Source organism: Semicossyphus pulcher, unplaced genomic scaffold (genome assembly GCF_022749685.1).
Source record: "Semicossyphus pulcher isolate SPU_LCO1_2020_fin unplaced genomic scaffold, fSemPul1.0.p SCAF_10, whole genome shotgun sequence".
NCBI classification, from domain to species: Eukaryota; Metazoa; Chordata; class Actinopteri; order Labriformes; family Labridae; genus Semicossyphus; species Semicossyphus pulcher.
In genome coordinates, this window is record NW_027211604.1 from 10,926,853 (window position 1) to 11,215,210 (window position 288,358).

Below are 288,358 nucleotides of genomic sequence, written 5' to 3' on the forward strand. Positions count from 1 at the left end.
TGTTAGCGTGTTATGTAAGTAGGAGTAAACTCCAAACAGCAAGCATAAGGAAGATGCTTTGGGGTATTCATCTCACCAAAGCTGTCACATTTACTGTATGCAGCAAGTGCATGAAATTCTTCTTCATAAGCTTTAATCAGGCTCTGCCACTGGAAGACTGCAGTGGGAGCTTCAATGGTAAAATAAATATGTAAAAGACTGACAAATGTCCTTGTGCGGTTTCATTTCTCTTCTTCACACTAAGTCGATGATTTGAAGAACCTCCTGAGAGTCGGGCAGAAGAGCTCTGGGATCAGAGTGACCTACCAATGGGAGAAAACAAAGCTGTTTGTTGGCTATGCTTCTTCTTTTTTTTTTTGCAGAGGATGTGTTATCAGACACCTGAATGTCACCCCAGTTTGACTGACTGAAAGCCTGCAGAAAGGCACAACTTTGAGAGAGTGGTTTGGCTGCTTTTGAAAGGCCCCTTTTCCAAGATCAAGAAGACATAGAAGGTCAAAAGATGAGGAAGGAGTTGGAACATCTTGGAACCAAGTAACTGCGATTTTACCCACAATCCTTGCCTCACCTTTAACATTTGAAACAGGTAACTGTTGCCGGTGCTGTAAAAGAACTATGTGACCCATTGTTGATTATAGTCGGTTTTCCGGCAGACTAAAGAATTGTACATGTTTTAGCCACGGCACTGTTGCTAATGTTGTTCTGTTGATGTCAGTAAATTAGTTCTCGACTGGATGTATTTCCATGAACAGAAATTCAGGGTGCCCAGAGGATAAATCCCAATGACTTTTCAATTAGTGCAAGCAACAGGTCAAAGTTTTACCTTATCCATTGAAATATCTCCTCTACGGACACAAAGTGACCGACATTCACGGCTCCAGAAGATCAATCCTCATGACTTCAGTGATCTCCTGACTTGTCCTCTAGCGCCCACATAAGGTGATTACGTGGTTCTAATTAAAACTTGAATATGAAGATGCGTCTGGCCCCTCTGTCGATCAGACAGATATATCCAACCAACCTGATTCAAGTCGGTCCAATCGCAACTGATACCATGATTGTGGGACAGTAGCTGTGTCTCAATTCAGGGGCTGCATCCTTTGAAGGACGCGACCTATGGAGGATGAGTCATTCGTAGCCTGTGTAGACCGCTAAGGCTGAACTGAAATGAGACGGTCTGGTCTACGGAGGATTTCCTGTTCCCGCCCTTACCCTTGCGTCACTAAATGCGGCTCCTGTTGCCTATCAACAGGTAGCTAGCGGGCTAACTAGCTGTCATTACTGACGTTAAACTACGTTAAACATTTGTATTGCTAGCTATTCGATCAAGTAGAAACCAGAATCTTTTATATTTCAAAGTGTATTCCTTGGGTCCGCCATCTCGTTTGAATGAGTGCGCAATGAATCTCAAGATACATTGGGCCACGAAGGATGCACCTGATGGTTCCTTCATTGCCCGGGGAAAGGAGGATGCATTTGTAGGCCGCATCTGAAGGAGCCTTCTTAATGGGACAGCCTTTGACGTGCCGCTGTGGCACAATCGGCCTTAAAATACGCCCTTTTAAGGATGCAGCACCTGAATTGGGACACAGCTAGTTAGTCATTTTTCTAAACAACCAAGATGGCTGCCACTGATGTGAAACGTTCTTAATCTTCCAACACGTAAGTGAACTGAAGTAGTAGCCTTGTAGTTCACATTACACATAAAAGGTAAGTGTTGACTACTAAATCTTATCATGCTAAATGTTAAGAACTAGACACCACATGAAATGCATTTTGGGGATAGCTACCTAGCACAGAGAGCTGCTTATCACATGTAATGTTGCTCTCTCTCTGTAGCATCCAGAGGCATTTGGATTTGCATAAATGCACCAATAACACAACATTAATTAGCTGTCTTATCTTTTGGTTAATGACCAAATACCTTCAATGATAATGACACATTATAATTAGCCTCAGCTACACTTTTGTGTCACTTCCACGCTTAAATAAAATGGTGTTAGATGGCTAAACATCAGCATGTGGGTACTGACATCATGAACATGTTAGCATGCAAGCGTTAGCTCTCAGCTCAAAGCACCACTGTGCCAAAGTTAAGCCTCCGAGAGCTGTAAGTGAAGCTGTAGACTCCTCAAGCATACACTTGTGAGCAGTTCCTGGATTCAGTGTCTTGCTCGAGGGCACTTTTGACAGGATGAACCAGGGATTAAACCCCCAATAGTCCTGCAATCAATGGCCCAACCCCCCCTACCTGAGCTATAGTCACCCCTGGTTGCTTCAGGCTTTGTCCATGTGTTCTTTCTATAGTGCACGAGAAAGGTTGCTCTTTAAAATGTGGCCTTTAAGGTTTACACAGAGAGCAACTTGGAATTGTCAGAGTGGCACGAGGCATGCAAAGAGCTGAACAGCAAAAAAAAGCATATCAGAGTGTCCTACCTGCACACCAGGAACAACTGGTGAGATACATGTTAACACTTTCTTTGCCAAGCTTTTTATAGAACAATACAGAAGCTCCTTTCTTCACTCCTTCTTTCTGTCTGTGTTTAAGTGACAGAGCAGAAGAAGAAATGCAAATGCTAAAGCCTCCGATGTTCTCCAGAGTCTGTATGTTGGCTTATCTCTTCCTCTTCAGCAGCACATATCTGAACCGTTTCAGCTACTCTGTGTATCATCTCACACGGCACTTGGGTGTGTAAGCGCATAAACGCATAAAATTCAAACACAAGCATATTCCTACAGTATGTGCTGGAATCCTTATTTTGGATCATATGTCATCACTGCTGTGACAAAATGAAAGTGTGCACTTGGCCTGGGTGACATTATAAGCCTTCATGGGTTAAGCTGTCTCTTCCAGATGCAGCTTATAAAGTAACTAGAAGGCTGTATTTTTAAAATGGCTGTCTTCTCTTAGTTGGTTAAACCTCACTTTGGAAAAACCCAAATCCTTGTCATTTGTCATTTTTGATTAATTTCAAGCTTTTAAATATAAACCGCAGAAGGTAACAGTCCTTTGAAGCCAACATGCCATGTTGTAATTTGCAGACATGGCAGAGAGTTGACGTTTTTCAGCAGAAGCGAATGCGCCACAACACTTCAATCATTCCTCCTCATGTTATTTCAGCATGGAAATATCTTCTGTGGCAGGTGTGGAGGAGTTTTCAAGAGTCAGAAAGAGGCAGAGGAACCCGTAAGGTTTAATCCAACATCAGTGGGAGAGCTCTGGCACAGAACCACAGGAGTCTGTATTATCTCGGTCTTTAAACTTACTGAGGTTCAAACACCAAAAAGCTGCTTCTTAGCGGGCAAATCCTGCACCACGCCCTGCATGCTGCACACCGATCTGAGGATGAATCATCTGATCTTTATGCAGTCGGTCTGATGTACGGATAAAAAGCAGTGAAGCAGCCGAGGTGACATCATTGGGATTTACTAACACAGCCTGAGATATAAACAATCTGAACTCCAGTTGTCCTACACAAACAGTTTGATGGGTGCCAGCTGGGACCGCGCGGATGGAGGAGCGGAAAAAGAGGGGACGGAGAATCTGTGAGCAGAACACGCAGCAGGCTGAAATTAATAATAAAATATGAACATGGAGAGGATTTGTGTTTGATCCACTACTCCAGGCTGTAGCTGTCGTGTTGTAATGAAGATAACAAATGATGCTGACAACCTCAAGTGTGTCGCCAAAGTGTTCACAGGACTGATTGAAATTTCCTGGTGAAGCAGATGACGAACTGTTCCTCCTGCATTTATTCAAACTCCTAGATAGTATTTTTTCTGTGTGATTATTATGGATCTGAAAGGATTATCTTGTGCAAATAATTACATCTTTGCAATACAGGCACGCCCGTCTGTTAGCTCACACGGTGGGAACATATGGAGCAGTCATCAACAAACCTAAGCTATCCCAATTTGAAGTTTAAAAATGCTCCTTTTATAACACAACCTGAAGATGGAGTGATTCCCGATATAGTTTGATTTTGTAAACAAACATTCAGTATAAAAGTGGGCCAACGGCAATCATCGCAAAAAAAAAGATCCATCCACATTTCTGATACTTATCTGAAAACATCTACAATACCATTCATGGCAATACATTTTAGTTTAAACAATTTAGTGCGATTAGATTTGGTGCAATGCAATACAATGCAATTTCATACTGTTCTTCACTTTTGTTTTAGATAATCATTTTTAAATTAAATTAAACTAATTCTATAAAACTGGTTCCGCTCACATTCAAACATATATTTCATTATAGACCAGAGAATCCCAAGCATAGGGATTAAATAGCCCCTAAAAAAAAGAGTCGTACTGATGGCACAACTTTGAGCAACATAAACTAGAAAACGAGATGGAATAAATACACTGTTGGACAGAACTCTGTGTGCTGAGATAGGAGAGCAATGAGCATGCAGTTGTGTTAAAATAATAATAATCACAACAAAAGTTAAATAAAGCATTATACAGCATTTCAATTCAATTCTTGTTTAACCTTCTGTTTAGCCGTCTGACATGCACTAGTCTGCGAAATGTTGGCAGCTTAGTGTGTTGTACCCCGGCTCAAATGTACCATGTCCCTCACTCTAATACCCCTTTCCCACCTAAATTTAGGGTGTTGACGTAGGTTTTTCAGACCCGGGAAGACACACTTATAAATGCCGATTTTCTCTTTTCCAATTGCCAGTGAAGTATACTTCTGTCTGTCTCTTTTCTGCAATACAACGAGCTACTGATGCTGTGATAATCACAGACTTTGCTGTGTGGCTGGAAAAAGTGCCTCTCCAGGTTTCGCCCTGCCGTCTCACCAGGTGGGTGTAAAGATTTGTCTCACTGACGTTGTGCTTAATCGCTTTTCTACAATGCAAACAAACAGACAGACTTTTAAGTATCATGTCTATTCCCGCATCTAAAGTTTAAAATACTTTTGGCTGGGTTTTAGATGTTTACTGACATGTTGCTGTTTCGTCTTTGTAAGTCTCCTAAGACTAAGGTCAAAGGTCAAGGTGCTGCAGGATTAGCAGCAACTAACTAACTAACTGATTCATAACTCTGCGCATCGATGTAGTTGCATCTTTTACGTTCGAACCTTACAGACTTGTATTGGTGAATCTTTACACTCCAATCAACAAACATCTAAACAATTTCATATCAACAAAATATGTGCAATAAATTCTAAACAAATGAAATATCTGTATTTATTGTAGATGACTTCTTGCTGCCCATCCACAGACCCTTTAGGGCCCACCCTGAGGCCGCAGACCTCAGTTTGGGAATCATTGGTAAATGTCATTAACTATTTACTGCCTTCATTCCTGTGAACCACCACACATGCACCTCTTTTCAGACGCCTGCAGCCTTTTATGTTATAATCTTAGAGTCTGAGGTGTGGATGGCAGTTTGTGTGTAAAAGTGAAGGTTCAGGGACGACTGAAGCTTCAAACACCTGAGCTGCTGTGCCTTCTGGTCAGTATTGGCTTGTGCTGAAATGACATGCTTTAATGGTTTCTCTTGCAGAATCATATGAGAAGTTTTGAGGCTCTGAGATAATTCTGACTGAGTCTTCTTTCAGCGGACACAAGTGTGAGTTCTCCTTTCATCTAAATGCAGCCCTGCCACTGCAGCTCTGGACCCCAGCAGCAGGCACAAAGAGGTATGACTCCATTATCAGCCTATTGTGAAACAGGCTGCAGATAATCACTGGTGATACAGTAATAGGGCACCTTGATCCCACTAAGAGTTGTGAGATTGAACTGTTTGACAATCATCCTGCTAATTTTCACTGCGCCAGCTTCCTCCTGTCACCGTGTTTGGAGTGAGATTTGCTTTAATCACTGGCTTGATTTAATTATTCCATTTGGAAGCATTTGTTTCTCATTCCCGCTTAGTTTAAAATGACTGTCCGGCCTGGCAGCGGGACTGGGTTCTTGCAATGGATTGTTTTCAAAACATGAATCACTCGAATGATTAAAGCGTGAGTTAAATTCATTGCTTAATTAGGAGGAAATTTGGAGTTCTAATTTTGAAGTAACCACATTATTCTGGCGAGTTTTACAATAATCCATCTGTCGGGCATCTGTCTCGTTCTAGGATCCAACTGTGCATTCTTCCACCAGCTCGGGGGTGGAGACATTAAACACTCTGAATGGAGTAGACACCTGTTAACGTCTGGCAGGAGGATAACAGAAACATGTGGAGCGGGGTAACCTGAAGGCTGTAAGGTCTTAGGTTCATACCAGTTTGCAGGTTTAAATCTTGTTTATGACCTTCTGTGGATATTCTCCCCTCCCCCATTTAAAACCCTTTTCTCAGTATAAAACAGCAGAGGCCTGGCTTTGCTCAATCAGGTGATTGATGTTTCCTAGGAGTGAAAACATCATCCCCTGCAACCTTGAAAACATGACAGAGTAAAAAATGATAAGAAGATGAATATTTTAATCCCTCTAAAGTACACATTCACTTTTGTCAGCTTAAACAAGCGTAAGGTTGGGAAATAATCGTATTCCACACTGCCTGAGCGTGTTCAGGGGCTTCATGATGTGAGCACAGAGTGGAATATTGAACCCAAGTTTTTATGCTTCTCGTGTCTGCTTTAGATTTATGGATACATGTTGGGAAAATCTGGGATTATACTCAAAATTGGAGGCAAATCTTGAGTCTGTAATGAAAGTCGGAATTCGGAACTAGGAATGACGTCACACCCGAGATGACTGCGTTCCAGTACAACAAGTTGGAAAACCAAGATATGGACTCCTCCAGTAAAACAGTTGCTCTCTCGGAATACAGACAACTACAGAGAAAATATGAGGTCCGCAACATGTCCAGAGATAGAAATTGGACAGTACTGTGTGTACGACTGATTTAATGAGACACAAGACAGAAGTGATTAAAAAAACAGCAAATACTACAGCTTTCATTTACTGTCGATGCATGGAGCAGCCATCTTTGATTATGAGGTCGGGGTTGCAAATCCATCCTCACAGGGCATTCCAGTTGTAATTTCCGACTGGGAACTCGGAAATTCCGACTTCCGAGTACAAATGGAACGCACCATAAGTAAAGGGTAATGTATAGTGAGCAGGTTGTTATCCGGATTGTGTGATTACAGCTGCATCCCTAGCAACGGTCTGTTCTTCATAACAACAGTCTGTTATCGAGAAACAGCAGATCTCAGAACTTAACTTCTTTTTATTACATGACAGTGATAAATACTTGATTCTGATTGGTTAGTAACAGCATTCCAAGGTCTGTTATTTCTCGATAACAGACCGTTGTTATGAAGAACAGACCGTTGCTAGGGATGCAGCTCTAATCACACAATCCGGATAACAACCTGCTCATTTTACATTATCCCTTACTCATGCCATGGGATCTCCATAGCCTTTTTAGTGTTTAAGAGTCATTTTAAAGGAGCATTATGTAATTATAATAAAAGATAGAAGTGAATACAGACACAAAAACTCTTTGGGTTACTTATAAAATCTGGTCAAATCTTCTGTTTTGTGTTTTGGTAGAGATCTTTGTTCACCTTGTTTACATTTGAATCAGAGATTCAGCCTCTGAAAACAGTAAAGATGAAGCAAATGTGCAACAAGCTCAGGGATAGCCACATACAAGGTGTGGACTGTCTGCGTGTTCACATGCTTTAGCTTTACATACATAAAAGGAGAGGGTCCTCTCTGTGTGCTTTTCTAAAGAGAAAATGGTTCCCCTGATGAGAGAGAGGGGGAGGTGGAGGAGCCACCGGCAAATCAGAGCCAGACCGAGTGAGTGCAAACGCAGCTCGGAGGAGATTGTATAAGCAGCCGAACATGGAGAAAGAGTGCCCTCTCATGGTCAGACTGATGCTTCTTTGCAGCCATCACCTGTGGATCTGAGAGGCAGCAAGTCATCAATGCAGACAAACACAAAAACAAGGCGGTCGAGACCATTTTCAGAAAGCATTTTTAAATTCATTTTATTATTTTATAGCTAATTTACAACAAGCGCTTCACTGAACTGGAACATTTTATTTTGCTTGATATTGTCATTGTTAAATATATTTTTCTGCATCAGTTGACTCTGTTGTAACTTTGTAATCAGTCTTTTCTGTAAAAATTCATATATTTTATAAGGAATATCACACTATGATACGGATGGCTGAGAGAGAGAGAGATATTAAGAAATACATTGAACCCTCAAAGAAAGAAATTGAAAACATATTACTCCATTCATGGATGTGTTGTCATGTGTTGTTTCTGTGATTCTCTCCATGTGTGAATGTCAATGGATGTGCTGATATATTTGTGTGTGTGTGTGTGTGTGTGTGTGTGCAGATATTGATTGTGTGTTTGAGCAGTTAAACTGGGCTGTGGCTCTGATGGATTCTGTACTCGCATCATTTCAGCAGCGTGCGCGGCTCAATCTAAAGCCGCGCAGCACTCCAACACGCCATCATTTATATTTACAGCATTCCTGGCCGAGACCCAAGAGCTCTCTCAATGTGGAAAAAATACAAAAATATACAGACTTGAGATGGAACCGGTGACAGCTCTAAATAAATAATAAAAACAGAAATCCATACTTGTCATTCACGAGCTTTTCCACCTTGAGCCGAGAGAAGCAGGTGAGCGAAAAATAAACAAACGATAATTATGAATGGTCACTTCCATCGATACTTCCACCTTCACTCTTATAATTCAGAACAAATTATAAGTAAATACAAACACATGCTCGTAAAACCATTGGGAGTCCATTTGCTTTAGCTCATCACTTTATCCTGCTGATACCTGTAGCATATAATGCCGTCAGTGCAAACTTTATAAATACTGTTTTAATCTTCGACACACACGTAAAACCATCTTCATTGCATAACATCATAGCAGTATTGCACAACGTCTCCACATGTGCGTCTCACTCTCTCGCTCTGGCACGCACACATACGCACACAACCCATTTATGTATTATACATTATAACCACCAGTGGATGTTATAAAGGATAGATATTCTCATATAGTATCATTTATAGTTCATACTTTCTTTTCACACGCACACACGCAAGCAGCACAGTCACACAGACACACACACACACACACACAGCTGTTATTGTACATGTGTTTCATTTCAACGTACACGAGAACATGTCAAATATGTCAGTTCAAAAGCTGTGAGGTCTGCTTTACATCGACGTGAACGCTGCAGTTATTTCTGTGGAGCTTCTCGCTGCGTTTTTACAACAATAAAATGGGAGCGTGAGTAAATTCAACAACCAAACTGCAATATTACCCAAAGGAATCAATGGAATATTGTTTGGAGATGTTGATTTTTACAGACTTAGTCCCGTTAGAAATTGTCATAAAAAAGATATATATATATTTATATTCATATTTATATTTATATGTATATATATAGGCCATTTATTTGTTAAACATGACTTAGCTTTAATTGGTGTGGACACAAGAGGGAGAAAGAAGCAGAGAAAAAGTGGAAGAGAGAGAATAAAAGAAGACCTATTCCTCCCACACAGAGGAGTTCCCACGCATATGCACACACACACGAGAGACCCACGCGCACATACACACACCAGACACGCAAGCACACACAGACACATACACACACGCCATGGCTTTTTTTTACTGCGGCCACTGGAAACAGTGTGTACGTCTGCGGCTGAGGGATCTTTTGGAAGAGTGACGGGTGAGTTCTGCTGTTTGTGCCTAGAGAGATAACATTCATCCTGGATTCTGACGAGCAGCTCAGAACAGCCAGTCCCCCCCCCCTCCCTCCTGTGGAGGAGTGTGCTAGGTTACAGCTGAGGTTACAACTCTACATATATATGTGTGTGTGTGTGTGTGTGTGTGGATGGGTGTGAGAGTGTGTGGGTGCGTGAGTGTGTGTGCATAAGAGAGCAGAGGCAAAGGTTAGAGCATGTACTGCGCTCAGGACCGGCCTCTCATGACCATTTCTCATGACCGTGTCTCTCTTTTATTCTTCCTTCATGCTAAAAAAAACTCCTCCACCATAAGGAGGTGGAGGAGGAGAACTCACCCTACGACTCGCCTTTCTTTTTCTTCTTTTTTTTTTGTCTGATTTTCCATCGTTTTCACTCCTGTCTCCATTGTCTTTGAGGATGCATGCACAAATTCAGCATATGAGTTTTTATCATTATAATTATTTGAACTGCCTTTAAATAATGCCTCGCGATATTCAACATGTGTGAGCAAACGTCAGTCTTGGTCGCTGAGGTGCTCTCACTCAGAACCGAGAAGAGATTCACGAGAAAATAAAGGACTCACTGCCGAGAAAAGACTCCGCGTCGAGAGGGACTCAGCAGGATGTGGCTGCCCCGTTCTCGGTCTTCCTCCTTTCCCGTCCTGAAACAAGGCAGCGCTGACAGGAGGAGGAGGAGGAGAGGAAGCCTGGAGGTGATATAAAAAGAGGGGCCAGAGTCTTCTGGGGGCACCTCCGTCTCAGACATAGGTGGTTGGAGGCGTTCAAGAGGGAAGTGAGACTTAACCTCTTTCCAGCCCTGTTAAGGTATTAGATATATCAAGGCTGTGTGGAGATCCAGGTGAGGCGGACTGCGGTTCACACCTGGCATCAGAATGCATCGTGTATCCTTCAAATATGAGCTTGTGATTGGCTTCAGTTCGATTTTATCTGTTGGGTGATTAAACTGATAAAAAGCAAGTAAACACGAAGTTGTTTGGCAGCACGAAATCTGCTGTGTTTAGGACATTTGCGTCCCCAGTTTGGATGCATCACAGCTGTATTTAAAGCTGTCCTCTCGTAGCCAAGATGCATTTTAATAACAAGTGTGAACAGGGCCCAAACACTCAATCCTGCCTCGTTAAAGTGGAACATTAATTAAGTCTTTCTCTCAGTCTCTTTCCGTCTAATTACTGCGTTCACATCTGTCTCAGAGTCTCTGTTTTGGAATCCGTCTTTGCCTTCCTGTGTTTGTCTCTGTGTTTGTCTCAGTATGCATTTGTCTCTCTGTGTCATTCTCAGTGATTGCCTAAGCACTGACTTTGCTGGAGGACAGACAGGCAGGCGAGGCTGGCTCGGCTGTGAGGGCGAAGGGCGGTGTCGATCGGTGGTCGTGAAGGAGGAAAGGGGGGGGAGGGAGGGGGGGCGGTCGGGCGGGTGCAGCATCACAGCCTCTCCCGAGTGGGGATCCAGATGTAAGGCCCTGATTGCTCCTCGATCACTGTCTTTACTTTGTGATAGACCTCTTCAAAGCTGTCCCCTTCCACGACAGCTGCAGCGGGACACAGGATGGGTGAGAGAGAACAACGAGAAAACGACGAGGGATGAATGAAAAATGGCAGACAGTGGAAAGAAAAAAGAAAAGAGAGGAAAAGAAACGGAGAGACGGATGAAAGGAGTTTATTTTTAACTAAACGTGAGGATTAATCAATTATGAATCCAATTTAATGATCTACATACTTTTCCCAATATTGTGTGAATCACAGTGTTAACAAAAGGCAGATCCATCCATTATGTATGTTTTTTCGGCAAAGTCGCCCACATATTTATTCAGCCTCACACTTATTCTCTCAGCGGTTGCTAAAATGTCACATATGACAGCTGTTCCCCATTTGTTATAAATTGTAGAAGCCGCTGCATTTGTGAGGAAACCAAACATTCATATTCAGTCGACTGCTGAGATTTGCCCTAAATGTGTCTCTTAAATGTTAAAATGCCCCGAGTCCTCCCAGAAGGCATTCCCTTTTCTCATTTCACTAATGCTGCTCAAACAAGAACATGGAAAAGTTTAGTTTGTCTTTGTGGAGGAGGCCTGGTTTTGATCTTTTCCATTTGTTGCCACTTAAACTATAAAAAATAGAAAAGCGATGATGTGAAATACACATATTTAAAGTGTGCACACAAGCACAAGCGATACGCTGAACATATGGACAACCTGTTGTCACCAAAGTCTTGTGAGCATAACAGTTTTATGAGGATGCCGGTTTTTTATGGTAATGAATCCATATCAGAAGAGATTATGAGTAACTGTCTCAGCTTGCGTTTACCATATGTCATATATAAACACCACCTCTCCGCTCTTACCTGAGAAACACTCTAGAAAGTCCTGTTCTAGTTTGAGAGCTCGGTCCATCCCTTTCCTGGCCTGCTCCTCCGTCAGGCGAGTGTTAATCTCTCTGTCAACATCACACACAAAATCATCACATAATGTAGATCAGCACATTCACAGTCTGTCAACAAAGCAAACTGTACAAAGAGCTTTTGCAGTACTTACAGGACATTCTCCAGGGACTTGGGCCGGACAAAGATGGCGATGGGATGCAGCTGAGCTGCTTGTAGTCTGCGCACAGCATTGGCTGACACATCCAGGATGCAGTGTTTCCCCTGCTGCTCGTGCACACATGCAGGAAAGGAAAATGATGATTAATAGATACAAACTGTTAATTTAGTGACAATTCTTCTATTAGTATATTAATGATTGTTCAATCCAAAGGTAGCCTGAGGGATATAGGTGCTTTATCTTTGTCCTCTATTAATTCTCTTTCAAAAACACACTTTTTAAATGAGCTGTGACTTAATTAAATGTAATATTTTAATATCTTATCATATACTCTACTTTGGTTTATTATTTCCATAATCTTCTTTTATGCTTTTATCTTGTCAATTCTGTTTTAAAAGGTGCCAGTCAATTAGCCAACTAGCCATGAGAGGATCCAGCTACCTCTCTTTTGACTGGTCTTATAATTCCAGTACAAATAATGACTTATTACGGAAGTGAAGTGAAGCCAATTACTAAAAAGAATAATTTCAAGAATAATATCATCGCTAGAAGTTCTTATTTCCTGGTACAACATGTTGCTACGTACCTGCTCAGCCACCTCGCGGACACTCTGGACACTGGTGCCATACAGGTGACTGTTATACTGCCCCGCCTCGATGAACCGATGGCTCTGAATGTCCTTCTCCATCTGTTCCCGTGACGACACAAAGTGATAGTCCCGCCCATCCACCTCATACTCCCTCTTGGGCCGCGTGGTGTCTGTCAGGAGAAGAAGGAAACAATAAAAGGAGCACAGACACTCACGCAGCACTTTGAATCTTAAAATCTAAGCAATTACTTCCCTGGGAGGGCTGTATTATGCACACATCAACCTAAAATGGCTGCAGGTGGAAGCGGTGACATCAAATGAAAACCAGAGACGCTCTGTGACTGACAGCGTAATTACTTACGTGGAACACAAGATCCAAACTTATCAGGGAACTCAGACAACAGGTCATCATTTATCCTGTCTTTGACGGGACCCAGAATGATGATGGGCCTCGCATAATGAACTGAAGAGAAAGAAAAAGAGCATTCAGAGAGGGGAAATAAAAAGAAAATGAAATTGAATATGAGATTTTATAACCTTACCTTCCACTTGGGTGACGGTCTCATAACTGTGTGAGGTTTTATCTCTCCCTGTTGACAGAATATAAACACATTCAGCCAAGTTTCTTTTTACACTGAGAAAAAAAACAAAGCTTTAAGGTTCTGCACGTTTGTGTGGATTTGTGATATAAATGTGATGAATTTTAAGATTGGAGTTGTTTCGATACCGATAACAATATTGGAAATGCAAACAATACAGCCTAAAATGCTTCAACGGGTATCACTTACAGTCAAATCAACTTGTTTCTACTTATTTAAAACAGTAGCCTAAGGAACAATAACGTATATTATGGCTAATAGCAACTGCTTTATTAAAGTGGCAGAAACAAATTGGTTTCAATTGACAATAACAAACAACAACAGTGCAGTACTGGCGGCACGAATGATAGCTAGCAATATGTTAGCAATCAGCGTATTTCCATGTTTACAGTGTGTTTTATTTATTTGAAGCACCTGTGAGGAACTTTTGTTTTGTGTTGATTTTGGCGCCCCTGTGGACAAAGCCGTACCTCTTATCTCTTTGCTGATTTTGTCCTGTACATGCTTAAAGGTATAATAAGAAGGATTTTCCAAGATAAATAAAATATAGACTTTTACAAATATAATATAAATCATCATTTATGGGCCTCTATACATGTGTGTTGGTGAGTGTGTGCAGACCCTTGTGAGACCCTTCCCTCTGCATCTATTCTGTTGTTTTGCTTTGCACGGGACTTTTTCAGGAGGGGCACTGTTGTGGTTCCCTGAGCCAATCACAGCGTATAGGTGTGTGTGGGAGTGGTTCAAATTAGCAACTGGGCCCCATTCAGAGGGTGAAGAGTTGGCCTTCTTTCTGCAGGACAGGTAGTTGCCTCAAACCGGGTAGGACAAGCTAACCGGCGGTTAGCCTGCTAGCACAAAGGTAACTGTGATGCTGTCGGTGTTAGCTTGGCGGGGTGGGTGTATTCTCGCATGAGAGAGTGAGAGTGAACTTGGTGACGAAGAGCCCAGGAGGAGGGGCCCAGTTTGAATGTGTTGTTGACAAAAACCTACTTATTATACCTTTAAGTGGTGGTTTTTAACAAAAAATCGTATCCTGCTTTCTTTAACAGTCATATGTATCACTCACTTTAAATGTTTGCTCTGGAAAATGTAAGAAAAGTAACAAATGTAAACAAACACCTACCCCCCGCCAGCGGTTTCAGGCATTCAAAATAACTATATAGAAATAATCAATCTTGTCGCTGATGGTCTGGTTTGCTTTTGTTACTCATATAGAGTCATCAGAATTCATTTCGGTCTGTTTCATAACCAGCCAAAAACTCCTCACAGGAGCTATAAAGTTAGGATTATGAGGCTAGTAAAAACACAAAATAAAGCAGTATTATTTTTAGCTGTGCCCTTGTATATATGTATAAATGTTTATCACCCTGGTATTGGAGAGGTACTTATTATCTGGCAATGCTCAAGCCTGGATATCAGAATCGGTATTGGGAAGAAGAAATAGTATATCTATATCTTAAATACTGCGGCTAATACATCAGATTTTATTGTAAAGGACAAACACATGACTCTGTTGGAGGTGATGAATTCTGCGTTGGACTACAGTCCAGCAGAAATGTCATTAAGACTTTATGTGTTTATATTTGGCAGTCTGTGTGATGTCCACAAACTGGTGGTGAGGTTAAAGGTAGTGAAGGAGCTGCTCTGCGGCTGCAGACATTGCCAGTCAACACATTTGCAAAAGGCGCTGCTACTTGCACCCTCAATTGAGCTATTAATCTTGTCATGAATACACAAAGCAGGATCCCACAGAGGGTGTCTGGTTACTATGTACATATATAAACATTTACATGAAGTCTATGTAAATGAGATAAGTTTGTGCGTGGCTGCAAATTATGTTCCTGTGCTGCTGTGTCAATGCCAATTACTACAGTGTTAACTCTAATCAGCAAAAGTCAGTAACATGTGTAAATGTCAGCCTGCAGAGTCAATACACAGAGCATTTATGCTTCATACTAATTACCCTGAGTGCCCAGGCTGTCCCGACCATGGTCCTGCAAACAGAAAGAGGGCAGAGATTTACACACTGGGAGGCAGTTTGACAGAACCAGCCACTTTCAAACAGCTCTGAAGGAACATACCCTCTCTTTGGTGCTAACACGAGACCACTCTTTTCTTTCCACCCTATAGAGAAGAGGAGGAAGAACACAAACAGATTTTGACATAAGAACATTCAAGTTTCAATGGTATAAAGCTTAATCAAGATCTTTAGAAAGTTTTGAAATAAAATGAGGGATGAGTCATCCCACCAACTCACTCACAGTGTCATGTCTGACCTGTGCTTGCTCGGGATAAAACCGACCTCCTCAGCCTCGTTTTGAGGGCTGACCTTACGGGCCTGCCACCACTCCTCATCGCCGCAGTCCAACACATGCAGCACATCCCCAAACTTGAAGCCCAGAGCCTGACTGAGGAAGCCACAGTCTGCAGTCTTGTCATAGTCAAAAAGAGCCCTGAGTAATGAAAGATTTAAATCAGTCAGTTAATGGAAAACTCTTTAAGATCAGATTTAACCACTTCAATAACATCATTATAACTAGTCTTCTTATATTTTATAAGAGTCCAAATAATATACCACATAGTGTAATTACTTTGACAGTGCCTTCTTTAAGTGTATGTTACATATATAAGAAGACACAGCCAAACAGAAGGTGTCATTTTGTTAAGTTTAATCCAATTGGAAAGTTGAAGATGTCCAATAAATAAATGCACAAACAGTTTTAACCTTAATTAGGAATTTTTGAATAATTTGTATTTGTTAATTATCATATAGTTGCAACCAGACAGGAGTAATGTCCATATTTTATTATACACTACAGTAGTCTAAAAAACATTTTCAAATCTTTTTCTTTTATAAAGTTAAGAAAGCATGTGGGGGGCATACTGCCACATTACTATTATAGGACTATTGCTTCCAGCAAACAGCGGCAGCACTGTGTAGGATGAGTCCAGCCGCTAAACGAAGAAGAAACACGCGCCATCTTGGATTTATGTTTAAAAAGTGTTATGACTGCACCTGCTTTGAGTTGGCGTTTATCGTGTCTTTGTTACCTTTCACAGCCCCTGCACTAACTTTAATACTGCTGAACCGTCGTTAAGAAGTTCACCTGCCCTCTAGTAGCTTATAATTTTAGCTTTCATCTTTTGCGCAACTTTTTGTGTAGCACAGAATACCTGTAACAGGTGCTTCTGACATTCAGCCATCAAGGACCATGATAGAAGAGTTAACGATAGGGCCTCCGTATGTTACACTAAAGTATATTGTGGAGGAACAAACACTGGAGCAGGGACAGTCTTTGGGACCCAGGCAACAGCGGCAAATACCCTCACCCGGGGAACGGAACAACCGGTTTCGTTCGACGTCAGTGAAGTTACCGTTAAACTAGCATAACTGCTGTTAAGTTACCGTTAAGCTAGTTTAAAGACATAGTCACTTACCACTGGAGGGAAGGTAACGGTCATCTATATAAAAGCGGATACAGTATATTTATCTAACCGCAGACATTGCTGAGAGAAATCTGGGTTTTGTCGACAATTTTAATCGACAAAATAACTATGGGAAGGAACTCGGGTCAGAGAAGACGCAGGACAAACACGGCAGCAGCTCCTTGAAGATGGCGGGAGTTTTGGAGGGAAACTACAAAAAGGATAAGTAGCCAAGGCAAGCATTCCCGACGTATATTTTGTTGTCGCATCATGAGCCCTGTGCAAGAGAAACGGGAGCTCATGTTGCAGTTGGGCCCACCTCAAGGATGTAACCAGACGGAATATTATAACCCAGAACAGGCTCTTGATTTTTCTGTCAGTGCTGGCTATCGAGCCACACCTTGACCTGGTCAAGACTTTGTAGATCTTAAACGAAGGAAATCAAGTAAGAAGTTCTTCAAAAGGTAAGACCCATGTTCCCTTTTCTCTGTTTGGTGTGTTAAATGTTCTCTCGTTGAGGCAGTTTTTTCTTTTGTTTGCTGCACAGATTATGATTATTTAGAACATATCTCTTAATGAAATTATTTAGAAAAACTTCACACTATACAGTCACAGCATCTTGTATTTTTGGCTGATTTGTTTGATTATTTGTTGTGATTACTATTACTAGTATGCTGTTGTCATAGAGGAGCTGTTCAAGGTACTGAAACAGATCTGCAACAGTCATAAGAGTTTATCTCACTGTGTTTACTCAAGTGATTTAAGTATGAGCAGCTATTTAGAATTGGCCTGAAATTTGTTCAGGCTGTAGCTGAACTGTAAGTTGTCACATGATAAATACTTTGCTTGAATATGAAGGCTTTACAGCAACTCTATGTGGTGAAGTTGTGAACTACAACATTTTATGTAGCGTGCTCAGGAAGTCTCAGTGGGGTGCTGACATTTATTATGAACAGTAAATTAGCACCATTAGAGTAAATCATAGTAAACAAACTAAAGCAATGGTGGTGATGGTATATCTTGTATGCGAAGTCAGTGTCTTGAATCTGCTGGATACACATGAATCTGCAAATTGCGATTCTTTGCTTAACAGAGAGAATGAACAGACCATTTTGAACGAATTGGAATTTCATGTTACTCACACAGCTTGCTTCCACTAGTGCAATCAGTACAATCTGTAATGCGTTATTTACCATCATGCATTGTTGTATTTTATGTATCATAGTTTCTTGTATAGGGCCTCATCCTACCAATCTCCGTGTTCTTGCCTCTCACAAAACCTCAGAGACTCTCTCACCCATGTAACTAAAGCTTGTTTGAGGTGCAGTACTGCTCTGGTAATTCAGGTATAAACATAGTTTCTTGACAACAGATTTGAAATCGGCCTGCCTGAGGCTAAAACAGGAGCATAGAAGTAGTGCTGCTTTCACAGTCTTGAGGAGAACTGCGTTTTTTACCCGTACACTTAATTTATTTTCTATTAAATTAATTCCCTCCGTTGAAAATGAATCATTCTCGCTTTCAAGACTCCACTTTTTAGCTCTATAGGATTTGCATTTACTTCATAAACATAAAAACAACGGCTAGCACCATAACATTGCATTAGTAGGTGACTGGCTTTGCTCAAATTTTGTCAATATGACAAGAAATTCTGTTTTATAAATGCTGAGTAATCCAGTATTGTTCTGTGCTATTTAAACAGCTGGGTTTTTTTTGTTAGCTGGCTGATTTCAAATTGCTGGTAAGGGAATTTTGTTTTGATTAAATAAATGTTGGCAAGTGTGCACATCAAGATTTGTTAGCAAGGAAATAAAAAGCATCAACAGACTGATTCCCTAAAGAATTAATCAAAATATACTGTAATTGACTCATCTAAAGATACATTAACCTAAAAGCAGTCTCTTGGAGCCACTGTTTTATCTGTAATAATTGTACTAAATCTAATTTAAGTGTGATACCTGATGTAGAAGCCTCTCTTTGGGTTGCTCCTTAGCGTCGTGGTCCCCGAGCCCATGCTGCTGTTCATCAGCTGTTCTCTCAAGTCGTGGATCTTGGCCTCAAAACGGCTGTACTCTGAAACAGAGAGATAAAAACACAATATGTTTGCTTACAAGTGATAAGGATGCATCAATCTAACTTTTGCTCTCTCAATTCTAATTCCATATCATACAGTACTTGTGGTAAAAATCAGACAGCGGCTGAGCCACTGAGTAGATGTAAGAGATAGTAGAGTTTATTCTGTTTGGATTTGCAGCTGAATTTAAATGCTAATTTAAACTTCTTAGATATCAATTCGATAACTTTAGTTTTAACTACACACTGATTATGTAAGACTTCCATCTTTACCATCAGGTCTGTACTGAGCGATGATTGTCACCGTCTGTCCGGCGTTCTTCAGGGCGGCCGCTGCCTGTTCATGTGTGGCCATGCGCAGGTCCACGCCGTTCACCTGCACAAACACACACACAGCATGGCAGCATTAACAAATATAACTGAAACATCACCTGTAGCCTCCATACACTGCATTAATGTGTGTATGACAACTTTATGAAGATAAAAGTGGCTTTACGCTGAGGATCTGATCGCCCTTGTGCAGCTCTCCGCTGAGGTCAGCTGGTCCTCCGGCGAGGATGAAAGAGATAAAGATTCCCTCTCCGTCCTCTCCTCCAACTATGTTAAATCCCAAACCTGTGGAGCCTCTGTGGATCAAAACTCTGCGAGGATCCCTGGAAAAAACATGGATTAGAGATTATCAATAAAACAATCATGGTATTACATCGTGCACTAGACAAACCCGTATTACAAACAGTAAAAGAGCTTATCCTACTACTGTAAAACATTATGCAGTGATCTTTCTTACCTGGGGATGTCATCATCTCCCATCATGCCATGCAAAACGGGAGAAAACCGACTAGGTGAGGTGGGAGTGAGGGCTTGTGGGTAATCTGACCCAAGATAGCTGGGGTGACTGAGTTCAGTATCCATATGAGAATATGCTGGAAAAGACACATAACAGAACCAGAGTTATTATATCAGGCAGGAGTTGTTCAGAGATGTGTAGTACCTTTATACAGCTCAGAAGGAGTGCGCTTAAGAAATGTGATACTTTTTTAATGTTTTGGATAAAAAAATCTTTGTAATCATCTCATGAAAGCCGATTGAAAAAAGAGTATTATATGATTTCTTTGCTTCAAGGGCACACTCTCGTCGAGAGGCCTCTTCAGGGCAAGGGAAACGTTTGTGTTTTTGAGTGGGGAAAAAAACAAATTTTACAGAACTCCCACAGACATTTTTAATAGTTAAAAAGATATTTGACTCGACTCATCATCTCATTTTTGTAGCTTTACATTCTTGTTAATGCATCAAGAGCAGCACATTCTGTGACAAATGTTTGATTTTCAGCAAGCTAGCATCCCAGTATGAAAATAAGCTGTTATTATTTCACACAGTGAAGCGCTTACTGCTGGTGAGGTCTGGGGGGTTGTAGGAGTTGGTCAGGAACAGGTTGTTGGGCTTGGCCACCCTGAGGTACACCACCTCGGCTGTGTTCTTCAGCGCCCCTACGGCGTCCTCGTGCATCACGTCCTCCAAACACACATTGTTCACCTGTTGTTCAAGACAAGAAGGGAAACAGAATCAGGATCTCCTACTGAAGACTGCAAGGCTCAATGTGAAAGAAAGGTGCTATGAAGTGTGAGTCAGTAGAGCCGAAACGACGCAGGAGCCCCTCTGCCATACTGACACCTTTGCATTTATGATGCATGTTGGATGGGGGATCCAGTGTCGTAGCTGATTACATTGATGCTCTATATTTATGATCAGACAACACCAATATATCAAATGTAGCTTAGCATTTAGCAGCTAAATTTTTGTGATGAAATTATAGTTGAAATGTATTTTGGTCTTTAAATAGTTATTGACTTTAAGAGCACGATAAACTATGAAACGAACATAATTTAATGCTAATGCAACTGATTCTTGTAGCACAGAATTCACTGTGCAAGACTATTAGAAACCTTTTCCTAATTCTAAGAATAATAGCAACTAGCTTAGCATGAATTAGATCATATACAGCAGATCGCCTATTCGAACTACAGAATCCAAATCACACTTTTCTGTAAACAAAACTTAAAATTGAGCCTTTGTCTTCCAGTAAAGATGAGCTAAGTTAGAAATAAAGATAGGGGTAAAATTCCCAACTTCACTATTAACGCTGTGTTAAGGCCACAAGAAACAGCATTATTACGCTTGACTTAATATAGCTATTGAAAGTAAATGCATTACTGAGCAGATTCATAATGAGCAGAAGCATTTTGACAAATGCCATTTCGAGGTAAAGCACTTGCTCAGACACCATTTAGCAGAAACCCAGCACCATTTTGAGGTTGCTGGTGTTTGCTTGCCATTAGCTGCTGTGTTACAGTCTCTCTGTTCTCCAGCAGGTGGCAGCAGTGCTGCTTGAGAATCCTCGTGGGCAATACTACAGCTTAACATTTATCCCATCCTACACATATCCATTACCATTTTAATGAAAGTAATTCCAGGCCATGAAAATTACAGCTGGCTCCTGCTACATCAGTGCAGCTTATACACACAAGCATGTGAGTGTGTGTGTGAAAGTCTGCCTGTGTGCTTAAAGGTGAGCGTCTGATGCTGTTAGTGACGTGTGTGTATGTGTGTGGGCATATCTGCGTGGTAACAGTTATTACATTTGAGTGACCAACCGCTAAGATCTTGTCCCCGATCTGCAGACGGCCGTCTTTATGAGCCGCGCCTCCTTCAATGATCTTGGTGACATAGATACTGTTATCTCCTGGTATGTGCTGGTTTCCCACCCCTCCAGCAATGCTGAAACCTAATCCTGGGGAAAGGGAGGGATGAGAGAGGCGGAGAGTGAGCAGAGGAGGTACGGGTTAACGGAGCTGATTTGTTAAATCCAGAGGGCACAGCTTAGCCGGGTATAAAGCATTCTTAAGCCTGCAACAAAAAGCAGTGAGGCTGTACACCGGTCCACACTTTAACATACCTTTAGGCCCTTTGATGAGTTTGATTTCGGTGACTTTCTCTGCTGCTGGTTTTCTGCGGAGGACATAAAGGCGGACGATAGCACCTGCCTCCTTAAGAGCCTCAACAGCTTGGCTGTGTGTCACCTCTCTCACATCAACATCATTCACAAATAGGATGCAGTCGTTCACACTAAGAAATGAGAAGAGAGATGGTAGGAGGGAGGGAGAGAAGACACCATGAGGTTTTGTTTTGGTGAAGAAATTGAGTCTAATCCTCCACCAGTAGAGGTCGGGGTAAGTCAATCTCCAGCTATCGCAATATTGGGGATTCAGTTTCAACACGAACATCTGGCCTTCCCCCGACTTTCAGTATCCAATATTAAAGATGGTGTTAACCCCCCTGCTATTGATCTAGCACAGGGGTAAGCTGCAGTATAGCTCTCTTTGTGTGGACTGTTCTTGAAAGTGATGAGGATTTGATATGTGCAGTGCAAGTGACAGCCTGTGTGCAAAAGAGAAGCAAAAAGATTTTGATGAAAAAAGCAATTTTCAGCCGTACACATTCTTCCTCCGAGGACATAAAAACTCCACTTATCGCTGCTCCATTCATGTGTTTCAAATTGATTTCATGGCCATGACAATTATAGTTTAATATTTAGTAAGACTAAAATAAATCTTGGGGGCTGCATGAGGGTTTAGCCTAACAAATGAATTATAGTAAAACTTTGATCAGGATCACTATCTTCATGCTCACTCTTTCTTAGTTCTTTACATTCTCTCTATTTTCCTTCATCCTTTTTCCTGCTTCCAACTCAGTGAGCTGATGGAGGGCTTTCAGGCTTAAGTTAAACCAATTAGATTTTGCAACATGCTCATTGAGCCAATCATCTTATTGCGATCAACCTTTAAAAAACGTAAGCTGTCTTTTCACTCTCAGTGCAAATGGAAAGAGTAAATAAAATGTTGAAAGGCCTATAAAGGTAGAGAAGATATTTGTTGTGTTGAGGCGTTCAGGGCTTGACTTTAAATGGCAGGTCCTTTGTGATGTAACTTTGACAAGCGTGGCAGGCTGTAGTAATGCTGTGGACTTAGGGCTGGGTGATATGGCTAATCTAGGGATGCACGATATTATCGGCACATTATTGGTATCGGCTGATATCGGCTTAAAAATGAACCATTGGATATCGGCAAACACGCCGATATCCGCTGATATAATTAACCGATAAAATAATGGGCTGTTGCATACTTGATTAAATGCACGACCTCAGCGGCGCAGCGTGATGACGTCACGTGTGTCTACCTGCAGCATGAGCGAGTTAGAAGCCAAAATGTCCGTGGTGTGGAAGTTTTTCAAAGTGTCCGAAATAGAAAGCAAAACTGCTATTTGCAATGACTGCTCAGCTTCGGTGATGCGAGGAGGAGCCAAGGCAAAGTCTTTCAACACTACAAACTTGATTAACCATCTCAAGACCCGTCACCCCGACCGTTGTAACAAATGTGATAAGAGTATCACCATTATGCTGTACGCTAATTCCAATACAGAAGAGAGTTGATGATCTCTGCAATTAGGTGTGCGGGAAAAAAATATTGGTATCGGTAATCGGCTAAATGAGTTGTAAAATATCGGCAAAAAATCTAATATCGTGCATCCCTAGGCTCATCTATCAAGATATTGGATTTTTCATATCTCTATCACAAAATGTATCACAATATATCATGTGGTAATGTAACAAATAATTAGTCTATATGAAATGACCACATGGTAAAGCCCATTTTTGGATAATCCTGTGTGAGTTCAATACTTGACAAATGAAAAGTACTGAGTTTCAGTTTCGCTTGTGCTGAGCCTGAGTCCTTTTCTGCATGTTAAAGTCCATGTTAATAAACAGCGCCTCCCTCCAGGTTCACTCCCACGTGCAGAATTAGAACGTAAAGCAAAATGACGTACAAATAGTCGTAAAGCAGCATCATGATAGAGGCGATATAGAAAAACACATATGATATACATTGTCATATTGCCCAGCCGTATTTGGACCTAAAATGAACAGTTGTGTAGCTGTGTTAGCGGTAGTGTTTAAGTGTCAGTCAATTTACCTGAGCCGTCCATCCTGAGCTGCGGCTCCTCCAGGTATGATTTTGGTGATGAAGATGCTGGGGTCGTCGCCCACGTGGGGGTTGTCTGTTCCTCCTGCTATGCTGAAGCCGAGGCCTGAGTTACCCTGCAGGAGAAAATACAAACACCAGCACATTATTATTCACATCATGGCCGTTCAGTGTGGTTTGAAAATTGAAGACGAAAAAAAAAACGTTTTCTCACACTCACTCTCTCCAGTGTGATCTCCTCATACTCGATTTCCCCTTCTGTTCCATTCACCTGTCGGGAAGGAGTTTTAGTTTAATGTAGAGAACATTTTATTTTATAACGCAAGTTTGTATAAGTGAGATCTGGCAAAAATAATGCATTATTGCAACTGTCTTGAATGTCCTGGAATCAGTATTTCCCATCAGTTCCTGAACACACCATCATTGAATCCCTTAACCAGATGTTCTGCCCACTAAATTTGATCCAAGATATCTGTTCTCCTCTTCGACATACTGTAGTTGTTGACCAACCTGCGTGGTTGATAAACTATTCTTCTATTCATCTTCTGGCTAAAAAACTTTGCTACACATCAGCTTTACCTCCGCAATTAAGCAAGTCTCTGAGGAAGAGGGAATTTAAAGAACTTCAGGCTTCACTGTTTTAGTGCTGACCTAGAAAACAACTTTTCTTAGTGCTGTTGCGGTGCAAAAAATCTGCTTTGTGATGGAGGGCTTTTCTCTGAGAAGCCTCGTTCTCTCATCCTTTACAATTCCTGACAATATGCTCAAGGTTTAAAGAAGCTGGACTCAGATGGAGTAATGCGTCCTTTCTGTCGGATGTGAATAAAACAAGGAAACCTCGTTTTAATTAAAGAGGACTAAAATGAATTACTGTTATCATTCAGATTGAAACAATGGGCGAAGACGTACCTGGATGCTGTGAATGGAACGGAATTACTGATAATACAGACTGAATATAGGCAGTTCAGTTAGTCACGTGCTTTAGCCTAACATCATAATACAATAAAGGAGAGATTAAACATAATCCTTACATATGGGGAGCCATCGAGTGTATCCGTGTTCACCACCACTGGAGGAGTATTTCCCTGGAGGCAGAGAGAGACAGGAAACATTATTAAGAAATTATGGCAGAAACTCAAAGATGTGGCAGCTCCTGGATGAGCTCTCAATATATCCCTGAAACGTACACACACACAGCCAAGAGCCATTTTAGCTCTTAACTGTGATAACACTACTCTCATTCTGTTGTGGTTGTCACTCTGATAAAGGATAGCGCTGCGGGAGAGCAATTTGTTATTTTCCACACGCCATGGACACAGAAATATTTCATGCTAGCCCCCATGTTTTTTGATCCGCGGTTATCTCGGTGTAGCTAATGGTTGCATGAAAGTGAGCGTGAATCTGGTGACGGCTGTGGACAAGCCTCCTTTTGGATCGTCATTTTAAACATTGCTGATGAATGTGCAGCTGCAGTGACAGCACAGGGTGGCAGTCTCACAGCCCACTCTGAGGATAATGAAGAAACAAGGCGGTATTTTTATCAATGAGTGTAATGTCGGCTCGCTTGAAGGTCTTGGGAATGTTGGTTTGAGCATAGTAAAGCATCAATTGCGCCACTTATTCATTAGGAACACTATACAAAGAAGCCTGTAAAGTGAGTGAGAGAGGACGGCGTTTTATTGCATTGATATGGTTTGGGTTTGCCCGTCGGGACTCCTCTCTTTCAGCTCATCTAAAGTGTGACAGTTAACCTCTACACGCTCGTCTTCTAAAGCCATTTTCCTTACAATACATCCCCATCGTTTCATGCCGCTTTCAAGGATTTACTTTCATCATCAGGCTATCTGATGTTGGGAGATGTAAATCCACCATTATGCGCTGTACTCTTTGGAGAACACAGCCTGAATTCCCCATTTCAACTTTATCGCTGTCATTGCTCTGTGCCACGCTGATTAGCATGGGAAAGACCTCGGCATCAAAAGTGCTTACAGAACAGCAACCAGCAGCATAAAATCAGCCGGCTGACCTTCACAGACCCGACAGCTCCGACACGCACAAATAACCACGCAGCCACAACTGAACACATTTTCTCAGCTTCAAAAAAAAATTCTCATTCTTACCTGGTGATTTTTATGTGATGCAATAGGAAGGTATGTTTTCACGCAGTCTGTACTCTCTCAGAGATTTAAGTTGTCAAGGAAGAAGAAGAGGGAAAGTTTTTACATTTGTATTTTCTTTGAGTCTACATACACCCACATGAGGGACGCCTAGCGTTTAAGAGAGGGGTTAATGGTCATCCTACAGTCTTAATGATACTCCGCTGTAATGCACTCTGTTTGATTACCTGTGTAAAGCTCCACCACGTAGCTGTGTCCAACAGGCCGTGCTGCTGAACATTACGTCAAACACATCCTCATCCAGAGACAGAAATAATGAGTGTAGCCAGCAGAACTGTTAGCCCAGAGCAGGCGCTCTCCCTGCAGGGATTTTTGACAGAGTCCTCTCCTGCTCTCTCTCTGCTCTGTCAAGCCGTTTGACGTCGGGGTTGTTAGGATTTACACTGTTTGGCTGCTCCTGCCCACCTATATTTTAACACCACCTATTCAGACAAGCCGTCCTCTGCCATGTCTCTACAAGCAGCGGCTCCATCTATCCACACCTAGTCCGGACCCTTGCATCTTGATGAATTCATATGCAACGAGCTAAGCGATGTAAACTGTACATTCAAAGACAAATCAAACTTTTTTTTCTCTTTACTTGATTCACAGATTTGAAATCAGCAAACAAACGTCGCAGCAGGACCGTGAAGCAGCGTGTATAAATCAAGTTTTTTCTCCATTTGAAGGTTGGATGAATAATTGGTACTGGCACTTAAACACTGGAAACCATTCAGCCTCTGGTAGGCGTAGCTGCACATTGTTCTGCACACGCAGACTCCTCGGTCATCTGATCGATCTGTGCTGCTCTGTACACGTGTACCTGCATATTGGCACGCTCTCTGAGGCTCATGCTCCATTCTCTGCACGCACGCGTCCCATTCAATTTGATGGACATTTTTAGTAGGAGTGAAATAACGCCGATAATATTGACATTCATCTTTTTAGTTAATTCTCAAACACCAGCTGCTGTCTAAGTTTGCTAATAATTCTTCGCTATCATCAGAGATGACTGGCTGCAAACCAAAGGTGGCATTAGAGAAGCTTTCACGCTGCATGTCCTGCACACCTTGCTGCAGCTGCAGCAGCAGGAAAGCGTTCAACTCATAAAAGCCATCCGGTCAATAAGCAGAATAGTGACCTCTGCTGAAATACGCAATGTCAAACTACCGCTTTATGTTTGATAAAGTCGAGGTTTTAAGCACCGGGCCGTCATTATGGGTAGTGCACAGTTTTAGCGTACCTGCTGCTCTGCTCTGAGAATGGAAATGAGAAGACTTTTGTAAAGTGCTGTGTGACGTGGCGCTAGCTAGGTTGAATGGCTGGTGATTTAGCCGCCTCTGCACTCATGTGTGGGTTTAAGTGCAGGATGTGACAGAGGTTAATTTGGACGGCACATTATGCAAATCGCTCACTCATTGGCTCCTTAATAAATCCCACGTATATATCTGTGGAGTGCAGGAAAATGTGCATGCGTACTTGCATGTGTGGGCTGTGGGCATGTGGAGTTGGTGGGCAACTGCAGCTCCTGGTTTGTTGTTATAATAATGACAGAAACTGCATGTTCACACCGTTAGAGGAGGACTCACAAACATGCACACACACACAGCCAGAGGAGGATTTGATTAGTTTACCAAATTTGATTACCCAGGCTCACAGTGAATAAAATGTCCACCATGGCCCCTAAGAGCAGCAATGGTCTTCACCTAAGTAACACAGCAACTCAGCACAGTGACATGACATGTTTTACAACATGCTTACCATCCTATGATGTCGATGTTTCTTGGCTTTCCGAACATTGTCGAGGAGCCGGCAGCCCATCTTTTTGGCGTACCACACGGACATGAACATTCTGCTCCAGTGATAAAATATAAATCACTCCTGGTACTGGTAGCAAACCCCGCTCACCTCAAAAAATGGCACACACACCCACCAAGCGTGTGTCTCAAAGAGTTAGCCTGCGCTCTCAGCACCACAAATGCCTTATTGCAAAGGGAGCCATTATTACTTGGCCCTGCCATAACACAACCACAGAGCGTCAAGACTGCCCCAATTAAAAGAAATCTATTTTAACCTAAAACGTGCTCTCTCAGCTTTGCTTTCCTCTCTATTAAAACAAATAGAACACTATAGTTAGCATGCTCTATACACAAAATATACCCTTTAATACAATTTAAAGTCCAAAATCACAAAGAGCACAGCCCATTCAGCTTCTTCCTCCTGCTGAGTCTTTCCAGATACTTCATTTGAGGAAGCCCTCTACCATCCTCGAAACCAAGGCTCCCGTTATAAAAATTACTCATCGCTGAAAAGGCTCGTTATCTGCAACACAGCCGTCCTGTCTTCAGAAATCACTCATCCAGAGTAAAAAGGAGCATTCGCAAACGGATCCTTCCCTTCCTCATCATCTGTGGCAGCGGACTGCGATAGCGCTGCCTCCCTGCTGCTGGTCTGTGCTCAGCGAGAACGCAGTTCATATTTTCTGCTGCTTCTGTACTGTACTCCTCCCGCCCCCACCATTCAGGGAAAGAGCAGCGAGCAGGAAAGTTTGATGGCAATTACTTAGCTGTCTCTCTGTATAATGTTGGCGTTGGTGATTTGAGAGGGGGAGGAATTATACTTTGGCTGAACTTAGAAGGACAAGCAGCTCATTCTGGCCCGTCTTGTCTTAGGGAGCACTTGGAACTGAAAGGCTGTTGGCTAAACACAGTGTTGGCAGCGAGGGTGGAAAGATGTAGCTTCACATTACATTCTTTTAGTCACCTGTGCTTTTTATTCTTCGCCTTGTTTATAATCTACAATGTTGTTGTTGATACTAAGCAAAAATTAGCAAATAATATTGTTTTAAGATAAAAGGCAAACTTGTTAAGTAAGGATCCGGAGTCTTTGCAAACATTTCACCACAATAAGTCCAAGTGGCAGTGAGCAACATTCTAATGGAAATGCTGACACAAGTCACGCAGAAGCCGGGATGTTTTAGTTCGTACAGAGTCACTGTTACTGACTAGTTACGTGGAAAGCTAACCCTGATTGGTTGTTTGATTCAGACCGGATGAATGTTTTTAAAAAGCATACAAAGGGGCGGGCGCTCACAGTCACAGATCAGCAATTAACATCAATTCAATTTGATGTCGTTCGGGAAATGCAATGATCAAAATGTTTAACCAAATTCTTATGAAGTACTGTTGCCTACTGTAGCTTTAACAGGAAAAAAAATGGCCGGTTTGGTTGCCATTATGAAAAAAGTATGGTGAAAATGTGAACCACCACATGTAAACTTAAGAGTTAGAAACGGGTATAATTAAAAGGAGACATGTAACGGCTGAAGTAGTATAACCACTGTGTTATTAAACATATTCTTTTAGTGAGATTTACTTCATGTGCCCCTTATTGTACATTGAATGCTTTTTCTATATCAAATACTGAATGAATGAGTTGTTTAACAGTTAAAACGTCATTATATGAATGTCATTTAACAGATTTTTTCTGTGAACAATTTAATTCAAACTTGATGGGGGTGGGGCTAGATGGGGGATAAGGAGGGGTCAGAGGGATCGGGGTGAGGAGTTGTGGATGAGTTCCTCTTCCACTCCTGCGGTTTCCTCACATACATAAAGTGTCTAAACCTCTTCCACAGTGACTTCTTTTTAGTCTCTGGGACGGGGACAACTTCCTCCTGAAAATCAGTTGGGGGTGACTTCTCCAGAGTCTGCAGAGTCGTCAGTCACCTCCTGGAGTCCAACTGCCGGTGAATCAGGGAGGGATGACTCATGGATTTCGGTTGTCTCGGAGTCTTCAACCTTCTCCTGAACTTCAGTTGGAGGGACAACTCCTGCTTCAAGGTCTTATCCTGAGAGTCTTCAACATTCTCCTCCTGCTGGCACGGCTCAGTCTCATGCTTTTCCTCACAGATATCTGTTTGGGAAGGCATATGTTTCTCCCTCTCAGCCATAAGGTTAGAGATGATATGCTCGTACTCCAAAACCTTGTCTGCATGAGTCTGGACTTCCTTCTCAAGTTCTCCATTAAGGAAGTCAACCTGCTGTCTGACAGCGGGGACCTCGGTATCATACTTCCGGGCGAGGCTATTGTATACACCTTTTAGATTTCTCCAGTTCTTCTTGGAGAAGCTTGCTCTTTGTTCTCTCCTGCTGCAGCTCCTTCGTAAACTTCTCGTTGCTGACTAAATGTTTCTTTGTCCTTCCTTTGGTCAATTCCTTCATGTCAGCGTACTCTTTTTTTTGTCTTGTCCAACTCTTGGCTAAGCCGGGTTCTCTAATTTTTCTCTTGGCAACACTTTTCCCTCTCTTAATCCAAGAGTTCAATATGTTTCTTAAATCTCGATGAAGGGTGTCAATCAAGTTTTGCTCTGGTCTGGAGTTCAGAGGTCAGAGTCCTTCCTCTTGATTGTCTGTCTTGCTGCATTTTGTTTAGCTTGTAGAAATAGTCTGAAAGTAATGCTACTGTTTGTAGTTGTATTCTGTCAGATGTAGTCTGTATCAGTGGCTGAATTTTGTTATGATGAAGATTTCTCTTTCTCTCAAGGCTCACCTCTGCCTGCCTGAAGAGGGGCTTGGTGTAAGAATCTGCAAGAATCTTTACATTCAAAAGCTATACTGTAAAAAAAAAAAAGTCCAGTTGTTTAAGAATCAGGTTCTACTGCAATTCTGCTTTGATTTAAAAGCAGAAAAATGTTCCCAATGTCATCACAATCAAATGTTTCTAGGCAGCATTGATCCAAAACCTTCATAAGGACTGCCATTACAGTCCTGCTTCAGCCTTAGAGCCCTTCTGCTGCCAATGAATTCAGCACCACGGACAGCACAACACTTGAAAGACAATAATTGTTAAGAATAGGCTTGGATGGTCCAAAAGAAATGTTGTATGTACGCTACATGTATTTTTTCCGCAAACTATCAATGCATTACAAACGAATACTAGTAAGGATCAGAGTGAAATTCTCGTTTGAATCTTTATCTATTTTTCACAGCTCGCTCAGGCTGTCTCATTTAACGACAGATGGATCGACAGGCATGTAATGCACACGCAAACACGTACACACCAACATAAGCATGCACGCTGAACAGACTTATGTAAGGACGCGCTGAAGGACAAGCTGTCAGCTGACGTACTCAATTTGTTAAATAAATTCCTCGGTCTACCTATCTAATTTTCTCACCCTTCAAATTGCAAGGCCCTCTCTATCAGTCTTACTCCGCCATTCAGCATGAACAGCTCTCTCCTCCTCTTTTTGCATGCGTATATTTTTTCCTCCCTCTCTCTCTCTTTCTCCCCACTCCTTCCCAAAGGAGCTGAGCTGCTGCTGCACTGTAATTACACCGAAGCTGCGGGGACATATTTAAACATTTATTAAAGAAAAGTAAGGAGGACGGAGAGAATGAAGATAGAAACCAGATACGAAGCAGACAAGAGTGCAGAGCTGAGAGGGGAGGGGAGCATGGAGAGCTCTCAGGGAAACACTATAGAAAACAGTAATTGAATCCTTACATTAAAAACAACTGCCTTTTTTTTGCCACGTTGGAGTGTCAAACATTTCCTTAGAGGGGTTTTGTTTGAGGAGGATTTGTGTGAAAGTATTATGTATGGGAACAGCTCTGTTGTTAGCGAGGAGAGAAAGTGATAGGCATCATTTATTATTCGAAGAGACAGAGTGTAAGATAAACTGGGCGGTGGGGGTCTTCACTAAGCGCTCTGTGCCTGCTGGTTCTCACTCCTGGCTCGTCAAATGAAAAATGAATGGCAAATGTGTTGCGTAACGCTTTCAGTTCAATAACTCCAATCTGTTAAAGATAAATGTACCTTATGCACCGGAAAAAAACCACCAGCTTCCTTAAGAAAACCTTTTGAGACAGATCTCTGTCAGGGAAAAAAGTTTGAGTGCTGCCTCAAGGGTAGTTAGCAGAGTCACACACACACACCGAGGGATGCTTCTTTTATGTCTCTATGTGAAATTCATGTGAAATGTGAAAGTATCCTGAAAGCTGGCCAGGCCTGGCTTAATAATTAGATGCCTGTGGGATTCACTGCAAAGTTCGAGAAATATCTGCAACACTGGAGGTTTAAGACGTTACGCTCATTAGCTTAGCGGTGGTTTTTAGAAACAAGCCTCCTTAACTCGATTATTTATGATCACAGGAAGCAAAAACTGGATTCGCCTCCTTGTATGGAACTCTCTGAATGCTGTAGTATGTGTACAATCTGGTGTATAGATGTAGTATTTTCATCGCGTAAGAACAGAATGTGATCACTGCAATTTATGTAGCCCCATGATAGAAGGACTATAAAGTGAGAGAGTCATAGAGAGAGAAAGATGTAGAAAGATTAATTAATATAAGCCCGGATCAATATCAAAATTCTGTGCAGTGTTGAACCAAAAAAATCTAATTACATTACGCTTTAAGTTTGAAAATAAAATAGATGTGATTTGAAGCTAAAGCACCTCTTCGCTAAATCATGTGCATAACCCAAAGACCTCCTCTTGCTTTGCCAAACCATTGCAGAGCTTCCAGAGACAATCCTACCCATAAATCAATGGGGCCTGGAGTGGTACTGGCAAACCCCACAACCATTAGAGCAATAAAGAGACGGACTGACGACGACACCACCTACACATCAATGACAACCACACCGGCTGCACAGATACCCACACACACACAGAGGCGTTACTGCAATGCATCTCAGAGACAGTACATACAAACCAGTGTAGGATATTGAATGCATGCGATATGCAGAATGAAATACTTGTGTTTATGTGTGTAAGGTGTGTGATGACATTATGCTGCAGGGTGCAGAATGTCCCTTATGTTAAACAGTTTAATTATAAGCAGACACTTATAGAAGGGGTGCATTCAAGGTCAGGGCAAGCAGACAAAGACAAGAGATGATGAATAGTTACAAGAGTAACTACAACACAGACAGAGAGACAGAATTTATGGTCCACTTCCTCCAATGACCCTGACTTTTCCCTTTAAAAGTAACTCTCAAGTGCTCTTTTGTGACTTTTCTGACTTATTCAAATCATAAATGATAATTTGCTTCTTGTTTTTTAAGGTCAATTAAAAACTAATGACACTTTAGGTTTACTCTGCCACTTTATACTTATTTTTTCAACACAATCCTTTGAGCAATTCATGGAACACGAGACTACTGCAACTTGTCTGATTATAAACTGTTATTTAGAAAGCAGCATGGCCTTCTGTTCAGTGCCATGAAAACAGCTGTGCACAGTGTAACACTGACACCTACAGGTTTCAGTCTGCCCTGCAAAAAGATTCTGTCTATCAAACCCTCATGCTGCATGGCTCCTTCAACATGCCTCTACAGCTTTAACAGTGAAAACTTTATCTTTACTCACTTATATTACTTCATTTAGTTAGAATATAAGAATAGGAGTATACATACGACACAACAAGGTGTTCAACATTATAGTGTGATGGAAGCACAACAAGTTTAAATGCAGCCGGAACCAATCCGTCAGACAAAGGAGATTTGAATGACAATGAGTATGAGCACATTGATATCATCAGAAAACAGATGACCTCATACTCTGGCAGCACAGATAAAAATGAAGTTGAACGGGCAGCTGTCTGTCTCGCCAAACTTTGAGTGACACCAAAAAACCAGCAAAGACAGGAAATGAGGACACAAATCAGAGTGATGATGGTGACTGAGGATGCTGCTGCCGTTTCAGGTTCAGGGTGACGGAGCGGCACGGATCGCTGTGCTCTTACCAGTGTGGAAACAGCGGAGGTGTACATTGGAGTGTGTCCCGTAGACATCAACACAGGCTGCAAAACAACAGAAGGGAGAGGGTAATTGTGCGGGGCATGCCGAGGGGTACAGGGGGGAGAACAATGGGTACCACTTAGTCTTTTTCCCCCTTATCAGAGAGGATGCTGACATGTTAATCAATGAAACACTCTGGGTTCACAACATAGCTCCACTTAACCAGCCTGAATTTATATTATTCCATTATTCTCATACTATCCTAATCCGTAATAAGCTTTTGCTATATGCTTTGGATATGATAGTTTAACTGCCAATAGTGTAAATTTCCCTTTATGCTTGATACATACAATACATGCAATTTGTAAAAACATAAGGAGCTTCCAGCTTATACAAAGAATAAAGTGTGCTCTCTATCAAAGCATCTATCATTATAGACATGGCCTGCATAGAAAGTGTAACAGTGGCTATAAATACATGCATTTTAACAACAAGAATCAAGTGATGAAATTATAGATATTTAAATGACTAAAACAGAACAATTATGCAACCACATCATGTGTACCTGTATTTATTCACCTGATCATATTGTGCAGTGACTATAACAAAGTCATTCACAAATAAAAAAAACATTAACATAACAGGAAATGCACAACATGACATATTGATTTACGATATCGTATCTCTTTCCACCTTAGTCATTAATAGCTTATTGATAGACCAATCAGAAACCGCTTATCTACAATGGGTTACCAGTAAACGAGTGGGACTGTGCTGCCCGTTAAAGCAGAATGGATTTTGCACTGCACGGCAGAAGCTGCTACTTTAAACAATGCAGCCTGTGCCTATGAATTTTACAAATAGCAGCAGTGCAGCATTTTCACATGTCAGGAGACGTTTTCTCTCCCTCTGGAAAAGTTTTTATATTGCAGCAAAACACGTCATTAAAGTATGAATGTTGGGACAGCTGTATTTGCTGATCCAAGGAGGACTACCTGGAAGGTGGATTCATGCTGATCCGGATATTTACAGATACTCTGTGCATCTCTCTGTCCTGATATCATTATGGCTACACTGGAGACATTAAGGACTTGAGTACTTGCTCAGCTGCACATGCCTATTTGTTCTTACAGTAGCAAACACTAGAGCTCTAACTAAGGTCTAACTAGCACTAATTTATCTAACCACAATGCCCCAATAAAGACTTTTTTTAAAGGTTCAAACAGGCACGCCTTTTGCTTATAACCACCTTAACCTGCTGTCAGAAACCAGACACGAGCAGGGAGAGCGGGGTAGAAGCACAAGAGACGTGAAAATAGAAAAGCAAACAGGAATATTATAGCGCATTAATGCGGCCTGTGAGTCAGCTGAAGTCACCATATCACACAGAGGGTCCTAAAACCAACATCTGAGCCACCATTAGGCTATCGTGACATTGTTTGAGGAGGCAATAGATTGCTACAGGGAGGGCACATTTTTGTAGGCCAACCAGGAAGTTAGGATCGCCCCTTGTTACCTCAATAAAAAGCAATCCAGTGGATTTTGGGCTATTGAAGAAAATAATCTCCATGGCAACAGAACATGCAGTTCTTACACATTTTGTTTGGAAAGGTAATCTTTACAAATAAAGACATTTAATGATAACATTAGGCTGCTCTAATTCATGGGCACATTAAATGTCATCTACATTTAGCTTCTAACTTTGACGTGATGATGTTTATTAAAGTGTAACTTCTTCGCTACCACCTTTTTTAGACACGTAAAAGCTTCAAGATTCATGGGTGGGGAATTTATTCGTATTTTACGCTTTTATGCTTGTGGTGTGAAAAAAATCACTCATCTTTATCATCACTACCAGTTAGTTTAACCCTAACCCTTACACTTAGACTCATCATACATTCATACTTGCGTGTCCCCGTAACATGACGCTGAACACACAGTATGATCATGTTTACTGACAAGTGGAAAAAGGAACAAAATGGCTCCAACAGTGTTTGTGTACAGTCATCCATCAGCCTGGGATCGGGCTGTTTTTATGCATTTTTTCATAACTATTCAAAGATGCAGACCGCTGTCATAAAATCATGCAAACAATTCACTTTGAACTAAGTGAGGCCAGACTTTTATATTTCTTAGTGCATTCACTTGTCCCTGAAGAAAAATACAAGACTTCATAAATAATGGCAGCATTCCACAAATAGAAATAAGGCCAATCCTGGATCCCAAAACACTGAGAACAACATCAACATGTTTCCTTTCATGTGATGGGGAAAAAAATCCTTCTTATGGAATTTTGTTGCAGCGTTTCTGTTGCTACAATTTAGATTTTAGTTACTTTCCCCATCACGTCACGTACTCTGTGTTTATAAGACCGCTTTGTATGCTGCCCTTGATTTTTGATCGAGTAACACACTGATCACCTGTTTAAGTTTTATTTTTTCAAATTGTCTTTGTTTGGATGGATGTGACTTGATGATTTAAGCTTATAACACTCGTCCTTTTTTGCGCAACTATTACCTAGAGCGGCTTTATCTTGAGGGACAATATGTAGGACATTTTTTCAGCCTACTTTCAAACCACACTTCCCCCAGTCTCAAGTGCTTTTGTGCTCTAAAGAAACCAAAGAAACCATCCATATTACATTCATATAGATCTTAGATCTGTCATTGTCAGAGAGAAACTCCAAATGCAAACTAAGCTTAAGCATCGCTGTCACATTTATGGGTTTCAGAATGAATTTAATGCTCTAGATGCTGGCACTCAGGGTAGATACATAGTGTGCTTGTCACACAGATAATATGGCATGCAACAAAGGTCTCCTGCTGGAATTGAAACAGGGACGTTGCACATAAAAGATGAAATATAAAACAATATGTAGTTCTAGTGCCTCAGACTTGCTTTTTCCCTTTGTTGGTTTAAATAGGAAACAAACCCCTGAAAAGTCAAATAACAGAATGTGAAAATTATTGCTGCAAATTCTGTTATAAAAGAAGGAAACCCACATCAAGTACTGGGCAGTGTAGATTACATGACGCATGAAACACTATCAGCCCACACAACGCAGTGAATAAACGCAGCAGTGCTGCTTCTGTATAGTTTCAGTTCTAACTATGGTGCTGAACCTAAATGTATTCTTTTTAAAGTAAGAAAGCTCCTCGGCCTGAAGCATGCGAGGAAACACATTAATACACAGCTGATTTATGGTACAAAGTCATGCTATCCTCTTTAGCTTGGCTGCCTTGTAGTGATGATTCTGCTTCTGCCTTAATCACAGACCGCATGTACAAAGCACCCGTCCAGCAAAATGCACTTTGTCCCACTCGATAGTGACAACACTGATGTATATTTCAGCAGGTAAGATGATTTGTCTGTGCAAAGACTGGACACTAACATCCTGCGGGGGAACTTGCTTCCTGTGTATATTTAAAGAAATCTTCTACTTTTGGTGCCTGATGAAGGTCCTTGACTGAAGTGTTTCCTCCTTCTAACACATTCGGATGCGGAAGTGCAGACTGCCCACGCTTTAATTGCTAACACTGCAGGTCACTGTAAGTATCCTGTTTAAGTAAAATAACCAGACTGTGGATGCTTTCCCAGACAACAAATCTCCATCTGAAGGCCCAAACGGACCATTTTTATTGAAAGTTTCTCAGACGACTCTCATCAGAAGTCTCAGAAATGCCCTTAAAGTGCTTTTAGCTTCACTTTAACGAGAGTAAGTGCTCTTGTGCATTTGTTGGGGGAATTAATTGCTTCGCGGCGGGATGTGATGTGCGATAAACAGTCATTCAAGGTACAGAGAACTGCACTGTAGAAGATAACTGTAAAGATATGATATTTTTTTCTTGTTAAAATAGTATTTTGGGAAAGTTTCTCTTTTCTGAATACAGGATCTAAGAATCGAGGGTCATACAGGTTATAAAGCCCCTTGAGGCACATTTGTGATATTGGCCTATATAAGCTTGCAGTGACTTGACTTTTAATAATAGTTTTTAATATTTTTAATATTAATATAACATTTTTAATAGTTTTTACTAGGGATGCACGATATTATCGGCACGTTATCGGTATCGGCCGATATTGGATTAAAAATGAATCGGCCAACACGCCGATATCCGATAGTTCATTTTTAGGCCAACATGCCGATATCCGCCGATATAATTAACCGATAAAATAATGGGCTGCTGCATACTTGATTAAATGCCCAACCTCGACGCAATGTCCCCGGAGCGAAGAAGACCTGTGCGGCGCAGCGTGATGACGTCACGTGTGTCTACCTGCAGCATGAGAGAGTTAGAAGCCAAAATGTCCGTGGTGTGGAGGTTTTTCAAAGTGTCCGAAATAGATAGCAAAACTGCTATTTGCAATGACTGCTCAGCTCAGCTTCGGTGATGCGAGGAGGAGCCAACACTACAAACTTGATTAACCATCTCAAGACCCGTCACCCCGACCGTTAACAAATGTGATAAGAGTATCACCATTGTACTGTACGCTAATTCCTATACAGAAGAGAGTTGATGATCTCTGCAATTAGGTGTGCGGGAAAAAAATATCGGTAATCGGCTAAATGAGTTGTAAAATATCGGCATATTGGATATCGGCAGAAAAATCCAATATCGTGCATCCCTAGTTTTTACAATGGAGATCTGTTGCACAGAGGAATAAGCTACATAAGACTGTGGCTGCTTAGGAAATACATTCATTGTCTTTTCATCAAATTAAGCGATATGGAAAATATGAAATATCACCTGCCTTTACAGTACACTACGCTTTTTGTGATCTCAATTGCAAACCATCTTACTTATAATGTAATGATTTAGCCTCATATATTCCCTGTATGTGACCTCACAGACAGACTGGCAGTCAGAATTCCTGATACCACAAGCCTCTGGGAAATGACTGAGTGAGTCACGTAATGGAGCTGAGACACTGGAGGGCACACATATCATTTAAAAAATTCTCTAACACAGATTTAAATTACCTCATTATGGTGGATTTTGAGGGAAAGAAGCCTGTCTCCCTCCTCACAATCACCATAATAAATGGTCCACCCCTCAGCTGTGAATAATTACTGATCCCTTTGATGCATGTGCTGGATGACAAACTCCACCGGGACAAAGGGAATGAATCAAACCAGCGAGGGAGGTCAGAAAAGGATAGCACATCTACCCTTTGGTAAAAGCAAACACATTTTGATGCTGTTTAATACACTGAAAAATAACATATATTACCTAATGTTATCTAATATAACTTAATTATCTAATAAGATTGACATGCGCCACAGTTGTCAACCACCTCCAGCTACGGTGGCTGCTTGATTTACACTCAGAACTTAAAATACTCTGGTTTCAGTGAGGGGTGGCGTCTGGGTAAAGCGCCTGGATGAGGACTCGTCCGTAAAGAGAGTTGTTTTTGCGTTGATATCGCTAAAATGTCTATATAGACAAATCTGTGAATACCGGTGAAAGCGTTATCGGAAGGGGCTGCATGTGGGAGGGCAGAAGTCATTTCAGAGCGAGCCGAACCGTTCGCAGCGTGGGCATGTTGATGACGTTGTCGTTGAATAGAGTGTCGCTGCTCTTTACTCTTTCTGCTTGCTTTCTACCTGTTGTAATATCAACGCAAAACAGCCGCCTTAACAGAGAAGTTCATCTCCTCCTCCTGCACCCAGGAGCACCTCCTCACCTAAAGCTAACCTAGTATTTCCTCTGGTTTTGGAATCTCCCCGTGTGCTACATGTGAGACATGTCTAGACCTCATATGTGAAAACGGCTACAGACATCCAGTGACTGACAGATGAAACTACCACAACCAAATAATGAACCGTGCTTCTTTCTCTCCGTTTTTGTTCATTGAACAATCCCCATTAAAGGAGAACCCAGCAGTCTTTGTCACTCTGCTCATTTTAGATGTAAATGGATGTTGAGCAGAGACAAAATAACCCAGACACAATCAGATTTTTGAAAAACCTTTTGATGATCATTCAACAATTTTTCTCTGAGAGTTGGATGTGTGCTTTGTGCCACATAAGGAACCGACTCTACTTCCCCATCCGATGATTGGATCTGACTCTCCAATGCTTTTACTTTCACTTTGACAGTCTTCTACGCTGAGCGCCCTCTCAGCCCCTGCAAATTCTCCGTGGCTAAACAGGCTCTAAATGTTTTAAATAGCAGTGGCCGGGCACAATAAGTCAGCCTCTCCTCTCTGCTTATTAAAATAGAGCTTTTTATTGGACGTATCTGCTCCTCTGGGACTTGTGTTTACTCTCATGTGGGAAAAGAGAAACACTTCCTGCCTCAAAGCAAATAAACACAGGACCTTTTAAGTCTTAATAGCCGGTGAGGCTGTTAAATAACATGAGTGGGCATATGAGATGGATCGTTATTAAGGGCGCATTATAGCTTACACCTGCTTGCATTTGTATTTGTTAATGCACTGCAGGCAACATGACTCATATTCCTCCTGATGTCAGCCGACTGTGTGACCTGTAGTTAGATTACATTTTGCATTTGCAAGACACGTGTCTTAAACAGCTTCTTTAGTGCAGCAGCTCAGTGTCTGCACTGTGAGCTGGATTAATTTTACTGCTTTAAAAATCAATCAGTTCTTTGCAGCAGACACTTCACGTGCCACTCAGGCTGTTTGTTGCTATAATTTATACTCTGAAAATCTAATGAGCGATTTTATTTCAATCTGTACATTGTAATCAGAACTCCTCTTACACATCTACGATTGATCTCTGACCACATCCTGAGAGCGATCAGGTGATCAGATTACTCAGGGCATCATGTGTCCACTTATACTTTGATGCTGTTAAGGTCTAATATCAAATTGCCCCAGATGCGTGTTCATGCCGGGGTAAAGTTGATCCGGCTCTTCATATATATATTATGTTTCCATTAAAGTCTTAATGTTAGAGAATAAAACAGACACTGCATAATTTAAAGTGCAAAGTTATGTCTTTAAAGGAAGCACATTACCATGACGATAAATCTGTGTAGTGATACAACTTTCATATCCAGTATTTGTATTAGGGATAGACCGATTATCGGCCGGGCCGATATTCGGCATTTTGACGCATATCGGCATCGGCCTTTTTTTTTTTTTTTTTTTTTAATAATCTGACGGCCGATAAGAGATCAATTTAATCAATTGGCTCTGATGTGCTTAAAGACATTTAAACAAAGTTAAGTGTTGGAGTTTGTATTATTAAAAAATTTGACACCAATATTTTCACTTTTACTGCAAATGAATATCGGCTTCAAATATCGGTTATCGGCCTCCTTGACTACTAATAATCGGTATCGGTATCGGCCCTGAAAAAACCATATCGGTCTATCTCTAATTTGTATTAATATCAAGCATTATCATTTAGCTTTAATTTGAAATGTTATCACCTTCAATTATCCAATCAATACAATTATCCACTTCAACATTGGTTACATTTAAGTGTTTTTAATCTGCAGCCAAAATGTGAAATCTCTGATGGAATAACATCCTGAAGAGGCTCAGAATTTATTTGAATATGAGGTCAAAGTGATGTCACACTGAATATATTTGACTGTGGGAAGGATGTAATTGTGACCTGCTGGCAGAGGAATGATGTGTTCAGTATTAAGGGATGTGTGTGTCTATTGCAGCACAGTAACAGGCTCATTCCTAAGTGCTGATAGTGTTTGCTGTTGTAATAGTGTTACGTATTGATCGACACTGTACATAAGTGAGTGAGAGTGTGTTTGTCCTACCTTGACAGGAGAGATATGTGTGTGTGGTGTGTAGCCATGTATGGCCTCCATGGCGGCGAGGTTCTTGTCGCTCATATGAAGCATCTCGGCACTTTTCCCTGGAGCCAGATGTGCTGGACTGTGCTCCAAGGGGGGCGTCTCCTCATCCTGGTACCTGTACTTCTGCAGACACACAGATTAAGACAAAGTCGTTAGTGTCAGCAGGTTTCATGTAGAATTAGCAGCATTAAATTAAAAAAACGACGAATGTTGATCGTTTTTATTACAGAAATGTTGGTATCAGGGAGGAAAATATGCTATCAGAACACCTCTAAATAAAAGGCTACAGTAATAAGGCTGAGAGTGTGGTAATGTCCTTTTAACATAATGGGTTAATTGGCGGGATTCCTCTACCAAGGACACAGCAGCTAAGTGTGGTCATCTATATGCAAATCATGTACATCATATAACATGTGTGACGCCTACAAGTGTAAAAACACATCATAGGAAGCCTCCAAATATTAGCCATTGTGCGCTGAACAGAGCGATCGTCCTCCACAACCACATGGACACACCAGAGCCGTGACTCATAGTGGCTCCACAGAAGCAGCAAATCACGCCGCTTCTTCCCCGTAACCTTCCTCCCCTACCGTTATCCCACACCTGGGCAGCCTGCCAGCAGCCCACTGTGTTAGCCACACATGGTAGCTTTCATTCTAGGCGTGATGACACAAAATCTGCACACTGTGCTTTCCATCAGAAGGTGGGCAGCATCACAGCAGAGATCTGCCTCACTGTCCTGTGGGTTAGCGTTTGTGTACTTCCACAAATCAGACTCCCCCCTAAAGCCCCCCCAGGCTCACAATATGCTCTGCTGCACTGCAGATGTAAAGCAGCCCATTCTGAGAAGAGGAAAAATCGGAGGGATCATCTGAATTTTGGCTAATAGCCCGATTGCCCTGTCACTCTCCCCTTTCTTTCTTTCTCTCTTTTTTTTTTGGGAGGCAGACGGAGAGGGAGGTGCATCACCGAGCCCTGTCTCAGACAGGCTGCCTAGCAACCGGAGCAGAGCAGAGATTGCAGTGGCACAGTCGGGGCTGCCAGCATCGGTCCTGGATCACATTACACTGAGGCAGCACGAAGGAGAGGGAGGGAAACAGAGATGAAGATAAAGGGGAAAGTGAGGGGGGATGGGGAAGAATGAAAAAAGTGAGACTGTCAATAAATGGAAGCAGGAAACGGCAGCATGAGGACGGACCGGGGAGAGATAGTTATAAGTTGATAAGCTGGAAACAATCGATTTTTATATTAAGCACTGCAGAGGCGGGCATTACTACCAACCACCTATATACAGTAGAATAATAACTCATCTCAATGTGCTTTACATCAGTAAACTCTACAAAGCAACGTTTGCATTGAAGACAGAAAACGTCAACTTAGACCTTAATTTGTAAATGACACGAACACAGTTAAAAGTAGCCCTCGGCCATTTTTTTCTCCACCGCCTGCGACTTTCCTCCGTGACCAACATTCATGCTGCCATGTCGCCTTCTGTCACAGCGGTGGGGGATGTGACTGTCAACGCTTAATATATGTTACAAAGTGTCCTTCTGGAGAGGGTTTAGGCACATTTCTTCAGACCAGTGAGTTGTATGATTATTGCCCAGTGCAGCAGAATAGCACAGAAACAGAACTTTCTAAAATAAACAGTTTGAAGCGACCGACATTCCTTTATTTTTAAGGTGAATTAATACTGTCTGATAAATCCAATCTTGATTAAAGAGCTGCTTTGTATCCAGTTTGGTTTGAAGTAATCTCTATTTACAGATTCTGCATAGATATGTAGAAACTGTAGGCAGGGACGTGGATTTCCGGGAAGGCAAGTGTTCTGGTTTCTGTTTGTATTATGCTTGTAGTCCGAGTAATATTGACCAATCATGTATCAGCAGGCTGAGGCGTATGCAGGAAAACAGTCCGTGTGGAGAGCAGAAGCAGGCGGAACATTATGCGCCGTAATGACATCCCGGCTCGATTAAGCTTTTTATTAAACTCTATAAACAGACATCTTCATGCTAACAGCTAACAATCTAGACCTAAAGTTTTACTTGAGATAAATTCCCTGACGCTGTGTCATGAAAGCCATTCAGCGTTCAGATTTCCCGACTTCCTCAAATGCATCAGAAATGATCGAGCCGACACCGTTCAACAAACGAGCATTTTAAAAGTAGTTTTCTTCTCCTCTTGAGGACAGACCTGACAAAGCTTCATTTTTACTTTTCTAATTACTAATCTGCATCATGATGTTGGGTTCTCTTTCTGTAACAATGCAGCGCGCGGAAAAGGAAGTCTTGACTGGAAGTCATTTCCGCTAACCGCTAGCTACACGCCCAGCACGTTCATCATTGTCCCAAGAGGCTATATCGTCGTCAGACTGTAGCTAAACTGTTTGTGTGAAGTTAAAGGAGCATTTTTTCACTGGGAAACATTCTGGTAGTCATTAAACTAACTCCTGGATATAATAAGGGTTCATTATAGTTTCCCAGCTAGTTAATTACTCATCATTAAATTCACCGGGTGTCCTGGATATCAATCAGTTCCTGATTAGGTGGCTGAAATGAAAACCTTCAGGGATGAGTCCTCGGAACAGGAAGACAGTGAGCTTCTGCTTGAGATGATCACACCCTAACTTTTTCTTTTCTTATGAATGCAGCTTCCATAAGAAGCCCACTACACTACTAAACACTAACTTACCCATGCACACTTTATGCCCTTTAAGTGTCTATCCAAAAATAGTTCCTTCGTTCTTTCTTGCACTCCCATGTCCACTATAGTATTATCGTGGAGACATAAAATCTGATGAGTGTCTGTTTTAATAAACATAATTGGAAATCAAAGCTGTAACAGTTGTTTTCCAGGGGCCTTAATCTCACAAGCAGGTGTTCCTAACAGCTTTCAACAATTAAAATCTGCTTCTAACCGTACAAACAGGCAACAAAACTACCACTGCAACAGAATACCTCTGGGCCTCTCTGCCGTTATTGTAGCAGTACATCATTGTGGGAGGAATCCAGCGCATCTTTAAGGAATGACTCTGTTTGAAAGGTCAATATAAGGAGATTCTCCCCAGTTTGCAGTGGTAGGTCCTCCTGTCCTCAAATAAGAGCTGCACACTTGAGTGGCTGAATGAGCCGTCCCTTTAATGGTTAAATGATTTAACTTAATGTCGGGCAAATGTCAAATGCTATCTGCCGTCATCTCGGTTTGTAATTCAAGGACTGAGCTTGAGCTTTTAAATTACCGTGCATTAGAGAGTGGAATGAAAGCTCACCTCTCAGGCATATCATTTCCAAGAAACTCAGACTGCAAATGCGTTCCACGTGTGAGCTGTTACAGGAACCGTGAGAGGCTCTTCAGGTGTAAAATCCCTCGCTGCATCTCCCCAGAATAAGCTTCTGAAAGTTCATCTATTTGCATTTTTCTTTAATGATGATTAATCCATTTTTTTCTGTCTTTGGATTAATTTAACAGTCGCTGCTCTGATGAACTGGAGAGGATTTTATGCTGTGTGCTAAGACTGTGCGAGGCTGACTGCTGTCAGAATGAACTATATGCTGGAATTTAGCTGAATGCATCACAATGCAGTAGGTGTACAGTCAACGTTGTCGACAAAAATCGATGACAACATGAGTTGCAAACGAATTAAATTGTCGATAAGTAGTTGGTTAAGTCATCACTTGTGTTTTTCATGCTATGCACGGAACTGAGAGGGGTGAGCCATCTCGCATCTTTACTATCTCTGCTGAGAGTTGTGCTGAACTAAACTCGCCGGTCGCTTTTTTTGCGACCTAATGATCGATGACCATTCGACTATCAAAACAGTCGTTAGTTGCAGCCCTGCAATGCAGCTCAGTGACGCAGGTCTGGACACGTAAAAGTGGTTAAATTAACAAAATATCATTGCATTTGGAGATGTTTAAATTTGATATTAAAATTGAACAAAGAGCTCAACATTAGTCAGTTTATGCAACTGCTATTTATTGTCCAGAACACACAAGCAGAAACAGAAGCTATTATTTACCTATTACAATTTCCGACATTGTTTATTGGCAAGAACACCTGCTGGGTTTTGGTATAGACAACTGCTCCCACCCTCTGCAGCCAATAAGGGTGATATCAGCTTATTAAATGGCTGTAATCATTTGTTGTGCCCTACTCTATCTCCTAGCTGGCAGAGCAGGCTGTTTGCATCTATTTGTAAAGTGGAATGACAAATGTACTAAAAGCTTGATGCTTAGTGGCCATAGTAATAATGACAGGAGGAAAGCAGAGTAAGTCATGTGACGTAGTGTCAAGAGCAGGAAAAGATGCTTTTCAACAGCAGGAACTTTCCCCAGGAACTAGGAACCTCGCGTTTTATGGCGTCATCTTCGTTGTATGTACTTAATCTTCTTCTTACCGCCACCTATTGGCCTGGCGGTGTAGTGCAGTTAATTTTATTGCTTCTCCAATCATCATTGGCCTGATTAGCATAATCTTCCTGGGACTTTAGGCCGCTGTGGAAACGCAGACAACAGTGGGCCACAGGAACCATTTAGTTCCTTGATCTAAAAGTTCCTGGAACTTTTGGTGGAAAAGCCCCTAAAGTCAGCAGCCGGATGTTTGTGGGAGTATCAAGGGCTCAAAACAAACACAGGACTTTCACCAAAGTTTTACACATTTTTCTCCCCTAACCCTAACCACATAGTTATGGTGCCCTAACCAAACCAAGCAGTGAGTATTTCTCAGTGTTAACCACACGAGTCGTGCAATGTTATAGATGATAAAGCATCTTCTGGCCTGCTGGGAGGATCATTTAGCCCCGTGTGAAGCATTCAAATGGTGGTGACGGCAAATAATAACAGGTCATTTAAGGGTAAGGGCAAGTTTCTCAGAGTCACAGACTCATAGACTTTCAAATTTGCCTAAAATCAGACTCATAGTTTGTAGGAATCAACATCCTTCTTCATCACCTCCTCAGAGCCCAGAGGAGATATCAGTGTTTGTCTCTGATGGGCATCTGAACTCGTTCTGAACCTTCTCTTCTCCTCTACAACCCATCAGAACACAGAAGCCATTTCTGCCTTCTCAGTTGATTTTCACTGTCGAGCATCTTCTCAAAAGTGCCAAATCCTGAGCGCAGCTTTAATCTCATTTGCATTATCACAACTGCTGATGCCAGCCAACACCTACCAGTCCAACCATTTCTTTTTCATGTATAAGTAATCCTCAAAAGACAGAAGATTCATTCATCTTCTGCCAATGCTAACTTCAGACTTCAGACTACTCTCAAGGTGTGTCAGCACAGCACTTTCACAAGTGTGTCCTGTTGCCGTGTGTGCTGCAGCAACACCACACTTTACATTTACCACGGGGCAGAACGCTTAAAGCTGCACCAGGAAGGATTTTAATGTAAGAAACCATCCAGCCTAAATCAAAAAGTGGGGCTGCTACAAAGAAAAGCTTCTTATCCCCCTATGGAGACGCTCTAGATTCACCCTCTTTGCCCAAATTTAAATCTGCTGTTGTGTGGAGTCGTTTGAATCTCTTTGTAATACTGAAAAAAACTGAATACAAAGCTTGTACCTGAAGAACACGTCATCCACAGACAGATGGCTTTCTAAGAGTGTGATGTGTAAAGTAGATGCCTCAATGACACTAAGACAAAAGGAAGAGCGGGAATAATTAACTCTTCTGTGACTTCTTAAGTATGCGTAATTGTTTATTATAAAATGAATGAAGCTCCAAAAGCAGCAGCACATTTAAAACGTGTACAAAAGCTTTGTGCAGGTTGTTGGTGAATGCAGAGCGGCTCCTGGTGCTGCAGAGTGAAGGTGTTTCATAATAAGCATCACCTTGACTGCATCGGTTCATTGTCCCACAGGGAGATTACCGAGGTGCTCGTTCTGCCCAGAAGCACTTTTTTAGATTGTCCGTTTCAGACTTTGATCAAACATGTGAAAACACTTTCATGGGCGCATGTTTTCGAGGCTCATTACTGTCCCGAGCAACTTAAGACTTTCTCTAAAAATAAAAACAAGTCCCTGTTGGCCTCTCTTCACCGCCTAAAGGCTGATATAAAGACAGCGAAACAGGAAAAGTCATAAATAAATCAAGTCCCTGGATACATTCGCAGCTCTGTCTTAGAAACTCCACATTTATTCTTCCTTTTATTTCACTCCTAAATATTCATTTGTTACTTTACGTCATCTTAACCAAATTAATGACATTTTGAATCTCATTTGTGTGGGATGATTCATCATTGATAAGACGCACTCAGATGCATCATCCTCATATCTAATAATCAGAGTAGAATCATAGTTACAGTAAACGGCGCCATGGTGCGTGCTCGGCTGCAGAGCTTCTGCTGAGGGTGGTGAGAGGAGGGGGGGGGTTCATCTTTTCTTGATGGTCTGGAGCCTGTTTTTACAGGAACGTCATGCTTATTTGTAATGCAAGAAATGAACTGTATTTATATTTGTTAGAAAGTCTGCAGACCATGTGGACTTTCAGCCCTATTGTGCAAGAAGTAGTATTTTTGCAAATTGGCTCCTTCTAGATTTTCACTTTTAAAAGCCGGTCTGAGATCTTCTCTTGTGTGGCCTCTTCTCGGTCGCGCTCCCTTTTTCTCTTATAGTTTGCTCGCTCAGTGGTTTCTTCGATCACTTGTCCAACAATCCCAAGCTAGCTTCTACATACATGTATGAAAACAGGTGTTCAGGTTGCAAAGTGGGATTGACGCGCTCAGTTTCATTCAACTGAAGTAAACTACGGTTAATTCCCTGAATAATGTTCCTTGACTTAAACCTTAAACAGCAAATATTTGACAAGAACAATAATGTGTATGATTCAACAGACAATGCCATATTTTTAAAATAATAATAATAAAATGTTCTATTTTTGTCGCATTGTGAACGTCCATTACAGCCATAACAGCAGTGCCATGAACAGTCAAGCATGAACACTTGTAACATGCAGCTACACTAAATCAGCTTACTTTGCTAATTTGAATGCTATCTTATTTTGCACTTTACAGGTCAGGAAACACCTATTACCTTCAGTTCTCTTCCCAGGTCTCACACACACAAAACTGAGTAGCCCTAATCAGTTCACCCCCTTCCCCCCCCGTACACGGACGCATGCACACACCGTTTTTATGCTGAGTACAGACATTTTATGTATGCTGCACTTGTAGAGGGGGGATTGTGGCGTTAACCCTCCCCCATCCCTGTGGGTGTTCTGCACACACAATTCTATGAGCAGAGGCCATGTTAACACACAGCACTGTAAGATTAGTTAATGATTGTACTGGAAACAAACGGAAATAAAAGCAGCTGCGGGTCTTTTCTTTTATCCTGTGATCAGCAGCATTGTTTGCTAAATGCAGTTGGATATGCAGAGTGTTAAGAGCTCAATTTACGGCTGTTAGAAAGGAGCAGCTCTTTAATATTATTTAAGGGGAAAAGTCAATTCAACGTTAGCTGTAGCAAGCTAGCTACCAAAGTGTGCAACACCTGTGTGGGAGTGTGTGGGAGTGTGTCTGTGTGCGTTTGCGTCCACCTCAGACTCTGATCTCACAACTCCTTTCCCTACTGTTCCTTTCCTCCAGCCTCTCTCCTTTTTCCTCCAGCCTCTGTTACCTTTTATGTTGCAGATTCAAAGGGAGGACACGCTGAAGCGCTTCGCTTTGGTTCGCGAATTTGTGTCTATTCACACCCACTCGTTATTCTTCCGTACACTTTACACACAGTCGCCTCGCATCCAAAATGAGTCTGAACACACCTTTTAGAGTTTGCGGAGGGTGAGTAACTCTGATCCTGTCTTTGCACTACGCTCAGGCTGCATTTGATTGATGATGCATACCTGTGCCAGGTGCTTAGTGTCTGTTCACTGTCTGTAAACCACGATAAATCAAATGTATGTATGTTGGTTTTTCAAGTAGCCCACCATCATTTCTGCTGCTTAAATGTGTGTTCCTTCTTTTTTGGAGGCAAACCGAGTAACTAGGCAACCCGTCTTGTAATAATATGCAGATTTAATTCTGGTGGTTTTGACATTTGTAAAGGATTTATGTTGGCATGTTTAAATATTGGAGTTCTGTTAAATAAGCCATTGAGTCACTTGCAGAAAACCCACAAGCTCTGCGCTGTCATTGCACTAGTAAGACATTGTTTACTTGTATGAGCTAGATGGTGATTATTTTCTGCATGGCTCTTTTGGATAGAGACAGTCGGCGCTGTTTTTCTTCTCACTAAAAGTACAGTACTTACTCTACATCCTCCACATCCGTCGCTCGCACAGCAGCTGCAGAGTTTGATAAGTTAGCGAGGTAGAGGCGACCCTGAATGGTTCAATATTAGACCTGAACAGAGCGTTAGTGGATATCTGCTGCTGCACATTGTTGTTGCTGCATCTCTCCGAGCTTCCTGTCAGAGCCGAGACTCGCTGCTCTTTATAAAGAAAGATGACATAAACAGCAGGATAAAATAGGTCAAATCCATATGGAGGCAAAGTGTGTTTGCAAGGCTATAAAAACAGTAACAGTGTTTAACCGGCGCATTACAGTGTAGCAAAGCACAGCACCTCTGCTTTCATATCACCTGCTGCTATTTTTACATCATTACTCCTGATCGCCTGATTGGTCGGCTTGTAATGAGTGACAGCAGGCCGCTTTCCTGTCCGTTTTCCAGTAAGGACGTCTGAGAATCGACCGTCGGGGTGAGGTGATTATTGATCTGGATATTGAGATGAAGGCACACTGATCCCTGAGTCGTAAATCATTCATTACATAAATACTTAGTTTCATTGAATCTCTATCCTTCGGCTGCTTTACACCGATGGCCTTCATGAAGCACTTATAGACAAACTTCAAGAAGGCAGTCAGTCTTGATTAAATGTTTTGAGGCCATCAATGAGCATTAAGCATAAAAGAGCGCATTGAAGCACTGCTGAATGCTTCCAAGCACATAAAAGTCCTTTTAAGTAAGTCCCTGAATTAAAGATGACAGAGAGACTCTGGGCCGGCTCTTTGTTTAAGAACAAAGGTTGTGCAAACAAATAACCTTGGAAGATCACCTTGGGAAACAACCAGTCATGTGGCAGATATTGTTACGCAGATATTTAGCAAACATAGGGCAGGCCTGGAGAGAGAGAGCTGCGGATATATGGAAGAACGGGGACAGTAAACGCATCATGCCTGCAGTATACAGAACATCCCACAAGATCGGGCCAAATAAAATCCCACCGATAACAACCCACCACGAGACTGCAACAGACTGCAAGCAAGCTGTTTGAGGGCTACTGAACCTGCTGGAAGTGTGTGTGCAGAGCGGCTTTTATGGTACGCTGTGTTAAAGAATAATGTCGAGGCTAATGTTGAGACTTTAAATGATTAGCATATTGCAAAATGAAAGATCAGAATCACAGAATTCACTGTAATTAGAGGGATTTAATTAATGAATAACATATACACTGAAAAAATATATCTGCTTGCACTGTGCAGAACTCCTTTAACATAAGTCCCACACATGTTATAGCCAGCATTACATACAGCAAACCACACACAACGTAATCCCATTTTAAAACTGCTCTTTTTACAGAATAGATGTCTATGCAAATGTCTTGCATTTCACTCGTTTGTCATCATGACTGTTGAGTCAACTCGAGTCAGTGGGAGGAGAATTTTTAATATGTTTTCATCACGGAAGGTGTGACGTCTCAGATGGGAGAAACGGGGTAAGATATGAGCCAGGAGGGAGCGAGGCGTGGGGACACATGGGATTATCTGCGCTAGTAATACTCGACACTGAGCACAGCAAGACCTCCCCTTCAGACACCCAGAAAGCAAACGCCCACGTTCATATCACCAGCTGTGTCTCACAAATATAGGAACTGTTCTCGTCTCCTAGACTGTAAAAATAATCCGAATGAATTAAATATCAATCTTGGTCTCGTATAATGACAATGAACTTATGTAAATGTTTGTTTCATCACAGCATATCAACTCAAAAATGTTAAAACATGATTATTTTCAGACGTTTAAATGGAAAGAAATCTCTCGGATGGCCGATGTAGTATTTTGGCCTCTGTCTCTATTTTCATTTCGTATCAGTGATATTGAATCATTGGTCATTCAGTCGATAAATCAATCCATATCGATGTATTGTTACATCAGGATATTTATCAGATTCCAGTAACAAAACAGAACACGAACCAAAATGTCAAAGCTGAATCCACAAACAAATTATCTGGAGCTCTGCACACATGCACACATGATTTTTGGCAAGTGTACGGACGACGCCCGGCCAGAGTGGACCAGCGTAGCCGGATTTGGCTTTAAGAAGCTAACAGACAGCGTGCCATGTGGAGGGAAACACTGAGCTGGCTCCGGCTGCCATACTGGAAACACCTGAGGCGAGGAGGGAGGGGCATCACGGAGGTGATGGACAATCAGTGAATGAATGCTGCTCTTTAAACAGAGAACACAAGCATTTCCTCAACATGAACACTAAAACCGTACTGCAAAAACACAGCTTAACATAAAAGCCTGTTTGTTTGTTGCTGATAATAAGCAGCTGAGACTTACCACTGCTTCTGACTCATCAGTACTCTATAGAAAACAGCAGGGGCACCCTCCATGTTACCTGATTTCACACTGGGACTCTGCCTCTCTTGCAGTGTACAATTCCCCTGATGATGACTGATATGTAAGTGGCCCTGAGCTATAAAGTGCATTTCCCAAGGTCAAAAGCATGCCATGCAGTTTGCATTGCTGGCATGGCAAAGCTAAATATGTACCAATCAGCACGGTGAAAACATATAGTAAGCCCTAACGTGGCCTAATCTACAGAACAAGAGGAGATATCTGATGGTGACTGATGTTTCATTCATTAAATGTCAGTATACATTAATTGTAAAGACCAGCTACCATACACAACCATGTATTCCCAGGCTGCTGTCGCCTGTGCCGTGTAAATGGAAATCGTCCATATATGAGCATGAAAAAAACGACCATGCACGCGATGAGGTAAAGGAAATATGCTGTGAACAAGGTGGTACCTGAGAGCATATGGAGAGAGGAAGCCGTAGGTGAGTGTGATCACTGTAGGCTAATTACTATAGTAGCTGTGTACTGAGAGAAGCACGGTCCAAATGAGCTGCCAAACAGGAAAAACACGCGATTTCGCGCAAAAACGGCCTTTATGTAATTATTGCTACATATTTCTATAAGCAAACACTCCACATTGTGCTTTTAGATAACAAGCATCCACGCTGCAGATTTTTTCCCCCCCGTTTGCACCCCGGGCTTACCTTGCAGCCGAACATGAGAGACAGGGTCCGGTTGCTGCAGATGACCTTACACTGGCACATGACCGGCGAGAGACACTTTAAATTCCTGACAGGCAGAGACATCAGTCCAAAGCCTCACTCACAGCAGGCGGACAGCACAGACCACAGCTCGTCGGTCCGCGCGACACACTCAGAGCCACGGTACAGCTGGTCGCGAGCCGCGGAGAGCCGAGGGGAGGGGGGGGTCAGTGATGCCGGTTAGCAAGCGGGCTGCCCCTATGAAATGTAACCGCAGCTGCACTCGCGTCCAGTAAACGTGTTTTTTATGCAACTTCATGCGTGCGTGTTTGTCACGTTTAAAACGTCCGTCTGTCGCTATACAAAGCCATGTTGTCCAAAGGTTTAACACTGGCAGCATCATTCATGGCTCTCTCTCTTTCTCTCTCTCATTTCCCCCCCCCCTCTCTCTCCATGTGTTTGACCGTAAAGTTTGTACTCAACGCGCAGCTGGAATCTTAAGGAGGGAAAGCAGTGAGAAGACTGAAAGGAGCATAGGTGTAATTATGTTGCCCAGTTGCAGCATAAAATAATATTGGTTATTAGACTATAATAAAGTTAAAACACACTCACTCACTCAGTGAAGAGTGGGAAATATCAAACATCAAACAGCTCCACCACCACATGTTACAGTGTGATTACTGCGCCCCCTGTTGGATATTTAGGAAAGTGTTGGATGAGCTGTCCAAGGTGCTGAAATCTTCTAAATCAGTGGACAGCACCTGTTCTGGTCGTGGTCCTCGTGGTGGATCTGTTTGCCGATTGAGCTAAACCGTGAGTGCCATTCATCAACATACTGACTCACAAAAGGTTGTCTGTTAGTGTTTAACTGTCTTGGTGCAGCATTTTCTAAATGAGTAAAAACACTACAATTTTAGCTTTGCCTTAATTCTCAGAAATACCAGAATTCACACACAAACAAATAAGCATAAACACACACAAACAAGGCAATGCTGTAAAGTAAAGTCACTCTTAAAAGTAAGGACCTGTTTTTGAATCAATATTTAAGTAGCATTATTTTTTTTAACAGACAAATTTGGTGACTGAAGCACATAGTTTTTAATGCTGATTGACACAGTGGCAACAATTATTTTGAACGTGTTCAGTATAATGTCGCTTTTTCAGTCATAGAGCGGCCCTCTGAGGCTACAGTTAAACTATACTAGACTATTTATGATACTATAAAACTATAATAAGTATGATGATTATGGCACGATAACCACTTAAATTTATAGGCTAACTAATAACTTCTCCATAGTAAATTTGGTCTTGCGGATCTCTGAAGAGAAAGATATATTGAAAGAATTATTTACAAAGCTGAAAATATTTCAAAAGTAGTTTTTTAATACTAAAGCACAAAAGACAATCAGCAATATGAATGACATATAACTTCTATTAGAAGAACTTTCTTCTTGTTGTCTTTCACAAGCAGAATGTCTGTAGTCTTTATTTATGTGTTGTTTCTCTGTGTGATTGTGCTGACACGGTGCGCCCACAGGGTGGAGCGAGAGAACCAGGTAGTCTGTATTTAAATATTGTGCATTCATCTCAGGACCGACTGCGGCGCAGGGCTCAACGCTCTCGGGTGACGTCAGCTTTAAATCGAACACACGGCCTGTTCCAAATACTCCAGCGAGCTGCTGATAGTTTTTTAAACCTCATCACCCTCCCAGAGAGCAGGGGATATCCTGGGAAACCTGCAATGTGCTGAAGACATCAGCAGGATGATCACAGGCCGGAGAGAGGGAGGTCATGAATTTAAACGCGGTGTGAAGGGAAATATTCTTTACAGTTCACTCATAGACCCGAGGCAGCAGTATATAAATCACCAGATCAATACAATCAATAGGAAAACGCTCAGGAAGGCACTCTGTACAGTAATGTGATTTTCAGAACAATAATATGAACATCAATACAGCTGAAGAGCACTCAATCATGATCACATAATATGTGAGATATTGTGTGTTTGTGTGTGGGCTCGGCCTCGTCCACACTCTTCTTTTAGTTCTCCTCAGATATGACGTTTTTTTTTATCTTTACAATTGATCTAACTTTACACTGTGACTCTCGTCTCTGATGACATAAGAGGACTGGGAAGACTTTTCACACCCACAAACGTTTCCATGGATATTTCTTTCTAAAAAAGCAAACTGGCGTCCTTCACTGCAGCGGTGAGTGTATTTTAATAATGGACTCTGGCATCGACAGTTCACTGAAAAAGATGAGGACGATGAGTAAGAGGCAACTTTCTTTAAAAGCACAACAGGGTTCATTCCACACAACTCCCCCTGTGCCTTTTAAAATGACAACCACACATTAAGTAAGTGACTGGGCATAGGCTTGGTCTAACACTCTTTTAGAATAGGACATCTTAGTCTGAAGTATTATAATAGTATCTCCACACCATAAACAAATATGACTGTCCCTTTAAATTAAATGTTTTAAATTGAAGGATATCAAGAAATCAATGTCCATAAAATATTCTGTTAATATTTATAGTTGTAATTTGCTACAGTAATAACTATATTTATCACTGGAGGCCATTGTTCCACTTTGACTCTACATTTTTGTGCCATAGAAAAACTTTTCATTTCTCAGTCCACTGAGCTCGAACATATACGATCAGCAGGAGGGAAACATGCTAGTTCTGATTGTGCACAGTAAATGCCTGGGCTGCTTTTCAGTGCTTTCATGGAAACACAATTTTCACACACATTTTATTAAAACGCTTTGTCTGTACAACCAGCCTGTATATAGGAAGAACCTATAGGAATACAACAGATGTTTTCATAGATGTTAAATGTACAAATCTTCATACATTTAAGTAGTTTTGCTTTGATTTAAGCAGCATTTCCAGGCAAATGTTACGTAAAGATGTAAATGAGTGAAACACCATCTATAATCACCATACATACTGTATAATTCCTATGGTTGTTATATACTGTAAGTGGCTTCCCCTTCACTACAGCGTTATGTAAGCGTGGGAGTCACATGGAAACCTGAACTGTGGTGTTCCACTGTTGAGTATAGCATTAACATCCTGATGCTGCATTGTGTGTGTGTGTGTGTGTCTCTCTCTCTGTGTGTGAGAGGCCCAAAGGAGCCAGAGTGTTTCCATGACAACATCTGCAGGGGGTGGAAGATCCCCAACAAATCGTCCACTTTCCAGCAGCATTCAGGTCACAGTATGTATAAGAGGCCTGCCTCTGTCACAGGTGATTGTGTACAGAAAGCCAGTTGCCTTGTGCTAATACTGCATGCTACAACAATGACAAAATCAGTGCTTTCTCAAATACACAGAGAATACAAGGAAGCTGCCAGAGCTGCTTTTATTCACCACTTGCTGTTAAAAGAGCGCATGGAGCCTTCGAGTGCTAGTAATTGTGCAAAGCAACACACTGCATGCCAGGCCAGATGTGCTGTAACATTTACTCATCTTTTGCTGGCCTTGGTAGCCTTCTTGGAATCATGTTATTCACAGTGGTGGAGGGAAAAAAATACCATTAGTAGCTTTGAATAAGTCGGTGTCAGAGAAATTCACCAATGCCATTTTAATGCCTATTGACCTCAGACATTAGAATAAGGTCGGGACTACTTTTGTCAAAGTATAGATTTCAGATTGAACCACTTTTCCGGTCCTAGATTGGAGCATGTCCCTTCCAGGCAAAGTTTCGTCTTTGGACAGTTTGATTTTGTTCCATTACATTTGGTGGTTATGGTGATACTAGCGCAGGATCAGCAACGCCAGAAAGAGAGAAGTTGATGGAATAACAAACAAACCCTAACTGTCAAGTGGAAAGGCACTGGTGAGAACCACAGTCAACCTTGCTCAGTCATTCAGAGAGTCGCAGGACTTTCCAAATGGACCTGAACTGGCCCCTTGTAGACGGGCAGTTGTGTTGTTGGAGGTCACTGTTGACATTACCGTAACAAGAACTGCCTTTATATGTAGCATTTTATTTTGGCCTTGCTATGGTATTGTAGCTTGATGTTGGCTTTCTGTTATAGAGAAAAAACATTACCATAACTTAATCAAGAAAATTACTTCTACAGAGACGCACTAATTGAGTCATACCTTTTATGAAACCTAGATGTGTACGAATGGACAAAGTATACTTTCTTTTACCATCTCCATATCCCAGTTATTAATATTACATAGCTGGAAAGATATTCATTACCTTGTTGCTTCACAAAAACAAAAACAGGTTCTGTCTTTCTTCCAATCGCCTCCAAATTAAATGGAACAAGCTAGCCACATTAAGATCTTTCAAGTATATATTTCTTGTGTCTACACTGTTGTTCCTAATTAGCTGCTTTTAAAATGAACTAGAGATGCATCACAATCCTGACAGTTAGACGCGCTGGTTAAGCTCAGTTAGTGGAGCAGGCGCCCCATGTACATAGGCTACAGTCCTCGGCGCTCTGATCGCAGGCTCGACTCGCGGCCTGCCGGTCACATTTCCTGTCTCTCTCTTCAGTTATCCTATCCAATAAAGGCAAAAAAATTATCTTTACACAAGCCTGACGGTTACAGTAATAGATCAAGCAGAACAGTCTAAGACTAATTTAATGAGGACAGCATTTTTTGCTTCTTTGTCCTTTAGCCACAGTCAGGTAAGCCCGCTGTGCTGGAAGGCAGACATACAGAGAATTGAGTTTTACTGTGATGTAACTCATCTGCAATTATAACCACTGTTGCTTAAAGAGAGCAGGGTATCTGAACTATTCCAAACAGTGGGTGGGATGGATCGATGGAAACTGCGTGAAAAACTCCAACTCAACACAACAAGCGCAGAGTCTTCATCCCTCTGTAACCTCCAGCGCTCTGCAGCTCTGACTCTGGAACAGTGTAACCAAAGAGCCAACACAACTGGGAATCTCCTGAGGCTCTGAGACTGCCTCAGCTCCACTGACTAGGAAAACACCCAAGGTGAGAATTATAGTATTCACACCTACACAGAACCTGCTGGATCGGATGTCTCTCAGCTTGAATATCAGATTTCACCTGTTTGTAGTAGAAAATATTGTCGTTTCAAAAAGGACTTTGTAGGATAAACAAGAAGATATCAACAGAAAAGACTTTGTGTTAGCCAGAAGGCATCTCTACTAAGTATTTCCCTCTTTAAAACGCCGGGGAAAGAAAAGTTGGACTTTATGGTGACCCTTCCTCATACCCCTAAATATCCACATGGGTTTATTCTTCCATGTAAAATATGCAGGACAATATTTCACCCAAAACCAGGACGCCTTAGATCCTGTGGTGGCGCCTCGCCTCACCTTAAGTGCAGGTGCATCAGAAGCACTTAAAGGTTGCTCTACAAGCAAACCGCAGTGTTTCACATCTGATATTCCGGCTTCTGTCTCTTGCAAAACCGTCCGCCTGTGTGAATTCAACATGCCACAATGGAGTCGTCATCAGCAGGGATGACTTGTCTTGGAGCAATGCATTATGCATGAAGTATGATGTGCACGGTACACCTTTAACACGCTTCAAAAGCCCCAAAAAAAATCAATTAGCCCTTGAATACACTTGTTTTTCTCCTTCTGGAAGCTGCAGACCTGCTTAGAGACAGTTATTAAATGGTTAAATGGAGCTCGTGGGGATAATTATCTGCACCACCCTCAAAAAGGATGTGGGCATCTACACTGTAATCATGAAAGCCGAACAGATGATCATCTTCCTGTGACAGCAAAGACCGGTCTGAACCGATGCAGCCATCACCTCACTTCCTCTTCCACAGTCTGCTTATGCTGTGCCTCCACCCACACTAAAGACAACAGCAGTGTGCTGTCCTCTGCCAGCTGTCCTCCATCTGAAACTCATACTTGTAGGATGCAAAAAAATGCGGAAGAAGGATCGTTTTGGACTGCCGATTCCAATCGACAACGTGTACCAAAGTCTGTCACTTATAAACCAGAACCACCCACACAACCTCAGGACATGCTAACAGAATGGCTGCCTCTGCTGTATGTGCTGTGTTTCATTTGCATTGTATAATGTGGAACTAGTTCAACAACACCTATGTAAAGTAATTGCAATGAACAACTCTTGAATCATGTCAGTTCCATCCTTTCATATGAGATTATGTTGGCTGATTTGTTAAGTCTGGTTGTGACAAACCGTGTGCTGCTTTACTATGCCAGATCTAACAAATGGTACCACCATACACCTTAGCCAAATCAGTCAAGATACACCCTGCAGGTGCCTTTTTGTTAGCTAACATGCTAGCACCAGCCAATCCTCTCCCTTACAAAGGGAACTCTTTTTATATGTCGTGTTTTTATAGTGTTGTCAAGCCTAGCCGTGATTTCTGTCGTGGTGCAGCAGAAAGGCTCATTTCTACTATTGACTGAAATATTCTGAGAGCAGTAATTAGTGGTCAAATTACGGTGTAGCTACTATTAGTTTCCTTTGAGGTATCACTAAAGCTCAGGCTATAATTAGACATTTAAACCCTATTTGAGGTTGTGAAGTTTTCTAGCGTGACCACAAGCTGGCATCAGGTGGTTGGATGGTTAAATTCAGTCCACTAAAAGAAACTCGTGTGTTCTCCTGTGCTCTGGTGTTGACTACCTTACAACTTATATATAGTATAAATGAGCGGTTGTCATTCTGGATTACTGAACTAGACGATTTGGTGACTAAAGCACAGTCTGCTGAGGAAGAGCAGCATTAGTTTTACAACATGATAAACCTGCAGTGAAGCTCATTCTGGTCTGCACCTCACTCTTTTCTCTAAGTTAGAAATTGCCTCACACTTTCACCAGAGTGAGAGAGTATATTTTTGGATCCGCCTCTGATGAAGGCAACAAAGAGGCTCAGAGCACCGCGAGCTGCCTGGCTCGGCATGTAGCGGGCGCAGCGGGGTTCCAGTCTGGTCAGCCATGGCACCACTTCCAGCCAAGACGGTAAAAACAGAGCCAACAGGTGCCAACAGGTAGAGTCCACTGGCAGTGTTTCTGTAGTTGACTCAACTGAGTAAATGCCTCTGCAACACAACACAATTTCATGTTTCCAATTATATTATAATCCATATCTTTTGCTGATAAACAGGGTTAGTTAAGCTGGTTATAATAACCTGTTGGGGGATATGGCCCTTTTTATATTGGACTTTTATTGGACACTGATTTCTCAACAATATGAATGGAGCTTCAGTATAGTTGTTACGCTCAGAAGGACCACTGGGTCAACATCTTCTTTAAGTAACTAACATAGTAATTAACAATGTACCATGATTACACAGTTCCCAAGACCAATCAGCCAATAGCAAGGCCAGTCCTGTGATGCTATTCATGCTTGTGCATGCTCAGTTGAATTTGCAGTCAGGTGACTGGGCCTACAACATCTCCCTTGTTGAATCGGCTGGATCATTGTCAGGCTGATGAATCATTCAGTTCATCATGACCTGTCCGAACTTGTGTTAACTTTCACAGTGAAATCTTCAATGAGCCAATGTCAGATGCCCGCGCTGGCAGCGGTACACACCTGAGCTGTGACACCCCTCAACTAAGTTAGACTTGGACTTTGAGCTGCTTCTATTCTTTCACCATCTCTTTGGCACAGGTCCGTCTTCGTCTCATCTGTCAACACTTTGATCCAGATCTCTTCTGGTCTCTTGGAGTGCTTGATGCAAACTGTAACCTGGCTTCTCTTAAGGTTTGCATCTTGTGTTCAACCTGCTGAGGTTTTACACTTGTAGTCTTGTTTTGATGGTTGTGTGTAACACAAACGCCTCCATCCTTGAAGGTCTTCATCTGCTGGCTACTGCAGCTGTAAAGGAGTTTTTCTTTAAGCCTCCAGATGCTCAACATGTGGTCTTTTCATCCAGCAGGATGTTCATGTTTGCTGAAGTCAAAGGTAAATTGTCGGCAACCTGTGGAGTATCAGTAGTACAGTGGACCACATGACACACTATTCCACTCATCTACAGGTGGTGGTGACGCTTAAAGAAATGCTGCAATGCTACAGTGAAGAAGAATGCTAGCCACTAAACACTGATGATAACCATACAGGATTTACCTGCCGACCTACCTCACCTTTTTTATTAGGAAGTCCATCCTACATAACAAATGTGTTGGACACGAAATGCATTTGAATGAGTAGCACTAAATGAAAACATGATTTCTGTGTGTGTACAAGAAAACTCCACAGGGCACCTTTAAGTGTCTATTTTTGACACAAAGTTTTCTGGCTAAAGCTCAGATTTGTTCCAATTTGTCAGCCTCATGCTGTCCATCTCTGTTGGCAATGACAAATATCATGACTCCAATCTAAATCTCTGAACATCGAGTCCGCTGAAAACGGGGGTTGGCTACATGCGTCATTAGATATGGATCCAAATACTCCAATTAAAGCAGCGAGTCAGGACTCTAACTTCAGTCGCTGCTAAAAAATTCATATTCTGTGTTCTGATTCACATCGTGAAAAAAACCCAATAATTTGATGCGCTACAAATCCTTCATCAGAGCCAGAACGAGCTGCGGTTCAACCTGCTGAAAGTGACGGCTTATATTTGCAATGACAACTCTGGTATAGATAATAACTAGTGCTAAGCTCTGCCATAACACACACACACACACACACACTAGTTTCTGGCTGTGAAAGTGCATTAAGTGGCATCTTGGTGCCACAACACTCAACCAGCCCAGTACAAGCCATCATGTCTACTCAGCTAATTAATGCTGGAGGAGCTCTGGACTCTCTTGTCTGCTCAGTGTTTTCATTTTCACAAACACACACAGGACTGCATGAATATATATATATTCGCTATGCAACATATTGGGACTTTCTTCGAGCCTGGATTTACCCTAAAGAAAGACCTCTAACCTTATTTTCTCTCTGTCCCTAACCCTGACGATGATCCAAAGCCTTTAACCCCAAACATGAAATGACCTCTTTCAAAGTGACGTCTGTATTTTTAATGCCAACTTATAAGGGCTTGTGTCCTCGTGTCCTCACAAGGATAGAGATGCACTGAAATATGAATAATATTCAAATGCATCCACACAAAAGCTGCCCAGCCGTAGGATAAAAGCCGTTGCGTACATGAATCTATAATGCTTTAATCAACAAGTCTGCGAGAGTTTTACTCCTGCTGCGTGTCTAAACATGCTCACCATACATACACACCCACATGTGCCAGGCCACGTTCATACGTACGTAATACCCAGAGTGCATGAATAAATCTACCCAGCATACGCACAAGGAGAGAAAAAAATGTCCTCATACGGATATTTGTGATGACAGTGGAGGAGATTGCGAGCATGTTTCGATGCAATATGCACACAGATGTAGATGCAGACCTCCCCTAAGACTGCCAGAGCGCCTAGCAGACTTTGAGCTAACATGCAAAACAGAGGCAGCAACAGAGAGATGGAAGGAGAAGAAACGACACGGACGGAGAGGTGGATTTACCTACCACACACGGGCAGAGGGAAGGGAGCTTAGTGCGGCCCTTCATGAGCGAGAGACAGAGGAAAAACAGCCTCCCAGACACCCGCAGTAGAGGAGGAGAGGGAAGGGGAGAAAGAGACAGAGAGAGAGAGAGAGAGAGATGGGAGGCTGGGGAAGGGTGAGGGGAAATAAAATAGAGGGAGGAGGGGGAGAGAGGGAAGGGGAAAGGGGGGTGTCGTAGCTAGACGAGGAGAGGGAGTTTTCCTGGAAGCCAGAGTTGTTGGTGTTGGATGTATCTTGATGTTAAAGGCAGGGGTCTGGATAAGAGAGGACTGGCAGCCCGCTCCAGCCGTGACTCATAAAATATGTTTGTCACTGCTGGTGAGTGAGGGAGGGAGGGAAGGAGACGTAGAGACAGAGTAAACCTCTTATATTATTTTATTTTTCATCTCTTTCTCCGACTCAGACACTAGAGCTCGCTTTCATCCACGCTGCTCCCCTTGCTCTCTCTCCTTCTTTGACATCAACGTCACACACGTACATACCTCCTAAACGTCAAGTAGAGGCTAAATATTGTGAGGACGATTTAAAAGGAGGAACATTTTGACACAGAAATCTCTGTTATGCAACCGTTACATAATTACGTATTTATCCCTTTGCAGCCAGTGTTTTAACTGTATGTTCGTTTCTGAGGTGCAAATTCACGCCTCGAGGACTGTGAATATAAAATATCAGCCGTATAAGGACGCTCCATGTCGACCCTGTGGATGTGCAAATCCTGTGCACTTCCTTAACAATCAGAAACCCAAACGAATAAAGGGAATTTTTGTCCAATCAGAGTTGGTGGTAAATTTGGTCAAGTGAAACAACAAATTCCTCAGTGCGTGGGAGGAAGCTTCGTTGTCTCTATGTTGCATCTCTTCATCTTTATACTCTAATAAAAACTGCTGAATACCAAGTCAACCACATCACTGTAAAAAGGATCCTCGTCCATGACATCCCCTGCACTCACATGTCAAAATGCCTTTTTCGCTGTATGAAACGACTAGTTTGCACCACAAACGAGGCGGGGACTAGAACCCCAGGGTAGGAAGCCTGTATCTCCTCTGAGCCACCAACTATGTCAAATGACCGCGCAGGTGACCAGCAGGGCAAGAGATTTAGTATCTGCGTCAGCCTGTGCCCAAGAGACGAGGAAAACATCCTAAACTGCAGGTGTTACTTTAGCTTTACTTCATCTAACTGGGGTAGATAGAAACTATCCAAAACATAATAAACATTTGTTGTTTCCAGCTTCACACATGCAGTTTTACTTCTTTTCAACGCTTTATGCTCTGAATTGAAAACCATTATCAGACAAACGGGTAGTTTGACAATGTAATGTGCAATTTGGCGTGATGTTACATCTATGAGATCATATAAAACGTGTTAGCGTTCCTATACAGCTCGACATCGAATTCTGACAGATCTGGCCCCGAAGATCGACAACTATCACACAGTTGTGTTTCATTCTACAGAAAAGAGAAAAATATTGATTCTTAAACAAATGTGCAACACAACTTTAACGGCTCCTCACACATTCAGTATTTGCTATTTGAAAAGGACTCTGCACTTTAAAACGTCATGCAGAGTGTACACAGAGGCACAGTGGCAAAGGTTTCTTATCTATGTTGTAATACAACATAGATTAGCTGTGGCTCAGTGGTAGAGTCGGTCGTCTCTCAATCGGAAGGTTGGTGGTTGGATCCCTGACTGCTACAGTCACATGTCGAAGTGTCCTTGGGTATCCATAGGGTATGAATGGGCATAGATCTGATTGGAGACATTTAGGCCTTTGCCATCAGTGTGTGAATGGGTGAATGTGACATGTAATGTAAAAGCAGCGTTGATTAGAAAAGCGCTATATAAGTGCAGTCCATTTTACCTTTTATGGTATTCCCACCATTTTAAAAGCTGTCTCTCTGTAGCCTCTATTCTGCAATGGAGGAAGCTAGTTGATGTCTACAGATTAGAGGTGTTACCCAGAGTATGAATGTGTAAGTAGTCATCAGATACACTGCTGGCTCTCTTAATAATTTAATAGACTTTATTTTGTGTGAAAGTAATTTTGTCTCCTTAAATCTAATATGATGACTTGGCCAGTGTGCTACCTCTTTATATCGCTCAGACTCTCTCTAAAGGCGGTCATCAAGTACATTTAAACGTGAACGATGGTTTTCAGGACTGTTCTTTTTTCACACCTCTGGTCAATCCATAAAACCTTTGGTGCTTCGTCACCTCACCAATTGACATCAGCAAACAGTTATATCAATGAAATAATGAACGCAACAGGTGTTACACAATAAGTTTCCACATACTGAAGAACCTGGAAGCCTGGACACTGCTTTGCTTGCTTTATTTGGACTGTGATGTTAAAGGTTTGTTAATCAGGTGTTTAAATTTTTAACCCTTCGGCAGTAAATAGTGTTTCTGTACCCTCATCATAAAGTCACATAAGTCTCTGTTTACAGTTGGAGTGATGATTTGTTCATTACAGGTTTTATAGTGACTCTTCAGCCAAAGGAGTTAAGTTGCATCACTGCTTTGTGGCTGTGTGCTTCAGCGAATTAAAATAGTTCCTGACTGTGAAAGTTGACTCGCCCATGAAGTATTAATGCCAACTGTCATAGTGTCAAAGTGTCAGAGTTATTTAATGACAGCAGTAGTTAACTTTCAAGTCGTTTCCTTCTGAAAGTCCAACGAGGGATTTTTGAGAAAATACATGAAGCCAAATAAGATTAGAATGTGTTGTTTTATCAATGTAAGACGCTTAAATTAATAATAACAGCCTGTGGGCAATACAAACTTCAGTGTGCTGTGTAATAAGTCGGCTGAATTTGAGTACATTTTCCTCATTTGTACACGTGTTCTCGCAGTTGTCCTTTCTCGCTCGCTGGCTGTGTTGTGAGCTTAGAGACACATGATCTATCTGAACAATGCTCTCATTTGTCATTTTGTGGCGCTGCTTATTAAATCAATGAGGTCAGTGTTTTGAAGCCTAATATAATGCTGATCCATACAGTAATTTATTGGCATTATAATGGGTGTATTTGTCCCTGCGCTCGCCTTCCCAGGCTCTGTCTCGTTTCTCTTCATGGCTGTATTAAAGGGGAGTCGAGCGAGGGAATAAACAGAGTAAATGCACCGTGACCCCGTCGGGCTGTTTTACAGTGGACTGCTGTCGGGTGATGGATGGGTTATGACACCTGCGGAGGTTAGGCCCAAAGCCCTCTGGACCTCAGCGACACAGTGAGCTGCGGCCTCTGCATCAGCCTCACTGTCTGTGACTAAAGACAACTGGAGCACGTCGTGACATTTCCATCTGGAGCGAAGAAGCCTGCGCCGCTCAGAACAGAGTCAACCGCCGTGGAACCCGCGGATTCAGCCGCATAACACCCAACATTAATTTTCTATTCTCCACATTCATGAGCTTTCTCTGCCGCCGCCTACGCAGAGGTCATCCTCCTACCTGCACACTGTGGGCTTCACATTATCAGCAGCCTTCAATGGCAGGGCTCGCTCGCTCGCCCTCTCCCTCTCTCTCTCTCTCTCATCCTCACTATCTCTCCTCTCCTCCCTCCCTTCCTCCTTTCATCTCTATTCTCTCCATGATGATACCACTGCCATGTTGTCATGGCAACAATCGGGCCCTGATTGCCTGGTTGCTAGGCAACTGACATCACCTATAAGAGGACCATGAAGATACAAAAAGCCAGAGACAAACAAATCACAGAAAATATGTGCACTTCTACGCTTCTGTGGCGCGTGTGTGCGTGAAAGTTCAAACGCACACGGTGTCATTATCTCACGTCATGGCTGTTTTTTTCCGTGCTAAAGCCTCACATGTGGGCAGCAAGGTGCAGCGTTACAGATAGGAAGCATACTCGTCAAATATAACTGCTAGTCTTCTGCTCTTTGTCAAACAGGAAGTTAAATCCTCTGAATTTATGACCCGAATTTCATAATAAAATGTTAAGAAGATCCGTGTCAAAGCCTCTGTTCTTGAGTAACTGATTCAGCATCCAGCATCTTGCTATTAATTCTGAGTAAAAACACGAGGCTGTGACCTCCGTCAACGCAGACCAAGTGTGCTCTCTCAGGCTTTAGCTCGCGTTGCGTAATGCAGCATCTAGCTGCTCGTATGGACCCAAGCAGCTCCAACATGACAACATCCCTGAGCCAGATTGTCATAGACTCCTGTGCTGTAGTTTACCAAAGTGCCACAAGGTGTCATTGTGTGCTGTGGTGAAAGGTATGATCACGGCACTGGAAGAAAACCTGATCCCATTTGCAAGGCTAATGTGAGTGCTATTCATATCGATGATATCAGCACTACCAAGCTTGTCATTCTGTCATTTTTCTGTTAGCTTCCTTCCAGTCCCACCCCACTCTTCCACAATCATTAGACACACACTCTTATTACATAACATATGCTGGTTAGCCGGCTCCTTTAAATACACTGGCTTCAGTGGGAACAAACAGATTTTATTACAGAGGGCCTGGTGAGACGTTGACCCTGCTTGACCCCGGCTCTCTACCTAATGAGGCCCACGGGAGCTCTTCTGCTCAATCTCCCCACATCTTTAAATACACAGTACATCATCATCGCCACTGATTTAGTTATCTCTCAGCCTTATTACACAATCACCGCGATAATGTGATGCGTTTCTTGTGCAAACTACAGCGTCAGAGCCGCCGTGCAGCGGCTGCCCTTCTCCTGGTCCACCATAGCAGGCTCATGTTTAGCCATTAGCCTCTCGCTCAATGTGAGACGACAAAGTCTCCAGCCAAAATAATGCATGATGGATCTGATCTGTCACCTGTCATATGGACGATTTCAGGACGGACAGCGATGCTGACAGGCGAAACAGTGAAATTAAGCAGCAGGGCCTGTATGCAGGGTGGAAAGCAAGTAGTAGTTTACACAATTAAGAACAAAACAACAGGATTTTTTTCATCTATTTCCACTAGAGAAGCTCTAGGCTCTTAATACAAATATCACATTACATTTCCAAACAGTCCAACAGTGGCACCAAAGATAACGTTCCTTCACAATAAAAGCCTGCTTGTCCAAAAGGATAAATCTGCCTCAGAAAGGAAGAAATGTGCGTTTTCATTTCATCAGTTGAAATACATGAAGATTAATAACGAAACGAAGAATCGAAACTAACTGAGCATGGCCGATCCTGTGACCTTCTACTTCACGTACAGAAATATCCCTTTATAATATCTAAAGATTCAAGGTAAGCATGAAAAGAAATGATGAAGCATTGCTCAGCCTCTCTCTGGATGAGACTGTCGAGCCGAGGGAACAGAAGATGGCAAAAAGAAGAAGAAAAAAAAGAGTGGAGGACAGATTGTGTTGTGTGCTTTTGAAGAAGAAAAAGAAGCTCTTAAGAGCCTCCTCGCTGGCGGAGGCTCCTGGTGGGGGTGGTGAGCAGAATGAAGTGCTTGAGACTAGAGGTTAGCATTGCAACATGCTATCATAGAGACGGATGGGTGAGATTGTGCAGACGTGTCACAAAAATGCAGTGATTTGATGCTCTGATACAGGTTGCAGTTGCTTTATTTCCACCACTATAACACCATCCACAACCGCAGCTGCTCGAATTTAGCACCTGCAGTAAAATTAGCACCATCCAGCAAGCCTCCACCTCCTGCTTAATTAACCCCGACAAGTTTTTTCTAAGGCATGAACTCACACTCGAGCAAAAGCTGCAGTTCTGATATTCACACAGCGCAGGAGCCGCTTTGTACCGTGGCAGGATGCGCTGCAGTTTTTTGTGCGAGTTCTGTCTGATCATGTAGGTGTGTGGCTTTCTTTCAGGAAAGCGGTTGGATGTGTGGGTGAGTGGTGCAATGTGCACTTAAAGACGAAACAGAGCGCTGGCTGATCACATACATTTGAAATATTTCTTCATGAGCACGAAAGAAAGCTGAAATCTGCACGGTAAAAGAGTTGCAGCTTAAATCTGCTGTGTTTTTAATTGGACAATAGAGAGCCTCATCGCTGTGCAGTCGTGGCATCAGACCTGCACCGGGGCAAGCCCTCCTCCGCCTGTGTGCTCACTGTGCCCTGGGAGCCACTTGGCAGGATCAGTGTCTCTGTGGCTGCACACAAAGGCCTCGTGGAAGCTCGTGCCCTTGAGCGAAGATCATATTAGCTCTCCGCTGGATCACTAATCCGAACCCACAGCACACTGTAAGCATGTCACACACTCACGCGGACACACATCTCACACTATGTTGAATGGACACTTGTTATTATGTGTGCGAGCTGAGTGAGCCTCTGTTTGATTTGCAGAGCACAGAGGTTTAGCTGAACTCCATTTTGGAGGCTCTAAGGACTCGAGATGCAGCATCCATAAGCTCCTCGTCCTCTCGTGCACACACGATCACACACACATAAGTATTCATCTATGTTGAACCGTAAGAACAGCTGGCAGCAAGAAGTAACTAGAAATATAAGTGCTAAAACCCATTCCAGAGAAGATGTTCATGTTGCAGCATGAAGCCATACATGAAGCCAATAATGTGCACACGGAGCTGCTGACTTTGACTACATCTTGTCCGATGTATAATTTATAGGAAGAAGCACTAACTAGGGAAGCCTCGAAAGTGCTGAAGAGGAGGGCAGGAGGTAAGCTAGTGGAGAGTAGAGAGCAGGGAAGAGGGGAGGGGGAGGAGGAGGAAGAGAGAGATAAAGGAAAGAGGAAGCTGGAAGAGAGGGATTAGAGAGGTGAAGGAGGCAGAGGGGACAGAAAATATGTGGAATTGGAAATGTGGGAGCAGGGAAGTGGAACGAAGGGGGAAATGAGTGATAATCAAAGGACAGTAAGGCGGGAGGAAGTAGCTGTATGTCCTTTAGCATGAGACACAGCCATGACTCTTTATTGCAGTCATTTTCTATCAGACATCCTGACAGAAAGCAGGCTGCTGTAAGAGCTTCAATCCCTTTTTCCCTGTGTGCACCAGCTCTGTTCTCGCCTCGCAAACATCAAAACCATCCCTCTCTGACTCAGTGCCATACAGGGAGGGAGAGTCAAAGGTATTGTCAAGCTCGCAACCAAATATAAATCCTGTGACGTCTCCTCGAGCTGATATGCCCTAATATTCCAGTTCCAGCGTGTTATGTAATGACACTTCTGTATGATGCGTTTCTATCATATGTTGCTTTTCTCTCTCTCTCTCTCTCTCTCTCTCTCTCTCTCTCTCTGTCTCTCTCTGAGATTTGAGTGTAGGAAGGAGCAGATATTACATAAGCTGTTGAATTCAGCACTCGGGAGGAAAGAAATCGAATCTTGCTTGGGAGGAATTGGAGTGTCGTTACAGATATATAGATGAGATTACTGTTCAAGGTGGCATTGGAGTGTTTTTTGGAGGCTCCTACAGAGCTGCTTTTCAAAGGAGTGATGTCATTACAACATACAAATGAAACATTAAGTAGCACATATAGAAATGTTGGAGTTTTCTGGAGATGAAGGCAGTCTAATGATTCATTTTGTGCATGTGAGTACTTGGGACTAGACATGTACGTCAGGCAGACTCGTCGAGAAATCGCAAGGACAAGGAGAGCTCCTATTTAAATATCCTTTTTAGCATAAAGCGCTCTTATATTAATGTTTTCCTTTATTGCTGTCAAAAGATCCGTTTATAACGCCTCAATGGAAACTCAAGGTTCAGCCGAATTTCCCACAAAATACTCGAACACAGCGGCTCGCTGGGGATGCCGCTCAACAATAAAAGAATGCCTGAAGAAGCCTGTATTGTACGGTGTGTTATTGTCGGAGCAGCTTTGAGCACAGTGGCGCGTAAAGTTAAGCTCTGCGTGCTGTATACACTGTTAACAGATATTTGTCACTCGCTGGCCGACTGTGGCTTCTCCCACACAGCACAGAAAAACTTGAGCGCACAGACTTTGAACGGAGAAGCAACATTGTTCACATAACCTGCTCTACAGTATGTGGGTGTCAGGGAACAGCTCACCCAGGGAGCTGCTCACCCATCATCTGCTACATGATGGCAAGCCACACTCCCCACCTGCAATGCAGCCAGCCTCCATTAAAGTTTAATAACTCTTTTAAAGGAATACAGCTGGGTTTTTGGTCAATCCCGGCAAAGCAGCGAGGTAAATTTTTTATAGTGGGAAAGGCACGTTTTCTTGGGAATATCCAGTTTTAACGCTCATTCGGTCGGTTTAAATTCACATGTACGCACGGCACTGAAAATGAAACCAAGCGTCTCATTGGTTGATCAGAAACCTATCAGTCTCTGTGTCCCTTTGTCTCCCTTTCCATGCACTAACTTTCCCTTTTTATAAACTGACCATCTGTCTCACAATCTCTTGGCACTGCTCCCCTATTCTCTGCCAGCTTTACTGTAAATCTTTTCTCGCTGTGATATCGAAGCAGCATTCAGGAACAAGTGTGTAGGAATATCCACTCTTACCAAAGTGTATCATTATTCCTAGCTAACTCCGTGAGTCACACTCGAGGCCAGTACGATGCATTAGGGACCGATGCTTCACAGAGATACCTTGACATTTCACTTGTTTTTTTTCTGTCACGCTGCATTTTGTTCCAGGCCTTTAAACTTGTATTAGCAGCCCTGCGGTTAGCATTGACGCTAGCTCATAAGCAGATCACATTCCTACATTTATCACTTACAAATCTGTAATTTTCTTTAATGTGAACCCCCCCCCCCCCCCCGCTGTGTGAAACCCTGTCTCCCTGCTCATCTCACTACACCTTCCCATCTATGTTTAACTGACCAATAATCTCTGTTGCCAAGGAAACTGAGAGGTTGATAAGCAAATGAATGTAATGTGCCACAGTTAAGCGCAAATTTATGTAATACGTCTGAAAGGGCCAGCTGCACTCACTCAGTGCAAGTTACATTTTCAGATCATCCCCACGTCGTACACCACAGCTGTACGAGTAGCTCTGTGCCTGTGTGTGTGTAAGTGTGTGTGTGTGTTTCCCTCTTTTTTTTTGTCATCACTTCCTGCCTGAAACTGCAATCAGGTGCAGCTGCTCGAGTGCATTGTTCACCTTTTCTTTTTCTTTTTTTGAATGTGTGTGTTAGTGAGGATTGTCTAAACTGCCTCGCTGCGTTAACCGCTTTTATCTCTTGTTTTATCAGCCGATTTCACGTCCAGCACTGCCTCCACGGAGCCCGAGCTGTGGGCTGTGCGGTGACGCTGAGCACATGTGTGTGTGATATAACACATCGCTCACATCCTGTGTGTGAGACGTATACGGACGCGCAGTGGGCAGCCCCAACGTGTGGTCGAGGTGAAGACAAGGCAGCTGAGAAAACGAGGGTATATATTAGCATGCAGGATGCCCTCCCGTGCTCTCTCTCTCTCCCCCCTGACATATTCTGCAGCCCCGGCGTGACACAAAGAACCGCACACACAAGCGGACCACGAGCGCCGGTTTTCTCCCCGCTTTTACTCCCGTCCACGCAGGTCAACCGGCCGCCTGTTTATACGCTCACAAGGCATGACACAGAGAAGGAGATGCAGAGGGTCATCCAGAGAGAGGGGGGGTATCAAAGAGGGTTCTGTCCACACGCACACACAGCACTCAGGTAGCCCCAACGCTGCCTGAGCTTTTCTGACATGTACACGAGAAACATCACAAAATTAGAGACATGAAGAAGAAGGAATGAGATGAACACTCTTAAATCTGGGGATGACAAAAAGATGAGCGCTTCCTTCTTCTTCTTCTTCTTCTTCTTCTTCTTCTTCTTCTTCTCAGATACAGTTGTGGTCCCTCACTCACTCTCTCTCTCTCTCTCACACACACACACAAGCTAAAGTAAGGAACAACAGATAGGCTTACCTTTGTAGTCACAATGCAGAGGCAGTCCATGGTACTTAGAGCAAAATATTGGGGTGTATCTCAACCCCCCCAACCCCCCACGACAGAGGGCTGAGACCCCACACCCCTCTCCCCAGCCTGCCCCACTCCTGCGCTCTCGCTCTCGTCCTGCCTTTCCCCCCTTTTCCTCTCCTTCCGTGAATCTGTTCTTTGACTAACTGAACCAGCGAGGGAAAGAGAGGATGGAGGGAGGGGGAAACATGAAAAGGGAGGGGGAGGGCCACAGGGAAATAGAGAGAGAGAGAGTGAGTGAGCAGAGAAAGAGAGAGGAAAGAAGAGGAGAGAGGGTGGTCTCGGAATTTTTAGTATGAGAGAGAGAAAGAGCCGAGAAAAAAGGGGAAGGTGAGGGTATATCCGGAAGAGAAAAGATGGGGTGAATATGAAAAGAGATGGAGGACAGGGGAGGGAGGATGGAGATGGAAAGCAGAGGTGGCGGGGATTAAAAAAAAAAGAGGGGGGGAGGGAGGTTCACACTGTGGAAAGAAAAAGGGAGAAAGAGAAACAGAGAATAAGACAGCGAAAACAGCAAGAGGATGGAGAGGAAGAACTGAGGGAGGGGACAGAGAAGGAGAGAGAGACAGAGAGGGAGAGTGGGTGAGTGCGTGCGCGTGTGTGTGTGTGTGTGTGTGTGTGTGTATATATGTGTGTGGAGACAGAAGGAATTAGACCGAGAGAGAGAGTGTGTTGAGGAGGAGAGTGTGAATTACATATGCATCAGAGAAAGAGAAAACGCGAAGCGCCGCGAGAGAAAGAAGACCCGACCAGGAGGAGGAAAGAGAGACGGGAGTTTGCGTTAACCGGGTGAAATAATGAGATTGAAGGTTTTTCTGCTTGTTGTAGCACTCTGCAGCTGTTGCCTTAGCAATGGTGCAGTTGTTGCCATGGCAATAGGGAGGCTTGTTGTTGTCATATGGAGTGTGTGTATGCGTCCGTTACATTGAGTAATATAGGGCAGAGAGGCATGAAGGATAGTCGTATTTAAATTAGTAATCAACAGAGATTATATGGTGGAACATCAGCACATTAGTTATGATTATATGTCCACATGATTCAAGGCTTTTATTTTGAAATCCTAAAACCATTTCCTCAAACTAATTGTAATTTCTGTCACGCTTTGTCCTGTTAACCATTTTGTTAAGTATAAATAAAATGGTGTTAAATGTAAGCACTCCTCTCTCTTCTATACTCTACCTTTAAGACGGCGGACCGTACCACTCCGGCTTGTTTAAGGGGGAGCGTGTGCCTCACTGTCTTTGCATCATCAGTCCCACACTTGTGAAAAAAAACCCACCCCTCACCCCGCTTTTCCAGCTCCCCACAATGCCGGAGCAGTGGTGCAGCAATAAAGCACTTCTAAATGATGAACACACATTTATCCCCCGCGGTGAGGAGTGATCGAAATGTACAGTGTAATGCAACAAACACACACTCTTCACACACACAGATGGCCACAGTTATAAATACACTGGCAGTCATGCTTACACAAATGTGTAATTAAATGCGAGGACGGGCTACCTTAATTACTCCTCTTCTACTCAATTACATACCTGTTAGTCTGCGCTCAGTGTCTCCAGTATCTGATCATCTTATGACTCAGAGGACTGGTTAACTGAAGGGAACTTGTTAAAGGTTACAGCTTAATGTGACAGTAGTTTAATGAGGGGTAGTTTTGTCATCATTTAACATTTAATAACTTCAACTAGCCCGTGGTGCCTCGTGACAACTCGATTTATTAAAGACAAAAGGTTTTTACCTGAGAAGATTGATCTGTTAGTAGTGCGCCTTTGTCTGTTTTCAATTACGAATACAAAGAAAGCTAATGTGAAAGTCGGGAATCTATTAACATGGTTATACTCATCTCTCAGGAAGTTAGTGTTTAGAGATGTTCTAACAAACGCACACGGGAAGCAATATAGTATCTCTATAATATCATAATCAGTGCAAATGGAAAGGCTGGATGTCGCAGACGACATGCAAACTGCTTCAGAAGTTGAACCTAAGTGTACTGTGAGTGTCTCGAGAGATATTTTAACAATAGATATGATTTGGTTTTGGTTAAGGCAGCGTATATACTTTAGAAGCAGTAAGGCAAAATTAGGTTTGAGGTTGTTTAGAAACACGGCTGCCGGACCGGACTCTGTTGTTTACTCCTCCACTCTAAACTGCTGCTACAAGGTAGGCTCTCATGACATGCCGGCTCCCCCAAGAGCGAAGCCCTAACCTCTCAATCCTCCCCTGGGGGAGTGGCTGCTAGTTTAGGGAGCGCTTGATTTGATATGCAGCTAGGGCTGTGATGGTAACCACATGACTGCAGTACCGCGGTTATGTGACCATCCAGGGATGGACCCAGAGACCGCCATCACTGCTTTTCATTTTTTTTAAATATAGACCGACTGAAACTGAAATAAAATGTGAAAAGCTCCATAGAAATAAAAGGTGCAATATTAGCAGTGAAGCACCGTTTTTTTTTCCTTCACTCAAACGCCACGCGTCACATTTACAGGTCGCTGTGGTGGCTAGGACCAAACAGTCAGACCTGAATGCTGTCAGGTTTCAAGTTTGCAGAACAAAAATCAGGAGATGCAGCAGTGAGACGCTTCTTCACCCCGAGAGAGTGAAAGAAAAAGTAAAGCTGAACTTCCGTCTGACAAAGACGGAAAAAAGGCCGGTATGCGTAGCGGCGGGAGGGGGGAGGGTTGGGGCAGTTGTGCGATTTTAAAACTCCCAAATTTCCATTGAAGAATAGGCCACAAAAATAAACGCAAGTGATCTTCCAAGTGCTTATTTTGTCTGAACAACAGGTGAAAAGAATTGAATTTATTATTAGATAGTGATGAAGAGAAACTCACACTGAAGAAACTAGAATCTACAAACATTTGCCACTGTTATTTGGTTAGTTGTGTAACAGGATGAATCTATCATTAAGTATATATCCACATTTTCAATGATGTAGTCACAGCAATATTTACATTAAGCCTAGTTTAATCTTCTTTCTGAAACCAGCCTCTCACTTCCTGACATGTTTTGAAATGATGGGGGATAAAGTCTCGTATTTGCACACTATTAATTTGAGGGGTTTGCAGTCTCAGTCAATCTAATCAAGTGGATATCCTCCAAATGTGGACTTTCAGTATTCTTAGACTTTGATGCTGAGTCGCAATGAAGAAAAAGAGACTTTATACTAAAATGAAGAGGAAGATACTAACGTGATTTATTGAAGTCAGACTGCTTAAACATCATATACATCTTAGTAGAGATGGACCGATATGGTTTTTTCAGGGCCGATACTGATACCGATTATTAGTAGTCAAGGAGGCCGATAACCGATATTTGAAGCCGATATTCATTTGCAGTAAAAGTGAAAATATTGGCGTCAAAATTTTGAGTAATACAAACTCCAACACTTAACTTTGTTAAAATGCCTTTAAGCATATGCATCACAGCCAAAATAACACAGTTTTGATCTCTTATCGGCCGTCGGATTAAAAATAAAAAGATAAAAAAATAAAAATAAAAAGGCCGATGCCGATATGCGTCAAAATGCCGAATATAATTGGTCTATCCCTACATCCTAGATCATCTTTGGAAGTAGTTCTTGGTTAGTTTTCTGTGTATCAACAAATCTGCTGTTATCTTGTTCCCTCTGCATTAAAACATTGTGCAGTGTAGCTCCCGTGCTCTGGTGTTCCACACCAGCCTTGACTAAGTGCAAGCAGAAATCATTTTTAACAAAGAATCACCTGTAAATGTCACAGATAATGAAGTTTCGCCACTTATCACATCTGTGAGTTGTTGACGTTTTCATTCAGCCGTCCGTTTGTACAGCGGCACTCGAGGTGCCCTCTGCTTCACGGCTGCGTGGCGCTGGCTTCGACTGCTTCCTCTAACACCAATACACTGAAATATCTGTCCTTTCTATCGGCGAGCAAAAGTGACCATGTATGAAGAGGAAACATTTCAGGAATGAATTCGCAAACATTTTTATGCCTGTGTAAATATTTTAGTGGCAAAGTGGGAGCAGAATCATGTTTATGTGAGAGCGTTAGTAATTAATGTAAGTGTGTGTGGCAGCATGTGTGTGAGGTGTATGACAGCTGTTTATGTGCATTTATATGAGTGCTATAAATATGATCTAAAAGTGGTAGTGTTGGAGTTATGGGCTGTAAGCTGTATGAAGCACACGTTTCCTCTCAGAAGATGAGCCTAATATGGCTGACCTGTATACAACATTATATAATTCCCCTCTCGAGTGAGCCAGCAGCTCTGCGCTCACATTAAACTCTCCTCACCTCCTCAAAGTTTTTAATTCTCCTGATGAACCGAGTGAGCTTTAACTGTCACGAAATGAGTGGCAGGAAAACAGCATAATATTGACGATAATTATGTAAATGAGGAACAAGTCTTAAACACACAAACCTTCCGCCCACACACGCACACACTTACAAGCACATGATGTTAAAAATATATCATGCAGGAAGGAGCAGAGAGAAAAAGCTCTCCCCATGGGCGAGCTTTAGTACTGAGAGCTTCTCCTTTAATGTACATTCACAAACCCACGTTGTAATAATTCTTTGTAAGATTTGAAGAGCACTCACCCATAAATATGATGTCTGCATCCTCCTGTGCTGCTGTGCGTTTGGCTGTATGGTATGCGTCTGATCGGAAAGTAGGCCAAGGACAAGTGCTGGTCATTTAAAGAGGCTAAACCCGAGCAGATCATCCCCATCATGGGGCTGCTGACGGAGAAGTGGCCCCGTTTATCTTTAGAAGGAGCAATGGCACCATTCTTATTAGAGATGCAGTTTTGAAAGAACCGTATATTATGTAAAATGACTTTTCAGTTAGTTAGGAGACCTTACAAACTTCAAAAAGAGTTATTTTGGTTGGAAATATCAAACATTTTAATCAGCCGAGAGATGCTTTCTGAAATGTTCATCTCACTTTTCTGATTTTGGCATTTGCACTGAACTGTTTCCTCAAACGTTAAAAATATTTCTCGTCTCGTTGGCGTCTACCTCGCAGATTCTCCCTCTCCCCGGTCCAAAAATATTCCTCTGGCATTAAAACCGAGAGACCATTTTTAAGCTGACAAGGCCAAGAGACACCCACAGGTGTCTGCACGCTCGCTTTAGGAAGTGTCGCCTTTTTTTTTTTTGTAGCTGTTTAAGGGTCTCATGTGAAAGACGATTTTTGGCGTCTGCTAGCTCGTAGTTTTTGCAGCACGGATGTCGCTGATGTCTTCAGTGCAGGTGAGTGAGCATGTGTGAGGTCCTCAGGAAACAGACTCCAGGTTGGATCCTGGGATTTCTGTGTCCCCAGGCAGATGTTCACTCATTTGGCTAAACTACGTAACATTTGTTATTGAGTTATATGAAGGAACAATCTCACCATATTGCTTTTGCATGGTCTGTGTACTCGCTCAGAAGCAGCTTTGGGGTTTGTTTGCTCATAACAGTCGAGCTGTGCACCTGCTCACCTTCAACAGAGGTGAGGATGGGAGGCTAAGTATGTAATCACGCTCTCACAGTAACCACACCAACGCTCTGCAAGTCTATGTGCTTTGCTAAGAAATGTGCTTCATGCTGCCTGTACACTTTACTCACAGGTATTTTAATACATAAAGAACTCTCTTGTCTTTGTGTCCTGCTTTTGACATTTGGAAAAAGGTTGTTGGTTGAGTGTTGTGGCAAAGAATCACTCCTCAGCTTTGGTGTTCATGGAGCCACTTAAGTCTCTATTAGATATAAAAAATCTCCATATATCAATGTGAACAAGTATAAGTTAAAGTAGGTGTGAAATGAAAAATGCCCTTTTAACACTTTAAATGCCGTTCATGATCATGTTGTGCACCTATTGCCAATCTATCAATTTCAACAGGAACAATACATGATTGTTTTTTTAGGCCCCGTGTCCACATGGCGCCTTTTTCTGAGCTCTTGTTTTTTATTGGTCCCAATGAGGACGGAGCGTGCGAGGGCGCTTAGAGAAGAAGCGCTGCACCCACCTTTTTTGTGCGCCCGCTCCGAGTGCTTCAAGTTGAAAATCTCTGAACTTTTCAGAAGGCGCTGGTGCCGTCACCGCCGCTTTATTCAGGCATCCAATCAGATGGGGTGACACTCACCACCGTCACCAAACAAGGACCTTTCTGCCGCAGCTGTACGATATGAAAAACAAACAGTTTCACAATAGAGACCGAAAAGCCCGTTTGTGGGAGCAGGTCGGCTAAATGTTGCTGTTAAGTGCTGTGCTTTTATCGCCCTACGCGCTGGAAGCTTGTTGTTAGCTGTGTAGTAAGTTAAACTTACTGTTATAGAAACAAAACCCGTGTGCAGTCTTTTTTCTCTAACCGCCAAAGCGCTTCATCCCAGCGCCCTGCCAGTGCTTATCTGCCAGAAAAAGGTGCTATGTGGACACGGAGCCTTAAGCTTTACGCAGCACTGCGCCCAGATTCATTAGCTACCTAGCTAGCAACAGCATGGTAGGTTGGCATGTCCACAGATGTTTACTCCCTCATATCTTGTTCCATTTTCTCAAAATACTGTAGTAAAATTGACAGATCATGACTAAGCGCGGGACAATTTGTAGTGGACTGCTTCAGCAAACACACTGAGCATACGATTGGCTAAGTCAGTCTCTCCCTCAAGGATACTGCTGTCCTATCAGGTTCTACCTTCCGATATGACACGTCCCCTTTTCCTTGTTCAAATCATTATCGTATGTCCCGCCTTCTTATCCTTTACTCAAAAATACACAACCATCTCAAAGCTATCCTCAGAAACGGACTTATTGCACCTTAAAGTTCGAGTAAAAAATAGTTTGTGCAGAGTTGAACAGGCGACTTTGTAGGGCTGCACGATATTGGAAAAACTGACATTGCGATAAATTTTTGTTTTGCGATATTTATTGCGATGTAAAAAATTACAGGGAAATTTCACCAGATATCCGTATTCTTAATAATATAGATACAAACAGACTTATGGGCTGCAGTTGTGTTACTCATGCGGTATGTTATCTACCATTTCTAACGGTGTTCAAATGTATGTGTGATTGGCGCGACTGGCCCGGTAACTTTATGAAACAAAAGCTCACCGTCTCCTACTTCCTGTCGGCACACACAGCCTCACACTGTGAGTGCGCTGCAGGTGTAGCCGCTAAAAGCAAACACCCCGCGGCACTTCCGCTCCGTGAACGGTCCGTTTATGTGGCCACGCCGTTAACCAGCACCGGGACGAGGAATACGGCACTGAAAAGTCGCATCGCATAACTGAGCGCCTCAGCCGACTGACAGCAGCTGCGTCTGTGCTTGTTTACATTTTACATGCAGCTGACACACAGACTCTGCTGCACAGCAACTCACTTCACTGTGTGTTCCGGTGAAGAGCTGCACTGATGTGATATCAGATGGACTTTTCCTGTAGATTAGTCACGGAAAATGAGAAACTGCTGAGTTGTTTTTGCCCTATTGTGGGTGTGGGGATCTAATCTTTACTTCAGCACTCAACACCTTCACAATCATGACATTTTGATTCAAAACTGTTGTCACCACTTTCTATCCGAGCCACACTACCTTCAGTGAAAACCACACAGACAAAAACACCTATTTAGAAATGTCTTATGTAAAATAATAATTCTAATTGTGGGAACTGTCAGAAAATGTGGCTCATGTTCACGCAGTTCTCCGCTGCTCACAGCGAGAGGTTGATTGACAAAATGAGATTTCAAGGCCTTATACAGAGACGATTAAAAGAAAATGTTGCTGCTTATTATGTTCCCGGTGTACAGACTGTGCAAGTGCCTCTTTATCACTCATGTTGACAGAAAATCTTTCTCTCCAGCTAAGAGAGCCTGTCTCAAGGTGTCTACATGTACCAGCAAGCCACATTAGCGATGAGTCAGATGGGAATAATTCAATTCTTTGTTATTGCATTTTTGGTAATAACAAAGAAAAAGAGAGCCGTTAACGTTACTTAAAATGGTTCAGAACATCTTGTCGAATTGGTCAGACTGTGACTAAGTCATTTAAAACAATGATGGCTCGCCTAGCATAGCTTTAGCCTCAACAGCATCCCCTCTGCCTCAGCACAGGCAATAGAAATCATCCACATTTTCCTTTGTGCAGACACGCCGACAATATCTGACCATCCAAAACACTGTTCTGCTTTTTTGTTTACATTTGTAAACAGTTTGAATTACATAACAAATGAATGTACTTTTTAGACTTTTCAAATTGCTCTCCTGAAGTCAGACTGAGCTGTGACACCACCAGGCGGAGAGGCGATGGAACTCTCCCTGTAGTCCCTGATACGTCAGCGACTGGTGAAAGTAAAACAGGCGGCTACAGAGAGCAGCAGCAAAGTATTGTGGGTGTGTACACATGCTGGTACCATGAGTAATACATGCTGAAAGACACTCCAAACACACCAACAACAATAGAAGAGTCAAAGTTATCATACATTTATTCATCATTTGCAGCCGGATAGACAGATGAGACATTTAGACGACCTAGCTTGTGTAACATTAGCCACCTTCCTCCCACTTGTCAGTGCATGCTGTCTGCCTAGCTGACAGCCTGGTGAAATGGCATTTGGCACACTGATGAAGCACACACACATGGTGAACAAGGTAGGTACTCCCTTAGCACTAGCCTAGCTTGTTAGCTTGCAGTAACAATTATTCCCACCACCGCTCAGCGGGCTAATTAATAAGCAGCTGGGGAATTCCAAGGCTGCTAATACATTCACTTGTCCACTGCAGCATGTAATGATACAGCTCACATTCATCCTGCTGCACATCAGACTGAGAAGCAGAGCTGCTGCTAGGTGTGTTTTTTGCAGCTCTAATGCTTGCATGTTATTTTAAAAGACATATTTAATAGCCAGAAGATGGGATTGCCTAACCTCGTGTTTGTGTTTATGCGTTCAAGTTGGCGTGGAAACATGCGGTGCCAGAAGGCTATAATTATGCCCACAAAGGTGGGATACATGCGAGTGAAAAAATGCAGTTAGCATTTGTGGTTTGACATTATTTCAGATAGATAGATAGATAAGGTTTCCTCAGGACACTTGCCAGGAAGAAGCTCCTTTTACTCCCTGAGTGTTGACTGGAAGGCAGCCTCCTCCTCTCTCCGAGCCTGCCAGCAGTGGGCTAACAATCTTCACCTTGCCAACCACACGCCACGTGGCAGTGTGCCTCGCTCTTCCTCACAGCCAAAGATAAAATGTTACTCTCCCCGGTTATTTCAGCTAAATTAAATTTGAGAGCGACTGAGAGAGTCGTTTAACGTTAAAATAGATTCAAACTGTGATTTATTTATGTGTAATGTTCAGTTCAGTGCTGCTCTATTGAGGGGAAGAGTTTAAATCCTGCCTCTGTCTGAACTGCTTTTTAGTGAATCAAGTAAAACCGGAGTTTTATCCAGGCAATAATATCAGTGATGTGTTTGTAGTCATTAAACACCCTGGTCGATCAACTTTTCAACCTTGATTCTCAGAACGACTTTGTGCATGTTCAGCTGTGGTTGATTAAAGAAGAAAATCTGCTGTGTTATTATTTGGGGCTGGACGCCATCTGCTGGTTAAATACTGTACTACAAGAAAGCAGCCTGAATTTAACTTTTTATGGCTAAACTGATTGTTAGCACATAATTAATTTTAAACTCAGACTTTTGTTTGTGCTGACAAACATTGTTACATGTCGGCACACACATTAGTGTAAGTGTGACAGTGCACTTACAGCGTACACCATTCCCTGTTGATTTAATGATTAATACTAATCACCTGCTATTACTTACTGATTACTTACTTCCTGTTTACATTTCTGTTAATGTATTTTTTTTACATCTCTGTTTATATATATTTATTTCCAACATTTACACCACTATGTATGCTAATATATTTATATTTGTTTCTTAGGTATGTTTGTTTAAACCCCCCTTTTCTAATTATCTAACATATTTCTATTTATATTCTTTTTTTATTTACATTTTTCGTGTTATTCATATATTTATTTGTTATATTTATTTATTGTAAGTTCTCCTTTTACTTGCTGGATTTCACTTCTACGTATTTTCTGTTGGCTGGAGCCTGAGATTGAAGAATAACATTGTCACCGGCTGCTTCTGTGTGACTCATTGAATAAGACCACTGAGTATTTGTAAGAATAATGCCAAGTGTAGCCTTCTACTTCTGCCCACATGAAACTATTGCAGAAATAGAGCGCAGTCTTCCTCCTGATGCTCCCAGCAGCTGACAGCAGGACAAATGGGAGGACGTCAAAGTCTGAGCTTTGAATTGCTCTGACGCTCCCTCTCTGCCCACTACCACCTGCCACGGCTCCGACTGCCAGCCGCTCACCTGAACGGTCATTCAAGGTCTTGGCCGAGCTTCTGACAGAGCACTCATTGAAGGATGAATGTCTCTGCCTCCTGGGGGGACGTGAAATTACTCCGACACTTTTTCCCGCCAACAACTGGAATTTCCTCCCTTGAAGAGACGCCACGTCGAGCTGATGAGCATGCTAAGGCTGACCGATGTGTCAATGCGCTCCTGTATCATCATCAGGTCATCCGTGAAAGCTCTGATGGGGGCGTGGAGGTCATGGCGTTTCACTTCCTCGTAAGATTTACATATTGATGGAAAAAGATGATGACTGTGGAAGAGTCTCTGTTCCAACTGTGTCTTTATACATCTACAGTTTTGCACCTCAGGCCATTTAAACTGAAGCTCAAAGATTTCAGTTGTGTTCTCTTGGGCGCCCCTATTGACGATATATGGTAATTGCAGGAGTACACTTCCCACTTTAACCAGATGTCTATGGTTGGCTCCCTTTGTCTCCCTTTGTCCTGGCTGACGGTCGCTTTCCTTTTCAGACTATTTTCCTTCATCTGAGCGCCGAATTTGTTTTTTTCTTTGGATTTTCACTTATTGTTGAAGTTGTATCTGTAGTCATCGATCTTTTCTTTGTTTGTTCTGCCATAGTAGATTACTGTTTACTCGCAACACTTGCAGAGACCGGAAAAGCAGCCGCTTAGCTCCGCCTACCCTCTCTGGCAGACCAACCACTGCTGGGTGATGGAAAACACGTCACTAACTGGGCGCCGCTTGTGATTTTTTTCCACGAATGTCGCCACAGTCTGTAATAACACTATAAACTGCAAATGCAAAGGCTTTCATCAGTGGGCCATAGGCTCAATCACCATTGTGTTGCCTCATTCGGTGATAGATAGTGACTAAACAGACATTTATTAACATGAAAATCTTCCGGATTATACCTTTAACTCAGGAAAACTGGTTAGCATTAAAGCTAAAAATATATGAATAAACACAATTTGAACAAACGTTCAGCCGCTTTTAGAGCACCACACAGGAAGTCAGTTGGTTTCAGATACATACACTTATTCAAGTTACTCAAAACTCTCAGTACAGCAACAAAAATGCATTAAGCAAGGACTTGTGTAACATATAAATTAATGATGGAGAAGCCCTTTTGCAGTAGTAAGGGTTAAAGTCGTCAGCGTCTGATCACTAGTCTGATGCAGTGTTTCGGTGCACGTGGCAAACAGGGGTGAGCTGAGGCTAAATCTGAGGAGACCCGCCGTGTTATTCTTATATTTCAGCTACAAGGCTGACACAGACAGGAGCCCTTGTGAGCTGAAGAAGCAGATTAATCATTTATACCACTTGGACCGTGTTCCCGAAAAAACAGCACAGCGATAAGTCATTTATGTTACCTCCACTGTCGTTCTGAAAGGGACAAGAACAAGGCAGCGGGTCGGTCAGTCTTTGACGTCCCGACAGGTCATTCACATTCAGATTAGAACAATTTAATCTGATACATTTAAATATGCTTAATCACATAAATGCATCTGTGAGTGCAGTGCTGCTCCTGTTATCGCCTCATTACTACACAAACATGTCAGTCTTGTCATACAGCATTGTGCAGCGCAGCAACCCGGGCTGTGTGTTTGTTCAAGTACACAAATGATTCCCTGCTTTACTTGTTCTGTCAGAAGGCCGCAGCGCTCCGGAGTGCAGGTACATCAAACCAGCGATGACTTACACCTGACTAACATGCTACTGTTTTACACATTATTCTTCTCTTTTGTTTGGTTTTTTTTGCCTTCTCTCTCAAATCCTTCACCTCAAATGTCGAATGACTCACGGAACAGTTGATGCTTCTTTTCTGTAAAACGCAAGCTTCAGTTTTTCTCTCAACTCGCACATGCAACGCGACCTGAAAAAAAACAACTTTTACAGTTTTCTGCAGAGTCTGATAACACCTGGGTAGAAACGGAGCGGAGAAACGACCCAAAAGGAAGACAGGAAAAAAAAAAACCGTGTCATGTGAAGAGGCCTAGTTTCTGTCACAGCCGCCTCGTCTGTGATCATTTCAGTGAAACATGTAACACTAATGTTGTCACAGACATACAGCACAGCCACATAGTAAAGTTATTTTAGGCCCAATAACTGACAAATTAAGACCAAAGACCAAATAGCCCAAAAAAGCGAGAGGAAAGCTAACAAAGCAGTGTTATTGTCTGTACTTGTCAACGATCTGCCTGCAAACACTTCTGAAGATGAGAGGCGAGTAGCTCCCTGCATCGCATACTTACTGTGCATTTACAAAATGTTGCAAGCTCTGAGTAGCCTGTTTGCTATTTTAACTTTAATAGCCACTCATTTTATGTCTCCGGAACATAAAACATTACAAGAGACGGGACAAAGACGCTGCCTCTGCTGCCGCTGTCTCTTTATAGCTGAAACTATGTGAAAGGCAAAGTATGAGGAAGTAGAAGGCACTTTTGTAGCGTGACTTTGTGTTTATATTTGGGTGTATTTGACACCGAGTCATCACCAATTAAGTGATAAACTCCGACTGAGTATCAAGGTGTGTCTCGCTTTGTTCACGCCTCGGTGGTTAAGAGGAATTCACAGCTTTGTAGTGTAAAAGGAAAACAAATCTATTCTGAATTCCCCTCAGCAGAAAGAACAATGAAGTCCTGGGTTGAATCTGTTGGAAGATAGCAGAGGAGTTTGGTGTGGCCTTGCTGACTGATTCAACATGTATGTAGCTGCCTGTGGTTTTGGTAAAGTATGCCAAACACCCGGCGGAATCGGCGTCCATACCACGCTGCCACACGTGTGTGGAGTATTTGAGTCTGCACTGCTCTTGTAAAATTGGGTTTCATATACAAATAAGGCCATGCTAAAGCTACTTAACATGTGACCCCATAAAGAGCCGCCTCACTGAACCACTGCACTGCAGACATATAAGGCTGTGGTATTTTTAGCAGTACCTTGTGTTATGTAATTTTATATATGATTATTCCAAGTTGCAGTGCCAAAGCTAACAGACTGTTCATATAGAGCATTTAAATAACGAGACAGCATCAATAGAGCTGTCCTGAGAAAAGCCTCCTCCCTTTGCACACATTAATAAGTGAGTTTAATACCTAGCATGCTAACAAAGGTATATTCTGAACAAATATAACATTTTAATTGCACTCTTGACATAATAACTTATTCCACCTGCTCTTAACCAGTTTGTACATTGAACCTGTAATAAGTTGTCTAGACTGTCTGCTAAATAAAAAGCCTGTGGGCCTCTCATTCAGCAGAATATATTTTAAAAGACTAACAAGATACACAAGGACGACACCTGGACCCGGACTGGTACTTATCTTGTACTTATCTCTACGACAACACTGTAGCTTGTACAGAAGCTGTAATGATTTATATCCGAGTTGGAGTACTGTGAGGTTATAATAAATGGCCTTGTCTCCTTTTTAGCCCTAATCGGGCAGGCAAACTTCCGTCTCAGCAGGTTTAGGGGAAAACCTTTTTTGTGTGTTCGTAGGAACCAACACTGACATCCTCGTCGATGTTATCATTACTGAGAAATACTCCACACCTCATGCCCAGATTGTTTACTAATGAAATCTGAAGCTGACACTGTATTTTAATATAAGACCACACAGCAGCAGAATAAATGAATGGATAAATACATAAATAATAAATAAATGTCCACAAAGAGAAGTCATCTTGCTGCCCTCTGTTGGTGACATTTAAAGCTGACTGGAGACATGACTGGACCTGCTAACATGGAATTACACCATGTTCCTGTTTTGCCACAGAGGACGTTTCAGCTGTGGAAATAATTCAGCTTTCGTGTCAAATAGTTATCGCACACTTAAAGGAAGAAGTCTTTCTATTCCATGTCATGTCATTGGTTGCAAAAGGCAAAGGTAAGGTTCAATAAATCACATTTTTCCTCCAGACTACAGGCCTTTAGTGGCAGGAATCTGTGTTCATCGGTGAGGAAAATATGTACAAGTAGTCAGTATTAAAAAAATGCTAACATTAGCTCTGCACATGTTTTCCACTCAGACTGTACTGGGTGATAGTGGTCCAATTTGGCCATTTTAAAGCGACATTATATTTGTTTAAATTCAAGTAAAATGATGTTTAAATATAATTTGGTTTCTTTGTGCTAGCTGTGTTTTCTGTGTGTGATGCTTTTATTCTCCTTCCACACTGTTTAGTTACAGGATGTTACCCATGCGTCCTTTCCCTCTGTTGAACCTCGATTCAGCTCTGACACATGCTCTGAAAGTCCTTTACTGTTGTGCTCCTGAGTTTTTGGGGAGAAAAAATATGAGTTTTTTTACTTTTATAAATGTATTTAACTTATCCAATTTGGGAATGATGCAAAGACGTATATTTTTTATTTGCACTCTGTTTGAGCATGTTGAAAATAAGACAGTGAGGCACACCTCCAGTCTGATCATAATCCTCGGGGAGGCCTCTCTATCAAACAGGAATTAAAATATTTATTTTACTTTTATTTCTTGGAAATTATTATAGATATTCCAAGGTGTGGAAGCTGCATTAAAAGCTTAAATAGCATATTTTTCTGTGCTTTGCAATGTAGCAAAATCTAATTTTATTTTTTATTCATATGGTACAATTTAGGAGAATTGGTGTATAATTGTGTTTTATTTTGTATTTTTTCCGTAACATTTTAAAAATTAAAGCCTTTGTTGGGACAAGGTTTTTAAAAATAACTAATGCGTCATATCCATGAAATAACTTATGTGCTATTTTTCTGCTAAAGTAGGCCTACACATAAATAAATTAAGCAAAATTTAGGTTAGGTTTTTTTTAGACTATGGTGGCTACAGTGTGCGCCATAAGGGGTAAGTCCTAAAAAAGATAAAACATGTAAAGCTCTTAGTGGCTGCTCTAAAACAAAATGTTCCCTGCGTTGAATCCTCCCTGCACGTGCTGCCGGTTGAGCCATGTTAATCAAGGGAAATATCTGAAACGCTGTTCCGGTGAGGCGCGCGCCACACGGACACGCCGGGTCAGTTTAGGATGTTTAAATGACATAATTCAGATTTCTAATGAATATTAAAAGCAGTCTGGAAGCGGGCTTCATTGTCGGATTGCAAAGCGCCGCATTAAGGCCGGTGGCGGTGTTCCTATGGTGTTCCTGGTTAATGTAGGTCAAAGCAGTGACGGAAGGGTGTCCTCCGTTGAACCCGCGGTATTAATCCTCCTCGCAGTCCTGCAGATGGCGCGCACAGTCAACTGAGTGCCCTGGGTGCTCACCACGGAGCTCACACAACAATATCCGTATGGAGCCTACCCAGCCTGAGAGATGGCGATTGTCTGAAGCGACACCTCTGCTTTCACAGCCCTCTACAGCTGTACAGGGGAGACAAAGTTCAAGGGGGCAGGTTTTTCTTAAAAAAAAAATAGAGAGCTTTCACACCCCGGAGGCACGTGCAGCAGCTCGCGAGGCAGGACGGTTCCTCAGACGGGCTGCTCGAGCGTAACCTTAGTTGACCTCTTTGTCAGTCAAAGCCTGTCTTTCAAGATGCAGAGCTGCTTACACTGAACATCCTACTGCCTCTTCACTACACATGAATAATATATTGAAGTATCTATTAGACACTGCCCTCCGCGTGCTTCATTATTCTGAACTACAGACACGCGTGTACGCACACACGCACACCTGTCACTGTCTAGACAGGGAGGGGGCATTAAGGCGGTGGGCGCGGGGGGGATCCCACATGACCCATTACTGCTTTATTCTATGCCAGCCAGAATATATCTCAAGGCGCTGGATAATGACAAAAAAATCAACAACAACAAGAGAAAAAAGCAATCGCTCTACCAAATCTGATTGGCCGGCTGAACCGACACGAATTTTTTTCCCCCGCTCGCTAACTCGAGGTCAGCTCGGGACGTTAAAAAATAAATAAATGAGAAAATAGAAATGCGTAGAAAGTAGAAGACACGGCAGACAATCTAGCTTGTTGGTGCCGCGGAAGATTGACGGCGCCGCCGTCCAATGAGAGCGCGAGGCGCAGCTGGCTCGCTGTACTGGCAGAGGAGGCGTCCAATGTAAAGTTCAGACGCATGATGGACACATAACTGACAATTCCCCCGTCCTTTTGATCCAGACTGGGGATAAATTTGAGTTCATTCACAATTGTGAACGCTGATATTTTGAACAGCAGACGCTGAAGCCCGCACAGCAACAAAAAACACGTAAATGAAATGTAAAAGATGTGATTCATGGGTGAAGTGAAGGCTCTCTCCTGGGTGCAACATCACAGTGAACCTGTTTTAAACCTTATCCTCTCCAGGTTTCGTTACGCATCATGACTTCCTCTCTTTTCTGAAATTGTTGTGTTGCTGCTCAGGCAGGAGCAAACTTTAACACCTCGAGTAGGAGGAACACTACTACTACAACAACTACTATTACTATAACTCCCACCACTTCCACAGAGCCATAATGGAGCCGGTTTCACCGCCCCACCGTGCGCCCTGCGATTGGGGCACCATAATGTTGACGGATTTCTGATCCAACCCAAGACAGTGCCCTGTTCTTCCAATAGCAGCTTTAAGTGAAAAGGCGTGCCTGCTTTGCCCCCCCTCCTCCACCACCACCACCACCCCTCACCACCCCTCAAAGTACTCGATGTATAGTTAAAAAATGGGAGGGCACACTTGAACCGAGCTGCTCTATGAAGGTAGGCTGCAGCGTGTGTTTATTGATGAGATGAAAAGAAGATGGAAGTGAGAAATGAAACAAAGTAAAGGAACATATTAAAAAAATCAAACTGTACGCGCTTCGTCGGGGGAAAACAGGGGGAGCCGTGGAAACGCTGTCGCCACTTTTTGACAAGCTTCGAAGTGCAGGTAAGAAATTGAGAAAAGTAGGAAAAGGGATGGGTCTTTACTATATCTATTACGCTATTATTACAGGGGCGAAATAAGGACAATTTCTTATACAAGAGGTGAAAACCTGCGCGCTGACTTTAGCCTGATATGCATGAAATACCTCTGACTTCCATGTAGTTGTGGCTGGCTTTATCCACCAAATTTTAAGCTGTACCTAATCGGAAACTTCATTCTTTCTCAGACATTGAATAAATGTGACGCCAGCGTACCAGATGAAATGTCCCTCATGTTAGGGGGGCTCAGTTTTGGCTGCCAGGGGTTTTTGTTGTCCATTTATTCGGCTACAAAAACGCGCTGCCCCTGCCATGACGCAAGTTTCCCATCTGTCATTATTCTCAACATGCCCCTTTACCTTTAGCCCTTTACTTTCGGATTTGCCCGTGACCCGGTTAGGGGACACTTGAGAACAATACTGTGGTCAAACTGTGTAACTCACAGGTCTGTTTCTCTCAATCAGCGATGCTCGCAGGCTGCTGCTTCACATTTTACACACACTGAGCCCGGAACAACTGTGGCAGCCGACGTGCGCATTTGGCTTTTAGGTCAGTTATTTGAATCAGAGGAAACGCGTTTCCTCGGTGAAATTAACCACAACTACACACTCTTAGTAAAAACAGTCATTTCTTAAATGCGCTTCAGTTTGTTGAACTTGCCGGAAAGATGGTTTCGATGTTTGAATTTCACCGTTTGGCTACAGCAGCGGCTCACACAGCGCTTATACTCAGACAGATGTCTAGCCTACATTTTTTATGAATTAATATCAATACGGCGTGGCATTTATGAGATGGGGTTACATTGTGCTCCTCAGAAGGAGGCTGCTTGATATTGTGTGTGGAGGTAAAACAATACAGCAGGTTCAGTTTCTTAAAGGGGAATCAGAAGCAGATGCAGCGGGACTCTGATCCGGATTTTTTGTGCCATGTTTCTCCAAAAATGAATGATCACTTTAAATCGTCGCAATCCGCTTTAACTCGTAGCTCACAGTGTGTGAAAATGTTTGCGATGTGAGGATGTTTTTTTGGCAAAGGCTGGCCTAGATATGAGGCCATGCTCTGGTGTAATTAAAGTTGCAAGAGACGCTTCCTACGTGCCTTTTGAGACGTTTTGTTGCAAAATATTCATGGGCAACTCGTGATTCCTGTGCTCTTGTTTATCAGATGGCAGTGCAGATGTACTTTATCGCTTGGATAAAGTTTAAAAAATGTGTTTTTCTCTTCTGTGTTAGCGCAATAAAAAAAAATTAAATGGAGCAAAGCCTCTCCGAAATTCTCTGAGAGGGCCACGGGGGAGTTGAGCCGAAGCAACATGTCAGTCTTGTTCTTTAGGGCTTCATTTGTCCCTACGCGCGGGCACGTGTGTGTGTGACGGACTGAGAAAGGGACAGAGACAGAGAGCTTGCGTGCGTGCATGTGTATGTGTGTGTGTGTGGCAAACAGATGTTGTCCCAAAGCGCCGGGCTTTGTCAGATAAAGAGAGGGATACATCGTGTTCTCGTGGCCAGAAGACGCGCCGCTGGTAGTTTTTTTTTCTTCTGCAAAACAGCACGTTCTGATTAATGGCCACAGACTCGCCTGTAGCCCAGAAGTTGTGCGCAGGTATAAAGCTGTGCGTCAACACATTACTCATGTCAGAGGTTGTAGCTGGTCCGCGAGGAGACACAAACAAGAAGGCCGGTCCCGGGTTTGGCACTGAGGAGGCTGCATGAGAGCGCAGCGTTGCGTCCGGCGCACAAACGGTCTGTGGATGTGCACCTGTGCGTGTCTCTGTGTTTGTGTGTGTGGATTTTTTTTTACCGTATAAATGTGCGTTCATCTCTTTACACTTTTGTTGTGCTCACTTCCTCTCCTCTCCGCGTTCATTCAGAATATGTTTCCACAACGTAAATGCGCTGCAATCCTATAGGCTCGGTTATGTAATTGGCGGCTGCACTGGATGATTTGTTTTCTGAATGGACACATTCGGAGAGCACAGAGCGGAGCTCGTGCAGCACAAATGCAACATTTCACTTTGTAAGAATTCAGCTGTGCATGATCATAAATCTGTGCTATGGTTAGGAGCATATTGATTGACAGGCTGCATGTGGGTGAGTAAAGTGAAATGATGTTGTCACAAAGCCTGGATGGAATGCCCTTCATATGAAAAAGAAACTCCACAGCAACTTAATAGCTGTATTTTTGGACATTTTATTGTTTGATGAATTGGAGGGTACTTGTCTTGTGTGTGAGTGAGCTCTCAGCAAGGCTTGATGTCAAAACCTCTCGTTTTATCAGCACAGAGGTGTACAGGAGCTGCTGGGAGGGAGACAGCCATTATGTGCCATGGGAGTGTTTGTAGTGCAGAGTATCAGGTGCCCAGTTTCATCTCTGTTAATGAGAATTTCTATGAATATATTCCACATGTACATTAATATTCACTGTGTTCCAGCCATCGCCATTTGCCCGCTTTCTGTGTCACGGCTAAAACCCACCCATGACTAATGAATATTTAAGAGCATGTCTGCAGACCAAGGAACTCATTATTATATGAAGGAGACCCAGCAGATAAACCGGAGACCTTCTCAGATGAAGCCGAGGGGGGGCTGTGAGGTGTTCAGTTAATCCACACTCAGCAATCAATCCCAATTTTCTTCTGGCTTCACCATCCTTCACTCGTCCTCTGTAGCTCCTCACCCCCTCTCTCTTCACATGTAATTTATTATTGACCAGCAAACAGACAAAAAACGTGTCCGCACATTTCAGTTTCCAAATGTTTTCCAGCTGATTTAGTCACTCTTTCGCACATTTCTCCCACCTGGTTATCTGGGTAAAAGTGTAAGGATGCCATGCTGTACTCATGTAATGAGAGCTTCTTTGGAAAGGGACATGTAGCAGGAAAAAAAAAAACAGAAAAACAATCATCTTGTACAGTACTTGCACACAGATGGCGGGTCAGTATTCCAAATAATTTTTAAAGCGCAGCGAAGCTTCTGCTGCCCAAATAGGCAAGAGAGAGAGATCTCTGTGAAGCCTCCGCAACGCCACGTTTCTGGTTGTAGTTATTCCCACACCATCCTGCCATCTTCACCAGGCTCTAACCAGGTTATCCTGGTGACACATAACCTACTTTATTACATTTATAAATATATCCTCACTGCATTGTTTCAACAGAACTCTCTTGAAAAGGTTTTGAGGCTTTTGTGGTTTATTGGACAGCAGAGAGTGGAAGGGACGGGAGAGGTGGGAGAAAGCATGTAATATTAGTCTGAATCAGCCACTGCTGCTTTATTTTGACATTTAAATTGTTAGGTAAAATTTTATTTTATTTTTATGTGTTATTTAAATGTAGAAAATGCTAATTTGGTTGCAAATGTAAGAGTAGTGAAGCAGTATAAAAATGGATTTGTAAATTCCAGCATGCGTCACTTGTGGAGTTTTTCCAATGTAGGGAATTTTCTGATTGTAGTTTTGAATTCTTCGCAGGCTTTTTTTAAAATTTTTTACAATATTCTGTCAAACAACTTTCAAAATATGCACTTGAGTCCATGCTGGCACTTTTTCTACCCCAGTTGAACATATTTGGCAGCCATTTTGGGAGTGCAGCAGAGATCCATCGATATAACGAGCCACTTTGTGGATTGCATCCAGAATGTCACACTGCTTGTTAACTGCTTGGCCTTTCTGTCTCACACGCTGTTTTCGACTTTACCCTCTTTTTCTTCTTATATTTTTTATACTCAAATATCCCCTCATGGAGCAAAACTGCGTGTTGGACGTGATTTCCTGCTTTCAGGTGTGCATGTGAAACTTACTGCTGAGTGTGATAATGAACAACAGAATGGCCTTTAAGCCTTTAATAGACTTTCAGCTTAAAGATTTGTTTTTGAGCAGGACGACGGCGGCGCAAAGTTTCTCACCCCGTGTTTGTTGCGTTGACTTTACAGCAAGTGCACCTTTTCATACTGTGTTTGAGTCCCCAGTTACCATGGCAACCTTAAAAAACTGATACCTCCAAATCCCCACAGAAGTCTCACATTATTTCATATTAAAACACGTTGCACTTATTTCGCTGCTATCTGTTCATTCTCATAAAATAATAATGAAATAAGTGACGAGTGGCCACCTTGCTGATTTGTTAGCATGCGCTGATTTTTGCAAAAAGAAATAATTGGCAGGCTAGCTGCCTCCTGGCTAACTGGCTTACATCCTTCTACCCACAAAGCACCTTTTTCACACATAACATGCTTCTCTTCACATGATGTATTCTTTTTTTTTTAATGCTCGAAAATACCAATAACACAATTGCGAGACCTATTGAGAATGCGCACAAGTTGCCTTTGTAATTTGGGAGAGACTTCCCCCTTTAGCTGCATTATTCAACACATAAACGCTGTAATGATGAGTTATGGTGATTTCCCTCCAGCTATAAGACGAGGATGGAAAATAATGTGCCCTGTGTAAGGGAGGAAAAATGTGGCCTGTTTATTGATGAGCTGATCATTTTGCAAAGATAAAAATATTTTGGTTTAATGTTGCCACCAGTCACTTGAATATTGTGCATCCATAACGCTTAACTAAGACTTCCTCAACAGCTTTTCTTCACATTTGTGTAGATTGGCTTAATTTTTCAATTCAACCAGCAGGGATTTTTTTAAAGACTCATTCTATTCAGTAAATTGAAAGTTAGAATGCATAAAAAAGACTTTTTGGCAACTTCATTTCACTTGAAACCTTTCTGACTCATGGAAAAGGGACAGAATGAAAACTTTAAGGCATGTTTTTCAGCTTTGGGAGGACTTTTATTTTGGAATCTCCCCTCCCTGCAAGTATCACAGGAATGCGTAATGAAAGCACACATTGAGACTGAATAAGTATTTTGCCAATGTGCCATGTTTTTGTCACGAAACTTTAGTTTCGGATTGAAAACTTTTAACCTCTTATTACACTCGGTTGTTGTAAGATTCATGTCAAATACAGCTATGTCTAAGTGTTAAATGATTTAGTTCAGCTATTTAAATATAACTCGCTCATCCCATGTGGAACATTTTTCACACACTTGCCCCGGGATCAGTCTGTTTACACTTAAACAAGGATTTATAGACTCTTGTTCAGTATCGTCATTGTACCATTTTAAAGCTATTTTATGATCCTGATCTGCTCTGTCACGTAAAGTGAAATCCACTATTTCAGTCAGTTGTTTTTAATATCTTTGTATACTGTTGTTGTTGGAAAGATAGACAGTATATACAGTACAAACACAGCCCAGTTGTGGGTGTGCCCATGTGTTTCCATTACCTTTTCTTCTGACATTTGATTAATGCGCCTTCATATTTACACTTCTGCTTTTAAAGCTTTTAATTTGAAATCTGCTTTTGGAGACACTGTTTCCAGGAGAGCCAGATGTTGTGTAAAAACCGGAGCAGAAGTCGCTTTACGACAACCACAGGAGATTTGTGCACGAAAAGTTTGAATTAAAGCTGCAAACTTGTTGTAATAATGAGGATATCTGTGTGTGAACGACAAAGAAGCATTTAAAGTGAATTTGTCTTCCCTCTCTTAAACACACACGGCAGGCCCAGGCATTCAACTGATGTGAAAAATGTATCCTGGATTCTAATAGCGAAGTTGTATGTTTGCCAAGGTGCATGTGTGTCCTCAGTTCACCCCGCCGCTCATATGGTTTTCTACAAGTCATGGTGAGATCACTGCCTCGCGGAAGGGGAAACTATCTGAAGAGGGTTTAAGAAACTCAAAATAAAGTACCAGAGCGTTCTGCAACTTTTGAAAGTCTTTTGCAGAGAATGAGAGCTGTGTTTTCTCTGCTTCTATCTTGGCTTCAGGAAGAGTTTTTAAGCCTCGTGCCGGTAAACAGCACTCACAGCAGCCAAAATGTTAGGGTTGTGCACAGTCTTACTCAAGGTACATCGGTATGCACTGAGCAAAGAGTAAACTCAGGGGGAATTATTTACACAATAGTATTTGTGTCGTGGTTTTATCACAAGATGAACATTGTTGGAGCCTTGAAGTTTTTTCCAAAGAATCCAAAACATATTTTTATTTTTCCTTTTCATCAGCTAAGCCGTTTGTTTTCGGAATTTCAGCCGCAGAAAATCACTGTCAGACATTTTGTGCTGCGGAAGAATTTTCTTTTTAAATTTTCATTTTAATTGTGAAAATGAAAGGAATATTTGCTCTGAAACTGTCGACATTGTTTATTGCCCTGAAAACGACCTTGATAAAGACAGATTTCAAAATAGACTCCTTCAAGAAGCTGAAAAAAATCATTATTAATTTGCCAAACAGCTTATTGTTTTATCAGCGAGGAAATAAATGTTTTATCTTCTCGGGGGGGCGGTTTACGACAGTTGGTCCACGTGACAAAAGGAAAAGCACGCGTAACCTGTTCAACTGCAAACAAATTCTCAGTTTTATCAAAGTAGCAGAGCTCGTCTGACAATAAGCGTGACATTTATTGGTGATAAAATAGAAAACGGTGTGATCATCCTGCAGGCATGGACTCCTGTTCACAACACCTGTGTTACATTTTCAGGAAAGATGCGGCCCATGTGTCAGATCGAAATAGTTTCCAGCGATGCCTCAGTGTGTTTTTATTTAAGAGCTTATAATAAAAATTGGCAGCTTCCCTAGATTAACATTAACCTCACTTTTCTTTTATCATGTCCCTGAACATGTGACATACTGTGAATGCATTTTAGACGAAGATTCGCTCACTGCTATCTCAAAGTCCATTCATTCAGTCAGTCTTTTTGTGCCAGTTCAGGGTCAGTTCAACGTATCCCAACATGCATCTGAAGGCAGGCAGGGCAACACCCTGGGCAGGTCACACAGGCAAACAAAGACACACTCGCGCAGGTAACAGGAGCTGCTCATTAAAGGTATAATATTCGATTCACTGTACATAAAACCTCCTGTTGCACAAAGATGAGTGGATGATCTGCATTACAATAAAGCACAAAGCATTTGTTCCGTCTGCAAACGACTTGGAAGTAGCACATTTACTGCAGGCCCGGTGGCATGATTTTATACTAATGTTACCAGAAACAGCTGAGGAGATTAGCTTACAATCTAGGGCTTATGAGCTATAGATTATTGCCATCAAAGAAAATAATTCTGCTACAGTCAAACAGACCACACTGACCAACAATTCATGCGCATTAGCAAAAGGCTAAAAGGCCAGATTATCACACAGAGCTGATAGCTGGTCATGCTATTAGGACGACCTAAACTACACCAGCATCTATTCAAGCAGCAGAACAGGAAGTGATAAAAATGCTATAAAAAAAAAGTCATATTTTTGCATCAGTGGAATGTATAGCATGTGCTCAGTGATAATATGTGGTTATGTGAAGGTTATTAATGATACACTATAAGAGCAGTCAGACCACACAGACTGCATCATGTTTCTGCCTGCAGTCACTTCTGAGCCTGAATGGTGACAAAAGGAGGTCGTGCACACTACAATTAAATTACATTTAATAAAAGCATGTTGTTATGAAACATGCTGGTTTTAATTCGGACACAGCGTCATGTTAGCTTTGTGTTTAAGATGCGAAGACGATGTTACACTCAGTATTGATAATGTAGCGCGTATGAGGCTTTAAGCAGTGTGTGAGTTCACTTTGTCGTGCTAATATCAGAAATAATAAATGTGTGGCATGAGACCGTGTTTGATTTGGTTCAGTTCAGAAGCTTGCGATCGATATAAGACGATATCAGAGGCCTTTTTAATGCTGTCTGTTATAAGTTTATTACTGAACTGAATTCATTCTTACTAATATGAAAAAATAATCATAGAATGTATATTTGTGTTAATTGGTTGGCGCATGTTAATATCGATCATATTGAATCATTGACCATTAAATCGATAAGTTGCCAAGTATCGATGTATCGTTCCCCCCGGCAACGCTATCTGTCTAAATCCTTCATCTCTCAGAATTCTTAATTGCTCTCGAGTATACCTCCGTGCACACAGGAGAGACTGCCAACATCTTACACTACATGTAGTATATATATGTTTATACGCACTGGGTCATTAATCAGTCGCAAGCTGCACCTCCTACAATCCTCTCACTCATCTAACGGAGCAACAGGCTCCGCTTTGTATGTCCTATACTGTGAGATGCACTAAACACAGTGCTCGTCTTTGTTCACGTGAATGACACTTCAGCCTGCTCGTTTACACAGCCTTTACATTATATCATGAGAATGACATGCAGTGTCATGCTACACACACACACACTGCACAGGAAACGTGGAGAGCATTATTAGCATTATTAAGACTCTTAGAGCTCCACTTACATGAACATTTTAACATTTCAATTATTATCAAGTATCGTCAAAACGTTTACTTTAACACACATGCAGGTGTGCTTGTCCTGCCCCTAACTGTTTATTCATGAATGCACACAGGTGAGAGCACAGGTACAGAAGCATAGGATGTAACCTTCACTCCCTGTTTTTAGAGCTGATATTGTTGAGGTGGAAGAAGTATAGTTTTCTCCACAGATGTGTATCTGAGTATCAGTGTGTGTTGTTTGGATATATTTGGTAGTTTTGCAAAATGACTCCAGCTGGTATGCACGCCCCATGTTAGCTGATACCTTCTATAGATTACTGACCTCATTGTTGTTTTTCAAACCCTTTTTTTCCCCCCCCATGGGACTGTGTCTGCACCTTCACGTTTCAATCAGCTCACATTTCCAAACATCTCCTTTTCATTTCTCACAGTTTGTCTTTACAGGAATGTCACTGAAACGGTAATAAACGGGTGAAACTTTTTTGGCCTTTCCCTCATTTCTTGTGAAATTCTGTGCTCGCCTTGCTTAACAGGTTGTCTTACAACACAGTATTGTATGGATGAAGTTTCCTCATATGAGATTGCACCCACCCCCCCCAACCCCTTGCCCGTTGGATTAACAAAAAGCTTACCTTTGTGCACGCTTTTGTTAATTTCAAACTGCACTGTGTGTGTATTGGAGCCATTATATCTTAACTGCCTGCAGCCCACTGACCCAAAGGTGCTAGCACTTGGAAAGTGTGTATAGGGCACTCATGTGGTCGGCTGTGTTTCAGCGTGTCAGCATTACACTTTTAGATGGGTCATATGTCAAATGAGCTGATGAGACATATACAATCTGTATTTACTACACAACAGCGTGCCAAACTATAAATACACCTAAAAGTGCTAACATCCATAAGACTGAAAATAAACACCGAATATTTTTATTGAGTCATCTGGATTTAAGATCTGATTCCATAATGAGCTCAGACCTGTAATTAAAGACTCAGTATGTCGAAGGTATCGTTAGTTAACCTGAAAAATGTCTGATTTATCTCATCCTGTTGGCATGTGTGTTGTTGCCGTAGCTACAAGCTGAAGAAATGTGTGACATCACGAAACCTTTCCTTTGCCTCTGTGTCGTTAACAAGCAGCACGTTAACACTTTTGCAGCACGTCATTTTTGCACACTCACAAAACCCTTTTAAAAGGGGAAAGTATTGAGCCCGCCAGGTGCCAGGAGAGGAGAGAGGCTACCTTTGCTGACCCTTGAAGCTCAGAGCGGCTCAGAGAAAGTGCAGAAATGTGCCGGACTGCTTAAATCAGCCTCGTGCATTAGTGAAAGTTCAGCCCTGTGCTGCTGGACGTCCTCGTGCAGCTGCTGGTCAGACACATGGTGCACAGAACCTCTGAGGTGCGCACTATTCAGAGGGTGTAAGAAATTATTACTTGACAATCCTGATTGTTGTACTGCATGGATTCTCAGAAACACTGTATTGATTAAATTCTTTTTATCTTGATTCAGGCGAATGAATATCTTTGCTCAGATTGTCCAAAAAGTAGTCCCACGGTGTCGGACTGTGATCAATCAAAATGTTAGGTGTATTTTGGTGCAATCTTTAAACTATGACAGTTTTCTCAATTAGATATAAAAAAAGAATATCGCGATATTGACCTCTGTATCGTGAGACGTATCGTATCGGCAGATTTTTGCACAGCCACTTTGCAATCGCATCCAAAATGGTGGAATTAGTCAATTAAATGTACAGATCAGATTTTTAAAAAATTAAAATGTATATAGCATAAAAATCCATAATGTAAAATGTAAAAATGTAATAACAATTTCAGTAAAATATCACAGTTTAGATTTATTTTGATTTCAGTCCTCACCACGTTAGCACATTTAAGTCACTTTGCAGTTTGACCACACACACACGCACACACATATATATATACACACCTGTGTGTGCGTGTATATATGTGTTAACGTGGTGAGGACACGCATATATATGTGTCCTCACCACGTTAACACATATATACACATAGAACATCGTTCCAGCCCTATAAGTGTCACGCTTACATAATGCTTATGCGAACACTTCCTGAGCTGCTTCTTGACACTACATGTGTGTGGCTTCACTCTGCTCTGTCTCTCTGGTGACAAACATAGTATCAGCTAACCTAAACATATTCAGAGTGCTGTTCCCTGCAGTAATAAGGACTGCGTGCTACTCGCAGAGGTCCCACACTATTGTCTCATAACTCAGCACAAAGCATCTCTGTTCTGGTTTATCTCCCAAGGACGTCAAATCAGGAGACACTGTGTTTCCTTCAGAGATATAAAGGTGCTGCAGCCCCTCTGTGCCACACAGTCCACTTGTTGAGATCATGTTGCTTACACTGTGCACCGTCCAGGCGCAGAGACGTACGAGTGTGTTTTATATTCTGCCAAACATTCAATTAACCGGCTCTTTATCATGATACACTGCTAATAGACAGAGGAGTCCTATACGAGCATCTATGTAGGTCCATGAAGATCTCTTAATGGCCCGCCAGGTCGGATTTTGGAGAGGCGGATTGTCCTCGACGTGTGTAGTAGCTGTGGAGAGGCAGTTGCTGTGGACACTTGTGCCTAAATGATCACTCTTGAATTTAGCATTATCTGCTTCGGGGGTTAGAGGTGTTTTTGGAGACTATCACATGAGTAGTCAGATGGTTCTTTTTGGTCAAATGCTCATTAACAAAACCGCAGCCGTTTGCCAAACGGAGACATTTCTTAAAAGCGTCCTTTCCATTTGCCAAAGTGAAATACTGCCTTTATAAATCTAATGGCTGCGAGCCCACAGTGGCTGTTTGTTTTCGCCCTCTTTACTGTTTTTTCATGGAAACTTCATAAAATACGGTGTGATAGCAACAATTCATGACTGTTTGTTGGGAAAAGTTTATTAGAAGTAGATTATCCTCCCATCTGTAAAAGGACAAAGAGGCTGCTATGGATAACGGGTGGTGGTGGGTGTGTTTTTTGACAGAAAATGACGAGGTTGAACAAGCTGTCCTGTCAAAAACAGGACTTTGAACTGTCCTTTACTTGTGTAATGGTATTGTAGTGTGTGCCGTTGTTTGTTTGCTTGAGGAATTTATCTGAAAGCCGCACATCCTGTCTCATTTGAATGGCTTTCTGTTGGACTGGACGTCTTATCACGTTGATCTGCTGTGATATCTGAGACATTTCTGTGGCAATGAAACTAAACATGAACACTTAGATTAGATTTAGGGAACTTTCAAGACTTCCAGATGGTGTCTGAAGCACAAAAATCCACCAATATTACACAAGTAATCTCAATTGAAAGGTGAGCGTAATAATCTTTTCTGACTTTGCGATGCTTGGACCAAGGAACAGAGCTTTCACAGCAGAAAAAAGGGTGTTTTGTGAATTGAAGAAACACTATTTGTCGGTGTTTGCACATTTCTAAACGTCCCTGGTGGCGAGCTTGAGATCGAAAGTGTAGCTGTGAAGGAAGAATCGCTCGTCCTACGTCTGTTGCAGGTGAAGAGCCGGTTCAAAGTTCAGGAAGACGCTCCATGTTGTAAAATGTAATTCATCCTCGATGTAGTTATCAGAGTCGTTTAGGAACCGTTTCAGCGGTTGTGTTATGTTACATCGTTCATCTCCAGTCTAAGGAGAAGGGAAAAAAATGGGAAGGAAAAATGTTGTGTGAAAATCTTGGCACAACTTGTCAAACAGCCTACGTTTGCTTGTTGATGATTTTCAGGGACTGCCATAAAGACAAATCAATTAAATCTTGAGTCTGCGAGGTGTTTTCTGCCGCTTGTTTGGAAGTGTGTGAGATTTAGGTGCATTTGTTAGCACACCTGTTAACTGCTGCACGACGTTATAGACGAACACTCGAATGTGATAAAAGATCAGCGCTTTAAATTACTCCGCTTTAAATCAGCCTACACAGACGTGTTGTGCGGAGAGGAATGATTTTTAATTGTGCTGATCGAAGAAAAAAAAAAAAAAAACGCCTTTAATTTCCCTCTTTTTCATTAAACTTTGAGATGTGGACTGTGTGTGTGTGTGTGTGTGTGTGTGTGTGTGCGTGTGTGTGCTTGTGTGTTGTCAGAGGAGTGAAATGAGCGTCTTTATCAAACACACCCTCAGTAATCACACATCAGATCAACACTTGATTTACGCTTCAAACTCCCCAGTGTGCTCGCTACACATTTACATTGTGTCCTAAATTACATTAGATCACATAACCAAACCATACTATTAAAGCATAATTCCTGCTTGTTTATATGCTAATGCACTTGCTCCTAAAAGGATGATTGAAATTAATAATTACAACGTCGGACAGTGATCGTTAAAGCAGTGCAGCTTTCAAACAAACTCATAAATTACTATTAATTAGGTGAAACACACACGCGCACAGAAAAATAGCACTCTTGATAAGTGCAGATCTGCGGAGGATTGGTGGAGATGCTGCGGGCGCGTGCGTGGACCGGCTCCTCTCAATGCCCCGTGGCCCTTTTGTCTCCACACTGAGATGTACCCAGGGCCTTCAATATATGCTTGTAGTGTGTGTATTGTAAGCACTATTTGCATATTCAAGATGTATATTATTCACATGGCTGATACTGCTCCTTTCATAAGCACGCCTCTTATGTCTGCTCTCAACCCCCTCCCCCATCCTCACCATTTTATCCCCCCATCACCCCCCCTTGATTAACTAATGTCCAATTCGATGCAGCGTATTTCATCGGCCTTGTCACCTAATATAGGCGGCTGATTAACCTGCAGTCTGGCTGCTGAAGTTGCAACCCTCGTCTCTCCCTCTGTCTTAATTTTTTTTTTTTTTTGCCCCTTCTACTCCTCCCGCCTCCCTCCCCTCTCCTCCCCCCCCACACCCTCCTCCCTACCCCTCCTCAGTCTTTGTTGTGGCGGCAGCAGCAGCAGAGCATGCATTGCATTGGCGGTCTGAAGCATTGTGTCTGATTTCCAGCAGACAAACTGACCTCTGGGGATTTATTGACAGCAAACTCCACAGAGGCAGACACAGAGCTGGGAGCATGGAGGGAGGCAGCCGGAGAGGGGCGGGGGTGTGTGTGTGTGTGTGTGTGTGTGTGTGTGTGGGGTGGGGTGGGGGGGGGGGGGGGGGGGGTGCCGGGGAAGGTTTGTACAGAGGGAGGGAGGGAGGAAAAGGAGAAGGAGGAGGGGGCACAGACACACAGACAGTAGTGAGACAGACAGATTGAAGAAAAGACAAGGAGAGAGAGTTTGATGAAACAGGAAGCAGGTAGAGATGCAGCGAGAAGGAGATCAATACGAGGAGGGGAAAATACACACCCCGAGTTTGGTTTAATTCAGAAAAATCCTCCTTTTTTTTTTGGTGGAGCGTTTGGAAGTGAAAGAAAATGGCCGCCTCCTACAAGGATCTAATTAATTTTGAAGGATCATCAGCCCCTTTAGTCCAAGGCAGGGTACAGGAGGGAGGGAGGGGGAGGGAGGGAGACAGACCCCTGGGCTGATTAGAATTCACTGCAGGTAGGCACTGGCTGCTGCTCACCCACTGTGTCACGGCTAAAATGGAATCACTGTTGTGAGTGGCAGTCTGGGCAACTGAAGCCTGCTTCCCCTGGCCTGCTCCTTTGTTGCCGGCATTCACCTCACTTTACCCCTCGGGCAGGTGGATTTACATGTCTGGATGGGCGAGGAGGAAGACAGAGAGGGAACATATATGTGCTGTCTAAAAAAGGCCTCAGAATACAGTAACATCTTAAGCTGGGGGAAAAAAAAGGTCAAATATTTGCCACTGTAATGGATTCAAGCGTTTTGGCACCCGCGTGTGTGTGCGCGCCGTACGTTAAGGAGAAGGATTTTACTCCGACTAAGTAAATAGTTAATTATTTTACCAACAGTGTTTAGGCGAAAGTAAAGGTTACACCTACAGTTTGGTTAAAGGTTCTGGTTAGAGCAGGTTTTTGGTTGTAAAACAAGGCTTGGCTTGTGTAAAGGCCTGTCATAAAAGGCCTGACGGAGTTCTTTTAGGGTGTTGTAGGAGAGAGGTTAAAGAAAAGGGTTAGAGATTGATTTTAGATTTAGGGGTTAATGATTTTACTCTGTCTTCACCAAGACTGAAGAACACACCAGCGTGTTCGTGCGTTTGAGTGCCAAAGAATAATCCGCCTCAGTATCGAGTGATCACCCGCTCTGCTGCTAAACACGCTATTACTTGTCTATATCAAATCGTCAAATTTGTGACTTGACGAGGGCATTTGAAGAGAGCGAGCGCACGTCTCGCTGCTCGCTGTGCTTCTCAAAGTGAGGCCTGTGGACGCAGTGCCACAATTTAACCCCTCCACTCTGCTTTTTTTTTTTTTTCTCCTCACAGATACTCTGCTTCCCCGCTCTGAATTATACGCACCATCATTTTGGAGGCATATTTACGGTCTAATATTTATCGTTTTCCGTGGTCCGGCAGATGGTCCTGCTTCTGTGGAAAAATAAAGAGGTCACATGCTTAAAATCGCGTTTTTTTTCCCCCATCTGTAGATTTTTACCTCTGTGTCTCAAAGCGGGAGGTGTGTTCTTTCAAAAGTGCTTGAGGTTTTGTAAAAGAATGATATGTGTCAACACTGACGAGCAGGTCTGGTCAAATCCTCGTTCCGTTGTGTTCATTGAGAAACACACTGTAGTTGCTGGTTTTCACAGAGAGCTCTGGGTGTTCCTGTTGGAGCCAGCGTGACAGCTACTAAACGTTTTTAACTCCCAAAAATATTCAGGAGTGTCACATTACACTTGAAAATATGATCCAAATTCTGCTTAACGATAAATATTTCGACTATTCCGAGTCGTTTACTTTCAGAGCTTTAGGCTGAGATATTTCAGGGAACTTTGGCCACAGTGGGATTAATAAGAGACACATTGTATGGACGTTTTGCATCGGTTCAATGCATTTTTTCATCCTGCCTCACCCTGAATGTTACCATGGGAATCGGCCTGAGATGTAGCCGGATTTACACTCATTTTGTGTCCACTTCTTAATGTCAAACTTTGCCATACTATTGTGTGTGTGCCGTGCGAGGCCTCTTGTGTAAGGCTTCCTTAGCGTCATCAAAGCAGCTCATCACATGCTTCACGTTGTTGAATGCCTTTCTTGTGTTTTTCAATGAAAGCCTTGTGTGTTTAAAATTCAACTCTTTGCTATTATTACGACTTCTACTGTCCGCTCGCCGCCTGCGTTCCGTATTGTTCTGTTTGATTTGTGGATTTGAAAATAAAAACAGGATTACACATGTTCACACACACACAGTTTGTGGTGAGCACGAGTTATACCCCTTTTAAATTATATGGAAATTTAACAGGAATTTTGATAGAGTTTTTCTTGGGAAGGGTGTGGTTCAGTTGCCCATCAGCTCAGATAACTGCTGGGAGAGGAGCTGCCTCTAATACCATTATTATTTCCATTCCTGATTTCTAATTGGTGGTCATGTGCACACAGGAACGTCCATTCGTCATGCTCTGAGAACTCTTTACACATCTGTTGCAGCGTGTCGGTGGTGGATATTTGTGTTCACTGTGGCTCACGGTTCATTAAGGGAGTGGCTATATAGACGAGGCAGTAAGTGGCACTGTAGTGGCAATTTCCGTGTTAAACAAAGGAACAACAACAGGATTTGTCTTTGTGGCGTTTAGTTAACACGTTTGCAAATGTGGGTTTAAGCGCACAGGGCTCGGTGACCTCCTTAGGTTTCCACCCTGGCACATACATAGCCACACACTCTTATAATCTTTATGGAGGGGCTGTTACACCGCACATCAAGTCTTATTTGGTGCATCAAACAGTTGGCATGTCAACCCAAAGTTCCCCTTATCTCTGGACTCCTGCAGGACTCTTGCGTCAGAAGAGAGGTGAAGAGTCAGGGATCGATTCCTAATTGACATGAAAGGATTCTAGGAGCAAATATTCTTCACACATCTTTGACAGAAAGGTAATTATTTGGCTGCTAGAGTGTGTCACTTGTAGCTGCCTCGCCCTGTCGGCAGGTTCCTCACATGTATCCAGAGTGTGCAGAAAACTACATCGGCGCTCTGCTGTTTAACTTGTAGAAACCGAGTGTAATGTGTGCACATAACATAAGGAGAGGGCACAGCAGTCGTTGTGAATTGCATTTGTCTAATACAGGTATTAAGATCGTGTCTTTGTCTTTTCCCTCCCCCTGCAAACGCTGGAGCAGAGCAACACATGACTTGGACAGAGAGGACTGACAGCCTTGCCTAGCACCCGGCCTCTGATCAGCCATCTCCACCAGCAAACTGAAGCTTGACCCGCACTTCATCACCAGCCACACAAGCATCTTCGGAACAAAACGTCATCTAACTGTGAGTACTGGACCGCCTGCATAGCTGGGAATAATACTTAGTGCTAACGCTGTTGCTCTGCTTCTGTGGAGCATTTTAACTTAATCCTACTTTATAAATCTGTTACTGTCGAATGTGATTTTATTTCCACTACAGCTGTTCGCTTGATTTATTTTCAGTGTGTAACTGCATTCCAAATTATGGAGCATTTTTCCCGCATTTTTTTTATATGAACAGTAAAGTTTTATGTTTGTGCTTCGATTTCAGCACGAGCATGTTTTTATAAATATATGTCCTAGTCGTTTTCAGACATGGTGTAAGCAGATTATCTCATTTGTGGAGATTTGTACAGTTTCCAGAATCAAAACAAGGACTCTGAAGTGCTGTGTTTAATAATCATTAAATAAGCTCAACAAAGCATTACTTAAATTACACTCAAGATGGTTTAAATTAAAAAGAAAATTAGTTTTACAGCAGTTATTTAAACCCTCAATTGGCATAATTCCTACATTTCCCGTCTAACTTGTTCGTATGTAGATTTTCCGTCATTTTGACGCCTAACTGTGAAGAAAAGCACACAAAGTAATCTTACACACTGATCTGCCGGGTCACATCTATTCCAAGGATAGTTAGGAAGCGCCATCAAAGTGAACACATGGCTAACAAAAGAGGCCTGTTGTCCTCCAAGCCCAGTGCACCACCTACTGGCGGGTGGAGGAACTTCAGCAGAGCACGGTGTGAGAGGGAAACTTGTACAGTAATAATTAGGAGGGAACCATCTTAATTGTCTTTCACTATGGCGATGTGGAATTTTTAAACCACGATCAGGAGACAAATTTAGCCCACACACTGAAATGATTTGATTCTCATCCAAAATCAGCTGAGACTGTGCTGAAGGAAATAATGATGATAATTACAATAATCTGTATTTTTGTTTTTACAAATCCTCCAATCAACACTCTTATGTCTTTTTATTATAAGCATCCCTTTTAGTTATCGTGTATTTATAATCACTGCAGTGTTGCAACATGCTCGTGTTTTTCTAATATGAGGCGAGAATGATTTCCTTCCATGCAAGAGATCTGCTTTTTTGCTTCTGACTAAGATAAAATAAGATCAGATTAACTGGAGGAAATGTACTTTTTAAAGCAGCTCAGTCGGAGTAATGGTTAAATACAAGCATTAAAAAATACTACTAATAATAATTAAAAAACTATACACACTAGGAACACCTTTTGCTTATTCAGATGGAACTAGAATGGGACTATTTTATTACACACCTGGTGTGAAGCTATTTTTTTTTTAGCTATTCTATTAAATTCAGTTGCACAGTTTTATAACTCAGTAATACTGTAAACCATCAATGAAAATATGAGATGACCCTTTTACTGCTGAAATCGTTCATTTGGACTTACTGGTGTGTTTGTTCCAGCACATTAATGACGTGTGATAACCTTGCTTCCTGTTTGCAGGTGACATCAGTTGCAAGGGGATGACCGAGCGCATTCATAACATCAATCTTCACAACTTCAGCAATTCTGTACTTGAGACCCTCAATGAGCAGCGCAACCGTGGGCACTTCTGTGACGTGACTGTTCGGATCCATGGAAGTATGCTGCGTGCTCACCGCTGCGTGCTGGCTGCTGGAAGCCCCTTCTTTCAGGACAAGCTGCTCTTGGGGTACAGCGACATTGAGATCCCTTCTGTGGTCTCGGTGCAATCCATCCAAAAGCTGATAGACTTTATGTACAGTGGGATTCTGCGGGTATCTCAGTCAGAGGCCCTGCAGATCCTCACTGCCGCCAGCATCCTCCAGATCAAGACCGTCATCGATGAGTGCACACGCATCGTGTCCCAGAATGTGGGCCTGGCCGGGCCAGGGGGGTTCCCCGTTATACCAGGAGACTCTGGTCAGGAGACGCCCCGCGGCACGCCAGAGTCCGGCACGTCTGGGCCCAGCAGCGACGCAGAGTCGGGTTATATGCAAGCAACATCACAGCAAAGCATGGATCGTGCATACACATCACTGTACTCCTACCCCGGCCTCTCGCTGCAGAACGGCACCCGCGAGCGCCCCCTGTACATTAACCCTCTGACAGCAAACTACGACACCACTCTCGGCACTCAGAAGGACCAGCAATCTCAAGATCCGCCCTGGATGAACCGCATCCAGGAGAGATCTCAGCAGGTCGACCGTTTCATCTCCACAGCAGAGTCCACTCACTGCCGCAAGCAGCCCCGACCGTCACGCATACAGACGGGAGGGATGCACATAAAGCAGGAGGCCGAAGACGAGTACAGCTGCTACGATAATCTGGTGGACTGCCAAGACGACACCGACCATACTGAGGGTGTAGAGAGCGAGTCCAAGGTGGAAAGTTTTGACTCAGGGGTGAGCTCCTCCATCAGCACCGAGCCAGATGCTATGGAGCAGCAGCCGTTCCTGATGAGCTATAGCCGAGACGGGGGCGGGGACGGGCACCATGGTGAAGGAGGTCCGGTGCATATAGAGGTCAATGACTCGTCCCCGGAGCAAGTGCAAGATGGGGAGGACGGGGACACATCCCACAGCACTAGTGACAGTAGCATGATGCAGCCCCTGCCAAACTCAGTCATGTCCCAGTCCCTGCCGAGTGCCCCGCACTACATGCGCCAGCCAGAATCACACACCAGCAACCTGAGGATGCCGCTCACCGGGACCAGCAGCTCCCAAGTGATTGGCCCTGTTGGAAGCACCTTCCTGCCCACACTCTTTCCCGCACAGCCGGCTAGAGACAACAAGCCTTTCCTTTACCTTCCTGGCCAGCAGCAGCCCCAGTTTGTGGCAGTGCCGCCCCCCGCAATGCCATCATTCCCCAACCCTATGTCGGTACAGCAACCGCCAAACCAGCAGCAACAGGCTGCAGGAGGGATCGGTCCGGGGGAGAAGAAGCCCTATGAATGCACTCTCTGCAGTAAAACCTTTACTGCCAAACAGAACTACGTCAAACACATGTTTGTCCATACTGGTGAGTCAAAGAGGCTTAAGGAATGTGTTTTACTTATATAATTATAAGTCATAGTTAAAGTAGGAAGTAGCTTGTTGAAGTTGCAGAAATAATATAGAAATATTTTTGGTTGGGCAGGAAAGGCTCCAATACTGTGGGGTCCGCTCTGACTGAGCTAGCTGTGTTGGTCTGTTTGTATCTGACTTCCATCACCTGCATACTTCCCATGCAGCACATCATTACCGCCCGATCACTCATGAACCGCAGAAATATTCACAGAAAGAGAGAATTACATTTCACATAATTAGATAGTCATCTAAAACTGCCTACTCGTATAATCATTATTACTCACAAGATTGCACTGCTTGGCTGGATCCACCTGTGAAGGATATTTCGAACCAGATTTCCTGTTTCAGTTTCACAAAACTGTGCGGAGCAGTGTGACGTCAAACTTTGAGGACAGTGAACTGATCTGAATGCCTCATGGCCACAAATGACGCACCACAAAAAATCGCAGGATAAACAGCAAAAAAAAGGATGATGGTTTGATTTGGCATCGTTGTGTCATCACATATTGTATACTTCTTTTGCTGCCCTAATCAAGGAGCACTTTGGCAAATGTGATACATTAACTCCTCATACAGCACCTCGATGCAAGATGAGGGTGAGAAATAAAAGTCGAAACGAAAGAGAGAATTCCTAAAAGAAAAAAAGATTTGCACAATGCACACCTGAAAATAGCTGAAAGGCAGTGAACACATCAATGCTCTTGTATGCTACACATGCAGCAGAGGTGACGTGTCGCTGGCTTCAATCAAACATCTGTCAGAGATGAAAGACTACAAATATGTCTGATACGCATGTGCTAGCTCGACCCTGCTGATCCATAACTGACCCTGACCTCCGACCTTCCCGTGGAGCAGGTTAAGGGAAAAAAATGTATAAAGTAAAATTAGCTTCATTAAATCAAACCATAGCGAGCAGCAGCAACTGGCAGATACAGAGGGCTTCATTAACCTGCATTGTAGTGTTGCCAGTCTCTTCTTCTACCTGTTAGGTTGACGTAATTTATTAATTATTATTAACATTTTAAAATTTGACAACTCACCAAAAGTCCCGATAGATGCGTGAGTCTTTTGGTTTGTGATCATATGGGAATTATTAATGTTTATTTTTTTAATTGTGGTAACTTCACCTTTGTTGCATCACAGCCATGTTAAATATTCATGGAATATTAATTGTGCATATTTGTTACAGTTTTGTAACGGCTGCATGAGAGCTACATAATAGCAGAGCTTTCTCACAGAGCTGTAGCACTCTGTGGAACCAGCTTCATAACAGAGCTAATACAGGCTTAAATAATTCTAGCCTGAGGTTTGTTCCTGTACTAGAAAAGTAACACTGCTGGCTTCAGGCGTCTAATGCTGCTGCACACGTTCTTCTGCGCCTTGTAAACCTAATTCTCAAAATGTGTCTCTTCTTCTTTTTTTTTTAATGCTTTTCTCTTGCATGTACATCCAGGTGAGAAGCCTCATCAGTGCAGCATCTGCTGGCGCTCATTCTCCCTGAAGGATTACTTAATCAAACACATGGTGACACACACAGGGGTGCGGGCCTACCAGTGCAGCATCTGCAACAAGCGCTTCACCCAGAAGAGCTCTCTCAATGTCCACATGCGGCTGCACCGTGGAGAGAAGTCCTATGAGTGCTACATCTGCAAGAAGAAGTTCTCACACAAGACCCTGCTGGAGCGGCACATGGCTCTGCACAGCACAGGCAGCGCCATCACGGGGCTGTCGGGGAGCGCCGGCACCCCGGGCCCCGTCTCCATTCCCATGCCTATGGCCGTCCCCGAGCCCGGAGCCGGAGTGGTGGCCCTCGCCATGCCGGTGAGCGGAGGTGCTGGAGTCGGGGCCGGGGTTGGAACAGGAGTGGGTGTAGCTGCAGAAGCGAGCTGCCAAGAAGGGACCACCTACGTGTGCTCCGTCTGCCCTGCCAAGTTCGACCAAATGGAGCACTTCAATGACCACATGCGAATGCATGTCTCCGATGGATAAGTACTAATAGATAAACTTCTTTCAAAAAGAATGACAAATAAAATGGCACTAGATTTTCCTTTTCTTGTTTTGAGGTATGAAGAGTAATGAGTATAGACACTGGCACATTAAGTTTCCCAAAAAAAGATTTTTTTTTCTGTTATTCTAAAAGAAAAAAAAGATGGTGGCCTTAAGGCTTAGTAGTTTGATATTGATCTACTGGATGGATCCTAACTACAGGCCTCTAAATGTATGCTTTCCTAAAATACTGATTTATGTGTTGAACACTACCGAAAGGCCTACGAAAGAAACACATACACACAAACACACCTTTAGTGTAGACTCGTCTGAATGGATATACATGTGCATAAATGTTTGAGCGTTTGTGTATTTGCATGTCTTCTGTCCGTGTGTGTGTGTGTGTATGTGTAAGTGTGTGTGTGTGTGTGTGTGTGTGTGTGTGTGTACATTGCCATGCAAAATAAATCATGGCAGTTGTGAACCCATACTGACCAGTTTGGAAACTCTAGATGTCCAAGCTTACTGTGGTATAATTTACAACAATAACAAAAAAAGTCATCTGGGGTCGGGCTACATATTCCCTCTAAAAAATACTGACGGTCACAAGATTGCCTTCTTCTGTAAAATAAAAAAGGAGAGTAGTTAATTTGACAGTGGGTTTTATTTATTCCTATGGTATTAAGGGATTCTAATGCAGCTGTTGTCAAGGTACCAATTTCAATCATTGAACTGAAATGCGACTTCCTGTCGAGGCGACGGGGACGAACATTTCTCCTATGTTTTGTAATTGCTGTCCATGCATTCTGATGGTTAAGTTTACTAAATTAGGGCGTGTTGATGAGACAGTATTTGAGCAAAAACATGTTTCTTTTTTTCTGAAGTTTGGAGTTTAACTCATTTGCATACACTGCCACTAATATTTTAACCGACTGTTAAGGCTAGTAGACCTCTTCCATTTCAAAACACGAGAAAAAAAGAAAGATTCTTTTGCTGATGGTTTGTTTTTTTGTTTATAAGAAAAAAAAAGCCTTTCACATTCACAGTTATGGCAGGATGGCATATGCGACTAAACTCTCTCCTTCATAATTGCTGCTCTTCAACTTGCACCTGACTGTTATGGGATGTAGATTAAAAAAAAAAGGATTTGTCACTTTAACTATTGTTGTTATTAAGTAGCCTTCATGGTTTGATATCAAAATGATAATCAAATAACCCCCGGGTGGGGTGGGGTGGGGCGGGGGGGAGTCAAATTAAATTTGAATTGGAAATTGGAAATAACCGCTATGCTCATCCTAGAACCCCTGTATAACCTGTTCAATACTATTGCGCAGCTTTTTGAGCGTCTGGGAGCCAAACGCGTCGCTCTTCATGTGTTTGCTCTCCCTGAAGGCTCAAACGGCGTGCAGCGCTTTGAAAGGAAATACAGCTTCAAAGCAAAACCAGTAGCTCCATTGAAATCACACCGATGTACCACACGTTGCAGACGGACTTTCTACACAATAGTATACATTCCTGATTTTTCTAAACACAACCTTAGACACAGCATGTACAGAATAGATTTTGGAAGCTAGTGTGCGCAAGTTGTCATCCATGCATCACATCACTTAAGGCTCATTTCTGATATTTGAATTGTTTTGTAATTGCTTTCTACTCAAAATAGGACACACACACACACACACACACACACACACACCACGCACACACCACGCACACACATGCAACTGCCTGCAACTGCAATCCTGAAGGCTTTGCTCATGTATGTGAGCAGAAACTTTGGTAGTTGTATTGTTAAAAGAATAACTGCATACGGCGGTCTGAAACAGACCTGCTGTAGATAAAAAAAAAAAAACAAAGTGCTACTTTGCACATTTTCTTAAAATGCCTGTGCTTAATATTTAATCATTTTCCTTAAATGAACTTCTATGATTTTCTGTTATTCAATTTCAAAGGAAAAAAAAACATTTTTTTAAATCTTGATAAGTGGACTGCATTATTTTCTTGCATATATGTTGCACTGCTTAAACCAATAAGTGCACTACTGTTAACAGAGATATTATAGTTTTAGAAAAGAGTTTTTTTTTTTTTAATCTAACATTTGGTTGTAGAGTTCACATGTAATAGAATAGCTTTGTTTCAATTTATTCATTCAGTAAATCAGCGGTTCTTGGCTTTTGTTATTGCTTGCAGTTACCTACAGTATATTCTCGTGCCGTGTTAATGCAAGCATTTATTTTAATTTAAATATGTACCATTACGTGTGCTCATCTATGTTTTGAACCTTTGAATTCGTTCTGTTCTGGAGTCAGTTCCCTATAAAAGTCATTCGATTGCATTTCTTTGGAAACAAACGAGAACATCCAAGCCAAACAACACGAACAGTGAAACAACAACAGTAATAATACACACAGCTCCGTTGGCGGGGGTTCAAATAATAACTCTTATTATATGATTAATAATAATACATTTATAATGTGTGTGTGTGTAACATAAATGATATGTGTGTCCTAGAACAACTTTGTGTGGTTTAAAGGTGTGGGGAGGTGATGGAATGCAGCTTCTTTGATATCTGTGCGTCAGTTGTACACAGTCGTGTCCCTTCCTTAGTGTTTGTGCGTCTGTGAGTGTTAGTGTGTTTGGTATTTAGCCTAATCAAGCTGTTGATAAGTGGAATATCTGAACTGTAGGGCTTCCTTTGCAATATGCAACACAGGTACTAAGAGAAGCAGCTCTCCAAACCTTTTGGGCTAATAAGGCACCTGTGGCGTTACTCCTGAGATTTGACTCAAGCCGGGGTCCACACTGTTGACTTCAGTGTTCCAGTTTGGAGGAGTTACGTCCGCCATCTTGATGCTAAATTTTATTTAACTGCTACTAGATCACAGATCCTTTTTGGGAGTCGGCTGAAGGGGCGTCTGTACTTCAGTTTCTCCTCAGCTGAAAAGAAAAAATCGACCCCACATGCGTAAGAGCGTGAGGTTCGTCCACAGTAAAAGTAGCACATTATTAAACATTTGATTGGGCCTGTGTCCTATGGTGTGCATATAAGCCTAAACTGTATGGTTCCTGTTTGTAGCTGTTGTTGCCAGGATGGCAATATTGCTGCATGCTAGTGCTATATTTGTCTCTACACAGCACGTGGAGGGTAATCTCATGCCTTAACAGACAATGCACTAAATAGAATATGTAAGCAACTGCCGAGATCTCTTTTCCAACAGTACTGCCACACGCACGGCACACAGCTCATGGTGTTGGTGTTTGTTGTCTGTTCAGTACCGAGTTAAACACTGCCAATCGAACATCATCACTTCTTGGAAAGCGAAGGCAGAGACGTTGATTGAATCGTTTCAGTGTAATGTATGTATTCAGTGATCTAGCATTCCTTCATGGCACCTAAATTGAACATATTTTGTGTAAACACATATATCAAATGCACTATTGACTGTAGCTAGATGAGTACAACCAGCTTTGTGGTATCATTGGTCTAAATAGTAGTTTAAGTAGCTCGATGTTGGTTTTTTGAAATATTTGATTTCAGAATTACACTATCAGTCGTTTCTCTATCTTTTTATTTTTTGGAATAACAAAAGTAGCCAATCTCAACGTTTATCTGGATGAGGGCTAATAACTCGTCCCATTGTCAGTTGACTTCTTGTATCATAAGGTGTTTGATAGCAGACCAGGCTCGGAGGAGGGACAGACCTTTCCCTCCAGTGTGTCATTTACGTGCTATAGCATACCCAGGCTTTCTCCCCTGTTGCATTAGCATCACATGCTCTTCACTGTCCATAGTTATATATTCCTTCTACTGCTTCAGCTACTCGTGGTGGTGCTTAATTCTCTTTTCTCTCTCAGTGTTGCAGAAAGTCGGTTTAAATCTTGTTGAAAAGTTGCAACATTATCCAGAAAATAAGTCCTTCTCTCAATCGTGCTTCTTCTAGTTGTTAGTTTAAGAAAAAAAAGTCTTTATGTTTGCAAAGTGTTCGCATATTTTCCAGAACAAAACATATTGAAACGTAGATAATAGCCTTGAGCCTGCAGCTGTTTGTATTGTGTTTCAAATATATTACTGTTCATGTTTTGTTTATCTTAGTGTAGAGACACAGGGTCTACAGTACATTGTTGTCCTTCTTGCAGTATGTTTAATTCATCGTTATACTTCTTTATTTCAGGCTTCCTCCTGCTTTTTGTTATGGTGATCATAGTGCTGTTGTTTATACATACATAGCTTCACGCAACTGGATAAAGATAGTCAGTTATTAAGTCATATTTCACATTGTACAATATATATGCTTATACGCTTTGCATTGAGATGAAAACAAGGAAATGGAAAAATAGTAATGGTGAGGGTCGTGTCGAGTAAGGAACAGGTTCATTTTATTCTGATAAGCATGCGTCTGTCTTCCTGTTTGTCCTTCAGTCTGTCTCCACACATTCAAAGTCAGATCTTTTTATTTAAAGCTTGAATAAAGTCACAAAGTTAAGAGTAGAATACAGAAAACACCAGTCAGATAATACTTTACTGCATCGTTGGCCTTCTACAGTACACATAAGAGTGAAATATCTTACAAATATACTATATATATTTAAGTATCACCATCTCCACACAGATGAAGAATGCATCCTCAGATAGTTTGATAAAGACAGAATTGCAGCTAGAGTATACAGAACCTTGTGGGATATAGGGAATATGCCTATCAAGTGCCTATCAGTACATACAGCAACTATACAGAATATTCATAGTTTTTCTCTCCTACATTGCACAGATACAATATATACACAATGGTCTATTATAAATATACTATTTATACTATTACTGCTAAGACCTGCTGGTTGTGAGTGCATCCTAAGAGAACCCTTTAAGTACCTGAAATCGTCTATTCATATACAGTAAAAGCTACATCTGGGAGTTTTATTTTTTACCTTACATCTATACAGCTCGGAGGATTCAAAGATATAAACTGCAATCACGTTTCAACCTCAAAATAAGATATACTAATAGGTTTAATAGGATCAGATGGTAACTGGAATAAAAAATAATAGGACATTTAAAAATGGTTGTTTCTTTCTTTCAGGTTGCTTGTTCCCGTTGCATTTTTTAAACATGCAGTTTTATTTTCAGTTAAATAAAGCCATATGCTGTACTGTATGTGTGTGGGGGAACACGGGCAGTGGCAATCTGCGACCAGCAGAGGGCGCCACATTTAACTGGAAGAGGAGGAGTTAACCTGCCGCAATGTTGATTATCTGGATATATCTCGGTGTTGGTAAACATTGCCGACCTTCAGAAGATTTATAACGTATAATAACATCTGTAAAAGCATGGCAGAGTTTTCCTCCAATGGCACCTACTGTAAAAGGATAATAAATGCCTCGCAGGCCGCAGGAACTGGCAGCTGCTTTACTAGTTTTTTACAAGGTACACCATGTTTCCTTTGACCTTGATGCCAGGCTCGTCCACATGCAAGCCGCTGCCCAGTTTCCCCAGAACGATCATTAAACCTTTATCTTATCTGACCACCTTTGTTGTTTACGTACAGCGTGAAATACTAAAGGGCAACAAGCAACGTGGAAAAAAGAAAGTATTTATAACTACCTGGAGGCAGATTGAGATTACAAATTGAATATTTTGGCAAAGGAGAACACACATAAGGTATTCCAACATCTTTAAGTGGTTGGTTTAACGACATGAAAACAAAACTAAGAGATAATAGAGTAGAATAAAAACAGATAATCAAGTTTCAGGACGAGTGGCTGCGAGATAAAAGGTTTTGGGATGGCTGATTATTCGGTCCCCTGTGGACTAATTACCACAGTTTTCTCTCTAACCTTCCCCAGCCTAGTTACTGTGCCAAATTTAGGGGTAAAAAAAAAAAGACACTTTTTAAATGATTCCCCTATTGTTAAATTTGATGTGAGGACAAAGCTGAGAATGGAAAGATAAAACAGTATTTTGTAGTTAGAAGTTTCAGTCAAAGCGACGACATAAACATAATATATTACAGGGAAACACGTGTCGCAGTAAAAGCAGGTGATTGCCTTTATTTTGAATCTTTAAATCCTCCATAAAACATAGTTTTCAAGTAAATAGGAGAAAAGAGCTATGATGAAAAAAAAATGCACATTTTGAAGGCTTACTTTCATATACATTTAATGTTAAAATGAAGTGCTAATAATATAGGCAATGTGATATAGCTAGTCCCTGTCATCCAACTGTCACACACAAACAGCATCTGTTCAGATCTTACAGTCAAACATGCAGACTCTGTTTTGATTTTCAGCTTTACACACACACACACAAGCAGCTGCTCAGATTTTAAAGTACGACACAGCTAAGCTAAGCTAAAACAACATCTAGATTATATTATTTCTGTTTCCGAACATGCAGTTCTCACACTACCCTGATCAGGTTTTACTGAACCATCACCATCAGGTATCCATCAGTCCACATGAAGCATGCAGTCCTGTCCACACAGCCGCCTCCTGCAGGGGGGAGACTTTGTTTTTGATGGAGCACAAACTGTATTTTCAGTGTCCCCTGATAGCAGGCTCTCTCTCCCTCGTTTTTTTTTTATCACAATTATTAGGAGACTGAGGCTCTGAAGGCTAAACACTGAGCCTCTTTGTGTTCTGTAGTCTGTTTTTAAGCGCAGTCCTCCTCAATGAGACGGTTAGTTCTAAAGTGTGCAGCAGCGTAACAAAGTAAAAAATCATTCCTGTTTAAGTCCAGAGCATTCCAACTCCTAGTCTGGCACTCGTTTTCCACACTGAACTAACCGAACATCGAGGAGGATTTCCAGCGCTCCATCCTTTTACACATCTGTTGGATATTTGATTACGTAGTAGCAAACAACGCCCATCACATCAAAGTTTAGTCAATTCATACTTCCCTCATTTTTAAATCTTATCTCGCTTTTTATTCAAATTTTCGCCACAAGAACACAAGCCTCAGGAGCTGTAATGCAGCTTATGCTTGTGTGGCCTGGTTCTAAAGACAACATGCACTATGCTAACGCTGTAGGTCTCTTTTTCTAGTGCAGAGATGTCACATTAGAGAAGCAGAAGAAGTCTTCTTCTTCTTCGCCACGATGTTGGCCTCTGTCTCAGCCAGCATGTATCTGCCATAACTAACATGCAGACTACATCCTATCACTGTAATGTTCCTAAAGGGGCTGCTGGTGGTAATTAGTAAAACGGGGGCCATGCTAATCATTAGGAGTGAAATAAAAAAAAAACTTTTATTAGACAATGTTTGTTTTGACAAACCAAAGAAGGGTTAAGATAATTTATCTTCTCTATGTGTGTGGGGTTCCTGCGATTGCTACACTTTTGTTGTTCTTAGTTCTTCTTCTCATTGCAGGGTGCTCGTGAAAATGCATCTGTGTGTTTGTGTCACTCGATCAGTTGTTCATAGTTTTGTGGTTGTGTGTTGAGTTGCCTATTGTAGACCAAAATAGACTTTTTTTTATAAGAAATGCAACAAAACATAAAAATGAATTGGACACAGTAGCTGTGATGTAAACTGTCGCATGTTCAAACATGTATACGATTGTAAATGTTGCATCGTTCCTCTCACAAAACATCATACTCAGTAATCATCGGTTATGTCTTCAACACACACATTTAGGAATCAGTGTAAACCTGTTCACCTTCACACACTATATCTCCATAGTTTTGTTCTTGCAGTCTTCTTCGAATATTGGCACCGTGTGATATTTAAGGCTGTCCCTGAAATACTAATCTGACGTTGTGACCTAGAGTACATTTAGCCATTTATACTTGAGATGGACCAAGATGTTAAGTTTGCACATATTTGTAGGTTGTTTATTAAGCCAAAAAAAAAAAGAGGAAAGAGAAAATGATACTTTCAGCATTTTCAGTCAGATCTGGCTGAGGTTTTCAAAAGTCTTTCATGTTCACTGACAAAAAAAAACACACAAAGCATCAGAGCCAGCCATCACCACATGATGAAAATAAATCCAAACCAAACTGTAACATGGATTAAATATCACTAATGATTACAAGATGATATATTTTTATAATAACACATCATCTGCAAGCGGAATGTAAAAACCATTTGGCAAAATTAGACGATATTTTATTACTGTAAGGTCTAATTCTGGGCAAATCTGCTGTACTTTTTTCATCCTTTGTGTTCAAAATAGGAAATTGAATTACTGTAATTCGGGCATTGTTTTTGTACCTGAAGTGAAGACAGAATTTCTCAAACATTGACCGTACAAATCAGACATTCTGTGTCCTAATCAAAGCAGCTTAGGTTTTTATTTTCATCTGGCGTTCAGGCTTTTTGCTGCCATATCTTGTATGTAGATGCTTTTGTAAACATGCACTTGAGTTGAACTATGAGATGTGCTTATAAATACATGTATATTTTGTTAGGCTTTTATTTTTGTCGGCCTACGTTAGCTTGATATTTTATGATTTCCCTAAAAAAGAACTTTTCCTATATAGTTCTGAACTTGGCAGAAGTGGAGCTGTTGTAGTAAAGGTAGTTAACATCACAACTAAGCAACCCTGAAATATATGCTGCAGTAATGTGTTTTCAGTTTGTTTTTGATAATTTATGCTCCAAGTTTGTATTTTATTATTATTATTATTGTTATGAAACAAGCTTGTTTGAAATGTATTGACTGCTGTTTTGAAATAGGGGATAAAGTTTTTTTTTCTTCTTCTTCTTTTTTTTTTTTTTTTTATGTATGTGCAAGGACGTTTTTATAATATGATTTGTCAAACACTGGACTGGAGTGAGTTTTCCAACATTTCCAAGTTGAGAGATGTATTTGACAGACATAACTGCACAGACGACACCCGTTAGCGCATACACGTAAAGCACATCCTCCCAGCTGTACAGGGGAGGGTGACTAAAAAATGGCCGCCATCCTCCTGCTCTAAAACAGGAGTCATTTAGATGTACAGAGTTCAGACATTTCCTTTGTGCTGGGTTATTGCATTGATTGGGTAATGGGTTATATATGATAGGAAATATTTATTAGGGTGTCCTTCCAAATAGTTTGCATGGCATCGACTGGTGACGGATTTTATTTTTCTTTTCTGCAGAATAAAGAGCGATCTTTGACATCCTCAGAAAAGTCGTAAAGGGATACCACTTGACAGCTATCCAGTTGTGAAAATCAGCTGGCGTGTTCTTTCTATGGTCGAGCAGATATGACAGTTGAGTCTCATTACACCAAGCACCACTTCTCAAACCAGAAAAGAGATTTGCACTAGACTTATTTTGGTCGTCTTCTATCAAAAAGCAATATAATTCACTCAACACATTTTAAACCATAGTATGTGATGGTAGTCTCGCACCGCGGCGAAGCTGAGTAACTGGTGATATTTGACTCGTTTTCATTTGTGTTTGTGTTTAAAGGTACAGAATCGTCACCTTTTTTAAATGCACATGACATCCACACCTTGTTGTTGTTGTTTGTAGCAAATTTTGTTTTTATTTACCCAGCAGTACCCCGAGTATTAGTGTCCAGATTTGAGGGGCAGCTGTTGTTTCCTCCTGTGATTGTTTTGGACAAATCAAGCAGCTCTTACAGATCTGAACGTGAGAGACGGGATGTATGAGGGAAGGAATCCATGTTTCCCACCAGTCAAATTGTCTTCATCGCGACGTAAACACAGAAACCAAAAGATAAACCCAGCTGTCACACCTTTCCCTTAAGAACACTCGTCTTCTCTGCATATTTGGTCACTTTTTTTCGGGGATGTTACATTAAAAAAATGCTTTAAAGTGATAATTAAAAAAATCCAAATGCACCTTTTGTGGTAGAAACACAGCGTCATTGGCCACGTACGTAGAGAATCCACCAAAATGTACCATATTCATCCTTTTCCAGCGAGGTCACTCAACAGCAGTAACTACTGACCTTTTTAAAGTCGTTATTTTGTTGACGGATACGTGTAAATTTTCCAATAATTCACAAACAGCAAAACGTCACCATTTTTATCTGGATGTAGTAGCTTTTCCTGTTTTTCACCGCTTCGTGGTGTTGTTGAAAGATGTTGCGGTTTGTCTAAATATGTTGCGTGTTAGAGGAAGCATAAGTATGTGCCTTCTTGTAATCTCCTTGGTGAGCTTGTTATTATTGAGAAGCTGAAGCCAGCCAATTGTGTTTGCACTAAAACCAAATTGCTTTTGTGATGTAGACTATTTAAGCAAGCTTGTTGCGTCACTTTAACCGTACAGTATGCATGAGGGTGAATTGGTAAGTCTAGGGCTAGAGCTCTCATCTGTTGACCTGTAAACCAGTGCAGCTTAGAGGATCTTGTGAATATATCTTGGCTTAGTTTCGCATTCAGTTTTTCAATTCCATCTCCTTATTCATCGAGTTTGTCACAATTTCAACAGTTAAAAAAATAAAATCAAATAAAAATAAGACAAAAAAAAAATCAGATAACACATACCATGAGTACAATACAGCTTTTACTTTCACATGCCACAGTTAGAGTTACACATCTGCAGTAGAGATATTCATTTCTCTGAATCCATGGGAACGCATGAGTATATGAGGTCGCCTCAAGACTATTGGTCAAATTAATTTTGTGAGAACCTGTATTTATTACATATTTTGTTGACATCTGAGAAAGGCCTACATGCTTTGAGTCTTACAAATGCACCTTATCCATGTCAGTCCATGTGGGGGGAAAAAAAGAGGCTGGCAATGTAATATCTCTGATTTAGCACCTTACTACACAGCATGTTTTCACTTTATGCCAGTTTAGCTATTCTTCCATATGTATGATTTCAAAAATAAAATCTCATATTTTGTGAAATTGTTTGATGGGATGTGCCAAAGTTTGGAGGCGATCTCACAAGTGTTTATGCTTATCATTTTCTTTTCCTCCTCCTTCAGTTATAGCAATGGTATGTCAAAACTTTCCTATAACAGTGTGTGGAATCAATTTATCTCAGCAAACAGTATCATTACTTGCCATTTTACAATAAGCCCTGTATTTCACATATATTTACCAGTGATGTGTATTTGTTATTATAAAGAAAATAGCCGTAAAAGCTTCATTATGTTACATAATATTGTGACTTTTTTCGAAAAACTGTGAAGACTTATCTTGCATATACTTTATACAGAAGTATTAAGCCTTAATACAAAAGACTAAAAAAAGTGTGGAAGAATAAACTGATTGTTGCTAAGTAAGGATGATTTTTGTAAATGTTACCAGCACTTTTTTTGTAATTTTCACTCTCTGAGGTATTGTACAAGTTCAAGCTGTTTGTGAAGTTTGATTATGAAGGAATAAAAACTAGTACTTTCCTGTACTTCACAGAAAGTCTTGTTGCTGTTTTATTTTTCTGCTCTCTCGTGGCTCTTCTCATGAATTTACGGCCGTGAAATATATACAAAAAGTAACTTTCTGACTTTAAGAGGGTAAAGTTGGTGCGGCAAGGTTTCCACGCATGACCTTTCACATGACCGCGCTGCCAAAAGCTACAAACGGACGTCCAGTGAATGCATAAAAACTCAGATACATAGATGATATTCTTGGAGTGAATAGAATCAAACAAATGAGCTGTATAAGCTAAAATTAAGCCCATAAATAATATTAGCCTGCTCGTGTGCTGAATCCAAATACAGTTGGATTCGGTCCTACAGATCCTGAACAACAGGCTGGATGGTATCCCAGAATGCACTGGGCAGAAGGCAGGAAACACCCCGGACAAGCTGCCAGTCCATTACAAATCTAACGAGGATTAATAAACAATCACAGTCATACTTCACTTCACACCTACTGTACAGACGATTCAAGAGTGCAAAGCTCTTCACTCACTCGAGTGTTTGGACCGTGGGAGGGAGACAACGCAGCCAACATGTAAACTCTGCACGGGGAACAGTCACAGGAACCGAAACGTGTGCTGGTCCTGCTGAACAGAACCGCACACACAGCTTTGTATGTAAGGTCACAATCATTTTCAAACTATGATTAACCCACTGCATGAACTGACAGTGTCACATCTGCCTGAATCAACAATAGCCTTTATTCAGATAAAGACTTTTAGAATTAGGGAGCCAGTGATTATTTAAACTGTACTGTAAGCCCTACAATTTAAAAAAATGTCATTGTCATCACACAATGAGAATATACTTGAATAAAATTCCTAATGTCAAACTGATTTCGGATAATAACCACCTTTAGCAGTGGTACACGATTAAAAAATATTCTCCAAGGTCCCCTGTCATGAGTATTTACAAGTCAGTTTTTAATTTGATTTTTAATATTGTATTGTTAGACAGTCTGTGTTAATGTTACAGCTATGGCTCCTTATATTACTGTGTTAAAAACAGAGCACACGAGAGGCAGAGGAAGCAGATAAAGAAGAAGCTCTGTGGTTTATTATGAAATCAGGTTGAATTTAAATGTTGGTTTCTGAGATTTATCTAGTAGAATAAATTATGAGTGTTTAGAAATTCAGAAAGAGCCTGTCTGCAGGAGAGAAAAAAAATCTTTTTAAAAGAAATTCTGATTATTTATTTTACTCTGGACTGTTTCATTTTTCTTAGCTTTCAAGTTTATAAATTAGGGCTAAAACCAGACTGTTGACATTAATGGAAAATACAGCGACAACTAATTAACTTAATGATTCGTTTTTAAAAAATATACATATTTTTCATCAAGTTAAAGTTAATCACAGTCTTCGTACCTGATCATAAATTCAGGTCATACTGGCTAAATGTCTAAGACTCACAAATCAACAAAGTGTGAGGTCAATTAATTTGAGACACAATCAAATAGATTATTCTTTAATGACCAGAGTTTGTTAGCTTATTAATTAGCATAATGACTTCTTCCTTTATTTGTGATTGATATGTTGTGCTATTTTGTACAAAGGGGTGGAGCACTTTGTAAATTACACAAATGCAACAAACACCCTATAATGTTGTAACACCTCTGACCCTTAATGCACCATTCTGTTAGGTAGTGTTACTTACAGTGTTTAGGTGGTCTGTGTACCTTTATACCGCAAAAGTACACGCTGTCCCTTTATACTTTGTCACGACTTTAAGATCTAAATGAGATTCAGCTTCAGTCACTCCTCATTGAGAGAATCGAGCGCGCGCACAGGGAGCGGGCACGCGGGAGTTTCACATTAGCGAGCCGTTGGGGCCCTCTGCTGCCCGTCTTCGGTATAACAGGGCGAGTAAAGGATTAAAACCGGCCACAGAGATGTGTAGCTGGAAACTTCAGAGTCTGTGTGGGGGTCACTTCCCAAAATGTTTCGCTGAGGCGGTCTTCTCCTTCGTCTGACATTGTGCGAGGAAGTTTTTCACTGTACTTTAAACAGTGCTGGAAGTGACGCGTAGCCATGCGCGTAGCATATTGATGACGTCAGATAATGGCTAATTCAGGACACCTCGGTTTTTCAATTATTCTTAATCAAGTTGTCTCTATCGGACTTCTAAGATTGTCAGGAGTGTAATACCACTTCCTGGAGATATGACTATTGAAGTATTTATCTGGCTGAAGTCAAACATTCACTCATATCTGTGAGAGCTTGTAATCATTTGTTCAAACATGTTTGAAGTCAACCCAGGACACACAAAGTTCATTCATGCTCTATAGAGGCAGATTTCATGCTGTGTTTACTTCTAGGAACTGCTTTAAAAATACTTCTCCATTGACAGTTTTCATCTTACTGCACTATGAATGTATTCTGAATTGCAGGGTCTTTCACATTCCAGTCTTAAAATGACACAACATTAAACTTAAATATTAATGGGCAGTGCATTCAGATTCTGCTGCCAAGCCTCATGATGCACAATCTGTGCCATCAATATGTATGTTTTTTTTTTTAAAGCTTGTCTACACTTTCAGCTGCTTTTAATAGGAGTAAATGAAAATGCCCTCCTGAAAGTCATTTATATTTGTATCCTCAATAGGGTCAGCAACTTTTATTACCACAAAATTAACAAGCATAAAATTCATTATCTGCTACTCCCAATTGCATGTCGAGACATTTATAAGGGCGCTTACTCTCAAGTGTTCTACTCCACAATCCTCACAGTGAGCACTGTCAAACAGGAAGGCTCAGGAGGAGATAAGCGCGAGTAAATATAGCAAGTCGGGTGTAATCCACTTCGTGCATTTCACTATCCAGTGAGTGCTAATGTCATGCTATGCCATGGAGGAGACAGCGGACATCAATTGTTTAGTTTGTTCCCCAGAATAGATTTATTCAAGTTGGGACCATACAAACCTAGTGAATAACAGGAGGAGGTATCAGATTTCTTTAACAGGAATGACATTGGTAAAGAGGGTGCGGAACGTTTAAAATCATAAAGATGCACAACGTACAGCCATCGCCCACAGCTAGTGGTGACACACTATAGTTTGTTCCCATAAATAAGGCAGAATGCAGAGTCCATAGAAATGGAAAGTTATTACATTTAGCCAAATTGGACAGTGATGTGACAAAATGACAATTTACAGGACTTTCTTCAGCTCATCGTACAACACCAGCACGAAGGCGCCGCCCATGCCTCTGAGCACATTGGACCAGGCCCCCTTGAAGAAAGCCTTGCCACCCTCATCACGTGCAATCTTACGCCAGCAGTCGATGGTCCCACTGTACATGATGTCAGCTGAGGAGGAGGAAAGCAGAAATTAGACAATGTTTTCTATCCACTGTTTGCATATTAAAGCTAATTTGTAGATGCAAAGATTTTTAGAATGAAAGGTTTCCATCAATCAACTTACCTCCTTTGCGTCCAGACTGCATCATCATACGTCTACGGACAGTGTCGAAGGGGTATGAGGTCAGGCCAGCAACAGCTGTCACACTCTGTGCAATCATCCAGCTCACCAATATGCTGGTGTTCTTGGAGTCTGGAAGCATACCTAAAAACACAGAAGAATTCAGAACAATTACACATCTAGATGACTCTCTGGACTGGCTTCAACAGTGTGTCACTAAAAAACAATCCTACGTACCCTTAGCTGTGTCATAGATGCCGAAGTATGCAGCCCTGTAGATGATGATGCCCTGCACGGACACATTGAAGCCCTGGTACAAGCCTCTCAGACCGTCAGACCTGAAGATCTTAACCAGGCAGTCTCCCAGACCGTTGAACTCTCTTCCTGCTCCGGCCTTTCCGACATCAGCAGCCAGACGGGTACGGGCAAAATCGAGGGGGTACACGAAACAGAGGGAGGTGGCTCCGGCGGCGCCACCGGAGGCCAAGTTACCGGCGAAGTACCTCCAGAACTGGGCGCGCTTGTCAACGCCATCAAGGAAGATCTTCTTGTACTTGTCCTTGAAGGCGAAGTTGAGGGCCTGGGTGGGGAAATATCTGATGACATTGGCAAGGTTACCTCTCCAGAAGGAGAGAAATCCCTGTTCCTTGGGGATACGGACAACACAGTCCATGATACCCTTGTACTGCTTATCTGCGGTGATCTGCTTGCTGGCATGCTGGACCTGGAGATTGATAGACAAAAAAGAAAGAAAGAGCTGAGTACAAAATAGGGAAGCCAATTAACTGTTGAGCATGTGTCAATCACAAGGTCTCCTTGTTGTGACCTTGGTACAGGTTAAACCTTTAAAAGTTGCAGCAGAGTCTCTATGAAATTGTAAATTCAGAGAACCATCAGTGTTTACTCGCACATCAAATGATGATGGCTGCTATGCTAGATTGATCTACAGAATATTTATTAATTTAAGTGCAAGATAACATTACTTAAAAATGTTACATTTAATTATAGTAAGACAGGAATTGGTCAGTTCAGGAATGCTTGCACACAATGTTGCATTGCAGGTTTAGCAGAAAAGGATGTAAAACTTGTTGACCCGGCTGTGAATGACGCAGGGCCTCGGAGCAGCCCATCCATTAAACGAAAGCTAACATCAGGTACATTAGCCGCCATCACCCTCAATTTAAGCTAAAATATATTCGACATGTCGTGTTGTATATACTGCTTATCAAACAGTAGAGTTGTACATTAATTTAAAGGTGTTCAGTTTATTTGTACACAATGTTCCAGTGACACTACAAGCGTTTGTCCTTTGTTAGCTACGCCAGCTAAGGTTAACATGAGAAGCTAACGTTAGCAGCCGGGCTCGTGTAGGTCATTCCTCATCCCGTGGTGACCTTAAATCCTTCAACTCATCACTGTTAAGACTCTCATAAATTATATAATTTCAGATGCTACTCAGCTGTGTGAAAAGTAGAGCCTGCGGATACGTGACGACAACCGGCACGGATATCCGCATAACTTTGATCAATGGCAGCTAGCAAGACGACACAAGCTAGCCGGCTAACTCAAAGAGCCTCCCGGAAGGCTGAGTGTTACCTGAAGGAGAAGCTTCACTCTCTCGATGGGAGCGACGGCTGTCTTGGAAATGGCAGCAGAGATGCCACCGGCCAAGAAATCCTTGGCGAACGAAACAGCTGTCTCATTCATGGTGCGATGTTCTTGATGTGCCTTTCAGATAACCAGTACTTGATATACCCCACTGCCCTCTACAGCTGTTGGCCTGCACCGACGAAATGGCCGATTGTGTAGCCGCGTTACGGATTTATGTAACACAATGGATCGCGATACAAAACGGGAACTGCGCTTAGAGGGCCTTGGCCAATACCTTAACGTCACGCGGTTCTCCACCAATTGAACTGTCCAGGAAGCGATGGCGTCACGCTGCGTAATTTTCTATACCGTGGGCGAGTAAATCCTTATATTACAAAATACACGTGAAGAAACTAAAATTAGACAGGAAATCAGTTACTGCGTGGACTTGCTCTTATTTGGCTTCGTGCCTGGAGTCACGCCCATATGGACCAATGAACACGGCGGCCTGGTTGTGACAAACATGTCTCCAGAAGTCATTCTAGAGGAAAGTCAAAGGGTCGTACTGACCACAGCCTCTCAAGGACTCCAGGGAGACATAATTAACAGAATTACAAGCAATATATAAACTACGATTGAACAACGCTAATGTGAAACCCGTTAGGCAAAGAAGCTAACACTTTGTGTATGTTGCTTTTAATGGAGGCGCATTCTTACGAATTAACATGTTTTAATAGCACAGGCCTTAACTTTAATCCCTGTGAACTGTGTTTCAGCTTTTTCAAGCAAAACATTTGTCACTGCTCTCTGCAAATCCTGGTTGTTACATATAGTCATGCGTTTCATTGAATCTACTGAAATGTTCTTGGGCAACATAAATCACGTGCACCAACACCTGCTCTGCAGGCAGCAGAGGTTGATGAGCTCACCCACTATAATGCTACGGCTAGGATAATTTAGCAGGATCTTATCTGCGTGCGTCCATCTTGAATGGTGACAACACAAGTGCTGCATAGGTGCAGAGATTATAAAATAAAAGTTTCATTCTTTAAGGGAAGGCTTGATAAAGGTTTTCCACTAGAGGGCGGCAAGAGACTAAATGTCTGTATTTAGCTGATAAATGACAGACCTAGTAGCTCCACGCAAATGGACATAAACTATCATATAAGCTTACAATAAGATCTGAAAGCATTATGTAGTATTGACAGAATGTACAAAGTGTAGGCTAGTGATAGGGTTATGAAATGTGCCAAATGGTAACTGTTCAATGGAGAATGGTTCTATCTATTTATCTATCTATCTATCTATCTTTAGTAGAAGGATGATTGAAAGAAAAGGACGATTGGGCACAGTGTTGACTCAGAGTTTCTCTAATGTCTCACTCTTGTGACAATGTGTTTACGCAGCTCACAGGCTCTTGTGGCACTCTGTGAAACTCCGTATGTTTTATTTTAGGCCTCATTGAACATCAGAACCTGAAGCACAATATGTTTCTCATTAAGAAGATGCAGCTGTTGAAAAGTCTCCAGGGCCTTGTTGTTTGCTTGTACTAAACTGTGTTCAGTGTGGCCACACAGAGAGCTCAGAGAAGACTGCTCTGATAAAGACTGCAGCTGGACAGGCGTCACAGTAAAACGCCATTGCTAACCTTATAGGAGTAACCTTTGCTAGTCTTGTGTAATGCTCTGGGTTGACCAAAGGGAGGAGCTGCTGTAATGTCAGAGAGTTAGAATCTTCCTCTGAGAAATCCTGCCAAACACAGACTTGTGAACCTCCAGGAGGAGAAGATAACAGAAGATAAGAGTGAATAAAACCTGACTCAGCTGAGAACACACAGGGAAACAAGTTGTTAAAGATAATCACTCTCTTGTTGTGCGATATTTCATGTTATTGACAGTTTGATGTTGGAATAAACTTCATCAGGAGCAGATTGTTTAGTCCCAGAGTCCTCTTGTGCTGCCATGGTACTGCTGATAATAAGCGTGCCTTATTAGAAGCATTGCTTTGTTGTTCTTGTTTGGTTGGATGTGCATTTTAATGACTGTCACCGTCCACTTGTGCTTCTTACTGCCACTTGAGCATGCAATTGAACAGGATGGTGTAAATTAATCCACTAATCCCTCTGCTGTCTTTTAATTACAGTGAGTGTGCACTTTGCAGTTTTTAATTTACTTTTGTTCTCTTTTAGTAAGAGGCAGCAGCAGATCTATATTTACAGTATTGGTTGAGTATTTTCCCTGTAAAGTGGGTAATTTTATGAACCTCAGAATATTTACTTCAACAAACGTCGGTAAGTAACCTTATAGTAATGAAAAAGAGCGTTGAGGGGAAAACAATCTATTGTACAATAAATTTTGTTGATTTGACTTAAAGAAAAAACCTTCAAAACTCCTTGTTTCCGTTTCAAAACAAAGCAAAGATCACACCTTCTGTGATTTAACATCTTTATTTGAAGGGAATAAGAATGGAGGCCTTCGCTGGACATGCAGACACAAACTGCACTATAACACTGTTTTTAGATACATCAATTAAAAAGAGGACACCTCAGTGTTACAAGTGGGAACCACAGCATTTAGTATTTCTCACTGCATGTCACCCCCCTCTGTGCTAGCTCCTCTCACTCACAGGTCAGCTGCAGCAGTGGAACAAGTAAAGATTTCACACTCCCAGTCCTGCTGTGAGCTGATATGAATGAAGAAGACTGCAGGGCTGCAGACTGGTCTCAAGGCAGAGGAGGGAACATATTTAATTTAACATTTAAGCTGCGCATAAAGGCACCTGTGGAGGGAATAGAACCCGGTATTTATAAGCAGAAACATGATCCAATAATAAAGCTCAAATGGAGACAGAGGACAGACCGGCTCTGTCTGCTTCTTAAGCAGTTTGGTGTGGGAGCAAAACCCCATTATCATATTATTATGACTTCAGTGTGAAGGTCAAAGTCATTAATGTTCACTCAGTGGAGATACAACCAGCCTTTAAAACCATTAAAACACAATGAAATAACAAACAGACGTCAGTTATTAAAGGGGATAAGTGGGACATAGATATGTTAACATGTTACAAATATCTAAACCTCACCAAACATAATTGACTTTTAAACACAATCTAGAGTAGACCCCTTGTGTTGTCCGTCAGGTTCGTCCATTAACTCGGCTGCTACATTTCCCCAACAGGAAACATTTAAAAATCTCATCGGCACATTCATTTTTTTCATTGGCCAATCAGATTGCGCCTTTAACAGAGATGCGCCATGCAGCCTCTGCGCGCATATCTCCACTCCGTCTGGACAACTGTGGAGCTGCGACACAGCCCGCACTCGGAGCCTGTAGCCTCTCTGACTGGAGGTGGCTGGTGATGATCTGCACAGAAACTTTTTGGATACATGTTCAATAGGTTTCAGGAGGTCAGTTTTATTACAGGAAAACGCAAATTAAATGGGACAACAAGAATCGCGAGAACCTGAATCGTTGTGCGCGCGGTTCAGTTTGACCAACTTTGTGAACTAGCACCATCTGAGCTGCCTCAGTCCGCGCGAGCGCAGCAGCAGGGGAAGAGGCTGGATGTGGCACGAGGAGACGGGTCAGTGAGCTGCAGAGAGCCGGGTAAGAGTTTCCCATCGTCCAACTCTCCAATGTCAGCGGACAGGATGATGATCTTTGGACTCCTGCTCAACGTCTTCTCTCATGGTGAGCAGCACATTTCTCTGTTTCCAGCATCAGAATATTTTACCCCCGTTGAGACTGAATCCTTAATTTAGTCTATCAGAGTATTTGGTGTCTTTTGGAGGATTTCATTGCATGTATTGCAGAGTTTTTTCAATGGAAATGGCTGGAGAGAGGGAATATTTATAGACTTATAATGCCCAGATAGACTCTGGATTTGATTTTTGGCTTATTATAATTTTGTAGTTGTATTTAAATTTAAATAAAGTTTTAAATTATCTATATGCACATAGTTCAGCTCATGTAACCTGACAGATGACAGTGTGATCATTATTTAAAAGAATATATTATAAATATATATATATATATTCCAGGTTTGAGACCAACTTTAAGATGACCCATCAAAGACATCCATCTAACCAGTTTCCCATTCATTAAAGCAGCTGCCTCATATCATACATGGGGATGAGATCATCAGGGGTTCAGGTGTTTTATTTCTACCTTGGATGCCTTCCAAACTAAAGAACCGTTCATCTTTCAAATATTGATCGCACTGTCCCAGAAAGTGGAAATATCACACATGAAATGTTAAACTAAAGATTTTTCTTTATGACATGAAAAAATTCACGCTGTAAATCTTTGACATTTTACAAAGCTTGTGAATTAGAAGTTCAAAGATTTGACATGAAAGCACAAATTGAAAGCTTCATGAAAGAAACATGACGATCAGTTTGTATTGATATTTGACATTCAAGATAGATGAACGTGGACTCCAGGCACACACACTTTAACACACACAGCTCCTGTAAATTGAGTTGTAACAGAGTTAATAATGTGGCTGTGGCTGGATAAGAGTAATGATCTGTGGTTATTGATATTGAACCCTGTCATTGTGGGTCATTAGTGTTTTTCCGTATTTAAACCAGAGTAGCAATTTGTCGTTATCTGACTGATCCAGCACAAACCACACAGTATGAAACGCAGCTCCCCTCTGTGCTCCCTAAAACATGCAAATACTGTAATTGTCGTGATTATTTCAGCGGTAGAGGAGGTGTGGGCTTCACTGCATCCAGGAGAACTCAGATAATGTCATGTAAGGCCCATTAGAGATTAGTATCATAAAATGATGAATGCTGTCTTGTGAAAGTCAAACCTTTCAGGCTCCCAGTTTATCATCCCGAGTGTCAAACCCTCCTGACAGGCACTCAGGTGGAATCACAGCAAGAGAAGCAGTTAGTTCTAAGCGCTATTTAAGACACATCTGAGTCATGGCAGAAGAAAATTGTATGTTGAATTCTTTTCTTTATACCTGATTGAAAAGTAAATGGATTTGAGTTCTGTGTAGTGAAATCTGTGCAGAACTCTCTTTGACTTTTAGCTGATTTTAGACGAATCTGTCGTAGAGCTGCTTTGTTTCTTTAGCACAGCTTTCAAATACTGGACTGTTAAGTGTCAGTCTTATGGGCATCCACTATCCAGGCCTTCAGCCCCTGTACTGGACTGTATTACATTTCATACTATGTTGTTCTAACCTTGTAATAAATTGCGCAACCCTTTGACCTGAACAATGGCGGTGGGAACTTAAGAGGCAGACAGCAGCCTTCCCGAAATGTCTGTCACCACACAGATGCTGCAGAGCTCAGGGCTAACCAACGGCATCATTAATGTGTCTGCACGGGATTGAAACGTCCAGAATGAAAGAGGAGAATTGCACCTGTCTGTGTGGATTAAAGATTTTCTGAGTGGCCTGTGAACTAAAGCCCAATCGAACATCTGCTTCAGGACTTAAACTTAGAAAAATAACAAAACACAAGAACAAATCTGTAGGAAAAGGATTTTGTCTATTAAAAAGTGTTTTACCCTGGTTTCTACTTATCACTTAGTGCAACACTTGTACATGTATTTTTGAGTTTAACTGGTCTTTATCCAGATGATCCCTGTCCCGTGTGTCCACACAGTCCCTCTGCCAGGTGAATCAATGCAAAGCTTCTTTTGTTGAATGACTTTAAACCTGACTTTGACCCTTTGTTTCGAGGCCTCTGTGGAATATTGGAGCCCCAGTACGGACTGCAACTGGTGATTGAGTGTTGCTATTCCTGGAGCTTCATTTAGTGGACGTGATTGAGCCATAACACGGTCATCATGGACGTAATAGAGCTCATTTTCAGGCTGTGTAAAGTCACACAGGTGTTAGCCGGACTGATATCCACACACTAAAGCCGACTGTTTTGGTTGGGCAGCGAGTTTCCTCACATCGTGCACACAGGTTTCTGCTCCCTTATCTCTCCCTCTGTGCCGTGGACTCTTTCTGCTGAGGCATTGTCTTTAAATGTACTCTGTGCCTGAAACTCAGTTTCGTTTAGGACGACAGCACACAAAGATTAAATTGGCAGCCTGCCTGTTGGACATTACGAAGATAAGAAACATAAAACACACTTTCTGAATATGCAATTTTTCCCTCATATTTGAAGTTTGACTTTAAAGAAATCATTTTAATTAAACGCTCACATCAAGGGGAACTTTAACGTCAGACACCTGACCTGTGAGCTATTTGCATAAATATTGAATGTGTCACTTTTGTCATTTGTTGATTGTCACTTGCACACGCGCGATTTGGCCGACAGTACGGACGCACAGCTTGATGGAGAATGTAGATCTCTGTCTGTCTGGACAAGAAATTATTTAGCTCCTCATAATTTAGGAGTGCAGCAGGCAGCAGACGGCAGAATCCTGAAATATTCACACGGCTCGCTCAGTCTGACTGCACCTGATGCAAGTATGTATTTTACCTGGAGTACAGCCTTCGTGATGAGGCTGCACAATCGACAGCACAGCTCATTAAACGGGGAACACTGAGCAACTGTTGATGCAGGAGAGGAGATGGATACTTTGGCTGCTTGGACTCTTTTCATCACAAGTAGATTATGCTCGGAAATCTGCTCTCGTTCATCTCTTTGGGGCAAACATTCCCAGCTCAAGCTTACAACCTGAGTGCTATGTGAGTTACTGATTCCTTTCTAAGTGTGCATCTTGTACAAGTCTGTGTAGGACTCCAGCGCTGGAGCCGTCTCTGTGGGGCGCGCACATGAAAAACTGATTAAAGCCAAAAGCAACTGTGCTGCACATTTCAAAGCTGCTGTCACACACAGAGTAAGTCTTGCACAACTTCAGGAGCAAACAAAGGTGAAGTTGTTCATGCACGCAAAGAAGTTTTAGGCGTTTTCTACATCTTCAACAAGATGTTTGCAAAAAGCTAGCAGGGCTTCAGACTCAGGGGCCAGGGAAAACTCAACTTAAAGTTGTTATCTGATCTCAGTTTCGTTCTTTTTGGCGGCACCTGTGGAGATAAATGGTACTTTCAGGAGCACACTTGCCAGATATTCAGACTTTGCATGTGTGACGTCCACAGTTGGCTCCGATTGTAACTCCTGATTTTCCTCTCTGATGGTCACTTTCCTTTTTAGACTGTTTGCCTTCATCTGAGCGTCTTTTTCTTTGGATTTTCACTTATTTTTGAAGTTGTATCTGTAGTCATCGATCTTTTCTCTGTTTGTTCAGCCATAGTAGATTACTGTTTACTCACAACACTTGCAGAGACCGGAAAAGCAGCCGCTTAGCTCCGCCTACCCTCTCTGGCAGACCAAACACTGCTGGGGGATGGAAAGCGCGTCACTAACTGGGCAATAGGCGTTCATCAGTGGGCAATAGGCTCAATCACCATTGTGTTACCTCACTCGGTAGTGACTTAACAGACATTTATTTACATGAAAATCTTCCACATTATATCTGTATGTGTACAGAGAGCATATTGTTTTCATATTAAGGTCAGAAGTGAGATTTTACAGTATGGGTGCTGCAGCAGCTTTGTGGTCCTGATGTGACAGTGTGAAGGAAGCAGCAGGAGACAGCAGCGGGGAAGATGTGGACCCCTGCAGTGAGGAGAGATTTAGGATTGATTCGGTCAAATTTGGAGGCAGAGACATAAAGAAATAATAAAAAGCTTGTAAGTGTAACATCATGGAGGGATTGAGATAGGAGTATGAAAGATGAGAGAAACAGGGGAGGAAGAAGGTCAAGGCTTCTGTAGAAAGCGATAAAGATTGACTCAGGGGTCGTAAAAGCCAGAAAAATTGGGAGACATTGAAGAGACATTTTATATGGGAGCAAATGGCACATTATTTGATAACTGAGGAAGCTGGCTGCAGTTGATGTGAAATTGTTCTGCACATTGTGAGAAAGTGAGTGCGTTTTTATAAACGTAACAGAACTTATCCTGTTTCTTTAAAAGGAGCTGCCTGGCTGAGGAGGCCCAGGGCGCTGCCTCTCCTAACAAAGAGAATATGTGCAGACTTTTCAGCATATGTTTAATGTTCATGGAAAGTTGAATGTTAGAAGACGCGAGCTGATTGGTGGAGAGTGCAAAACTGAGAGCTCAGCAGAAATTAAGTGTCAGTAAGGGCACACGCAAACTTTAATCAGCTCAGAAGAAGCGTCTGTCCCTCCTGAAGGGACACCTCAGTCCACTGGTACAGGAGAGGCCAGCAGAGAGAGTCAAAGTGAGGAGTCTTTACAAACACTGAAAGCAGTGCAGAGACTCTTCCCTGAATGCAGTGCTGCAGTCTGAATCAAACATCACTGTGTGAAATAAAGGCATTGGATTTTTTGAACGAGATGACGTCAGTCACTTTTTCTGGGTTTATTTTTAGGCTTGGACCGGATCTACTATTTTAAGTTGATAATGTTAACAGAGACCTTCCTTTCATTTGCCATCTGCTCCGTCCATATTTAATAAATATATTTATTTTTAATGTCGTAGCTTAAATCGAAAAATGAAAAAAAAAACATTTGGCAGGAAAATCATTCGACTTGCTAACATGTGCTCTATTGTCCTGCAGCTTATTTGTGTCCATTTGTTCCCCCATGTTCCAAAGGTTAATTGTTTACTTGCACATTAACAGTCCCTTCACTGCACAGTAATATGGGCATCACATATTATATTGGCAGAAATTAATAAAATATTGTGTTATGCTGCTTATGGGTCAGTTTAATTAAGAAAGAACACCGATTCTCACCTCATTTAAATCAAGACCACTGCAAGCTTTTATTTTGAAATTAAAAGTGCCTATAAGCGGAGTAAGTAGTAACAAGTAGTGAACGCTACTACAGTCTCACTTTGACTCCATCTTGTCACCTCGCTGCCATTTCCTCCTCCAGCCTGTGACTTCCTGCCAACACATCCCTTCTGTCCCGATCCCCCTGAACACCTCAGAGTCCCACCGTCCCACCACGGCCTCGTCTCCAACAATCTGGATGCACGACAGCCAATCACAAGCGTTTCAGAGAAGAGGAGAGAAAATAAAACCAGTTTGCTCCCACGTGAGCGTCGGTGTGTGGGTTTGTCGTGTGTGGCGTTCAACCTTCATCAGCTTTGCTTCACAAATTCTATTAATCACCCCGGTGAGAAATCAATAGGGTGTATTATAGCTCACATATTTCAGAGATTCATCTTCCATTCGCTTCTCGCTCCTTTTCTATTTTCGTTGAAACACGCGCCCCATGCTCAGACCAACAATTCCCTAAACAAAGGCTTTTATTTTGGTAATTTGTTGCATCTTAAATCCCACAAGGACAGCGCTTCTTTATCATCGTGAAGTTAAATAATGTTCTGGGTTTAAAACGATTATGACCTGTCTACTGGATGAGATCGAACACAGCCGTGGTGTTCTTTGTGTAGAGTTTTGTTATCTAACTCTTTTTCCTTCTTTTTTTGTTAGTGTGCGTGTGTGTGTGTGTGTGTGTGTGTTTGTTTGTGTGCGTGTGTGTCAAATAAGGGCTCTCGGAAGCTAAATTTGCTGATAGTCTCTCTTTATCAATGGTGAGCCTGAGGGAGCAAACACTGAGGAGGAATAATGAATAAACTGTTCACAGCCTAAACAGATTAAACCTGTTTAAACTGCCGCTGAACATGTCAGATTTAATACTTTATTATACACATCCAGGTACGGTGCATAGATAGGCAGGTAATCACCACCTTTACACGTGGAGCTGTGACCATGACTCATCGCCCCGTGTGTTACCAGTGTTTTTTTTCCCCCACCTCCCCCTGTGGACTCTCTGCAGCAGTCTTGGCAGGTTTCCCGCGGCGGCGATGACGCGGAGCCTCTGTTTATGATATGTCCAAAGCCAAAGTGAGACGCGGACCTCATGTGGCGTCTGAGATTGCAAAACATGCGGCAGTGGAATTGTATCGCAGCCACGCTTTGTGCCGCCAGTCAGCAGGAGCTTAATCGAAGTGTGTGACCGATTTAACACAATGCTGCGTGTGTGTGTGTGTTTGTATATGAGCTTGTGTAACCTATATTTTAATGTACTGCAGCATAAGTACATGTGAGCGTATGATAAGTACAGGTATGTGTTAACAGGAAAGCATGAATATTTACTCCATGATTTTCTAGTTGCACTGCATATTTTTAAACGCCTGCCACTCTTTCCTGGCGGCACAAAGTGACAGGATATAGCAAATTAATGAGATAAAGTTGAAAAAAAGGGAGCTCATATTGCCGACTCCAGCTATTTTCTTTCTCTAGAATCACTGTGTATGAAATGTAATTTGTGGGGACAATTATGTGTCACATTTGAGGAAATTAATTTCCTGAAATGCTCCTTCAGAATGCATTTTTTTCCTCTTGTCTTCCTCAGGCTGCTTTCGGCCTTCCTGCATTGTGTTTTCGCGGAGCAAAAATCATTATTATGAAATGATTTGTAGTGTTTCACTTAGAGTCTTTCTACACTGCCAATCACCACACTCTTAATGCTTAATGACCGTGGACCAACATCACTGTTTCCACTGAATAATGTATTCATGTGGAGGGAATGTGGCCGCTGATAAGCACAAATTGGTACTCAACGACCCTTCATAACTTAATGGGATGAATCCTTTTAAATACATGTAGAGCAGATGTAACTCTGCGATATCTCCGAGCTGCATATTTTGTAGCTTTAACTTTAAATGAAGAGTGTTTGTCTGAAACTTCAGGGCGGAAAACATCCTCAGAGTGGACATTTGATTCACTGTCTGGCTGTGATGTCCAGGTTGGTCTGGTCTGTCTGAAAGCAAAATTGGGAGCAAATCCTCATTGTTTTGTTTTGGCGGGGGAAGAAAAATGAACCGAGCAGAATAAATTGGTTTTGTCTGTGGAGTTACTTGTGGAGACGGTGGTGAAAAGAGAAGGGACCCTGCTGCAGACGGGTTTGCACCCAGCTGTTCGTGTGTCCTTTAACAAGAATCACAGCAGAGTGCATGTCTGTGAAATGTTCATTTTAGCATCGCACATGTTTTATTGATGAATATAACTTAGATAGCTATTCTTTGGGTTTATAGCAGTGTGGTAACAAAACTCTGCACATGCACGAGGAAGGGAATCATAGTGTTTACATATTCAGCCGCGTTATTGTCATGTGTGAATGAACTGTGTTGAAAATGTTCACTTTTTGGTGGTTCAAGGTAGGGATGCACAATATTATCGGCAAGTTATCGGTATCGGCCGATATTGGCTTAAAAATGAACTATCGGATATCAGCCAACACGCCGATATCTGCCGATATAATTAACCGATAAAATAATGGGCTGCTGCATACTTGCTTAAATGCCCGACCTCGGCGCAATGTCCCTGGCGCGAAGAAGACCTGCGCAGTGCAGCGTGATGACGTCACGTGTGTCTACCTGCAGCATGAGAGAGTTAGAAGCCAAAATGTCCGTGGTGAGAAGTTTTTCAAAGTGTCCGAAAATAGATAGCAAAACTGCTATTTGCAATGACTGCTCAGCTTCGGTGATGCGAGGAGGAGCCAAGGCAAAGTCTTTCAACACTACAAACTTGATTAACCATCTCAAGACCCGTCACCCCGACCGTTGTAACAAATGTGAAAAGAGTATCACCATTATACTGTACGCTAATTCTAATACAGAGAGAGTTGATGATCTCTGCAATTAGGTGTGTGGGAAAAATATATCGGTATCGGTAATCGGCTAAATGAGTTGTAAAATATCGGCATATCGGATATCGGCAAAAAATCCAATATCGTGCATCCCTAGTTCAAGGCCTTGCAGGACGTTTCAGGATGCACTCTGAGTTGAACAGCTTCCTTTTTCGCTGCAGGAACCGAACCAATTCCCTGTTTGGTCGTCCTTTAGGTTTAATTTTGAGTCTCACTTTAGAAAGCGATGCTGTTCGGCATCTGACACTCCGGGCGCATATGTTCCTGAGATGCACATTAACAGACCAAACACAACAGAATGCAAACTGAAGACGGGGGGGGGGGTATATGTCAGGTATAGCCTGACAGCCGGTTTTGAGACGTGAAAACCGCATCTGAGATTCATAAAATGTCTCTTCAGTGATGATAGCATGTGATGTGTACACAAATCCAGGAGCAAAGTGGTGTTTATAAGTAAGGCCAGCTCTTCACAGTTCCAAAATGTGTGGCAGATAGACCAATTTCTAAAGGCTTGGATGGAACTCTCATCAGTACAAACACTGAGACACTGTGCTACAAAAATATGGTGCATTAAGGAAAAGTACACTGAAAGAGAGAGCCAACTAGCAGTCCCAAGGAGAAGATAAAAACATATCCCGATAGTGTTGTTATTTTGTAAGAGTCTCCTGTGTTTCTTTGAGGTTGCTCCCACGTTGCTGCTCGATTACGCTTCTGTGCTTTGAATTCAATTTGCCTTATTGGATTTTATAGCCACCTGTGCTGCAGTGGAGGGTCTACTGAGTGCACTTAGCTCGCTCTGCTGTCTTAATTACAGCATATTTAGCTTAAAGTCTAATTCTGAATACAGGGACCATAAACCCAGCTGCTTTGCACAATACAACAATGCACAAAGCGGTGTTAATGTCTGCAATGAGTAGTTTCATCATCCTGTCCTCCAGGTGGTGTTCCCGTCTCTGCATCCTTGGACTGTCTGGTGGCCGAGCAGGGCTGCATCCAGGTGCAGTCCTGTAAGGTGCTCTACAGGCTGCTGGAGTACTGCGCGGCGGAGGAGGCCGTGTCGCCCCTCGGCGCCGACGCCCGCCTGGAGTGCCTGGAGGCCCAGAACTCCCTGCAGCGTTACCGCCCCCTTCAAGTCTGCAAGTGCCAGCGCGGCTCTCGCAGGGAGGAGCACTGCCTCAGGGTGTACTGGACTGTGAGGTTTGCAGGTGGGTTTAAGCCCTGGCAGCTGTGCGTGTGTGGGGGAGAAGTCTCAACTGCATAACTCATGTGACTCCTCACTATTGTTTCAGCGTATGATGAGTATGAAGTGTCTCCATATGAAGAACTGAAGTTAAATCTGGTGAGAAACATTGAGATGTCACGTATGGCCTCCATCATGGCAGGTACTGCTCACATCACAAATATTTTAACACCCTAATCGATGTATGTCATGATTTTTAAGCCGCAATGTTTATCACACTCTTCTTAACATCCTCCAGCTTCCACTCTTTCTGTGGACGGACAAAACCAGTGTCTGAAGGCAGCCCAGGACTGCGGCCTGTATGAGAAATGTGGCTCCCTGCGGTCTGAATATGTTGTCGCCTGCACCAAGCGAGCAACAGTGTCCGACAACAGCTGTAACCGCCAGAAATGCCACAGAGCCCTGCGGCGCTTCCTGGAGCGCGTGCCAGAGGAGTACAGCTTCGCTCTGCTCTTCTGTCCGTGCTCTGACACTCTGTGTGGGGAGCGCCGGAGGAAAACCATCGTCCCGTCCTGCTCCTACGAGGAGAATGCGAGAGGGGAGGAGAGAGTGGGCAAACCCAACTGCCTCAGCCTGCAGAACTACTGCTCCAGAGACGAGCTGTGTAGGTAAGACGGGTGTTTGGCCGGAGTCATACAGCACATTTAGTGCTTTTAATATGGGACTCATCATAGAATATATAAGGTGCCAAAAAACAATAACCACAAAGAGTTCATCCCTATTTATCATGTTCACATGGCGGCCATTTTCTTGTGACATCACACTAAGGGTGGGAAGCTCAAATGTTATCATCTTGCACTGCTCTATAGTAGCTTTGCTAATCCTAAAAACAGCAATTCTGACTCATTTCAATCACTTCTCCATTGATCAAACAGTAAAAAAACAAAAGATAAACAGAATATTGTCTTATTTCAGGGTAAAACAACATATTTGATTAATCATTAGCTACCAACAGCTACCTCTCAACAGCTATCATTAGCTATCGTTCAACCTAGCTGACATTACTTTTAGCTAGCTAACATCACCGATAGCTACGAATGTATTCTTTATGTGTGATGATTTCAATCGATAACAGGTAACAGAAGCTTGAAAGTTGTTAGCTAGATGTTTAGTAGTAGTTAATGAGCTATCAAAACGTTGTTTTGTTCTTGAAATATTAAAATGTTTCTGGTACAGGACACAAATCCTCCACACCCTCGCTGACCAGAATTCATCCAATCTATTTTTTAAAGAGTGAACTGAAGGAGCCCGGACGTCGTTCTCTGGAGGCTCGTTCGATGCTCTCACTGCACGGAGTGTGAAAACGTTTTCTCTCTTTTCAGAGGAACACTTGAGGGGGAATCTTTTTAAGGAGTTCCCTCTTAAATCATGCCTGTTATTCCAAAAATGGACGAAAGGCTCAGCTGTACCATCGTATCTGTCTTAACCTCTCCTCGGATGACATCTCTTTCAGACCTGGAATAAGTTTTGCAGCTCTTCTCTGAACTTTCTAAATTTTTTCAATATCTTTTAATCTTTAGGACACCAGACAGAACTTGCAAATTCAAGATGAGATCTCACCAAGGATTTATATAGTGGCAAAAATGAACAGAAGTCCCTCTGGATTTGCACTATTTATTGCCTTTTCAGTTGGTGATGAATCAGGACGCTAGGAATTGATTTTTCAAATTCCCTGGTTTTATAAGACTTTCAACCTGGAACACAGCAGCACAAAACCAAAACAGCATTTGAGCATGTAAGAAACATCTATATTACCGGCACTGAGTTTAGTTTTTGACCACTAGCTGCACTTTTGATCAGTGTGTTGAAAGATAGTGAAATGTGCTGATCAGCATTTCCTAGTGTTCAATGTGATATTTTCAAACTGACCAACAGTCCAACATGTTCTGAATAATGTAAAAATATACTTGCTCGCAAATTCTCACCTTTAAGAAGCTACAACCGTCAAATGTTTTATTTTTTAAACATGAGAATGACATAAAATATAATAACAGGTAGATATCAAGTGAGATATTGATTCTGTTGTTTACTTATAAATGAATTGACTAATGTTTCAGCTCTAATCTTGTCCTCTAACAGCACACGCACATGAACGATGTTAGCGTGCTAGCAATGCACCAGTTCAAGCTGAAAAGAGAGGACAATAATGCAAACCGAGCTGTGCAATATAATTCTACTATAGTCCACATATGGTAGTAGTCACATGCTTCGACTTATCTTTGTGCCAAATGTTGATTACATCAAAATATTCAAGAATATTAAATGAAAAGAAAAACATTTGACTAAAGAAAAACACTCAACAGGTTTGTTAAACCTCAGAGTCTGTTTGCCAAGTGTCCACGATGCAGTCAAGATGTTACAGCTCTGCTCATCAGTATAACTAACACAGCTTTTCAGTCTGTACCCTCGCTGCAGACTTTTCAGAACTATATAGGACTTTCTTACGTTAATTAAAGTCGAGTCTGTGTGTAAATGTTACAGAGGTTATAAATGATAAGAGACAAGGAATACTTATGTGAAACTGAGAGGGTCGTGCGGAGTCCCTCCTCTGAAGTATTAGAAACAGATTTAAAACAAGAGGAGAAAGGAGTGCTAACCACAGCTGACATTATGGTCTTTGTTTCACACTCATGAAAACCATGTGTTGCCTCTGAGGAGCGTGGGAAAAAAATGTTCAGTTTTGTCTCAAGATCTGCAGAATTAAAGATCCACTTTAGATTATTAATGAAGGATTTATTCAGCTTTACATGACAGGCTGTTTAAACGGTGTGTGTGCATGTTAGATACAACAGTAACAGCAAACAAGTAAAACTCCTCTGATAAACTATTGTATGTGGAGCTATACTGTATGTGTACAATGTGATATTACTCTTCAGTGTTTTTAATACCAAAGAGCGAGGTGTTATTGATCAGGCCTCCAAGGGGAAGTCGGTGGGGTTGGTGAGCTCTGGAAATGTCACAAGGTTTCACTAAAGAAACATATTGCTTTAATGCAACATGTGCTTTTAATGTGAGCGCACAGCTATCGATCTCTGTTTCGTGTTTTGCGCTCTGTGCAAACAACACCTTGTTTTGTTTTGGTTGTTTTTGTTTTAGCTCGACTCAAATCCCAAAATGAGATTGTCTGTTTCTCTGTGCCGACATGTGAAAACACTTGTGTGTGTTTCTGTGTGTGTTTAATGTGTATGTGGGTGTGTGTGTGCTTGTGCCTGTTCCAGATCTCGGTTCGCTGATTTCCAACACAACTGCCAGCCCTCCCCTCTGTCCGCCTCTGGCTGTATGCGAGAGAGCAGAGCCATGTGCCTGAAGGCCTACGCTGGACTCATAGGTGAGACGGAGAGAGAGATATTAAAGAGGTAGAGGAGGCTGGAGGAGGGGATAGTTCAGAAGAAAAAAAAACAGGCAGAAAGCTGCCTAAGGCACTCAAATCATCAGGAGGTGTCTTAAATTGATAGTTGGCTTATATCAGTTCATTTTCTTGAAACAATAAATCTGCAGGGGTTTAAAAATGGTCAGCTGCCAAAATCTGCCGCTCCGGGGATCCAGTCTGCATCACTTTAAAAACCTGATTTTAAAATTGTATTTCCAGCAGCTCCACAAAGAAAATCCAGGTAACACTCCTTCCTTCTTTTTCCCACTGTGTGTTTTTCAAAAAGTAATTTTGTCTACCTGTAATTATCAACATCCAGAGTTAGAAAACTGGTGACACTGGATCCCCAGGGCGCTGATATTGTTGGCAGACTGCGTCTCACCTCACATAGAGGTGTGTGCAGAAAATGAAAATCTTCTGCCCGGGGGAAATATTACTTAGAGAAGTTTTTAAACCTGTTATATGACTTTTATCTTCCTTCTGTAACCAGGCACCATCATGACTCCAAACTATGTGAGCAACAGCAGCACAGAGGTGTCCCAGTGGTGCACGTGTGAGGGCAGCGGGAACGAGTGGCAGGGCTGCCAGCGTATTCTGCACATGTTCAGCAACAACATGTGTCTGCGTGAGTAACATGACGTGAAGTTATGATACATACAATATACCTCGAGGCTGCAATGTCCACAGCATGTCACAAAGACTTCATACCACAAATGTGCTGATGAAAAAAGTGCCAGTAATTATAGAGGAACGTATTACAGCTCTGAGTTTGTTCATAGATGACTCACTCAACAATCAGTGCAAACTCTATTTACTGTTGTTCATCAACTTTAAAACTTGAGGGTTTGTTGCAGTTCTTCAGCTCATGTCAATAATAACAGATCACTCTTTGTGGCATTGAAACAAGTTCCTAATAGTTTTGAACATTTGATTATTTTTGCAACTCAGTTTAGAAACGTTTCATTCATCTACGTGAAATAATGAAATGTTTCCCTTTAGCCATCATATCTGAGTATAAACTAAATTAATCTGGACCTGCTGCTCTAATATTATAACACGCATTAATACAGAAACTAAATGAGGTTTGTTATTGATGATTGAGAAGGCGAGCCATTAAACCGTAATGTTTTCTTATAAATGAATGAAAGGCAAGATAAATTGGCCCCTGTGTCTGGTTTGATGTGATCAGAATTTTTGTTGAGTTAGTGAATCCTTCGTTCAAATCTGATGAACATGAAGTGGCTTTTTGTTGAAAAGTTGCCAAACAGGAGTGAAGAGCATCAAAATACAAAAGTGACTCAGCCAGTCAGGTTGTTGTAGTGGAAACAAGCCTGTCAGTGTAGACAAAGTAACAAGCAACCAGTACATTACTTCACGTTATTTCATCTTAAAACACTCTTTTGGGTCAAATACATTTTGACTGCACAATAAAGCAAACTAAAAACTTTGACTCCAATGTACTGATACACTGACTGTACAATCTTTGGTGCAGACAGAGTGTACAGTCAGTTGTGCAGTTTTGTCAGGTTTATGGTTCATGAAGTCTACACAGTGTGCAGTCTTGCATGCCCCTCTGTGGCTTTAAAGTCGAGCTGAAACGGCATTTCGAGAGTATCTAGCTTCCGTATCGTGACGTATTTCCGAGTGAGACAGGACGTGCAGGCGGGACATATCATCAAAGGGATTTGATTTGATCGTTGAGAAGTGGGCGTAGACAGACATTCTCCACAGCGCAGTAGCTAGCTAACTGACCGAGCGTTCTTGGTGCTCTGCGGCTAAATGTTGCAGATTGATTGGTTGAAATTGTTTGGTGCTAACTTACGTAAGCACGCGTGAAATTTAGTTTTACAGAAAGGAAAAATTAAAATTACATTTTTCATTTCACCTCGACTTTAAGCTAAATGCTAATGTCAGCATGCTTTTAATAAGATGGCAGGCTTTTGGTGTAGTGGCTGCATCGGGTATTGCAACTTCCTGGATCATCACATGACGCAGCCTTTTTATCATAAATATGAATAATACTAATAATAATATAGTATATCATAATATAAAAATAATAACATAATATAAGAATATTTGGAAAGTCGAGACAAAAAAGACTAATAAAATAATTGTATCCAATTAACGTGTATGAGGATCCAACAGGAAGTCAGCTGGCTGGGCCAAAGGCCTCGGGTGCTCATGCTCTATGTCACCCAGCCAGACGGGGACTGTCATGTTGATTAACTTTTCATTATAGGCCCCAGTGAGCAAAGATCAAAGGTATCTTTATGTTAAAATGGTATCAATTCTCAAACATCCATGGTACATAGTGGCAGTGCTAACATGCTAATGTTAAGGATGTTTAAGCAGGTAGCATGCTAACATTTGCTTATAACGTTTATGGGAGTGTCATTAGTTTAGTGCTGGATTAAAAAATAGATTCCACTGATGGTGAATTTAGTTGGTATCTGTAAATATGCTTTAAAAAGTCACTGATATTATTTTGGTCGTACCTCCAGGCTGAATAACGATGTGATCCTAATGAAGATGCCCCCTGCTGATTCTGTTTCAGGCAATGCGATCAGCTCCATGGGAATCTCCGCACCTCCTCCTGTGGAAAACACTCCTGCGCCAGCTTCTGAGCCCTCCCCGCGCGTCTACCAGGAGAGGGTCCACGTCAGTGTTAACACTCTCCCTGAATTCAACAGTGTAAGCGCCTTCACCTTCCTCTCTGTCTCACCATATGTTAGTGATAAGACACCTGCTGCAAGCTGAACTGAGGAAGTGTTGACTGTGTATCAGGTGGTAGCAACACAATATCACCAGAGTTTGAAGCATTGCAGCAGTGATTGTAGCTCCGGATTAGCTGTAGGTGTTTGCAGCATCAGACTCAACCCTTACTGTTAATATTCATGTATGCACACCCATCTGCTCAATATTCCCCTTTTTTGTCACCATTTTAATCCCTTTTAATTGCCATTTCCTCTTCCTCCTGTTCCACCCCACAATCCTGTAGAGCATGAAAACCCAGACTGCGTATTGGAAAGCCAGATACTCAGTTTGTTTTAAAACAATGTGTCTGGGTGTCCTAGTTCTTATGTAGCACTCAAGTCGAGCTGATGCACATGCTCATCTGAAGTGATGTTATTGAAACAGTAGTAAATAAGCTTTGACTCAGTTTTAATGTTGCTCCAGCAGAACAGAAGTCAGGACCAACCAGCAGTCTCGTCTATTTTTGATGCCAGAGACATCTCATCGTCACTTTAGAGAAAAGTTAAAAAAACAGAAAACTCAGAATGAAGGAAATGTCAGACATATTAGCAGATCTCAGTTAAAAGCTTTTCTGATTTAAAGCGAATGCTGTTTTAAGATCAATCTAAAAGCAGTGAGTGGAATAAAGATGTAGCTAAAACAACCCTTGCATAGTGACATGTAGCTGAATGAGGATATAGTGCTTTATTTAAAGTTTATTCAAGCTGTTTATTTAAACAGCAATCAATTAAAGTAACAATCTCCAACTTTTTCATGTAAATAAATGTTTGTTAAGTCACTATCTATCGCAGAATGAGGTAACACAGTGGTGATTGAGCCTATAACCAATTGATGAACGCCTTTACATTTGCAGTATATAGTATTATTACAGACTGGGTGTCTGTGGTGACATTGGCGGAAAAAATCACAAGCGGCGCCCAGTTAGTGACGCGTTCTCCATCACCCAGCAGTGGTTGGTCTGCCAGAGAGGGTAGGCGGAGCTAAGCGGATGCTTTTCCGGTCTCTGCAAGTGTTGCGAGTAAACAGTAATCTGCTATGGCTGAACAAACCAAGACAAGATCGATGACTACAGATACAACTTCAAAAATAAGTGAAAATCCAAAGAAAAAGATACAAATTCGACGATCAGATGAAGGCAAACAGGCTAAAAAGGAAAGCGACCGTCAGCGAGGAAAGAGTGGGAAGAGTGCTCCCGTATTTACCGATTATCGCCAGTGGGTGGCGCCTAAGAGCACGAAACTAAAATATTCGAGATTGTATCTTAAACTATGTGAAATATTATTTCTTGTATTCACATAAAAATTTGCTATTTCTCTTAACTCAAGCATCTTTAGACAAAGCTCACTAAATGTGTTGCACCTCTGACCACACCCAGCGGTGATGTCACCATGTACTGACACACCCTTGAGTGCACAGCTAGGTCACCAGCTAGGTCACTGCTGAAAGTGGAAAAACAAGATTTACTCAGGAGACTCGAGGGGCCGCTACAGTTTCAATACAGTAGCATACCTGAGCGGGAGCTAACATGCTAGCACGTTTACTGCTGGCATGCTGTCGTTAGTAAGTAGCACAGTAAGAATTGAAGGGAAAACTTTATGATGGTAATATTGTGATGCTTCGTCTTCAAACTGTCATGAACTACGAGTTATTCTTGCTTGAGGATTTATAATGATGTTATTTTGGAGGGATGACCCATGGTGGCTACAAGTTGTTTGTAATGATCATAACTCTAACATTTGAATGATTTGTTACTTTGTTTAAAACACAATTTGCACCACAAATAAGGGAAGAAAAAAGAGGTAACTTTTATATAGCTGCAAACAGCGCAGGGGGACTGGAGTGCAGTTAGTTTGTGTCTGTTTTAAAAGGAGACAATCAGATGATAAAGGCCACTCCTGTTTAATACACTGGAAATGTTTGTATCTCTCTCCCTCAGATACTTCATTTGCAGGACAGATTGCTTTTGAGCCCAGTAACTATCAGACCCATTTTGGTGTTAATCTAGATCAGGGATTTCTGCCAATAGATGGTTGCTTTTTTGAGACGCCTCCAGATCAGACTTCCTGTATGATAAGATGTAAGAAGTCCAAGTAAGACATCGTGTTGATGCACTGATATGAACACTTTCACACAGCAGGAGCAAGTGTGGTTTGGTCTAAAAAAAGATCTTCTGGGAAATATGGAGCCTAAAGTGGTGCTCGTGATTAGTATGCAGCTGCAGAAAGCTTTAAATAAAATGCAGCATAGAGGAACTGTAAGGTTGTTAACGAGCGTCTTGTTGTCGATGCCTGGTCATCATTCTTGAACGTATGCTTCAAGAGAATCCAGAGGGTGGACACATTAAAGCAACAGCTGACTGTGTGATTCAGTGTTCAGGTTTCTGATGTTTGCAGCCACGTTACCTGTTAAACTCTCAGCATGACAGGTTAGCTTCTTGGTTGCTTCGCCTGCAGCTTTAGGTTATTTCGTATGTACTTTTGAATTCTGTGTTGATGTGGAGTCTCTCTCGAAGTTTACATCCAGAACTCCCCTCCACGCTCCACCACCTCTGTTAATTGGAAGAATCAATCTTTCCCTGCTTTTTCAGATGGAGGACAGCGAGGAAGAGGAGCGCGAGGAGGAGGAAGGAAACGAGGAATTTAATGTCATCCCGCCGTATTCGGAGAAGGACTCTAACATCGAATCGGAGGCGAGAGGGAGTACACGGGGAGCAGCTAGCCGAGCAGCACCTGTGTTACCGTTACTGCTGCTGCCTGCGCTCATCCTGGACTGCTGGAGCTACTGAAGCATCATTTTCCATCTCCACACTCAAATTGAAACACAGAGGACATTTGGAAGAGAGAAATGCCCCATTCCCCTTTTTCTCTTTTTCCATTTTAAAGAACTCAGAGTTTACTTTACCATTCTGTTTCTGCTATCACTGCCTCCTCAAGAGCTTAAAGATATCAGTAGCCCTGCAGTATGTGCCGCGTCTTCGCTCCAGTCCTCTCCTATGAAAGAAGCCAACAACGTGAGCAGATATATGAGTGCACGGGTGAATTTAGAAGTGCTGTCTGGGCAAATGCTCTATCGAGAGCCTGCTTCACACTCAAAGTGCATCCCCTCTTTTAACAAGAAGCACATCGCCCAAGGCCACATCCTCTATACACACTCCAAAAAAAAAAGCCTAACCAGTCTGCTCCGCTGCAACCAGGCCCGAGCACGGCTTTTGATTTCTATTTCATGACTCATGTCACATCCGTTTCTCCATTGCCCCCTCGGCTCTTCCTCCCTCCCTCCCTGCATCGTACTATGGTTGAGTTGGATAATCCACTTTACAACAAGCTAATAAGTAGCTGCTCCACACTTAAACCTCTTTGTGCCATTGAAGTAAAAAAGCACTTTTTAAAGAGTAAACGTCACAAACAAATGTGTGTCACATTATTTGTGATCTTACGCCTTTGCAGCCTGCGCTTCTCCTCATGTTGTGCTCAAAAAAAGAGCGTAAAAGTCGCTCCGTTCTGCTCCTTTTGTTTGCACGCCTCTTGGTATTATTCCTACTGAGAGTGAGAGGCTGAGATTTTAACCTCGGGCGAACGTAATGAGATCAAATTCTATTGTAGAAATGACGAGCAGAGAGAAGCAACACGAGCAATTACAGCACAATTCAAATAGCTCGGCATGCGGGGAAGGTCTGCAGTGAGGCTCAGGGGAGGAAATAGCCAATTTACTGCTGTCATACCCTCTCACTTTTTTTATCCTTAGGAGGTGTTTTTTTTTTCTTTTAGTGCTCCTTTTTCCCATCATGTGCTTTAGATGTTGTGAGAGCGGGATGCAGAGATAGGGACGGACACAGGAGGCTGTAAAGGCTGCTGGCTGCTCTGATCATTGAGCAGCACATTGAGCCATTCTCTCTGCCTGAAATAGCTTCTGCTGATGTTAATGATTTTTTCTCTTATGGATCATTTTTGTGTGAAATTACCCGGCTGCAGGGATGTAGGTAAAAAGGAAGTATGGGGATGTTTTTGTGGAGGGCTGCAAGAAATAACCAGCCTGAGCTCTGCAGGGTCGTTTCATTATGTTAAACTTTAAAAAGTGTTGTATGTTATGTAAAAACTGCAGTGTTGCAATGATGGACGACTTCTAGAGACAGTCCACTGATTCCCTCATCGTCAAACTGATCAGAATTTCCAGAGACATATCACAAGAAAATAGATGTTTGAATATCACTTGAGGAGGCAGCACGGCCGGTCCACTCTCCGGCCCCTCAGCTGGACTTGTTTACACGATGGATTACCGACATGAAGACTGAACTTTTGATGAAGGCCGACAGTAAAAAGGCAGAACCGCACTGGAAGCGCGCGAGCCGTGCTTTTTGCAAATGCAGGTCCATCACCACTTCAAACTTGAGTTTGATGTTTAGAAGTCGGAGTTGGACTTCAATGGATGTTGAAAGGTTGTTAAACCCGTACTGAGTGTTACCCAGCTAGGGGCAAAATGACATCATGCAGGTTTTTGACCACATTCTTGTTAGGAGTTACGCTACAGGAAGCGGAGAGGTGAGGAGCTCTGAAGTGTGACTGCAAGCTTAAAAGGAGCGAAAATTACTTATTCGGGCTGCATATGAAATGAGAAATCTGTATGGACGGTTGGTATCCAGATATTTGAACCTTAACTAAGAAGTAGACGAGACACGTTGATAAAGAAACATTAGCCGTCACAGTGACTCTGCTTATTCTCATCTCTGCAGTTACTCATAAAGCATCAACTGAACAGCATCCAGTGAGCATCAAGTGTCAATGATCACATCCAGTGCGCTCTGGCCTTAATGACTGAATGTGAGTTTACATTTTCACATTTAAATGAGTTTGTTTATATTTGTAAACTATGTAAAGTAACAGTTTACATTAAACATGGCTTTTATTTTTTAGATGAGTCAAAGAGTTTCAAAGGCAAAGAAAAAACTTGTTCTCCATCCATGAATCTAAATGTGGTTACTCTGCAGAGGAAGGGTACATGAAAAGACTTCATGCATGAAACATCATGAGTTTATACATGTAGAACTACAGCTGTCCGGAATGCACATAAATGAAGAGTATCTCATGCTGAGGAATTTCTGTCACTAGATTGGTGGGGTACACTCTGGACGGATCGCCAGTCAATCACAGTGCTGACATGAATTCCCCTTTCCCACCAAAATTAGCGTGTTGACGCAGATTTTTCAGACCCGAGAAGATGCGCTAATAAATGCCAATTGTCTCTTTTCCCATTGCCAGTGAAGTATACTCCTTTTGGTCTGTTTTCTGCTGTGTCACCGCCTGACGTCACAAATGCGCCTAAAACAGGGTTAGTAAACAGTGAAGATGTTACGGTGGTTAGGTCTTTATTCTATCTATTACTCATTCAGTTTGTTTATCAAACTCGGCGGCGACAAATCTGGAACGATGTCCAAACGCTGCTCGGACGGAGACAGGGCGGAATTTGTACCTGAGATGACAAGGAGTCGCAGAAGTTACCGACGGAGCATAGCATCGCGCCGGAGAGGGGGCGGAGATTAGCGTGTCGACTCGGGTTTTATGTTCCCGTCAATGCCGATCAGAACCAAGGCGATAATTACCCAAGTCTACTGCAGAGTCATTTGACCCGGGTCTGAATGCTGATTGTAACCTTTCCCACCAAACAAAAAAGGGTGTTAGTGGGTGTTAGCGGGTTTTTTGACCAGTGGTAAAGCAGCTATAGAGACAGACAACCATTTAAATTAAGAGTCATCTTTGCACTGTGGGAGGAAGCTGGAGTACCTAATGAGAACCCAGCATTCACAGGAGGGACATGCAAACTCAGACCTGGGATTCGAACCATGAACCTTCTAGCTGTGAGGCGACAGTGCTAACCACTGCACCACCGTGCAGCCTGTTAATTTCAATGTAATCAGGATTAACCAAGCATCGCTTCTCTGTGACTTCATCATGTTTGTAGCCCTTTAAATAAAGTGCTGGCGTCTTTAAACTGATGAATAACAGATGATTAATTGTGCCATTATTTTGAAATGAGATACAACATTTTATTTTCCTAACAAGAGTATTAATAATTGTGGATCCGATATTGTGAATTACATTTGTAGTTATTCAAACACATGATGCCCAAACAGACAGAAGAGCTGACTTCATTTAAAGGGCCTCAAACACGATGAAGTCGTACGGAAATGAAGATAAAAAAAGCTAAAGAAAACTTACAAATGAAGATGACATGAACATAATCAATAAGTCAGAAGTCGTGATGAATGAAATACCTTAGTTTGCGTTGCATTAATTAACATATTGTCGTGTTGTGGGGTAGCTAGACGAACGAGGATGAGGTGATTTATTTCCTTAGTTAGCAGCAGCTAACCCGAGGTTGACATGCATCTTCTCTTCCACAGAACCCCAAACTCCTGCTTAAAAGTCGCTTTATAACAATAACTCCCTCTTCCCTTCCCTACTTCTCAGCCACTAACCCACTACGGTGGACACCTCCCTTAATAAACAACAGCAGCGTAAACAGGAGCGTATACCCAGTGTTACAGTATTGTTCCAGCATGAAGTCATGCATGAGATACTTTCAACTCTTGTACATTTCAGGTGGTCAGTGAAGTCCTACATGATTTCATGCATGAAGTCATGATTGAATTGATGACAGTTCATGTACCCGTGCTTTAAAGAAAAAAAAAATCTTCTTGACTATGTGAATATTTGCCAAATTAGTTTTTAGTTTGTACCTTATAGAGAGACTCTGTACAGTCCAATGTTTCACATGCTAACCTTCTTTTAAAGACATATCAGACATGCCAAATGCTGACTGTAATGTGTACTAACTGTGTAATTTTGTGACATAGCAGAACAGTGTGCCGGTTTGTTAAAAGAAGAATAAAAGTCACATTGGAAATATCCTTGTCTGACAGGAGAGAAGCTTTTGAATGACGGAGAAATGACTGATGTTGGAGCCTTTTCTTCCTCTGAACACGTCTGCAGGTGGGTCAGGATCAGACAGATAACATCCTGATGTGACTGGGAGTGTGGCTGACAAGTTTAATGTCAGTTTTATTGCAAATTGGAGAGTTCCTCTCCTTAGTTAAATGTTTAAACACATGCTAAAATATACAGCCTCAATACGATCTGGACTTTAATGAGCGTTAATTAAAAGCTGGATGGCTCAGAAGCTGTAAATTAATGAGGAGCAGCAGGTTTTCTCGGGCTCACAGCCACTTTGGACAAACTGAGCCGGACCCTCGTGTTTATATTTTACGTCTGACTGATGGAGGTGATTACAGGGTCTTTGGGCTTCGACATCCACAATGACACCACTGTGGCAGGAACAAGCTACAGTGGAACGATTCAGAGTTTAAAAAAAAAAAAGGCTGTAATAGAAACTGGAATCCGCCTGCGCTTTAATTATAAAAAGTACATCATGAGGGCTCTGGGCCTTTGTTTTTATGTTTTAATTCAGCAAACTGTCTACAAAGTGAAGTTATGCTTCATTAATCCCCCTGAGGAAAACTTCAGGAGCAGTGGGCAGCCACCAAACACTCCAGTCCTGAGGCGAAGGCCTGCAAGAAGCATATCAGTGGTTTGCATGTTTGAGCCTGTTTACTACAAATCACATACACTTTAAATCCAGGCTTAACATTCTGCTGCAGTGACTCAGAGAGTTGTTCCTACAGTCTCCGGGAGCACTGGTTTCTATTCTCTGAGAGGAAATCAATACGTCGTCTCTTCACTCAGAGAACCAAGGTTACAACGTAACCAAGCGATATGGGAGCTTTGTAGTCGACCTTAATGCACATGACCACATTTCTTTTAAATACGTAGGTAAAGAAGTGAAGGCAAATCAACTGGCTACGTTGGTTTGGGGATTGGGGTTCAATCCAGGACTGCTACAGTCACACGTCGAAGTGTCCTTGGGCAACACGCTGAAACCCAACTTGCTCCCTATATGAATGCCTATAGATCCTGGCCTTCAGTGTATGAATGTGTGAATGTAATGTAAAAGCACTTTGAGTGGTTGGAAGACTAGAAAAGTGCTATATAAGCTCAGTCCATTTACCATTTACATTACAATGACAATAGCGTCGACAAAATTAGCCATAATTTACAGCAATCATTTTCACATGTCACTGGAGGCGACGAGGACCAGGAGCCCGAAGCTGAGCCAATCAGCCTTTAATGACATGTCAGAATGTCTTCTTCAAACCCCACTGATGCTTGACTTCATGTTCACGGTTACGGACTGCAGAGCTCAGGCAAGTTTCAGTGGTGATTGATATTTATGTTTCTTTTGTGGCTCCAGTGGTTCCAAACATTTTGAAAAACCACTGAACCCTTTTACAGCCAAACACGTTTCTTGTTTCAAGATGTGTTTCAAACTAATCGAGCAGCATTTAAAAGATTCTCCTAAAGATGATGCATTCATGTTTGGGGCAGTTAGCTTTCCCTCCATGAAACTAACCACTTAAACAACTTTATTAGTCCCACTTGGGGCAATTCTGCTTATATATGAAAAAGTCAAATTCTTCATTATGAGGCAATTAATGAGTGGAGACCAGCAGCTGCCTGGAATAGGAAATACATTTAAAACAAACTGTATTGTGTGCATTTTTAATCGATCAGCAAAAAAGTGAATGCTTTGTGGGTAAAGCTTGCAAACACACAGATATGGTCCTTTCAGGGCCGAATAAGCAGCAGCACTCCCAGCACAGCTCTCTTTGGGTTCAAACTCAGGACCGTCTTTCCGAGAGGGGACAGTAATCACACTGAGCCACTGCGCTGCCCCAGGAGGCTCCTGAGCTGCCTCACAGCAGCGGCGGCCTCATAATATAAAAGATAAGCACTTATGTTAATGTGCTCAATAATTAAGTTAATCAGTGCATTCATTTGCAGATAATCCCTGTGTCAACATACAGTAATTGTCTTCACATATTACATGTAATGTATTAATATGAACTCAGGCGTGAACTCTCTGAATCTTAAAGCGCGGAGGAAAATGAGGTTTTCTTATTAATATGATAATTTGTGCAGCAAGAAACTCCACAGTGTGATCAGCCTCTTTCTCTGCAGTTAGTAGCGTTATGTGGCTGTTCTTGGGTTCGTCTCCACACAGATACACATTCATTAGTCACTGAGTCGACATGAACAAGATCTTCGTACAGAAGTGAGCAAAGTTGGTGCAGTAGCAATATCTGCTGGAGGAAAAGCTCAAGCGTGAATTGTCATGTGATAACTTCGAGCGAGAAACTCTCTCTGCATCAGGTGTTTTCTTTTCTTGTCATATACAGTATAATTTTAGCATATTTTAGTTTCTTGAGACACCAGCTGGTACAACTTGAACCCAGGGTCATAGGGTGTTTCTGATCTTTGATCATCAAACACCCTCACCTGGACGACCCAGCCGGTCTGCGCCATGGCTCGCCCCTCCTGATCAACAGCCACCTTTAAGCCTTTTCTGCAGCTTTTCTCCTTCAACCCTCTGATGCCCAGGAGACTGAGTGTCTGGCCTGTGAAGCCCCTGCAGCCCACCTCACAACAGGCTCTCCATCCATGGCTTCTGCTGTCCTCCACCTCCTACATCCGGTCTTCCCAGAGGACAGTGATTTCCATCATGACCACCTGCTTGGACAACTCCGGGACCTTCAGCTGCTTCCCTAGGTCAGCCCTCAGCTGCCAGTCGCGGGATGTGACTAACAGCCCAGTTGAGGCCCTGTGTGCCACCTGAGGTCTTTCTCCCAATCTCACAAAGCCGATGGTGGTGGGGAGCTGCTGTTTGCTGTGCTGGATGCCCGTGCTGATGGTCTCAGCTACTGCCTTCAGCACCTGGTCATGCCACCACCTGTACCTCTCCTCTCCCAGGGCTTTCACGCAACAGCTTAGGATGTGCTCCAGGGAATCTCTTCCCAGTCACAGTGAACTTGAAGGCGTTTCGGCTAGGCCCCAGCAATGCACGTTGGATGGACTTGGCAGGACATCATACACCGCTTGGATCAGGAACTTGAGTCTAGCTGGTTCTGACTTCCAAAGCTCTGTTCAGGTGATCTTATGTGCAGTTGTGTGGTCCCAGTTACTCCAAGCTCCCTGACTGAGCATTGCCACAGTCCTGTTGCAGTGCTCCTCCTCAGCATCTGCACGGATCAGCAGATGTTTCTCTCTCCACTGGGCTTTTTCTAGGTCTCCTGAAGCTGCCCAGCCCGGCTTGTCCTGCTGCCACCGTGCACACCAAGATGCGATGCCTCAGCCTCGCTTCCCCATGTTCAACTGCCTCCTGTGCCCCCAGCTTCCTCCCAGTCCTACCCAAGATTCCCGCAGAGGAGACTCCGTTGTCAGTTGAGTCTCTGTATCGTAGTACCTCTCTGACTCTGGAGACCTTGAATTCTTCATTTAGGCTGGTAAAGGGAAGCTGCCTATAAAGGGCAATGCTGCTTAGGCTCTTTGGTAGACCAAGCCACCTGCGCAGGAACTTGTTGATGTTTACAGTGGACTTCATATATCAGCAGAGGCCAGAGAAGTCTTGGTAGGATACCATGCTGATAGCTTAGTGAGGAAAACATAAGGAAATATATAAGTAGCTATGCAACACACTCACTAATATGTTTCCCACATTATGGGCAACAGTCACACGGCAAGCGAAAATCTTATAAAGTAGAAAATGTTGCTGAAGTGAGTGAGTATTTAAAATGTCCTTCAAAGAACCATAAACTTTATCATATCACCATTAATAACAATAAACTCTGAGCGGTCAAGAGTCAGCGGTCTTTAATCTTCATAAACACAACATTGAAGGATGTTACTGATGTTTCTGATCAGCCCACCTTGAACCACAAACTGCTAACTAATCAGTGAGAGCAAGGTCTGTTGTTTTAGCAACCTCAGTTCTATTTGGCTTTTCATGCCAGAAGTCATGCTGGTATTTTGTTATGTCTAACAATAGAATATCAAGTTGTGGATGTATTTTTATGCATGTTGGTGTAAAGTTTGGCTCAGGTAGTAGGCAGGCAAACTCAGCAGACTTTTTGTTTCCCAGAGGTGCATATTTATTACAGTGTCAGTCCATTATTTGTGTCACTCAAAAATACAAAAAAACAAAGACAAAGAAAAGTTAAATTAACTCAAACAAAGACACGTATATGTGGCTGCACAGCTTCACCTCTCACCCCTGCAGGAGAAAACCTAACTGCCTTTATAGTGAGTTCAATTGAGACCCTTACTTGCACCAGACTGTACCAAAACCCAATATGGGGTTCTTGTGGATTACACCCTTAGACATAGACATTAAAACTAATCACATTTACTCAACTACATGTACTTTAAAGAGGTAAGTATGAATTAAACACAAAGACAGCATGGTTCAGAAAAGGAAAACCCTACATTTGGCTCGGCCCAGTGATGTCACTGATTACATCACTGACACTATAAAAACCAGGAAATGCTGGGCCGGCCCCCTTTGTAGGAGCAGTACCGCATGGTGACCTGAACAAAGGAACAAACAAAGTTAAGTACGGACAAAGAAACAATCAAGTTATCATATGTACACCTGCAGCTTGATGAGACCTGTAACATAATGCTTACACAACACACCTGCGATAGGAAGTGCTGCAAAGTTGATAAATGCATATAATAATGTGATATATGTAAAAGAACATAAGGGACAAGTGGTTAGAGAGAAAATAAGTCACAGTCAGACATTTTCCGTCCCCGTGACGTCCTGAAAACGCACGTCAGACTGGCGTTTGCTTAAGTGGCACTGCATTAGTTTACACTGAGGTGTCGTCTTTGTGGCCCGACGGCAGCAGCAGAATGCTTCTTTCTTTTGTGCTTCTGTTTTAATGCTGCCTGCTTACATTATGTAATCATATAATTATATGAAGAATGGTTTGACATTTTCTGACTCACTTCTCTCAGCTGTTGAAACTCTTGTGCAACACTCTGAACACAATCGAACTCATTTGGTATGACTCGGGAGAATTCGGAGCCTAAATGTGAGGAAATTACTTTTTTTGTCAGTGTGCCTTGCTGTGACATTTTTATATATTTATTTATGACATCATTTGTAGTGATACATAGGAAAGCATGGACTGCAGAGAGCCACATATGAGGTTTAGAAAACAGACAGAGAGCTAACCAATCAGAGCCAAAAAGTTGTATTGTTGTTATTGACGTATTCACCCTTCTTCAGTCAGTTGCCTCATTTCGTCCACAGCCTTGTCCATCAACATTTAACGCTCACCTCTCTGTCCTGCAGTCCGTTCGACTCTCCAGGGTTGAGTGATGTCACCAGCCCACCTGCTCCTCCCTCATCACTTGATCATAAGCACTCTGAAGGTCAGTCCAGGTCGTGTTCGACTCACTGTAAGGATTCTGATGTAATGTAATACATATTTTATATCTTCTTGTAATTACACAAAATGTATCTGGTTACAGTCGGGAGGTCTTCCAAATGCCAGAAGGTCTATTATGTTAAAGGTCAGAGCCCTTCCTCAGTCATTTCTTCTTCTGTGGTATCTACTATAAATTCAATTTGCCTCTACCTTCTCCCCCTTTTTAGGATTCCTTTTTATCTTTTACTTTTTATCCAACTCCATCACACTATTTTTTATATTTTTGGTTTCCTATAATATTTCAAAGCTGTCAGTATGTTGATTTCAATGAACCGGCTCTGAAAAATACTTGTTTAAAGAGGGCGTTTGCAGGCTTAAAGGTCCTTGTTCGAACAACGTTGCACAACCACAAAGAAATCCCGGAGCCATAGCGTCATCCCCGTTCAACATACAATGCAGAAGCCCACTTGTTACTCCCACACAAACACACTGGTGGTCCTCTTGCTTCAATATTTCCATTGTGAGTGCTCACTTCCTTTGTGTCTCCTGTTAATACGCCTACCTGGCCTGTAAGCACGCACACCACCTCTCTCATTCAGCTGTTTTCACCTCTATTCAGCTGCCGTCTCTACACCTGTCGGTCCGAGGGGAGCTCATTGACAGATCATACAGCAAACAGGTCGACTACATAACAGAAGCACACTGTAGTTTGGACGCTTGGTTGGCTGATAAAATTGTCGACAGTGATCAAATACAGCTCAGTCTGCTCATTTTCCGTATGCAGGTTTTCTCAAACTACAGGCCTCAAGAGAAATAAGTGTGCAGCTGTGTCTGAGAACACTTTTTAGATACGTTATGATGTTGGATTTGGAAAATCATTTGCAACTGCATCATCAAATACTAAGAGTGCAGAGACTCTTTGAGGCCTTTAATCCTTCTACAGAAATAACACACCTGTACGTACAGAACCTGTGGAGCAGATTCATGTCAGCGCAATTATTTCCATCCATGTGAGAGACCTTGATTGTAATGTGCTCTGACATTTTGTAAAGGAAATAGGCCTACTTACAGTTTAGTGATTGCGTGTGAGTAAGAGGGAAGATTCCCCCTGATGTGTGACTGGAGAGGGTCGAACTCTGTGAGAGGTGAGAAATAACCGTCATTTATCACCTGCTGACACCAGGTGTCAGGTCAAGTGTTAAAGGTATAATCAGTAGGATTTTTCTATAAAAATAAAATATAGACTTTTACAAATATAATATAATATAAATCATCACTTATGGGCCTCTACATGTGTGTTGGTGAGTGTGTGCAGACCCTTGTGAGACCCTTCCCTCTGCATCTATTCTGTTGTTTTGCTTTGCACGGGACGTTTTCCGGAGGGGCGCTGTTGTGGTTCCCTGAGCCAATCACAGCATATAGGCGAGTGTTGGAGTGGTTCAAATTAGCAACTGGGCCCCATTTAGACCGGCGAACATGGCGAAAGAGCGATGCAGAGTTTGCCTTCTTTCTGTTGGACAGGTAGGGGCCTCAAACCGGTTAGGACAAGCTAACCGGCGGTTAGCATGCTAGCGCAACGGTAACCGGTGGTTAGCATGTTAGCGCAAATGTAACCGTGCTGCTGTCAGTGTTAGCTCGGCAGGGTGGGCGTGTTCTCGCATGAGAGAGTGAGAGTGAGCTTCTGGTGACGAAGAGCCCAGGAGGAGGGGCCCAGTTGAAATGTGTTGTTGAAAGAAAGCAAGGAAGAATCCTACTTATTATACCTTTACACGAAGAATCTGGAGGCACTCGGAGAGCTTTCTTTAAAAACTTAAATGCTATTAGCTCGACTATAACATCATTTCATAATCTATTCTATCTACAACATAATAATAACAGGTACTTGAAAGGTGATTGAAAGGAAATATAGTGAGAGAATAAATACTACTTTAATACTCAATGTTAATGGTAAGTCAAATTGAGAAGGAATATGAAGCTCCTGTTAAACAATAAAAGTCTCACTGTTCTCGACTGCCAAAAGAAGAAGATAAGAAAAAAAATAAATCAATTTTAATGATCTGCAACTTCCATTCTTAATTTGATTTTGTAAGCTTTTATTGTTCTATTGTGACATACTCTATGATAAGTAGTTGTACAGCCTTTGTTGTAAAGTGGCATTGTTTATATTGTTGTATTATGACATTTTTCAATAAAGATTTTTTTAAAGTGTAGCACAATAAAAAAAACACATTTTTAAGAGAAACAAAGGCAGAGCATTTTTAAAAGGGGGTGTATAATAAACTAACTGAAGGTTCAGCTCAACTTCGACCTCACCCTCACACGTAACCAAAAGAGCAAATAGTTTTATGTATCTCAGATTCAGACGGTCCACTTTTTCCATTAGCTCGCCTCATCTCTGCCAACGAAATTGTGTTCATCTCATCCTTTCTTTTCATTATCCACGCAGCTCCCAAGTCTGTCTGAGTTGTTACACAGCACTTTATCTTATTACAGCAGAGAATGAAACCTCTGAGGCGGCGCTGCAACAGGACCGTTATGACACCCATGTAATGTCCAAACCATTAATCTATAAGCTCAGTAAAAAAAATGACTCAGGCACTGAAGACATGACGATTAATATCAGTGCTGAAACATCACTCCTCCATTCTAAGTGCATGTCTTAAGTCTGGCTGTACGAAAGCGTTCATACTCGTCGTCTATGTTTCCCTTCTGCTGTGTGTAACTCATAGTGTTGGACACAAACATGTTTACATATTGGAGTCTCCAGTGCACTTGCACTTCATTTGAGGTTACAATGGTTTGACTAATGGTTAAAGGGTTTGGGTCACAGATAAAACATTAATAATTTTGGTTAGAGTAAGTGTCACAAGAATTAATTTAAGTCAATAATATATCCACACAAGCTACACTAGATAAAGTGTGTTCGTGCGTGTGTGTTTTTAGTGCTTAATATAAAGCTTGCATCTACCTGAGCTTGTTGTTGGCTGACGCTTGCCATTTAGTTTTCAAATTCAGACATATTCAATATGTTTTTGTGCAGTTTCCTTTCGTAATAAGTTGCCTTATTTCCATCTCTTGGATGAACATAGAGGGAGAACAATACAGTGACAATTTCAGGGGGTCACTTTTTTTCATGTTGTAAAGGGCAGGGTAAGTGTGTGCTTCAGTAAGTTGAAATGTAATCCTGACATAACCATGTGATATATGACATTTTAATTTGGCTAGCTAGCTATTAAGCTAACACTGGGAATTAATAGATGCCATCAGCTAGTTAACATTAAGGGTGCTGGTTTAGCTCAGTTGGTAGAGAAGGCACCCCATGTACAGAGGCTACAGTCCTCGATGCACTGGTGCATGTCATCTGTAAATAAAGCAAAATAATAATAATTAGGCAAAAAATTACCAACAAAAAAAAAGCTAGCTAACATTAGTTAGCTTATGTTAGGTAAGGCAAACGCTATCCTTAGCTAGCTTGATAGTTTAACTTAAGTCACACGTTAGAAACTAACAGCTAACAGAAGATTTTTATCAGTAGGAACTTTACACAATGTAATCAAGAAATGTTGGGTGTAAGAAAGCGTTTTAACTCCCCTTGGCACGGCTGGTGTGACCAAACTATCCAGAGCTGGAGCAGATAAACATTTTATTCACAAAGCTTGCAGGACAACAGGCGAGCAGGCAGGTAGAGACAGATAACAGCTATCAAGAAAAAAGAAAGGCCCATCAGGCTTGACGATGTGTTTCATGTCTCATCTTGATCATTAGCTCATGTATTTATTGTATTTTGTTGTTGATCCTCTCTTGTTTCTGAAGCTTTCTTCCTGCCATTGTGTGTTTACTGCCCGTGAGTGTGTGCCCCGCCCTCATTGTTCGTACCTGTACCTGATTAGCCTCACTCTCCCAGTATATTTAGTCTTTTGTATTCCCTTGTTTCCCTGCCAGTTCGTCTATGTACCAATTTCCAAGCTTTCTAGCAGTTCAAGCTTATATCCCCAGTGCTTAAAGACTTTGTTCTCCTGGACCTTGTTGTTGGATTTTATTGATTTTTTTTTACCTAATTTGTTGACCTGCCTGGGGCGGATTTCTTATTGTTTAACGTAAGCCTTGTGTTTTTATTTTGGTTAATAATCATTTATACAGCGCCATCTTTGTAATTTGTGATCTGCTTTTGGGCTCACTCCCCTGTGTTTCATTATTCCTCATCGTATGTAAAACTATAGTATGGATTAACATTGTATTATTTACGTATTGTATTGTATTATTTAAGCTGGCAGAAGAACAAAGGATCTGGACCAGTATGTGGTAAGTGGATGATGAGGATGATCAGGTGAGGGGAATGAGGTGATACAGTGAATGCAGGGATTATGAGAGTGGCAGGATTTAAAGAGAAAAAGTGTAGCGGTATGTGGTGGAGCAGTGAACAACGGCAAAGGGATCTGGGGAAGTGCGATTGTGACTGGAAAGGAAGAACAATGAAAGACAGACTATGACAAGTAACGCTTCAAACACATGCACTTCAACAACGACGCGAGCCACTGCAATAACGGTAGTGAGGTGGGCAAACAAGACATTTACGTGTGTTAAACGTGTTTAAAATGCAAAATCAAAAACGCACAAACCTCGAAAAAGAATGCAAAAGAAAACAGCTTCATATCCAGGCATCACAAAGGAAGTTCTCCAGGCCTGTAGGGAGCGCTTAGTGGGACAACTTTATTGTTGGTTAGAGAGAGGGATAAGAAAAGGACAGACGCTATAGTCCTAGTACTATAGTACTTATATTACTATTAGCTGACTCTGCCTGGTCTGAGTGGAGTATTAGAGTTTACATCTCTAACTACAACAGGAGCTTCAGGCGGCTGGGAGGTCAAAGTCGCATTGATTTTATTTCTACTAATACTTTATATCAATATTTTTATGGAAAGTTTTATGTTTTTTCCAATAGCGTCCATGTCATGTGACCCAGTGTCAAACCAATGTCAGATGTTAATACGCACTTGGACATATCAGACACACATCACCACATTGGATTTTTTAAGATTCTTCCATTTGGGATTAATATTTAAAGGAAAATTCTGTTTTTTTTAATAGTCATGTGATGACGCTAGGAGTCATCAGACCAGCATCCAGGAGGTTTACAGCGACTCCGACCAGGACTCTGACTCGCAGTTGATGAAGACGCGCAGGTGATGGAACAGGAGTGAGAGGGCCGTTGGGCATAGGTTACTGTCGATATCACAACCAACTTGCTACTTTATTTCCTGTCATCAACTGATCTCTGTTGGTCTTAGGAGCTTTTGGGCCCACTCCCCTGTGTTTCCCCTGTACGCCAGAAAGCCTTGTCGTCCTGGGGCTCAAATCTCCAATGTAACATAATGAAACTCTTTTCACTAACAATCCAGCTCCAATTAGCGCCCCCTACTGGTCTGGAGTACTTAGGTTAACAGACATGTTATCTGTTTGTGGGGGTCCATGCTTTAATTAAGACCCATCACAAAGACAATTTCACTTATTAAAACTCACTATAAACCTGCAGAGCTGTCAGTTATGTCTGATCATCCTCTTTATACAATCACAATGTCTTATTGAACGCACCTGACACTGCTGTTTGCCTCAGTGTTTGAGAAAGTGAAAACGTACACTATGTCTTCCATACGGACAGTTGGTACCCTCCTCGTCGTGGCTATGAATATAAAGATAGGCCCAAAGTGATTCACATCCGCAGTAAAACAATGTAGTAAGTCTTTGCCTTCCAGGCGACGATACACATTTTGTTAAATGAGTTTCCCCGAGAAATGCAGATGTTGTTTTGAGGACATAAATTCACGTGAACATTGTGCTCATCTACCATAGAGGGATGATGTGACGAGGCCATAAATTGCACTTTGTGATAATAGCACGTTTGTAAGCCAAGGGCCAATCTGATTTTATTGACCATATACAGTATAGCTGCAATGACACGGGTCATTGGATCTGTGGTGTACTGAATGGTTTCAGTGATGTCAGCATGAAGTTGGCTGATGTGTGTGGAAAGGTTTTGGCATCCAGAATCAGGATGTTTTTACACCTCAATACGGGAAAGAACGACTTTTAGGTTTTGACGTGTGGGTGGATTTAAAGATGGCAGCTGATCAGAAACACAAGATAAATTAAGGGGGTTGTTCGACATGTTCCAGCTGTATCTCTATCCATAAAAGCTGGGTATATACGGTATGAAAAACACCTGTGGATGCTGCTGGGCTTGTGCCGACTGCTGATTGAGTCTTATATTGAGGATTGACGGGTTGATTGACAATGCTGATATTCAGACAGTTTCAACTATCCGAAGAGACACTGCTGTGTATTTAAAGATCTTGTGGTGTATTTCTGCCCCCTGAGCCCTGTTAGAGTGAATTTTAAATCCTCAATAACAAACCTGTTTTAGACAGAGAGAAAAGGAGAGTATGGCATAAATAAAAGAGTCTGTCGTGGGCACTAGGTGCTGTGTTTTGTTGCTTCACACTAACACAGGGCCAGCCAGTAAACACAATTAGACGACACAAAATAGAGACGATCGCCCAACTCTAGTTGTTGCCATTGCCTGTCTGTTTCTCTGGTGGTAGCTTCAAAATCTCCCACCCGACAAGTTGGTAGTAGTTGGTGGCCAAAAAGAAATACAAGATTTCTAGTCTTGCCATCCCATAATATGACTGCAGATGTTACGGGCAAGGATAGACTTTACAGAGTTTCTGAATATTCAGTTTATTCAGGTAGAAGTGGAAGAAATGCTGAGGAGCAAGGCTGAGGGTGCGGCTGCTCGCGGGCAATGCATCCTGGAACATGTAGGCACAGTTAGCAGGAGAGCCCGGCTTTCTCAGCCTATATAGCACACAATCAAGATTTTATTGCTTCAACAGACTAAATTTACTTACAACACTTTTAAAAATACACATTAAAATTGAAAACTTTCCCATTGAGTGCTTTGAGACTCTCTTCCAGCACAGAGAGTTTCTTCGTGTCCTCACAGTCCAGCCTCTGACCCTGCTTTGCTTAAGAGTTTTTTCTTTTTTTCACAAGCCTCACTGCCTCCCTCTGCATTTGTTCCATAACCATTTCTGGTCCCTGATGGCCCTGTGGCCCATGTTGCACCTGCCCTACAATATCCCATCATGCTCTGAGCTCGTCTGTGCCCGTCGGCTGTGTCTCTTTGGTTTCATTTGCATCCTGCCGAAACAGTCCTGCAGCTCTGGCTATTAAATCTGTGGACTCTGAGGCTGTCAGTTTCATTTTATGTCTTACCTTTGTACTTAAACTTTTCTATTAGTTTGGAGAGGTTTATCTCCCCTGCCAATACAAAGCCCCACTAGGAAGACTTTAACTCCTCAATCTGCTGTTTAGCATTTAAGGTTGCACTTTATAATCTCCCTAAACTCATGCTGGGCTTTTGCAGTGAAGACATCCAAATGCCAGATAGTGACAATCTTAATCTATCAAGGCCTCCGAAGTGTGAAAACCTTATTTATATACTGAGTGAGCCTGCGTTAACACTTACATTTGATTTTAATGGTTGACGTTGAATTTACGATTAGTTCCCTCTGTGCTGAGTGTGCTTCTCGGTATCACAGGAGACCAAACTATCACACATGAATATTTAAAAGTATTGGAGATTTCTTGATACTTAAAGTTGTCTCTCCATATTGAGTGGAATGACCTTGTATTGCCTTTATAGTGTAGAATACAGCTTCTGTATTTATCAAAAATCAACCAACAACAACACTGAAAAATCGAGCCAATGTGGAAGTGCCAAAAAGTGCAGTTCATCGAGTGGCCACTTGAGGCTCTAATTCCCTCTAGGCCCAAAACAATCTCAGACTCCATCGGCTACAGTCTGACGACGATACAGCCTCTGGGGACAAAGGTGAACATGCCGGGCGTGTAGCCAGCGGTTAGCGATAAACGACTTCCAGTCAAGACTTCCTTTTCCTTAACCGTGGTCTTATCTTTGCCGAAATATCGACATCATGATGCAGATTAGTAAAAAGTAAAAATGAAGCTTTGTCAGGTCTGTCCTCAAGAGGAGAAGAAAACTACTTTTAAAATGCTCGTTTGTTGAACGGAGGTCCGCTCGATCATGTCTGATGCATTCGAGGAAGTCGGGAAATCTGAATGCTGAACGGCTTTCTTGAAACAGCGTCAAAGAAATTTATCTCAAGTTGAATTTTTAGATCTAGAACAGATTGTTGGCTGAACTTGCTGCAGATGTTTGTTTATAGAGATTAATAAGAAGCTGATTCATCGTCAGATGGGAGCCGAGATTATGTTCAGCCTGCTTTGCTCTCCACACAGACTGTATTTCCGCCGCAGCCTACTGATACGTGATTGGTCCATATTACGCAGACTACAAGTGTACTACAAACGGAAACCAGAACACTTGCCGTCCCTAAAATCCTCGACCCTGCCTACAAATAGAGATTAGGCCCTATATAAAAATGCTAAACTTAACCGCAGACATTCACGTTTACGGCCTGGTATAAAAGCCTGTTTTGGTCTCTAAATGTAGTTTCTCTATTCCTGACAACTGTACCACGCTGACATTTTATACAACTCACCCTTTTAAATAATATACAGCCTTCGAGTCATGCATAATTAGGGGCATGGTTGCTTTGAGTGACAGGGGGGACCTGCTGGTTGTCTGATAGACATCAATGCAGCAAATTCAGTCAGTGAAATGAACCTCTCAGCTGCTCGGCTGATACTATTTATATGTTAGCACTTATTAGCAGGTATTGGTGTCTGCACTCACCTTACCTGGCTTGTTAGCTCATTGTTTTTCCCTTTAAAAAAAGCATACAACTCGAGGCTTTAAAAAGGAGTCCACAAACAAAAAGGTGACGTCACAGTGGCTACGTCCATTATTTCTACTGTCTATGATATGTGTACAACTTTGCCCTTCATTGGTACGATCGCTGCTATCCAGTATGCAATGCTGCAGCAGCTATTGACCGTGCTCTGGGTTGTCCATCTCAGCAGATACAGTTAACACTGGATGTATCCATCAATCACAGGTGACACTTCAGACACCACAGCTTTGATTTTGATGAGGGATGATGTGTCATTATATTCCTTTATGTCCTTGTAAGATAGCTATAATTAAGGGAAGTGGCCAACCAACTCCCTGACACACACACACACCTGAATAACCAGTTCATTAAGACAGGGCCCCTCATTCTCCTCTGTTTATTTTGTGTGTGAACATAAAACAGCCTGTGTTAGGGGCGTCCATTGTTCAGCCGTTCAGCTGCTTTAAGACAAAGTTCAACAACAAATACATTTCATTATTATTATTATTAAATATTTATTTAGATGTAAAGCTCTTGTTCCTGTTCCTGCTTAAGATGCATGAACAGGTAGCATTTCAACACGCAATACAAAGACGATAAAGAATCAAAACTTTCATGGTTACTTTTGTAATTAAAAGAGAAATACATTTGTTGGGAGTGATGATAGACGATCTAAAAAATGTATGACACACTTACTAATTAAAAATGTCTAAATTGGCAGCTGTAAAAAGGTTTGTGTTCCAGATCAGAGGCAGCCATGTTGGTTGTTTATATTAATATGGCAACGGTGCTTAAACCCACCTCATATTAAATAAATGACGATTGGCTCGACCTGAAAAAGGCCAGATAAAAATCTGGATCAGGATGAGAGCCAGACAGACGAGCAAATTAATCATGAGCTCTTAGACTCGTCTGGTTCCCAGGTTCTTTCTTACAAAGTATTGTATTATAACATTTCGTTTTACTGTGACATATACTTTTTCCTATTCCTATTTTAACTCCCTTGGCAAAGACTGCTTCACTGTGATTGTTGTGCTTATGGCAAATTGAGAAGTTGAACTTGCAGCACATATAATCTCTCAATAATGTTTGGGAAAGGGCAAGAAGTGGTCAAATTAGTTGGATTCCCCCTGAGAAGAATTCTAAGCTTTGTCGACCAGCTGCTCTGTCCTCACAGAAATGTTTGGAAGCAGAAATTGTAAAATAAGATTAAAGGGAAGCCGGGGATATCACACAGGCGGAGGAGACGAACCCCAGCCAAAACACAGCTGCTGGCTGAATAAGTAAAGCCTCCTAGAGAAGGAACAGGATGATGAGAAGAAGCAGGAGAGAGCAGCGAGTCCTTTAATGTGTGGGAGAGAGCTGCAACAGACACCTTTACTTATTTGCAGCCAATGCATGCAAGCTGTGTGTGAACGGGGAGTAAGAAAGGACAAGAAGTTTCTTTTGGATTAATGCAGGCCAACAATCACTGCAGATCTTGTAGGCAATCAAAATAAAATACAAACAGGAAGGAGAGGGATTTGGAGGACGCAGAGAGTGGAGGCTTTCAGTGGGGGAGTTGTTAGAGGGGGTCCTGGTGGTGGTGGAGGGTGGAGGAAATGTTTCTGTGAGAGAGCACACAGTGAGAGACACGAGGCAACAGATGGACAGAGCAGGCCCAGAGAGGCTGACAACAGTGATACTCCAGAGAGAGAGGGCGATGGGGGGTGAAGCCCGGAGTCCACTGAATAACTATCAGAACATTATCAGGCAAAGCAGAAATGTGCTTCTAATTGGCCCTGAGTCACAAAATAATGACATGTATGAGTGTGTTCAGCTTTAGGCCATGGCTTTATGTGTGTTGTTACAAAAGAATGTCAATTTTGATTTAATACTGAAGCAGTAATGGTAATTCTTTACTTTATTGTATAAGTGTATGTCATTATGTGTCATCATCGGCCAAACTGCACTCTCCACGACAATGAACAAGCATAATGTCCCCGCTTTAAGAGAGGGACGACAGAGGGAGCGAGAGGGCGAGGGGAGGCGGGGGAGGAAAATGAAGATGAAGTGTTTGATGTATGTCTTCGGAACAAGAGTGGCCTTAATGATAAAACAGTGCCAGTGAATAAGTCTGCCAGTGGACAGGGGCAGGCCTGTCAGCGTAAGCATAAAAGGTGATGAGTGAGAGCTTTGCACTGTTAAACCTTCATGCTCCGAGACGCACAGTGCTGAAGACACAGCCGAGGTCTGTGAATATGAAACATGGACATAATTAAGTGCCGGCATAAACGTTGCAGAAAAAAAAAAAAACACGATTTGCTCCTGAATAAGAAACTTAAATTTCTGTAAATTGTTCGCAGCACGCAGAATGTGATCAGACTTAAAGCCTTGTTTGCAATTTCAGCCAATGAAGCTCAGTGCGTTCAATCTCTGTTCGCTGTTTCAGTAAATGTATAAAATTATTGTTATTTTTCAGAAAAGTCGCCTCAAGCGCAGCAGAAATAATTCAGTTGTAGATGTACTTTGGCTGAATGAGGGTACACGAGGAAAACTGTCCCTTTTATTTAGTGCAGATGTCAGGTTGTAATTTTCATGAAAACATTATTGCTTTAAGTTTTTTTAAACATGTCTTTAGACAACAACTTTATATGTCAGACCTCAATATATCAGAAGCAGAGGGGGCTGATTTAAAGTGGGCTGTGTGGCATACACGGACTAAACTGTGGGGACAAAAGTCTCCTCACAATGTAACACCATTCCTAACTAGCGAATGTTAAAGGGTTGTGCTAATTTCAAGCTTCGTTATTTCACTCTGTGATACCAGTGGAGTAGCTTAGCATATTTTAAAGTTAAAAAACTCCTCATTTTTCTCACACTGGTGCTCTGTGCAGGCCCTCATTCAGCCTCTGCCTGAGACGACTCACTCAGCTCTGTCCCTTTAAGAAACCCCGCCCCTAAAAGCCCACTTTCTTCTGATTGGCCAGCTCTCTGAAGCCTGCTGACGTCACAAAGTGCAACGTGTAGCAAAAACTGCATGAAACCTGGCGTTCACAGCAGCCTGTAGCCTGAGCTGAGAAGCCTGGGGATTACGCCAACATACTTTGACCTACAGATTTGAAACTTTTAGTCTGGACATCCAACATTGTAACATTATATATATGAAATTAAAATGTGAAACAGCATAATAGCCCCTCTTTAACAAGATGTCCTAACCTGCTTCATGCATTAGCAAACAAGCTAACCGCTGTGTTGCTTGCTTTAAAGAAGCTCAACATGTCTATTTTTGCGAAGTTTTGCAAGCTTGGTTTTGATCTACATCGACTCAGCATTCAACGTTGAAGTCAAAAGACTGATCTTTTATAATCCACAGTGACCTTCTTTCAAAGATATCCTTCAGCTTGTATAAAATATCACAGTGCACAGATCATAAGGAATAATCATTCTAGCTGAAGCTACTAAAATGGTGTTAATCATGAAAAAATAACTCAACATTGCTCAATTGCAGAGAAAGAAATCACAAGTGATGCTGAAAAATATCACTCATGCTGTGAAAGTGCTAAGAATAGATCTAAAATTTCCCCCGCTCAACCTGCAAGAGTTCGCTCTATCACTGTTTGTTAGAAAGACTATGTTAAACCTTTTATCACTTCATATGGCAGCTCCATATAAATGTGAAGTCAGATAAATTGCTTGACGTGCTGTCACTTGAGTCAGTGACAGCTGGATTAGACAAGTTTGAAATGTGATGAATGTGGATGTGTGGAGTTAAAAGGCAGTTAGCTTACAAGACTTAGCAGACTCACTTCCTCTCTGCTTGATGCTAGCAACTTGACGCAACATTGACCTTGACTAGCGCTGTTGATTTGCATTGTAGATAATGTAATTAAAAAGACTATCTTCTCTGCTTCATCAATTTTGATATGTTTGAAAAAACTGGCCCTCAAGAGTCCGTCAATAAGTATCATGATGACATACTGTAAAGCTAAATTGTTAGTAGGCTGAGGCTAAAGCTTGGGTAAGCCCTCATGCCCACATGAAGCCAGATATAACGTCCTGAAAATAAACAAAAGTACTTGGGTGGTGTGTGAAAGGTTTAGTAATCTCCCTCTTAAAGTTCACACTAACAGAGTCCAAATCAACACGAGCCGGTCTAAATATTGCTTAAAGCCGTGATGCCATCAAGAGTTAAAATCAGGAGCTGAATCACCGACAATGAATAAGAAGATCTGGACAGTAATGTTCGAGCCAACAGAATTTCACACTGAGATCATCTATTATTCTGCACCACTGTTGCCATATCTGTAACTTATCAAAACAAGTTCTGATTTTAGCCAACCGCCTTTTTTATCAGATACTTGAAAACCTGCTTTGAATAGATTTCCATGCACGATGAAGTCTGTGTTTTAAAAGGCTGGACTTCTGGCCTTGAATCATTTTCCCTACCTTGAACACCTGTTGGCTAAGAAACTCCAAAAGTCTACCATAATATGAGCACATTAAAAATATGAAATACTTGTTTGACAGTAAAAATCCAAGGGTTTGTCCCCTTTGAACATAAGTTGTTGTTCCATCCTGCTTGAAATACACAGCGCTTTAAAGACCTGACTGTTTTGCTGCCACGCTGTCTGTGTAAAAGTCAAGGTGGGGCGACATTGGCGGTAGTAACAGAGGCGTGTCAGAGGCCAAAACGACATCAGTGTAAGCAGCGGAGCCGGCAGGGCGTATGTTTGTATATGAAGCTTGCGCTGTTTGTTTACACCTCGCTCTTCTTTTGCTTCTGTAACACTGTGTAAAATCACACACTGGGACAGCAAATTTACACCGTTGCAGGGTTCAGTGTAAAAGTATAAACGTGGACTAACGGTGGAGCTTCATTACGGCGCTATGTGGAAAAGGGTTAGTGTCTCATTTAGTCGTGTTTTTGGCAACATGGCTAAGAACACAAGTTATGCCCACAAATAATAATATGCCATACCATGTGTAATATTCACAGCCCCACAGGCTCAATCCTAGGCTAATGAATGTGATCCCATATATAATTTGGTTTCATCATCAATTTTTAATCTTCCAATATTTGGTTTATGAGTAGTAACCTGCAAAACTACTGACATGCTAAACAGCAGCAGCTAAATGTAGCATTAAGTGCTAATTAGCTAAAATTAGCATGCTACCACACGAAAGAGGGTGAGCACAGTAAATGCTTTTCCGGCCAAACATCATCACGTTAGCCTTCTTACTGTGAGCATGTTAGCATGCTGATGTTAGCATTAATCTCAAAGTACTGCAGTAGCTCAGTACAGGCTCATAAGTATTGCTAACATCACTCTAAATCTCCCGGTGCTTACGTGTTAGTATTTCACCTTGAGGTGTAGAATCAACCTTACAGATTTACAGAGCTAACATTCACAACATGGAAGCAACAAACACACAGCTACAGTTACACCTGCGCACACGTGACCACACACACACACACACACACACACACACACATTGACAGCATTATAACGTTGTAAATGCCAGCCAGAGAGGGTCTCTGATGATGTCATTGCACTTACTTCTCTCAGACCGACATGACAGCCCTTTCTTCATCAACAGAGCACACTTACCTACAGACCAACAATGTTTTATTGTAAATAGAACCAAGACACTTTCTCACACACTATATAAGAGAATTAAACCAAAAAGAAACGGTAATTTATTTATTTATTTTTACATTAAATATCATTAGGGGTCCCTTTAGGGCAGATGTCAGCTGATTCTCTTCTGGCTTTTCAGCGCTTTGAGTACATCAGGGCCAGTGGTCGGACATTAAAAGCTTACAGTCTGGTAGAGTGAGGTGTACACAAAAGCACTTCCTCCCTTTTCAAACACACACAATGGCAGAGGCACTTTTTTTTTTTTTAAAGACTTTTGCTTTGCGGGTGAATTATGCAACTTAATGGATTCATCTCTGGTCCTCTCTGCTGAGAAAGATAGGCCAGAGAAAACACAACCAAATGTCTGGGAAAGTGGAGAGTTACGGGGGGGATGAAGGGATATAAGAGTGGGAGCAAAAGAGAGGAAGGAGAAGGGGAGATGGGATATCTCCGAGGTAAAGATACAGCCGAGGGCTTTAAAGCTATAAATCCCCCTTTCTTCAACAGACGTGGGTTTTTATCTCCTTTCTCCCTCCTCCTCTCCTCCCTTTTCCACCCGTCCGCACTCCTGGATCTCAAACACATAAACATGGACACTTGCATACATGTACAAACGCAGACGTTCCGCTGTGTTACTAATAATATCCAGGCTGAAGTATAAGAGCAGAATTAAATATGCCCTCATGTTGGTGTAGAAACGCTGTACAGGAAAATTTAACAGCAGGACATTTTCATTAGAATGACCTCTTAGCTAATGTTGTTTAGCTTCTGCGTCATTCACTTTCCGCCTTACTGAGCTCCTGCTGTAACAATGTACAATAATCAACTGTAAATTTGAAGAGAAAATAAAGATGTAATTTCTATTTTCAGAAATGAGTTCTCACTTGAAGTTTTTGAATTCCTCTTCCTACACACAAATTTATCTCGAACTCTATCTTAATTTTCTCTCCAAAAAAAGATGTTCTCATTTTCTCTGCTGAAAAATCTCCTAGCTGTGTCAGTGTTAGTCTTCTGTATTATCTAATATTGATACAAAGTTTAAAGCCATTTCCATCCATCTATACCACTTATCCTGTTCAGGGTCGCAGCTGATTCCAGCTGTCATTGGGTGAGAGAGAGAGGCGGGCTACAACTAGACTGATCGCCAGTCAACCACAGGGCTGACACTGAGACAGACAACCTTTCACGCTCACACTCACACCTACGGAGGGAACCCACACATGCACAGGGGAGAACATGCACAAAGAAAGGCCCGCTATGTCCGAACCAGGAACCTTCTAGCTGTGAGGCGACAGCGCACCACCTTGCAGCCCTAAACTCATTTAATTTTATTTATTTATTTTTTTAAAGGGCATGGTTTGTAGATGATTTTGGTTGCCTATGTACCTGTGGTGAAGTCATGATTCCCCCAACATACAAAACACCTGAAAGTCCTCCAACCCATGTGGCCGCACAGGTTGTTTGTTCCTACGTCCCAATACGAACCACAGGAGCTTTTTTCTAAGTGATTGCCTCGATGATGGCAGGAACCTGTGAATAGACTCATTCAAGACTCAAGATCTTGTCACATGCTGATACAGATGGGCAATGAAGTGCAAAGACTGTACCGCAAGGCCATGCAATGAAATAACAGCACTTAAGCATAAGTATAAGCATTCATAACAGACAAACAGGTGCATTACCTGAAGTATTTGCAGTTTAGTTTGGATAAGCACCAACATCTTTTGGCTGAGTTAAAAACTATGTGACACTCAAAACTTGAGGAGAATGGGGCACGTGAGCATCAGAAGTGGACCATGGAGCAATGGAAAAAGGCGACCTGGTTTCATGAATCACGCTTCCTTTTATATCATGAGGGTGGCTGGGTGCGTGTACGTCGCTTACCTGGGGAAGACATGGCACCAGGATGCGCTATGGGAAGAGGGCGAGCCGGCGGAGGCAGTGCGATGCTTTGGTGAATGTTCTGCTGGGAAACCTTGGGTCCTGCCGTTCATGTGGGTGTTACTTTGACACGTTACACCTTGTTGCAGACCAAGTACACCCCTTCATGGAAACGGTATTCCCTAAAGGCAGTGGCCTCTTTTGGCAGGATAATGCTCCCTGCCACACTGCAAAAGAATGGTTCAGGAATGGTTTGAGGAACATGACAACAAGGTGTTGAGTTGGCCTCCAAATTCCCCAGATCTCAATCCAATCGAGCGTCTGTGGGATGTGCTGGACAAACAAGTCCGATCCATGGAGGCCCCACCTCGCAACTCACAGGACTTAAAGAGATGTCAGGTATATATGTGACACCATACATTTATCTTTAACCAAAGTGGATTTTGTTAAAGTCCTGAGTTTGTCATAAAAACTACAAACCCTGGAGGTTGGGTGGTTAAAGTTGTTGCACAGACAACCTGCATGGTCCTGCATTGAGTGCAGTATATACTGGTTATCTTCATCTCTATCCTGAAACAACCTGTGACACTGGGCCATATTGAAAATTCCTGAAATTATTTAGGCAGCCTACAAGATATCAGTAAAACCTTGCACAGACTTTTAAAAAGTTTTCTGCCAACAGCACGAGAAGACAATTCAATAGAAAAAAACAAAAAACAGCCTAATTTGAAAGAAAATGCATAATTTGGAAGGTACTGTAAAAAATGTGACCCATATTCGTCAACCATGCATCAATTCCAGGAATTTCCTCTCTTGAATTCTCACAGTCGTGTACACAATCATCAAGTATGTATGTGGACGACCCCATGATGCCTGTTGGCAAATTGCATCCAATATCTTATTTCCTTGGATGACAGCTCACGGTGACAAACAACAAACACTGCAGCCGAGATGACCAAACAGAAGTTGGCAGGAGCGATCACTTCTATCTAAGCAACAAGAGAGTCTAAAACAAACACGGCAAGAAATCAAATGTAATGACGCAGTTACACTGATGTTAGAATATTAATGGGCACTGAAATGGAGTGACATTGTGGCCGTGCAGTTTGGTTTGTTTATGTGAACTATAAAGTCTAATATGAACATTTTAAGAGTGAATAAAGAATGTGTTGGTGTCAGTTTGGAGGTTGGTGATATAATGGCAAATAGCACATGTGCTGTTCTCTGCACTGATCTATCAATTTCACTTTTCTAATGCACCTTTTTATATCATTGCCTTCGCACTATACCCCTTCTACAATAATACTAACAGTCTTTTGCTCTATAATATACATGTTACACTATAATTGCCCCTCGATATGTGATGGCCGCAGCCCAACAGTGAAAGGTTGACTTCCACACTCGCATCATTATCACGTTAAAGATTTAATCTAGAATATTTCATTTCATTGTGCACTTCAGCGCCACCCACTGGCAATAATTTAACCACACATCTACAACCGTTTCCCTTTGTCATGGTTGTAACTCTCACTTTCATTATTATACTGTTTATCTTCATCTGAGCGTCGAATTTGTTTCTTTTTCTTTGGATTTTCACTTATTTACCACCCGCGAGATTTCAGATCGAGACTTCTCCTTGAACGAGACTTCAGATTCTGGTTCCACAAAAAGGATCTTATTTTTTTCTTTGTAGGGATCATTTCCGTAATATTGTCGGAAACAATCTGAGCCTGTCAGTGGCAAAAACAAGCACTTTTAGTGGACATACTTTGATCGGGTGCAATTGCCCCAAAGGATTATGTTGCAGCCATTGCGACCGTATCGCGGCTACGGCGGAGGACATCTACTGGACCGATATTTTAATATGTTTTTTTTCCCCTCTATTCTCTATTTCCAATCTTCTTGCTTGATTGTTTTAGCCTGTTTTAATTGCACTTTATTGTGAAATCCTTTATTGTATAATGACAATAAAGCTTAACCTTGATGAACTCTACAACAGTTAGAGCCTTCAAGGGAAAGGTATTCTTAAAGTTCAACTTAAACAAAATCAAACAGTGTTTAAGACACTGAAGGCCTGATGCTACAACTGTTGTGGACATGTATGTTTGGAGAATAGGACCGGACAACATGTCAGCCAAACATGTCTGATGTGTGGTGAAAATAAAAAGCCTTCAGAGCAGAGCTGTGGAGAACAAAGTGGATTTCTGTGCATGTGTGATAGAAAGAGACAATCTACAAAAGTAAGAGAAGTGATGGAAGAATGAGCGGTCAAACTATCTTCTGTTTATTAAATGAAACTGGCATCGAATCAGGACAGTAAAGACGTCGGGTGAGAGCAGATAGAGGGAGTAGGAGAGCAGTGTGTACAGATTAAGAGTGGTTTTAATTCTGACCCATAATCTCTCTGCTTCTGTAATTGAGGTCGCACACCAGGGGACGCTGAGTTTGGAGAGAGGCTGCCTTCCTGCTTTGCTAAGCTCTGAGGAGGGAGCAAACAGACATGGAAATGAACTGATGGGACGCAATCCTCCACAGACCTTCTGACGGAGGAGTTTGTGTGACGGAGACAGTCAGGGACACACTGAGGACAACTTCAGGACGGCACTGAAGACTGAAGGAGGTTTGGTCACAATGCATGCTCAACTATTTAGTTAATGAGATGAAACTGTTTTTAAATATAACAGACGGCTAGCTGTAGCTGTTTAAACACAGCACTGTTGGAGCTCCAAATAATGTCTAGCGGCAATCCGGCTAATTATAGGGAAGCTGAATTAACTGAGAAAAGTACAAAATGAACAGCACCAGAAGTCGTCCTAAATGTTGATTGTTGGAAAGGGACAGGTGTCTTAAACGGTACAAAACTAACAAACTCATCTCAACGTATTTTGTGAAAGAGTCCTGAGGTTTTATTTTATGGGATTTGTGAAAATTGACACAAATTTCACTTTTCACCATCAGACAGTAAAGGTTGGTGGTGGCACAGATCTTGTGCTGGCAGCCTTCAGGGCTCTGAGTTTCACAGAGGAGGCCGCTGCTGGCCCCCACGTTTTAAAGCAAAAGTCAACATAGGTGTATGATTTTAGCCCAAACCTACGGAAGCCCTGAGCGGCCATGCATCCATGCATTTTATTTACTCCGTTTTCCCGTGATAACGAGTTATTTCTGCTCGTTTTCTCGAGATCTCGACTTATTTTTCTCGTTATCTCGGGAAAACAAAGCTGGTTTACCCGTTATAATGGATTAATTTATCTCATTATCTTGAGATAACAGAGCTGGTTTTCTCGTGATAACGGGATAATTTTCCGGTGATCTAGAAAACAATACAACATCACTGTTTTATTACAGACCAGGACATGCCATGCTGCCATTGCCCACACTAAGTTAAGCCGCTTTCTATGTTTTGTACTTTGTACTTTTACAACTCTGAGGATACGAGTTCTGATCGAGTGATTATCTGATGTTATGGTGGTGCCCTGTTGTTTTCTTGTGATAACGTGATAAATAAGTTCAGATCTTCAGAAAAAGAAAACAGAGTAAATATAATGTATGGATGCATGTCAGTTAAGGGCTTCCGTACAAACCACCTTTTTCTAAACCAAATAAGTAGTTTTGGCGCCTGAGCTGAGATTGTTTCACCACATTTTTTAAAAGTGCTCAACGTTGGGTATGTTTAGGCACCAAAACTACTTTGTTAGCTGAAAGAGAAGATGATGGTTTCCTGTAAAGGATAATGGGCCGCACGGTGGTGCAATGAAGGCAGAAGGTCCGAATCCCGGTTTGGACAAGTGAGCCTTTCTGTGTGGAGTTTGCATGTTCTCCCCGTGCATGTGTGGGCTCCATGCGGGGACTCCGGCTTCCTCCCACAGTCCAAAGACATGCTCAGTAGGTTCAATGGTGACTCTAAAATTGCCTGTGAGCGTGAAAGGTTGTGTGTCTCTGTGTCAGCCCTGTGATTGACTGGCAATCAGTCCAGAGTGTACCAGAGTGTACCCCACCTCTCGCCCTCAGATTGGCTCCAACCCCAGCGACCCTGAACAGGATAAGCATTATAGATAATGGAATGACGGTTAATGTTACTTACGTCGATTATAATAATTAAACTGTACATGGTTTGTTTGATCCATTCCCCCAAGTGCCACCCCAAGCAGGTGTTTTTCTCCTTCTACACATCACCTGACTTCCTTAAGGCTCTTCTGTTGCAGGCACCAAACTTTGGTTTAAAATCAAACTGCTGTGAGACTCCCCGACTCCGAAGGCTGGAGCTCAGATGATGTATCCATAAGATGTTTTTTTTCTTCCTCTGTAAAAAGCGAAGTGAGCAATAGCAGCTGTATCATTAAAGTGTCCTTACACAACCATTCAGAAGTATCTCAGGTTCAGAGCGATGTGAACATCGACCAAAGACTCCAAAGCTAAATGAAAAATGTAGCAGCTCCTAAAGACTTACAGAGCACTTCCTGCTTTGTGAGAGTCTGAGATCAAGAAGCTGCGCACATAAAAACACATTTCCCTTCTGAGCGAGAAGCTCAACTCTTCAGCACTCCTGTCACATCCCATAATAAGAGAGCTCACAACAAACAAGAAACATCTCAGGATACTTAAACTGTCTGCCTCTCTAACAGCACTCCCAAACTCAGCTTGTATGTGGTCATAAGCCATCGATTCCTCTCTCTGTCTGCTCTTAGTTTCTCAGCCTCCAAACTTCACTCCTTTATCCGCTCTGTTCTTCTGCATCTGTCTGGGATCAATATTGTAATAACTGGAGAGGAGAAAGCCTCTTCATAATCAATAAGAGCAACGTATAGCTGCGCAGAGGTAGACAGAGAGAAATCATTCTGCCTAACAGCGGAGCTGAACGTTTCTGACACCTCATTCATTACACTATTGAATAATCCATCGGCTCTGTCACAGCCGCAGAATAAGCTCCTGTGAGAGCACATCTGCAGGCGCTCGCAGCGGTAGGTAGACCTGCGGAGAGCTTCATATTCCCTTTGATTACACAGAAGATTCAGATGAGTTTAAGAACATATTAATGTCTCCACAGGAGTCGGAGTCAAGTCTAAACTGGAAGTCTCTCAGGTTTCTTAAAGCTGCGTGTCATCGCCAACCTTTTTAAAGAGGTTTGTGGTGTTTTAATGCTTCAGTTTGACACATTTCATCACTGCGCTGTTTTTATTCAACTCTTTATTGTAACCAGGACAAAACTCAAGACTGTTTTTTTGCCTTCACAAGGGTTTGGAGACAAAACTTTGATGGATTACAATACGGTTCAAAACACTGAGGAGGCACTGAATGCAACCATTACAGCCATTTATAGATAGTTGTATATTTTTCCCCCCCAGTACATCACTCAAGCTGAGACATGTTGGAGGTATCTTTCACTAGCTGATTCTAACGGTGACCCCCCCTAAAAAGCGACTTAAGTTCTTACCCTCATTGTAAAATATTGAAGTACAAATAAACGACAAGCTCATGAAAAATCCCCCACAACACCTGTGCAGATATTTACTTTAGTTCATCAGTTCATTCAGCCCGCTCACAGCTCAGATGTCAACATGCAGGAGGTTTAAAGTTTGTGCTTTCAGCTCTGCAGAGCTCTTTCTTTACAAGTTTATCCATTTACCATAAACCCAGAGGTAAAAAAATCTGTGCATCTTAGTGGTTTATCACCTGCTACTAAAACATTAGAACTTGGGTTTAGTTGGGGACAAGCAGGACACTTACTGATGATGTGTTGTGAACAAAGACTAGCCTCGTCCCCAGTTCAGGTAAAATAATGTCGCACTTGAGTCACAATTGTAGCAGCTGCCACCTCACTTCACCCTGAACACAGACGTCGAGGTGGGAGGAGAAACTCTCAGACATAAGATGCAAAGTCATCAGCTCAGATCCACATGCGTCTGACAGACAGAATGAAACACTTCTTAAGAGTTGCTCTTGCAGGGCCTGGAGGGGCCTGTCAGTTGACTTTAGTGAGCTCAGGGCTAATAGGGATGTGCTGTTGGGAATTTGTGTGTATGACAGCTAAGCAGAAAGGGAAGCTTTGATTAGCTACGGGCCTCTGCAAAAGGAATCGTGGCACCCATTGTAAACCTGAACCGAAGGGGAAACAAGGTTCAAACGGCTGCAGAGGTGGAGGACGGTTTAAGGACATTTAAGCATACAAGTGTCTTTTTAGACTAGATGCAGTGTGTTTAAAGGTCAAACTGGCAAACAGCCTCAAGGTCAAAGACTTCCAGCCACTTACAAAAATCGTAAATCATTCTGCGGTAATGCTAACACATAACTCATGCAATGCTAACACATCTCCACCAGCTACAGCAAACACATAAGCAGTGTCATCATGTCAAACAATATAGCGAAATTGAGTGTTTCAAACTGTATCATGTTGATTGTTGTCGGGGCAACTTGTACTCCTACCTGTAAACAAGCTCTGACTGCACACAGACGAACGTCCTCACGTACAAAATAACCTTAACACAGTAAATGTATTGGAAAATGATAAGAAAACATCAGGGAGTCTCCGTAGAAGCCCCCGTCCAGCCCGCTGGGTGTTGTTTCCAGTCTATTTCAGAGTAAGAGGAACTCATTTAGATGTTGTGATTCATTTTGATTGAGGGTTGCAGAAATTATAGTGTGACCACTTTGGGAAATAAAACAAAATTGATGTGAAAACAGCAGCAATAACAACAATTCAGAGCTGAAATTAATCATCTATCAGCAGTGGAGTGCAGCCGTATCACTTTCAGGCACTTAATTGATACATACACAACATTTGCAGAATGAAAGTCACTGTTGTGTTTGTCCCCTGTACGCTTCTTAGGGATCAAACGGTGTCAGCATTCTGTGAACTGTGTGAACACTAATCTTTCATCTATTTGATGCTACTTACAAAACAAGGAATATTTCTGATGGCTTGTTGCTTCTTTAGCATTCATATTTCAGAGTGATGTAAACACAGAGATGAGGAAAGCAATGAACATAAATGAAAGCACGTAAACACTGTCACTGTTAATAATCATGTTAGCTGTGGATTTACAAAATACCTCAAAACGACTGTAGCACTAGCTAGAGTTAAATATCAGCAACATGCAACTCGAGCTAGCTAGCAGCTGCCGGCTAGCTGTAGCTAACGTTAGCTGGACACACGGTGCACAAGACAGAAGTAGCTTACCTTAGCTCACAAAGCCGACTTAGATTATAAAAGCAACTTGTTGAGACAGTCCTCTTCTCAACCTTCATCCTCATTATCCTCCATTTACGGCAACACAACGCCTCAACCAGGTCAGCGCCTTATCGCTGGAATTAGCATTCTGTGGTTGTTTCACCAACATCAACCACTCTTCCTTACTCCGTATCAGTAACAAATGTAATGCTGTTCATATATTCCGATGATTGGCACAAACTTATTGTGTTTCACCAAATAGTTACGACACTTGTAGTCACTAGAAACTGTTACAGTAACATTCTGTGTGTTTATGTTTTCCCAATCGTCACACCAGCAACGATAAGAACCAGCCAAATTTCACAACAAGCAGCAACGGTCAACAACAGTCATCAATAGCGTCACTGGAACATTAAAATGTTTTTTGGTTTATATATATAAACATAAGCTAGAATAATTCAGCCTTTTTCAGTGGGGAATTAAGGACGTTTTCACCTTAGGTACGATTGTGTCGTACCGTGCATGAGTACGGTTGCCCCCTGCCCCCTCCTCTCCCCCACCGGTCAGCTTTCACATTCATAATTTCGTTACGTCCCCGAGTACACTCTGAAGCAGAAGGTGGCGGTAATGCACCTCAAAAAGAAGAAGAAGAAGAAGAAGAAGAGTAGTATCATCAACTACGTGACATTGTTTATGTCGTCGTTCCAGTGTGAAAAGCACACAAATCGCATGATCCTCATACAATGGAATCGACCTTCGCACTATATCTACTTTTATTCATATTTTGGAGAAAATCTCAAGAACGACCCTCTCACCTACCTTCCTACTGTATCAGCCATGGCCGTGCAGTTCAGAGAATGAGATTGGCGGGTGCTGCGCACATATGCGGATATCGGAGGAGACATTAGAAAAAGCAGTCCACTTGCGTTGTTTGGTATAGTAGTAGTATCACACATGATGCGTCCCGTACCCGAGTACACATGAACCGTACTCGAGACCACCATGCACGGTACACAGTGTTCACACTAATCAAATGAACTGGACTTTGGGGTCAAGTGTACTCAGATCCGGGCCCAGGTCCCTAATATGAAAGCCCCCTAAGATCCTGCTAGCCCCTCTCAGTTAATTATAAATGTCTGATGTGAGTGAATAAAGTAAAAGTCTTTACAATACCTCTTATTATACCGACATTGCTAACATAGTGACTTTATGTATAACCAAATGGGTGCAGAGGTCAGTCAGCCCTTGCCTCCTCTGTCATCCAGCTGAACTTCTTCTTTGGCAGCTTCAGCGTGATTGATCCCGAGGGAGACTAGACTGGCCTCCTCTGATCACAGCAGAGAGGAGGAGGATGGTCTCCATCATTTCACACTCACTGACTGGGAGCCCAGGCTATGTGTGCAGCACAGCGGGGGGAAGTGTTGACGCCGACACTCCAGCTGTTTTTAGGACTCTGGGTTCCTACTGAAGGGCAGCAGGTGACTGCAAAACAGAGTCAAGAGGGATTTCAGAGGCCAAGACTTCTTACTATGAGGAGCTAATTCTGTCTTGAACACAACATTTTAAATTAGAGCAGGTTATTTCACAGTGATTATATTTATTCCTTTTTTTTTGCTTTGCTCTTCAAAATGTGAAATGTGGACAGAGTGCGGTTGGAAAAGGTGATGTCACATACTAGCTAGTAGCTACATTAAATTTAAAATGTGATGACAGTGGTTGGGTTGTCATCTGATGTTGCCAGTCACCTGTCAATCAAATGCGATCAAACCTCTCGGACACCTGCTGAATCAGATTAGTTTAAACTGGATGATACCAAGAGGCGCAGATCAATAAGTTCTGAATATTTAATGCTATGGAAGAAAACTATAGATTTTAAACCAACAAAGTGACGTTCAGCTGGTAAAGGAGGACCCAGTCTGAATGGCTTTTCATCATACAATACCACCATTACTTTACACTCTACCTCATGAAGTTTTCTTTTTACACCAGATAGTCCAAGTTCAGCTGAAAGAATAAACCTTTCTTCAGTCTTGCTCACAAAGACTCCTGAAAGTCTTAAAGTTTCACACATCCATTTAATCTTTCCTCCACATGACTTGAACATCAAAATAGTGTGTAATTCTAAGATCAGGATGCAACATGTATTAGGGATGCACGATATTGGATTTTTTGCCAATATCCGATATGCCGATATTTTACAACTCATTTAGCTTCTGTACTGGAATTAGCGTACAGTATAATGGTGATACTCTTATCACGTTTGTTACAACGGTCGGGGTGACGGGTCTTGAGATGGTTGATCAAGTTCGTAGTGTTGAAAGACTTTGCCTTGGCTCCTCCTCGCATCACCGAAGCTGAGCAGTCATTGCAAATAGCAGTTTTGCTATCTATTTCGGACACTTTGAAAAACTTCCACACCACGGACATTTTGGCTTCTAACTCTCTCATGCTGCAGATAGACACACGTGATGTCATCACGCTGCGCAGTGCAGGTCTTCTTCGCGCTGGGGACATTGCGCCGAGGTCGGGCATTTAATCAAGTATGCAGCAGCCCATTATTTTATCGGTTAATTATATCGACGGATATCGGCGTGTTGGCCGATCATTTTTAAGCCAATATCGGCCGATACCGATAACTTGCCGATAATATCGTGCATCCCTAACATGTATGCCTTTATGGAATGCATGTTTAAATTTATATTGTGTTGGAAGAGTTAAGAAACAAGAGAATTGAGGCGGGTGGGTTAGGCTGAGGTCATGTCTTGGATTTAAGTCAATAGTTTGCACCTGGTTGATTTCTCCTCATGTGTCAATTAATCCAACTGCAGGAAAGGTAATTTCTTTTTTTCATGCATCCTGACTAGTGTGACTTAAAAGCTCCTGACAGAGCAAGTGACAGGTTGACAGTCTGGGGAAAGGCAGTGAGAGATTCTTCCGGACAGCTTCATATTACTTGTTATTCTTCTAATGCATAATGATTCTGAAGCTGTTTACTCGGCGCTCTTTAATTGGCACAGCCGCTCATGTAGATGTGCAATGATTTACAATAAGGATCAAGAATGCAAATAGAGTAAAATGGGGACATGTTTCAAAAGCCGCAGAGTTCCCCAGACTCCTCGTCACAGCTTGCAACGCTGAAAATTCATTACTGCTTAAAAGCAAAGCATGCAATTTTGAGTTTCATAAACACAGATTTTCACACGTGCAATATTATCTATAGACGTGGAAAATACAATATTTTCACGCACTAGTCAATCAAAAATCTTTCAGGCTGCAGGAGACGCCCTGCTGGCCCGGCTCTGTTACCTAGCAAACACCTGAAAACCTCAGTGTGCTGCGGAGAGGAAATAAGTCAGAGGGAAGAGAAAATTACAGAGAGCAGCTGTGACTGGGCCAAACAAAATTGTGAAGAAGACGTACAAATAATACAAGAGCAGCCAGGCCAGCAAGTGCAGACAGATGGCAACATCTCAAGGCAAAGCAAAATGAGAGGAGGAAATATGAGAGCAAGTACGCCAAAGAAAGATGATGCAATAAAGCTGTGACACTACAGAGAGAGATGGAAGCGGGAAGAAGAAGGAGATGGATGGACGGAGGGTGAAATAAACTAGAAATGAGTGGAAAAAATGCGTTTAAAAGAAGCTGCAGCCGTTCGTAACCATGCATTTACAGAATATAGAGACATGTGGCAATAGAAGAAGAGAGGTGGAGGAAGAGGAGCGGGTTAGTGGGTGGGTGGGTGGCCATCAGTGCACAAGCCTGAAGCGATGAAACATTACGGCGGGATAATGAAGATGGTTCTGCTCGGTCACACTCCACATTAGCCCAGAGTCAGGCCGACCCCAAAGTGTCAACAAGTTAATAGACTGGGTATCAGTGACTCTTTCACACTGCTGCTCTCCGGCACAAACACACATTATTTACAGGAGTTCTGCGGATAAATAAACATGGATACCTCTACATGGGTATTAAAACACGGCCGCAGCCTGAGGTGAAGCTTCATGCGAGCGTTAATGAGCGTAGAGCTGTTGATTGCTATGTGAGGTGTGTGACCGTCGGCATGACGGCGCTGTGTGTGACGGTTTTTCTGTGCAGGTATAAAAGACAAAGGTAGAGACGTGTCAGCTGTGGAGCCTGGCGCTTCTTTGCCGGAGGGCTTTAGTGTTGAAACACATCAGGACAATTCATGTTCATCCAAAGACACAGCAGGAAGCACAACATGAAAGAGTAGTATATGTATATGTTGTTCCTGAGACCTTATTGTTTATATGTCTCTTGATAGAGGATGATGGGTTTGGCCAAAGTGTCAGGAATGATTATTCAAAGGGGAAAACCAGTGGGGGGTCCTGCAGTGAGAGAGGACTACACTGAATTAATGCCACACGTAAAGGAGTGAAGAAACGTTGACACCAAACAGCTCCAGCGAATCAGATGTACCTGCCACTCATAGTCCCTCAATCTGACGCCATCTTCCATTCTTCCATTTAAGGACATTTGCATGCATGAACATGTGACGAGCATGAGTGCATAGGAAATAATCCTATTGTATAACAGTCTATTGCGGGAGTGACAAACATTATATGTTTAACATTTTATAAAAAACTCTGCCTTTTATAATCATAATTATTTCTTCTTTAACGTAGCGTCATTGAATACAGTCATATTGTTGTGCAGTAAATTGTGAGGCAGTGACAAACACGTGTAAAATAGTTTTCACTCCACAGAAGCACTGTCTGACTGGTTTTCCTTGGCAGTGTAAAATTACCAAGTACTGCATTTATCGATAACCTTTCAAAATGTATGTGGGATCCCACTGAGTAATGTGACCTTTAAATATCCACCCTCAATAATGCTGCAAGATTTAAGGTTTCCTTCTTCTCGCTACACAATAAAGTCTTTTATAAAACATCAAGGCAGTGAACAGTTTGGATGCTGGCTACATGTACAGTCAATGAGCTGTGCTTCAGATTAACTGCATGCTAACATGCTTATGTTTAGTACATAAAGTTTGCCATGTTCACCTTCTAAATTTAGTTACTTTAGCATTCAGGCACGCTAGCTTTGGCCAAAAATACATTTATAGGGGGTATTATGCTAATTTCAAGCTTCATATTTCACTCTGTGATACCCGTGGAGTAGCTTAGCATAATTTACAGTCATAATACACAATCATCTCTGTGCAGGCCTTCATACAGCCTCTGCCTGAAACCACTCAGTCAGCTCTGTCCCTTTAAGAAACCCCGCCCCTACAAGCCAGCTTTCTTTCTTCTGATTGGCCAGCTCTCCGAAGCCTGCTGAGGCTGCACTTTGTGAAGTCACAAAGTGCAGCATGCAGAAAAACCTGTGTGAAACCTGGCGTTCACAGCAGCCTGCAGACTGAGCTGAGAAGCCTGGGGATTACTCCAACATTCTTTGACCTACAGATTTGAAACTTCACCCACGTTTAGTCTGGACACCCAACATTGTAACATTATATATATGTCTTAAAATGTCAAACAGCATAATACTCCCTCTTTAAAATGATTTTATATCTGAAATGGTTATTGATTCAATAGCGGTCAAACCACAAATGTCAGTAGGACACATCCTCTGGGAACCATAAATCCCTCCATCCATCCAATTATCTGCATCATACTGTATGTACTGTTCAGGGTCGCGGGGGGCTGGAGCCTATCCCAGCTGTCATTAGGCGAGAGGTGGGGTACACCCTGGACTGATCGGCAGTCAATCACAGGGCTGACACATAGAGACAACCATTCACGCTCACATTCACACCTGTAGGCAATATAGAGTCGCCTACAGGCATGTCTTTGGGCTGTAGGAGGAAGCAGGGATACCCAAAGGGAACCCACACATGCACAGGGAGACCATGCAAACTCTACACAGAGAGGCCCCCTACATCCTAACCAGGATCAAACCAGGAACCTTCTAACTGTGAGGGAACAGCACTATCCACTGCACAGAACCAAAAATGTCTTTACAAAATGTAGTCCAACTAATAGTTGGTCTGAGCCTAAGTGGTGGACGCACCAATAAACTGACATTGCCATTAAAAGCCTGAAAAGCCTGACTGAAAATACCTAGAATATCCAGTATTTAATGTGTTGGTCGTCTCACCGGCGTAGTGGTGTATTCCCACCCAGCTTTTTTTCTCTCTAATCTCCCATAATTCATTGCTGGAGAGTGTACACAATGACACATTCGAGGGACATTACAACGAACACGTGAATAGTAATACTTGTCCGGCCCTCGTGTGAGTCATCAGGCACGGGGCCACACGAGGGTGCCAGCTCGCTCCTCTGACTACGTACTGATTCATTTATTTATTGTCTCTGACATACTCCTGATGCTGTTGCTGTGAATGTACGTGCGGTCTGTGCGGACTGTAGAAACGGAATTGCCTTTTGGGATAAATAAAGTTGTCTGAATGTGAATCTGACTAGCTGTTTGCAGCTTCATCCTTTAGGCCGCATTCAACCGCAAGCCTTGAAACCATTTTCATTCACTGATGAAATCTATAATTATTATGGCTTGAATACTTCTGACACCACACAACAAACACACAAACGATGTCCAATCTTGTAAAGAGTTGAGAGATATTAATCAGCCACATGGAACATTTAAAAATGTGAAAAACTGCCATGATGTCAAAATCCCTCTCAGACTTCAGCAGCCATCTTTCTTGTGTACAAATCTACAAGCGTATCAATCTCTCACTTTGTTTTGATTCTTCGGCAGTAAACATTCAGAGGAGGCAGCCGTAAACAAGCCAAGCATCTCCAAGTTTTTATTTGAGCCAAATTAAATCGAGGGGGAGCTCTTTAAGACAATTTGCAGCACTCTATCTCAAGCAATTAGGTGAAGATGGGATTGACAGCAGCAGAAGCAGACGCAGAGTTGTGACAGGCAGCCAGACGCTCTCCAGAGAGCTACACCCAGTGCTCCTAATGCTTCAGCTGCTAGATAACTTTACACATCAGCTATGATTATGTTACTTATTAATTCAATCAGTCAGCTCCGGCTGGCTGCTCTTTTATTAGTGCACTCTTTTACTAATTCACTCTACAAAGGCAGATGGGGAGTGATGCAAGCAAAGGGAAAGCAAAAGAAAGAGAGAGAGAGAAGACAGAGCAGAACTTTGGCAAACTCGGCAGTAATTGCCTGGAGTCGTTTAAAAAAAGGGTTTTGAGGATGAAAAATTGATCCATAGATCTATATAATCAAGAGCCGGCTCCAGAGCTGTCCTTTAGAGAACCTTTGACTGTAATAAAAAATGGAACGCTGTGTTTTAGGTGTTAGACTTTTGACATTCAGACTGGTGCCACGTTAATCGAGCGTATCGGAGGCCTCACAGCAGGTTTCCAAGGATTCTGCATCACTGTGTCATGAACAGACCAAAGACATCGTCTGCAAGCCGTCAGAGACCTGTCTGAATCTCCTATTCCATTCTTTTTGCTCTTTCTGAAGCAGAAGAGAATTTCAAGCTCCTGTGGGGAGTTTTTTAGCTGGTTATGAAACAGACTGAAATTGATACCGATGCCTCTAAATGAACTATAAAAGCAGAAGGGAGCGTCAGCGTGAAGACAGACTATTTCTATAGAGTCGTTTTTAACGCCTGTTGCCGCTGCCACCTCGTCGGTCTCAAAGCACAGTGAGGGATTTGTTTGACTGTTAAAAGAAAGCAGGAGGAGATTTTTATATTCGCGTACAGGACTAGCTCACAAAAGAGACGTACCACTTTGTCCTCAGGGGTCGCCAAGATCGACACAAAGTGAAAGTTCCTCACAGGAGCTTTAACGACAGTATGATGATAGCAAATTTACTTATATAGCGCTTTTCTGTCTTCAGTTACACTACATGTCAGCCTTCCCCCTTTCACCAATCTCAGAACCCACAGGACATCGTCTGCGGTGTTGTGCCTGAATGCACGATGCATGAACGAGAACGTTAGCGAAGTTCACTCTGGAGACGGTGAACAACCGTTCTGTTTTTTATGGCAGACAAAGTTGGTACTGGTACTGCTGAAGCCAGTACTCATGAACATTTGAAGGAGTTTTATGAACAAATCAGATTAAAACGGGAAAAATCATCACATTTTTATGCAAATTGTGCCCGTCAGATCTGAAAAATCGAGTCAGAATGTTTGTCACATCAGCAATGAATTTGAAACGACACGTCAAGCTGAAGCACCCGGTCATTACTCCTGCTGAAAAAGAGTAGCTTGGTGCGGCAAAAAAAAAAGAAAAAAGAACATTGAACTGAACTTTGAGCGAGCTCTTTTTAAGTCCGAACTTGTGCACTGATCAGATGATAAAGCGACATCTGGGAGCGACGGCCAACATTTCGGGCGAAAGAGGACATCCGGCCATGACCTCCTTGTGCGTGCTGGAGTTAAGAGACGACGTCTAAGAACAAGTTGCTAGCTGCACTTGCATACAGCTGTCTGTTTACAGAGATTTATAAAAAAGCTGAATTGATGCTGAATGACTGCTGATTGGTTCCAGGACTGCATTACTGCTGATGCGCTCCACCTCTCTTTGACTGTCTCCCTAGGTACCGCCAATCAGAATACTTTTGACAACCAAAATCATTTCCCTTTACCCAATGTAGATGACCTTTTCACACACATTCATACACCTATTGCTATGCCCGTAACAGTCAATTAATCTTTACACTTTACTTTTCCTGTTTTGTCTTGAAAGTCTGACATTTCATTTCAGTGCTGTGATCATATTAGTCTGCCCACTTCTTATAGTCCTAACCCTAACCGTCCTTATTTACCAGACTGTCTGTGTTCATCCCTGTGAGTGCGTCGCTTTCCAGCTTATTCATACTTTTATTATCTACGCTTTTTTTCCCTCACTGGATGTGTAGACCAGCAGGAGCCGGGGATCGACCTGCCCATCCACCAATTAGAAGACGGCCCGCTCTACCTCTGAGCCACAGCTGCCCAATATTAAATCCTCAATCTTGAAAAGAATAACATAATATTATACCACATGATCATGTATTTATGAGGTGAGTATGATTCAATGATTTAGAAGAGATTTGCTGCTGACGTTACGTCAGAAAATGATATAAACAACGTTACCTGTTGCAGCGTTACTCACTAAACACTAAATGCGCACAGATCTTTTCCTTTCTCTCTCTGTGTGTGTGTGTGTGTGTGTGTGTGTCTGTACAGGAGCAGCCTCTGAAGCTATTGAATAATACACAGTTTAAACTAAAACATAATGATGTGATATTCTGATGTAGGAGTCGGGGCACACGATGACTTGAATCATACATGAGGCTGAATGACTCGTTCACGGATTCGGCCTTCTTCTCTCACACGTGTTTTATGTCGATCAAATTTAAGACTTCTCGGGGAAAAGTTGGGAAGAAATTCTTTTATTTTCCTCCAGAGATTTGCTGCACTTGTTTAATTTTTCATCGCTTCTGGACACTGCGGTGGTACGACAGAGAGAAATTCAGATGTGCTGCTCCATCCTCGTGGATTTATTTACAACAGAGGCTGAAACTTTAGAGTCTGGTGTCACTAAGTCATCTTAGCTGCACATGTTCCTCGGACATGACTCCTGACAGTTTAATATGTGTGCAGGATAAACATACATTCTGCAATACAATAGTTAGCATATAATTGTTGCAGCACCTTTCTTTTTCTTCTTTCCTCATCTACTTTGATGGAAGTCGTGCATTTGATTGACAGCTGCTATTTAAATAATGTTGCTGTAAAATGTAGCACCTCTCTTCCTCCACACGATCAGAGCCTGTAAGTCAATAATGTCAAATAATAGAATTAAAGACAAAAGCTGTCACATGCTGTCATTTCAGCATGACAGATAAAACACAGGAGCTACAAACAGAAGAAAAGTAAAATATTTTAAATGTACTAATGAGAAGAGCAGTTTGCCTCGTGTATGAAATAGTGTCACTCAAAGTTTAACTCAATATGCATTAGATCAAACTATTAGCGAGATTCAAAAAACATGCGGTATAAGTGTTTTTGAAATCACGCTTTTCATTCATCTGAATGATTCTTTTGTCCGCATCCACATCAGGTTTTAATTATTCTGCGTAGTTTTTAATTAATTTTGTTGCAAGGCCGCCGCGTGTATGTAAGAGCAGGAAACAAAGAGCGTCACAAAGACGGAGAGAGAGAGAGAGAGGGTGCAATGTGTTTTGCTTTCCAATTTGATGGAGCGTCCTCAGCTTTTAAATGCACCAAGTGTTTTGACATATTGAAGCATGAATAACGCAGAAAGCAGCCTGAATCAGAGGGAGAGGCTTAACGGGGACGCAGCGCTTCGGCTCTCCACGAGCTCTGATGAGGCCTCCAGCATGCTGCTTCTTCTGCGCCTTGATCTCCAGAAAGAGCAGTTCACTGTTAGAGGTTGCGATGGTGGATGTATCTTTACGCGTCTGTGTAATGTCTTCACGTCTGCAGTGAACATTTTGCACAGTTGAAGCACAGAGGATCAGCATGACAGGGTTCAGCAGAGCCAGTATGAGCAGGCGCGAAGCTTCACTGTCTGACGTGAAACTCTGCTCCAGTGTTGTGTTTGGTCCACAGGGTCGTGTCATCTGCGGCCTGTCGTCAGGGAGCTCAAAAGACAGGCTGCTGTGGTTAATGTTACCAAACACCATAATGGCGCTCAGCGTGGGAACCTTGCAGTGAGGAGACGAGGTGAGCCAGTTCACAAAGGAAGGCAGAGGCTTCCAGCAGGATGTAAACATCAGCTTCAACAATGGAAAAGAATGAGGTGGACTGCGCAGGTGTCCAGTGAGGTGAACAGAACTGTTAGGCGCATATGTGGAGATGTAGCACCTGCAGGGTATAACCATGAAGGAAATAACCTCACCTTTAAATTTAAAGGGTATTTCAGATCATCTTTCCGCATTAAAAATAATGTGGCCTAGAAAGTCTTTCACAGCTACAGATCACAGCTAAAGCACATTAACTCACAGCACCCCCCTTTTTAAATCATATCAAGCTTCATAGCAGCTTTAATTAATATTTTTATTAAATTATCAAATGAAAATGAAAAAATAATTTTAAGGGGGTTCAATGTAGTAATTCATTTATAGTGAATTATCACTAATCTGCAGCTGCACGCCACCTAACGGAGCTTCATAGGGAGTTTCAGCTCTACGTTTTGCTGTCTGGTCAGTTAATTTACTGTTGGTTCAGTCTCACCTCTATCATAGAAGCTTTTGGGCTGCAGCAGGCAGATGTTCTCAGTAAAACATTGCATATTATGGGCTCAGCACCGAACAACAGGCAGGCAAAGATGGAATATGTTTCCTCCAGGCGTTGGTAGAGACCAAAAATAAAGCTATAAAGAGAGTGAATATTGAATCTTTAAATAAAAATTCTCCATGTGAGGTCATTTGCATCATTTCATACGCAAATCCTAAAAATTCAGACTGATGTATTAAGTATCTCCAGAGGGACAAATTTGGGGGCCTGAGCGCCAAAAGCTGAAGTTCCTCAAATGGCCTCAAAAGTGAGTCAATATCCAAAGACCACGGTGCTAAACTCAACTTTGCAGCAGAATTAAACACGGCAACTGTCTGAGACAAAATACAGTTTAAGGGCCTGTGTCCACCAAAGCATCTACTTCTATACAAAACCAGTGCAGTTCAGCTTTTTCAGCCCTCAGCGTCCTCAGTTGTTTTTAGTCGCTGCGCTCTCAGTTGAAAATAGTTCAAACTTTTTGGACACCGCCGTGCTCGTCAATGTCACTTCTCCCTCACCGACCAATCAAAATCAAGAAGGGCGGGACCTCGCACATGAGTCCTTTTCTTAGTTTTTATGTTTTCTTTGTAAAGTTGACTGGAATAAAAGCAAACATTAAGCATACAAAACAATTTAAAACAGACTTAACAATTGCTACTGAGGGAAGCGGAAGGACAGCCAAGAGTATGATCGTAGCTGACCCTGTTCTGACTAAAGAGGTGACTTGATTTAAAGGACAATTCCACTGAAAAATGAACACAAGCCCTATCAACACACTCTGCTGTCACATCTACTATTAGAGAGTGTTATTCTGCTTTTTCATCTTTGCACCGTGTCCTACATGGGGCCTATAAGTGCCATTTAATGTCCTACAGATGGCTGAGATATGGCTATGTAATGAGCCCTATGTGGCAGCCGTCCAGGTTACAAAATGTGGACCACCTGTGGACCATAATTCATTGCGGTTTTTGGCATGTAAGAGAGCTGTGTGGACCCTCACTAGGCCAGTCAAATGTTGCTACTGACCCACTGTGAGGTCAGCGAGGTTTAAGGGGTGAAAGGTCAAATCTTTGACCTCATAGTTGATTTCTAGAGTTCTGAGCATCGATAAAGGAAAGATCTTAAAATTGTGTGTGCACTTTGTCAAAGATATTTAGGACTTCCAAAAAACCTGTTGTGACATTGTTTATTGATCCTGGATACCATCATCATCATCATCAGTCTCTTTCCGGCGGCTCCAGCGGGGGACAAGAAATACTTTATTTTCAAATATCGATCAAACATTTCTGTTAATTAATACTCGGGGCCGTTGCTATGAAACATCAGCTAATTTATAATAATAGCCGAGCTGCAAAAGGTGCTGATCTCTTTTATTAATTACCCGAGAGCGTTGCACTTTTTGGTTGGTAGAACAGAGAACAAGTATCCTGCCATAAATTTGTAATGTCTCTCCTGGGTTTGGTGGAGGAAAGAGAATTGATATCAGAATTCATGTTTAAAGTTGTGAATCATGAAATATTTAATAATGTATTTACATAGCCTCTGCTGCAGCAGCCCGTCATCGACTTCCCCATTCAGAGCTGCCATTTCTGACCTGAATAACATCTGCTAATAATCATGTTGCAATCGGCTTTTTACACGTCTGCATTCATCTGTGCATCATCACTCCTGAAGTTGAGCAAGAACTCTGATATGAAATGATTAGAAACCTTCGTGCATGATGATGTTTCCTGTAACGTCTGGTTTGAATCAGGCTAACTCGCACTGACTCGCTGTAATTTGTTGTCACCAGCTGGCTACATCAGTGCAGCCAAACTCCATGTTGCTCAAAGACCAGGAGTTAGAAGGGTCTCACGTTACAGGAAATAGTAGGACTGGTGTGAAAGCATGTCGCTGACAGAGATTTTCCGTATGAATTAGTTTGTTACATGTTCCCAGAGTCCTGTGAAGCTGGATTTTGGGGTTAAGGGGGGTTTGGCTGTAACATTAGATTTATTGTGTCTGCTCCCGCTCCTCTCAGCACCTGTCCCAAAAGGCAAATTAATCCCACAACCAAACATATCCCTCCCTCCCCCCGCCGTGCTGGGACATGACACATCTGTCTCAGCAATTATCCACGGCCTGACGTGTTCCCGGAACACATCACATGACACCTTGACATGGAGGAGGTGGCGACTGCGGCGCTCTGTCTGACTGACAGGACGACTTATGTGAGAAGTCTTTTTTTTCCTTCCCTCGCTTCTCCTCCTCGTGTAACCTCAATCACAACACTTTCTTCATGGTAAAGAAGACGAGCAGAAAACTGTCAGACGTCCCTGCTGGAAGCGACCAAACTAAAAGTCCATTTAAGTTTGAAATGAAAGCAACTTAAGATCCTTATATCGCCTCGCTATCTTGTACTGAATACCCTGCTTTACCGCCTCTGGGGACTTTTATAGGATACTGAATTACAGCTACTTTATACTCCACTACATTTCAGATTGCAGAGAGAAATATTGTACCTTTTACTGCAGTGCATTTATCTGACAGCTGGAGGCACTGGTTACTTTACAGACTAAGATATTAAATATAATAGGCTTTTGAAATACCACTCGTATATATAAAGATTAAACCAGTCGTATTTCCTAACCTTTTCCTCTTTTGGCCCTGAACAATGACACTCTCTCATTGTTGTGGCTCCTTGTTACTTTTCTGGTGAATGAAGTTTCACAAATTAAATAAAATTTCACAAAAAGAGAGTCAAAAAGATTTTTTTAAAAAAACAGATAAGAAACTTTTCTTTTTCTTCTTTCCTCTCCCATTTATCATCTCAAGGCCCCTCAGATTCACCTAGCCTCAACCAAACAGCTACAAAAGTAGACTGCAGCATACTGACGCATCAGTATTAACTATCTAATAATGACTTGTACAAGAATTAATCAGCCACAGGTCACAGCAAAATCTGTACTTTTACTTTGGATACTTTGAAGCCTTCTAACTACATGATTTATGGTCTAGTGTACATAAAAGTTAGAATCTTAAAAGTATCACAAACTACTTTCAATCCTATAGAAGCGTATTGCTTTCACTGGAGAAAAAATAATGTTACAATTTCATTTAGCAGACGCTTTTGTCCAAAGCGACGAACATCTGAGAGTTAATACAACACAAGCAACAATCAAGACAGGAGGCAACGAAGTGCCAATCAATGATGGATGGACAACACGTCTCCATCTGCTCTCATTGTACGGAATTGAAGCCAAAATAGCCGCTGTGATAGGCGCTGCCATCTTGTGATGGTGACGTCATTTAGAGCCAGAGCTGCGCGGTAGAGATCACTGGGTGGAGCCACCGTAGCCACTTCCGCGAACCAAAACACACACTTAACTTACTGAAAAGACCAGCAAAGATCACACATGCCGGTTGTTTAACAGCAGAACAGCTTCTTGTGTTGGTCTGAGGTTAACGTTCACAGATGTGTAAACTTCAATGACTGTAGTGATTGTTTTAGTTACGTCTCCTCTCTCTGTTCCTCCTCTACTCTGCTAATCTGGGACAGATCGGCTGCAGGAGCCGCATTTGTCAACAGAGCTGTCAATCATCCTTTTTACAGCATCAAATAACTAATTCAAAATAAACTTGTCAGAAAAAATAACACTTGGATGTAAATCAGCATGATAATAACTAACTATAATGACAGAAACCCTGTTTGAGAAACATTTATTTGGCGTGTATTTTGATTTTATAGTTTGACTCATGTCCCATCTGTTAGCATGGAGGAGGCGGGCTTTATGAGCTATACTGCAGCCAGTCAGCAGGGGGTGATAGAGATGATTTGGCTTCACTTTCAGGGAGCTGTCATGTCGTCCTTCTTTTAATACAGTCTATGGTGCCAACAAACAGCTTCAAGTGCGATCGGACACAGGTGCTGACAGGCCGTGCACAGGGCATAAAGAAGTTGGGGTTTTTTATACATCATCATCATGAATATCCTAATCGACATCAACAACATCCTCAATGTCATCAATAGCATGACATGCAGAGGTGTCCATGATGTTTCTTTAGGTGAAACTCTGTGGAAGGGTAACTCATTCCACCACCCGGGACTACAGAGGAGAAGAGTCTAGTTAGCGACTTCGGGTCCTGTTGTGATGGGAGAACCAGGCGCCTTTCATTAGCAGAGAATCTGCTCTGTTTTTATGAATAAGATACTTCAGAACCCTGCAAGAGGCTCTCACGTGCACACACTGAGGTTGCTGTTGCTAATCAGCCTGACTATTTTTTTTCTGAGGTGAATGCAATAAACTTCCGTACAATCAAAGCTGAAATGTTGTCATTTAAGTTTCTGTAAACTTCCTGATATTGGGTTTAAATTGGGCGTGGTTACGTGAGATGTCAATCAAAATGTGACCACGCCCACACAGTCTGGAGAAACGGTCCAAACAGCAAAATTAGCTGTTTTTTAATAGTTCTGAATTTTTATTTTCACTCAGATTTCATGTGGATGCTTAAGGAGACTCAACTTTGATATCATTTCTGCATTTTAACTGTTTCAAGCCAACTTTCCAGAGGCTTTAAGTAGCTTAGCATGTGTTTTAACAGTGTTGCACTGGTACTTTTCTTATGCGAAGGCTCTGAATAACTCCAGCCTACAATTTCATACTGATACAAACGCCTCCCCACCATCAAGCCGTGAACACAATCCAGCGCAGACCAGTGTGCGACCGTGTCCCTGCGAAGGCCGTGCGGTGCAGGGCCCAGTGCTCAGGTGGTGGCTGCCCTGATGAGACTCGGCTCTCGGCTGTTCTCAGTCCAACTCAACAACATCATCAGCAGCCAATCACAGGGTCCGGAGCCGGGCCCTGAAGATCAAAACCGCAGGGACTGGGCATGCCTGCAAAGCCGCTTTTTCACGCTTACTTACACAAACAGATGCACAGAAATGTTCGCTTGGAGGGGGAAATATTGCAGGATATTATTTATTTTTTGCTCAGAAAATCAGTTTCCTTTTGCCTCCGACATTTTGTCAGATATTTAAGTTTTTTGTGTCGCTATCTTCTCTTTCTATACAAATGGAGGCCGATCTCCTCAGAAATCTTTACTGCAAAGGGTCAAAAAGAAAAGGAAGTTGATCTATCGTGACTTTATTTTGAGCCTGCGAGTATTTTCTGGTTTGGAACAGATAATAAGTCATTCACAGTAAGCTCATTTGAGCCTTTGATCTCTACCTTTGAAGAGATAAATCGAGCAGTATTCCCCTTCATTATTTACACACACAGAGCATCTGTACTTCACATGCACAACATTTTTGCACTCTTTTGAAAAAGCCTGGAATGAATCCCAAGGTGAAAGCACATACACATCCGCATAAAACGAATAATCAAGCACATTGTTGGCATATTTTCCCTTCCAATTACACAGCTGTCTCAAAAATTCAGCCTCAGCAGCTCCTTTGTGCACCTCACTGCCCCATACCTGCAGGAAGTGTGTGTGTGGGATGTTTAAGTGAAGTCCTGAAGGCAAAGACATCAGAAATGTGCGACTGTGTGTGTGTGTGCGTGCAGGGGAATGCGAGAGAGACAGAAATGAAGAGAGTGAAAGGGATGGACGACAGTATATGTCCCGTCTCTGCACCTCTTTCTACCTGCTCACTGAGCCATGTGCTCTGCCTTGTAAACCGCAGTGCTACTTGATTACTTTGTCAGTCTTCTTAAGTGGCTTTTGCTCCGCAGAGGAAAAAAAGGGAGACATGTCCGACAGAGGATGTCCAACACAGGAGGAAGTGCAGGAGGGCTGAGAGGAGACGCTGCATCCAAATGAAGGGAAATTATATTCTGCTGTCTCGGGAGTGAATAATGGAGTGTCATCAGACACGTCAGGTTTTCTGACGTGCAGGATTTTATGTGCCGTATCAAACCAAACAAGCAGAACCTCAGCATCATGCAGCACTTCTGTGGAGGACCTGTTCTCCCGCTGCTGTGAACCTCATGTCCCTTTAAGGAGAGCCGAGGGACCAGAGTCAATTTATTTCCTAAAGCAAATTCCCAGTTCAGTTCTTTGGATAACATTCAAGTAATTAAAGGGGAATTTTCAAACACATTACTTCCAAGTTTCCTTTAATGGAGGCGAAAAGACGCCTAGAACTTTAAAGGGAAACACTTCATCATAATGAAACATATTTTACTGTGATGATTAGATCCACACAATGCTTAAAAGTTTAATCAGTTTTACAGTTATCCACTCTATATGTTGTATTTTCTACCTCACACCCCAGGTGAATCCAGTAAGACAGTGCCACCTCTCGGCCATATTAGGTACTCTTAATACAATTCATCCCTACCTGCCAAAATGTCTGCGCACTACATGTCCTGTGCTCACTAAAATGACAAAGTTCAAATTAAAAAGCTATTGGAACAACAAATAAATAACTTATGTAAAAAAGTACATAAGCAAAAGATATTATGAAGAACATTATATGAGCACCAAACTTTAATACTTCACAAAAACAGTGTTTGGATTAACCCTAGCATTAAATAGAGAGCCTGCACCGCTGATACATCTGTGATAGGAGGATTTATATACTTAAAGCGCCTGTGACAAGTTTTTCTCTGGTTATGAAACACACTGAAATTAATTCAGCTTACTCTATATGACCTACAAAACGAACCAGACCATCATCGACAAGATTGATTATTTCTATATAGTTATGCCTGAAAAAGCTGGCGGGGGGGTAGGTGTCAGACGAAGCGATTAACTGCACGCTGCCTTTGTTTACATTTTCTAGGGTACAAATTTAAAGTGAGTGAAACTTGACTGTTAAAGAAAGCAGGATGAGATTTTCTGTTAAAAACCACCCCTTCAGCATGTACAGGACAAAATCAGCAAAGAGATCAGAGGTATGGATTTGTCCACAAGGGGCGCCAAAATCCACACAAACTGAAAGTTCCTCTCAGCAGCTTTAAACAAGGCTTTGTATGGCCTGCTTAAGAAATGAATAAGATTGTACCTCAGTACCTTTATTATTATTTTTAAAGATATTTCTTTTCATGGAGGACTTCTTTCTCTCTATCATTCAAGAACAAATCTCATACCAACATACTTCTCATACTTCCTCTGAAATGGTACAGAAGCAGGGTTGTCTACTGTACGTGCACTTGCTGAATAGCCACTTATAAATGCAAACACCCAGTTGAACGTTGCAGAGAGAGCTTAACGGTATTGATCCTCCTAGATTAAATTCTTTTAATCTTCTCCACTAATGCATACAGCTACTGTGGACATTAACCGGCGAGCCTATAATAAAAAATTTAAAAAAACACCGGGTTCAGCCTGTGGCTCTCGCCTGCATGAAATAGAAGACGACTTTGTGGTCGCAGCTTTACGAGAGAAACATCTTGAGCTTTCTCTGCAATTGAAGTGCTTTCTGCAGTTGTCATGTGGGCTTCAGTGTCAGCTCAGTGTTTGAACACCTGTTTGTCTACTGTTTCAAGGGCGCGTGCTGCTCCACACAATGCCATTACATACATCTGAGCTTTGGAAGGAGTGCATTTAAAGTGTCTCTCTTTTACAACTTCTCAAGTTCAGATGTTAGCGTGCAGCCAGTTTGGTCTGATCCGAGTGTCATTGAACTAATCATTAAACTCCAACTTAAAACTTTCTGCACTTATACTGCCCAATATGTAATATCCATTCTACAGGGAGAAAGTGAGATCTGAATATTACACATAAAGAAGCAGCGCTTCACTGCACTGTGCTGGAAAAGCAGGTGATGCAACTGATTTTGACGGACAAGAACATGATGAGGCGTGTCAGCTCTGCACCAATGAAGCAAAGCCGAGCACAGAGGCCAGTGACAGGAGCTGGGCAGGCAATCAAATAAGACATATTTCTGGCAAAAGAAAGAGTCATAATGCTGCTCTATCAAACTCACCACTGAGTTAGATTTTGATTAAAAAAGAAACTCTTGTTTCAATGAAAGAGAATGCAGATGATATCGACAGACGAGGGGTTTGGCAGGGAAACAACCTTTCTGAAGACCTACAGTTTAAAATACTTGAGCCAGGAGTGCATATGCTGCTATATTACCTAAGAAATGCACTATGATTACAGGACGTGATGAAATTTTGCAGCAATGCTTTTAAAATAATTTCAAACAAATGTATTACAATGGCAGGGGATGAGTCACAGTGCGCCAGAAATGTTGTCTTTTAAATTCATCTGCTACATTTTCCAGCATATTTAAGGACCTGAAAGGTTGTTCAGTGTTATTCTCTGTGCAGTAGATCAAAGCCTGAACAACCGCACACGATCCTTTCAGAAGCCATGCAGGCAGCTTTGTGGTCAAAATATTCAGCAGCAGGAGCTCAACAAAGAGAGGTCTGAAAATAGACCACCACTTTGCTACTGTAAATAGCAACAGGGACACTATAGGGGTCAGAAGTCATGCGTTTGCTGTGCAGCTCCAAAAATACACCCAAACAGAGATTTTAAACGTTAGTCTGAGCCCAAGTGTGCAGAAACCCAAGAGCTAAGTAAGCCCGAGGTGAGTTTTCACACTTGAAAAACTCCAGGGTCTGCAGCTTCAGAAAATGCAAGAACTGGACTTGGTTACACAGCAGCTACATCACACACATTTGATTCGTAAAGGTTTACCCCTATTGCTTTGCTCTAACTTCAGTTCACATCAGTAATTGTAACCATGGTCTTTTGGGCATAATCTCAAGAATCCTTCTGAAGAGCAGGGTTAAGCCCCGGGCTGCTGGTGGGGATATCACATATTTGAAGTTTTGAGTATGAAAGGACTGTAAGCTCGGGGCTAACAGAGCTGTAAGCCCTGAGCTAACAGAGATCTCAGCTAAAGGCTAAATATAGAGGGATAAATCCTGATGATGTTGTGATGTCTTTAGTCAGTATGATTGCAAGTGAAGAAAACAAAGCAGTACTGTTGCTTGCGAAACAAGTATCCCCTATTAGGCTTATAAAATGTGGAGCTTAAATGAATTTCAGTGATTAAAAGTGTCTATGTGTAATGTGTCATTACACATAGACATTATCCTGTTCTTGATCTTATAGCCTTTCTGTATAATGTAGCTGCTCAATTGCTTTTAAAGTGAAATTATAAGAAAAATACATAATTTTCATCCAGTATTATAATACATTACATACATGTGGATGTGATGCAACGGTAGTGTAATTTGTGCAGAAGATTAATAACAGAGTTTTATAGGTGTGGTTACAATTTAAAATGCTGTGTTTTACTGACATGATAAAAATTGGCAAGTAATTCTTTTATTTTGGAAGCCAGGAGGAAATAGAAGTGATGTCATCTGTGGTAGGCGGGACTACCGCTTTGTAGCCTGTGTATCCACCAATAGCAGGCTTGCTTGATAAAATATGAAAATGGCGGCTCTCTGTACTGAGTTTGGGGACCTGGTACAAATCAAGAAACAGCTTATATCCGTAATATCGCTTTGTAAAGAAAGAGGACTTTTACACAGCGCGAAGTGGTGAGATTTCTGTGATTTCTGTGCCGTTAGCCGCTTGTCTTTCTCTTCTGTTGCCACATTAAAAGAGCGTTTACGGTACTTAACAGTCTGTTGGCTAGCTACGTTAGCAGTGCTGTTGACAAGTCTCATTATTAGAAAAAATTATAATTAAAGCAATTTACTGTAAATATTGAATGTTTGACACCAAACACGTTACATTTCCTATAGAAAGTCTGCAATAATATCTAATTTCGCTGCAAATTATGTAGCGTAACTATATCAAATTGATGTTTAGTAAAGTTACCGTTGTTTTAAGACAACACTGGTTAAAATCCTGAACCATTACTGGATGTAATTTACATTATTTGATTACTAACTATTAGAAAAAAATATACTGGGCAGAGCTGGATTCAAATTAGAAACATTGTAGTATTTCTGCTTGTTGCAATGACCCTGACTGTAATCAATGCACAGTTAGGATACATGCTGTCTGTGTTTACGTTTTAGGGCTTCTGAATTGGCCTTTGCTTTGGACCCTCTCCCCAAGGATGAATTACCCCCCTCACCTCCTTTCACTGAGGTTTGTATACTCTCAGGCCTGAGCTCCTCCGGGTTTGATATGATTTGATGTAATTGTCAACCAACTAATAATTTAGTTAGAAGTTTCTGGGTTCAAAAAGAATTTTATTTCATTATTTTTTTGTATAAAATATATACAGAAGATTCCTTGCAAGCTTGTTTCAGCACTTTATTGTAAGTGATACTGAAATTATGTTTACACTGAGCGAAATACTCAATCTTAATAATGCATATTTTTAGGGGTGCATCATCATCAGTCCAACAAATGGAAATATTCCCAATATGTTGTCCATAATTTATACAAATTTGCCTACAATTCAGGTTCACGCTCACTGATTGGTGTCCCACCCACTGGCTCTAGTTGAAAACAGGTTACAAATATGTAGCATCATTTTTAAAAAGACTAACTTACTTCCAAAAAAAGCTGGTCACTGTAGTTTTTATAAAATTTTACTCAAAGAAGAGTAAATAATGAATTAGTTTGGTGTTGGTCTGTAGCACAGAGGAGTAAAATACACTAGGATTTGAGTACGCAGGCATCGCTTGTTTGTAGCATTAATTCATGATCAATCTTTTCATGGGGAAATTTCAGACAATAACAAAAATGAGGAATTCCACTAGAACATCTTTTAACTAAGTCAAAACAAGCAAAGACGTGCATCTGTGATTTAAAAAGCTCCAAAGTTTTACAGTTAACAATGTGAGGTGCAAAGTTGCAGCTCATAGTTCTTACGTTTACTCAGATTTAAATCAAATGTGTCTGTCTCTGAGGTAAAGGAAGGCTCTACTGCCCCCTGCTGACAGTTTTAATGTAGAGCACAAAATCTGTTTAGAGTTGTTCCATACAGTTAATACATTATAAAAAACTCTTTAATGAGATTTTGAGTGATGACGTTAACTTGATAACGCTGCCTTTTCTTTTCCACTGTCTTTCTGTCTGTGTGTTCCAAAAAAGGAGGATGCACAAGACCTGGATGCACTTACACTGGCCAAATCCTACTTTGACCTGAAAGAGTACGACCGAGCTGCTTACTTTCTAAAAGGCTGCTGCAGTCAGAAGGCTTATTTCCTCTACATGTATTCTCGCTATCTGGTAAGATTCTGTACAAACCAGCATGCATATATTTTGAGCAAGATTACTTTAACTTTGACCGTAATGTTAGTTGTAATCGATTTTGAAAGTCCGTCTTTGTCTTCAGTCGGGGGAGAAGAAGAAAGACGATGAGACGGTGGACAGCCTGGGTGAGGACCCGTCTGTTTGCAGCTTTTTAAAGGAGAACTGTAGCTATGCTTTTTAAACTGATCTTTCTGGGATGTTCTGCTTGTTTCCAGGTCCTCTTGAGAAAGGTCAGGTGCGAAATGAAGCCTTGCGAGAACTCAGGGTGGAGCTCAGTAAGAAGCATATAACAGGAGAGTTGGACGGGTTCACCCTATACCTGTAAGAACCTTCCCTCCAAAGTGTGCACGCTTCTCCTCGGATTATGCAAAAATCCTGCTCATGAACTGTGTTTGTGTGTGTGGATGTGTTAACACAGGTATGGGGTGGTTCTACGAAAGCTGGATCTGCTGAAGGAGGCGGTGGAGGTGTTTGTTGAGGCAATTCATGCTCTTCCTCTTCACTGGGGAGCCTGGCTGGAGCTCAGTAACCTCGTCACCAACATTGAAATGGTAACCTCCTTTGTGTGACACAGTTATTTAACTCCTAACTCCGTTGTATGTCTCAGAAGAAAAACAGGACACAGCTTATTATTCACCCTAAAATAATCTATATTATTCCTCTCCTCAGCTCAAGTCCCTCTCCCTGCCTGACTGCTGGATCATAGACTTCTTCATGGCCCACATGTACACAGAGCTGCAGATGATCAAAGAAGCGTTGCAGAAATACCAAAACCTGATGGAGGCTGGCTTTTCTAAGAGCACCTACATCATCTCACAGATTGCTGTTGCCTACCACAACATCAGAGGTTCGTTATCTGCCTTCAACATGTTTGTCCTGTCAGATGAATGTCAGCATGTTTCATCTTAAAGCCCTCTGTCTCTACCTGCCGTACAGATATCGACCAGGCTTTGGCTCTGTTTAACGAGTTAAGGGAGCAGGATCCGTTTCGCATCGACAACATGGACACGTTCTCCAACCTGCTCTACGTCAAAGTGAGTTCAGCACTTGTAATGTGATAGAAGAAGTGTCTTTGAATTGGTCCGACAACCTTTTCACAAAGAGTTTAGAGGTCCGAATAATAGCAAAGGAATTTACTAAACTGTATCTGAATTATGGCACACATTATACGTGTTCAGGAGGAGCGAAGTAAAAAAATATCGCTTGTCTCGAACAGACTGATTTTCTTGTGGAGATCTTAAACGTTAAGATTAACTGATGATAACGAATGCTTCCACAGAGCATGAAGCCGGAGTTGAGCTACTTGGCGCACAACCTGGTGGAGATCGACAAGTACAGAGTGGAGACGTGCTGTGTTATCGGTAAGTGTTGAGCCCGTCTGACGGAAGCCACAATTTACAAAAAGGTCCCAAGCATATTTTCCTAAATTCTTTAAAATGAATTTATTAAAGTTAAAACATATCGTTTGATTTAAACCATACAGTTGTATTGGCATCAGTTTTCTTACTATATCCTGTTTAAAAACATGTCAGTTTGTCAGACATTAACATTCATTTGTGTAACAATGTGTCTCATCCACAGGTAACTATTACAGTTTACGTTCTCAGCATGAAAAAGCCGCTCTGTACTTCCAGCGGGCCCTCAAACTGAACCCTCGCTGCCTCGGGGCCTGGACGCTCATGGGACACGAGTACATGGAAATGAAGAACACGTCGGCTGCAATCCAGGCCTACAGGTCGGACTGAATATGAGACACAGCATCCATTATTTTCATTCTACTCATCGCCTGGCCTTTCACAGCAGTGTGGTGGATTCACTCTTTCTTTGCTTCTTTTTACTCCTGTTTTTTTTAGGCATGCCATTGAAGTGAACAAACGGGACTACCGAGCCTGGTATGGCCTGGGTCAGACATACGAGATCCTGAAGATGCCCTTTTACTGTTTATACTATTATCGAAAGGCTCACCAGCTCAGGTATGGAGGGAAAAAAAAAACATTTATGGAGGTGTTTTCACAATATACAAGGCTCCTAAACCAAATGTTTGTCATATTTTAAATGTATTTTTTTAGGCCCAATGACTCACGCATGTTGGTCGCACTCGGTGAAAGCTATGAAAAACTGTCACAGCAAGTGGAAGCCAAAAAGGTACGAATGTTAGGACTGTCATGTAATCCTGCCTTGTGTAATAACTCCATGTTTTTTTAATTGGACATATTTTATTGTTGTGTAGTGTTACTGGAGGGCTTACTCTGTTAGAGATGTGGAGAAAATGGCTCTACTCAAGCTGGCAAAGTAAGAGTCTATCATTTAAGCACAAAATGAACATTGTCGTATTTTAAAATGTTGTAGAATTAGAGCTGACTGTGAATGCTGCTTATCCTTCTGCAGGCTCCATGAACAGCTGAATGAGTCTGATGATGCAGCCCAGTGTTACATGCTCTACATCCAGGACATTTTCTCCTGTGGGGTAAGCAATTTAAAGAATTCAGCTTCAAATTCCCTGTCCGGAGATGTACGTGTAGCTTTGATCTGGGGCCGTGTTTGTGGTTTGGGCTTAACCCTAGAGTTACAATTAAGGGGAATCTAAGGACAACAGCATGCAATGATCCACTACACAACAGTGAGGTTTGTGGCAGCAGTTTTAGGGATGGCCACACAGCCAAGTCCATAAAGCAGAGGTTCCTTCTGTTTTGGAAGAGCTTGACTGGCCTGCACAGAGCCCTGACTTCGACCTTGTACAACACCACACCAGATGGGCCAGATCTTTTTAGCCTGTATCACTCACGCTTTAATGGCAGAATCAGCACAGATCCCAGCAGCAGCCTGGATCCAAAATCTTGCACAACTCTTTCCAGAAGTGGAGGCTGCGATTATAGCAGCATAATAACCACTTCCACATGCTTTTGGCCGTGCATTGTATTTGTTCAGAAGAAATCTATTTCTAATGAATTCTTGTCATCGCAGGAACAACTGGAGCACGCTGAGGTGAGCACAGCCCTGAGGTACCTGGGTCAGCACTATTTCAAGAACAAGCTCTACGACGAGGCGTCTCTCTGCGCTCAGCGCTGCTGCGACTACAATGACGTAAGTGTAGCTGCACGGTCCGAGCAGCAGTCTCTAGTTGCTGTAAGGAGTCGTAAGACACTAACTGTTGTCGTCTGTCACTCTGCCTGTAGGCTCGTGAGGAGGGAAAGGCTCTGCTGAGACAGATTTCACAGGTCAGAGATCAGATCGAGACGCCGTCAGCAGATCTGTTCGCTCCGCTCTCAAACAACAACACGCCTGTGAGGAGGGTGTCTCCGCTGAACCTCATCTCCTTTACACCGTGACACACCCCCTCCTATCTGTAGCTTCAAAATGGACACATTTTGTACCCTGTTACATGACAGTGTGGGTGCAGGAGGATGCATCGAACTGTTAGACATAAAAAGTGAATTTGTTTGTAAAATTTGCAATCGCATAATTTTGTATGTTCTATGCTGCAAGGCTAATAAATGCTGAAGAGGATTTACACACTGCAGTAAACCTTTAGCAGGTTTTTAAATACAGATGTAACTTTTGTATGACGTGACGTTAGGCCAACAGTGTGAGAAGAGCACAAGGAAGGGACACCTTGAACTGTTTACATATAGACAACATGTAGAATAGATAACACAAGCTCAGCATGTTTTGACCTGCAGTAATGAGTGTGTCTGATCAATGCTGTATAAATAGTGTAAACAAAAGGCATACCATCAATGAGAGGGCTTCCTGTTGTTTTATTGTATTTTTGTTTAATGTTGTACAGGACATGAAAACACTGCAGGGAGTAAATTGAAAGTAGAAAAAGTTAGTCTTTAAAAGTGTTTTATTGTTTAAAACACAAAATACTTACAGCACAAGTGTAGAGGAGAAACTGCAGAGGCAGACAAGGTTAAAAACACACACACACACATGCACTATTCTTACTATACAGTCTAACTGTTAACCACCGAGCAGCATTTAAAGCAGAAAGGTTTTACTGGCATGAAAGTAACTGTATTTGGCATGACGGCGAGTTAACTGCAGTGCAAAAAGTAAATATATACAAAAAATATAAAATACTATAAAGTAACGAGCAGATAAAACTTTGTTTTTGCATAATGTAAAAAAGGAAACGCTCCCAATAAAGCTTAAAGAGCTCAGTACTTCCCCCTGAGACTACGAGGGGTGAGGAGAGGGCTGGGAGGGGGAGACGGCTGGCGAGACCGCAGGATCTGCGAGTAGGGTGTGTTTGCATCCTGACAGGCTCGAGTGTTGTATTTACGTGTTGGGGTGCGTGTCGGGAACAGAGACTGGAAAAAGGGACGCTTCTGTGGAGGCCGGTTTTCGTTGTCACTCGGTGCAGCGGCCCCGCAGCCCCTCTTCTTGCAGGGACCTGGTGTGGTTGAAGGGACGGAGCCTGACGGGGGCAGCTGGGGCTGGACACCCTGTCTCTGTGCCAGGGTCTCCGCTTTCCGCCTTAAATCGGCTTTTACAAGCATCAGGCCGTTCTGGAGCTCCACCAGGATCTGGTCCTGAGAACAAGTCAGTGAACAGGGTTAGACGAGACCACAGAGCAGGAAGTGAAGGTGGAGGAAAAAGGGGAAGTTGAGTGAGGCAAAAAGAAACTTGTAATCATGCTTTTGCACAGTGATCACCTGGTGCAGGTGTTAGAACCCCAGAGTTAGTTTAAAAGCTGCTGTGCATCAAGATTGTTAGTGAAGAGATTAGAGGGAGAGAAGCAGAAAGAATTTAAATTGACTTGAGTAGTTTTTACCTGAGATTCCAAGCTAAGTTTATCAAATTATATAAATAACGTATCATTATGCTAAACATATCTGTGGTTGTACCTGTTTGGCGAGTGTCTCATCTGCAGCTGTTAATGCGTGCCGCAGCCTCTCCCCTCCTGTGTTGCGACAGCAGGCTCGCTCGCCTGACTGCAGGTCCAACCCGAGTCTCTGCAGATCCAGGCGCAGCTGGCGCAGGTTCTGTAAGAAAAAGACTTTTAATCTTTCTGAGGTTGAAGAATGATCAACAATGATGCATGTCATACTGTGCAGCCGTGACTGACCCGTTGCCCGTCCTCTAACTTGCGGTCAGCAGCAGAGGTGAGGGTGCCGGTTGAACCTGGGACTTCCAGCTGCATCTTCAGCTTTATCAGCTCTGTGCAGGCAAGCGGAGAAAGACAGTCAACTACCATATCATACCATAGAAGCATAATCAGTGTTTCAGTGACCTCGGGACTTACCTTGAGTCTTGTAGAGCAGCTCAGCACGACACTGGTCGAGCTCAGCGTGCAGCCTGCCTACTTCTACCTGGGTGGTGAGGCGCTGAGAACGCCGAGGCCCCTCAGTGTCTACCTGTGGCACCGACGCTGGAACTGACTCCGATTGTTTCTTCTTCTCAAGGGCGGCCGACAAATCTTCGATCTCCTGGTCTCGCTCCTGAAATAGGAGGAAAGAGCTCATTTGACTGACGTGTAGGTTTTACAGATTTAGTGTGTACTGAAACAACCATGGGGCCAGACAATGACTGAATGTAATTTGAGTGTTAAGCTCTCACCTTCAGCTCCTCGCTGTAGAATATCTTCAAATGCTTTTGTATGTTGGTTATCTTGTCTTCGTATCTCTCTTCGATTAGAGTCCTTTCTGCCTCCAAGTTGTCTCTATAGGGAAAAGGGACATCTATTAAACTCCAACTCCAGCATTTTATAGCAGTTTAATGTGTTAAAGCGATAATAGGTAGGATTTTCCTAGAAAAATTAAATATAGACTTTTACAAATATAATATAAATCATCACGTATGAGCCTCTATACATGTGTGTTGGTGAGTGTGTGTGCAGACCCTTGTGAGACCCTTCCCTCTGCATCTATTCTGTTGTTTTGCTTTGCACAGGACGTTTTCAGGAGGGGCGCGTTGTGGTTCCCTGAGCCAATCACAGCGTATAGGTGAGTGTGGGAGTGGTTCGAATTAGAAACTGGGCTCCATTCAGGCTGGTGAACATGGTGAAAGAGCGACGCAGAGTTGGCCTTCTTTCTGTTGGACAGATAGGTGCCTCAAACCGGGTAGGACAAGCTAACCGGCGGTTAGCATGCTAGCGCAACGGTAACCGTGATGCTGTCGGTGTTAGCTCGGCGGGGTGGGCGTGTTCTCGCACGAGAGCGTGAGAGTGAGCTTCTGGTGACGAAGAGCCCAGGAGGAGGGGCCCAGTTTGAATGTGTTTACATGTGCAATGTAAGAATCCAACTTATTATACCTTCAAGTTCATGAAAAAACTTCCTAATTAAATAATCAAATAGAAAGGCAATATGTGTGATCCTCTTACACTGTGGTCAGTATAAAAGAAGCATTGTAAAAATGTTAATCTAACAAAGCAGACACACCTGAATCCATCCTGCATCCCATTGATGACCTCCATCATCTCAGAGACCACCTGCTCTCTCACATTCGCCTCAAGAGCCTCTTTCTCTTCACGCTGGCGCAGAACCTCTCTCTTCAGGACATCAATAGCCTGCAGCAAAGACTACATACAGCACAGTAAGCTGTTAGGAGCACGGACAGTGGCCGTTTATGAGACATTTGAAATGCAGGTTACAGCACAAATATGCAAATTCATTCTCACTGGGTATCCTTCAATTAGTTGATCTCAAAAGGCATCATGTAGGTGTAAATATTACATATAGGATGGTAGAGGATGCTACCTCAGTATTCAACATGGTGATATCTCCGTCTTCAACATCACTCTCATCCTCTTCTTCTTCCATCACCGAGCTGTCATTGCCGTGTGCTGCTGGCTCGCGCAGCAGGGACAGGATGTAGGCCACTCTGGTCTTTGTGGACGGACCATGGACCAGCTGAAACAATACGAGGGATATTTTATTAAATGTCACTCTTAAAATCACACAGAAGTCGGACGTACAGTACAAGAAAGGTTGTTTTTTCTTACCTGAGTAGCGATAGCTGAGAATTTGAGGGCTTGAAGGGTCTCGTCATAAATGGAGGCGCATGGATTGATGTTGACCACCATGCTGGAGGTTCCTCGGCCACAGAAGAAACCCTGCAGGACCCGGGTCAGTTTGCTGTCCCTGAAGGGCACCACTTGAGGAGGCCGCGACCTGTGGAAGTATTAGAAAATTATTAAAATATATCTCTTTCCAAAAACACATTCATAGGTCTTATAATAGGAAAATATATGTTTTGATTTATGTTGATAAATGTGATAAAACACGTACTTGTTCTGGTTTTGCCTCAGAGCAGCAATACAGCGTCCCAGTGTTAGAAGAGACGTGTTGATGTTGTTGGCCTCCTTCATCCTCTCACCATTACGCTGCTCTTTACAGCGCTCAGACCCCGCCAGATCACACACAGTCAGTCTGAACAGGACAAGAGACATAAGTAGTTAATCACTTTTATAAAGTCAAAATAAGAAACTGAAATTGAAAGATGGTTACATGAGGTTAACTTACTCGCTGGTGTGCATGGCCGGGTCGGAATTTACCTCTGGGCGGACGTGCAGGACACGGATAGAGAAAATGCTGTGGCTGTGTAGGCGATACATTTATGATCAGAGATACAGTAAAAACAATTCAGTGAAAATATACCAAAGTAAGGTTTTGAAAGGCAAAAACTGCATGTGCGCCTACCTGCGGCTGGAGTTTTGGTTGAGGTGAGTGCTGGCGAAGCTCTGGTTACGACGTCCAGCCCTCAGAATCCTCCAAGCTTCCTCTGCACTGCGGACCTGGATCCAGGTGAGGTCTGGTGGAACAGGGAGAAGCACAAAAAGTGTTACCCTTGTACAAAACATATTTCATCATTTATTGCGCATTATTTTCTCATCGTGGTTCTTCACCTGCATCCAAAAGGAATGTGAAAGGGTCGTGCAAAAACATGAGGGAGAATGAAAGAAGCAGTTTTTAAACTTCATTTCCTGCTTAATGAAGTGTAACATTCATGAGAGGAGAGAAGCTGCATACAGGGATTGAGGTCTATACTAATTAAACAGATTAATGTTCTATAAACATTATTTCTGTGAAGGAGCAAGCGTTACCTTTCACATAGGGGTTTCCATGCTTGTCGTCACTCAGGCGCAGTGTGACCCTTTTTCTGGGCTGCAGCGAGGGCGAGGCGTCCAGCAGGTCGTACAGGAACTCGTTGTAGATCTCGTAGAATGACACCCAGATAGAAAACTGCACCCCTGCCTCCAGATCATCTCCTCCACTGTGCGAGAGGCTGTCAGGCTCCAGACAAACGCTGTCAGTGTCTGCAGAGAGAGCACAAAATAAATCTATGATGCAGTCCAAAAGACAATGCTCTTTATAATAGGTATTATGATATTAATAGGATACAATTTGGGAAGATGTACTATGGCCTCATGTGTTTTTTTCCTGATGCTCATCCCTCATACAAAAAAAAAAACGTGCCTCCTGCGCTACAATATGCGGCCTGTATGCTATTAAACAGACTTCCAGTCCTAGCGTCTGTACTGGCATTTCCTTAAGACCTTATTCATACTTTTGGATGTACTGCGACTAACACTACACGCATGCTAGGTCCTCCTCACCTTCGAGTTGGGTGCCAAAGTTACATGTAGAGGACAGTCCTCCAACGCCGCTGTCCCAGATTGTTGTGGTACCGCCTCGACGAGAAGTCTGATTCTCATCCTGTAACAAACAAGAGGATTAAATCAGCTCACATCTGTGTGCAAGAAGGTGCTCAAATTATTTACTGGTAGTGTGGTTAATCAGATCCGCCAGAACAATGCCTTCAGTTGACACTTTGCAGTATTAGAAATATATACAAGTACTTGGCAGCGAAAGACAAAATGCAACAAGGAACCTTCTTTATAAAGACCTTTAAATGTTTGTCTTCTGTTTACCTCTTTGAGCAGAGAGTTTCTGCGGATTTCCTCCACCCTGACCTCACCGGACTCAAGCCGCCTCACATCCTGAAACATGATTGGCTTCAGGTCCATGGCACCATAGAGACGACCCTGCAGTTTCCTGAAGAGGGACGATAAAGCCCGGGGCAGCAGGCCGGCCTCTCTGCCACTACCTGTGTGAGTTTGAGAAATACAATTTTCAGGCATTTAACCAACCACATCATGGACAAGAACTCCACACACTAAAGTAACATTTAAACCTGGGCTTTATACCGAATTGTCCAGTGAAAATATTTTCTCACCCTGAATAGTGTACGTCTTTCCAGAGTTGGTTACTCCATAAGTGTAGAGGAGTCTGTTTTCTCCTTGAAGCACGTCTTTGACCATTTTCTTCATCGAGCACTCATAGAACTGCTGCTGTGTGGTCTCTGGCCCAAAAATCTATGGGAAAAAAACATTTTAATTAAGGAGCGTTTAACCTCAGCACCCTTCTTGTTTATTACCGTCTTTGGTTGCTATGCACACCAGTTACAGCCTTTTTACCAGCAATACAATAATCTAGAAATAAGCAATCTGTGAGGGATAATATTCAACTTGTCCCCGGTCCACCCTGCATCCAACTGACATGATTTCAGAATGAACTTTATGTATGTACATGTACAGCAGGTAAACACTATCTGTCATGACTCTCTTACCTTTGAGAAACTAAACTTGTGCATGCTCTGGGTGATGCCTTTCTCTGCAGTCCTCATGTTCTGAGATTCTTTTGGAGCTTTGAGAAGCAAAGTCTCTTCATCTTGGACAGCAACACAACCCTGAAAGAAGAGAGCAACTTGAGCACAGAGTCGAGATGCACTAAAAGCAAGACAGAACATACTGGTATCTAACGTATTAAATAATCATAGTCTCACCCGTTCTTCTCCCTTGTCTCTCTCCGCCTCAGAAAGTGGTCGAATACGCAGAAAAACCTTCACCCTCTCAGTGCTCCCTGCGTCACAGCTTCCCTGTCTCCCTGCTGCAGGTTTCACTGATAGTTTCTAGAAAAACAAGTTAAAAACAGAATTATTTCAAGCATTAACCATTAAACTGTTACATTTAAAAAAAGGCTTTGAAAGGAGAAATGAGGTAAATATTACAATAAAAACCCCACAGCTCTCATTGCACCTATTTAAATAGCATCCTGTCAACTCTCACCTGCTCTGTAACGGATGGGCGGGGGTCCAGGCCAGGGGAAATAACAGAGATCTCAGGTAGACGTGGTCTGGCTGAGCCTCCGAGCTCCGCTGCTGTGGATTCAAACACAGCTATTTCCTCGTCCTCATCGTAGGGGCATCCACACGGGGAGGACAAAGAAAGCGCCATGCTTACCTGTTACAAAAGGATAAATCTGAATGAAAACTTTGACATAATTTCAACACATTTCAAATCCAGCTGTGAGCCTGGGAATTCTATCAAAGCCACCTTTTAGTACACCATTGCATATAGGCTCAGGGCAAGGATTTATCAGAATACATGATACGGTATTGAATGACTACATGTAGGTGTTAAATAAGTCTCTACAAGTCGTACATATAAGTATGATAGCGTTTTTCCCCATTTATTAACATTCAATTAAGCCATGATCACCAAAGATGCAAACCTTCTATATAATGTGGCCTTCAAAGGGACCAGTGATTCAAAAAGGGGTGTGTCGTTTGACAAGGTGAGGAAACACATAGAAACTGGATGACGCCTACTTTGCCCTTCAAAGCTAAACTGCAGAAGTAGTCAAACAGGAAATTATTTTCAAGGCTATCACCTGTCCTGACAAGTATTGACGCACAACTGAATATAATTTAAAAAAGGGTGTTTTACATGGCTGTTATCCAGTCCAGACCATAAAACATCTACAATCTATTTTGTTCATATTTTCTATTAAATGTAATGTCTGGTAAAGTATTTGGTGCTTGGTCACTATTTTGATGACATTGTCTGTCTTTTGTTTCAGTTGTTGATAATGATAAATACCTGTCTGGGCTAGGTAAGTTATAACACAGCTTCAAATCCAAACAAGACTCCTGTGTCAGAGTATTTAGCAAAAAAGCCACACCTCTTGCAGTCGTTGCTCTCTGTTGCCCTTTTTCAAACATGGGATGGAAGCCCATATCTGAACATGGTGGTGCATTTACACTGTATATATTGGCTGGAAAAATACAGTTGACTTGAGTTGACTACTTACTTTTTAAGCTCACTTTGGACAAGGCTAACGAGCTCACTTAAACAGCAACATCAGAAGGTAAACCAACCGACACCGTGATAGCAAAACTGACAGTGTTATCACTTATTTTTAAACTGAAGTAAGTAGTAGATGAAGTAATCGTTTATACAGACTATGTAGGACATCGTTTTCAATGAAACAATGAAAACTTGTATCCATATAAGTTAACCAAGTAAGGTTAATGTTACACTACCCAGATCCGAGAAAATATCCTAACGTTAGAGAGTACCAAAGTATACAAAGATACATAATTGTCGTTTAGATTAGCGAAATTGTACTTTAATCAAAAACTGTACCAATTTAGTTAATAGGTCCAGTCAGCACTTTAATTAGCTGTACTATATATATACATATATATGTATTATAGCGACGCGCAGGTTAACGTTGTTGTTGTTTAGCATTAATGATACATCTTAAACGGTGGTAAATGCAACTTACCTTGATTGTTGAAAGGGGTTTCTAGAAGCTAAATGTTCTTCGTTCTTTAGTTATTGACTAAAACTGGAGATACAGGTTTAAACTGTATCAAATCCAGACACCTGAAACTAACTAACACGAGCCTGGTGTACTATACTCTACCAAAGCTGAATTGTACCCGACAGCCTTTCGTTTTTGAACAATGCGCTTCCCCTGAAGAGCGCGTAACTGATTGGTTAAAGCAAGTGACGTTGCGCTCAAATGTAAACTACCTGATTGGCTAGCTGGATTTAGATAGGTGTGTTATGTAAACTCTCCCTACTTAAACAACGACGCCCTTCAACAGTTCCTATCACGTGTTGTAAATAAATGTGACCTTTTATGAAAACAGTGGTTGAGTTCTCACAAGTGATCGAAGTGAAAAAGTAACACTTTATTAGAGGAAAAAAGAAAGATTTTATTCAGTCAGTGACAGCTGGAGCATACATTTACTTATAATCATTTTGTATAGAAAGTTAGAAAAGGAGGCAGGAGGTAAAAAGTGAAGACCAGCTTATTCAAAACAAATTCATATTTATTTCACGTCACATGTATATCAGATATTATATTTTGGGGTTTTTTACATGAAAAATTACAAATACATGAAACACCTTTTCACACCTTGACTTAAGATGTATAAAAATCTCTAAATGACACAATTAAATGAAAATATAACAATGCATTTTTTTTTCTGAAATGCCTAACCATTAAAATCGTGTCCAGGTTCAAAGTTCTCCTCCATGGTAGTGGTGATGCTGTGAATACTGACTTGGTTGTTTGAATTTTGAAGCCTTTGTTTCTGCACGCTGTGCTGAACACCATAACAGAAGTAGATGATTAAACCTGTTTAAAGACGAGTAAATTCCACATGGTCATCTTCACAATATTTGAGGTTTTTGAACATTTTGATGAAAGACAAAATAATAATTTTAGTGACATTCTTTACATACCTACTGCCATCCAAACTGCATAGCGGATCCATGTGTCTGATCCAAGTTGAACCATTAGATAGACATTGACAAAGGTGCTGAAAATAGGAAGCAATGGCACAAAAGGAACCTGTACATAAAAAAGAGCAGACATATCATAACAAGTATTATGAAAATACTCAGACTTCAAGCTTAAATGTTGCATTTTGAATAATTGCTATTGGCTGACTATTTGTATGTTGTATTTCGTAAACCTTCTGATCAAAGTTTAAACATTCAGTAATACCGGCTAAAGTAAATATCAAACCACATCATTACATGCTTCCATAAACAGTACATAGATGAGGCATACCATGAAAGCAGCTGTGGTTGTACTCTGTGGTTGTCTCCAGATGATCAGGGCAATGAGGACCAGCATCAGTGCAATAATAGAGACTAAAAGTAAACTCCACCACTGGAGGGCCTGCAGGGCGTCTACTGCCCCAGATATGACAAGGCTTAGGATGATGGCTAAAAAGACTGAGGAGGAACATTGAGTCCAGGGATTATGAACAACTGAAATCATCATACAGGATTATATTTACGGATGATATTGAAATGATCACTTACTCATTAAAACAGTTAAAACAGACACATTTTTTGATGTCCGTGTGGTGGCTTGTGAAGGAGGACGTAAAACTCCAGTAAGTGTAAAAGGCTCTGTTTTGCTGGAGCTTGAATCCTCACTGAGGTCTGCCTGGTACCTGTAGAAGTGAGTGAATATAACAACACAGAAGCAATGGGTTACACATGCATTTATATGTATATATTATGACATAGCTGTTACTTAAACTGTAATTCACTTTATGGCCAAAGTCTTATTTTCTGATCTTTTGCAATTATCAGACACTGGAGGTAGTTAACTGGAAGAAACTGCACAGTATCTTCCAGCTTCTATGATGACAGTTGACCAAATCTATTATTAGCTCATTGACAAATATATTCTGGCCTCTGTCCAGTGTTATAAAAAGAAGGGTTAGGTTGTCTGAGGATACTACCAGACATACTATAATGTCCATATAAGGTAAGGTAAGTGTCATTATAGATGTTATTATTTCATAACATTGACTGTAAGACTTCTGCTGTACTTTTATTTACTATGTTGCATAAAAAACAGCATATTCTCCTGTTCTCACCATTTCACTTTCAGGTGAGCTACAGCCCTGACACACCACTGACCATACCAACATCACTAGACTTAGACTTAGACTCAACTTTATTGATCCCTTTGGGATGACTCCCTCTGGGAAATTCAGTCTCCAGCAGCTTATACAGTACAATACAATAGGAAAGAATCAGCACACAGAGGGTAAAAAATAAAGATCAAAATATATATATCTATCGATATATATATACATACATATATATACACTAACAAACATGATCTTTCAATTATGTATATTATCGCACATATAATGACTCATACCTTAAGATTAGGATACATATGGCAACAAGTGTGTAGGCAAAGAGGGTTCCTATTGACATCATGTCAACCAGCGCCTTCAAGTCAAACAATAACGCCATGATAGCTGAAAAGACATGAACAATAATTATTTTTATAAAAAAGAATTTAAGTCGGACAAATTCAAAGCTGCATTGTGTATCTGTCAAAGAGGTAAACCTGTGGAATGGCTTTGATATAGAATTCAACATTTTAAAATGTTCAAATATAAGGTGATAAACAAATATTAAACTAATATATTGATTGTTTTCCCTTTTGTTTTTTGTCTTGTTTTTGCTTATTACTTCTTCAGTATGAACTCTTTTGGAACTTCGTTTCCTTTTCTTTTTTGTTAGAAATGTTATGAACTTTGTTTGTTCTGCTTCGGTATGACACAACTAAAGTTAAGTCATTGAATGGTTGCCATGGTTGCTTTGGCCTACACCTTTTCGGTTGGTTTATCCCCAAATGTATTTAATTGTACTGTTTACATAAATTCTGTGGTTCTTTTTAAACTTTCAAAATAATTAACAATAATTGACAATAATTTCACTAATTCACATTTAAACTCAAACCCCATCCAGGGGTTCCTCTACCATTTTTTATTCCATTTATATACATGTCACATGTAGAAGATTATAAACAGCTGAGACATTAGTTTTCTAATCCGCTAACTCGGGAAAGATAATGACTTCTAAAGTAGTTTTGGACAAAGCAAACCTCTAAAGATTGACAAATGAGATCATTCATCAGCTGACACATAATGGAGCACTCAGCTCTGCAATACAGCTTCAAAAATAAAACACTGACCTTTTGCCAAATATTGCTTCTTATATAAATAAATATATTTATATAATATACATGAGACATTTTAGCTGTGAGCATTAGCACAGACGCCTTAGGATCTTTTCACCTACATTAAAATGACTAGATTGTAGTCATGTAGATGATGTAGATTCACCTGCGACAACCCCTGAAGCCAGTGTTGCTATGACAGGACTCTGCCTGTCGCTCATTTTACTGAGAGGTCTGAAGAGCAGTCCGTCTCTGGCCATGGCAAAGAGAACACGAGGCATCGGGAACATGGATCCTAAAAGGCTGGGGTGGAAAAGATCAAATTAATAATAGTGACTCTAATGACCTTCATGTTATTATCCCTACTTTTTGGCCAATGAGATGAAATGAAGTTCAGGTAAATCCCAGAAGAAATGTGTTGTTTTGACTCTTCGAGTAGAGTTGGGTTCATAAATGGCACACTGTGCTTCCTACCTTGTTGACAGAGCACACAGGGATCCCACTGCCACAACATACTTTGCAGGGCCCCAACCGATGTACGTAAAAGCCACAGGCAGTGGGCTGTGAACGCTGAGCAAATAGTACGGCATCATAAGAGTCAGGGCCGCAGAGACGCCGAAGTAAGCCAGGAAGCAGATGAGGAGGGACGCCACGATCCCGAGCGGGATCGACTTCTGAGGGTTTTGAACCTCCTCTCCTAAAAAACATTTCTTTCATAACTTTGATATCATACCATTTGCATTATATTGCATGAATTCATGTACATTTTTACCTGTCGTGGCAATGCAGTCAAATCCAACAAAAGCATAAAAGCAAGTGGCTGCTCCTGCTAATGTTCCCTCAAAGCCAAAGGGGAAAAATCCTCCACTGCCATATGTGCAGGTTTCATTCAGTGCTGTGTGATTTCTGCCAAGAACATGTTGATGCCCAGTCATCCACTTAAAATTCACAAATTGATTAATAATATTTCAAACCTTTACGTAGCTAAAAAGGCCTTTTAAATCTACGTTATCAACAGTGGCAGCGTGAGAAAAACTGTTATTCTTCTTTATTGTACACAGTGTATTAAAAAAATGAGACCCCATACTCATATGCATCTAGGAAAGAATCTTCACTGATGTACCAGTTGTTGATGTCCCCTTTAATGACTCCCGAGAGGATAACAAACAGCAGCACCAGGATGTTTACTACTGTAAAAACCTTATTTACAATGGCCGACTCTTTCACACCAAATGCGAGAATCCCTGGAAAAGAAGCACGCAGAAAACATACAATGTTTACTTATTGACTGCGATAATTAGTTCTTAAATTCAGTAAAAAGTCACAGGCGTTTAGATTGTAAAACTTGCCTGCCAGCAGCATTATGAGACCAGCTGCAAAGAAGTCTGGGTAAGGAGCTAAACCAGGTAAATCCATGGCAGCCTGTTTGCCCAGAGAGTTGGCGATGACATTTCCAATGAGATCATCGAAGGTCCCACTCCAGGCTCTGGCAACACTTGACGTCCCTTAGATACAACATGAGTGGAAACTCAAAGACGCTCACAATAGAGTCTCTAGTGTTATTAAGACACATTTACAGATGAATAAATATTTGCTAAGGAAAGATGACAAATAAAAACCCATTATCTTTACCTATGACATAAGACAGCAGCAGGTTCCAGCCCGTGATGAACGCCCATATCTCCCCCACAGTCACGTAGCTGTACAGATAGGCAGAGCCAGTCTTGGGAACCCGAGCTCCAAATTCAGCATAGCAAAGCCCTGCAAAGACGGAGGCCACCGCCGCTATCAGGAAGGCGACGATGATGCTCGGCCCGGCCACAGTTCTGGCCACTTCTCCTGACAGCACATAAACACCGGCCCCCAGCGTGCTGCCCACCCCGAGAGCCACCAGGTCCAGCGTGGTCAGGCATCGGCGGAAGTTGGACACCTCTCCTTCGGGCTCCAGAGGTTTCCTGCGGGACAGGCTCTGCAGGAGGAGCAGGATCTTTGCACCAGACATGCTGTGAAGAAAGACAGAGTAATGGCATTTTAGAGGGGTGACTCATGTACATGTATCTTAAGCTCGAAGATTAACCAGAATATATTCAGCTGACAGTGGTTTGACAAGAGCACAGCTTGTAATATTAAGTATAGAGCATAAAAAAAGATCATAAAATTACAATTTCTGGTCAAATAAATTGTCAAGTTTTAATATATTTCCAAAGCAAATACCTGATCAAAGTCAGGACACTATTAAACTCACAAAGGTTACATTTTATCCTCATCTGCAGGATTTTATCAGCATTTTGTTGCAGAAATCTTGAGTCCAAGCTCAGCTTTAGATCTAAACAAACACTTCAGTAATATGAAACAGTACACTTGTCTAAGTGTGAGAGAAAAACAGGTGAATGCAATTACATTTATACATTATAATTTATATAATGCAGGTAGCTATGGGCTTTTTTAAACAGAACAAGATCACCTTCTATCACATTCAATAAGCTACAAATACACACACACAACCGTCACTAATGCACACTCGTTTTAGAAAGATTCATCACTCACTAAATCACAAGTCTGATCAACATAATGCACTTTTTTATAACTAAATGGTTCTATTAAATAATATCCAGTAGATTGTAAACACATCATAGTAAGAGAAGCGCATTCTTACCTTTCAGCTGAACGCGTGTGTTTTGATCTGACCCGGTCTACCTGTGAGGATAAATCCATTCGCTGTGAACTCCTCGCAGCTCGACATTTTGGACACATTATGTTACATTTCAAACGTACGTGCCATTTCTGAAACAGACAGCGACAGGATGATTTGTGTGAGGACACGTCTGACATGTCAAACAATAACATCGATTTTACAAAGCTGCTTCTTCGCATGTGATGCAGGCCTCTACTATTCTATGTCTCATCACTGGAGTTTGTGTGTGACATCATTTACATTTTAAACAAACTAAAATAAAGAATTTATACAACACTCTTTTCATGTGAAGTGTAATATTAAGAAAATGAGACTAAAGTGCCCAAAATGACGATTCAACCATCTCATTTAAATACTGTCTAAAGTGATGATGTCACTGCTTTTATTAAGATAACTGCAGAAATGTTATTTGTGTCAGTTGTGTGATCTACACAATATCAGTAAAACATGAAATAAAAAAGAAGATGACTAACTGGTTTGGCTCAGTCAGTCGAGCAGGCGCCCCACATACTGAGGCCGCAGTCTTCGACACGGCAGTCTCAGGTTCGACTGCCGTTCTCGGCCCTTTGTGGCACGTCATTCTCCACTCTCTTCACCCAGTGTTTGCTGTCTCTCTTCAGTTGTCCTATCTAAAATATTTAAAATGATTTGGACCTTTCAGATATCATATTTCTTTCTACTCTGGGTAGAAAAAACTTCAATAGCGGCTGAAAACAATCAAGCACTTAAATGACTTTTGTCTTTCAACTTCTAATTTCAATTTTATTGAACTTCTTGTCTCAAACCTGTGAAACCTAATAAGTCTATAAGCATGTATAGTTTTCATTGGCCTAATCCCAATCTCCACACTCACAGATTTTGAAGTGCGTTCCAGCTAAGTGTGTGAGGGCTCTGATGCAGACTTTTTAATGCCAAATTATGGACTTTCCGTTAGTCCGCATACCTGCAGACTTTCCTGTGGGAGTTCATAGCGTACTTGGTGACATATGCAAACGTGATTATCCAGCCCCCAAGTAAATGTAAATACATTTCGTACATTGAAGTAGTGTTCAATAAAGTTTGAACAAAAAAAAGTGGACAGTGCTGGAACCGCGAATACCTTTATCTGTAAGTGACAACAAAAAGCCTTTCTGACTTTTGATAGTTCGTTAAAATATATAAACACTGTAAGACACACAAACACATGCTGGAGGTCGGCTTTTTTTGTGTTAGATTTAATGGCGCATCTGGTTTCCTGGCAACTTGTGATGCCATGATAGTGTGTCTCACAGACTCACACACTCACGCACTGCAATTTATTGCATACCTGACACCATTAAAGTTCATTAGAGGTTCAGTGCTTAGGCTATAAAGGTGGAGATTGGGATTGGGCCCAAATACATCACGGACTGCTTATCGCCTCCTGCTGACTGGCTGCAGTGTAGGTCATAAAGCCCGCCTCCTCCATGTTAGAAGATGGGACACAACTTTAAAATCAAAATACACTAATCTCATAACTGTAATTTACGTCCAAGTGTTCATTTTTCTGACGTTTAGTTTTAATTAGTTATTTGATGCTGTAAAAAGGATGATTGACAGCTCTGCTGACAGCTCCTGCAGCTGATCTGTTCTGGATAAGCAGAGTAGAGGAGGAACGGCGAGAGGAGACGTCACTAAAACAATCACTACATTATTACTGTGCTATTTTGGCTTCACATAACTACAATGAGAGTAGATGGAGACCTGTCGCTTATACAGTCTATGGTAAACAGAAAAAATGAAATAAAGTGTTAGCATGTTAGAATCTAAACTTTAAAATAAAAATGTACAGTATAAAATGATGTTCAAAAATATCAGTGAAAAGTGCAGTACAGTGTTTAAAACAAAGGATTGTGAGTACTGACTAATGATTTAACAAATGTTCACAGTGTTCACAGAGTCTGTGTGTCTGATGTGTAACAGGCGGGTCAGAAATGGGGACTTTATGTTAATGTGATGTGTAATGTACATGTATAGTGTAGATGGTATAACAGGGGACTCTGTCAGTGGACGGGACCAGGCTTTGTTTGTGAGGCAGCTACTTTACTATATTAAGACTCTTTTAAAAGAGTGATTTGCTTTGGCTAAAATAAGGTCACTTAATAAAGAGAGCTGTTATATATGTACATGAACAAATCTCCACTAAATCTCGACCTCATCCTCCACACGAGGGCAGTGTTTTCAGCTACACATTTAAGAATTTACTACAAATGATCGTTATGTAGAAGTAGCTTAAAAAGTGTTGAAGTTTTATAGAGCGTAAACATTTAATTCTAAACTTCTTGGGTGCCTCATGTGCCTGATGTCCTCATGAATGCAGCTCAGGGCTGGGTGGGCCATAGATGAGTCAACATGTTGTAAAGTGAAATAGTTTTCACTACAGACGTCTGCTCGGCAACAGATTGATCAGACGTTCATCGGAGCATGAGGAGGAACGTAATTGTTTGAGGAACGTTATGGTGCAATCCACTGCTTCTAGGGGTTCCTGGTATCATGATGCTCCAATTCAGGCAAAGTGTATTTAAGGATTAAAGCTGATCACTGGATGAAAAGACACAGGATCAAATTAAAAGTTCTGCCAAAAGTAGAGAGAAAAGTTTTTCATCAATGAAATGAATTGTAGTAAAACGTATAATTAATACGAGGCAAACATTCAACTTAAAATACACATTGATTAATGAAGCTTATAGACAAAGATCGCGGTCACAGCCTGTCTCTTTTCGTGTTGTCACTGAGACTACATGTATTCCTGTTATGCTGTGGTAAAAGTATTAAACTACAAATTCAAGTAACGTTAAGAACTCCCGTTCTGCCGCTTTATGCAGACTTTAGTTGAGGAGGAGTGAACTGTGAGGGCTTCATTAGCTGAAGGAAATGGAGTGGCCCTCTCTCTGTTAATGATTCATCGGCAGAAAGAGGCTCAGAAGCTGATGTTGTTCAGTGAATTCATTCAGCACCCGGGATATTTTGGGAAAGGGCCGAAACATCTGTATAAGAGTATAAAATAAGAGTTTGAAGTGTTTTCCAGTCGTGATCAGCTGATTCACGCGGTAAGTCTGATTCTGTGTTATTTATCCATATGGGATGCTTTAATAGTTTAACTTGGAGTTTTAAAAAGCACTTAGGAAGGTTAATTTAACCACCATCTGTTTACTTTTTGATCAGAAATTTAAGACAAATGACAATATCACATCAATGACTTTGATGTTTTCGCTTTGATACAAACTTTAAATCAAACTTTCATTCATTTGGAGGTGGCAGGATTTATGTGAAGTGTAATTTGGGGATTATACATTGTTAATTACAAATAGGAGACTCAGATTGGGTTACCTGCATTAGACATTGGACTGTATCTTCTTATAAAGATCTGGGATTCTTCTTTTAAGCTTTATGTTCAGGCGCTCGTGAAGAAGTTGCGGCTGGGCTTTTATTTCAGAAATAAGTCGTGTTTTCCTTTTGCTGCATAAAGACGACTTGTTGTTGTTACTTTTATGCCCCTGATTGACTACGGTGATGTTCCATATATTTATATATGAGCACTGAGGTTCATCATAGGCCCTGACTCATCACTGCTCCCCGTATGCTCAAGTTGGTTGGCCTGCAGTGTCCACCCATGGACTAAATCACTGGCATGTCCTTATTACTGAGGCAATTCTTAACTTGCTTCAGTCTTACCTGTGTATTTTTATTCACCTGGGCACTACAATCTTTGCTCTGTGACATATTTTTGCTATCCGGCCAAAAAGTACGTCTTGAAATGGGGGAAAAGGTGTTTCAGGTACGCTGCTCCTGCAGCTTGGAATCTTGGAAGATTCCAAGCTGCAGGAGGATTTGGGTCTTAGGGAGCTGATCTCTTTAAAGCGTATTAAAAGTAGATTGAAGGCGTTGGAGGAAGATACTTCAGGATGTAGATGTGTTGAATTTCTGCTATGTGACCCAGAATATGTTGATCTATGTTTGTAATTGTTATGTTGTATGTCTGTAACTTGTGTAAAATGTGCTGCTGCCTTTCTTGGACACTCTTGTTAAAGACATTTTTAATCTCAATCAGGCTTTTCCTGGTGAGATACATTTGAAATAAAAAAATCTACATGTAAAATTCCAATCGAAAGTACTGACAATAAAGACTTGAAATTGATCTTATATGTATAGAACAGTAATTCTCTCAGTAATGGTTAAAATAGCAGTTCCAGTGGTCCATTATCACAGCTCTGCTCCAGCATTTTTCCAGCAGTATTAGCCACATGCAGCAGGCTCCTCTCCATGGTGACTGGGTTCAGTGGCCACAGCATGAGACCGAGCGTTAGCAGGAAGGAGGGTCATTAGAGTGTGACTCTCAGCTCATGTAAATCCTGCTTCTATTTAGGATCAGACAGTTATTTTAAGCAGAGTTACACACACCCAAATAAGTTACCGAAGTGTGACATTTTAAAATTAATCTTGTTTTAGACACAAAACTGCAGATCACAACTCTAATAAAATCCAAACTCTTAAAACGTGTGTAGTCCTGTAGAGTTGGTAACAATAGCCTCAGGTCATGTTGGCCTCTGACACCTCTCTCGCAGCCTCTGTCGCTGTTTATATGGGAAAGTGAGCTCGGTGATCGGAGTGTGTTAGATGCTATCACACATTGTTTGAAATTAGGTATTTATGTTGTAATTATGACGTTGTATTAACTGAACACGTTTTTTATCTTCTTCTCCCAGAGTCCGACATTCTCACCAGTGCAAACATGACTAACACAACACAGCCCAGAGGCCAGATTGGTGGGAGGAGATAATATTAAAAATAACATCACTACTGGGTAGAAAACCATCCTGCTACTATAAAGAAAGGAAAGATGAGGCTGGTTCTGTATTATCTCATACTGCTGGGGTCCAGTTGTGTGATTTCAACATATGGACCCCATCAGAGAGCTCAGATGACTGGTGATATTCTGCTCGGAGGTCTTTTCCCCATTCACTTCGGTGTTGCGTCCAAAGACCAAGACCTCGCAGCCCGGCCTGAGTCCACTCAGTGTGTCAGGTAAACTTGGTTTATACTGGTTCAGAAATTATTTGACAGAATTAATTTTCTCAACTCATGTAAATCCACGCTTTTTTGCTTTCAAAGGTTCAACTTCCGTGGTTTCCGTTGGCTCCAGGCCATGATTTTTGCCATCGATGAGATAAACAACAGCAGCACTCTCCTGCCAAACATCACTCTAGGCTACAGGATCTTTGACACATGTAACACAGTATCCAAAGCTCTGGAAGCTACGCTGAGTTTCGTGGCCCAAAATAAGATTGATTCCCTGAATTTAGATGAATTCTGCAACTGCACTGATCACATCCCAGCAACCATTGCAGTGGTAGGAGCAGCTGGATCTGCGGTCTCCACAGCAGTCGCAAACCTTTTGGGTCTTTTTTACATTCCTCAGGTGAGTAACTGAACCACATCAATACCCGACCTCAGTTGTGGCTTAAAACTGAACAAATCAAATGCAAACCTTGTGTCCAAAATAAAATCTTTGAGGGGAAATGTGATGCCTCCCAGATACGCTACATTACGCTACGATATGGTGCGGTTCAATATGGTACGATATGATACGGTTCAATACAGTACGTTGCGGTGCGATACGCTACGATACACTACGATGCGCTACGGTACGGTGCAATACGCTACACTACGATACGGTACAATACAGTACGGTACAGTGCAATACACTACGATACAATACAGTACGGTATGGTGCGATATACTACAATACGATGCGGTACGATACGGTACGATACAGTACGGTACGGTGTGATACACTATGATACGATACGCTACGATAAAGTACGGTATGGTGCAATACACTACGATACTATATGGTACTGAACGGTACGGAGCGGTAAGGAACAGAACGATACGATACGAAACGATATGATATGATATGATACGATATGGTACTGTACTGTATTGTACTTTTCGTTACGATACCGCATGATACGGTACGATACGTTGCACTTTACTGTCCTCATTGGCAAATCTGTCTTGGATTCCAATCTTGCACACATTTAGCTGACTCCACAGTAGTACCAATACAAACAAACAACAATCAACATGTAAACAGAGTAGCACATACCAATGACACCTGTTGTACATTACCCATATTGTACATGTTGAGATGATGAGATAATGTATTTATATTGACTACCAATAATTAACAACATTAAGAGGGACACATTGAAATGACCTAAACTCTTCTCGGTTTCAGATCAGCTATGCTTCCTCTAGTCGCTTACTAAGCAACAAGAATCAGTACAAGTCCTTCATGAGAACCATCCCCACTGACGAGTTCCAGGCCACAGCCATGGCCGACATCATCGAGTACTTCCAGTGGAACTGGGTCATCGCTGTGGCCTCAGACGACGACTACGGACGACCAGGGATCGAAAAGTTTGAGAAGGAGATGGAAGAACGAGACATCTGCATCCATCTGAATGAACTTATTTCTCAGTACTTTGAAGATCATGAAATCCAGGCTCTGGCAGACCGGATCGAGAACTCTACAGCTAAAGTCATTGTTGTGTTTGCCAGCGGTCCAGATATTGAGCCTTTAATCAAAGAGATGGTCAGGAGAAACATCACAGATCGCATCTGGTTAGCCAGTGAAGCATGGGCGAGTTCCTCTCTTATTGCCAGACCTGAGTATCTAGATGTTGTGGCAGGGACTATTGGCTTTGCCCTCAAGGCAGGGCGTATACCTGGCTTTAGAGAGTTCTTACAACAAGTCCAACCAAAGAAAGACAGCCACAATGAGTTTGTCAGGGAGTTCTGGGAAGAAACCTTCAACTGTTATCTGGAGGACAGCCCGAGACTGCAGGACAGTGAGAACGGCAGCACTAGTTTCAGGCCTTTGTGTACTGGTGAGGAAGACATCACGAGTGTTGAGACCCCGTATCTCGACCACACACATCTTCGTATCTCCTATAACGTGTATGTTGCAGTTTACTCCATCGCACAGGCCCTGCAGGACATACTCACCTGCACGCCTGGACATGGACTGTTTTCCAATAATTCTTGTGCAGATTTAAAGAAAATGGAGGCCTGGCAGGTAAAATGTAGAAAATTTACCCCAAACCAAATCAATTTAATACCTACTCATTTAGATTTTGAATCATCCAAATACTCATGATTGTGTTCCTCAGGTCCTGAAGCAGCTCAGACATTTGAACTACACCAACAGTATGGGGGAAAAGATCCACTTTGATGAGAACGCAGACCTGGCAGCAAACTACACCTTGATAAACTGGCACAGGTCTGCTGAGGACGGCTCTGTGGTGTTTGAGGAGGTCGGATATTACAATATGCACGCCAAGCGAGGAGCCAAACTCTTCATTGATAAGACAAAGATTCTGTGGAATGGATACAGCTCTGAGGTCAGTCAAACTGTATTGTACTGTACTGTATGATTTTGTCCACATGGGGGCAGCAGAAACAGCTGTAAATACAACACTGACTCATTTAATAATAAACTTGAGTATTAACTTTGGGTTAATGAGAGTCCAATATTCATTCTTCTGTTTGCTCTATTTTGGTCTCCACCAATTCCTCATATAAAAAATATCGGAATCCTGAGGTGCTAAAAGCTCCACTAGAGCCATGAGTGAATCACTGACCTGTCTGTCTTGCCAGGTAGAAAACAATGGTTCTATCAGAGCCGGAGACAAATTGTTAAGAGTATGAATGAACCAATAGTAACTTTGAGGCCCTGAAAAAAACACAATAACGGGAATGGGATTAAACACTTAGCAGACTCTAAGAGACTTCTGTAAGATCCAGAACGATCGACAAAATCTTGGAACAGATTTGTCAAATTCTACAAACATTGATTCACAGATTAAATATATTCTTAATTTGATATGTTGCAAAGACCTTTGAAATAAGTCCAAAATTCACAGTGGGGATGTATATGCAATATCACATGAGAGGGAGTAACGTTGTACTGAATATCAGCACTGCTGTGAATCGGTCGTAGGTACGAGGCTGCAGGCCCAGTGCCAAAGACAATCTTAGTTGTACAATATTGTTTTTATACAACAGTTATACAAGCGGCAAATAAACAGTAATAATCAACAACAGATTATGAGTTTTTGCTCCACCAACTTAACACAAACATTCTCCCGCACATCGCTACATTGTTTGTGTCAGAGCAGCTACACTCTCTATCATGTACATGTTTCTGTTTGTTTTCATTTATCATCAGCCAGTGAAATAAGAGTCTGCTGTGTGATTCACAGGTACCAGCTTGATCAGTGTAGACATAGATGGGTTATCATGACCACGGGCCCTGGACACAAACTCGCCACGGGCCCCTGCCTACACACACAAACAGTGCGCGCGCAAAGGCGGTCTTCCCATTACGCACATAACAACACATTTTCCTGGCCTTCTTCGAGGAAAAGTCCTTGATAAGGTCAGCAAAGTCCAACTCTCGAAGTTCATTTTTTTATCCTGGCCATTTCAGAAAATGACCGTTGTCCCTCGCAGTTTGTGACAGGAAGCGTCAGATACAGTCTTACTGGCACCGCTGCTATTATTACCATCATCTTGCCTCACTTTTCTGGTGAAAAATGTTGAGATGGATGGAATTTGCTGCACCAAAGCGGCATCTTTGGCTTCTTTTTCTTTCCATTGTTTTCGTTTAGCTGATCCACTGAGCGCCCGCTTCTCCATTTTGAAAACGCGCTGTATGTTTGACCCCCAGCGTAGGTACTTACGTCATTGTGTCATGACACATTACGAATTTAATCTTATAATTTCTAAAACATTCAAATGATTTTATTATCATACTACATTTTCAAAACCACATTCATTCCAATAATTTTTTTTAATTGTACCAAAAAAAAAAACAACCTCTGAAGGCCAAGGGCCCCTCTTGGCTCTGGGGCCCTGGGCACACGCCCACTTTGCCCATGCGGTAATCCGTCTATGAGTGTAGACATACACGGTCTGCTGTAATGATAATTAACAGTATTCAGAACACCTGGCTGAGGCGGAGTGATACATGGAGTGAAAAAGTCCCAGTGATGTTGTGCTCTGTATCAGCACAGAATGCCTCCGGTCCAATCAGATTTCTCGGTCGGAACTAACTGCTGTATAAAATGTAGTATCAATAAATGCCCTCATACCTAGACAATCCATCTTAGGAAGTGTTTTTTCATGTAACTGTTTGCTTGTATCCCACAGGTGCCGTTCTCTAACTGCAGTGAGGACTGTGAGCCGGGTACAAGAAAGGGGATCATAGACAGTATGCCCACATGCTGCTTTGAATGCACTGAGTGCTCAGATGGAGAGTACAGTAATCATAAAGGTAAAGGATGCCCAACATTCACAGTCTCATTGTTCACTAATGTTACGTAACACTAATGTTGCCGTTCCAATTTTTTCACACAGATGCCAGCGTTTGCAACAAGTGTCCAAACAACTCTTGGTCCAACGGGAACCACACTTTCTGCTTCCTGAAGGAGATCGAGTTCCTCTCGTGGACAGAGCCGTTCGGGATAGCTTTGGCCATATGTGCCGTAGTGGGTGTTGTCCTGACAGCCTTTGTGATGGGAGTCTTTATCAAATTTCGAAACACCCCAATAGTGAAGGCCACAAACCGAGAACTGTCCTACGTGCTCCTGTTCTCTCTCATCTGTTGCTTCTCCAGCTCGCTCATCTTCATCGGAGAGCCGCAGGACTGGACGTGCCGTTTGCGCCAGCCCGCCTTTGGGATCAGTTTCGTCCTCTGTATCTCCTGCATCCTGGTGAAAACTAACAGAGTTCTTCTGGTGTTTGAAGCCAAGATCCCCACAAGCCTCCATCGTAAATGGTGGGGATTAAACCTGCAGTTTCTGTTGGTGTTTCTCTGCACGTTTGTCCAAGTTATGATATGTGTGGTCTGGCTCTACAACGCCCCCCCGTCCAGCTACAAGAACCACGACATCGACGAGATCATTTTCATCACCTGCAACGAGGGCTCGGTGATGGCTCTTGGGTTTCTTATTGGCTACACATGCCTCCTGGCTGCTATATGTTTCTTCTTCGCTTTCAAATCACGCAAACTCCCAGAAAACTTCACAGAGGCCAAGTTCATCACTTTCAGCATGCTTATATTCTTCATCGTTTGGATCTCTTTCATCCCTGCGTACTTCAGTACTTATGGCAAGTTTGTCTCTGCCGTGGAGGTCATCGCTATCCTAGCATCCAGCTTTGGGATGCTGGCCTGCATCTTCTTCAACAAGGTCTACATCATCCTCTTCAAACCCTGCAGGAACACCATTGAGGAAGTCCGTTGCAGCACTGCCGCACACGCCTTCAAAGTGGCTGCAAAAGCCACGCTCAAACACAACTCGGCCGCGAGGAAAAAGTCCAGCAGCATCGGCGGATCTTCTACCTCGTCTCCTTCCTCGTCCATCAGCCTCAAGACCAACGGCAACGATTGCGACCCCGGAAAGCACAAGCCACGAGTGAGCTTCGGCAGTGGAACAGTGACTCTGTCCTTGAGCTTTGAGGAGTCGAGGAGGAGTTCTCTGATGTGAAAGCATGTATGTGGACGTGTCAGCTTCATTAATCCCATTGAAAGGGTGTATTTTGGACTTTATTTTGAAATGCATTAACACGTAGCCTTTTCTTCTTCCCATTTTCTTTACATTCATTCAGAAAGATGATGTTTCACTTGTCAAAAACAATGTCTGAATCCTGCGACTCTTTATTTTCAGCATAACTCTAAAGTACACTAAGCCTGTTTAAAATAATACAAGATTTTGTACAATTAAAAACATGATGTTAGATCCTTAAGTTGTTGTTTGTTCTTTTACTTAGAGTAGTAAACTTATCTCTATCTAAATATATATGTAGCTATCTATACCTAGCTTTCTAGTTACCCACTACATGAAAATGATTCTATTAAGGCATTAAGGACACAGTGTTCAGCACGGGTAACCTGCTACAGTTTGAGCAGAGGACAATGCAGGCTCTTTAATTTGATAAGGGAGTTTAAAGGATGTATGAGTCACACTATAAATACACAATTACAGGATGTCGACAAAGCGTTCCATACTTAGTGATTATGTTGTAATATGGTCAATCACAAGACAACAAAAGAGACGGAAGTATAATCCCAGTGCCAAATTCATCTCACCTTTTTTTTTTAACATTTTGTCGAATGAATGGTACATATTTAAAATGATCTTATACGAGCATAATAAGCCAAAAAAATATGGAGCTTGTTACACTGAAATGAATTACTTTGAAGCACAATCATCATCAACATACCAGTAGATTTAACCGTAATTCTCTCTAATAAAGATCTGAATAACAGTAAAACCATTAAAACAAGGAGCAACTCTTCTGGTGAACTTTCTGTGCTTGCTGCTTTGCTTATCACAAGTCTCTGACAACTGCAAACAGTGATGGCCAACCTCACATGTTAATGTCATTCTCGCAATAGGCCTTCACTTCACAGTCATGTCCTCTCAGCATGGAGGAGGGAGGGGCACATGAAGGAGGCAGTGTTTATTCTAATCCTCACTGTCTGATTTGCAGCTTTGAAAAAACTAAGAGGGACTTGTTATAATATGTATAACAATAAAATGAACTAAAACAATATAACTGTATGGAAGGGGCAATTCTGCTACCAAAAGTAATTTCTGATAATACGTGAGGAATAAAACTGAAGGGGCAGGGACTTCATAAGCCGTATCAAACTCAGACAAACTTACCTGAAATGAAAACCAGAGTTTATTAATTCTAGGCAAGATGAAAATAAGCAAATTCACTGAATAAAGAGATATAATGTCAGAACAATTAATTGTATGTTAATCCCCTCTGCTTTTGTTATTCATTTATCAAACATTGTAGGATTTTTAGACAGGGACATTTCCAAAGGGGAAGCTCCCAGCAGTTGAAGGAAACTTTGTTAAAAAAGAAAAAGTAGGTTAAAAGGTCGATGAGTGCAGGACCTCCCACATGGCTCAACAGGAGGAAAACATGCTGAGATATTCAGTATCATGGCTGACCTGAAGCAGGCTGAGGAGCAGCTGGACAATCACCTCCTTTGATAGCAGGAGGAAAAGACCTTTATCCTCAGAGCCGGTGTAACCCAGCAGAGATGCCGGCATGTTGTCCATGTCTGATCTGTAGGGGTGAGATGAGATAGATATTGGACAAATTACCAGGAAGCACAGCAAGATGGGAATGTTTGTCACAGCCATGGTTAAGAGAAGATGCTGACAATGCTGACAGAAGGAAACATTAAAATTACATATTTTTCTACAATTAAGTTTCATATTCATCTAACCTCTTCAACAATTCCAATTAATAATCTAGATTGATAATGAATGAAACGTAAAAGGTTACGTTATGCTCCGGAACTTCTTTGCAAACCGTTATATATAGTTTATCACAGTTAAACCAAATGCCAATAGTAGGCACGGCCTTTACTTGAAAACAAAATAAACGGAAGTATGTATACTAAACATGCACCATGCTTTCAGCATAATCAAGCGAGAGATGTTTATCAGAAAAAGGAACAATAATTTCCGGTTTGTGAATGTTCCCTTCAAAATCAAAGCACTATAGGGGCTGCTGTGTGTTAATCTCAATGGTTAATCTCGTGGTTTAAGTAGGATAGAAACTGGCACACAGGCATCCTAAGGCATATGCTTAATAGAAAACACAAATCAGAAAATCTTTTGCAATTGACAATTTATTAATCGTTTTAGCTGACAGCTTAAAAAAAAAAAAAGAACGTGGCAAAACAGTCCACATAACTTTCCTTTTGTATCCCCTGATACCTATACACAGATGGGAACAAGCTGTTTTTAACAAAAAGAGAAAACGAAAAGAGTTTAAAATATCCTTTATATGTTTATGCATTTCAAAAAACCCACTTTTCATTGCTAAGGCTTTTATTATGAAATACATCCAGCGGAAGTATTGTGTCTTTTTACGAACTTGATAAGCTGATACTGTTTGTTGATAACCTGGAATAACGTTGGGTCGTTTTAAAGGTAAGATGCGCCACCTAAATCAGCAGTTATAACCTCTATATCAAGAAAGGGCAGTATTTATTTTCATTGTATTAAGAATGTATTGTGTTTTTTACAACACAGTGTGAGACGGTTGAGCTGATATTTAACTTTTACAGCACTTAAAAGTAACCGTAAACCGTTACATCCGCATTCTTTAGCTATCTAGCTAACCGCTAATACTGTTCATCTGTATTTGTGTCTGTGTTCGAGGACCAATTTTGAGTCAGAAAACATTGACGATACTCACTAGAAGGATGAGCTATCAGCACGTGAAAGGTACTATTCGGTCTTTGGTCTTCTTCACAAAAATAACGGCAGCCTACAGGCTAATGGTAGCTAAAGTTAGCTTGGCACTATCAGTCCCCAAATTTAACGTCAGAACACAGGGCGACAGAGAGGTTGTGAGAAATTTAACCAGCTAAAAATGTCAAAGGGTTACTCTATAATAACTTTTGTTATACAGAGAGCAAACAGCCAATATTCGACAATGGGGGGAAAAAAGGATATGACTATTGGCTTATGATTTGTTCATGGCATGTCCTTGCATTTAGCTAACATTAGAGTACAAACCGTTGCAAATGTGTCTTTTGATAAATAACGCCAAATAGGATTATAACTTTAGTTTAATTATTTAAATAGTCGTGCTTCATTTGCACAGTTGCAAAGTTTACAACTTGGAGACCGTTGCTGTGATGTGTAAATATATTTTGTGATGTATTATGTTTTGTTGGATTGGATTGTATTTGTATGATGTCGAAATAATTAGCCAATTAATTGACAGAAAATGTGTGGGAACAATTCAGACTCTGTTTCATCAAAATCTATGAGCAGTCTGAGGTCACATTTGTTTTGGGATATTTATCTCTATTTGCAGCCATTTTTATACCGATGATTAATTGATCAGTTAAGAATTAGTCAACAGGTTAAGCAGGAATAAAAATTGATGTTAGATCTTTGAAGAATGATCAGTACCAGTGAAGAAAAGTAAAGCTTGACAGCTCTGCAATGTGATACTACGCTTTGTCCTGGGCCATTGAAAAAGACAGGTGCATAGTTACAGGGTGTAAGATTCCCTTTCAGGAAGCTCTTTCAGCAATGTGTAACAGAATCAATAGTTCTGAACACAAAGATAAAGAAAAGAAAAAGGAGGAACTTTAAACGTAGACACTTAACCTGTATCTTGGTTTGCTTTCTAAGATAACATCTCATCTGTGTTTTTTTGCCGCTGCATGAAAAGTAACAGAGAAGTTTCTTTACAACTAGAACATGCCCCGTTGGGGTGTAGTTTTACAGAAGACGTGGCAGTATGAGTTTTATTATTATGCTAATATACCAAGTCTTTGCAGTAACATCTGTTTTTTCTCTCCAAATCAATTACAGCTGGAGGACCCAAGTCTTTGGCGTCACCTCCTGAAGCTGGATTTTGAGGGCTCAGCGCGATGGAGTTTCATCAATAAGGTTTCATTCTTCACAGTGATCATATGACTGATTCACTGGACGCTTTAGCTGTATGTTTCCTCGCCATGGGATGATGGTTAGTGAAACTGTGGCTGTCAGTATTTTGGCTGAGATGTCCTGCACGGGGGGAAATATCCTATACCATAACTAACAGCATCTACAGTTACCACTTTCACTGTTTGACACCAGCAAAGTCACACAGCCATGGGCTTCTGTTCGCCTGTGTGTAAGATTTTGCGGCGGGGGAAGTATTTTGTACTGCTCCTTCTCTCGCTCTCAGTGCTGGCATGGATCGCAACTTTTACCGGTGAAACATTGAAATCCAGCGCGGTCCCTTCTGCCGCAACACAAACTCTTGTCCAAGGAGACAGCCTGAGGGATAAAATCCACTCTTTGACAGCGGCGCCCGATAAGTTAAATACTCCAACACCGAAAGCTAAATGCCCTGAGGAGTCACCACTGCTACGTAAGTAAAAACTTAATCTGCGTATGGCCTTTGAATGATTTGTTTGTAACCTGTTTGTTGTAAGTGTAGATGAAGAACACTAGAGTACATTAGTTAACGGATATGTTATACACCAGACAAGGATTTGTTGATCACTAATCTGTGAACGCTAGTGACTACACCAGAGTAGGTAGTCATAGTTAATCATGCTGTGCAGGATAACAATTGATGAGAATTATCATATAAAACTTAAAAGAAAATAATAGGACATGTAATATTTGTTGATTTACCCAGTCAAATGTGTCAATATATACAATACAATATGTTAAAACTCTTCAATGAAAATGTTTTTAATTCTTTATATGCATCCTTAAATCCTCATTTAAATGTGATATGTGCTTAATCTGCCTCTTGTGTTACAAATCACATGCAAGCGAATGATCACTCGCACTTCAGACTCCAATTAATGGTTGAATCTCTTCTGCAGAGGGAGCTGTGAAGCTGTCCTTCGAGTCCTCTCTGAAACTGAAGGACGTGGAGACTGACAACAAAGGAGTGGCTGAGGGCGAGTACGAGCCAGCGGACTGCACTGCGAGGCAGAGCGTAGCGATCCTCATCCCTCATCGCAGCAGAGAGAGACACCTCCTATACCTTTTGCACCACCTGCACCCCTTTCTGCAGAGGCAGCAGCTGCACTACGCCATTTATGTCATCCAGCAGGTATGGCCTAGTTTTATGTCACACATTTTTCGTATTTCAAATGTTTAAGGGTTCATGCTAGTAGATCTATGAGAATGTTTTATATACTGTTACTAGAATGATTATCATAGTGCAAGTAGATTGTTTAAATTGAGCTCTCACCAGTTACCATTTTACCTAAAATTGGCGGTTTAATTCTCTGAAAACTGTCAATTTATTTTGAATAACTATAATGTATTTCCAAAGGTGACACAACAGCACTTAAGAGGCTCACTAAATGAAAAGTAAAATGTCTTTAAGTGAAGAAATGATTAAAAAAAACAAAAACAATAGAAACCCTCAACTTGTAGGGAAAACCAAAAAATTAGACTTCAAAGAATCATGAATAAAACGTATAATGTTCAGTGTTGCCCAGACGCACTGAAACAGCCGCTGGGAGCAAATAAACTACTGAGGCAAAACCAAAGGCAAATAATGTCCTACCACATAACATTGTTAGACCTGCAAGAAGATATTATCAGTAACTAGAAGGCAAACAACATTACAGGTAATACTGTACCTGCATCGTGTTTGTGTGACATGGAAATGTGTTACCATAGAGACAGTGTGTTAGCACTGGTTCAGATGTTTAGCTTGTAAATTTAATGTGTGTTCAAACACATTTGTCCAGCCGCATGTTTATCCAGATTAGTTTCTTGTTTGCCTTAATCATTCCTATGTGGTCAAGTGTCTTCTTACTGAGTCAATACATGGCTTTCATGGTGGGGATTACTTCTAGAAATCAATCAGTGTAAAGCACATTCAATGTAAAAAAAAAAAAGGGTTAATCACTCTGTTTTCTTAAAATAGGTTGAATATGATGATACCACGGCAACAATGAAATTAATTCAATTACTGCAATTTCACACACGTAGCGTTTCATCATTCCACTGCCCTGCAGCTTTTCTGCAGCTGACCCTGTGCTCTTGTCCACCTACCTAAAAATCTTTGTGTTTTTTCAATGGATAAAGCACAATGACATATAAAATACAGCAGTGTACACAGCTATCAACACTGAGCCTTGTACTGTACACAGTCCATGAAGGGACAAAAGCCGATGCTGATGTTTTTATGTTTTCCTTTTTAAAAGGCTGGTGATGCAACTTTTAACCGTGCCAAGTTACTGAATGTTGGGTATTTGGAGGCGCTGAAGGACTACAGTTGGGACTGCTTCATCTTCCATGATGTGGATCTGGTTCCTGAAAATGATCACAATTTATACGTCTGCGACAAGCAGCCTAAACACTTGGTGGTGGGCCGAAATGCAACAGGATACAAGTAAGTATATGAGTAAGAGTAAGTCATGAGTCAACCTTGTGAATAAACAGTGTGGTATTAATGGACTGTAGTCTCCTCAGGCCTGATGTACTATCCTAAAAGTCCTGATATAATCTTATCATTAATTTTCCTCCACTCCCAGGCTGCGTTACAAAGGCTACTTTGGAGGAGTCACAGCAATGACCAAAGACCAGTTCCATCAAGTGAATGGATTCTCAAACACTTACTGGGGTTGGGGCGGAGAAGATGACGACCTTCGCATCAGGTGAGACAAAACAAGTCAAAACAGTATTTAATAGAATTGTTTCTTTTTGTCACATCTCAAGCACATGTGGTATACATTTGTTCGTTTATTCATGGTAAATGTGGGTGTGCCGTGTCTTGCAGGGTTGAGCTGCAGAAAATGAAAATTGTGCGGCCGCCTGCAGACATAGCCCGCTATACGATGGTGTTTCACAAAAGGGACAGTGGCAATCAAATAAACAAAGACAGGTCAGTAAAAACAGAGACTATGATTATGTGTTGAGTTTCATGCGTGCATGTTGTTTTTTGTTGCGAATTTAAGCTCTTCAATTGTCTGTCCTTTTATGTTGCCAGGATGAGGTTGTTGGGACGAACACCGCAGGTATGGAGGAAGGATGGACTCAACAGCTGCTCGTATAAGACTTTCTCTGTGGAGCGGCTGCCTCTTTATGTGAATGTAACTGTGGACATTGGTAAGCCACAGAGTTGAGATTTCAAAGTGGAAGCCAAGCTGTGACCAAAAACTATTTTGATATATTTTCTACAGTATGTTTAGGCCTCTGAGGACAGACGAGCTGTTAAATGTGTACGAGACACCATGGTAACCACACAAAATGCACAATGGCTTTATTAGTCTACATAAATTTAGTTTTACTTGCACTACATCTTTGCACATTTTTGCATATCATGCTGCCTTAATTTCTTTGTTTTATTTCCAGCCTGCCAAAATATCTAAACTTTTTTAAAGTAATGAATGGCTTTGGTAAAATACAGAAGTTAGCCAATAAATATTCCTTATATTTAAATGTATTGCTGAAACATGCAGCTGTCACACTTTATTTATTCATATGCCTTATTGTTTGTCAGAGGACAGCATAACATGCTGTGTTTGAAAAATGTGCATTTTGTGTGCTTCCTTGTGTGGATGCATCGACTACAGACACAGATGTTCTCACTTATTTCGCCAAAATAGACCTCAGGCCTATCTTGGAGGCACGGACTGATCAACTGATTACATTTGTTGTTCGTGTTGGCGCAGGACCTTTAATATTTTTACTGGTGAACACCATTTAATGACTTTAGTTTTGACCTAATTAGCCAGATAACTGAGAATGCCTTTGTATGTGTGCAGAGCCTTCAAGATTAAGTTCATGTTTAGGTGTGATGCAAGGCTGGGCTCTTAAAGGGAATCAGATGATTGATTGGTAGCTTAGTATTATCTGTATTATCACTGACAACAATGACAAACCGTAAACGATGTATAATCTGATTTAACATGAACATTGAATCATATTGTCCTTTTTAAAGCAGCATTAACTGATTATTAACTGATAGAAAACCAAACGTCACAACAAACAAACACCAACAGAGCCTTGATAAACTATTAGCTTATTGGTTTATAGCAATCTAAAGCTTACAGTAGCCTATTTAAGGAACCTATAAAACAAGAAATCAGGTTTATTATTTAAGCACTGATAGTTTTATTACACTTTTCTTGGACTGAGATCAACAAAAAATATTCTTTGCCACCAAAAAAATAAGGAATTCATATACATTAAGTACAAACGCAGAATATCTCTAAGTAATGACACTGAAGTTGTCACCTTTCCTGTTTAAATGCATCTACATCTACTGTTGGTTTGTCGATCTTCTGGAAAGAACATAAACAAGACAACTACAGACATTTAGCTTACACTACATTTGAATGGCTGTTTTGTTGACAGGGAGTGAATCAAAGGTGTAAACTAACTTTGGGTATAGAGTGACGAGTTTGGCATCAGTCCTACAGAAGGCAACACAGTAACTCAAGGACCACTGAAAAGCAATAATAGTGCATTGAGGGCCAATCATATCAAGTGATATTAAATATTAATGCTATTTTGAGAATGATGATGATGTATATTAATATAGTTCAAGTTATAGCCTTTTTTTTTTTTTTACAGCAGACATTTTTTCAGGTTGTGTTAGTAATGACATTAACAATTGCTCGGTATCACCCCTGTTTACACTTGATTTTAACACAAGAGGACAGCTGCAACACATAACTGGCCACACCTGTGTCTATCATGCATCTCCAAGGTGTCCAGCTGACCACTCAAATTTGTTTTACTGCCTATGTCACTTCCAAAATAGAAACAAATACACAGGTATGGCCAATTCCAACTGTTAAGATCAATCTCTGTTTTGTGTTTTTTCTCGAGCGTAGGCTTACTGTCAATAAAACAACCACCACGTCCTGCCAGGCAGGCGTATTTTCCAGTTCCATAATTTTCTGGGACACAACAAGATGCATGTCATCCAAAGCATCTCAGAGCACCTCTGCAAGTGGTTTGAGTAATTGGATCACAATGTCTCCTGGTCGTCATCTACACTTGTATGTAGTGCAGTCTACTTGTGTTCTGATCATTTAAAAAACAAGTGTAAAAGAGTCATTCAACATAGGAACCTTAACCCTCCTCACTTACATGAAATGCAGCCTTTGTAATATTATTTAATATTTATGACAACATGGCATGTTTTTATGACCTGTCAAAATGTCAGCGACGGGAAAAGAGCTGATCACTTTTCTGCTTTGGATGTGGTGGGCACTTTAAACCACTGGCTGCTCTCAAAAGATTCTGAGCTGCCTTGGACCAAGTCTTGTTTTTCCTTTTCTTTTTAAAGAACTACAAACTATTTGGATTGTACAATGTTAGGTAGTTTTATGAGCCATAACGACAAAATGTGATCTATCAAAACTTCAGGCCTGACATGCTTAACTTTTAAGAAGGGATTCTTATTTATTACTTTAATTTTTAAAATGATAGTTGTAGTCTGAAGGACCAAACGATATAACATTTTCTTACTATGATCATACATGTAAACAAACTCAGAGTGGAGATCTCTGAATACTTTTATCATTGCATGCTTTCTAGAAACTTTTGGCTGCTACACTAGTTTAGTTTCTTTTCTATTTATTTATAATATGAAGGTAGTGTAGCTGCAGGTATGTTACAACTACATTATATCTTGCCTTTACTTATCTAACAAGAAAATCCGACTACTTTTTAAACCAGGCAATATTACTAACTATAATGACAAGCATGGTTACATTTTATAAGAGAATCCCCTTATTCATTAATAACTGTTACAGCTTTAGAGCTTTAAAACAGGTTGCTCTAATTTTGTCACAGAAACTGATCATAGCTCTGCAGTGTGCTGTTGCTGTTATAAAGCTCTTGAATTGGAGTTAGAAACATACATCTCAAAAAGAGGTTTTCCAGGTCGTCGGTGGCCTGAGCGTCTTTTTCATTTCATGGTCGCATCTTCATTCCTGAGTGAATGTTTTCTTTGTTTTTTTTTCTACTGTGTGTTAAAATCTTTGACATGTAAAATAGTGCAGAGGTTAGAAAACAACTTCTCGAAAGGACTTTTTGAAATGATCGCAGCTGAGAAAACTAATGTTGTAGCATCAAACAATTAACTGACATTTTTGAACGTGTACTTTATATGAATCATTGTATGGAATACAAAGTGATGCCATATTAACTCTTTGAGAATATCATTGGGATGATTCTTCTTGAATAATTGTGTGTTGATTTGGGATAATTTGTCATGTTTTGTTTGTGCTGGTGGGAGAACCGTGATCGTGCCAGAGGGAGATTATGCATTTCACTTCTAAAAGGATTATTTTCTCTTTAGAAACATGTATAATAAATAGTATTTTTTCTTATAAATTGTCTGATTGTTTTATGTGTTCGAAGGCAACAACTGCTAGTGTTGGTTTAATCTTGGTGTATCCAATTAGATGTATACTATAAGTGTTTGATTTATTTCCACCAATAATGATTGCAAAAGAAACAAACAGGAGATTTAAAGCATCACTAAGGACCGCTGGTTTTTAATCTCTTCATCAGAAAACTTCTCCCATTTCATAATCCATTCTTACGGATGATTAACCCCACGAGGAGCTTCTTCCTGATTATTTAGATTACAGTTAACACCATCCTATAGAATGTATTTTACCATATGAGGCATGTATGTTGCACGTAACAGGCACAGTCTAACCCAGATGACAGCAGCCTGCAGTGCATGGATCTCTCCACAGGGGGTCCTTGAGAGCACAACTGCCGCAACCTTCTTCTGACCTCAAGATAAAAGGAGCAAAGCGCTGTTTTTCTTGTACATGGTAAGTTACTATGGTGTTTTATTCTCTAGGATTTAAATGTGAACACAGTTACTGTATGTAAAGCTGCAAGTTTCACAGTTTGTACAATTATAACTCTACTTTCACTACAGTTAAGTCCCTTTATGCTACATTTTCTGTGGGAGGAGAGGGACTGGGTGTATAATTAGGCAATTTAGTGTAAAAATTCACGTAAAAAATTACATGTATAAACAATAGAGTTGGACTTATGGTTGGAAAAATACATAATACTGTCATTTAAAGTCATTGTTTTTTTGCATTATATGTTGTTATGTATGTCAGAGCACATATTGGCAAACATACACTGATACAGGTATAACTGTGGTAAGCCAATATCGAGCAGCGTTATTGGCCCTGTGATATCTGTCAGCCTCTAATTGCATTCCAGGCATGATTCAACCATTAGCTACCACCCTTTTCTTAATGGATTTCCCCGCTTGATGGTTCAGTTTAATTTATTTTGAATCATTATGCTTGATGTCACTAGGCCTACCCACAAATGTATTTGTTTTAAACTGGCTGTTTAGGCTTGAATGTTTGTCATGTTGTTTGTTTCCTTTACAGATTAGACTCCAACACACAGGTTATTTATTGAGATATTTTTGTCCAAGTGAAATCTGAAGTAAAGGCACGTCTTTGTGTCGGATAAGCCTCAAAAATGACACCAAAACACTTGTGCTGTGAAATGTTGTGGATATAAAATGTATACATGACTTATTTCTGTCTTTTATGTTAATGTTAGAACATAATAATGAAACAGCCATGCTCTGTCAGTGAGTATCCTTATCACTTAAAATATCTTTACCTCAAATCGACAGCATTTATATACAGTGAATATGTTGTTTCCCTCATTACATTATTTCCTCTCTGTGGCATTTAGCAGAAGCTAAGTTATGCTGCAGATCTACCAAGACATTGCATCACAGCGAGTATATGCCCCCAAAGTAAGGACAAGAATAACCCCTTATTATTCAGATACAATAAAATGACCACTTTGTGCACACTTTTTGTTTTTACCAGTGCAAAGACGGAGCGGGATGTCTGAGGCTTTGTATGAACAGAATGATGTCATCTCCTCTTCCTATGGTGCAGAAAGAAAGCTTTGTCTTGTGGAGGCCTGGCCTGGTCATGTAGCTCACATGTGACATTCACAAAACACTGAGCACAAAAATATGAACTCTGCAAGTCAGAACACTCTGATCCACGCTACAAACCAGCCCATTCAGATATGTCCCATTGTATAATCAGTGCATAGGATGTGTAGTTTATTGTTACTGCTTGTAAATATACTAACTCTGGGTTCACACATTCTTAAAAGGTTTAACCATTGGATGAAAAGTTTATTTATTTGTTTTCTATCAAACTCGTGCCTGTTACATTATTTAATTACAGTACTTTATGACCCGGCAGCTCACTGGTGCTTCCGCTCAGCAAGAAGGTCCAGGGCCCTTTCTGTGCATGTATCTTCAGTTCAAAGCTCAGGTGGGCTGAAAACTCTGCAGAGCCATCATATGTGAGTGTTTGTTTGTGATATCAGACGTGCTTCCTGTCAGCATGTAGGGATAGCACCATTGGTATCTTGGGTAGGAATAAGCAGGTAGAATTTGTCCTATCAACTTTAAAGGTGGTACTTTGTCAGTGTTGTATTCATAACTTGTTTCCACTGCTCTTTAAAGATGCATCGGACGCCTGAGAACCATCAAACCAAACCTGCTTTAACATGGTAAGAAAATGTTTTAGTGTCGATTAACACCTAGTTTTGTAACATGTCCAAAGATTCCAGCAGACTAGTTTCACATGCTGTTTGATGGCTGCATAGAGCAGAGTAGTCTTCAGTTTTTGTATCAAATGTGAATCTGGAATGCGGTCAGATGTGCTTTGATAAAGTTTAAAGATCTGTAATTCTGTGAGAATTATAAAGGGCTACAAACATGAGGCATACATCATCACTACTCACACTACTTTCATGATTGTTCTCTGGGAATGCAGGTATGCAAATGGATTATATTTAGTCAAGACAGGAAGTAGCATTGTTACTCAGACCACTGAAAGAAAACATCGTTTAATTTACAAAACCAACATGAATGCTTTACATTTAATCCAGTCATGGATTATATCTTTGTGATAAAGTTTTACTCCAGCTTAAAAAAGAAATGCAATTCACGGCAGTAACGAGAACCATGTGTGTCGTCCATCTCCGCGCTCCAACCCCCCCCCCCGATCTCCCCCCCATTTCCCATCTGTGCCCTTCAGGCCCTCACTTCAGTCACCTCCCACTTCCCTCTTCCTTCAGAACCCGTCTGTTTTTGTTTTCGAGCCCGGGCTCTTTGCACAGGAAATTGTATACATTGGGAGCATTCAGGAAGGCAGAGAGCAGCCTTCCCGTTAGCTCTGAGTTTGGGCACATGAAAAAAAAACACTCAATAAAAGAGGTCAGTAATTCCTAAACCAGGAGAGGAACAGAAGTCAGCTGTTCTCCTCCCCGTTACTTCACTTCCCTCCCCTTTAGATAGTCCTAACATTTCAAAATCCACTGCCACGAGTTCATCTATAAACATAGACTATTTAACAAATCTAAAAGTGGAATCTGAATTGAAATAAAACTATTGATCCTGAGGGGATTTGTTATACATGTATGCTTCCTCAGTCACAGAGAAGCCAGTGTAAAGGGGAGACTGTGTGTGGAATGAAGGAAAAGAGGAGGAGATAAAAAGCAGCAGAGAGCGAGAGACTGGCTGGGGGTGAAAAAACAACAGGAAACTGACCGATTCTAATGCTGTTTCTGCAAATCCTTCACAGATAACGCAGCGGTCTGCCACGTCCCAGCGAAGCAACCCTCCCGCCGTATATTTTCTTTAAACATCACTTGAACCGCCGACAATCTAAAGGACTTAAATCTCAGTATGTGACGTCACTTCTGCTCTCAGCCTCCGACCGTGTGGTTAGTCAGAATGTGAGCGGATGCAGACGTTTGGGAGCTGATTGCTGGGATTTCTTATGTGGCTGCTTTTTTGACCCGCAATCTCAACCTTTTTCTCAGGGTCATATGGATCGATCGCCGTGCTTCCTGGGATCTGTTTGACTACGACTAACTGGAGCCACATGAAGAATAAAGGGAATAAGCTGAAGTCCAAAAAGAAAGGAAGTGAAAATGCATTCGGCTGTGACCTGACAGAACATCTCCAGAACTCCGGACAAGATGGTAAACTTCTTATTTTACTTTCCTTTAAAGTCTTAAACTCCTTTACAAGCAAGCTCCACACTTTTTCTTTACCTGATTACTTCACTCACACACAGAGAATAACATTTATACTGACAATTCAGCTCTTAAAGTTATTCCCTTGATTGTTTTAGCAATTATAACATCCTACATACTCATTATGTGGTGGAATAAGGACAGGAAGGACAAAAGTCTAACAATTATGTAACAAATACAAGCTTTTTTCATGTTTTTTACACACCTAAGTTCAAGGTGTACATGTGTTTCACATTGAGTGAGGCGATTCATTCACCCATTGGCTGTATTAAATGGTCATTTGTGACTTTGGGTGTGGCTCTTACATTTTTTTATGTCAATTTCCTACACTGACTAAAGCTCCTATGAGTAGTGTAACCGGGCGGTGCTGCTGTTTATGGATGCTTAAAATTACGAGCCAAGAAAAGAAACAAAATGTGTCATTAAACATTCAAACATGTAGTCAGCTTTATAAGGAAGGGTTTCATTATCTCATCCCTGTATCCCTCTTTCTTTCCTCTCATTCTTTATTGTCTTATATGACTTTCATCATCATCTAACTTCTTTTGGGAGCAGCAGGATGTGTCTAAAAAAAGAGAGTGAACAGAAATGTCCCACGTGCTGAGGCTTATGAAAACTAGTGCTGAGGATAACTTTAAGGAAGACCTGTGAGAGCGGCCGCTCTGTGAGGCGGGGCGTCGGGGTGCAGGAAGTGAGGGAGGAGGTTTGGGTCGTACCCCCTCCATCATGGACGTCCAGCAGACATATTGTGTTTTTACATTGTTGGTGCATTACGTTGTTACTGATTTCAACAGGAAGAACTAAATACCACTGGAAGCTACTGAGGCCGTAACTGAGACACAAAGTAGATGTTAAGTTTAGACACAGTGACAATATAAAAAAAACTTTTATTTTGAAATGTAACTTAGAAAGTGCACCAGATGCCCACACTTTGCCTGGAGGTCAATACTACAGTGTGTGAAGTGCTGAAGTATCACGTTAGCATTTCAACTGCACAAAAAGTGAAGCTCAGTGCCCACTTGCACATATGACAACAATCCAAAGTTGCGTGCTCAAACACTTAAATCCCCCAGCGTTCATGAAACAGCTCTTTAAAGGCAAAAAGATTAAACATTGAAATTAGTCTGAAAATAATAAGCAATCTGGTGTGACAAATAAAAATCTGTCTGCGTTGGATGTGAATAGGATAAAAAAAACTTGGACTTCCTGTTTCACACTAACAAAAGGGATTGTGATTAAGTCGTTGTGTAAGTTGTTTATGACAACTGCAAATCAGCAGACACGCACACATGTGTCGTCTGGAGGAAGGGGTGTTGAAACACACAAACGTCATCTATTCACTTCACCAATTTCATAACAAGGTTTCTGAATCTGTCACTGAACCATGGAAGTCAACATACAGCAGTGCTAACATAAAATAGGTTTAACTGGACAGAGAGAGAGAGAGACTGCAGGCTGTGGAGAGTTTTTATAAAGCCTACCACTGAGCTGCAGCTGCAGCGTTAAACACAGCATTTAACATTATTGCAGAAACAAATAACTTGCATCTGTCGGCAACTCGAGTCAGACTGTAACTTGAAGCTTCCCCTTTCACAAATCATGCAGTGATTACATTTCATGTGGCATAGTAAAATATCTTTTATGAATCACAAGCAGAGCTCTTCACTCAGCGCAGAAACTGAGAGGCACCAACTGAAGGCTTCCCATCCAGCTCCTGACCACAGGCATGTCACTGAAAGTCCAATTAAATCCAATAGACGAGAATGTAAATAGCAGATTCTTGGTGTCTGCAGTGGTGACGGAGAAATTAACCATGGCTGAAATGACTCCTTCATTTAGTGCAAGATTAATTTTAGTTTGCAAGACGATGATTTTTTTAAACTTCACACAAAGAGACATGAAAATAAGGTCTGCAAAAGTAGCAACCAGTAGAATAACCAATTATAGTTATTATAAGGGCTTCAACTTTTTGTTGTTGATTATTCTGTCAAGGATTTACTCGTTTCAGCAGTTAGTGTGTTTGGTCTTTAAAATATGTTATGCACAATTAATTGAGTATCAATAACTGATGATTAATTTAATGCTTGCCAACATATCAAGTAATTCAGCTCTACGTATTTATTCCTCCATATAGTGAAATGTTAATAAATGTAAGGGAGCGTGGGAGTTTCAGCTCTTCAGTCTGTGAAAGACGATTACGTCATACTAACTACTGATTTTCTCGTGTGAATAACAAGTTTCCTCTTTAAACCAGCAGTGTGACACATCATTGAATCCTCGTACTTCTTCAAACCCTGCACAGCTTAGATGTTAGACTTTATAAAATCTTAGATGTATTGAAAATCTTTTGAGTCAAATTAAAATCAAATGTATTCTTTATGTCTACAAAAAAAACCCTGCTGATTCAAATCGTCTGCCTTTAAAAAGAAATCCTGATGCAATTAAAAACACATCTTTTTCCAACTATCTTTATTTGTAATCAACAGCTCTTCTCAGGATCAGCTGAAGGGAAGCTCAGACAGAAGCAGAGCATGTGATTTAGCTTTAAAGCCTCAGTTAAATCTGTTCAGATTTTTACAGCCAAACACAGTTGTGTACAGAAGGTGATGAACTGTAGTACAGAAAGCTGTGTGCTGTCGGCGAGTGGTAACATTTCAAACGCAGTTTTCTATTAGAGGAAATGTCGTAAGTAATACCAGCTACAAGGACTGGGTGTGTCAACCTTCCTCTGAAACAAACAAACCATTTTTAACTTCCTGTCAAAGTCCACCTACAATCAGCGGCCCTAAGGAATACAAAACAGACATGGTGGAACAAACCCTATACCATGAAGTCAGCCTTACAGTATGTGCATTGTTAGTGCTGAAACACTGCTTTTAGAGTCGCTTCCTTCCCCTTCTGTTAAGGTTTCATGTGCTCATCGAGTCTACTGTGCGAATGTTTAGTGTAAAAGAGCTGAAACGGGAGAATCAAATGTGTTCCTCTAACTTTATATGACTAACATGATTTGTCATCTTCAGTTCCTCAGGTTCTGATTAAATGTGCAGAGTTTATCGAGGAGCATGGGGTTGTGGACGGGATCTACAGACTGTCGGGGGTCACCTCAAATATCCAGCGCCTCAGGTACTCATGCAACATCAAAAAGTTTTCTGTTCTGTAGCTTTAGTTATTTAGTCAAATCAATGCAGCTCGAAATTAAATATTATCTCAGAGAAAATCACACAAAAAAGCTAGCTCGTTTTTTCTCCATGTGGGCCTGATAGAAAGCCATGGTATGTAAACGTTTGAATCATGCTTCTCTTTCAGATTAAACGTGTTTAGCCTCTTTGTTGCCGTTTATTTTTTGCTGTAATAACATTAGTCAGCTGGAAAGACTTCAAGCGAACATGTCGTAAAGTGCAACAGTGTGTTTAACAATCAAAGTATTCAGCTAACTGTGTGTGTGTGTGTGTGTATGTGTGTGTGCAGGCAGGAATTCAGCTCCGAGGCGTGCCCTGACCTTACAAAGGAAGTGTACCTCCAGGACATCCACTGTGTGGGTTCCTTATGTAAGCTGTACTTCAGGGAGCTTCCCAATCCTCTGCTCACATACGAGCTATACAGCAAGTTCACTGTGAGTACATTCAAGTCACATTTACTGAAGTATCATTTGTGACCCAGCAATGGCCTGAGGGCTGATTCACTCTAACTCCACGCCTTTAAAACAGTAATTAATAACAGTCAAAACAGCATCTCCGAACCCAGACATCAATCAGCAGTATTTATTCCACATGGCCCCTCAGTATATTTGTGTCAGCACTCTATAAACCTTATTTACTATCATTTTCAAGAGTGTGACCTCATGCTTCAGCTCACTATTGATCAGCTGTCTGCATCTCCTCCCTGGAGACAACAGAACTATTAGCAGATGTGTAATAAACTGTAAGCAAAGGACAAACTGTATGACATAATTACACTTAAAGATTCATTTTACCTCAGTATGATTAATCATCATATATCTTTGTTTTGAAACTGTAGCTTTGATTGTATAACCGTATAAAGATGCCCCTGTTTTTGAAGTTTGTGTCTTGTTGGTCATTCTGCCGAGATTCTGAAGAGCCTTAATTCAAAGAACATAATTTTGGTCCTTCTGAACCACAGGGGGCTTTTTAGGATTGTAAGAGCAAAATCCCCTAAGTATCAATACAAAATTAGGGTGACATAATCTCTACTCACCAGAGAAACACTCTGCATTTTCTGGACAAACTGCAGATGTGAAAGAGGCTTTGGAAAAGAGCAGGAGAGACAGGAACTGGAATACCAAACTGTGAGACCTGCTTCGTGCTCTCTGTGGAGCGCTCTGTGTACACTGCTCAGACATTTGCATACCTTGGCATTCATACATCTCGTGCTGCTTGTGCCTGAAAACTCCAGAGCTGTAGGAACAATCACTTCCTCACATGCTGAATGTTGAAGAAAAAAAAACAGTTTCCCCATCATAAACGTCCTCGCTTTGTTCGAAGAAATGAACTCAACAACATTAAGAGGGATCTGTGCATTTTTATAAAGTGTTGGTGCATTATTGATTAAAACACAATCTGCACACCCGTTTGATCTGCTCATGTGTTTTGGATTTTAATTTAATCTGTCTTTTTAGTCTTTGTTCTTTGCACAATAGACGAACAAGAACAAGCATGTTTTAACAACTACTTATTTACCTTGACGACCTCACACATGACCAGTAAACAGAGCTAACGCACTCATCTGTTTGGGCCTCAATCACATGAGTTTGACTGCACGCACGCCAGCGTGTCTGTTTACATCTGTTCAGCAGGGATAACTGGGTTAGGAGGCCAGGTGGAAGACATGCAGTGGGATCGTACAGTCGCTTTACCATAACGTTCACCAACACATTGAGCCTGTTAACTTCTAATCGAAATAAGAAAAACAGATGGTAGACGTTTGTTGGTTTAAGGGTGTATGCAGGGGTTGCGAACAATACAAGGATCGTTATCAGACGGAATTTCAAGACAGCTGCGGAGACCACAAGTGTGAGAACTCAATTCATATTTGGCATTAGGCACAAAGATCAGGACTCCAAGTCTTTCATTTACCAACACCTGGATTCTTCTGACATGGACATGTGTCTGTTTCACATGCAGGAAGCGGCCTCGGTCCAGGGGGATCATGAGAGGCTTTTACACATTCAGAGGGTCATCAAAGAACTGCCGGCCCCTCATTTCAGGTGAACTTCTGCCCTCTTTAACTCTCAGCATTAAAGACCTTTTAAATTTGCAGTCAGGTCGGCTACTTTTCAGAAATAGTGCTGTAATAAATGTGACAAGAAGTGTTTGTCGTCTCTCCTCAGGACTCTGGAGTACCTCACTAAGCACTTGACCCACCTTGCCACCTTAAGCACACAGACCAACATGCACACACGGAACCTGGCTCTAGTTTGGGCTCCAAATCTGTTAAGGTGAGTTCGGTTTCACAGATGTGCTTGAGACACTTAATAAAATATTTTTTAAATTATCAAAAGATTTCAACAGTTTTTATTTTCACCTCCTGTTCTCAGATCTAAAGATATCGAGGCTTCAACTGCTAACGGAGACATGGCTTTCCAGGAGGTGCGGATACAACAGTCAGTGGTTGAGTTTATTCTAAATCACACAGAGCAGATCTTCAGCGATTCTATTCAAATTAAACCCAAAGAAGGTAAGACATTCAAAACAAACAAACAGATTCAATCTGGAGATTAGATCTTTTGGTAGTTTGTTAACTGACTTGTTGAACTTCTCCAGGACCGAGCCTGATGTGTGGGGAGAAATATGCCACACTCCCGATCAGCGGTCAGTGTGGGCCGATGAAGCTGATGAGCCTGGAGGAAGCTCAGGCTCGCTCCTTAAGTCCGAACCATCCTGTGCATAGAGAACGCCAGCGAGAGAACAGCCTGCCTGATACCAGCACGGCCACGCTCTACCACACCGTCATCGACATATCAGACAGCAAGTAAGACCGATCAGAGTTCAGCCCTTAGAGGCAAAGTGTTTGATGCATGATAAGTGTATTAACTACGTTGTCATTGAAGCTGTGGGAGAGCACTGGGTTTAATATTGTCTCTTTATCCATAAGGAGAAAGTTTTCTGGGAAATCAAAGAAGTGGAAGTCCATCTTCAACCTGGGCCGGTCTGTGGACACGAAGGGGAAACTGAGCCGGAACGGCAGTGTGTTCATAAGAGCACAGGGGATAACAGGTAGAGTGCTATCAATGATCAACCACACACATTTAAAGGAACGGTTGCTTAGCGTTCACGATGTTCCTGCAGTCTTAGAAAGTCCAATATCAACATGAACGATGCTCTTTCCAAGCCAAACAATGAAGACAAAGTTACAGCTCCATCATAACAGATTATCATCACAGGAGAACTAGGAGTGGTAACCCGTAGACGTGGTGCATGAGCTGATTCTTTGAGTGGGAAAAAAGTATGACAAAGAAAACAATAAGTACAGAAAAGTAATAAGAAAAGTATCAAGGAAGTTAGCATTGATCTTGTGTTCACAAATCTGTTTTTTTTTTTCCTTTAATGGAAACTTTTTGCTATTTTTTCATTAGGAAATTAAAATTGATTCAAATAAAAAGAGTCACAAACTGTGACTTCTGTGGTTGAAGAATGATTTGTTTAGCTACAGCTTATTTAGTTCTTTTTTCTGCCTCTGAATACTTAAATTGTTCTTTAAACCAAGATAATATTGTGTTACAGAAAAGGCAGCTCTTCGGCCATCCAGGAGCATGGAGTCCTTGTGCTCCTTACCAACAGGTGGGGCTACAACCTAGAGATTTTAATTTCAAACTACAAGCTTTGCCAAATCGTAACAGTGATTTGTTCTATCACAGTGAACTGATATCTTTTGATATTTATGGGTTTTTTTAATATGCAGATGATGACAGAACAGGAATCAGCAGTCCAGCTGGTGGAGCCGGTAGCAATTTTGTTCCAGATGTGAAATCCAGGACTCTGGGTTCTGACTCGCTCTACGACCTGAGTGAACAAGACCAAAACTGGGAGTTTAAAGGGACCAAAGCAGGCGGGGCGACAGGTGGCTGGAACCAAAAGGGGTCACCAGGTGCCTCCGCAGCCCCTCAGAAAACTCTGCCAGAGCAACTGAAGGTGTTCAAAGGCGACGACCTCAGCCGCTACCGGCCCACCTCTCCCAAAAACAGGAGGATGTTGTACTCGGGCTCCTCCAACAACAGCTCCTCTCGGCCCTCCTTCCCCGGAAGCTTCTTCCCGCTGGAGTCCTCGCCCAGGCATCAGCGTAGAGCCGTCAACATATCCGAGCCTTTCGCCGTGTCCGTACCCCTGCGCGTGTCAGCCGTTATCAGCTCCAACAGCACGCCGTGCAGGGGCCCCGCCAAGGACAAGGCAGCTACTCTGAAACCCAAAGAGAGCTCAGAGCAGAGCAGCAGCAGTGGAAAGAGCAACACGTTCCCCCAAATGGAACCCAAGAAGCAGGAAGGAACAGAGAAGAAAAACACAGAGGAGCTGACCCCGAGAGTCCCGCCAGAGGGTGAGGACATCTCACTTTATCACTTTAAAGTGGCTTTCTGTGTTAAATGTTAAAGGATGTGATGTAGGATGTAATGAAAAACCTTTTCACTATACTTTTTCAGATACGAGCAAAGAAGTGGTGCAAGAATGTCAAGGAGGGATGAATATATCTGAACTGGAACCACGGTCACTTGAAAATGCAAGAGAAGGCAAAGCTGCAGCGCCCTCTCCTGGGGAAGAACTGAACAAGCAGCCTGCAGCTGTGCAACTGGTACGTCATGTAGTTACTTTGGCTTGAACAGGCACATAACGATGATTGTGTTTCTTTGTTTTAATGGCCGAATCACTTTGCTGAATCCTTTCTGTTTCTGTTTGTTCATCATCTTCTTTCTCAGGACAATAGACCTACTGGGAAAGAGCTGTGGCCCGACCTGCACCAGGAGCTGAAGATAACCGAACCTGAAATTGACCTGCTGGATGAGACTTTCAAGCCTGTTTTCAGCTCCAGGAGCACTTGTGAGGTCCCGAAGTTAACGATGGATGTGAAGTCGAAGCGAAGCCGCAGCTCTCCATCTCTGTCTCTGTTATTTAGGGAGCAGTCTTCACTCTCTTTGAGTGACAAAGCAATCGCCAGTGGATCAGTCTCTGCAAAGAAACTGCCCTCGGAGTCAGACATCTTTTTTTCTCTTGACACAAACATAGAAAAAGATGATAAAGATAAAGAGAAGAAGCTGCATTTAAAAATTGCTCCCTCAGACAAAGGCGACACCAAACTTCCTCTAAAGGAAACTTCTTTAGATAAAGTTGTCAATCCTTTGACGATAGAGGATACCCCAACGGCTAAAGGCTCCTCAGCAGCAGATGATACAGAGAAACATTTAAAGAAACCTGAAATTCCTCAGGGCGACAAAAGCATCTCCTGTCATGGAGCGAAGAAGAGCGCGACTCCTGAGCTGGAACTGATTCAGAGGCTGTCGGTGTGTTTGGAGGAGAGACGCAACACCTTGGAGCTGCCGATCCTCGACCATGACGAGGGAGGTGGAGGACACCCGGAAGAGCTGGACTTGGTGGAGCCCTGGGATGATCTTAGCTCCAGCAAGCAATGGGTGACCAGTCCTCTCCACTCGCCTGACATAGAGGAGCTGTTTAACCAGCTGTCACCCTTCAGCTCTCGAGGGGAAACTCCGAGCTCAGAGGAGGTCAAAGTTTCATCTCCTTCAGGTGATGAAAACACAAAATCTGTCATTAAGCGCACCGAACACTCCTCAGGAAACCTTCCTCACACCACCGGCAGCAAACCGGAGACTAAGTGGACGTATTTGCCGTCAGTACCAACACGTGTTCGTGCGAATAGCAGTAATGAAACACAACTTCACGCAGGAAAAAGCAGCACAACAAAACAGAAGAATACAGCATCATCTCAGAGGTTTTACAGACAGATGTCTCATGAGGCAGCTGCTTCAGAGAAAAGAGAGGAAAACTTCTTCTCTAAACACAGGCCGTTCTCACTGAACTTAGACCTGGGGCAGCGATGCATCAGAGACATTTCTAATCAGCAGAACCGTAACTCATCAGAGTTTTCCTCCTATCAGAAAGGATTACAGGCCTCGTCTGGAGCTGTGAACAATGGGCTGCCCTCAGAGCTGGAGCTGTTTCTGAGCGATCGGCAGGCGCCTCTACGCCGAAACTCGGCCCCGGTCAGCGTGACGTCGGTGAGAACAGCCTTCATGATAAAAACATGCCAGGCCAAAGCCGTGCCGGTTGTCCCCCCGAAGGTGCAGTACAGTCAGATACCCAACTTCAGACATGAGGGTGATTTCAGTGCAGTGAAGGAACAAGAAAAGGAACGACCTAAAATGACTGCAGAGAAGAGCAACAGTCTGCCTCCTCCCATGATGTCTGATCTAAAGGAGGAGCTGGAGAATAAAGAGCCTCCACCAAAACATCAAAAACACCCAAATGTTGAGAAATGTGCAGAGAATGTGAAGACCTCATCGACTACAGAGCTGCCAGTCATAACACGGAGACACGCGCCCAGCCTGGAAGTGTTTGTAGATTGTCCCAGAGCCACCAGAGGGAACATTTTACAAAGACCGTCCTTCAGGAACAGACAGAGACCCCAGAGTCTCATCCTGCTCAGCCCCCCTTTCCCCATCATGGACTACCCGCCGTCAGGAGACGACGGCAGGCTGCTCTCCTCCATCAAGAGTCTGAACGACACTAAAGATATGGCGGAGAACTTCAGGACGCCGGAGGGGATCCCTCTTCAAAATAAAATGACTATTCCTAAAAGTGGACAGAGACTGGAGACGTCGACCAGCTGCTTCTACCAGCCGCAGAGGCGGTCCATGATCTTTGACAGCAGGAGCCACCGACAGAACGAGTGACTGACACTGCGTGTGTGTACATAGACACAGTATAAAGGAAGCTTATAAACTGAAAGGAGGGTCGTGAGATAACCCAGCGTGAATCACAGCATTCTGATTGCTATGACTCAAGCATTTCCTGGTGGTTGGCGGATGTTTTTAACCATGAAGTATTTGATAAGGGGTTTAGGAAGCCGTGATGTATGTGAACGCCATTTAAGCTTTATGGAGGCCTGCGGATCGTGTTTCATTAATGTGCGGATCATTTCTGTCGATCAGAGGGTTCATTGTTTGGTCTATGCAATATAAGAAAATAGTTCCTCAGTGGCTAGCATTGTGTGTCTGGATTTGGCAAATCAACAGTCCAGTTATAAAGTTTAAGCTACATTTATTGCCTAAATAATTTGCTGTCAACTGTTTTTTAAAAAATGACTTAAGAATGACAAATACACTCATGTGAAGTTACAGTAAGTGGCCCCACGATACTAGATTATTGCGGTTAATTTAGTCATGATATGTTATCATATTTGAAACATTTTGCGATATGCTAAAATTTGCTTTCGGTCTTTGGTTCATCACAGTTTAAACGTTTTTATTGCAGCAAAACAGGATTGTAAAGCAGACAGACTGACCGACACTGACATAAACACCTGCAATATATGTTGCACGGATCTGACAAACTGAACTTGTGTTCCAGTCCTTAAAGTCTAACTCAATTCAATGCAAACAATCGACACTTCTTTGCTATGACAGGGATTTTTAACAGTGCAACGTGTACAAAAAAAGTAATGCAGCCTCTTTAGGAACTGAGGGACTTAAAAATAAATTACTGTAATTTGTATTGGCATTTCTATGTATATCAATGCTCTGTGTTTGTCTATCAATACAATTTTGCCATACTAAAAATCACAATACTACACTGCATCCATTTTCCTCACCCCTTACAGTGTGTGTGGCGCTGTGTGAGATTACCACAGAATATTGACAGCCATTTTTTCCAATAAACACTAACACATCAGAGCTTTACAAAACAGCAACTAACAAAGTTGCTGTTGTGAAGCATTTTTTGGAAAAGGAAAAAATATAATAACCTTTCCCCCAGATTTCAATGAAGCAAAAAAGTCACAAGGTTACTCGTTCAGCATAGTTTTTTTAGTGTCTCTACAATAGTTCTATGTTCTGGATTCTGCTTAAAAAAACAGTCTCTTCATATCATAACAACCTAATGACCCTTCAGCAGCCAAAGCTCAAACTGACGCAGATTACAAACTCTTACACATAAATATTCACTTCAGTCATCCTCAGACATGAAAGGCTCTGAGTGCAGGAAGTGAACAGTGAAGGTAACAGAAGATAAAAGAGCAAACTGAATATCTGACAGTGAAACTGTTTAACAGTTTAACAGCCATGAATCTGATCCTGTAGATTAAGATGTTTATTTATTCCTTTATTAACATGATATGAAGTAAACTTGATACCTATAAATATACTGTATGTTGGCTCTGTGACAGGCTGACGTCAATGTGCGTTTAACTAATATTTAAAAAAGGAGAAATCATTTTTCTGGTTTAAATATATTACAGACAGTATTAATAGTATTTACCCACAGAAGGACTCTAATTGTATCTTTACTGTCTGTGATTACTTTGTGCGTCATGGCATTTTGTATCTGTTCTGTTTTTAAAAAGAGTATCTGGTGTTCTGAAAAGTAAACTGGAGGCTGAGTGTGTGCGCGCTGACTGTATTCAATGTGTTTGGTTTTTCACGGTGCTTTGAGTCAAGGTCAGAGGAAGTTTTTTCTTTACATTTTACAAACACGGGATCTCGTATATTTACCTTTTTGTGCCATTTGCGGTCGAGCTCCCAGGAACATAACACAGTTGGGATGTAAAAAGAGGTTACAGTGTATTTTTTAAAGCGACAAACTGTAGTTTGGATGGACTGGATGAATGGTCAGTGTTTCAGAGATGAGATGAGAAGTGTTTTTATGTGTTTTGTAACTGTTGTATACTTGTTGATACTGAAATGGATTGACTGTATTCATAGGAAGAACTGAGACGTTTTGCCTTCATTATCTGTTGAGCGACCGGAGGTTATGTACATAAGACACTTAAGATGAGTTTTGTTACAACACAAAGTTATGAGAATAAAAGTTCTCTCTGGTTAAACATGTGATAGTATTTTGTTAATTGTTGCTTGAGGGCTCAAATTTGTCACCTTGATTTTTCTACCCGATGTTTTTTCCAGGGGTTAAAGAGGGCTAAGAGTAGACGGACTGACGCTATAACAACAGGTAAATGGACTGCACTTATATAGCGCCTTTCTAGTCTTCTGACCACCAAAATTACATGACACATTCACCCACTAATGTAGTACCATGCAAGGTCACAAAATCAGCCAAGCTACGTGTTCATACACTGCAGCCTCTTTCAGGATCTTGCCCAAGGATACTTTAGCAGGTAGACCAGAGAAGCTGGGGATCAAACCGCCAACCTTCCAATTGGAGTACAGACTCGCTCTACCTCTGAGCCACAGCCGTCGCAGATCCCGGTATCATCAAGGTAATTTGAAGTGGGAAGTTCACAGCACTCGGAGTGATGACAAAGCTACTGAGATTCTTAACTCGGTACATTTATAAACTGCAACAACCAGGCTTTACACCTTTTAAATCTTTGCTTTTTATAAGCTTTGTTTTTCTCATTTGAGTATCTCAGCACACACATATGCAAACATTATCACACAGGTTTGAAGATCTTGTTGAAATACTGACATAGTTACAGCTCATAAAGTTGATATCATATGCAGAAATGTAAGCAACTGTTATAGATAGAGATGGCGTCTTTCTCTTCCTCAGATTCCTGAGATTTTCATAACTTTCCAGCAGTCGTTCAGGGAGCAGCTCTCTGAGAGGGGAGATATAAAAGAGGCTGTGCTGCTGCTGTGTGAATGAGGAGAATTCAAGGGGCCCCCTGAGACTGAGGGGCCTTTTTACATGTGGTGTTGTCCCTGCTTATTTGTTAGTTTGAGATATTTTGCAACACAAAATAATATAGTTATAGTTACAGTGTGAAATCTTACATCTATAACTGTAATGAAACCGGATTTTTTATGTATGCTCCAACAGTTCAACATTCACTAAACCAGCTCCAGCATCTGCCACCAGATGACGCTCCTGCTCCGCCCTGTGTGATCAACTGACGGCTCAGGTACATAATGTGCTCACAGTGCTGCACAGAGACTGTGGACCAGAAGGCTGCTAACACCACCGCTATGTGAACCATGCTGCTGCATGTGTGCGCGTGGAGTGCACGAGTGCAGTTTGCCTTCACACACAAGAAAGAACTTGCACGTGCTCCTTTTCCACGTTAAAACTTACTTTAAATTCCGTTTTGCAAAACCGTAATAAAGTCCAACACTACCACAATGCACTTATTCAACTTCATGAATTATATTTATGACGTATCCTAAAATAATCAATAAGATAACATAAGGTCACATACACAATAACATTAGGTTACATTAAAGTAATATAATGTCGTGGTGCACAACACGTGTTGGTTTTCATAAAGAAATAGATCACTTATACAGATAGTAGATTATTCTATAACATAACTGTAGATTTAATTTGTCTTCATATTTTTTAATAACTTGCTACGGTCCTAAGAATTTAAGTTTTAATGTTTACCTCCGTGTCCAGGTAGGCCTGTTATATAAGTTTTCTAGTCTGAGCTCGTGTTCACAGGTGGACTGGCTGAAAGTAACATCATCCAAACAACAACAGATTAAGTCCACTGTAATTTAAAATCTCATATTTGGACCAAAATCCCATTGAGAAGCATTCATTTTTGGAGCTGCAGTCGCGCTCGCGCTCGCAGAGGTCACTTCCATGTCTGCGCAGTTCATTATTTCCCGACCTTTGACACTGCTTGTGTGTGTATGGGCCGAGAATTAAAAAGGCGTATTCCCAGCAGCACGCTGAAAAAGGCAAGCAGAGCACGGTGCGCGCGCTGAATATTCAATTAGAGGGGGGGAGAGAGGAGAGGAAGAGTGAAGCTGCGTGCCAGTCCTTCATCTTACATTACTGATTAGCTGTTAAACAGATTATATACAGCTGAATGGCTTCAAATGTAGCAGCAGAAAACACTCAGAGTTCAAGGCGATGGCGAGCCGTTTCCTTCCCCGCCACTTCAGCAGGCTGCACACACTTTGTCACCACTTACAGCTCCGTAAAGACAGCGTGTGGCTGCTCTACGTTTTAAACTTTGTACACAGGCTTTTTAAAAAACATCGTCAGTAACTCCAGTCCATCCATACAAGTCGCCAAAGAAAAGAAGAGAACATCTGCTGAACAAACTGTAAACATAATTTACACTTTCCCTCCTTCCCCATGGTAAAGCAAAAGTAAATAATTTTTCATTTTTTATTCACACAAACATGCTCACAGATCTATATTTGCATCTGTGTCATTGCAATAGACTATCTATGGGTAAAAAACAACTGCACTTAAAATAAAAAACATCACCAAACATCATAAAGTAAATAAATGTGAAGATAAATCTACATTAAACCATAAAATGTAATTTCATCCTCTTGAAAATAGTCCCCCTCTTCCAACAATAACTCACTACTCCACATTCACAGGCGAGGCTGGAAGCCCGGAGCAGCAGGCATTCGTCCTTAAAAAACGAGTAAACAAACACGTTATAAATGATCTAAAGTGTTTAAAAGTTTGTAAAGTATTTTGTTAAAGTGAGCAGGTTAACATGTTTGGTTTACTACTCGCATTTACTAAGCTGTATAAGTTTAAAGTAGTTGAATGTGCAGTGCCACAGCAAGCCACGCGGGTCCAAAAGAGCTCTCATTGAGAAGCCACGTGTCCGTTTCCAAAGCCTCTCCAACTTAACCACCTCCTTTGTACGACTAACCCACATCGGCAGCGTCCCTCCACATAAAGGGATTTGCAATTTCAAGATATTTCAGCTTAAATGTTTTTGACAGTTCCCTCGCTTTTACCTCGGCTTGGTTATTTTAACTGTGCCAAATGGGTCACCTTGGGTTGCTGTCTGCGCGCAAAGGGCTTTTGCGCGCATTCAGTCTGAATTTTTTCCAACTTTCCTTGACGGGGAAACCAGCTGCTGGTCGTGAAAAGACGGCTTATTAATTGTCCTTTGTCATGCAGAATTGCTTGATTTCTAAAGAAACGTACAAAGGCTCTTTTTCAGGATTCAAGTATTTTGTTTCGTGCGTATTTTCAAACCATCGAATCAGCTGCAGCGCCGCGCCGTCTACCAGACTCTCAGGTACTGACTGCCTGCTCCCTTTGTCCCCTTTTAATGCTGTTGTAAATCGTGCAGACTGATTTGTTACAAGCTGTTCTTTTAATCTGATAGATAAGAGACATGTCAAAGAAAAGCCGTAAATAAAAAATTAGCCAGAATAAAGACAAGGGCGAGTCTGCTAGATGGGCGCCTGTTGACTCAAGCGGCTCTCCAGCGTCAGGGGAGCCCTCTCCTCAGCTCCGTCAAGGTTACGTCCACAATTCCCTTTTCTTCTTTTTAAAAGACACCGTAGTCCTTTTTGCTTCAATGAATTGATCGGCACAAAATTAAGAATAAATAAATTTAGCATTTGGAGCACCGAGCGTATAAGCTCCCCCAGGGCGCATACCCCCGGGCTATTGAATGGATAAAGGGCGCTTTGCAGAGGACGTTGTGAGCAAAATGGGGCTCTATGGTGCAATTAACAAAATAGTCTAATCCCATATCTTAACAAATGCAAATATTAGAGTTTTGTTAAAATGGTTAAGTGAACAATTAAATGAAAGTTTACAAGTGAAACTTCACATCCAAAAAAGGCACACTGATGCAGATAACGTGCTGTACGCAATTTAAGAACAGTTTTTACTCCCTTCAGAGAGTAAATAGGTCCGTTTGTAAGAAGGCAAATATCATTTAAAGACTATTCAACATGATTTATATCATTTTGAGACCCGAAGCTTCAGTCAGAGAGCAGCTGAAGCGGTGCGTAAAACAAGCGAACAAACCTGGAACTTTACGCTGAACTCCTGTTTGTGTCTTGGCAGATTTTGTTGAGATCAGAGAACACATTTTTAACATTAGTAAAATATAAACATACATTTTACCAAGATTTCTTGGAGGCAGAATTCCCTGCTGAAGTCTTTTTTTCTGACTTACTTCCATTTATGTTTGAGCTTGCTGCGTATTTTCTGACATGCATACTGTTATACTTTGTAGATGTAATTACTTGCCAAATAAAACACATTTTATGCTAATTTATAATCATGTTTTTTTCATAAGATTAATGTTGGCTGAGTCAAGAGGCTTGCATTTAATCTAAAACACACCTGCAGCTCATAAAACACACAATAAACTTGACCACACTGATGCGTTAACAATCAGAACAATAAGGGTCATGGACACCAAACTGCGTCTTTCCCTCATTTATTTTCATGTTAGATCGATATCTTAAGTTATGCAGAGTCCTGATGCACCATTATACACCCTCAGTGGTTATTAACTCAGTCACACGAGACGGATCATTTCAGCTGGGGTGAACCTTGAAAAGAGCTCCAAAGGACCAGTCAGTGATATCTGGTTTGAGGGTCCCTCAGGGAAAGCACATAAAGGGACCTCATAATAAAGTCTTTATCATCTCTAAGTGCTAAAGATTATTGAGCGTTTTATTTACTCGTCCAGAGTGGAGTTCAGCTCATATTACCTAATGTGCTCCTCTGGAAACAGGAGCACATTTGGTGTGTCTGTGGCACAGTGCAGCCTCAGAATGTCTCTTTGTTATCGTTTCTTTTTGGCTCTGTGAGCAAAAAGTATAAACCAAGACATTTTTTTTAAATATTCCTCTCAGAGTTTGAACACCAAACACCTCTTCCGAACAAAGGCTCCATCTTTCTGTAGCATAATACTGAAACATATTTTTAAATTTGAGAATACACTGAGCGTTACGTCTGAAATAATGCACTGCACATGTTGCCACATCCAGCGCAGCCAAAGTAACTTTAAATGTGTGGTGATGTAAATCATGTCACCATTTGTACCAAAGACAAGCACAAAGTATTTGGCATCATTGGATTGCCCTTTTACCTCCTTTTAAATACAATTTTAATGTCCAAACTTCTGATATTAACCCGAGTGAACGTGCGCCATTGTGCGCAAAAAGTGGCGCGCAAAGACCAAAATATTGAACTCACAGGACAACGCAGTCTGCCGCTCAGAAATATTTTTATTTAAGTATCAACATTTTTAAATAAATAAATATTTTTCAATTACACTGAAGATATAATTTCAGAGTGATCTCAGCAAAGTCTCTCCAGCTTTCCACATTTGAATCACAGTTCCATCCACATAGAAAGAATCTAAGCAGTATAGTCACCATGTATACAAAATACTGTCTCCCCCAAAATACTAATAAACAATGTTTCTATTGTTTTTTTTCTTTTTGTCGTTTGGGTTCTTCTTTACAAATATGCCTACCATACTCATGGGATTGGCAACAACAATTGGACCGTTTTCAGAAAAAAACTACATACAAAACGTACAACATGTATACAGCTATACAATAACTCAGGGCAATGCCCTGATTAAATATTCTCTTTCTATGTACAGACGACTGAACACAAGTGATCAGTCTTTTTTTGGCTGTTTTCAAAATCATGAGGACCAAACTCTTTCGGAGGGGAAGCAGGGGACAGAGTTCAGGGGGAGACGGACAGGTCCACGTCCTCCTTTTCGGACGAGGATGGAGAGATGGGCATGTCATCCTCCTCTTCCTCCGAGCACCTCGCGGTTGACAGGGACGAGCATTTGCAGTTATGTGATCCAGTCCTTTGGCCGCCGCTCTTGCCCTCCTTTTTGTGCTTCACTCTGCGGTTCTGGAACCAGATTTTCACCTGTTTCTCGGACAAGTTCAGGTACGTGGCGATCTCGATGCGCCTCAGTCTGGAGAGGTACATGTTGGAGGTGAACTCACGCTCCAGCTCCAAAAGTTGTGTGCTGGTGAAGGCCGTGCGCATGCGCTTGCTGCTCTGAAGTTTGCCGTTACTGTTTTCTGTGAAAATAAGAGAAATTGTGAGTTACTGTGGTATTATAAAAGCAGGTGAAATGTGTATTTGTGCGCTCGCTTAAATGTAAACTCAGCCTGTACTCACCGATGGAGATGCAGTGGAACTGTCGCGGGTCTGGGACTGAGTACGCAGCCTGGTAAATCCCCGGTGCGTGGCTGAGGTTGACGCTGTTGGATGAAGTGTGTTGCCTGGACAGAGCTGAGTGACAGTACTGCGTGCTGAAGGGAGGAAAAGACGCCTTGAGGAGCGGAAGAGTCGGTGGAGACGGGTGGAGCTGGGACGCGGTCATGCAGAGCGGACAGAAGCACAGCAGCCCGGCTTTCCTGGAGTGGCACGAGCCCGCCAGCCCATGCGGGTGGTGCGGTGAGTGCACAGCATACGGGAATAAAGGTGGGTTGTTCTCGTTCCCCTTGTCGTTGGCCTCCCGTAAAATCAAGGAATCCACGAGAAAAGACCTCGGCATGTTTGCAAACTTGTTGCTCAGTGTGGCTGAAGTTGAATCCGGCGCGTGGTGGTGTCAGTGTGCTCTCCTCGAGACTGTGGACAGCGAAGTGGTGCTGAAGGCGCAGCGCCGCTCCTTAAATAGCCGCCGTGGACTCGGTTCGGCCATGTGACGGTTACGCTGTAAGCGGCCAAGAGCTCTCAATAGGGTTTTGTGCCTTTCTCTCGGCATTCCCACTGCACGCTTCCCCATTATTTCACTTGTTAACTAAATGAACTGCATAATGTAGTCTATTCTTGTCAGCCCCACCCACGCCGCAAGAGGCGGCACTGCCCATTCTCCCTTTTATCATCACTCTCATTTTATCATAGAGCAGAGCGTAAATGTGCGCGAGAAAACCTTTCTGTCACATTCAGAAAGCCAGAGTATGTATTCAAGTTTTGTTTCAGATATTAAGGAGCCTATTAGGTATGTAGTAGTATATAGTCTTAACTGTGTCTGTATAACCAGCGAGAAGAAGAAACAGTGGTAAAAAACTTTCAGAAATATTTAAAACTGTTAATCTACATTTATTATAAACTGCGTGTAAATCACAGAATAATGTAAAGTCGTTTTTTAAATCACAAATTAATTATGTCTGTAGGTTATTAAAGCTAATCAAATGTCATCATCTGCACGTGTGCATGTGTTTAATTTCTTAATTCTAATATTGTTTTCAGTATGTTCTGTAGTTGAGGTTAATTATTTGTGTGACAGGTCCTCTGCACTTGTGTGGCTACTTTACTGACAGTGTGGAGCGCATGAACGCAACAGCTGAATGTAAAGTTTATGCATATCCATTTTAAGGTTAATGTGTCATTTCTGGGCACAAAAAAGGGACAAGTCATTGCCTGAAGGCAGTGCTGTTAAAGAGCAGTGATTAATTCCTTTGCTCGGGCCCCTGCCGAGTCGGGGGAAAGAATATGTAAAAATAACCAGGTTTTCACTCTGCGGCCCTTATTGAATGTCATTGTGGAGGGTTTTCAATGAGAGAGAAAGAGAGTCGAATTAAAGTGTGTGACAGCGGCGGATAGACGCAACAAAGGCGACTCTGTCATAGAGGAGCCCAATGCGCGGCGCGTGAAGCCCCCGCCTCGCGCTCTGATTGAATTAAGTAATAGGAAAACATTTTCTTTCACTTTAAGGCACTCTGAACAAGACCTTCAAAGGGACGGACCCGTAATGTGTGAGTAAATAGTGGAATGTGGTTTCTCTCTTTATCTCACTTAATTTTCTTCTGTCTGAAGAGGCAAACAAAAAATAATCTGTTTAAATTAAGGAAAATATGACATCATAAATACACGTTTGTTAAGCTAATGCTAAGCTAGTCCAAACAAAGTTACTGCGTAGCTTCCTCTTAACTGTGTTTGCTTTATTATTCTTACTCTCTGTGTGTTATTTGGGGATGGCTTGTTTAATTTCTGCTCTTTTGTCGCCTGTTTAGGTTTAAGTCATCTGCTTTTAGGCATTGCATCCCATAATAGTCACGTCCAAAACGGGCTCTTAAACTCCACAACATATACCACATGACGGTGTGACGCTATCTGTTTTCTCCTCATAAAAGAGGCCTAATGTGCTCAGCTTCACACCGCTAATCTTCCATAAAGGCCAGACCTGTAATTAGCCCGCGCCATTAAAGTAGATACAAATTAGGAGCAGTTAAACCCTTTAACGAGACAAAATTTCCGTCCGAATGACTGTTACATCTGCGAGGGCCATTTTCATTTGATGCATTAGTCTGTCCTTTCATTTCCTGCCAGGAATTAGCCATTAACTAGTCTGTCAATCTTGTGTGTATTCTCTAAAACCTGTAAAAACAAATCTATCGCTTTTATTTCGATTCTTAAAGAGGTAATAATTTAATGACATGTTTTCTTTATACGTTAAAAACGGCTTTCATTGTCATGAAGAGTTGCCAGCTCGAGCGCCAAAGCCTAAAATAAAACGTGTAATCTTTTTCAGCTCTGGCCTTAAACGCTGCAGATTTGACTTGTGTCTCGAACGCAGCTTTTTACAGCGGCAGATAGCCGGCATGCTGTGGGCAGATTGATGTATTGCTCAACATAAAGATGTTATCAAAGGCCCTAATTTTCGAATTATGTACAGCAGTCACCCCGTGGATAGGAATAGAGGTTTCATGGGTCGTCACGCAGGGAGGCTCATCCTAATTTGCAATCCCAACTGGAGACTGACAAATAGTTTTGACCTCCCTCTGGAGGCGCGGGCCAGAAGTGCAAAGAATCTCATTCTCCATAATCACTTGTTACTGAGATAAATAATGGAGGGAAATAGCCCACTCACATTACAACAACTCTATTACAGTTTTTTGGACTCCTCTCAAGCTCAAAAAATATACATTTATAGCCTCTTATGATAAGGTTCATGCATCATCACATCTGTGTTTTTCCCCTCACAGACACATTCAGCGTGTGTTCAGCATACAGCTGTGAGTGAGCAAAGCTTCTTAGCGTTTATGTTTGATAGGGGGGAAAGCAATGCCCCTGAAATAGTAAATTATTTATAAGATATTAAGTTGGAACAATTGCCATCACTCAAGTTCATCCCTGATGATAACACTGACCAGTGCCTGCTGTGCCGTTGCAGAAGCACATTTTCAGGGGCTTTTACGCAATTATACCCAAAGATCTCGTGCCTGATGACATAAAGAGAGCAGTCTGTTTATGGAGATGTAGTCAATATCTCCTTTTCTTTTTGGTATGAATAATTCATAGTTTAAGACACTATCCCCCCGCACTTAATATGTACACACACTTAAACACCCACACATCTCTAATACAAATGATGGTTTTAGCTGACAGTGTAACAGGATTTAAGGTCCCAGTGGGGTTTGGCCGGGCCGCGGATGGGCGCTGTGACTGTCGACGTGACACAGAGGGCCGGCTGCCCCTCCTAATCTCCCCCTGAGGCAACATCACAGACCGCAGATCCTGCTGCACCTCTATGGACACACAAAGGCCTGATTATCATTCATATGCTCGCCACAAACACCAGTCCAATAGATAACAGATGACACATAAGTACCAGCTGAATGGTGCAATATGTTGAGGCTGCTGGAGTCTAATGAATCCTTAAATCAGGATCTTTGTCAGGCAGGCTGACAAAGAGATGCAGGCAGTTGAGGGTCCATAATGTGACAGATATAAGGCTCTACAGGTGAACGTGGACTCGAGTGAACCAGAGGAATCTAATTAATAAACTTTTACTTTATAAATAAAAGGAGTTTAAGAGCTTGTTTGTGTTTTATCCGGCTGAACAGGCAGATAATATCTACAAAGTGGAGGCGTTCCAGTGATTATTTTGGGATGAGGAGACATTTAAGAGATCGTTTCAAGATGATAATTATATCAAAGTACTGCTTAACTCAGCATGGCCTCACAATTAAAGCGATCAAATAGCCTTTTCACTTTACCTTAAGTTACAAGCAACACTAAAGTGACGATTTTCAACACACAAGAAATAAATGTAAAGCCTCTTCAAATATGTATTGCATTAGTAAATGTGTTTTTTATTGGCTGAATGAATGTTGTCACAAAGTTTCAATCATGATTCTCTTCAAGTGTTTGACTTAATATGCAAATACAGGCCTGGAGTGGGATTTGTTACAGTGTTGGTTAATCTGTGGTTGATTCCTCTCTCTGTTGAAATAAACTGCAGTTCGGTTAAAAGCACAGAGCCTCACCGAGGCACCTCTATGGACTTTTTTTGTAGTCCAAATTATACTACCACAAACAGTTACTTATTCTGTAACAGGCAGGGATGGAAGAAAGACTCTTTAATGTAGGTGAAAGTAAACATATCAAAATGTAGAAATACTGTGTTCCAAGTAACTGCATTCAAACTGTATTTATGTAGAAGTACAACAATCTATAATCAGAATATATCTGAATGAATTATGCAGAAAGGCCCATTTAAGATTGACATATATTATCTCATTAAATTATTGTCAAAAAAATATGAATGCTTTATCTATTGATACATAATTATTGATGCATTCATATGTTCATTATAGTATTGATGATTTTTTTGTGTGACCTTGCAGTTTGTAAAGGTCCATTTTAACCAATAACACACCATCATTTGTTTCTTTATTGTGATGATATCTTTAATTTGAATCTGTAAAGTAATAGTGACTAAAGGTAAATTAAGTACAGTACAATATTTTGGTCTGAATTGTATAAATGTACGTATGAAATAGGATTATAAAAAAACAAGTATCTTAAATCTGTACTGGAGTAAAGGTACTTAGTGACTTTCCACCTCTGGTAACAGATGTGCATACAAAACCTAAAGTTTTTACTTGTTGAATTTGGTTAAATGCCTTAGATTAATCAGACTTTTTGACACCGTGATTGAAATCATTTTAATTTCAATTTGTTGGCTTTTAAGCAAATATTGAAAGGAACAAGAGTGACTTTCTTTCAAAACTACAAAAGTAAGAGTGAGTTTTGTCTCTCTGGGACATCATTTATTTTTTGACAACTCCTAAGAATTCTCAGAGGATTGCCATTTTTAGATGCGTTCAAGATTTGTGTCTTTGACTCAATGTATCTACTTCAGTCCAGTCAATGAATTGTGATGAGAAAAGTAGAGGAACAAATATAATGACCAGTTAATGATTGATGAGTTTTAGAATATTAAGTGTATTGGAGGTTTTCTTTTTAAATGTCATACTGTACAGGTAAGGTACAGAGCGTCCTCTGCCTCTTCCTCCAAGTGTTGGCCTATAATTCAAAGAAAAGAAACAAGATGTCACAAAGAGAACACCATTAATAATACAAAACAGAGCCACCTGATGCCAACCTCTAAATAATAGTGACCTGTGCAAAACAATTTTCATCCATACAAGTTTGACGTTAGTGCTACAGGATACATACATGACAAACACTGAGCCAGTGTGTTGTTCTCTGCTGTCTCAGTTTCTTGCTTATATATTCCCAAAATGTAATTTGTATTATTACTTCTGCTGAGAATGTTACTTACATTACATTCACACTTAGCACACACATGCACTCACTCCCTATGAAAGACCAGAGGCCAGGCCGCACACTGAAACATCTCTGCGTGAGAGAATATGACAAATGACGGATCACACGTCATGCTGACACAAGTCTGAGCTACGGTCCATTGAGACGCTTCGTAAAAATCTCCTAGCAACCCCAATCATGGAGGTCCGTCAGAGAGAGTCAGTGAGAAGACAAAAGTCTCTTCTGAATTCAACTGTGTTTTAAATAAATCATACATCCATATAAACACATTAATTTAGTTCAAATTATTGTACTTAAATTTTGTGTTTCAAATGCAAAACTAACAAGCATGGAAAACATCTCAAGCATGAGCTAAAGAGCACATACAAAATGTACTGACCGCATAAAAACATAGGCCTTCATTTTAAATGTGCACATTATAACAGTATTTCTAAACAGGAGAAATTACTTACAGTAATCATCAAAATGTGAGCAGTGATGTAACTGAAATGTTCATTCAGATGCTTTTGTGTTTCTTCTGATTTCTCCCCTGATGGTGAATCTGAATTTCAGCCTCAGTCTGCCGTGTGGAGCCTCTCTGATGTGTTTGAGTCCAGGTCAAGTGCTGCTGCTGGGTGCGTCCTCACAGCTATGGCTGCCTCTACACAGCCGCTCACAGTGACAGCCTCAGCACCGACAGTCTCAGTGAGGCTGACGGTGCTGAAAGCTACAGCTAAACAAATAAATGAGGTAGAGCCATTAGTTTCATTAGTATTATTTTGGTATTGAAAGTTTTTCCTTTCACTAGTTCAGGGTCTCCAACCTTTTTTCATCTGAAAGCTACTTTGAAAAAATAAAAGTGGCCAAGAGCTACTTGCATTACATCGCTGTAATTGCTGGTGGCGCCCCATGTTGATTCTATTGTCGACTGAAACGTTGGGACCACAGATGAGGCCCACACGCTTGTCCTTCACATTCGTGAATAAAAACTTGCTTTCCCACTCTCCGTGGAAATTGTATATTTTCTGCTTTTTCTTGTCGTGGGCACCTTCATTGTCCATCATAAATGTGGCTTAACAGGCACCGAACTCTTCACTGTATCTCAAGCATACAGCATAACTGACCCAACCTGTCGATGGAGGATGCTACATTGCTGTGATTGGTTAGGTTCAGACGTCGACAAACTTGCCAGGAGCATCACTGTTTTTTATTGACAACTGACAGGCCTATCCTGTTCCTAGACGTCAGTGTATTTGATTGAATTAAAGTGTATTAAATATTGTTATTTTTGTCTGATTTTTTGTACAGAGTCTGTGACCCTCTTGCTAAAATCCAGGCCGTAAGCTACCTGTTAGAGACCCCTGCACTAGTTATAAGAAGATAACCGATAAGCTAATGTAGCAGAGTAATAAATGTCTGGAGCTGCGGTGCAGGTCTAATAATTATGAGGTTCAGTTGTTCTTTCACCTGATATTCACAGTTTTCTGGTCTGTGCTATAGCTGCTCATCTCCTGGCCACAAAACCATAAAGTTTGAACTGCTAACAGCTACAGAATTAACTGCAATGTTTAAGTTGTGTTACAAATATATGTTGGCCTAAATTTCTCTGGCAGTTGTCAAAACTGAGAAACAACTTTAAAGACATAGATCATTTATAATGCGACAGGTTAAACAAGTGTATAATGAGACTTACCACACCAAAAATACGACCGAAAAAATGATAGAGGCCATTCAGGGCCAGCCGTGATATGTGATTTAAGTAACGTAACAAGCAAACTTGTTTTAGTAGAAGTTTTGGTGCTTAATCCTAATAAAATTAAGACTTTTTCACAACATTTACCACATGTTGTCTGATACTTACAAATAGGTATGAGGAGTTGTTTTAGCAATTTAGAAAATGCTCCTTTGGGCCCTGTTAAGTAGTAACTGGTAACTGGGCCTATATGAAAATAGAAAAAACAAACCACAGTGAGTGTACACCCAAAAACATGTTTAGACACCATCAACAATCAAATCAGACAAACACTGAAAGACCAAGACAATAATGTATATTGCCATCAAGGAGGTTTCCAGTGCTGTTTGTCATTAGGATGGCTGAAAAACCTCTGGCCTGATTTCATTGAACTTGATGGGAGGTTGACGCATGGTCCAAGGAATAACCTATATTTGAGTACATTTGAATCCAACTCACAAACAAGACCTTTTGGAGCAAATAAGAAACAAAGAAGAAATATTTGCAGCGTGGACTGTACATGTAGAGTAGTTACACAGATTGTCTTATGCCATAAATACTGAATGATTGGCCTTGGTGGAAGTGTGTGCTCTCCAAGTCTTGTCTGCATCTGTTATTGCATGTAGAAATTGTGAACAACTTTTGATGCTGTAAAAATGTATTTTTAAATACAATTAGTTTTTTTAAAGGCCCTTAAAAAACTTTTTTTTTCTTATTTATTAGATTGTCTTCCACTTTTTCCTACTAAAAGCAGTTTCATCTGGATGTAACCTTTACACCTATTTACCTTCTCACATGTTTTTCACTGGTCATGTCCTTTTGGCATTCTCTTTTTACCATTTGTGATTAATTTCACATAATCACAGTGCAATGCAAATTAACTTATTGGAAGTTTCACTAATTTCTCTTTCAGGCCTCAGCAGAACGCTTGCTGTGGGCCTGGCTTGTGTTTGACAAGAATAAATGAGAAATAGATGCTAAGCTGACAGTCTGGCTTTCCTAATGAGCTCATTTACATCTAAATGTGACGATGTTATGGGAACTAAAATGGTAAAAAGTATGTCTTCTTTGAACTTTTTCAACTTCAGAAAAGGACAAGTAGTACAAAGCAGTGCCATTGGCCGACCAACGTCCTTCAAACAAACAGACAAAGCTTTTTTTTGCTAATGAATTTTCCGACTGTGTCTTCTGACAAGCAAGTTTCACAAATCTTAAATCTTTCCTCATGAATAAAAAATAATTGGAATTTTGGTTTTGGTCCAAAATATGGGTAGGCAAAAGTCCACAGAGCCATTAGAGGTCTAAATATCTTTGGATGATTTCAAATTCCCTTTTGATGTAAATCCATTGGTTCTGCCATAGATATGTCTCAAACTTCCCCTTTGACCCTATTCATATAAAAGCCTTGAAATGCTCTTCAAAAGGGTTTGTTACCCTGCGGAGGTCAGTAGGCTATTAAGTATGGCTGACTCACATTTTTCCAAATCAGCAGACTTTTGGCCGAGAAATAACAGGTCAAACCAATGAATTTAATGAACTCTCCCAGACACAATGAATGCCTCTTGCCATTTGAACCCCAATAAAGGGATATGGGCAGGTCAGCCAGCCCTTTCAAGGGGTTTGTACACAAATGTGACAGAATGCAGATGCTTCAGTGTCCGCGCTGACAAGTTGTTCAAAGTGCTGGGGATGTCAGCGATAGTGCCTTCATCCACACTGCCCTCTTTGTTCTCCATTTTGTGTCTGTTGCTCTTTCATGAACAGTCCCACAAGTACAAAAGCGAAAGAATGCAAAGCGTCTTTTTTGCGATGTTCTGTTTGCCTCATTTCTCTCCGCCGAATGTTGAGCTGCAGGCCAACAAGTAGGAGACTTTATTGTGGGGAAAACAAAGCCGAATTAAGGCGAAGAACAACTTCTGATGGTGAATCGCTACTCCTCCCTCCTTTTCACCGCTTTACTTTTCTGATCCTCCCCTCTTTCCCTCCCCTCATTCACTTTGCCCTTCATTCATTGTCACTTTCTCCTCTCTGAGGTTTCATTTTCAAAGCTCTGATGTTTCCAGTAGGTTTTCTCGGACGGTTAATTTAAACAATAACGGAGCAGAAAAAACAAAGAAAAATGGTCAATTTCTACATTTTTCTAGCTGTTTTTTTTTAAGTATCTACATTACGTTTGGTTCCTCCATGCGGCTGCCAAGTTGTTTTGTGCTTGGTTGAGAAAAAACATCTTTGAGCATATGGTATTTGTGTGTTCACTTAATTGAATCAATTGGAGGCCCATGGGAAACCACCAAGGGGGGTAAGGGTTAGGGAGGAGGGAGGTCAGAGAGTTAGACCAGCAGAGAGGGGGGGATAAACACTCCTAAAACAACTCATGTAAAGATAACTTACTAACTCTCAGCTCAGCACTTCATTATTTCTCACTCTCAGTGTGTTTGTCAAAACAACAGGATGAGGATGAGCTGCAGGAAAAGTCCTGAAGGAAGCAGCCTCTCAAAGCACTGCGATTCCTTTAACTTTATGGTTTTCTCATTAATGACCTCCTGCAGTTTGGCCCATTTCCTCTCCATTCATGTCACATTAGCCTCCTTTCAGGAGTCACCATTGTTTTGGGATTGTTTTCATTTTCTTAAGGATACAAATGTGTGAGTGTCAACACAAACGTCCTCACATTTAGGCACTTAAACTGAGACCGATGTTGTGTCATTCCTTCCATTTTTCTGCCACAAGATGTAGAGAAATCTACTGCTTCAGTAAGATGATCAAAAAACAAACTTAAAGTAAACTATGTGAAGTTTGTTTAAATGTTGAGTTAGGCTTCATTTCAAACATTTAACTGTACTGGACCCTCTAAAGGAAGAGTTGAGTCTGTTTCCTGGGTGAGAGCAACACTTTCAGTGCAATGAATGAGAAATTTAGCGTCATTTGCATAAGTAAGAGCGTACCCTCTCTATGATTTTCATAACCCAATATCCCCTTTTCTTCTCAATTTTCTATTGCAGGCATTGTGATTTGGAGTCGGCTTTTGTTTGATTTTCCCCCCACTTTGTGCTTGTTGCTTTTTACTCCCCCCCCACCCCATCCTAATGACCTCTGTGACGGCTTTTTACTCCGTCTCACGCGCTGCTTTTGACTAAACTGGGAATATATGGCTCAGTCTCAACTTTCTCTCAAGAGTTATGACGTAAGCAGTGTGAAAAAGAGGTTTAGGCTAATTCAGTGTCTATGTATGACCATATATGTGAGAGTCGGTGTGATGACGGGTCACTGCCCATCTCACGAGGTCTCTCAGTTTTCTGCAGATGCGCTCTATTCAGGAGGCGACACGCGGCGGGACGCTGCTGGGAGGTAGTTACTATTTCTCCATTACCATAGAAACTAACACACTGGCTTTCAGCTGGTCTAGGCCAGGGGTCCACTGACACCAACTTTCACACTGCTCTAAGTCCTGACAAAACCCCCAAATGGATCTCAAAACACTGAATAATGCCCATTTGTATGCTATGACACCAAAAATAAAGAGGCCTCTTTTTTGTGATTCTTTTATAATGAACACATAATGGGAAAAACTTTTTGGCACTGATGAGGAGTGAAGCAGTCACGTAAAGTTTACACGTTGTGATGGGAAAAATTTGAGCGACAGGTTAGATTCACTTGATGCTTGTCAAAGAGCAGTATCGGCTGGTATCGCTTTAAGCAGTTTGTAAAATCTACTCTCACAGATAAATGTTTAATAGACGCCAGAAAAATTAGTCTTTTCTCCAACCTTAGAAGAATATCATTAATCCTTCGTTGGACAAGTTTTATAAGAGAAGACGGATATCACTCTCGTGTGTATATATATATATATATGATAAATATAAAGCTGCAGCCAGCAGCTGGTTAGCTTAGGTTAGCATAGCAGGGTGAAGCTAACCTCGCTCTGTCTAAAGGTAATAAAACCACATACCAAGTTTTGCCGGACTACTATTTTATATCACTTACTTGGCAGAGCTGTACCAGCTGTTTCCTGCTGTTTCCAAGCTTTGTGCTAAGGGAAGCTAACTTGCTGATAGTGATAGCTAGTTATATACCATACAGACAATCTCTATGTCGATGTGTAGTTCTTCATTTACATCTTTGCTGTCTCTTGTAAAGTTATTGCAGCTGTACAAGTCTGATTCCAGACTGATGATGAGAGGAGCAGTAAAGTAAAAAATGTTTTAATGATGCCAAATACAACAGCAACAGGTCAGCAATATCTAAATCAATGTTTATCTCTTGTGCAGGTTGTAATCAGTTGGATATCTTTCATTGTTTAACCCTTCTTTCTCTTCACCCTCATTTGTTTTGCAACGGCACAACTAAGTGTTTTGAAGCCAGAAACGTTATTTCTCTCCGCCCCTGATGTATGATGTATATATTACATGGTATAAGTAATAATTGGGCATTGTGGAAGGTACAAGGTCAGAGTTCACCATTGATCCTCTCACCCCTGGCAGGTGCAGCTCACAGGAGTGAGAGGAGGCGGCCCCTCATCTCTCCCACCTCTTCACGCTGCTCAGCGAGAGAAAGGGAGGAGTGTAAATGAGTGCACTCCAGAAAGCCATCACCTGCTCCCTCCACCCTGAAATCCCCACTAACTCTGGCAGACAGAGATATCCTTCAACCCCGGCTCAAACTTCTCCACCTCTGATTAACGAGAGGAAAAGAGACACGGGCTGAGAGAGGAGGAGAGGGGAATTAAGAATGTTAACTGTTAGCATCCATGTGGTGATTTTGTAATTTCATCTGTTTTGTTGTTTGAGTATGAACGCATTCATCGGCAGCAAAATGTACATTTGTCATGCTTATAGAGGGAACTGAATTGGGCTGGAAGGAGCATTGAGTTTGTGCGCAGAGAGAGCCCAAGGGTGAGGTTGTGTATTGATGGGTGCCCCTCCCAGCTTCTCCCAGATTCCCCCTCTATTGTGGCTTTGAGTGAATGTATCCTCTTGCTAAGGGCACTGGAATGTGTCTTCTCAACTCGTGTGATGGATGGGGCCTTGTTTTGCACTCCTCCGCCCCTCCCTCTGAATCCCTCTTTCTCTCCCTCAGCCTTTGACTCTTTCATCACATCCTTTTATTTGGCACCAATAAAAGTCAGTGATTCTTCATCAGCCGTTGTGCAGATCTGAGGGCCGCTGTTATTTTTCATCAGGAGTGTGTCACACATCACCATTCAGCCCCTCCGTCACACAAATTCAGACACTGGCAAAGAGGCAGAAGCAGGTGGAGATACACCATCAATGAATTAGTCAAATGAGTCGCTGGCATATCCTTTAAATTTAATTTAAATACTGGGTTAATGTTGTTTGCTGGGTCTCTATTGCCGTTAATGCACAAGGGTGATATACTGGTTTAGCTTTAAGGAGTTGTAATAGAGCTTATGGTTAAAAGAAAATACTTTTTCTACTATTTCTACTTATTATAATGACAACACAAAAATAAAAAAACATTTAGTACATAAATAGAGAAAGAACAACGATAAATTGGAAAAGTTATTATTAAAAGGCACAAAATCCAAATATTTTCTGTGTAACAATTTTATCCAAAAGTATAAAACATTTTTACTCCTTTGGTAAATTGGTAGAGTAGTAACGTAACATCCTGAATACTTCAGACTACATATAGTCAACATGCAGATCTCTTTCTAAAACGTGTCGACCATGAAACATAACATCACCAGTTTGATTCCGGCCCAGGACATTTGTTGCACGTGTACTTTCAAATAAAGCTAAAAAATACTTAAAAAATGACAATAGTTTGTACTCCAGCCTGGTCAGAGTCACGGCCATAGACCACAGAAACGTGTAGAAAGTTAACCTTATCATTCTACACATTCCTCTTGTCCAACTAAATGATTTCACTTTGATCTTATAATCAGGATATTATTGAGAATCAATAAACCGTAGAATTGAACTGAATCAGCCCCTCTTTCATGCCACAGTTTAGTTTACACCTTTGTGGCTAAGTAGGGGAGGGAAATGCAGGCATGATACGATACACGATACGTGGTCCTCGATGACGATAATATCACGATACAGCGATTCTGCGATAGTTTATATATTGCAAGCGATCATATAATAATCACGATATCTGATTAACTTCTTCTTTGGCCAATTATTTCCGTTCACGTTACCCTCATTCATGTCATAAGCGCCACCGCGAGGAGTCGCGAAGTAGTGACGCGAAGAAGTGAGTCAAAATCACAGGGAAATCTGTTTAGAGCGCCATATATATGGAAATTAAAATATCGATATTTGACGCCAGTCTAATGATAATTGTAATGCGCCTGTCAGGACGGTGATTTATTGCCGTATTGATATTTTGTCCGACCCCTATGGCTAAGAGAACACAGACACCTCAGCCTAACTAAAACCAGTACAGGTACTCCTAAAGTTTTGCCATCATCTGTCACTACTGCTGTTATTACAATAATGTCTATCACTGCTGTTACTGTTACTGTTAGTGTTTTAATTCCTTTTCTACTATCTCTCCTCTATTATGTGTTTGTTTCCTTCTTTGCTGTTGTTTTCTTCTGTGTATGCTGTAAAGCACTTTAGACACTTTGCATGTCATGACAGAGCATAAGTTAGTTAAAATGATCTGTGTTCACATCCTTTTAAAACTTTTCCTCAGGTCATCTGAAGGGACCAGCCTGCAGTCAGAATAATAAGCTAAAGAAAACAAAGAGTAACTTAATGTCAGGTGCTTTTCTTATCCTAGTTATTTAATATTTTGCAACAACTTTATGCATCACCACCCAGTGCAGCACATTCTGTTCTTTTTCATGGTTCACTGCCTATAATGTTTGAGTTGAAGGGAGCACATTTTTAAAAGAAACCTCCACCCTATGTATTATATATCATTGTGTGTTTTCTAAAACCCTCATTGCCTTTATTTCCCTATGTTTCTCCTGTTTGCAGCCCCACGACTCCTCGCACTCAGACATCATTTCCCGTTGGTGTTCCTGTGGAAAGCAGGAGTGTCTCTATTTAAAAAGTATTATTTAAAAAGTATTATTCAACCGAGTGTTACATAAGAAGCTCCAAACAGGAGTCAGGCCTCGCAAATGAATCATCAGCTCAGTCATCATGTCAAACAATGATCCTCTGGCTCTCGCAGCACTTCATTTTACACAATGTAAAAAGACTCAAACACACCTAAATACAGGCAGGAGGATCACTTAGAGGAAGATTAACACATTTTACACTCAGCTTTATGTACCGACACAGAAATGTCAACATTAACAGCAGTAATATGCCGCTCTCTGCTGCTATGGGAAAACAACATTGATCGGGTTTGGGCCTTTAACTTTTTCAAACAAGTCTTATTAGTGATAAAATTATGATTTTGGAACCATTTATACAATCCTAACTTTACAGAATATTTACAGATTTGCAGACACATGGAATGACTCACCAGAATATGTTGAGTGAATCTGATTGACAACACAGTTCCAGTCTTGACTCCACACAAAAGATGAGCTACAGTAGAATAATAAAGGTAAAACTTAAAAGTCTTTGGTGAGCAGAATTATCCTTTAAAGTATCAAATGATTTAAACATCATGTGTATAAAAGCTCCAGATTGCTTACATGTCAATAATGCATCTCGTGACAAGTTTTAAAACTGTGTTGGAAAGCTGGGACGATATAGAGCATTCACACGTCCAGGTGAATCAATGTAGCTAACTGGTCCTTGTTCCCGGCCTTCTGCCGATGTGTTGGCAGCTTAAATACACCTTTAGTTGTTATCTAAGTTTTAAGTGTATCAAACTACGGGAGCTGCTGCAAGTGCAAAATGTACACACACAGCAAGATGAGAAAATGCAGTTTGATGTGAGAGAGGATGGTGTACATTTGTACAGTCAGGAGTAAACTGTACTTTAATGCATACTCATGTGTTCAAGTGGCTGACACTGCAGGTTAAATACAAAAACATCCCCTTCATAGTTCTTTTGAACATCCCTGATTAAACAGTAATGTTATGAGGAGATGGAGTTTGAAGTATTTGTGCTGCAAGTAAGTTGAAAAGTGTTTAGTCAAACACAAACACACAAAAAATACTTACATATTTCTTATCCATTTTTTTATAATAGGGAATGACATACTGATTGTGCGCAACCAATAGTTAGAATATCTAACTTTATTAGCATCTCCTTTTATCTCAACCAGCGCCCCCTGCAGGCTATTTAAAATCACAGTGGTCGACTCCCCAACTATCAGCACTACACAGCGAGCCGTGACATTCAGTGTAAGTGCCTCACTGTTTGCCTGGTATTTGATTTCTTTTAGATAAAATATAGATTTTTTTTCATTATGTCCACAAATGTAAAAGCATACGGAATCAGTCGAGGGAAGAATTACTTTTACGATCAGGAGAGCTTTTTTTTTTTTTTCAGGGGTTTTGGCTGTAATACAATTCATTCAAATCATCAGTTTAAGAGTTGGATTTTTGAGGAGAAAAAACTTCAACATCCAAACTCCAAAATATCAAAGTTTTTCAGTTTAACAAAAGTCTTCGACTCTTTAAGTTAATCATAGATTTTTTTTTTTAATGGGGAAAACCCTCTTTTTCCACAAATAAAATGATTCACCTCTCACATTTTCTAACTGCATCACTGAGTCCACGCTGACTTTTAAACACCCTTCAGCATGTACTGTTACCGGCACAATAGACTTGTTTTATTGTGTTGTTATCCTCCTCTTTGCTGACTGCTGGCAGTACGATGCAGGAAAAGCAGGAGAGATTGCTCATCTTGCCATCGCCGCTGCGGGCACAGAAGACATAAAGTGTGTGCACGAGTTCAGGATACGTGTTGCTGTTTTGTCACAGTGATGTTGGAGGGTCACATGGAGGCAGGGAGCCTTCAACAGAGGCAGATTTAGTGTCGCCTCCCTGCAGCTGCTGCCTCCAGCTGTAACCGTCTCTCTCCTCAAAGTTTTTTTTGCAGCTTTATTCAGATTTCGACAGTAAACAAATGATTCTGTGGGATAGGCTGGTAAAAATAAAGAAATAAGAAATCAACACATTTCATTTATCATCTCTTTAAAGTGTATTCATAGAATTAAAAAAAGCACAAGCATTTACTTAAATATTGATTTTTCTCTTCCTTCAATAGTTTTGGTTTTCTTCACGTTTTTACTTTTGTTTTATAATTTTCACTGTAACTGTTGTATGTTATTTATAATCATTATATATTATATTTTCATTATACAGAATTTTAAAAATGTCTCACCTAAAAAAAGAATGAGTTGTTTGTGTGTTTTTACCGAAATAAAGATAAATAAAAACATGATAAGAGAAATGATATAATATACATTTGGATTACATTTATATTTGAATAATTAATCATTGGTCTCCTGTTTATTATTTTCAGTTATTGACATTTTTCAATACACATTTAAAGAAAACTAAATGATTACAAAACATACATTTTGAAAACTGATTTAAATATTTGGAAATGTTTTATTTAAAAAAAATGTGAATACATTATTTTTTAAAGATTATCCTTCATTTTGTCTAAGCATGGTTGATGGGTTGTGAGCATTTAATGTACATTGTAAGATATTTATGTGGAAAAAATACCTTCCTAGGCACAGTCTCTTGTGCATAAACTATATTTTCACTTATATTTAAGTTGTTTTTTGTGTTTCTCAAATTTTGTACTGTATTTTTGGAGCTAACTGGCACTATAATTTCCTTCGGGATCAATAAAGTTCTATCTTATCTTAAATAAATTACATAAGAGTAATTTAAATGTGTGTGGTATAAAATAAAGAATTAATTTAAATGTAATGACCTCTGTAGTTGATCCTCTGGTGATCAAAATAATAAAACGGGGCTGCTTTTTATTTAAAATGTTGTCATCTACAGCTTACAGTGACGGTGAATTGTAATTTGAAAGTCTCCTGATCCCTCAAACTGAAATGAGATTTCATGTTTAACAGACGCGGCATTGTTTAGGAGCCGCGCTGATAACAGTCGTTTCTTACAGATGTTTTAAATGATGTGTTTATGTGTGCGTGTGTTGAGGCAGAAGTCTAATGTGCATGTTTTTAATCAGTCCTGGTATAACCTCTTGAAGCACAGAAAAACGGCAGAGGCATTAAAAACATAAAAGGGAAAAAGGGCAGTAATGAATTTAGAGGAAAATGGACATTAATGGTATTAGCATTACTCATGTTCCATATAACAAATTATTGGAAATTTGACAAGCACACCAAATTATCTCCTCATGCCTGACGGGAGTGTGGTGAAGTCCTCTCTACCTGCTGAGGAAAGACAATTTCTGCTCATTTTACTATTTTTAACAATAGAACCAACCCATTAAGACAAATTAATGTCATTATCAAGTCTCTATGAAAATGACAAATACCACCGTTTCGAGCAGCTTTAGAGGCTATTGACAATAATGAAATTCGCTGTACAGGTACTGAAAAGAAACACTCCAAGTAATTATTTTCTAGTAGCTTGTTTGTCTGCCATCCGTTCATTTGCTTTCAGCTCAATTATCTGACTCTGTGAGCATGTGGAGGCGCATAGTGCTCTGCGGCCCACAGAGCGAGGGCCCTAATTGGGCAATTACCGTTCTGTTTCGGGGCTTTTAGCTCCAGTGGAGAGTGGAGGGAGACCGCGGTGTGTAAAACCATGAGGACCTTACATGCACAAAACCACACATATACACTGTTTAAACAAAAACAAAACCCCACGTCCTCCATACACATACCGCACAGACGTATACGCTGCAGCTTTAGTGCAGCTCGTGCAACAAACAGTAAAAACATGAAAAGTGACGGGAGCCACAGGCCACAACACGCTCCTTTCAGCAGAGACGCATAATGCAGCTGCAACACTGAATTATGTGCAACTTTTCAAACATGTGATTATGTCACGCTGCCTGCTACGCTCGCTCATGTACATATGCATTCTTCCATGTTTCCCTTTAAACAACAGCTCATCTGAGTAACCAGCAGCTATAAATAGCAGAGAGTGCTTACTGCTGCTGCGTTTTAGGAGGGGGGTGGGCTGAGGTAGCGGGGTTGCAGTTACAGAGACTGCAGGGTCAACAGTAGGTACCACTTAAAAGTGTTGTGCATCATCAGAAAGCTGGAAACTACAGGATTCATTTCAGGGCTCAACAATCAGGTTGCAGCAATGCTTTTGCTATTTGAAGTCATTTAAACTGGAGGAAAGGAGTTAAATAAGTTTGTGATGGATTCCTCTGTCACCACGGCAGTCCGACACAACTTTATCGACATCAACGCATGGACAGACAAGTAACTGGAAAACAAAAAAATGCAGGCCCTTCCATACATGAGTACGAGGAGTCACTGAATGGTTTGATGAGCAAATAAATTATAGAATAATATGTTATAGCTGACACCATCAAGAGATCAAAAAACAGAGAGGTAAAGAGGTATCAGCCGGATATTTGACCTCTGAATCTCTGCCCACACCACCGATTATATTACAATAGGTTTGGTGTGCGTCTTTGCGTCTAGGTCACATTGGTAGAAACTTGTCAGTTACAAGGTCGCCACTCCCTGCTTTATACTTTTTTACTCTAAAAGGGACCATAGTTAACAAAAAGCTGTATTGAAAAGACTATAAATCTATAAACTCTTTATGAAAATTTTTACCCGAGCAATAAATCAACTTAACAGTTGGAACATTTTGTCATAGACCTCTATACAATCCAACTCCTTTTTGGGAACCAGTGGAGTCGCTCCCTGCTACATAAAAAGCCAGAAAAATAAGGGTTGACACAACTGCAAAAGTTGTATCATCTAACAAAAGTAACAATATTTAATATGTATTTTCTTTGATTAAAGTTATAATCTCGAAGATCTCACTGTTGTTCTCTTTGGCGGCACCTATGGCAATAAATGGTAACTGCGGGAGCACACGTCCCAGATATCCAGACAGTGTCGCATGTGTGACGTCCACGGTTGGCTCCGGTTGTAACTCTTGATTTTCCTCACTGATGGTCGCATTCCTTTTTAGACTGTTTGCCTTCATCTGAAGTTGTATCTGTATCCATCTTTTCTTTGTTTGTTCAGCCATAGTAGATTACTGTTTACTCGCAACACTTGCAGAGAGCGAAAAAGCAGCCGCTTAGCTCCGCCTACCCTCTCTGGCAGATCAACCACTGCTAGGTGATGGAAAACGCGTCACTAACTGGGCGCAGCTTGTAATTTTTCCGCAAAAGTCGCACCACACACCCAGTCCATAATAATACTATATACTGCAAATGCAAAGGCTTTCATCAGTGGGCCATAGGCTCAATCACCATTGTGTTACTGCATTCAGCGATAGATAGTGACTTAACAGACATTTATTTACATGAAAATCTTTGAGACTATTACTTTAAAGTAAAGAATGTTGAGGTAACTACTCCTCATCCATAATGACAGGAAATGACGTCTACAGGATTCATACGGCTACAATATCCGACTGAACACTGAGGTGAAACAAAACGTTTATACAGTCTGACGATCAGGTCACCAAATATTTTTTGAATTAGCATTTCTCCTCCTGAGCTGATTTGGAAAAACAATTGAACGGACCTTGATTTGAGGTATGCAGTGGGATATTATCATATAAAACTACATTCTGGTGCTGGCTGGCTTCATGCACTGACTTGTCTCCTCTGTTTATTCAGATGTTGTCACAGCCACACTGTGGAAATGTGCAAAAACAGCAGCAAATTGTAGACTTTAAACCTGTGAAACAAAAGTTAGCACCCCAACCCCCCTTATCTCCCCATCTCGCCCTCCTCCTCCTCACTAATTTTCATATTATCCCTGCGCTGTGTGCTCTCCCCCTCACTTTAGCATTCTGTCACGCGCTCCCTGGATCATGTAGCTTGTGTTAATTAAACCCTCTTTCAGATCATTTTCTTGCTCAAGTGGCCTCAGTGCAGCACCCATTAGGCAGAAAGCTCTGTTATCTGAATTTCCAAATGTAGCTCAACATTTATTAAAGTGAAATTCATCCAGTAATTGCCCGCCTCGGTATGCCCCATGTCTCCCTCTTACCTCCAGGGCCACCTGCTCAGAGACACCTCCAACTATTTACCAGCATGACGCAGGGTAATTAGACCCCGCTGACCCCAGCCACTAAGAGCCCGGTAATTGCGTTAATAAAAAAATTAACAGCAGCAGCATGAGGATCATTATGTAAAAATACCTGGTAATGAAGCATTAGCCTTGATTTTATTTGGATTAAAAACAGCTATAGGCATTTAAAGGTGACAGTGTCTGCTAAAACAATATCTTTCATTAAATCCCCTGTGTAACTAAGGAGCAGGTGAGGTGAGATTTTAGCACAATATTTAAGACTCTCTCATGATGGTACTATTACATGTGAAAGCTTTGTTTCTAAGAGGCAGAAAGGCCCTTTCTATCTGCCGACATAGTGTGGAAATAAACAGCATGCACTTTACTTCTTAAAGAAGTTTGACTTTACGGGTACGTCATGCCGTGCAATCAGCCCCCTTTATAGAAGACTAAATAAAACCCCATCAACATACTGTTCCATCATGATCATTTGTGGAACCATTTTACTTGTTCATAAACAGATGGTTCAGTACACTAATCTTTAGGTTCCATAGACTCAAGAATCAGCTGTTTACTTGTGTAATTGAGAAAAGGGCCTTAGAAGACATAAGTGCAATAAGTGCAATTTGATGGGTGGTACTAATGGGTTGTATTCATCTTTAGCGACATGGTCTTTTGTCCGTCTCCTGCTTATTTGCCAGTATTTAGATGGACGATGATCTGTTGTGAGGCATTTTTGAAGAACATTTACATCATTATTCTATGAGTGCCACTAAACTTTATTTCATTATTTCAGGCACATAGGTCCATACCAAAACACAATACATACGATAAAACACAAGGGATAAAGACAGGAATAAAATGAGCATTTAAAAAAGCTTAGTAAATAGACAATAGTGAAAGGATGAAATCATTACAGATTACAACAGTGATTTAAAACACATAAAGATAATTTTTCCAATGTTTCCAGAAGCAAGAAAAACACATTGTGTCTCTTAGTGTGGGTTGACTTAGTGTCATCATGATAACATGTTTAGAGTCAGATAATCGACTCATACATTTTAACATTAAATTCCTGAGCGCAGCATGGAAGGTTGGCACTAAGACAATATTTTAAATGTACTATGCTAAATTACTTATTAAGTGAGTTTTTTAAATTTCACTTTAGTGCAAAATTCTTTAAAAATTAATCCAAGTTATTTGTGGTGTCACAAATCATTGTAAATGTAAAATAGTTTTGTCCACCTGGAAATGCAGTAATAATCAATCCATACTTACACTTCAAGACTTTAATTTCTTGCAAATAAATGTGTTTTTGTTACAGAAACAGAAGGTGTAACTAATTTATTTTGAGACTGTTAGAATGACTTTGTAAAAAGCTATCAAGTTTGATCAGCAGCTCAATAACTTGACAGAATGATGCCTTGTGCTGCGAGAGGTTTAGGATAATCATCTATATAGTGACACCCTATGGGCAAACGGTGGAACTGCAGTCGCCCTATAACAATTATTATCACTGACGGAGAGCTCCGTCAGTCTGTCACACTTTTAACATAATAACTCCTCACTGATGTCAAGTTTAGGTCTGCAGGGACTGCAGCCTGAAATGTTACACTTCTGACTGCACTTCTAATCTGTTATTATCTTAGAGTGAGCTAAACATAGTCTGTAAAACCTACTTTAGTAAAGCATAAAAAGATCAACTCTCTTAGAATAATCTGTAGGATGTTTAAAAATAGTCATTTTATAAACACACTGTGGCAGAAATCTCCTCTTTGAGTGAGACTGTTAAGCTCAGACTTAAAAACACTAAGCTGCATGTCCTCCTGGTTAAATCCTGTTGTCTGCATGACCATCTAAGCTCAGCTGGGACGTAGAATTCTTCAAATACCCGCTAAAGAAGCAAACCTGTAGCTAAACACCTACAGCTGTTTTAAAAATCCAGATAAAATCAGTACTGAAGCTTCATTAGCATGTGAAGGTAATTGTACACAATAATCCTCACACTTCATTTAACATACGTCCTGCAGATCTCCGCTAGCCGCCTGTGGGTTCTCACAAACTGACCACCCCACAGGTCCATCATCAATGCTGCACATAGGTCTGTTTCTTTTGCCTCCAAGTCTAGAAATTAATCTTATAAAGATAATAATCTGTTTCATTTTGGGGTTTTGTGGAGGATTTACAGGGAAAGTGAAGAGAGAAATTAATGGCACAGGGTTGACGAGAGTCGTGGGTCCCACAGGAATAGGTTCCGTTGCTGCTCTGATATACTGAACAATAGTTCTCCTTTGTGTCAAACTGCTGACTGAGAGCAGGTGAGAACACAAACACCTATTCTCAAGTTACACTGGTTGCCTACTTTAATTTATTTTTCAAATTATCTCTACATTTTCTTAAAGCTTATTAACCACTCAACAAGCCTGTATTATCACATTTGTCGAGCGTATTTCTGAGACTTGCTGAAAGTGTTTGTAAACTTCAAACTTTCGTCTTAAGTTTTTCTTTTGATTAGAATGTAATGCTGTATGGTTATTATCACAATGTTGTTACACTGTATTTCATTGTACGCTTGTTTAATGCTTTTTATTGACATGTGTCTATTTCTTTTTGTCTTTTATATTTGATGTCACTTTAATTGATTCATTTTTTTATTGCGCAATATTCTTAAATGACCTTACTGGTAATATTTGTACTGCCATCTTGTCAACTGCACTTGACTTGCTCTGTTTTGGGTGCTACGCAAATAACGGTCGATTGATCGATGTTTTTTTCATCACCAGGTCACAAAGGTTCTGAGCATGTAGGGTTCTTTTTGGAGGTTGCTGGAGGGATATGAGTTATTTTAAGTGTTCAAGCCCAATTTCGTGTCATAATGTGATTACAGATGTGTTCTGGATGTGATCATTAACTATTCATCAGTTTCAACGGCAGGCTTGTATTATTGAAAATGTAAAGTGGGAACAATTTACTGTTTATTTTGGTGGGGTTATCTGTGTTTCATGGTCACTTTATATAATCCCACATGATGGCAGCAGCTGAGGTTGCAGACAAGATTAATGAGAGATCAATGACAGTTAGTTTCTCATTTCATCTGTCGTCGATGTATCTCTTTTAACGTGCGTCTTTGTTGCGGGGAAA

General features: G+C 41.6%; 11 protein-coding genes and 1 pseudogene across 16 annotated transcripts; 6 read left to right on the plus strand and 6 right to left on the minus strand.

Annotated features, from left to right (window-relative positions):
• Positions 1-8,231: 8,231 nt before the first annotated feature.
• On the minus strand, positions 8,232-72,871 carry LOC138603684 (disks large homolog 4-like). 6 transcript variants are annotated; one of them, XM_069675569.1, is made up of 22 exons: positions 72,263-72,871; positions 41,624-41,785; positions 33,881-33,937; positions 25,005-25,058; positions 24,188-24,244; positions 23,965-24,089; positions 21,891-22,060; positions 21,574-21,725; positions 20,326-20,470; positions 19,725-19,860; positions 19,434-19,590; positions 19,211-19,313; positions 18,823-18,937; positions 15,700-15,891; positions 15,520-15,562; positions 15,402-15,432; positions 13,379-13,426; positions 13,198-13,299; positions 12,834-13,006; positions 12,242-12,354; positions 12,052-12,143; positions 8,232-11,239 (listed from the first exon to the last, which is right to left on the minus strand). In XM_069675569.1, the coding sequence occupies exons 1-22, from the start codon at positions 72,290-72,292 to the stop codon at positions 11,133-11,135; spliced, it is 2,364 nt and encodes a 787-aa protein (XP_069531670.1). In that variant the 5' UTR covers positions 72,293-72,871; the 3' UTR covers positions 8,232-11,132. The 6 variants fall into 6 exon arrangements, with proteins under 6 accessions (XP_069531670.1, XP_069531695.1, XP_069531678.1 ...); XM_069675594.1 differs by having other exon boundaries at positions 21,589-21,725; positions 24,194-24,244; positions 72,263-72,870; XM_069675577.1 differs by having other exon boundaries at positions 24,194-24,244; positions 72,263-72,870.
• Positions 72,872-89,275: 16,404 nt separating this feature from the next.
• zbtb20 (zinc finger and BTB domain containing 20) lies at positions 89,276-122,549 on the plus strand. The gene is made up of 4 exons (XM_069675715.1): positions 89,276-89,508; positions 106,066-106,210; positions 107,662-109,197; positions 110,698-122,549. The coding sequence occupies exons 3-4, from the start codon at positions 107,682-107,684 to the stop codon at positions 111,231-111,233; spliced, it is 2,052 nt and encodes a 683-aa protein (XP_069531816.1). The 5' UTR covers positions 89,276-89,508; positions 106,066-106,210; positions 107,662-107,681; the 3' UTR covers positions 111,234-122,549.
• A 2,871-nt stretch (positions 122,550-125,420) lies between these two features.
• LOC138597266 (ADP/ATP translocase 2) lies at positions 125,421-127,774 on the minus strand. The gene is made up of 4 exons (XM_069668849.1): positions 127,566-127,774; positions 126,207-126,693; positions 125,973-126,113; positions 125,421-125,857 (listed from the first exon to the last, which is right to left on the minus strand). The coding sequence occupies exons 1-4, from the start codon at positions 127,674-127,676 to the stop codon at positions 125,700-125,702; spliced, it is 897 nt and encodes a 298-aa protein (XP_069524950.1). The 5' UTR covers positions 127,677-127,774; the 3' UTR covers positions 125,421-125,699.
• A 3,419-nt stretch (positions 127,775-131,193) lies between these two features.
• Positions 131,194-149,579, plus strand: LOC138604844 (GDNF family receptor alpha-4-like). Its single transcript, XM_069676865.1, has 8 exons — positions 131,194-131,248; positions 140,158-140,424; positions 140,509-140,601; positions 140,698-141,067; positions 143,678-143,787; positions 144,320-144,454; positions 146,384-146,520; positions 149,171-149,579. The coding sequence occupies exons 1-8, from the start codon at positions 131,194-131,196 to the stop codon at positions 149,366-149,368; spliced, it is 1,365 nt and encodes a 454-aa protein (XP_069532966.1). The 3' UTR covers positions 149,369-149,579.
• Positions 149,580-156,025: 6,446 nt separating this feature from the next.
• Positions 156,026-157,135, minus strand: LOC138600385 (uncharacterized; annotated as a pseudogene).
• A 45,861-nt stretch (positions 157,136-202,996) lies between these two features.
• On the plus strand, positions 202,997-208,911 carry cdc23 (CDC23 (cell division cycle 23, yeast, homolog)). The gene is made up of 16 exons (XM_069668900.1): positions 202,997-203,109; positions 203,596-203,668; positions 204,623-204,760; positions 204,867-204,909; positions 205,000-205,105; positions 205,203-205,335; positions 205,454-205,631; positions 205,721-205,818; positions 206,064-206,145; positions 206,366-206,519; positions 206,638-206,757; positions 206,854-206,929; positions 207,015-207,076; positions 207,173-207,251; positions 207,749-207,868; positions 207,961-208,911. The coding sequence occupies exons 1-16, from the start codon at positions 202,997-202,999 to the stop codon at positions 208,111-208,113; spliced, it is 1,728 nt and encodes a 575-aa protein (XP_069525001.1). The 3' UTR covers positions 208,114-208,911.
• Positions 208,599-215,024, minus strand: kif20a (kinesin family member 20A). Its single transcript, XM_069668911.1, has 18 exons — positions 214,857-215,024; positions 214,574-214,699; positions 214,358-214,477; positions 213,965-214,103; positions 213,660-213,835; positions 213,345-213,444; positions 212,832-213,044; positions 212,428-212,539; positions 212,251-212,325; positions 212,017-212,157; positions 211,731-211,899; positions 211,486-211,638; positions 211,168-211,307; positions 210,347-210,449; positions 210,033-210,228; positions 209,856-209,947; positions 209,635-209,772; positions 208,599-209,319 (listed from the first exon to the last, which is right to left on the minus strand). Exons 1-18 carry the CDS (start codon positions 215,022-215,024, stop codon positions 208,945-208,947), a joined length of 2,736 nt encoding a protein of 911 aa, XP_069525012.1. The 3' UTR covers positions 208,599-208,944.
• Positions 215,025-217,075: 2,051 nt separating this feature from the next.
• On the minus strand, positions 217,076-221,581 carry LOC138597452 (cationic amino acid transporter 2). The gene is made up of 11 exons (XM_069669053.1): positions 221,212-221,581; positions 220,929-221,084; positions 220,667-220,823; positions 220,352-220,485; positions 220,054-220,276; positions 219,746-219,882; positions 218,770-218,872; positions 217,914-218,047; positions 217,657-217,823; positions 217,326-217,434; positions 217,076-217,218 (listed from the first exon to the last, which is right to left on the minus strand). The coding sequence occupies exons 1-11, from the start codon at positions 221,579-221,581 to the stop codon at positions 217,076-217,078; spliced, it is 1,833 nt and encodes a 610-aa protein (XP_069525154.1).
• Positions 221,582-227,132: 5,551 nt separating this feature from the next.
• Positions 227,133-232,845, plus strand: casr (calcium-sensing receptor). The gene is made up of 6 exons (XM_069676838.1): positions 227,133-227,317; positions 227,405-227,711; positions 228,534-229,373; positions 229,468-229,698; positions 231,509-231,632; positions 231,716-232,845. Exons 1-6 carry the CDS (start codon positions 227,133-227,135, stop codon positions 232,843-232,845), a joined length of 2,817 nt encoding a protein of 938 aa, XP_069532939.1.
• Positions 232,846-236,789: 3,944 nt separating this feature from the next.
• b4galt4 (UDP-Gal:betaGlcNAc beta 1,4- galactosyltransferase, polypeptide 4) lies at positions 236,790-243,216 on the plus strand. Its single transcript, XM_069676850.1, has 6 exons — positions 236,790-237,262; positions 237,729-237,961; positions 239,070-239,257; positions 239,400-239,522; positions 239,645-239,749; positions 239,855-243,216. Exons 1-6 carry the CDS (start codon positions 237,001-237,003, stop codon positions 239,988-239,990), a joined length of 1,047 nt encoding a protein of 348 aa, XP_069532951.1. The 5' UTR covers positions 236,790-237,000; the 3' UTR covers positions 239,991-243,216.
• Positions 243,217-246,506: 3,290 nt separating this feature from the next.
• Positions 246,507-258,989, plus strand: arhgap31 (Rho GTPase activating protein 31). Its single transcript, XM_069677691.1, has 12 exons — positions 246,507-246,888; positions 249,963-250,065; positions 250,411-250,555; positions 252,084-252,166; positions 252,290-252,397; positions 252,497-252,636; positions 252,723-252,930; positions 253,054-253,175; positions 253,683-253,739; positions 253,861-254,490; positions 254,594-254,742; positions 254,867-258,989. Exons 1-12 carry the CDS (start codon positions 246,789-246,791, stop codon positions 256,856-256,858), a joined length of 3,837 nt encoding a protein of 1,278 aa, XP_069533792.1. The 5' UTR covers positions 246,507-246,788; the 3' UTR covers positions 256,859-258,989.
• Positions 258,990-264,477: 5,488 nt separating this feature from the next.
• Positions 264,478-265,398, minus strand: gsx1 (GS homeobox 1). The gene is made up of 2 exons (XM_069677104.1): positions 265,020-265,398; positions 264,478-264,919 (listed from the first exon to the last, which is right to left on the minus strand). Exons 1-2 carry the CDS (start codon positions 265,396-265,398, stop codon positions 264,567-264,569), a joined length of 732 nt encoding a protein of 243 aa, XP_069533205.1. The 3' UTR covers positions 264,478-264,566.
• Positions 265,399-288,358: the final 22,960 nt, after the last annotated feature.

Bases quoted from the DNA above. Each gene is read 5' to 3' on its own strand.
- zbtb20 (XM_069675715.1), top strand. From the start codon at position 107,682: ATGACCGAGCGCATTCATAACATCAATCTTCACAACTTCAGCAATTCT. The intron at 109,198-110,697 runs GTGAGTCAAAGA...ATGTACATCCAG, and splicing joins ACACATGTTTGTCCATACTG to GTGAGAAGCCTCATCAGTGC.
- cdc23 (XM_069668900.1), top strand. From the start codon at position 202,997: ATGAAAATGGCGGCTCTCTGTACTGAGTTTGGGGACCTGGTACAAATC. The intron at 203,110-203,595 runs GTGAGATTTCTG...TTTACGTTTTAG, and splicing joins CTTTTACACAGCGCGAAGTG to GGCTTCTGAATTGGCCTTTG. The intron at 204,761-204,866 runs GTAAGATTCTGT...CTTTGTCTTCAG, and splicing joins ACATGTATTCTCGCTATCTG to TCGGGGGAGAAGAAGAAAGA.
- b4galt4 (XM_069676850.1), top strand. From the start codon at position 237,001: ATGGGCTTCTGTTCGCCTGTGTGTAAGATTTTGCGGCGGGGGAAGTAT. The intron at 237,962-239,069 runs GTATGGCCTAGT...CCTTTTTAAAAG, and splicing joins CCATTTATGTCATCCAGCAG to GCTGGTGATGCAACTTTTAA. The intron at 239,750-239,854 runs GTCAGTAAAAAC...TTATGTTGCCAG, and splicing joins AATCAAATAAACAAAGACAG to GATGAGGTTGTTGGGACGAA.
- kif20a (XM_069668911.1), bottom strand. From the start codon at position 215,024: ATGGCGCTTTCTTTGTCCTCCCCGTGTGGATGCCCCTACGATGAGGAC. The intron at 209,948-210,032 runs GTAAGTCCCGAG...TTGCCTGCACAG, and splicing joins GCTGCTCTACAAGACTCAAG to AGCTGATAAAGCTGAAGATG. The intron at 209,320-209,634 runs GTACAACCACAG...ACTTGTTCTCAG, and splicing joins ATGAGACACTCGCCAAACAG to GACCAGATCCTGGTGGAGCT.
- arhgap31 (XM_069677691.1), top strand. From the start codon at position 246,789: ATGAAGAATAAAGGGAATAAGCTGAAGTCCAAAAAGAAAGGAAGTGAA. The intron at 252,167-252,289 runs GTGAACTTCTGC...GTCTCTCCTCAG, and splicing joins CTGCCGGCCCCTCATTTCAG to GACTCTGGAGTACCTCACTA. The intron at 252,931-253,053 runs GTAAGACCGATC...TTTATCCATAAG, and splicing joins ATCGACATATCAGACAGCAA to GAGAAAGTTTTCTGGGAAAT.
- casr (XM_069676838.1), top strand. From the start codon at position 227,133: ATGAGGCTGGTTCTGTATTATCTCATACTGCTGGGGTCCAGTTGTGTG. The intron at 229,699-231,508 runs GTCAGTCAAACT...TGTATCCCACAG, and splicing joins GGAATGGATACAGCTCTGAG to GTGCCGTTCTCTAACTGCAG. The intron at 231,633-231,715 runs GTAAAGGATGCC...TTTTTCACACAG, and splicing joins AGAGTACAGTAATCATAAAG to ATGCCAGCGTTTGCAACAAG.
- LOC138597266 (XM_069668849.1), bottom strand. From the start codon at position 127,676: ATGAATGAGACAGCTGTTTCGTTCGCCAAGGATTTCTTGGCCGGTGGC. The intron at 126,694-127,565 runs GTAACACTCAGC...ATCAATCTCCAG, and splicing joins GAGTGAAGCTTCTCCTTCAG to GTCCAGCATGCCAGCAAGCA. The intron at 125,858-125,972 runs GTAAGTTGATTG...CCTCCTCCTCAG, and splicing joins GCAGTCTGGACGCAAAGGAG to CTGACATCATGTACAGTGGG.
- LOC138604844 (XM_069676865.1), top strand. From the start codon at position 131,194: ATGTCAGCGGACAGGATGATGATCTTTGGACTCCTGCTCAACGTCTTC. The intron at 140,425-140,508 runs GTGGGTTTAAGC...CTATTGTTTCAG, and splicing joins CTGGACTGTGAGGTTTGCAG to CGTATGATGAGTATGAAGTG. The intron at 144,455-146,383 runs GTGAGTAACATG...ATTCTGTTTCAG, and splicing joins CAGCAACAACATGTGTCTGC to GCAATGCGATCAGCTCCATG.
- LOC138597452 (XM_069669053.1), bottom strand. From the start codon at position 221,581: ATGTCTGGTGCAAAGATCCTGCTCCTCCTGCAGAGCCTGTCCCGCAGG. The intron at 220,277-220,351 runs GTAAAAATGTAC...AATGTTTTTTAG, and splicing joins TGACTGCATTGCCACGACAG to GAGAGGAGGTTCAAAACCCT. The intron at 218,048-218,769 runs GTATGAGTCATT...TCACTTCTACAG, and splicing joins ATATGTATCCTAATCTTAAG to GTACCAGGCAGACCTCAGTG.
- gsx1 (XM_069677104.1), bottom strand. From the start codon at position 265,398: ATGCCGAGGTCTTTTCTCGTGGATTCCTTGATTTTACGGGAGGCCAAC. The intron at 264,920-265,019 runs GTGAGTACAGGC...TTATTTTCACAG, and splicing joins GTTCCACTGCATCTCCATCG to AAAACAGTAACGGCAAACTT.
- LOC138603684 (XM_069675569.1), bottom strand. From the start codon at position 72,292: ATGGACTGCCTCTGCATTGTGACTACAAAG. The intron at 13,427-15,401 runs GTAATTAGTATG...TTCTGTCAACAG, and splicing joins GGACAGCCTGGGCACTCAGG to GGAGAGATAAAACCTCACAC. The intron at 13,300-13,378 runs GTAAGGTTATAA...CTTTCTCTTCAG, and splicing joins GACCGTCACCCAAGTGGAAG to TTCATTATGCGAGGCCCATC.